The sequence below is a fragment of the Balaenoptera musculus genome, chromosome 11 (genome assembly GCF_009873245.2).
Source record: "Balaenoptera musculus isolate JJ_BM4_2016_0621 chromosome 11, mBalMus1.pri.v3, whole genome shotgun sequence".
Classification (NCBI taxonomy): Eukaryota; Metazoa; Chordata; class Mammalia; order Artiodactyla; family Balaenopteridae; genus Balaenoptera; species Balaenoptera musculus.
Genome location: NC_045795.1, coordinates 102,489,773 through 102,743,175, shown reverse-complemented (window position 1 = coordinate 102,743,175; position 253,403 = coordinate 102,489,773). Strand labels below are relative to the sequence as shown.

General features: G+C 54.8%; 3 protein-coding genes across 5 annotated transcripts; 2 read left to right on the top strand and 1 right to left on the bottom strand.

Moving 5' to 3' along the window:
- Positions 1–19,596: 19,596 nt before the first annotated feature.
- On the top strand, positions 19,597–31,494 carry SEC61A1 (SEC61 translocon subunit alpha 1). The gene is made up of 12 exons (XM_036868601.1): positions 19,597–19,758; positions 19,928–19,995; positions 22,476–22,541; positions 22,629–22,707; positions 23,669–23,800; positions 25,487–25,596; positions 25,876–26,029; positions 27,466–27,626; positions 28,791–28,988; positions 29,199–29,390; positions 29,786–29,862; positions 31,209–31,494. The coding sequence occupies exons 1-12, from the start codon at positions 19,752–19,754 to the stop codon at positions 31,393–31,395; spliced, it is 1,431 nt and encodes a 476-aa protein (XP_036724496.1). The 5' UTR covers positions 19,597–19,751; the 3' UTR covers positions 31,396–31,494.
- A 9,378-nt stretch (positions 31,495–40,872) lies between these two features.
- RUVBL1 (RuvB like AAA ATPase 1) lies at positions 40,873–77,240 on the bottom strand. 2 transcript variants are annotated; one of them, XM_036869776.1, is made up of 11 exons: positions 77,007–77,240; positions 73,373–73,459; positions 66,446–66,578; positions 57,731–57,882; positions 54,299–54,388; positions 53,380–53,529; positions 51,671–51,734; positions 50,405–50,603; positions 45,866–45,968; positions 42,186–42,277; positions 40,873–41,264 (listed from the first exon to the last, which is right to left on the bottom strand). In XM_036869776.1, exons 1-11 carry the CDS (start codon positions 77,145–77,147, stop codon positions 41,105–41,107), a joined length of 1,371 nt encoding a protein of 456 aa, XP_036725671.1. In that variant the 5' UTR covers positions 77,148–77,240; the 3' UTR covers positions 40,873–41,104. The 2 variants fall into 2 exon arrangements, with proteins under 2 accessions (XP_036725671.1, XP_036725672.1); XM_036869777.1 differs by lacking the exon at positions 73,373–73,459 and having other exon boundaries at positions 40,874–41,264; positions 77,007–77,222.
- A 4,670-nt stretch (positions 77,241–81,910) lies between these two features.
- EEFSEC (eukaryotic elongation factor, selenocysteine-tRNA specific) lies at positions 81,911–243,992 on the top strand. 2 transcript variants are annotated; one of them, XM_036867681.1, is made up of 7 exons: positions 81,911–85,025; positions 145,716–145,923; positions 154,015–154,111; positions 156,143–156,307; positions 205,254–205,910; positions 212,193–212,349; positions 243,556–243,992. In XM_036867681.1, exons 1-7 carry the CDS (start codon positions 84,719–84,721, stop codon positions 243,624–243,626), a joined length of 1,662 nt encoding a protein of 553 aa, XP_036723576.1. In that variant the 5' UTR covers positions 81,911–84,718; the 3' UTR covers positions 243,627–243,992. The 2 variants fall into 2 exon arrangements, with proteins under 2 accessions (XP_036723576.1, XP_036723575.1); XM_036867680.1 differs by lacking the exon at positions 243,556–243,992 and adding an exon at positions 233,694–234,092 and having other exon boundaries at positions 81,913–85,025.
- The last annotated feature ends 9,411 nt before the right edge of the window (positions 243,993–253,403 follow it).

Genomic DNA, 253,403 nt, shown 5'->3' with positions numbered 1-253,403 from the left:
GCAGTTCTTTGAAGGGGACTCCATTCTTTGCTTTAGGCTCTGGCACCAGAGTCCAGGCTGGGGGCTGTTTAGCGGGTGGGGTCTGCATCGCACTTAGGTTCTCTACGGAAGCTCAGGAGCGCTAGGGGCGGATGCAGGAGCCTACCTGGCCGTGCTGTACGTGGCCTCAGGCCACTTAGAGACACGACAGGTAGAAGCCACGTCGTCGGGGAACAGACCAGTCTCCTGCAGGCGGGTCTGAGCTGGGCAGGGAGCACCGGGAGGACATCCCTGGCAGGCTGTGCCCATCCTGCAGCGTCAGAGGCTCAGCGGCGGACGGTCTCCACCGGCCGCGGAGCCCAGGACAAATACACGGGTTGGAAAGAGCGAACAAGCTCCAGTTCCAGGCCAAACATGAGGCTTTTCACACCAAGGCCGCCAGTTTCAGGTCGGAGGCAACCCCACTGAAGGCTTGTTTCTCAGCCTTCCCAGTGCTGTGGGTCTGTAGAGTGACATTCCGAAAGGGAAGTGCGCCAGTGCAGGACCTGCAGCCTCTGAGAGCATGGACCAGGGAGGGGCGGGGGCAGCCCCCAGCCCGGATCTGACAGCCCCCAGCTCTGAAGAAACCACTCTCTCCCCTTCTCCACCTCTGCTGAGCACACACCAGACACTGCCAGGTTGTCGAGAATAAAGCAAGAGGCCACCGCGCCGTGGAGGGATCGCTCAGAGGGAAGGTGGTCAGCACGTTCTGAGCGCTTTTCCGGAGCCCGGCCCTGCTCCCCACGTGGTCACGTCCTGTAGGAGAGAAGAGACTGCAGGGACAGCGAAGTGACCTCCTGTGAGGGGCTGGAGTCCAAACCCAGCTCTCCAGGCAAGCACGCAGCACAGCCCGTCGCCGCCAGGTGTCGTGCTGTCTCACACCTGCGTGGTTCAGACGTCCGCGGAGGGTCTCAGGGAGCCAAGGTCAGGGCGTTGGCAGGATGCGCTCCCCTTGGAGGCTCTGGGAAGAACCCACGTCCCTGGCTTTTTCAGTCTCTAGAGGCCACTGGTGTTTCTTGGCTTGTGGCTGTTCCTCCATCTTCAAAGCTGACAATCCATCTTCACATCTCCTCCTCCAACACCCCCCTTCTGATCCCCTCCCACGGGTGAGGACCTGAGATTGTGCTGGGCCCACACAGATATCCAGGACCACCTTCCCATCTTAAGGGCATCTGATTGGCAATTAATTCCCCTTTGCCATGAAAGGTTCCGTGGGTCAGCATGCACACGTCTGGGAAAACCATTGCTCTCCCTACACACCATCTAACGTGTAGAACTGCCCATAAAGCACATCTGTTCACAGCCTGTGTGGGATTTCACGTGGACACCAAGGGCCAGGGCCACTGAGGCACAACAGCAGGTGTAAATGCAGGCGCTGTCGGAGGCCCCATGACATCCCCGTGGGGGACAGTGAGAGGGAAAGGCTCCCCTCACCTGCGGGATGACCTGCAGGATGACCTCCATTCTGCTCTAACAAGGGCCACAGATTCAAAGAAGTAAGGTGACCACTACACATGAGCCATCACGTAAGTGACTCACTTCTCTGAGCAAAGTGACACTAACTGCTGGGGCAGCCTGGCGCGGGGGGGTTGGGGGGAGTGGTCCTGGGGGGCTCCTCCCGCGGGGCAGGTGACTGGTGGGCTTGGGCGTGCTGGATAGATGAAAAGGACGGGCATTCCAGACCCAGGAGCAGCCTGTGCTGAGGCCCCGCATGGGGAAGGGCATGGTGGGCAGTGTGAGGGCAGGCAGCCGCACTGGCCAGGCTGAGCGGGCCGGGTCACCCATCACCACACCTCCCGGGTCACCATCCTGGGGTCCGGCCACCCCTCCTGGGGTGCCTGCCCACACACACACACCCCTACGCCTTGCCGGGCTGGCATCTCCCGGAGCCTCAAGCAGCTGAGACACACAGTCAGTGAAGCAGCTCCTCCCCCTGGTGGCTGGACCGGACAGTGTTCCTGCAACAAGGCTGCAGCCGGGAGCCCTGACACCAGGGCACGCTCCCTCCCTGGGGGCCAGGGAGCCACCTGCAGGTGCAGAGCTGCTCGGACACCACCTGGATGGCTGGGCTCAGGAGAACCTAGAACCTGGGACAGAGTCCCTTAGGGTTGTCTACAACAGGGAACAGAAAGAAGGTCTATGCCTACGAACGGGTAAGGAAAAAAGCTGGGAAAATGGGCAAAGAGATGAGCACATTTCACAGAAAGGGCGCCTGGAGTGGCCAATAAACCATGAAAAGGTGCTCGACCTCTAGGATCAGGGAAGAGCAAGTCCACCTGGAAGAGGGACCACTTCACGCCCTCGTGGGCAGGAGCAGAGGCAGTCCTGGGGGCGCTGTGCTGGCCCCGCAGTGGATGCGCTGGAGAGGCCCGAGAAGCCCCTACGGAGAACAGGGTGGCATCACCGGCTCAGGCCCCACCCACCCTCCTGGAGGCCGAGCCGGGCCCCCCCGCCACCAGCTCTCACCGACACTCACAGCAGTGTTCCTGCGATGGGGGTAAGGAAACAAACCAGTGCCCTGGACAGGAGAAAGGACGAGAGTCCAGGTTCAGCTGTGCTCAGAACCCCCCGCAGAAGTGAAGCAGACCAAACCAGAACACACATCTGTGCGGACGAACCTCAGAGACAGAGCACCAAGCGAAGATAAGCGGTGAATCATCGATTCTGCGCTAAGCCACGCCGTAAGGCTTAAAACACACGAAAGGACGCCCTGTTTGACTTAGAGACCCAGTCGTGTGTCGCAGAAGAGTACAAGCTGGGTGGAAGGACTCCCGGCTGGCGGCCGGGAGGGAGGGAAATGGGGTGCAGGAGGCCTTGGGGGCCGCTCACCTGAGCCCCACCACAGGGGCCCCTCCCAAGGCCAGCCAGCGATGTCACGTGCACCCTGACACAGAAGCTCCCGACGTTTCCTTTTCGGTTCCCTAACCATCCTCCCTTCTGTGTCAAGGACAGGTGCCCGTGGGGCGAGGACGTCTTTACAGCTCTCCAGCATGAGCTAATCTCCCCTTACACCTGGAAGACCGGCCTTTCTCGGACAATCGGGCAGATGGGGCTAGAACCTGAGGAAGCACTCGTGGGCTGGGTGGTTCCCAAACTTCAGAGTTTAGAGCAGAAGTGGGCAAACTTTCTCTGTAAAGGACCAGATAGTAAACATTTTAGGCTTCGTGGGCCAGAGGGTCTCTACTGCATAGTCTTTGTTGGTTTGTGTTCTGGGGCTTTCCCCACATCCTTTAAAAATGCAATTCTCGCACTGAAGCCTGGAGGCTTACAGAGATCACCGGGGGGTGTGTAACTCAGAGGCCTAGGCCCCATCCCAGACGCTCTGTGTCAGGAAGTCCAGGGGGAGGCCTGGGACTACGCATTTTCCTGTGCACGCCGCCTCCTTCTCCACCCAACCCCTACCCTCCCCCTCACTCCACCCACCCCAGACTCTCCTGCAGGGAGAGGCTGTCCCCGTGGCCACTCCCTTCAGTCCCCTGGGACCCCAGGAAAGCCCACGATGCTGGAGTCGCCCCGGTATGGGCCTCCCGGGCCCTCCAGACCTGGAGCTCCTTGGGGGCAGGGACCAGGTCCGGTCACCTCGTGCCCCAGGCCTATCTGGCCTGGCCCATAACCGGCCCGCAGAGGGAAGGAACCTGTGGCCATGGCTCCGTTAAGCAAACCCCGCCGCCCCCAGGCCCGGCAGTCGGCCTCCCCTCACTCAGCTCACCACCTCCCGCCTGTGGTTCCTTTTTCTCCTTCCAGCCCCACCCTGCCCGTTTTACTCCGTCTCATCAATCTGTTCTGCCTCGGCCGCAGTGTCGCACGAGTTGTTCCTGGGGATGCCAGCCGGGGGCACCTCTGAGCAGCAATGGGAGGAGGGCTTTGGGGCCCAGAGACGGAAGTCATGGCTGGGCTGGTGCAGCCCGAAAACTGCATCCTCAGCTTGCAGAAACACCTTCCAACAAGGCCAGGTCGATGGGTACCAAAAGAATTCCCTGGAGGAATTTCCAGCGAAGGAAAACATGCCTTGGCTAAGCAGCCGAGCAGATCATCGAATGAATACAGAAACAGGCGAGCACAGTTTGTAACAGTTGTATTGAGATAAAACTCACCTATCATAAAGGTCACCCACGTAAAATGTACAACTGGGTGATTTAGTGTATTCAGAGCTGTGCAACCATCACCACAACCAATTTTAGAACATTTTTATCTCCCCAAAAAGAAATCCCAAGGATAGAAGGAAATAATGGGTAAAAGACACTTGGGATTGGGGTGTTAGGATGAAGAGACTTCATCGATCACAGATCTCGGCTCCTCCTCGTTATTCTCTGATACAAACAGGTACTGTCTGAAATCAGCCTATTTGTGCTCGTTAGAAAAAAAGAAACCCCACACCCTTTAGCAGTCACCCCCCCATTTCCTGCACCACCCCCAGCCCTGGCAGCCACTAATCTGACTTGTGTCTCGGCAGACTGCCTCTTCTGGACACTTTGCACAACCTGTGGTCTCCTGGGACTGTCTTCTTTCACTTAGTGCGATGTTTTCGGGGCTCACCTATGTTGTAGCAGGTCTCAGTGCTTCACTTCTTTTTGCTATCCATTGAATGGATGGACCACCTTTTATTTATCTATCTTTATTTTTATTTATTTATTTCTTCCTTATTTGATGGGTTGTTGCCACTTTTTGACTCTTGTGAACAGCGCAGCTGTGAACATTTATGTACAAGTGTCTGTCTGAACATCCCTTTTCCATTCCTTTGGGCACATATTTAAGAGTGGAATTGCTGGGTCGTAGGGCACCTCACAGGAAGAACATTTAATAGTTAAGCAATAAGTCATTCATGTAAACTTGGCATTAAGCATTTAATCATTAGTCATTCAATCATTTGAGGAACAGCCAGACTGTGTTCCAAAGCGGCACCATTTTAAATCCCCACCAGCAGCGTGTGAGGGTTTTGATTTCTCCACATCCTTGACAACATTTACTGTCTGTCTTGTTAAATACAGTTACCCTATCTGTGGGAAGTGGCATCTCATTGTGGTTTTAACTTGCTCATTTCCCTGATGATGAGCATCTTTTCATGCAATTATTGGCCATTTATATACCTTCTTTGGAGAAATATCTATTCAAATACTTCATCCATTTGAAAATTGGATTATTTGTCTTTTCATTACTGAGTTGTGTGTTCTTTATATATTCTAGATACAAGTCCCTTATCATTTTTTTTTCTGTTCAATTTTTTAATCTGGTTACTTGTGCACTTTCGGTGTCATAGCTAAGAAACCATTGTCTAATCCAAGGTCAAGAAGATATACACCTAGGTTTCCTTCTAAGAGTTTAAAATTTTAGCTCTTACATTTAAGTTTTTTACCCATATTGAGTTAAATTTTGTATATGCTGTGAAGTAGGGGTCCAAATATATTCTTCTGTGGGCAGACATCCAGTGGTCCCAGTACCATTGGTTGGAAAGACTCTTCTTTCCCCCATTGAATTATCTTGGCATCTTTGTTGAAAATCATTTGACCACAAATGTATGAGTTTACTTCTGGGTTCTCAGTTCTGCTCCACTGATGTGTCTGTCCTCATGCCAGTAACACACTGTCTTAATTACCGTAGCTGTACAGTAAGTTTTGAGATTTGGAAGTGTGAGTCTTCCAATGTTATTCTTCTTTTTCTAGGTTGTTTTGATTATTCTGGGTCTCAGATTTCCATACAAATCTTAGGATCAGCTTTGTCAATTTCGGCAAATAAATCAGCTATGATTTTGAAAGGGATTGCATTGAATCTATAGATCAATTTGGCCAATATTACCATTTTGACAATATTAAGTCCTCTAATCCATGAACACAGATGTCTTTCCATTTATTTAGATATTATTTCAGTGAAGTTTTGTAGTTTTCAGTGCATCTTGCACTTCTTTTATTAAATTTATTCCTAAGTATTTTTGTGCTATTTTAAATGTAATTTGTTAATTTAATTTACAGGTTGTTTCTCGCTAATTTATAGAAACACAATTGATTTGGATAGGGTTGCCATAGTTAGCAAATGAAAAACAAGATGCTCAACTAAATTTGAATTTCAGATAAACAACAAATAATTTTCTTAACATGTCTCAAATGTTGCACACGACACACTTATTCTAAAACATTAATCATTGCTTATCTGAAATTCAAACTTAACTGGGCATCCTGTATTTTATCTGTAGGCAACCCTGCATCTGGCAAAATGAACCAGGAGGCCCTAGACAGGGCACTGAGGCCCAGATGAAGATGGGAAAGTCATGAGACTCCGAGAGTGAAAAATGAAACCTCCAGCCCCTTCCCCCGAGTCAGCTGCCAGACCCCTGGCTGCCAGGCCTGCACCCGACCCACACCAGAGAAGAAAAGGAATCTTCCATCAGAATGCCTTCAGACTTCTCAACAGCACTGGTGACAAGTTTGAAATTTTGAGGAAAAATGATATCCAACCCAGATTTCTGTAGAGCAACCAGACTCCACACCAGGGTGAAAGCAGAAGAAAGACATTTTGGTCACACAGGGCCCCACGGGCACTGCCTTAGGATGCACTGGAGGAAGTGAAGCACCCACCCAAACCAGGGAGGCCACCAGGAAAGAGGAAGGCAGTGTCTGAGAAAGGAGATTCCACCCCAAGGAGACACGAAGGGGCGTCCCTGGCGAGAAGAAGTCCCAGGACGGCAGGTGGGGGGCAGGCCTGGAGGGCGCCCGTCCACACGGGAACCAAGGGAGCAAGAGGGAAGGAAACAAGCAGAAACACTTAGAGATGACCCAGTTTTGTTCACTATGTCGAGAGGTACGATAGAATTTGTCAAAGAATGGGGGGATAACTTAGCACTTACAAGGCACTTACAAAATCAAACAAATGAAAATATGAACTGTTAGCTGTAAGAGGAAAAAACAGTCTTAGGAGGGAAGTGGCATCATAATACACTATTCTGCTTGACTGAGTAATACGTACACAGTCATTATGAGATTAGCACTGAACTGATTAACCAAAATCAGTTTTTCTTAATATTTTTATTTTTTATTTTATTTCATTTTTGGCCACGCCATGTGCCTTGTGGGATCTCAGTTCCCTGACCAGGGATCGAACGCGTGCCCCCTGCAGCGGCAGCGCAGAGTCCTAACCACTGGACCGCCAGGGAAGTCCCCAGCCAACATTGTTTTACAGCTACGTTGGGATCGTGGTGGGGTGGTGGGGGATGCGTGGGGAGGTGTAAGAAAGCGAACCTGACCTTCAATGATAAGAAGTCAGTAGAAAACGCCTAAAGTTAAAAATCAGGAATTATAAGCACGTTACATGGAGGTAAACACCAGAAGAAAAAATTAAATGAGTTGATAACGGTTGCCTTTGAGGGGTGGGGGTCCAGAGTGGAGTTAGAACATGGAATTGCTTTTCGTTTTAAGGCACGTGGTCCTTTCAAACCTGTACATGTATTACTTGCATCAAAATAAAGTAAATTAAAGAATAAAGTCACAGGACTTCCCTGGCGGTCCAGTGGTTAAGACTACACCTTCCAATGCAGGGGGTGCGGGTTCGATCCCTGGTTGGGGAGCTAGGATCCACATGTCTCGTGGCCAAAAAACCAAAACATAAGACAGAAGCAATATTGTAACAAATTCAATAAAGACTTTAAAAACGGTCCACATCAAAAAATAAAGTCACTACCTTACACATAATCAAAAACTAACTCAAGATGGATCATAGACCTAAATGTAACTGCTGAAACTACACAAGCTCTAGAACCAAACATAAGAGAAAATCTTTGGGACCTTGCATTAGATGGAGATTTCTTAGATGTGACATCAAAAGCACAATCCATAAAAGAAAAACTTGACAAACTGGATTTCGTCAAAATGAAGAATTTATGCTCTTCAAAAGACACTGTTTAGAGAATAAAAAGACGAGCCAAAGCCGAGGAGAAAATAGCTATATTATTATATATCTGATAAAAGATCTTTAGCCAGAACTTGTAAAGAACTCTCAAAACTCAACAATAAGAAAATCCAAACAGCTCATTTTTTTAAATGGGAAGAATATTTGAAAAGATACTTCACCAAAAAAGAAAAATCTATGGATCACAAATATGCACATGAAAAGAAGCTCAGTATCACTAGTCATTAGGAAAAGATAAATTTAAAACCACAGTAAGATACCACATCAGAATGACTAAAATTTTTTTTGCTGGGGGCGGGGGTGGTTTGGCCATGCTGCGTGGCCTGGGGGATCCTAGTTCCCCCAACAGGGATCAAACCCAGGACTACGGCAGTGAAAGCGCTGAGTCCTAACCACTGGACCACCGGGGAATTCCTGAGAATGACTAAAAGTTTTGTAAAAACCTGACACAACCAACTGCTGATGAGGATGCAGAACAACTGGAATTCTCACACATCGTTGGTGGGACGGCAGAAGGGTACCACCACCCTGGAAAACAGTTTCGCGGTGAAGCCTACGACTCGGCAACCCTGCTCCCAGATATTTACTCAAGAGAAATGAAAACTTAGCTTCCCACACAAACCTGCACACAGTGTTTAAAGTGGTTTTTCTCATAATTACCCAAAGCCCGAAGCGCCCTAAATCTCCTTCACCTGGAGAACGGATCACTACTCTGCCACAAAGAGGAACGAACCACGGGGACTCCAACAACGTGGGTGACTCTCCAAGGCATCCTGAGCAGCAGGAGCCCGTGACGAAGCCGACACACTACGTGGGTCAGTTTCTAGGACATCAAGGGGAAGGGGAAACTGCGGGGAACATAAAACACGTCTGTGGTGGACGGGAGCCGAGAGTGGGGGACAGGCCAACCACAAAGGCGCGTGGGGAGCTGAGATGACGGAACCCTTCTGTGTCTTGACTGTGGTGGCGGCCCCAGGGCTGTATGCATTTGTCAACATTTGCATAACTGTGCAGGAAAAAAGGTAAATTTTAGTGTATGTAAATTATGCTCTCATATTTTAAAAAGGGGGCAAGAAGCTAGTGCAGAGAGTAGAAGTGAGAACTGGCCAAGGAAACATAGGCAGACATCCTGGGGGCTGTCTGAGGTTGGGTGGACTTGTGGTGGGTCCCGTCTGGCTAGTATCGCTCTGCTCCACAAGCCAGCGAGGAGAAGGCAGATGGCCAGACTCATCCATAGCTGAGACTGTGCCAGACGCACGCTCCAAAAGACAGGCGCAAGAGCGTTAGTGCTATTGATACATGTACAGAAACGATCACCACAGTGAGGCTAGCTAACATCTGTCACCACATATCACCGCAAACTTCGAGTGTGTGTGCGATGAGAACTTTTAAGATCTATTCTTTTAGATCCTAGGCCATCAGTTCTTATCTATTGAGATGCCGGGTCAGCGAGGGAAGGGGGAAGAAAGGAGCGCGCTGATGGGAAAGTAAAGGCCTGGACGTCCCCCGGGATGCCGATCAGCCATCTCAGAAGCAGTTCCAAGCTCCCGTGGGCTTTCAGGACCTCCAAGGACCCTGCCAATTCTAAATCCTGGGGTGCTGAGAGATAACTGTAACAAGGCAAATGTGCTCCATTGCTGCCAAGGTACAACACACAGTGGAAGCAGATGGCATGAAGAAATCGGGCCCAACCTGGGGGCGCAGGGGAGGCTGCGTTAGGTGGAAACACCTGTGCTGTGATGCGTGGGTTTTGTCTGAGCAGAGGGGAGCCTGCAGGTTGGGGAAGAGGAGGAGGAGGACGCATCCCAGCGGACAGAGTAGGTGTGAGGAAGAGCACTGGGCAGGGCAGGGCGGGGTGAGGGCTGAGGCTGGGGAGACAGGCGAGGAGCTTCTGCAGAGAGCTACCGTCTGAGCGCCAACAGGGCTCGGTTCCACGTGTGGGCAGTGGTACCCCACAGAGCTGCTGGTGACGCTCAGTACCTGTTGTTCTCTTCTTCCATAATGATGGAGCACTGTGTTTATGGATGTCAGCTGAATGCACAGCCGTGTGAAACAATGACCAGACATCTAGACTCAGCAATTCTGCTCCCAGATACAGACCCAAGGTAAATGAAAAGACCTGTACACAAATATTCAAAGCAGCTCTATTAAAAATAGCCCCAAACTGGAAACAACCCAAATGTTCATCAACAAGAACAGGGGTAAATAGATTGTGGTGGAAAACCACAGAGCATTTAAAAAAAAAAAACAAATTACTACACACACAACAAGGATGACTCTCACAGACGTAAGGTTGAGAGCCAGACACAGAAGATCCCATGCTGAACGCTTCAATGTACTCAGAGTTCCAAAATAGGCAAAGGTCATGGACAGCAACAGAGGTCAGGATAGTGCTTACCTGGGGGAGATCTCGAAACTGGGGGCCACACAGGGAGCCTACAGAGGCACTCAGGGTCTCTGTCTTGGTCCTCGGTATGGTGACCCAGGTATAGACACATGCACACACTTTTCATGCTGTGTGTTTTAGTCAGAGTAAGCTATACATGCCCCAGCCTCCCTTGCAGCTACGTGTGACAATGGACTAAATTCTGGCCTACGAGATATACGTGGGAGTTGTGTGTGCAATTTCTAAAGAAGGTCTTTAAAGGAAGGAAGTGTGACTTTCCCTTCCTCCCTCCTGCTGGCTGGAATGCAGATGTATGGCTGGCGCTTGAGCAGCTATGTTGGACTATGAGGTGTCACACGTGGCAGAGCAATAACACAGAAGGAGCCTGGGCCTCTGAGACCACGGAGACTGGCAGAAGCCCTGGGAAAGCTACTTCCAGACTCCTTGAAAGTTAGAGAAATTAAGTGTCTGAGCTGCTGTTATTTGGGATTTTCCATAACAAGCAGCCAAACGTAATCGTAAGTGATACAGACACCATGGAAGACAAGTGAGCAATGGACAGGAGCGCTTTAGAAGCCTGTGGAGGGTGGACTGGACAGGGCCACCCAGGAGGGAGGAAGGACAGTTACTGGGTGATGCAGTTGTCCTGGCAGTGGACGCTGTGCCCAAACAAGGGCGGTGATGGTGGGGGATGGGCCAGAAGACATGGAGGAGGTCAGTGCTGGATGTGGACGTGAGGACCACAACAGAGCAGTGAGATGGGTTCAAATTTCTGAGCCTGGGAATTAGGAAAGTGATGATTCTGTTAAACACAGTAGGAAACAAGGCAAGGAGAATGTTTGTGAAGCAAGGGGACAAACTTGATTTTCCCTTCTTGCTCCTATACTAATTTTCTGAGTCCTTTTAGACACACACTAATTTCCAGTGGGCTCTCACTAATAAAGAATTGCTTTTAACAAAACTCAGGGGAGTGGTCTGTGGGCACAAAGGGGACCGTCAACTACCGACTGACGGACCCCCCTTTGGGAAGCACCCGGCATGCTAAGTGCTTTACAAACTTTTGCTCACTGAGTTCTCAGCCCTGCGACACAGTTCAGGAGATCACGACTGGGGTTAAGCTACCTGCCCGCAGTGCCAGGGCTCTTCAGACACCTGGGTTTGAAGCCGGGCCTTCCGACTCCAAAGCCTGAACTCGGAATCTCGACAACAGTGCTCTTCAAAGAAGTCTGGGCTGAGCACGAACATGCAGGCCTGCCTCGCACATGGAAGGCGTGCCCCCTGCCGGACCACCCCGGATCTGCCACACGGGAGCTAAGCGCACTCAGCAGACCCTTTCTCACTCCAGAGCACCTGTCTTTCAAGCCCCTTGTGTCACAGCAAAGTCCCTCTTGCACATCAGAACACAGACACACCGCCCCTTGTCTTTGGCCACTTCCCGAAGCAGCCCTGACCTCCTTGGAGGAGGAAGCCGAGCTTGGAAAGGAAACAGGAAAGACACAGCAGCTACCACGGCCCCAGGCCTGACCCCCGGGCCCGCTCCCGTCCGGCCCCGACCCTGGTCACTCAGGACGGCGGAGGGACACTGGACCCTGGGCGCCGGGCGTCCCTCTAACCCTGCGACTCTCAGCAGTGCTGCCGTCATTCACTCAGCAAACACTGCCGAGCAGCCCCCGGCGCCCTTTGCTAGAAGCCCGAGCATGAAGGCAGGCGGCTGACCTGCTTTCTCAGAGCTAACGAGGCAGAGCAGGGGCAGCGCACAGACAGGAGGCTCAGCCCGGCGCCTCGGGGCTCCCCTCCCCTGGGGCCGGAGGCCTGCGGAGCCCAGCCCTTCCCTTGAAGGGAGCCGGCCAAGCGTCCCTGCAGGAGGTGCTGGGAGCAGAGAGGAAACGTGGCACCCACTGGTCTGCGGAGGCTGTGAGGCCTGGAAGGTGCTCAGAGCAGCCCCCGTGCACCTGGCGGTCAGCAGCGTTGCCCGGTGGCTCTGGGGTGCCCCAGGCCGCAGTCCGCAACTGTCGCCCAGTTCCCGAGAAATGAGAGAATTTGGGTAATAAAATAAAGTCTAACCTTTTTTTTTCCTTTGTGCTTAGTCTAGTTTCACTCGCTCACAGGAGGCCACGTGCAGAAGCGTCGCACCGGGCACCTCAGGGCAGAGCTCCTCGTGGGAAATGGCCGCCTGGAGAGACGCCGCGGGAGTACGGATCCCGCGATGTGCGCCAACCCCGCGAGAACTACAGGAACCTATAAAGCAGCGCCGCACCGGCCTTTCAGGGAGGGCGTGTCCCGGGCGTGAGCCGCCCCCCTCCATTCTTTCCTTTATCAAAGGATAAAGCTTTCCTTTGCTTCCGAACTGAACTCACTCTCATTCTGCCGGCTCCCATGACTCGGGGCAGGAGGACCCTTGCCGGGGACCAACTCGAAAGGGTCGGTTAACACTGACAGCCAACGGGCTTCTGGGCTGGCATCAGTTGGCAGCGACACCATCCTGCAGAAAACCACAGGCCCCAAGCACAAGGAGGCGGCTGCGGGGAAGGGTGGGAACATTCTAGAAGGTCCAGGAGCTGTTCCTGCAGGCCAAGTCAGCCTGGATCCAAAGATGCCTGCACACAGCCCTCTTTCAACCCAGCTGAGAACATGGGCCTTTCAGGTTTAAAATATCATTTGTCAAATACCGTGAGTCAAAATAGATACAGTCCATCTTCAGAAACACGGCAATACACACCAAGAACTTTAAAAATGTTTATTGCTTTTGACCCACCCAGAAATTCCCACTTTTGGAATTCTATCCCGAGTAAATAATAGGATATGTAGGCAACATTTTGGTCATGAAGATATTCATCCCAGTGTGATTTATAATAGGAAAAAAACAGTGAACAATCTAAACCCCTAACTTCAGGGAAATCGTTACGGAACACCATGGTGCCTCCCTGGATGTACCTCCCATGAATATAATATTAGAATGAGGTTTATGGAAAAAATGTGAGACAGTAGGAAAACAATACATAATATAATAATACTTAGAATACTTATTTAAATATTAAAATATTTGAAAATCAAAAATGATTTGATACAAAAGCAATATACAAAACGACACACGGTCACAGTTATATTAAAAGTAGGTAAGGAACAAAGACAAAGGAAACCGACCAACACTCTCTCCAGATGGGAGATTATGGAGCTTTTCCACCACTTGTCTGTACATTTATGTATCTTCTACTGTTCTGTAATGCCCTGAGTTATTTTCTAATCAGAAGGAGGGACTCGCCCCCATCTTCCTACCAGCGAGAAAACATCGCTGCACCCTCTCCTTCTGTCTCCTTGCTGGTGAGACCTAAAGCCTGGCTACACCTGACGTCCTCCGGCTTCGCTCTGTGCCCAGCGGCCACTGTGGCTGAGAAGACGCTTCAAGACCACGAGCTGGCACAGGCTTTCGGGTGCACTCCCACTCTCCTAGGCGGGGCTGTCCTGAGGAGATGCAGGCTGGAAACCTCAACACAGATGCCAGGCCTCTTTGGAAAAATCCAAAGGCTGAATTTGGGATTCAGTTTGCCACGGTGCCCCCCACCCCGCATTGCATACCCAGCTTCCTTCACTCAATTATGGTACTCCCCTGACCCCAGAAAGCATTTGCACTTGTGAGCCCCACAGGAAGACTTGAAACTCCTAAGTTATGGACATCCATTTTTCCTGCTTTATGAAGGAAGACAATGCAATAGGAAAGAATGAAGTTTCTGAGCAGAAACATGCAACGGTGAGGAACAGTGGCTCTTGGCCGCTGGTTCTAGGTGTCCCAAGGCCCAGCAGCATCTCCATCCGTCCTGCAGTTCAATTGCTCAACCAAATCTTGCATTTCATGAGCTTAATTGCAAGCTGGGCCTGAATCTGCCACCTAAACTGCTACCCTCAACCCCTACCGGTGATGCTGTTTTTAACTGCTGTCTTAGTCAATGTTCATTGACTGTTCTGTTGGTCATGTCCGCCGTCTAGCTTCCTTGTCCATCCAAGCTGAACCCCGAGAAGACAGATACAAGTTGGCCCCGGGTTCATCAAAAGAGCTTTGGAAGTATGGGTCACTCCTGCAGAAACACTTCATCTATCCCTCAACATGGAAGAATATTTTCTAGTAAGTATATTTCTAGACCAACAGGATTTAACTGTCATGTTGTAAAAAACAAAATTATGTACGTGACTAGATTACAGTAAAGTGCAGTGAGTAATCTGTTAGTAATGATTTGCTTTTATATAAATCAGATGGAATCCATTTGGACTTTAAATGTGGTTTCTTAGGAAGGAATGAAGGTCTTACACAGAGGACAAAGAAGGTAACTGCACACAACTCGAGGGACTGTTTGCAATATAACTGCTACCAATAATAGACATCCCAGCAGAATGTTCCAGAGTTTAGCCCATGACCAATAACACACTTTGTTATTATTATTGGGATAATGGGAATCTAAGTGTATATAAAATACACCTCATGATCCCCTTCAAGAAAGACTATCTACTGCACCAAACTGAGCCCCTTTTGTAGGTCTCATGCTCATCAATACTAGCAATTATCATAAACCTCCTGTTTGCTTTGGGTTTAGTTTGCTCTCTCTTCTTTTCCTCTAGGTAAACTCAATTGATCCTGAAGGTCTGATTCTAGTGAAATCTGCTATTGAGCCCTCTAGTGAATTTTCCACTCATTACATTTTTTTACTCCCAAATTCCTATGTTTATAATCTCTCTTTATTGATATTCTCTATTTGGTGACACAGTGTTCTCACACTTCAATTCTCTAGACATGCTTTACTTTAACTCTGTACTTATTTAAAACAGCTGACTTAAAGTCTCTGTCTAGTAAGTCCAATGTCTGCACATCCTTAGGAACAGTTTCTATGGATTGCTTTTGTTTCCTGTGTATGGACCATATTCTCTTTTCTTTTTCTTTTTTTGCATGTTTCATAATATTTTGTTGAAAACTGGGTATTCTAAGCAATATAATGTAGCAACTGTGGAAATCAGATTCTCTCCCCTCCCCAAGGTTTGCCTTTATTTTTGTTGCTGTTCATGATTTATCTGAACTGATTCTGTAAAGGCACATGTGACCACTGAAGTCTCTGCAGAGATAGCTTAGTGGTCAGCTAGTGATTAGACAGGCATTTCCTAAGCCCCTGGGCCCAGCGAGTCTCCCAGTGTGTGCTGAGGGGCCCAGCACTGGACAACGCTGCCTAAGCCTTCACTTCCTGCTGTGCGGAGCCTGGAGGCTGGCCCGAGGAGAGCTCAGGGCCTTCCCAGGGCTTTCCCGAGCATGTCACAGCCTTAGGCACGTGACTCCTCTACCTGTGCGTGTGGCCTTCTAGAAGAGCAGGATGTTTTGGAGCTTCTCAAAGCTGCCCTGGATGCCCATTCCCCAGTTTTTTCCCTTTCAGCTTTTTGGCTAGCCTGTTGTTTGTCCTAAGCATTATTCACTGCCTCAGGCAGTTGTGAAGTTCAACAGCTGCCTCTACATGTTTGTGAGAAATGCCCTGGGGAGAAGACTTTTTGCACTGGATGAACTCTGAGCTCCAAGTCAGGTCAAATGAAGACAGCTTTGCAAGTGGGGTCTTCCAGAGACCCTCCAGGCAAGTCAAACAGTCTGAGACTTTTATATATTCGATATTTCTATTATAACTAAGTCACAAAAATCACTTCTTGAATTTGCTACTGTGTTCAACCTCAATCCATGGAGCTTCACAAACCAGTTAGCCAAATCTCAGGATTCAACTGAAAAGTTCATTCATTTCTCCATCAAAACCCTTTTTATATTATTGATTACACAATCCAAGTTTTTCTATTGGAATTGATGCTTCATTTTGTTTCAGTGTACCTATCTTCTTTTCATATCTGTATCTTCCGTTTCGAAGTTTCCTTTACTTGTTTATGTTATGCAAACATAAACAAATGTTGTGTCTCTCCAAAATTCACGTTAAAGCCTTACCCCCCTACCCCCACGATGCGATGATTTTAGGAGGCAGGGCCTTTGGGAGGTAATTAGGGTTAGATGAGGTTATAAGGGTGGAAGTCATGAGGATTAGAGAGCCCTTGTAAGAGTCCCAAGAGAGCTTGCTTCCTCTGCTCTGCTGTCTGCCACGAGAAGTCGGCAGTCTGCAACCCGCAAGAGGGCTCTCACCAGAACCCAGGCGTGCTGGCGCCCTGACCTCCCAGCCTCCAGAACTATGAGAAATAAATTTCTGTTGTTTAGAAGTCACGCAGTCTGTGGTGTTCTGTTATAGAAGCCTGACCAGACTACAATAATTTACAAGTATTGTTCAATCATTACATTATGATTGAACATTACGTTACAAATAATGTTCAGTCATCCCAGAGTCCACTGAAACAATGTCAGCTCTAATAATTATGATTTTCCTCATAAAGCTAAAATATTGATATTTCCATTAAAACATCTTTTAAGGCCAACACTCCTCAAGTTATATTCTTCGATGGCTAACCTCTGCACTTCAGCTTCTACCACGGTGAACACACAGAACTTACTGATTTCCAAACTGCTTCTGCCGCTCTCGCACTTCAAGCTGTCCATCAAGGTGCACTTTCCCAGTACTTAATTTGCAGTTCTTTCTGATATTTATTTGATGCATGGTAAGAAATACAATTTATTGAGAAAAACATGAGAATAACTTAACTTAAATCTTGTATTGCTTTATCCAAAATTAATTAAATTTGATCACTTAGTGACAAATTAAAATATCCAAATTTTTTTCTAAACTTTTGGCTGAAACTCCAGACTCTTCCTAGCATTATTACACTGGCACTTTTTGTACAAAATCCAATGACCTCTTCAAAGTTGTAAAATATTCCAATGATATTTTTACAAAAGTTATCTTTCCATTGTATATATATATATATTTTTTTCCCACCAACAAAGCTCAATACACTGTATTAAATGCAGCTCCCAGTGTCATAAGATCAACAAAAAACCATTATCTTCAAAATATTGAAATTTGTATTTTAAGCAAATTGTTAAAACACTTTTATGTGAAGCAAATGAAACTTCCTTGAAGATGATTTAAAATGCACTGCTTTGTTTTCCAAGAAGTTGTTTTCTCATTAGATACATCTATTTTGTAAGAAGTGAGATCACAGTACCCACCCCCATATCAATACTATTCCTTTAGAAGTTCTATTAAATATTTTCATGGAAATGCTCAATTTTATACAGTGCTAAAAATTCCGACAGTCCCTCTGTATCTTTTTGGCTGCTTTATCCTCACTTTCATGAGATTTTGGGAGTTTTAAGTTTTCAAATGTTTAATATATGAAACTAATTATATTTTAAATTTCTTCCTCATTAATGACCACAAATTTTTTTCACTTGAACCACACGTTTTAACAGCATCCTGATGAAATATACATGTTTAGCACTTTGATCTTTTAACACATAACTTTTGAGCACTATTTGCAGCCAAACTTTGTCATCAGCGCTAACACAAATGCCTGGTTGAAAAAAATCGTCATTTTTCACTCCAGAAGTACAGATTTTATGTAATAAAATGTATTTAATACAAGTTTTATTTTGTGCAGATTCTTGCACAGTATCAAAACAAGTTCCAGGCTGGGACTCACTACTACTGTAATTCCTTCTTTGTTCTGCAGATTAACAAGACTCACATTTATTATACACGAAACTATTAAAAATTTATCCAGATTTTGTTGCCTCTTCACTTTAGTATTTGTTCTTAACATTTATAATAAAATCTTAAGTGTATAAGTATAAATACACTGCACACCTGCTACTGTAATTCAAAAGAATTACACTATGCTAACAAAATTATTTTTAGTGATTCTCCTAAAGCAATTTGTTTTGTTAACACATGCAACTTAGCCACAGTCGCTTCAGTGACACAAGATGTTCCTCACATGTGGCTATAACAGAAGGCCCTTTTTCTATGGTACTAACGTCCTAAAACTGTCAGTACAAACCCGAGTTTATATGAAAATTTATATTAGCTAATTGTGACTGTACAGTCACTATGATACTATTTACCATGAAGCATTTCAGTATTTTCACCATCAGTATCGTGCAGGGTGCATATGGGCTAAATATCAGCTCTGATCTACCTGTTGAATTGAGTCCAAGGGCTGCCAGTTTCAGCTTCTGGTCAAAACTCCGGAAGAGATTAAGAACGGGTCCTGGATGGCAAGATGGGGCTGCATCTCAGAAGCAGCCCTATGACAGTAGTCGTGCTTACTTTTTTTTAATGTGAGGAATTCATATCAAGTGATGCCACACCTGGGTCACTTCACTGAAGTTCCTGCCCGCCTCCTGCAATCATTTGAATTTTCCACCCATAGGTTAGGTTTTCACAAAAGGACTTCCCGTCTTAGAAAAAAATCCTGAGGCAAAGATTTACAAATCCTGGCTACCTGCTAGAAATGGGAGGGAAAGGAAAAACAAAAACAGCAATCCCTAAATTAATACTGCAGAAAGCATCTAGCCACATCGGCATCTCCAACTCCGACTGGTCCAGCTCCAGACTGCGCTCCACGAACCTCCCCTAACCCCAGGCAGCGGCGCCCACCTCCTCTAGATACTGACAGCACAAGGTCTCTTCCCTTAGATTACCTATCACGTGCCACCCGTGATCACAGGTGCCTCGGAAATAAACTTCAAAAGCCCCGTCTGGCACCCCTCGCCCCACCCACCGGCCCCAAGAACGTTAAGTCTTATCCCTCCCCTTCACACAGCCCCGGCTCCAGCCAAGCAGGAATCCTCTCCCGAGATCTCGGGCAGGCACAGCGCCTGCCGTGCTCGCAACAGTTCCTCCCCCGGGACGCCTCCTCCGGGAGGCCTCCCCGGACTCCCCGGGCCTCCCGACCACGACCTCATCCCCTCCCCCGAGTCGGCGGGGCCCGCGCCCCGACCGGCCCCAGGTTCGCTCAATGACTCCACAAAGGGGTGTCCGTCGGCCCCGCCGCCGCGCACCTGCTGGGCGCCGGGCACCGAGGTGGCGCCGGGACAGGCCGGCCCCAAGGCGCTCACTGTCTACACCAGCGAAACAAGTTACCGGTGCCGTGATAGAACTGGGGGAAGTCAGCATCCCGCTCAGCTTCCCCGCCCCGCGCTCGCGGCTCAGTCTGCGCAGGCGCATACCCCCATCCCGGCGTGCCCCGCGCCCCTCCCGCCCCGTCCCGCCCCGCCCCGCCCCGCCGGCCCTCCCTCCGACAGGCCGCGCGGCCCCTCTGCACGCCGGGAGTTGTGGTCTAGGCGTGGGCGGAGCGCGCGGCTGAAGCGCGTGGCAGGAAGCGGAAGCGGAAGCGGCTGCCGCGGCGCTAGCACTGACGTGTCTCTCGGCGAGGCGCGGCGCTCCAGAGCAGGACGGGCGGCAGCGGAGCCTCGGTCGGAGCGTAGCGGAGCCGGAGCGCGACCCGGAGCCCGACCCGGAGCCCGACCCGGAGCCGAGCAGCCGCCGCCATGGCGAGTGAGTCCTTCGGGGCAGCCCGGGCGCGGCCGGCGCGGGCGGGACCTCGCTCCCCCGGCCGTGAAGCCCACCCGGCCCGCGCCCCTGCCCAACCTGGCCCCGCGGACGGCTTCCCGGGGCGGCGCGGGGTCCTCCAGCCCTAACTTTACTCTTGTCTCTTCCCCCAAAGTCAAGTTTCTGGAAGTCATCAAGCCCTTCTGTGTCATCTTGCCCGAAATTCAGAAGCCGGAGCGGAAGGTGAGTCCGGGGAAGGCTTGGGAAAACTGCCTGCACCCCGTTAAAGTGGCCTCAACACGCCGAGTGGACGCCTCCTTCCCCCGAGAGTGGTCCGGGTGGCCTGCTTGGTGGGAGCCTCCACCGAGCCGCCGAGCTTCGATTGGAGCATTCTCCGTGGAAGTTACTCGGACGGGCAGAGCCTCGGGTTTGCTCTGTCCCGAGGTGGATCCCGGCCTGAGTGAGTAACGCCTCGAGAGCCTCAGATACTCAGGTTGAGCGCCCCTTCCCGCTTCAGCTCTCGCAGAAGCTGATCGTGGGCGGGTCCTTCTGTTATGAGATGCTTTTTGTATCCAGCTGCTACAAGGAGCTAAGAGCAGGCACTTTTCTCTGTACGGTCGAGTTTGCGCCTTTTCCGTGGGCCGTCACCTTGCTGAGAATCAGGGCGTTTTGTGACCCCTGCTTTTACAGCAGGTGCATTAAAACATGGAAAGATAGAGATGTAGAGCTGTGTTGAATCTTTATCAGAATTTCCGCTGCTGCACAGCTTCAGGCCGAGACAGTGAGTGTTGCCAGTGTAAGTAAAGCTATGAAACAATGAAGAAAAGTTTCATTGGGTTTTTACACAGAATTAATAGGAATATGTTTCTGTCCTGACATTCTTTGCATCTGCCCCACATACGTGCTGCCTTTGATGGGCTAATATGCAAAGCTGTGTGTGTGTGTGCCCTCAGTGTGTTAGAAATGGCGGGGCTCTGGAGGCAGGCCCGCCTGGGACCCACCCTTCACACAGCCTCTTGATAGCTGTGTGACCTTGGCCTTGTAACTGAGTGTGGTGCATGAAGCAGTGGCAGTATGTGCAGGGTACAGCAGTGGCTCCAGAAGGGATGAACCCTGGAAGACATGATGCCTGATGGTGGCCTTGAAGGAGGAATAGAAGTGTCCTTGAAGGAAGGGAAAGGAATTCTAGGGTAAGAAGAAATATAGAGTGTGCTAAGGCAGAGAAAACCAGTGTGGTGGGGGGGTGGTGTTAGATGTGCTTCAGTGTTGATAGAACGGAAAGGATGGGTGGGAAGTAGTGGGAGCCATAGGAGCCGGACAGATTAGAAAACTGCTCTGGGGTAGGGTAGAGGGTGAGAGCGCTGGAGGGGCTTCTGCCATGAGAGTGAACTATGGGAGTGGCCTAGGAGATGGGGGTGGATGGCGGGCTGTTAAGAGGTAGAGTGACAAGACTTGGATAAACAGTTTTGGATGTTTTGCTGTTGAATTTGGCTGCATCCAGGAGAGGAGATTTGGTTTTTTAAAAATGAGGAGTCTTGTAAAAATTGTCCACTCTTTTTCCATAAAGAGTCATTTCCATACAAGCTTGTTGTGTTACTGGTCAGCCTGACGTGGTGTTGCCCTCCTTGGTCTCCTCCTGATTTCTTGGTGGGATCAGATGACCAGAGGACGAGTTCTGTGAATTCTCCCCAACTTCACGTGGAGTATCTGAATGTCGAGTCCCTGCGCCTTTGTGTGGTTGTCTTGTTGAGGCCTGTCTACAGTGGTCAACACGGAGGCACTGCGGCCCCATGCTGACCAGAGAGCCAGGACTTCGACTCCATGCTCATTCAGACTGCAGCTTAAAAGAGTGTTTTTTAAGAACACGATTTTGTCCATTTAGTACCGTCGCTCACAAGGTATTTCCATGTTAAGATCCTTAGTCCACACAATAATTGCTGTGTGTTTTTTTAAGTCCTTTAAAGCCATTCTTGCTGTGCAGGCAGCAGGTGCTAGTGAAGACACTTAGGTTTTAGAGCAGAGGAGCCTTGGGCAGGGGGTCTCAGCTTCCCTAATGATGCTTATTGGTCATCCATAAGATGACTGAAGAGTCACCTATCCTAAAGTTAAACAGATGCTACTAGTAGTTAGTGAGTAGGTTGAACACGCAGCTCTCTTTCACCCTTCCAGTGTTTATTACATTGTTTTACCCTAAATCCATGGAGAATACACAAAGAAACAATCACAGATTGCAAATTAGTTGACTCCAGAATAACAAGATTTTGTCAGTTACAAAACCTTATCAAATGAGAAGTCATTGCTCATGTGTTGTAAAGGCTGGTCTGATTTGGGAATCCCTTTCTATTGCAGCATTCTTTGATCTTGGGTCTGATCCTGAACTGTTCATGCTGATGGTTAAGAGCACAGGCTTTGGAGTCAAACCCATTACAGCTGTGGGATTTGGGACAAATTACTTAGCTTTTCTAAGATTTAGTTTTCTTGTTGGAAAATAATAAGATAACGTTAACGTGGTGTGAGGATTAAATGAGATGATGCACATGAAGGTCTTTGCATCTGTGCCTTGTGCGTAGAAAGCACGCAATACATGTACTTACACTTGGTGCATGGTTTGGAGTGTTCAGGGCTCCTCTGGTGAGCAGAGAAAGGGGTCTGATCAGAGTCTGTTTCTGTTAATTTGCTTACGAAGATAACTTGTTGCCTTAATTGGCTCTATTCTTCTGTAGATTCAGTTTAAGGAGAAAGTGCTATGGACCGCCATCACCCTCTTCATCTTCTTGGTGTGCTGCCAGGTGAGCGCGCGTTTGGTGTTCCAGTGTCGGGGTGGGGATGTGAGGGGCCGGAGACAAGTGTGCGGGCTGCTCTCTGCTTGTTTCCAGATCCCCCTGTTTGGAATCATGTCTTCAGACTCAGCCGACCCTTTCTATTGGATGAGAGTGATCCTCGCCTCTAACAGAGGTAGGACTGGCCCTCTGCATCCCCTGTACTGTGCGGGCTTCACTGGCCTCCTTCAGTTAAAGTACCGGCCTTGGCTTTACATAGGGTTCAGAGCGTGCTGTGCTGAAACATAGCCTTAGTAAATGCCAGCTTCAGCACCCAGGCATGTCATCCTATTCAGAGTTGCTTTGAATGCAGTACAAAACCTGTAACAGCAAGATAAGTCTACATCATAGAGAATTTCTTAAAACATGGAAAAACTAGAATGCTTTTTAAACAGCTGAAATGATGACATTTCTACCTATCTGTCTCCTGTTTTGATAACATTCTTTAGAATATGTAATTTGTTTCTCAGCTGCGTCTTTTCCACATCTACAGGTTACATATACATGTCCCCAAAAAATAAATATATAACAGTGTATTGTATACTCTAACCAGTTACCTACTTGGGGTGAAGCGGGATTTTGAATGCTTATGCTGATAACTGCTTTTGATTAATTCATTTTTAAAATACGTTTCAAATTAAGTTCCAAATCAGTTGGAAGTATAGCCCATTTTAGCATAATGGAAATAGAGGTTTATTCACAACTAGATGGAATTGTACTGGCCTCCTTTCCAGACTCTGGAAATTATCTGAATGTTATCCTTTCTTATTAACTGATGAAGAGACGAACCTTTCTTATCTCTGTACAACCAGCATGAATCTGTTTACGTTGAATTTAAATGCAGCGATCAGTTTAAATGCCATGTGATTCCCTAAACAGAATAAGATGTTACCTGGCAGGCTGAACAGAATGAATTGAATTACCCTCTGATTGCTGATATTTTGGGGTTATTCTCTGAATTAAATACTGCTGGCAAACTGAAACACACTGGGTTTGTATCAGGGGCACACGGTCCAGTTTCGCTCATTCATTTTCTTAATAACGTCTTGCTTCTCCATGCTAACTTCGGTTGTACTTTGCCTCCCCCTTTCCTTAAGGCACACTGATGGAGCTGGGTATCTCTCCCATTGTCACCTCCGGCCTCATCATGCAGCTCTTGGCTGGCGCCAAAATAATTGAAGTTGGTGATACCCCGAAAGACCGAGCCCTCTTCAATGGAGCCCAGAAGTGTAAGTGAGATTTTGGATGATGTTCAGATGTCTGTAGTTGAGAATTTGAATTTGCTGCAGAGTTTGGGGCATCAGAAGTCCTTTTGGTTTTTGGGGGAGGGGGTTGTTGTAACCTCCGTGGCCCACCAGCCCTGCCTGGCCTGGCTCGGCTCCGTGGCCTGTGTTAGCCAGAGAGCACTTGGGGCGGCTGGACAAGGCGGGGGACGGGTGTCGTGCCGCGAGGCTGCATGGTCCAGGGAGGTCACCCTCCGCCGCCACAGTTTCCTTAGCACTTAGAAGGAGATAATGTCTCCTTCAGAGCTGTTGGAAGAATTCATTTGAATAATGTGTGTAAAACATCAGTGAGTGCCTGGCATGTAGTAGTTACTTGGCAAGGGTTGTATTTCTTTTTTCTGGGAGTTTAAAAGGATTCATCTTAGGGGAAGGACGGTCCTCTCAACTTAGCTCTGCCAATTACCAGCTCTGTGACTTTGGGGCAAAGTTAGATGACAGTTCTTATGTCCCAGTTTCTTCATCTATAAAAATGGGGATAATAATGATACTTGCACAGTAGTAAATAATAAGCGGCACTGGTAACAGTGACCAGTCATCAGAATTCACCAAGTTCAGCCTGACTGAGCTGACATGTATTAATTAGGAAATGATATTTGCAGTTTCCTACCCAGTCATATTTTCTTCCATACCAGCATGTTTTACAGATCTTAAGTTAGTAGGTTAAAGAGTTGCGTAAGAAAGAGTAATCTAACTTAAACTTCTCAGTTTCAGATACAAATCAGGATTTTTAAATATATATGTGTGTTATTTGTCAGAAGTACAAATCAGCTGTTTCCTCTTTGGTCTTGGACAATTTTTGTAGCTTTTCTCTGCTGTTTTTTCTGCCTTAAGAATTCAGTCTTACTTCTTAAGAATTCAAATAGGGACTATATTTGACAGGCACTTTGGAGTAAAATTTTATTTTTTTGGCAAACTAAGCAGAAAAGCTGAAATTGAAGCCCAGTCCCATACTAAGAGATCCATCTAGCATCGTGGACTCAGTAAAAATGAGTGGATTCCATTGTGCATCACAATGAAGTGTAGTGAATGATACAGGATACAAGACCATCTACTAAAAGGAGAACCTCCCTTAGGAGAGCTTTGTGGCAGGAGAAGTGGGCTAAGTGAATTGGTGGCACTGTGAGTTCTTTCCTTAACTAACACGTTAAACAAACGGGGAAGGGATTACTTTATCCCAGTTAGTGTTCTGTGCCCTGGACCCAGACCTGAAGCACGAGCCTGTCGGGTGGCCTGGGCGAGTGGTTCTCCCAGAACCCGAGCTACCTGATGCCCTGAGCATGGGGGCTGCAGGTTGGGGTGCCTCTGAGTGTTGTCTTCAACACCTGTCATAAGAAGCAGGTCTGTCATGCTTCAACTCTTTCTCTCCTCCCGTCACCGAAGAGAAGTGAATTTAGGAGGAGGTGGAATTAAAAGAGCTCACGCGCTTTTGTTGCAAGCGTTTGAGTTATTGTGTATTCTTGTCACTTTGACCGTGCGGTTGCTGAGCGTTTCCTGGACGAGCCCCTTGGAGGCAGGGTCAGTCGTGTTCACCTTTGTTCTCCCAGTGCCCGGCACGGAGCTGGTGTCTGGTAAGTGGTTCCTCTAGGACCGTGGGGTGGCCCACCCTGAGAACAGCTTTCTTCTGATTCCTAGTGTTTGGCATGATCATTACCATCGGCCAGTCCATCGTGTATGTGATGACAGGGATGTACGGAGACCCTTCTGAAATGGGTGCTGGGATCTGCCTGTTGATCACCATACAGGTAAGGTTAGGCCGGCACCCCCTTCCAAGGCACCCTCACACCCACACTTGCCAAACAACAGATCTGAATCGAGCATAAAAGGACCTCTTCCTGAGAAGAAGCCCGAGCCCTGTGCTTGCCCTTCTGAATTCACAGGGGAGCCTCCACCAGCCAGTGTGTCCCCTCAGCCTTCAGGGCCCACGGCAGAGAAGCCAGTTCCTGACGGGGGACAGCACCACGCCGTGGGGAGCAGCAGTGCAGTCTCTGCGTTTCTTTACTTCTGTTGTTTAACATTCACAGCTCTTTGTTGCTGGCCTAATTGTCCTGCTTTTGGATGAACTTCTGCAAAAGGGGTACGGCCTGGGCTCTGGGATCTCCCTCTTCATTGCCACAAACATCTGCGAGACCATCGTGTGGAAGGCGTTCAGCCCCACCACCGTCAACACCGGCCGAGGTGAGACCCTGGGGACAGGGTTCCATCGGTACCTCTTCTGATTTTTCTCCGTGCATCTGTAAAGTGTTTTAAAACACAGGTTTATGCTCATGATGATATGTAACTTGCATTTTTCACCTTAAGAGTACGTCATAGACATTCGCCCTGCCAGAGTACATTATCCTGCCTCATTTTTCTGAGCACAGCGTGGATTTCACTGCAAGGATGAAGCAGGTTCTTTCAACAAGCCTTCCTCTGGTGGACGTCTAGGTTGTTCCCAGCTTTTGCTGCTATTACAGCAGTGAGACGGTGAACATCCTCATATGTTCATCTTTACATGTTTTGACAGTTGCTCTCAGTAAATAAGTTTCTAAAAATGAAATCACTGAACCAAAACACTTGGTTATGCAAAGGGCAACTTTGTAAAAGAGGCAGGAACTTTGGTGCTCATGAGCTGGGTTCAGATGCTGGCTGTGCCCTTGGTTGCCAGGATTCAATGAGAAATAACATGAAATTGTGTGATACCTGGCTCACAGTAGATGCTTGGCGAATGTGAGTATTCTATCTTAATACCCACGAAGAGTGCCAAGGAAATCTTGTTACAGAGGATGTTTTTAATGTAAAGTTCTAAACAGTCAGGGAAGTATGACTTATTAGGAAAGGAAAATCAGCTTTTTTCATCACTAAATATGTTATTCACTCAAAAGAGTCCCGTGAGAAATAAATATTCATGCACATTTGACTCTTCTTTGAAGTGAATGCTGGAAACAAGAGTCCCTGACCTGCAGAGACCACATAATCTCATTAGTGAGACTAAAAATAGGTCCCCAGACCAAAGAAGGCCATTCTTGCTCTTTTCCTTGGGCCTCTGTCGAGCTTGCTCTGCTTCCTGGCCGTGTTTTCCTGGCTCTGTTGCTGTCCTGCATCCCTGGGCACCCTCTTGTGGTAGGGCGTGAACTCCGCTAGAGATCGGCCGTGTGGTAGGCACATGTGTTGTCCTTTCTGCTTGGCCGTCGGTGTGAGGAGCAGAGAGCCCAAGCCCGCCTCGTCCGGGCAGCCTGCACCCCAGAGCTGGGGGGCTGTGCTGCCCGGGAGTCCCCAGGGACGTGGGTTAGGCAGCTCTGAGCCCCTCCTCAGGCAGGACCCCTTCGGCTGGAGCTCAGCAGACCCTGCTGTTAGGACTTTGCAGTTGATTGTTCCACACATCTGGTGGCCATTGACTCACAAGCCAAGAAAATAAGATCAGTTAATTCAAAGAGGTAGAATAGCCTATTTCTGCAGGTTGAAATCTCTACAGAAGAAACAGAAACGAGGGCTGAGAGCCCTCTCTGTGTCCCTGTGGTTATAGGAGCAGGCACTGTGAGTCACAGAACTAATTCCATCTCCTCTCGGTTTTGGCCACTAGGAAGCTTAGAGCCAAATTGAGTTGCTTGTTCCTTTACCTTCGCCTGTAACAGGAATGGAGTTTGAGGGCGCCATCATTGCACTGTTCCACCTGCTGGCCACACGCACAGACAAGGTCCGGGCCCTTCGTGAGGCGTTCTACCGCCAGAATCTCCCCAACCTCATGAATCTGATCGCCACCATCTTTGTCTTTGCAGTGGTCATCTACTTCCAGGTGCGTTCAGATCCAACCCTGGGGAGTTTTGACGTCTGCATTTAAGGTTCAGAAGGGCTTGGTGGGCGTGTCCCACATCCACACCCCAGGGGTAGTGTGACCCATTGTATCGCACTGAAATGATGAAATGGCATTTGAAGGAGCAGGTTCCGTGGCATCACGGGCACTTGCCTGAACTAACACAGTTGAGGCAGATACAATGTTTCTGAAACCGTGTTCCTGTGGGTTGGGACTGTCAGCAAATAGAGAAGATTTTTTTTCAAGGTCTTACAGCTCAAGAGAAGTGAAGAGTAATCAAAGCCTAAGGCCTCACTGCTGTCTTACCCAAGTTAGTAGGTGCTTTTAGGCTGTGTCCTCATCCTCCTGAGACCTGTGAGTCTGCGTGACTTGCTTCTGAATGAGAGACCTGAACTGCCCGTTGCTTTTCTGTAGTTGGATTGGTCTTTGTATTCTCTGATCAGCCGCTTTGTATCCTGACATTTATTGAAAAGAGAAGAAGGGACAGCAGTTGAGAAAGCAGTTTAATGCTTGTGAAGAGGTATTTATACCACCACATGCTGAGGACTGAACACATCTGTTCCTTCAGCCAAGACTCTTAGTCTGATGCCTGGTGAATGACAGGCTAACTCTTCCCGGGCTTGGGGTCGGATTGTTAAGATTTTATTTTAAATCTTCTATATTCTGAACTCTGTTCTAGGCACTGGGAGATTGTAAAAAGTACATAAAGGAAACCGTTTCTATTCTCCACGGGTCTCAGAGGGTGAGGTTATGCTCATAGGAAAGTAGAGGAGCCTAGCTTTTCTGTAATGGCGAAGAACACCCTGAAGGTGGCCGTGCTGGCTGCGAGGCGAGGGCGTGGAGGCCCCGTCCGGCCTCGGTCGGGGCTCGGGGAGGGCGCTGGAGTGCCCGTCGGAACTTCCTGCGTATTCCACGTAGATGTGGCTACGACGTGGTGGGCTTTGTTTTTGACAGAACACTGTGCTGTGCTCGGGGGCATTTTAAGCCAGCCTGTCGGGACCCTTCTGTCGGTGTGCCCCCGAGTGCAGTGCTGGCTGGGGAGGGGGTGTGGGGGTTGGGCACCGCCGCTCGGGGCAGCTCCCTGGGGGCACGCCTGGCACGTGGCTGGAGCGCGGCAGTGAGGGCGTTTGGCTGTTGGCTTCTCAGGGCTTCCGCGTGGACCTGCCCATCAAGTCGGCCCGCTACCGAGGCCAGTACAACACCTACCCCATCAAGCTCTTCTACACCTCCAACATCCCCATCATCCTGCAGTCCGCCCTCGTCTCCAACCTCTACGTCATCTCCCAGATGCTGTCCGCCCGTTTCAGTGGCAACCTGCTGGTCAGCCTGCTGGGCACCTGGTCGGTAAGTACAGCGGCTTCAGAAGCCAGATGTTTCACCCAGAGATGCTTTCTAATTGTGCCTATTACAAGCTCACACGAAGGTTTCTTTTCGGTAAGAAGCCTGCACTGTGGGCACTTGGGCAAAGCTGTTCTTTCCCACCCGCTCAGAAGTGTCTTTGCCCTGCGGCTGAGGTGGGGAACGGCACTCACAGGCTCTCGCGAATCCTCCCAGGACACTTCCTCTGGCGGCCCAGCACGTGCCTATCCCGTTGGCGGCCTTTGCTATTACCTGTCTCCTCCCGAGTCTTTCGGCTCCGTGTTGGAAGACCCCGTCCACGCCGTCGTGTACATAGTGTTCATGCTGGGCTCCTGCGCCTTCTTCTCCAAGACGTGGATTGAGGTCTCGGGCTCCTCTGCCAAAGACGTGAGTGTGAGCGACAGCTTCTGGGGGGGCCAGCCGGGGACCGGCGTTTCCCTCCTGCAAGTGGCATCAGGGCTCTCGGCCTGTCCCCCCTCCTGGGATGGTGGCCTGTGAACGCGCGTGGCGCTTTGTCCTCGTTAGGGCCGGTTCCAGAGCGTTCGTGGCCGTGGACGGAGCCCAGGGTAAATGAATCCATGCTCGCCTGCGAAGCTGCAGCCAAACTAAAACTAGACTTTCTCATCTGACATCTTTGTGGCAGTTTTAAAGTTACCTTCACCAATGTCGTTAGGGTGCTGGGGAGGGGAGTCTGTGGCTGGTACCACCGTGAACTGTCTACCTGGCCCTCGACTCCACGTCTGAACTTGAACGTTGTCCTCCCCTTGATGGGCATCACGCAGGTTGCAAAGCAGCTGAAGGAGCAGCAGATGGTGATGAGGGGCCACCGAGAGACGTCCATGGTCCACGAGCTCAACCGGTGAGTGCTGGCCGGCCCTGGCAGGCTGACGGACTTCCCCGGGTCTTCCAGTAGCGGTGAGCTTGCTAAGGGCTGGGTGCTGGACAGAGCAAATCAGCGCACGCGGCACCTCTCCTCAGAGGCAACCACACAGAGGGAGACAGAGCGTGTGTCCAGGTGGCCGCGGGGCGGCTGCGGAGGCTGCTGACCGCGCGGGACCTCGCCGTGCTCCTGCGGGCAGCGTGCTGCAGGCAGGTCCTGCGGGGGCCCTCCAGGAGGAGGCGGGGGGCGTCCGAGTTCGGGTGAGGCTAGGGAGGCTGGCAGAGAGCGCAGGGAGGGCTCAGCATTCGGAAGGTCGGTGCTGGAGGCTGAGACCCACCGGGCGGGGCGGACGTCGTGAGTCTGGGCAGAGGTGCTGGGGGCCGGTGGGGCAGTAACCTGGGGACACAGGAGAGGCCGCCGGCACTTGGTGACCCGCTGTGGGGAAGGTGGGGGTGAGGAGAGCACCGCAGTCTGCAGGCCTCTCCCCTCACAGTGGGGCTGCCTCTTGGGCAGCCGGGTTGGCCGTAGTGAGTGTCTTAGACTTTTAAGCCAACTTATTTCAACTCATTTCTTCCACCATCACTGGATGAACGTGAATGGTTTCCTGTAGAAGTCTGTTTACAGGATCAGGTTTTGTAATCAGGACCAGGTCTGTCCTGGGGACCATAGCTCACTCACCTCAACTGCAAGTCAGTATGGCAAATGCCAGATCATTTTCTGATTCCTATCAGAGATGCTGGGCAATTTTGTTCATTCCCTTAAGAATTCTCTGAAGCTGAATTTATACTGCTGTTAAATAGAAATATAATGCAAGATGCATGTGAAATTTTAAGTATTCTGGTAGCCACGTTAAAAAAGTAAAAAGATACACCTAAAACTAATATAATGTTATATGTCCGTTATCTCTTAATAAAAAAGAAAGCAAAAAGAAACAGGTGAAATTAATTTTAAGAATACATTTTATTTAACCCAATATATCCAGACTCTCATTTCAAGTTGACATAAGAAAAGTCATAATGAGATATTTTATGTTCCTGTCTTCAAAATCTCATGTGATGTTTTCAACATCTGCTTTGGACTGGTCCCATTTCACTAGCCACATGTGACTCGTGTGGCCACTTAACTGCACAGCAAGCCCTAGTCCAGACCATTAAGGTGTGAGTAGATGAGACTTTATGGGGGCCGTGGAGTGACCCCTAGAGGAGTCCGGTTCCTAACTCAGAGGTAAGCAGGTCGGCTGCCCGGCCCTTCCTGTAGCCTGGGCGAGGGAGGCCAGGCTGGAGGGATCTGCTGGCGGCCCGTGGCTGACCCGTCTCCCTCCCCAGGTACATCCCCACGGCCGCGGCCTTCGGCGGGCTTTGCATCGGGGCCCTCTCCGTGCTGGCTGACTTCCTGGGTGCCATTGGGTCTGGAACCGGCATCCTGCTTGCGGTTACCATCATCTACCAGTACTTTGAAATCTTCGTCAAGGAGCAGAGTGAGGTCGGCAGCATGGGGGCCCTTCTGTTCTGAGCCGTGCCTCCTGGACCAGGCAGAGGTGGCGTGCTCCACGACGGCCAAGGGAGCAAGGACGCCACGCCGTGGGCGCTGTCTCGGGGGTGCTGCTGTGGCCTGAGGACTTTGGTTTAATCACCTGTTTGAATTTCACATTCTTTCATTCCACTTTCTAAAGTGCTAGAAATTTTTCAATTTGCAATTTCGCTTTTCATTCTGGCATTGGCAACAGAACTGTAGAAGTGAGGTCTTACTCAGCTGACTGCCAGAAGTGACTGTCCCTGGTGTCCGCGTCACTTTTGTGTTAACCTTTGCACCTTCTCAGTGCTGTCGGCGACTGCAGTGGTCTCAGCTGCTCCCCCCCGAAGGGCATGTCTTGTTGGTTAGAAGCACAAGCAGTGTTGAAATGTCTCCGTCTCGGGTGGCAGGAGGGCGAGCGCCTGGGAGCAGGGCATGTGTCTTCCGGTGCGTGTGGGCTGCGCCCTGGCGTGTCCCCTTCACAGTCAGGCGGGAACATCTGGCTTAAAACGGGTTCTCTGGAGGACACAATTGTTTTCCCTTTTAAAAGTTGTTTTTTAGGACAGAGCTTCTTCCAAAAGAGAGGAACGAATTTCCAGAAGACCACGCCCATCTGTGCATTTTTCTGCCTGTGCCTGTGGGCTGACCTGGCTGTGCCGTCTCTCTCTTCAGTGATGGAGCCGGGCCACGATGCCGTGGCTTTGCCTAGTCGAGCCTGGCCGAGCTAGTGGACATCGTGCGGAGGACCCTGAGGTGCTGGCTCTCCAGTTCCTCCCGCTGTCACTGAACTTGTTCTCCATGGTGTGTCCCTTCCCACTCGCCTCCCGAGAGGGGAGGTGCTGTGGCTGGCCTCAGATGCTACCTTCTAGGCTGAAGACTTCCCACTGGTATTTTTTTAGAACATTTTTACTGTGCTTAGGACCAAACGCAAGTGAAGTAAGTGACAAGATAGCTCTGATCTCTGCTTTCACCAAAACTGCCCAGCAGAGAGGAGGGCCCAGGCCCTCCATGTGAAATCCATGGTGAAATCAGGGTCAGAGAGATTTTTTTTTTGCCAAGTTTCACCCATGTTTGATAAGAAAAGACTCGCAATTATGTCTAAGATAAATTGTTTGCAATAACAGGTAATCTAGACCTTAGGAATTAGAACCTTCTCTAAGGCCTTTAGGGAGGCCCCTCTCGGGGACCAGCAGCGCTTGGCCGCAGAGACAGCAGAGGTGAGCTCCGCAGCCTGAGGGCTTCTCCCTGCCCCGTGGAGAAAGCAGACCCCACCAGCAGCGGCGCACAGCGACCTTCAAAGCACAGAGCCAGTCAAGGTGGCCGGCTTGGCACCTGCCTGAGTCCACAGGGGCCCTGAGACCTCACTGGCTGTGCTGCCCAGGAGACAGGCCAACCGAGGGACAAGAAGAGACTTGCCCAGCACCACCCGGCAAGTTGGCGGCAGAGCCTGGATGGGCCCACAGCCCATCGACCCCAAGCCAGGGCGCCCACCGTACCACACGTGGCCTTGTCCGACCCAGTCCCGAGTGGAGACCTGACGCCCCTGCAGCCCTGCTGCAGCCTCTGACCACTGCGTAGCTCGGGCTCCTGCCCTGCGGTCACTGGTCACTGGGGGGTGGGGCTGACCCCAGCTTTCAGGGGACTGTCACTGTGGACGCCAAAATGGCATAACTGAGATAAGGTGACTAAGAGACAAATAAAGCCAACTTTTTACAAGCCACCTGGTGGTGGTCTCTTGGTTTTCAGTTCTCCTGTGTTACCGAGGCCAGTGAGAGGAGGGTGGAGCCTTGGGTGCTTTCGGGGGTGTGCGGGGTGAGGCTTGGGCCCTGCTTTTGCACGGGGTTCCCAGGTCCCGCCTCAATGGAAGTCCCTCCTCAGAAAGGCGTGTGCCTGGAAAGCTTCCTTGTCCTGGTGATGGTGCCAACTGCACGCTCGGGTGTTTGGTGCTGAGTGCGTGGGCTGTTCCAGCACCCCCAGGAATGGACGGTGGGGCGACGTCTGTCCTGTGAGCGCAGCGCCCTCCAGCTCTCCCAAGTCCAGGCTAGGAGGCACTGCTGCCCTTGGCTGAGATAAGCGACCTTACACACACCGAACCTGTAGGCCTGGGAGGGTCTCCGCCCCGCCCTGAGCCCCCCGGCATCTTGTGGACGGCAGTGGCTCGCGCAGTGGCTGCTCCCTTGGATGTGCTGTGCAGAAAGGCTCCCGACTTTCCACTGAGCTGAATGGCAGGTGTTTCCAGGGTGAAGTGAGAGAAAACCTCCCGCTCGCCCACGTTGTGAAGCCGACACGCCGGTCCGGACGAGGCCTCACCCCAAGTCCACCACCACCACCCTCTCCTCCGTGGCCCCCGAGGACACGTGGCCAGCCTTCCTCTTGAGCCGGCTCAGCCTCAGAGTTCCCACGTAGATAGAGCCTTAGACCTCGTATTGGAAATCTGATCTCAGGTGCCGTGCAGCCAGGGCAGGAGGTCCTCTGGGAGCCCTGGAGGGACAGGGCCTGGGGCCTGGCCTGTGCAAGCCGCGCGGCCACAGGAGCCAGGCGAGCAGGCACTGAAACTCGAGGCAGGCAGGCGGCCCTGTTCGGACCTCCAGAAACTCAAGTCAGAAAAGCTCCTGCCCGCAGGAAGCAGGCATCCCCTCACTGCCTGGCAGTGTGGCTGTGCCCGTGGCCGGGAGCAGAGCCCGTGCGAGCAAGGCCACGTGTGGTACGGTGGGCGCGTGTGTGGCTCAGGTGACATGGGCTGCCCCTCGGCCCTCACTGCCTGCCTGTGGCCTCTGTGCTGGGGGCCGTGGGGCAGCCCTCCTCCCCTGTGGGGCAGGCCGTGCACCAGCCACTGCCAACAGGAGAACTCGTCCTCCCACGGCTCCCGAGAAGAACCAGGCCCCGGGAACTAGACTGCGGCCAACGGTCGCACAGCCCCTCCTGCAGGCACCTCTGCCAGGGGCCTCGTCAGAGCGAGGACTGGGGCCTGGGGAAACGCGCCCCACGCCAGTCAGCCGGCCCTGCTCCAGGCCCACCGCCGGCCCCTACCTGCTGACCCCGCCCCTGCCCGCTGAAGGCCTTTGCTGGGCCGAGTCCCCACCAGGCTGAGTCTTCAGCAAGCTCACATGTAGGGGAAACGGGTGAGCTGCCCATCTCCACCCGAGGGGTCAGCCCATGGCCCAGGTTAGAGGCTGGCTTCCTGACAGGAGAGCCAGGGGGTGGGCGTGTGACAACGTCCAAGGGTCAGCAGAAGCCTCGGCGCACACTGCAACACGCACCATTGCCTGGTTCCGGAGAGTCCCAGACAGACTGTCCCTCGGGCAGTGCCCCCCTCACTCCCCTGCCCCAAACCCTCTGGGACGTGCCATCACCCCGCCCCGAGCCTGTGGCCAGCACACCTCCATGTCACCCGTTCCTTTCACCCAGCACACAGCAGGTCCCGGGCTACACGGGGTGAGAGCTGTGTCCGCCCTCAGAAAGCCACGTCCTAACAGTTGGGGTTCTGTGGTGCCCACCAAGCCTCTGGGCCTTGCCGCAGTTTCCCTCTGTCTGTCTGCCTGCCAAACTCCTGTTCATCCTGCAAAGCCCAGCTCAATAAGGACAGAAATATCTTAAAGCCCATAAGAAGGGGAGAGAATAAATTACAGCACCTCCTTTCTGTGGAAAGGAACTTGGAGAATATCCTTTACATCCTGAGTCAGAAGAAGCTCCAGGATGTGCTGTTGAGGGGGAAAAAAAAGACAAGAAGCAGAACAATGCATGCTACTATTTGTGTTTAAAGGTAGAGTCAGGGGAGGGATAAAAAATTGACCGTACGTCATGAAAAGGCCTAGCAAGTTCTCATGAAACTAAACATCTACGTATCCTATGCTCAGCTATTCCACTCCTGGGTATTTACCCCAGAGAAATAAGATGGGATGCCACCCAGAGACTCGTACAAAAAGATGGATGAACAAACAGCACTACCCCACACAGCATCACACTCCGACGTCACAACAACTGCTGACACAAGGGCTGGGATCTCACTATTCAAAGGCGGTTGAAAGAAACCAATCACAAAAGAGATGTCCACACGCTATGATCCCATTTTTACGATGTTGCAGAGCAGGCAAAGCTGATCTGAGGTGGGAAAAACCAGAACAGTGATGCCTCTGGTTAGTGTGTTGGAGAGTGACTGGGCAGGGGCCTAAGGGAGCTTTCTGGGGTGACAGGAACATGCTTGACACGACTTGGGTTTCATTTGTCAAAACTCATGGAATTGTCCACTTAGGGTTAGTGCAGCTCACTGTGTATACATTTAACCTTTTAAAAAACAAACAAACAAATATCCAACTCTAGGTAATTGTACATATGCTTTAGTATTAAAAGTACATATGCATGATGTGGCCTGATGTCTGCAACTGACTGTGAAATGCTTAAGACAGGATAAAAATGGACTGAAGGATGGAGGGAAGATGGAGATCACCCAGGTGATAGGGATACGGGTATTCACAGGTTCCTGCAACTTTTTTTTCCTTTTTAAAATTGAGATATAATTGACATACATTATATGAGCTTCAGGTGTACAACATGATTCAACATTTGTATATATTGCAAAATGATCACCACAGTAAGTCTAGTTAACTAACATCCAACACCACGCACAGTTACACATTTGTTTCCCTCGTGATGAAAACTTTTTAAGACCTCTCTCAGCAACTTTCAGATATGCAATACAGTGTTATTCACTATCATCACCATGCTCTACATTACATCCCCAGGACTTATTTATTTTATAACTGCAAGTTTGTACCTTTTGACCCCTTCACCCATTTCACCCAGCCCCTCCCTCCCGCCTCTGGCAACTACCGATCTGTCCCTGTATCTGCGAGCTTGGTTTTTTTTGTTTTGTTTTTTAGATTCCACATATAAGTGGGATCATAGGTATCTGTCTTTCTGTGTCTGATTTGTTTCACTCAGAGTAGTGCTAAGTCGTGGATACGTAGTAAAGCCCAGGCCTCTGCACATTCTCTCCTCTCTGCTCCAGAGCCCTGCAACTTTCCTTATCTTTGAAATTTTTCCTAATAAATGCTGCGAAGCATAGGGTGGCTGACGGCAGGGGGCGAAGGGGATTGTTCACCTACACCGCTTTGCACTTTTTACATTTTGATCCATGTTCATATATATATTTATATATATTTTATATATATATATATATATATATATATATTTTTTTTTTTTTTTTTTTTAATTAAAAGCCCAGCTCAGTAAGCTTTCCCTGACTGCTCTTTTCCCACTTGAGCGTTCGGACACACACTCCCTCCCTGCCCGGCCCCGGCCTCAGCCTCCATCGCTGGGCCCCTGGGCTCCAACCTGCCGGCCAGGCTTGCCCACGCCCCCTTGAGGAGGGGCGGGGCGGGCGGCGCTTTGCGCGGGCGCCGCGTGTGGGCGCTGTGGCCTCGCAGTGGCGGGCGGCGCGCGGCGGGGAGGCTGCGGAGACCCCGGAAAGGGGGAGGAGGGCCTGGCGCGACCCCAGCTGCTGCTCGCCCCCGTCACCTCCTCGGGTAAGCCCTCCAGTCCGCCTCCGAAGCAGCGGCTCACACTGCTTCCCTGCGGCCTGCCGGCAGCTGTCCGGAGCCTGTACGCCCTCGCGCACGGGGCCGGGGGAAGCGTGCGGGCGACCGGGCCAGACCCGGGGTTTTCAGAGACGCCGGGCCGTGGGCGAGGCTGGCGGCCCGCGGGCGGAGGTCTCACAGCTGTCCCCCTGCCCAACTCGCGTGCGGGGCGGCGCATGCGTGTCCTGGGACCGGCGGTGCCGCGCGCATGCGCGCGCCTCCCGCACCGCAGCATCCCCATTAATCACTAGGCGACGGCTGTGTCGAGCGGGCAGCCGGCGGGCGCCCATCGGCGCATCTTATCGCGCCGGCCCAGCCGCTGTGCGCGCCGTCCATTGATCGCGCCGGCCGGGCCGGGGTCAGCGCGGGCCGGGAGCCTGACAGCGAATCCATCGCCGCAGACGCGCGCTGACGGCGGCCCGGGCAGCGCGGCCCAGCCATTAATCACTGCGCCTGCCGCGAGTGACGGCCAGGGCGACAGGGCCAGCCGGCGACAGCCAGCCCCGCGGCCGCCCACCCCGCGCCCCGGCACCCTGTCCCCGGGGCCTGCTATCCCCAATAAATGGAGGCGGCGAGACGATGACTGGATGGGTGGACCCCGTTCTACCTCTCAGTGGGCCTGTTCCCTGACACCAAAAGGGAGGGCTGGGCTGGGACAACGCGGACAGCCACTCCTCCCCTCTGGTTGCCCAGCCCTGCCTGGGCCTCACTGGGGATGGGGGGCCAGGGGCCCAGGGAGGGCCAGCACATCATTCATTTAAGTGGCGGACACGGAGGCAAAAGCCCACGCGTCTGCCCGTTCTCTCCCCTCTGCTCCAGAGCCTGTGGGCCCTGAGCTGGGGCTTATCATGCTGGGCCTCACAGAAGCGTCCAGCCACAGGGGACCTCCAGGCCTTTCCAGGGCCTGCTGTCTGGGACCGGGAAGGGCAGAGCCTAACGGCTTCTGGCTCCTGTTGGATAAAGTGTGACCTTCTCTTCTTCCAAGAGAGACAGGGATAGGGAAGTCTTCTCTGAATTATCGTACCGCGAGCGCCTGATGCAGCCACATGTCACCCCACCAAGTCCACACACAGATCTATGCGACACGACTGCCCCCATCTTACAGAGGAGGAAACCAAAGCTCTAGGACCAAAGGGATCAAGGGCCAAACAATCCAAACCGCGCCCCTGCCTGCCATGCCCGCTGGACCCCTTTGCTCCCCTCTCCCACCTGCCGCCTCTGCCTGGAACCCCTCCAGGGCAGGGGCTGCTCAGGCTGGTCCAGATGCTGGGTTGGGTGCCCAGCATCTGCTGCTTTCCTGGCAGAGGCCCGCTGGGGTCCGAGACATGGAGGCCAACAGGGAGTGCCCCCCACCACTGTGCGGCTCCATTTTATTAGAAAAATGGTTGAGAAAGGTTTGCCAACCAAGAAGTCACCATCATCTGTTTAATCCTAAAAACCAAAATAGTCTAAGAACCAATCTAGGGGGTGTAACCTAAGAGGTGTAGTGGTGAAAAGACACCCGGGCTGAGAAAATGAAGGAGGGGCCAAGGTGGCTCCCCAGCGAGGGCCAGGGACCCATCTTTCAAGAGCCCCTCCAGCCAGCCCGCATTCCTGGCCATTAGCACAGGAACAGGGAGCTGGGATTCATGCAAACACTCCTCCTCAGCCACCCAATTGGCTTGCTGGGAGGCGCCCAAGAGAGCCTGGGCCCAGAGCTTGGAATAACAGCCACTTCCTGCAACCAGCCCCCACTCCGCCTCACGTTAACATTACAATTCTTCACGACGGAGCCGAAATAGTGCAAAAAATGGGGCTGCTGTAATTGTTGGTAGCTTGTGTGTCAGCCTGATAAGATATAACAAATATTTTCCTCCCCACCAGGGTCTGTTTCCCCCTTGGTAATGGATGGAGAAACTTCTCATAGTCGGCGAGGGATCAGTCGTAAAAACTTCGCCTGGAAGATTAATGTAATAATCACAGGCTTTGCTGGAAAAAATAGGAGGGATTAAAATACCCAACCTTCCTACCTGTCCAGAACGATCTCCCTCACTGTGGAGCACAGGCGAACGAGGAGGCCATCTCTCTGGGCACCACCGAGGCCAGGAGACCTGAGGAGCAGGAACAGGGGGCCATGACCACACGTGGCCGTCCTCCCCGGGACTGCTCTGGACGGCACGGCCCCTGTGCAGCTGGGAAGATCTCCGCCCAAGCTGGGCTGGAGGAGGAGGTCCAGCCAGGGCAGAGCCTGGTTCTGTCCTCTAGGGTACGACTTTCCTCACACTGGCCCTGCCTGCCTCACCTGCCGGGCACAGAGGTCAGGGCTCGAAGGCCCCTCCAACAACTTGGCACACTGAGGAAGGCAGGTTAGCCACAGGGGTTAGGAGCACAGACTCAAACCGGCTGATTCATCCTTACTAGCTGGGCAAGTGACTTAACCAGTACCAATCCCGTGGGGCTACTGAGAGAATGCGGAAGGAAATGCACAGCATCACACAGGCCCTACCACACAACGGGCTCTCGCTGCATCTTAGGTATCACTCTTCTTTTGTTCCAATGTGGCTTAAGTTGGGAGACCAGAGACACGGGTGCAGCCTTGGAGGAGATGGGTAGCCAGGTCAGGCCTGAGCGCACAGCCCTGGCCTCAGGAAGCGTCCCACCAGCCCTCCCTGTGCCTGGTTGCCTCACACACACACCCCCAAGACCCCCACACTGGGATCTCCCTCAGGGGCGGGGCCCACAGAAGATCCATTTTGGCAGCATGAGTTCACTTGGGGCCTTCTCAGGGCCTGGGGGCCCTCCAAGGGCTGGATGGATCCCCAGGCCTCAGCCCTCCTGCCCGGACTCCTGCACATGCTCAGGTGATTGTCACTACATGGGGAACAGCGGTGCTGGCCGACTTGCATTGAAGTGGTGATTAGATCAAGATGACCATCTCGTTTGGTCCCCTCTCCCACACACAGTAACAGCACGAAGACCCTGCCCGTGTGGCACTGCTGCTGGGCTGAGCCCTGCCTCAAATGAGCAGCGCTGCGCTGGAGACAAGGACCGGGTCTGGCAGACAGCACGCTGGGGCGTCTGCCAGGCACCCCACCACCCCTCCCTCCCAGTCCCAGTGATGGGGGCCCGGCAGAGGGACACGGGAGCCAACTGACGGGTCCCAACGGTCAAAGCTGGAACAACTTGAGCAACAAAAATAAAGTCATATTGGGTTATAACCCAAAGTATATAATAAATATCCGTGAGTCCATCCTGATAGAAACAACTGAATAAAGGAGCAAATTGGGAGAACAGGTGACCTCAGCCCTCCCGGAGGTGAAGCAAGCTCCCCTTCCCTCCGTGAGGGCTGTGCTTAGAGACACCTTCCAAGAAGGACAGTGAGGAAAGGGGGATGGAGAAACCCAACAGCACAACCTCAGCCGGGTGATCAAGGCCAACACAACAGCCGTGAGTCCTACTGGCGGCCGCACCTTTGATCAGACGTGATGGAAATGTCCCTCTACCTGTGCTCTTCCTCCCAGTGACCCTCAATCCCAGTTTAATTATGAGGAAAACATCAATCAAGCCCCACTGAGGGATATCGGACAGAGTACCTGACCAGCACTCCTCAAAACTGTCAAGGTCATCAAAGAATGTCTGAGCAACTGTCACAGCCAGGAAACCACAAGAGACATGACGACTGAATGTGACGCGGGCCCTGGACGGATCCTGGGACAGAGAGAGGACAGCAGATCACTGAGAAAACGTGCACAAAGCACAAGGACGTGTGCTGCGGGCTCATCGCACATGACAAACATGCCACGTGGCTCTAAGATGTTGACAGAGAGGGACCCCTGCACCATCCTCACAGCAATTCTGTACATCTCCAGCTGCTCTAAAACACAAAGTTTACTTTTTAAAAAATTAAAAGAGGAGTCAGATATCATCAAAATAACCTATCAGGGTTTATTAGAAAACATACCAGATAAGGCAGGGTTTCTTCAAAGCAACCACGGGATGAGTCACAATAACTTAAAAAGAAACTCTTCCACACTAACTGACAGCACTGCCACCCACCGAGTCGGGACAGCCCAACCTGGGGGCAAGCCTCCTACCCGCAGGCCAGACCGGGACCAGGCCTACCCGGAGTCTCCTCGCAGAAGACCTCGGCCGTCTCACTTCATGTACTTGTCCTGCTGGTCAGCCAGGATTTTGGCTGAGGACTTGGCGTCGTAGAAGAGCTCACTGATCTCCTCGACGTGCTCCTTCTCAATGCCGTCCTTCCCGTTGATCTTGGCCAGCAGGTTGGCCGGGGTCAGCAGCTGCACCGCGTACCTAGAGCGGCCGGGGCCAAGGCAGGTGTGAAGCAGGGCCACGGTTGGGAGCCCCCTCCCCAAGTCAGCAGGCGCACTGAGGGAGCTGTAGAAGCTTGTGCCAGCTGCTGCAGACACAGCAGACAAAGGGAGAGTTGCCACTTTTCAGAGATCTGGAGTCACAACCCCACCAGAGAGGGGCCAGAAGTCACCGCCCTGACACATAAGCCCTACTCCCCGAATCCGTCACTGCCTAAAGGTCCTCCCCTCCAGCAGGACGCCCTCCACTGCTACTGGGAAGGGACCACAAGCTTGGATGTCTACAGCGGCAAGCAGGCAATGCCAGGGTCCAGATCGGGACAGGGAACATGGTGGAGAAATGAACACACAGCCCCATGAAAGCAAAGGCCCCATCCAAAGGCAAAAAGTCCAGGAGTTTCTGAAAGCACCACTCCACCCAAACAAAACAGCCTGCGTTCTGCTGCAACCTTAGGGGCGAGGAACTGACTCAAAGGGAAACAGGGCCAGGCCGAGCCCTGTGAAGTCATGACTCATAAGCAGTCAGGACACTGAGAAGGGTCACGCTCCGCAGCAACTGGCTTCCGGCCGCTGGTGAGCAGTCAGGAGAGCCACCTCTGCCTGTGCGCCTCCCCGCCCAGCAGACGCTGGAGCACAGGGCTGGAGCGGAGGGGCCGCCTGCCCTGCACCCGGTCTCCGGTTCTGTCCACCTCCTCTACGCAGGGGGCCGCCAGGCAGAGCACGCTCTCCACCAGCGGGACCGTCTGCTACAGGACGAGGGGACTTAACCTGTCGCTCAGCTTTCTCAACACCACCATCTAGCTGTGCTGCACCTGCCGCAGGATGAGACCCACCACCCGGGAAGAGCAGGCACGGTCCTGCGCCCTGGGAAGGCACTGGCGGGGTCCGGGCACGGCCGGCTCACCTCAGAGTGGTCTTGGTACCGATCTCCCCCAGGTGGTTCAGCGCCTCCTCACTGATGTTGATTCCCTCTGTCTGGGCTCGGATTTTAATGATCTTTTGGAGGAGAAACACTGTGATCAACAGGGACCGACCTCAAGTGTTCTCGTCCCACCTCCTAACAGCACAGACGCCCCAAGCGGGGCCGGTGGGGCAGAGCCGACCCCGCGGGCGCCGCTGTCCTTGCACAAGTCGGGGGCACAGCCCCGCGCCGACTGGAAGGCAGCTGGTACCCCGAGGTGTGCACCAGGGCGGCAATGCCCCTGCGCCCACCCTGCCTGCCCCGGCTCCCTCAGTGGCAGCTAACCTCCCCGGCAGGGGCACCGCCACCTCTAAGCACTCAGGCAAGAAGAGACACTTCTTATTTGCTTGACAAATGCAATGGTTAAATAAATTTTAAAAGTTACTTTTAAACATTTACCAGCTCTCATAACATCACCGGGAGATATCTCATCTGTCAAGAAGAGGCTGACGCTTGTGCAGTTTGAGATCTGGTAAAGTTGGAGGGGAAGCAGGCTGGCGTGGGGACACGGTAACACAAGTGGCACCAGGATCCTGCAGGCGCACCAGCACTGAGTGATAAGGGGCAGCGGGATAATGATGTTGTGTGTTGTGGAGCTGAGATAACTCGAGGACTTCGAGCCTCATATAATACAGGAATTTTTCACTTTGGCAGCTTCGTAAACAAGTTATCAAGAAGCCTCTGTTTAAATTAAAGCCATAAAAACACACCCAGGATACAGGCGTGGAAGTGGGAAAGACTGAGCCCCCAGCTAAAGCCTCACGAGGGGAGAGGGACCAGAGGTTTGCGAGGTGGACACTTCAAACGGGCGCTCGGCTCTCAGGCAGAGACCCCGAGGGCAGGAGCTGCAGGGGTACAGAGGTTAGCATCTGGTGACCCTGGTTAAGGGGACCCAGCGTGGCAGCCGCTGTCAGTGGGAAAGGCCCGGCTCGGTAGGAACCAGGTCCCGCAGATGTCAGCAGTGAGCGGACGGGGGGCCGAGGTGGACGAGCCAGCACGTGCCAGGCGAGGCAGCCCCGCTGCTGCAACCAGCGCCGCCAGGGCTGAGGCCCAGGTGCTGGCAGGAAAGGCTTTCATTTTGTCAAGAGAGACTCAGAACTCAGATTTTTGTATGAAATGTCCTGACTGCTGAATGTTGTCAACTTATTTAAACATTTCACAAACAACTGCACTCACTGGCCACATCTGTTCAGCCAGTGGGCTGCCAGGTGTGACCTCTGTCAAAAGAATCTTAGTCTGTGCGTGAGGGGTCCACTGCCTGGGGTCCAAAGTGAAATGCAGCTGAGCAGAGACGTTCCTGGACGGGCACAGGGACGGCGGGGAAAGGAGAAAGCAGAAGGCTCCAGCCACGGACTCCCCTCCGGCCACGGCCGTCAGAGCGGGGCAGCGCTGTGCTCCCAAATACAAAGAGCTTCTCACCGACAGCTGGGATGGCCAAGGAGTCCCCTGGGGGCCTTTGGAAACTCCAGGGAGATGCAAACATTGGGTCCTGGAACCTGGTCTGGGGGAGAGCACCAGCCCGGAGCGTCCGGCCTTCAGCGAGCCACACCGACCCTGAAGGGCTGTCAGGGAGGCTCTGCTCTCATTCTCTCTAGAGCTGGTCAGAGCAATCCCAGGAGCTCCTGTTTCAGACCGCTCGGAAACGGACAGTTCATAAATTAGATCTTTAATCGTTTAATAACCTGCAGGGATAGTTTATGAGGGTGTCGGTGCTGACGGCAGAGTACACAAGTTACATTTACTTTGTTTTTTAAAAAACTCACCCCGGGCTCCAGTAAAAATGCTGAGGTTGTCCCCTGAACAACACGAACAAAGCCGTGCTCGTCTGGCAGCTGGTCTATCCTCCGCTAACCCGAGAGAAAGCCCGAGAAGAGACCCCCTGGCCGAGCCTCCAGACTCTGGGGCACTGCACACGTGCCAGGGAGCTGGGACAGCGTGCTCCGGGTTTGTGAGCAGCAGTCGTGACGGCCGCAAACCCCGAGTTGCCGTCACTGTCTCCCTTGGTCCCCACGACAGCCTTGAGACGAGGGAGCACGTCTCCCGGTGCGCAGAGGCCACGAAGCACCGTGGGGTGCAGGCCGGGCTTGGGTCCCACAGTCGGGGCAGGGAAGGGGGCAGTTTCTCCCCCGCTTTGGCTTCTGCTCCTCATCAGTGAAAGCCTTGGCTTCAACCTAGCATTCATCCAAGAGCAAGAGACCATCATCCGGTGACAAGGCCCCAGCCATGCACGCCATCTCCTAAATAACGCACCCAGCTGCTTGCATGAACTAGAACCGCATGGGTGTCCTGTCTGTGCTGGCTATGCAGGGAGATCCCTGGCTCCACACACCACCAGCACTCCTGGTGCTGGTCAACAAGAAATGCCAGCAAGGCCAGGCCAGACGGGCCGCAGGCAGGCAGGGGAGCTGCTGGCGAGTGTCCAGGAGCGGCCCTCTGAGCTCCAAGGAGAGCCTTGCTGACCAACTACCACAGGGACTCCACTCGCAGGTGAGATATTTCTAGCGGGGAGGAGGCTGGTGGCAAAGCGATCAAAAACACCGGCTTCAGGATCAGACAGCCTGGATTCCAGTTATAAGCCCTGCCACCGCCTAGACACTGACGAGCTTCGTGAGCTTGGGCAGGTTAACCAGCCTAAGTCTCAGTGTCCTCCTCTCTAAGAATGCCAATGAAAATAGTTCTCCCTACCTCGAGGTGACGGGGGATCAAATGGCCCAGTACAACGTCTAACAAAGACTGCCTGTGCTCTGTCGAGGAGAGGGTCCGGCAGAGCTCACCGAGATGGCAGTGCAGCCCTGGGCCACTCCACGGCCCCAGCTGTGGCCACATGCTGACCCCACAGTGAGAGACCTATGCCTCAGCAAGACCGTCTGGGGCAAGGGTGGGCAGAGCAGATGGCTGGGCTCTGCAGGGCACAGCCTGACTTTGCGTCCTGGACGCGCCACTCAGTGACTCAGCCGTCAAAGGCGGGAAACGACTGCCCGGAAGCACCAGAAAGGGGACTGGGGCTTCCAAGGGTGCCGAGGCACTGTGGGGCACACATGGGGTTGACGAGGCCAATCCCATGCATCCCGCCGCCCCCCGCTCCCAAGCCTGAGCCAGATTCAGCTCACGCAGGGCTGAGCACACGCTATGTGGGGCACTGAGCTAAACGCTCCCCTATGCACCGTCACGCCTCTTCCTCTGAACTTAGGTTCGTGCCCTCTATTCCACACGCCCTCTACACTTGTGATGCTATTTCACTACCATCTCCACGGCCTCGGCAGCAGCCCGGGCAGAGCCTCCGCTGGGACTTGGGTTCTGCGCCTGCCGGAGGTGCCTGTGTGGGTCCTGGTGGGCCAGCGCCTGGGCTGGAGCCTCTCACTACATGATGTTCTGCTGCCTCTTTCCTAGAGCTGGTGGCCTCCCTAATGGCTGTCACCAAGTCGATTTTCTCACTGTCCCTTTCCTAAGTTTACAGGAAGGGATGAAGTAGAAGAGAGAACAGCCAAGACCACAGGCAGCTGAGGTTTTGTGACACTTCAGGCCACGTCCAGTTGGCTCACACACCATTCAGGTGGGGGCCCTTCTCGCTAGGCATCAGGGACACTGGGAGCGAACGAGGGGAGAAGGGGGGCGGTGCTCACCTGCTTCATCTCCTGCGGGGTGTACAGCATGGTCCGGATGATCATCACTCGGTCCAGAAGGTCGAGAGGGATGCCGTGAGGAGAGGTGATGTCCTCCGTGCCCCTGCAAGGCCCAGAAGTGCCACATCACTCAGGCCTCTCTGAGACCAGAAACTGGACCGTGGAAACATGGCTGAGGCCCTCATGATGACAGGGCAGCTAGTTCTCGTCCTGAGAGTCAGAGGGAGGACCGCAGAGGACACAGACTACTAACTCAGGTGGTGTCAGAAACAACGTCATTATTTTAGCAAATATCAACACCACAGGAAATTTAGGGAGGAGAAAAAAAGCCACCTAAAATCACATTAAAAATATTCATATAGGTATTTGCCAAATTTTCATAAGTTACACTAAGTATGTAGATTTTTTTCTTTTTTGCTTTTGTCCACGTTGCTTCAGTCTTAACAGACCATCAAGTGTTTTACTTAACCCAAACTGTTGGGCATTTAGGTAGTTTCCAGTTGTTGCTATCCTTATTCATGGTGTTTTGATAAATAATTGTATGCATACAGCCATGAACATTTCCTCAGCAACTCTCACAGAACATGACACAACTGTGAATATCTCCTTAATCAAATGAATGAATGAACGAACAAATATCCTAATTTATGCAGCTACATGAGCGATCTGATCCCATTGCACTGTAGCCAGTACTGAGTATTCTAATTCTTAAATAGTTTGCTGGGACTTCCTGGTGGCGCAGTGGTTAAGAATCTGCCTGCCAATGCAGGGGACACGGGTTCGAGCCCTGGTCCGGGAAGATCCCACATGCCGTGGAGCAACTAAGCCTGTGTGCCACAACTACTGAGCCTGTGCTCTAGAGCCCTCGAGCCACAACTACTGAGCCCGCATGCTGCAACTACTGAAGCCGCACACCTTGAGCCCATGCTCCGCAACAAGAGAAGCCACTGCAATGAGAAGCCTAAGCACCGCAAGGAAGAGCAGCCCCCGCTCACCGCAACTAGAGAAAGCCTGCACGCAGCAACAAAGACCTAACGCAGCAAAAAAAAAAAAAAAAAAAAGTTTGTGGGCTTCCCTGGTGGCGCAGTGGTTAAGAATCCGCCTGCCAATGCAGGGGACACAGGTTCGAGCCCTGGTCCAGGAAGATCCCACATGCTGCATAGCAACTAAGCCCGTGTGCCACAACTACTGAGCTTGCACTCTAGAGCCTGAGAGCCACAACTACCGAGCCCTCATGCCACAACTACTGAAGCCCGCACACCTAGAGCCCGTGCTCCGCAACAAAGAGAAGCCACCGCCATGAGAAGCCCGCGCACTGCAACGAAGAGTAAACCCCGCTCTCCACAACTAGAGAAAAGCCCGCGCGCAGCAACAAAGATCCAACGCAGCCAAAAATAAAAACAAATAAATAAAAAAAGTTATTAAAAAAAAAAGTTTGCTGTTTAAAGGCGTAGAAAAAGGAAGGGTATAACACATCGTCTGAATTTGCATTTCCTCGATTACTAATGAATCATTTGAATGCTTTCCCTGTTACTTCATTTCGTTCTGGGAACTGTCCCGTCACGTCCTTTGCCTGTCGTTCTCTTGAATCCTTAGCCAGACCAGAGGAGAGCGGCCCGGGAGAAGAACCCCGCCAGCCCACCGGGCCACAGGGCGGCAGCTCCTGATGCGATGAGGGCCAGGCCAGCCTGGAGGCACGCGGGCCTAGAAGCCCAGTGAGCTAAGCCGGGCCTGCCTCCGCCTTCAGGAGCCCGTCAGCACCGAGGCTGGCCTCCCCAGCGAGACCAGCCTGCCGTCTACGGTCAAAGAACAAGGGCAGGTCATTTGCAGTTAACCTTCAGTAAGTTTCAAAAAGAAGTAAACGTTCTAGAAATATAACTTCAGTAAAAGAAAATCTATCTGTTGAAACTCTATCTGGTCAGTTGAACTGTAAGTGTATATTTATTATTGCAAGAATAAAATGTCCTGACACATGCTACAACAGGATGAACCTTGAAAATGTTACGCTAAGTGAAAGAAGTCAGTCACAGAAGGGCAAACACTGTATGATTCCACCCATAGGAAATATGCAGAAAAGGCAAATTCGCAGAAGCAGAGTACATCTGAGATTACCAAGGGCTGGGGGAAGGGATATGGAACTTACTGGTTAATGGGGACAGAGTTTCTGTTTGAGGTGATGGAAAAGTTCTGGAGATGGATGGTGGTGATGGCTGTACAACACTGTGAAGGTAATTAGTGCCACTGAACCGTACACATAAAAATAATTAAAATGGCAAACTCTGTGTTATATACATTTTACCACAATGAAAAAATTGAAAAAAAAAATAAAATGCTTCATTAATAATTGTTAAATCTAATATTTAAAAATAATTAAGACCTTTCCAAACAAAAAAGGAAAATAGACTAGTAGCAAATATAAAATATTAAGATACCATTAGAGAAAACAAATCTTTTCCATCAACAAATATTTCTAAAACTAATAACGAAGAATTATTAAGATGAAATTCTATCATGATTCAAATTTTAGTATATTTGGTATACCTGTAATCTTCATATTAAACAAAATAACCTTTAAAAACTACATTTAATTTTTAGTTATTTACTTCTATTTAAATCATACGTCTCTCCTTGTTTTAGGTCCTATTTAGGAATTCTCTTGGGAAATGTTTAAAAGACCTCAACTTACCATCTTAAAATATCCCCAACTCTCTAACACTCACGATAAATTAACTTCAATTCAGACATAATAAATCTAAAAAGTCTAAAGAAGAAAAGATTAGAGGAAAAAACACAAAAGAACAGAATTTATAAGAAAATGTTAAAATTTTTTCTTATAGCATTGAGTCCATAAAAGTAAAAATTTAAACAAAAAAACTCTGCTTAAGGACTGCTAAGCATTTTTCAGGAATTAAAGACCACAGACTGTGGAAATTTGTCCAAGCTATGAACCTTAGGTACACAGTTCCTTTCAGACAACATATTAGTGAAAAATGGTTTCTGGAACTCACATCCCTCTGGACGGGGTTGGGGTCAAGTTTCCCAGGCCCCACTGGGCAAGTTGAGATCAAAGCTACCTTTCTATGCACTTTTTTTTTTCCCCTAGATGGGACGAGACTAAGAGAAGGACTCTGATCCTAAGAGCTCTTGGTCCTGCCCTAAGCTGCCTGGCTCTGCCAGCCTGGATCTGCTGGGCCTGAGAGGGAGGGGCGTCTATCAGCAGAACTCCCTCGGTAGGGGGCGCCATCCGTCCAGGCTGAGCCCTTCCGCCAGCTGTCAGAGTGAAGCCAGGCAGGCCTGACCAAAGCAAAGTCCAGAAAACTGACAGGGCCTGTGCGGCAGGGACACCAGGCTCACCAGGCCACGTGTCCAGTTTCCAGATGCTGCCCAGGTAGCCAGGCTCCAGCTGGCTGAACCTGGTACAAGCTGCCTGCCCTTTAAGACTGCAGAAGACACCTGTGATGATGACAGGCGGTGGTCCTGTCAAGACAGCACTACAGGGATTCAAAGAGGGGATGCAAGATGCTGCCACCACAGGCACTTGCATCGTGCACACAAATCCTTTTTTTTTTTTTTAATTTATTTAATTTATTTATTTTTTGGCTGTGTTGGGTCTTCGTTGCTGCGTGCGAGCTTTCTCTAGTTGCGGTGAGCGGGGGCTACTCTTCGTTGCGGTGCGCAGGCTTCTCATTGCGGTGGCTTCTCTTGTTGCAGAGCACGGGCTCTAGGCGCGCGGGCTTCAGCAGTTGTGGCACTCAGGCCCAGTAATGGTGGCTCGCGGGCTCTAGAGCGCAGGCTCAGTAGTTGTGATGCACGGGCTTAGTTGCTCCGTGGCATGTGGGATCTTCCCGGACCAGGGCTCAAACCCATGTAGGAGTTTTTAAGAGGGCTCTGTGCCACCCCCCCATGCCCTAGCACTGCTGGGACCAGGCCCCAACACTCAAGGGAGTGCAGAAAACCAGTGAGCCAACTACTGGGCACACTGGTGCTTAGGCTCGAGAGCTGAAAAGAGGGTGAGTCCTCTGGGATCCCTTCTTGAAGGTGGGCCTAAGGGGGTTGGGTGGGGGGAGGTGCCAGTGTGGCTCCAAGAATGTCTGGGCCAGAAAGAAACGACTGGTTTCACTGTCAGAGGCCTGGGTTCTCATCCTGTCTTTATGACTAGGGGCACACCACGTTGTCATTCTGTTTCCTCTCTGAAAAGTGAAGCCAAGACACACACCTCCTGGAGCTCGGAGGAGGTCGGAAGTTAACACAGGCCATGTCGCCACGGGCTGGCCCACCTGACCTTACCTTTGCCCACTCCAACCGGATGACCAAGACACACCCCAGTGGAACCCCAGTCACCACGAGGAGGCCCTCGTATGCAGAAACAGGGTGGCTGCTGCACTGGTGACCGTGACGGAGTGAAGTCAAGCCACTCTGCTTCCCTCGAAGTGAACACGACCACCCCTCACCCTCATCCTGACTCACGACGCCACGGGATGAAAGTGATCCTGGAGGAACAAATGAGCCCGGGCAGAAGGTGGAAAAGCCTCATGGTACCTGATGACACAGTTGCCTCGGTTGGACGCAAAGATGACGATGGGGGCGATGGAAGACTCCAGCGCCCGGTGCAGGTAGGTGAAGCACTCGATGTCCAGCATATGGACCTCATCAACGAACAGCACGCCCGGAACCAGCTCCGCCACGCCCTGGTCGATGTACTTGTTCACCACCTTGTTAATCTCCCCTCGGAGTTTATCTAGGAGTCGGCAAGGATGGACAGGCAGGGTCAATGCCAGGTGCGGGAGGCTGTCGCCTTTCTCTTCTCTTCCACCCGCACTCAGTCCAAGCCCAGGTTCAGGGCCGGGTTTGACTGCTAGCTGTGTGACCCCACAAGCAGGCTACGGCCCCACTCCAGGCTTCAGTTTCATCTGAAAGTAGGGATAACTTTACCCAAAAGTCACAAAATTGGCTGCCGCCCCTGAAGTTGTGTTTTGTTAAGTTTGTAAATGGCTTTTCCGACATTCTGCACGTCTGTCACACTCCCCACCAGGCCTTATTACTCACACCCCCAACCCAGGAAGAAGGGAGTGTTCATATGCAAATTTCCCTGTGCTGCACTGGTGAGTGACCCTTTCTCTTGGCCCTGTGTGACAACGCTTCGTTAATTAACTTTCAATCAAGTGCCTGGAGGAAGGAAGAGGGTGCGTGCAGAATCCTCTCCGGAGGGAAACCTGTGAGGAATGACAGGTTCTGAGGAAAGGCACCATCTCAGAGCTCTGAGAGGGACAGAGCCTCTCAAAAGCTGAATAACCGTCCGAGGTCACAGTTCTCATTGTCCAAACCAGCGCCTGTACTATCAGCAAGTGGGAGCAGCCCACAAAGCCAGCACCTTTCACCACAGCCATGAAGCGGGGATGGTCAAAGCTGAGTTAAGATAAGGACGCTGCTCTAGGCGAGTCTAATAGAAAGGGCTCAGATCATGCCACTGGCTGAAACTCTAAAGAAAACAGAGCTTTAGTGTTTAACATTTTCAGGTGACAAAGCTATAGGTGGTGATTAGAAAAAAGAGGGGCGTACCAGCTAGCAAGGGGGGCAGGTAAACTACAGCCCACGAGGGCAGCCACACTCCCGCCTCGCCTGGGGACTCCACGCGCCGCAGAAGCGACATGGCCCCTGACAGCCTCCGTCTCTGGGATGGGTGCAAGGACCCCGAGGACAGCCACACACCATCGGGGTGGAGGAGGAGTGCGCCTCCCGACGCACTCGCCGGGCTGGGGACCGGGTCCCTCAGACCCCAGGCCCCAGCTCTGCTGCTTCTCTCACCTGTGATCTCCGTCTTCTTTGGCTTCATGAGCTGGCCCATCATGGACAGGATGTCTTGTCCCCCCTGCACAGAAGGAGACTCAGGAGTCAGTCCCGCTTCCTCAGGCAGCTGCAAATGCCTCGTCGCCACCCCCCGACCCCAGTGCCCCTCGTCAACTGCCCCACGTCAGCTCGTCAGCTCGACGGGGCTCCTGAGATGTGGAGACCCTGGGCACCTGCACTGGATGCCTGGGGAGCTTCTCTGCACAGAGGAGTTTTTAAGAGGTTCCCCCGACCTGCCAGAATCAAACAAAATGCCTTTGTGGGAAGAACAAGCTCTGTGGGGCCTGCCCCCCCTCCCACCCCAGCCGTGCCTCGTCCCAATCCCGAACGCCTTCATCCCACAGGACTGCCAGCCCTTCCCTGGGCATCCAGCTCTTTTGGACTCATTTTGAGCCCACCTGCCAGGAACCACATTCTGTTTCCCGGGAAGCCCCCCTGTGGGGCGTCTGACCCCAACACTGCCCTGCTGCTCCAGCCCCCTGGGGACAGACGCACGGACTCGTGTCCCCCGCCTCCTCTCACCAGGCCCGGCTGCCAGACTTGCTCGGAGCCCAGGGCCCGTCCCTGCAGCAGGCCGGCCCCTCGCAGGCTCCCCAGCTGCCGCACCCACCTGCCAGCCCCTCACAGTGCAGGCAGCAAGCAGTCAACATTCCGTGGTCGCCTGCTGTTTCCAGGCCCTGGGACACAGGCGCTCCCTGAATGTTCGACAGTGAAAGGGAGCTAATGCTTCCCGAATACTTGCCGGGCCAGGTAGGAAGTATCATGCCCTTTTCACGGAGGAGCAAACTCAAAATCAGAGAGCCCTAAATCACAAAAACCTGAAGACCCGAAGCGACTGTCGGCCGAGCCCACAGTGCTGGAGCCACACAATCCCAGACTCCACTTAGGCGAGACTTGTCAGGCGAGCGGCTCCCAGCAGGCTGGTCTGGGGACCGCCGTGCCACAAACTGGGGGGAGACTCTTCAGCAGTCTCTCGGCCAAGGCTCCAAGGGACAACACCCATGGATCAAATTTCAGGTTAGAAAGCCTATTCCCTTGTTAGTGAAGAGGTGGCCTCCTTTAGGACGAAGAGGAAACCAAACCCAAAGACCACCAGCAGGGCAGAGTCGGGTTCTCTGAACTGCACATTCCCCAGAGACGGCATAAAATCATCCTGTGCTTTCCCCGCATTGTATTAGTCAGGACACAGGCATCCATCTTCTACTCGCATGAGGAGCAGGGACGGTTCCAGCTCAAAGCTACAAAACTGGGGGTTCTGCTAAGTCAGGGGGAAGACACAGCTCTGTCAGGCTCCCTAAAATCCTGCAAAGGGCTCAAAGAACACTCCTGCCCTCTGCCATTCACACCCAGAGCAGCCCAGGCCCGAGCCCCGTGCTGGAGAGAAGCCAGGGAGAAGCTGGCCAGCTCGGGGGCCGGAGGCTGGGCTGGGAGAAGGAACAATGCGCAGGAAACCATCTGTGACGAGAGCGTTTGAACTGCAACAAAGGAGCCCCTCGCAGCTCTTGTCCACGTTAATTGCTGAACATTACAGACAGAAAAGGGCTGCCCGCCCTCAGCAGCGGCAGCAAGACCGGCAGTTCATCCCGGAGCCTGCAGCACACAAAAGGCTCCCGCGCCAGCAGGGCCGCCAGCAGGGCCGGCTTCCCGGCGGTAGCTGCGGGCGGTACCTGGGGCCGTGCGTTGGCCACGTCCAAGTCATGCAAGGTCACGTCCTGGATGATTTCCTTCTTCTTGTGCACGTCCCCCTTGGGCAAGGGGACGTACTCTTCAGCTTCAAGGTCGAACTCGGTGGCGTAGGTATCACACCTGCCCTGCCTCTGCAGAGAGAGCGAAGCCTGAGTGCCTGGCGAGCTCCACTGCCAAGTCCCCAAGCAGCCCAGGGTGAGATAAAAGTCTCAGGTCCCACTGCGGCCTGACAGCCCCCTTGACAAACTGCAAACATGGCCTCTGCTTCCCTGCTGCCAAGAGAAGGAGCTATCTGCCCATCGCTGGGTTCCAAAACCCGGCTGAAAACACCCGATACTCTCTCCCAGAATCTTCCCCCTCTTTCTCTTAACTGTATGCAATTCCCGATAAAGGGCAAATCCAGTAGATTAACTGGAGACGGAGGGGCTGTTCAGACTCTTTTGTAGGTGGGTGATTTATTGTATGATATGAAGTATTATGCTCATCCATTCAACAGTGAGGAACTCTGTACAGGACACTGGAAATCAGATATAAAAAGAATGCCAACTAATGCAGCATTCCTTTCCACATGCATATATCTTGGGAAGAAAATACCAAAGAGATAAAAGGAAGATTAAATACCCTGCACATTTCAATTTGAAAATGACTACAGTTGTTTCGCTTCCTCACCATTCTCCCCCTCTAAGCAGGTTTTAGTATTTTTCTAACAGACTGTCTGTTTTAATCATGAGAAGGTTAAAGAATGCAGATAAAGGGAAAGCGAACTTGACTAAACATAAAGGGGCAACTGCTGACCTTCCATCAGCATTGCAGCAGACACAGTGCCCCTTCCCGCACACCCCAGACCCCCTGAAGAAAGCAAGCCACTTCCCGGCCACCTGGGTCTCCTCGTGGCATTACCTTCACGGCCCCACTGTTGGCTTCGATGTAAATCACATCTCCAGCTTCTACTCGCTCTTTCTGCAAACTTTCAAAAATGCTGGGGTCCAGCTTAAAAAAAAAAAAAAAAAAAGTGAATCAGAGAACTATAATCCACATTGTATTTATTTCTGATATACTGTAAGGTGGTTTCCTCTATGAGAGCTGAGGTAGCTAATGACCGTACGGAGGGAGAGAGAAAGGGGGGGGGGGGGGAGAGGGAGAGGGAGAGAGAGAGAGAGAGAGAGAGAGAGAGAGAGAGAGAGAGAGAGAGAGAGAGAGAGAGGGTGTGTGTGTGTATGTGTGAGACAGGCTTTGGGGTTTGAGTGTCCCAAAGAGAAGGCAGGAAGGAGAGGGGCACAAAGGGAGACCTAAGCTCCTCCTTCCTTTTACTCCAGAGGCTGCAAACTGGCAAATATGGCTCTGACCGCTTCCAGGTAGGGCCCATACTGTCCACAGGACCAGGGACCCTAACACCCCCTTTTGAGACTGCTTTCCCTGCTTCAGTCCTTTGCCCTCCCCACATCGGGCAGGGGTGGAGGTTTCTGCACCGGAAGCTCTGACAGAACCTGCTTACTCTCCATGGCTGCCCTTCTGTGGGCCTATGGTTTTAGACAAGGCTCTCTGAGCTTCAGTTTCCTCATCTATATAAGAGCACCCAGCCGTGATCACATCATAGATGTGTAAAATTCAAAGAAAACATAAAAGCAGGATCTTTCCCAAGCCAGTCGATTCAAATTCCAGTGTTTGCTCCCTTGGGCCCACCTGTTTACATCTCCAGAAAAGGAAAGTAGCACATTTTGGGAACTGTTGCCTTCCTCCAGATCATCCAGATTCAGGCCCCCCTAGGTGATCAATATTCTGGGACAGCATGTTTTGTACAGAGTCAGTATTTAGAAATGTTTCTCTCAGTTAAATTTCAAGGGGAGCTATTACTCTCAACTCTCAAACAAAATTAAAGAGTAAAAACTTACCAGGACTCAGTAGAAAGAGCAAGACATAAAAGAACACACACTGTATGATTCTATTTATATGAAATGTTCAGAAAAGGCAAATATATAGACAGAAAGTAGATTAGTAGTTGCCAGTGCTTGGGGGTGGGAATGGGGAGTTATTGCAAATAGGCATGAGGTTTCTTTTTGTGGTAATGAAAATGTTCTAAAATTGGATTGTGATGATAGCTGTACAACTCCGTAAACCGATTAAAATTCCTTGAGCTGTACACTGAAAATGGGTGAATTTTACTAAAAATGAGACCTCAATGAAGTTGTTACAAAGAGTAACCACAGAGGGAACCCAGGGCTCTACCTCCCCGGTGGGATGGGCCCGACGGCTCCTGGACCACTGCCATGAGCGTGAGGACGGGGGTGGCAGGCCCCTACCGCAGGGCTGGGATGAGGGAGGCTCTCCATAAAGATGGCGGTACCTCCGCCTTCACACTTAAATATTCACCGAGTATTTGAACTCCATCTATCCAAACAGCTTGTACATATGCTCAAAGAGGCTGGAACTACTCATTTTGGAAGCAAAACATTAACCCTTTTGTTATTTTCTTCAAGAAACTGTGCAAAACAGCTTTATGGGTAGCTAAAATTTAAACTGCATATCTTATTTTAATATATCCTATATTGGATAGTACACCTTTTTTTTTTTTTTTTGCCTCCAGCATTTTTATATCGGTTAATTTCCCAAATGAAGTGACTGAAGATGTAATTACTGGAAAGGTGGTAGACCCTACTAAGAAATCTAATTACTACAGAATGGGAGCGATGAAGGCGGAGGGGTTTAAGAGAGATATTTGCAGAGGCAACCTCCTGAGATGGAAATGCTGTTAGGATAAAGAAAAATGGCCCTTTGAAGAAGTGACATTTTTATGATCTCCATAAAGCAGTGACCAAGAAACTACCTTACAGAATCAAAGAACAATAAAATCGCAGAGGAGAGCAAAGATGGGGAAATTATATGGTCAATCTACCGCAGTTTACAGATAGGGAGGCCCAGAGAGCTCAGCTGACTTCTAAAGGTCACACAGCAAGTTGGAGGGCAGATAGCATAGTGGTTAGGACTCAGAGAGTCCGCCCTGCCACTAACTAGCTGTGCGATCCTAGGATGACTGCTTAACCTCCTCATGAGCCTCGGTTCTTTCATCTGTAAAATGAGGGAAATTACACACACACACACACACACACACACACACACACACACAGAGATTTGTTGATGCACTTGGCCCAGGGCCTGGCACATACAATAAGTGAGAGCTGTGAAGAAAAGGTTATATTCATTGTTATTAATAAGGCAAAGCCACAATCAGGCTGCCCCATCTCACAACAACATCAACAGCTACCACTTCTTAGGTAACTGGGTGCCACACCCAAAGCTACAACTTTTATCCTCACAGTAACTCTGTGAGATAGGCAATTATTATTCCCATGTAACAGATAAAGAAACTATCGCTCAGAGATGAAGTCACTGCAGAAGGCCACACTGCAGTGAGCGCAGAGACTCCAAACCCATGCTCCCCGCCAGGCGTCCCTGCTGTCGCCTCCTCAAGGCTTACAGGAGTGGGAGGACCACCCAGGGCCTTCCCCACTGCCACCACCACACTCTCTCCGGGACCCTGGCCTGAGCAGAACCGACCGCTGAAGCCACCACGGGCTAATAGGGCCCGACACACAGAAGGGACTGCAGCCAGGACTCTGTGCTGGGCCCCGGGGGAGTCCGCTGTCAGCACTCTTCAACTCCCACCAGATCCCTCAGCGCTGCTTCTCCTGCGAGCACGCGCACTGGAACTGAACAGCCGACGCCCAGGCCTGCGACACACGGCCACTGCGTGGGACACAGAACGGCGCCACACGGCTCAGGCCCTGACATACACAACGCCCTCGGCATCAAGGAGAAAAGAAGAGGGCTGCCCTGGTGGCACAGTGGTTAAGAATCCGCCTGCCAATGCAGGGGACACGGGTTCGAGCCCTGGTCCGGGAAGATCCCACAGGCCGTGGAGCAACTGAGCCCGTGCGCCACAACTACTGAGCCTGCGCCCTAAAGCCCGTGCGCCACAACTACTGAGTCTGCGCTCCTAGAGCCCGCGAGCCACAACTACTAAGCCTGCGCACCTAGGCCCGTGCTCCACAACAAGAGAAGCCACCACAATGAGAAGCCCGCGCACCGCAACGAAGAGTAGCCCCTGCTCGCCGCAACTAGAGAAAACCCGTGCGCAGCAACAAAGACCCAACGGAACCAAAAATAAATAAATGAATAAATAAATTAAAAGAAGAGAAGAAGAGCCACTTCTTTACTGAGTCCTCCGTGTGCCAGCCCTGCCCCACACGTGACTCCGTCGGCCCTGCGCACAGACAGGTCACGCCACGCCGGGCGACCCTGGGGCAGAGCGACAGCCCACGAGCAGGCACTCACTTTCAGCTGCTTGGTCCCCTTGGCTGTCTTGAGCCCTATGATCACGTGGCTGATGGTCTTGCCGTAGCCCCCCATGGGGTTCTCCGTCTCACACGGGGTGAGCTCCGTGACCTCGCCTTCGTATACCTCCTTGGTCTCCTTTATCCGCAGCCCTGGAAGAGACAGACAGCAGATGAACGAGCCCTGGTGAGAAGCGCGACTCCCTCTCATTCTTTTACCAGGCTTTTTAGTCATAAAACCTCCACGTTATAAGAACCAACAAGTCAGCCTCACCGTACGTAACCCTGGGTGGGGAAGCACTGCCCACATACACGCAGTGGAGGAGCTGCTTGGGACGCAGAGAACTGTTCTAGTTCACCCTCTCAAAGGGACCGTCTAGGTTCAGATCTAGAAGTAGGCACCCAGGCCATCGTTCCTCAAAGCTGTTTCAGACATCCGCTACCCCGCCATGGGGCTGAAATTTAGCTTAAGCCTCTAATCCTGTCTCTGAACCCAAACCATCCTACTCCGCTAGAGCAGCAACCACATGAAGGAAATTGAAGGAAATTTTTAAAACCAGTGGAGTAACGCACCACACCCCTTCTGGCACCATCACGCCTGAGCAAGGTATAGGATAAGAATGAGAGGTCCGTGCTGAGAGCAAGGGACAGCCACCCCGCCAGGCATCTGGGCCTCTGGCTGCTCCTCACTGCACACCCCAAGAAGAAACACCCAGCTGTCATTCACGATTTGTAGCGGGTTGTTCTACAACTCTTCGCGATTCATCTCCAAAGCAAACCGCCCCCAATAATAAAGCATTTACAGTTCTTAGATTAGAATACTGTAAATGAAGGCAAACTTGTCTCTCCTTATTCTAAACATCACCCACATTAGTTGTTCAATAAACGTTTGTTGTCAAATTAATTTTTAGAAGATAGCCTCAGTGCCCTCAAGTACAATGTTTTTGCTGCCGGAAGCATCCTTCCCTCCCTTTGGCCTCACAGACTTCCGGGTAGAGACTCGCCGGCTCTACAAAGCTGCCCTGACACAACCCTTCCTTCTTCCTCACCCTACAGTCACCACCTGGCACCCTGCGTCTCCCCCTGCCGGGACCTGCAGCGCCGAGCGGCCCCCGCGAGACTGTAAACACCCGGGCTGAAGGCTCAGCCCCACAGGCACACGTGAATGGACGGGCCAAGGAAGTCACTTAGGGGTGAGGGGGTGTCATCAGGCAGACCATCCAACACCCAAGAAATCTGCCTGTGGGGCTTCCCTGGTGGCGCAGTGGTTGAGAATCTGCCTGCCAATGCAGGGGACGTGGGTTCGAGCCCTGGTCTGGGAAGATCCCACATGCCGCGGAGCAAATGGGCCCGTGAGCCACAACTACTGAGCCTGCACGTCTGGAGCCTGTGCTCCGCAACAAGAGAGGCCGCGATAGTGAGAGGCCCACGCAACGCGATGAAGAGTGGCCCCCGCTTGCCACAACTAGAGAAAGCCCTCGCACAGAAACGAAGACCCAACACAGCCAAAAATAAATAAATTAATTAATTAAAAAAAAAAAAAAAAAAAAGAAATCTGCCTGCGGATGTGCCTGCAAGTTCTGCATAAGGCCCGCAATCTCTTAGGAGGGCGCCACGGGATGCTACAGCCCCTGCACCGCGCACCCCCGAACTCAGCACGAAAACCCAGGCCTCGTCTGGATCAGACGTTTTTTCCCCTCAGAGTCGATACAGGCGTGTCTCTGCCTGCTGGCCCGGGGGACAAGAAGAGTAGCTAGAGGGGGCATAAGGAGTTTCTGGAGTTCTAGCAAGGTCTGTTTCTTGATCCGGGTCCTGGTTACATGAGTGTATTGACTTTATGAAAACTCATCGAGCTACACAGTTACGATTTATGCTCCTTTCTGTATGTATGCACGTTATGCTTCAATAACATTTACAGTAACTTGAGAAAAAAAGGAAACTGGGTTTTTCTAACAAAGCAATGATAATCATTAGTAACTGAAGTTTTTCTGAAAATAGGAAGACAAATGCACATCACCACCCCAGCTTCTCTGAAAACACACGTAACACATACACACTCCTGCACAGACTCTAATTCCCAAAGTCCAGGTCAAGAGACACAAATGGCTTCCTCCGAAACCATAGCCATGCCACAGGTAAGTTAACAGCTATTAAATCTATTTTCAGAGGATTCTAAAAACTTCAACAAGAAAGCCATTCTAAGTCACTGTGCCTGCCATCAGTTCAAAGGTGAGGAGGGAAGCATCCTTGGGTCAGATCAGGTGAAGATGGGTACAGAAGGCGACCCTGAACTTAGGGGAAAGCTGGCAGACCACACCAACAACAATAAACTAAGAATCAAGGCTGCAGCAGCTCTTCGCCCGTAGAAGCAGCCCCCCACCCGGCCCAGAGGGTTGGGGCCGGGAGACAGCAGGAGGGCTGTCAGCCCCGAAGCAGCCATGGAAGGACTCTGTCTCCGCTTCGCAGATGCAAGCGTCAGCGCCAGCGGTGAGGCGGACAGTCCGTCCCTCTTCAGGGTGGACCCAGGACTGGGGTCCGAGTCTCCAGGACCCGTTTCCTCCGACCCCACCGCAGGGCCTTTCTCATGAAGCTTGCCCTGTCCTTCCCCTTCCAGTTAGCGTGCGCCCACAGCCCTCATCACCCCCTTTCTGCCAGCCCTTGAGTACGACCTCAGTCTCTATCTAGTCTGTATTTTGCCCAAAGGTAAAAATAGAAACATAAGGGAACACAGATTTAAAAGATAGAAGACACTTCCCAACCAATCTACTATGTAGACCTTTATTTGTATCCTGATTTGCATAATAATACTATAAAAGAAATATATTATGACACTTACGGGACAACCTGAAATGTGAACATTAACTAGATATGTGATGATATTAAAGAATTTACTGTTAATTTTTTCTAGGTATGAAAATGGTATTTTTTTAAGTCCTTCTTTTTCAGAGATACATACTGAAATATTTATAGATATGAAAGCAGCTGTGCCATCAGATGGGACCATGGGGGAGGTCATCGTAGCACTTAACTACTTCTTGGGTACTTGATATTTTCCAAAATAAAAATTTTAACAATGGAAAAAGAAAAAACAACGAAATACTACTCTACAACCTCCAGAATCACTAAAACTAAAAAGACTGACAATATCAAGAGTTGGTAAGGATGCAGAACAAAAGGAAAGCTTACACTGCTGGTGGGAGTATAAGTTGGTTTAGAAACAACATGGTATTTATTACCTCCTAAAGTTGAACACATGAATACCTGTGACCCTGCAGTTCAACTCCGAGGTATATACCCAAGAGGCCTGAGTGCACGTGTGCACCAAGGGACACAGCCAGCAACAGTCACGCGGCATCATTCTCAGTTGCCAAACACTGGGAAAACTCCCATGTCTACCTGCAGTGGGAGAGGTAACTGCACTGTGGTGTATTCACACAATAGAATATCATGGAGCAATGAGAAACGATTATGGCTACCCGCGGCCATAGGGCTGAATCTCAAAAATGGAAGGATAGATGGAACCATACAGATGCTCTGGGGTATTGGCAATAATCTCTTTCTTGATTGGGTGCTGGTTTCATGGGTTTTCAATTTATAATAATCCACCGAGGCATACATTAATGTTCCGTGCACTCTTCTGTATTTATGCGCCAAACTACCAAGTCACTTTAAAAAGAAATACCTAAGTAAATAATACCAGCGGGCCCGGGCAAAAGAGGAACACTGCTGGCTTAAGTTGAGGGAGGGCTGCTCCAAACCTCTACTGGACCCAGTCACAGGTCTCACCCTGCAGACTCACCTGACAGCGTCTACAATTCCTCCCTCCTCGACTGCACTCAGACCATTTGCCTCCGAATCTCAAGGGCTGGGACCCTGTCAGCTTTAGGAGTTTAAAGCTCCCCAGATGATTCCAATGTACAGCCCCAGCTGAGAGACACTCATCTAAAGAATGAGTGAAGAACTCTGTTCTACTCATGACATGGAGCCGTACACTACTCTGAGGGTGGGAAGCCCCGTAATGGTTTGGGTGTCCTCACCACCAAGCCGCCTCGGTCCTAATAGGGAAATATCCCAGTGGCACAGGGAAACACTGCCCATGGTTCAGACACTCTCAGTCCCTTCCCACCTTCAAACCTGGTCATTATCTTATCACTGGGTTGTTTGCCTTCTTTCCCCAGAAACCCAATCAGGACAAAGACTCTCAGATATTAAAGTTAAGGAAAAGTTTGACTCTACCTTCCTTTAATCTTATCAGCTACAAATGGAAGTCTTGGAATAGTCCCAAAAGAGAGGCTGCATTTCATTTCTACCGTACCTAATGCTTAGTTCCTGAATATCAAGACAAAAATTTTCCAAACAACATGAATTGTGACAACAGAAAATTGTGACAAAATTGGAAATTTCTGTACTTTTAAAATTAACTTTGATTTTTTTTTTAAATCAAAACTTTTATATCCCACATAGATAAGTTCCTTCAAATGGAATGCTTCCCTCTATTTACTGGTAGACGACTGTAACATGAAATTCCTTGAGTAGGGGAAGAAAGGCATTCCCGTCTCTCACTAGCCCCCATATTTGTTTAGAAGTTGCTCTGTGCTGACAAGCAGGCAGGGGATGTGGGTGACGGACAATGAAACCGGCTGTTAGCCAGGAAAAGGGTCAGGCTGGCGCTATCTCCGGCAATGACATCGTGAACGACACAGGTTTCATCTGCTGGCTCAGGTTTCTAAATCCCTGACAGGGACCTTCATCACGTCAAGGAAACAGCACAGACTCCTTGCTTTTTATTTCTGGTCAGCTTACCACTTCCTCCCCACCCCCTCTGCCACTTCACAGGAATTCAAAGGCAGAGGAAGATGGGCAGGGTTCCTTTTTGAAGACAGTCAATGGCCTGTCTTTTTATTCTGTGTCAGGATCAAGAAATTTCTCTTCACCTTGCTGCCATCAAAAGAACTGCATTGTCTCGTCCCCTCAAAAATGGCAAATCACAAAACAGAATCCCAGGAAATTTATCTCTATTTTTTCAAGTTTTAAAGCGTTTAAGTTAACTTTAAGCAACCCAAACATATGCATTCATGTAAAGGTGAGTTTTGTCATCTTTTATCAATGTCAGAAAAAAAAATACATATATATATATATATATTTTTTTTTATATATAAATATATATATATATATGTGTGTGTTTTTAAATTTTTGGCTGTGTTGGGTCTTCCCTGCTGCATGCAGGCTTTCTCTAGTTGCGGTGAGCGGGGGCCACCCTTCGTCGCGGTGAGTGGGCCTCCCACTGCAGTGGCCTCTCTTGTTGAGGAGCATGGGCTCCAGGCACGCGGGCTTCAGTAGTTGTGGCACATAGGCTCAGTAGTTGTGGCTCGCAGGCTCCAGAGCACAGGCTCAGTAGTTGTGGCGCACGGGCTCAAGTTGCTCCGCGGCATGTGGGATCTTCCTGGACCAGGGCTCGAACCCGTGTCCCCTGCACTGGCAGGCGCATTCTTAACCACTGCGCCACCAGGGAAGTCCAGAAAAATATTTTTTTTAATAAATAAAAATACATTTAAAAAATACTCAGATATTTGAACTAATTGTAACATCTTACTTTTTATCTCATTACTTAATGAGTTAAATAAAATCTGTCACATGTTCATTAAGTTTTCGAGAAGTACTCAGAAAGATTTTAAACTAGGAAGGGGGTCCTGTGAGCCATTTCCACTGTTATTCCAGATACAACACAACGAGCTGAACCTCACAAATATAAGGCTGGTGAAGAAGCAAGACACAGCACCTAAAGCAGGTTCCGTTCAGATAAAGTCTATAAAAGGGACAAAACTGAGCCACACTGCCTAGGACACACACACGGGTGTACAGGGTTATGACTGCCACAGAAGCCACTGCCACACCACTCTCGCGCTCTGTGGGGATGTGTAGGAGAGGAGAGGGGCTGTGACCTGGGAGGGCACGAGCCACGTCTGCGGTGCTGCCCATGCTCTGTTCCTTGAGCTGAATGGTGGCTGCATGAGCATCTACTTCATTATTGTTAAACTACAGGTATTTTTACACTTTTCTATGTGTATGTTATATGTCAGTTTAAAATAGGCACAAAAAAAAGAAATCCAGTGTTTCAAGGTAAAAAATATTTGCAGTAGGAAATACTTGGCAGTTTAAAAAAATCCAGAACTTAGCCTACGGACAGAGTGCACCGGCTCTGGTTTCTAAACCAACCTCTAACAAGAGTCCCAAACTCCAGCGCTCGCAGGGCCCTGGCAGGGACTGTAGGGCAGCAGAGCGAGCCCCACGAGGAGACCGGGGTGAGCCGGAGCAGGCCGCTCTGCTAGGGAGGGCGCCTGCTTCGCCTGGACCACCGCGGCTGCCAGGGAACGAAAGCGTCTTTCATTGTATGGGACATCTCCCAATTTCCAAACACTGGCAACTCACTCAAAAGCTATTAAAGAACACTGTGTAAACCAAACAACATCTGTCTATCGACCAGACACAGACTGAGGGCTAGAAGCCTCTGTTTTCTTCTACCTGCTTCAAAGTGCACCCCTTCTCTCATTCAGAAAAACGTCACGGAGCACCCCCGTGGGCCAGGAACTGGGGCTACACTGATGAACGCGGCCCACTACACCCACAGTGACATTCAACAGACGCCCAGTCTACTCCTCCCCTTACTTCCCACCTCCAAACCCGGCAACGCCTGGCACTCATCCTCACCTCCTCTCTCTTCTCTCTCTTCCAGCTCCACATCTAATCTCTCAGGAAATCCCATCAGCTCCACCATCCCACCAGACCCAGAATCCAACCGCTTCTCCCACCCCCAGCTCCACCGCGCCGGCCGACGCACCGCCACCTCTGGCTCAGACTCTTCATGGGCTCCCTGCTTCTGCCCTCACGCTCCACACCCAGCCGGAGGGATTCCACTCTCCCATTGCTTCTCCCTTCATTTCGCACCGCGTAGCATGCAAAGCCCTACCATGTTCTAAGGCCCTACAGGACCATACCCTTCAATTAGACTCTACCATTCTTTTTTTTTTTTTTTTAAAGCATTTTAATTTTTTTTTTTTTTAATTTATTTTTGGCTGTGTTGGGTCTTCGTTTCTGTGCAAGGGCTTTCTCTAGTTGCGGCAAGCGGGGGCCACTCTTCATCGCGGTGCGCGGGCCTCTCACTATCGCGGCCTTTCTTGTTGCGGAGCACAGGCTCCAGACGTGCAGGCTCAGTAGTTGTAGCTCACGGGCCTAGTTGCTCCGCAGCATGTGGGATCCTCCCAGACCAGGGCTCGAACCTGTGCCCCCTGCATTAGCAGGCAGATTCTCAACCACTGCACCACCAGGGAAGCCCCTAGACTCTACCATTCTTGAGGAAAGAATTCTGGGCTTACACAAATCTACTCTTTCTTAAACTTTCATAATTTCCTTGAAGTTTTCTAGTAAGTTTCCTTCTTGAGAATACTTACCTTGTTTTTTGTTCGTTTGTTTTTTAATAAACTTATTTATTTTATTTATTTTTGGCTGTGTTGGGTCTTCTTTGCTGTGTGCGGGCTTTCTCTAGTTGCAGTGAGCAGGGGCTACTCTCCGTTGTGGTGCGTGGGCTTCTCATGTGGTGGCTTCTCTTGCTGCGGAGCACAGGCTCTAGGTGCGTGGGCTTCAGTAGTTGTGGCTCACGGGCTCAGTAGTTGTAGCTCATGGGCTCTAGAGCGCAGGCTCAGTAGTTGTGGCGCACGGGCTTAGCTGCTCCGCGGCATGTGGGATCTTCCCGGACCAGGGCTCAAACCCGTGTCCCCTGCATTGGCAGGCGGATTCTCAACCACTGCGTCACCAGGGAAGCCCCTTACCTTGTTTTGACAACAACTCAGCAAGTATATCCTAGATATAGACACTCATGTGTGCATTAAATATTTTTTCATAGCTTAACAGGAATAAGCTATGTCTACAAGTAGGTCTGAGGGAAACTAAGATTTCCCCAGAACTAGACCAGCAGGAATGGGGCCAGGAGAATGTCCCAGAAGTCCCGGCTGGCAAGAGGTACAAATTCAGGAGAGCGGCCATTTTCTGCTCGCAGCACATGGTCAGAGCACGGGCTCCAGAGGCAGACAGGTGTAGGGTCAGACTGCAGGGCTGCTGCTACTTACTAGCTGGGTCACAGTAGGCAAGTTATTTAACTTTATGAGACTCTGTTTCATCAGATGCAAAATGCAGACTGAGAATTTCCTCTTGGGGAGTGAAAGGCCACAGTCAGTGGTGGGCCTGGCACGTCACAGGCAGTCAGTACCGCAGCTCCAGGCCCTGCACGGTTGGCACCACAGCCTTGAAGCTCCACCGTCCCACATGGTTTCCTTGCTCGCTGACCGGCTCAGCATGCAGGCCGGGCGTTCTGACAGCACGACACACAGTGCTGTTGGCTTACGTCCAGAACTTTTTCAGTGGACTGTCATCTCTAAAAGCACAGTAGGGCTGCCAGGAAAATCTACTTTGTCAGATGAAGAACCCCAGCCCCATAGCTGGGCCCACATTTGCTGGTTGCTAAAGCACTTCCATTGGAAAAGCTGGGTTTTTGTTTTGTTTGCAAAGATAACACTAATGGCACCAAAAGGAAAACAGCAGTGCCACGAATACAATTCCTAGAGGCATTTTCACAAGGAAGAGGCAAGTGAGGACAAGCCTCAGACAGGCATGGACAGGGTATTAGGTGCAGATGGGTACTGGGCGCAGGCAGGGTACTCACCAATGGCCCTGCGGAAGTTCTCCATCAGCACTTCTGTCTTCTTGATCTCCGTGGAGTAAACTTCACTCCCCACCATCGGGCAGAAAGGGACCTTACTACCCAGCTCCTGAGCAATAGCCAGAGCTAGAGCTGTCTACAGAAGAAAACAAAGGAAATGCCCTTGTTTCACATTCTTGAAATATACTTCAGGAACATATGCTATAAAAAAATTATTAACTAGGAACTGAAATTCTAGCCGTTTAGTTTTAATACAGTTTGCGTGTTTCACAATAAACGTTTAATGACTTTTGTGGACAGTTGATTTCTAGCATAATGGTCCCTGTCATCACAACAGTTGTCACGATTGAGACTTGACCAGTCCAGTTCGCGATGTTTCACATGCCCCTCCCACTCACCCTACAAAGTGGACACCACTACTCTCCCCATTTCACAAATGAGGAAGCTGAGACACAGATTAAATAACACGTCCTCGGTACCATAATCTAGAAAATGGCACAGTGGAACCTTGAAGTCTGACAGCAGGGTTCCAGAGATCAGATTCCCATCAGAATAGTCAGTATAGTCTTCCAAAACTGTTCCCTCAGTGTCAAAACAGGGCTCTGACCTCGTCGCAGTAGAACAGCACCACTGGGTCTTTGAGATACTGCTTTCTGTCTTTACAGACACAGGAAGGCACCAACTTACAACCCATCAGAAATCAATAATCAAGGAACAACTGACAGGATGTTCACTTTATGCTGAGTGGCCCCGCAAACCATGAAGAATGACACACAAGCTAGGATTCTGAAGCTATGAGCTGGTGAAGTTACACGTGAACATGCCCTAATAAACTACAAACTGGCCTTTGCTAAGATAACTACCACTGGCAGATGCTGAAGAGACGAAGACTAACCAATGTATGGTCAAAGAGCAAGTATGAAAAGCCAGTGCCTTAAAGCTGGTGCAGGACAGGGAAACACCACGGCCTTTTAATACTGTTTTCACCTTTCCTCAACTTTGACACGAGAGCCCAGGTAAGGTCCCCAAGGTGTACAGGCTAAGGAAGAGAACAAGGTTGCTACTGAAGGATGACATGGATCTCCGAGACAGTTTTAAAACTGGCTCAGTAAAGGTTCCTCTTCTGTTCACTGCGCTTTTGGTGACAGTTTAATCTTCAGCGTGACCCTGGGTACATGGCAAATCTCTGGTGCCTGACTTCCTCATCTGTCAAATCAAAGTCCTGGGTTACATCACCAGTAGCAAACTGGTTGCCCACAGACTGCTCCTGTTTTGGCCTGCAGAGCCTCATGTGTGTTTTCTTTCTTTTTTGGCTGTGTTGGGTCTTCGTTGCTGTGCGCGGGCTTTCTCTAGTTGTGGCGAGCGGGGGCTACTTTTCATTGTGGTGCGCGGGCTTCTCACTGCGGTGGCTTCTCTTGCTGCGGAGCACGGGCTCTAGAGCACAGGCTCAGTAGTTGTGGCGCATGGGCTTAGTTACTCCGTGGCATGTGGGATCTTCCCAGACCAGGGACTGAACCCATGTCCCCAGCATTGGCAGGCGGATTCTTAACCACTGCACCACCAGGGAAGTCCTCATGTGTGTTTTTAAACTCAGTTGTTGCCCATTTTCTAACGCTGGGAAATTTCACATAAAAATACAATTATTTAGCTTCTTCTGAGAAGCAAGAAGGTCTGGCCACAGGGGGCCCCGTGACCACGTGGCAGCACTGGGAGTGGGCACGCGGGCAGCTGCCTCCCCAGCAAGGGCGCGTGCGGGCTCCCGGGCGCTGCACTCAGCCCCTCTGCCCGTCTGAGTCGGCATCTGAGTTTGTGCCCTCAGGGCTGATACCTCTAAAGCTGCATCCTCTGGTATCCTAAGAGCGAAGGGAAAATCTCTGGAGCCTAACGGGGCAGGTAGCAGCACGCTGACACCAGGGCTCCCAGCAGGAGCCTCGGGCCAGCCACGCTCACCTTCTATCCCAACCCCGCCACCTCTCCAGTCACTCCTCCTCCTCTTCCCCTGTCGCTACAGGCCCCAACCCCCCTCCCTCAGCTGTGAACTCCAGAGACAGTGTTGCATCAGATTCAATGCAGACCCCCACCACTACCAAATACAGAAGAGATGATCGACATATCCCACTAAAACATGATAAATGCTTGGTTAAGAAATGCTTCAGGTGTGTCTAGTTTCCTCCACTTAAAGCTCCCAGAAGGCTGGCATACGATGTGGCTACTATGCAGACTGTACCTACACCTACTACATAGGGCCGGGCGACGTGCACGAGGGGTCCCACTGAACCCTCGTACCTACACCTACTACATAGGGCCGGGTGACGTGCACGAGGGATCCCACTGAACCCTCGTACCTACATCTACTACATAGGGCCGGGCGACGTGCACGAGGGGTCCCACTGAGCCCTCGTACCTACACCTACTACATAGGGCCGGGCGACGTGCACGAGGGGTCCCACTGAGCCCTCGTACCTACACCTACTACATAGGGCCGGGCGACGTGCACGAGGGGTCCCACTGAGCCCTCGTACCTACACCTACTACATAGGGCCGGGCGACGTGCACGAGGGGTCCCACTGAGCCCTCGTACCTACACCTACTACATAGGGCCGGGCGACGTGCACGAGGGGTCCCACTGAGCCCTCGTACCTACACCTACTATATAGGGCCGGGCGACGTGCACGAGGGATCCCACTGAGCCCTCCCAAGCAGCCTATGAACTTGATACTCTAGTTCACACTTTGTGAATCTAGAAATTGAAACTCAGAAATTTCCAGCTCCCCCAAAGTCAAGCAGTTAGCAAGCAGAAGGGTCAGGATGAAAACCCCAATCTCCAAGACCTATTTCTGTGCCCACCCCCCACGCAAGTGGCACAAAAAAGAGGCTGTTGCCTAAAGATTAAAAAACCTACTTTGTTTTCAACTTCATCCGAACACCTTTTTCTAAAACCCAAACCCAAAGCCCCATTATTAAGAGTGTGCAGGCCTCAGGAGGGGAATGGCCATACCCTGAACAAGCACCACACTCCTGCCGGCCACTCAGTTAAGTTGTCTGAACCTTGAGGTCCATGGGTACAATGTTACAAAAGCACCAGAGACCCATGCTTCCAGCAAAGTGGCCACTAGAGCCACGGCCACTCCCTCCTGTTACAAAACATCTAGAATAAGTAAGTAGTCATGATAGACCCAGAGTAGTAAACTATCATTGCAAGGTAGTTTACTACTCTGAAAAGCTGGGCAGGTGTTTGACAGATGCCAGAAACCCCTGGATAAAAAGGAGCCTTGAAGGGCACACGTCAGTAGACAAGGTGGCCACAGAGAAAATCTCCAAGGGACAAAGACAAGCTTGTCCGTCTCACCGCAGCTCTGGCTGAGGAAGTCTCACGAGCAGGCTCCCAAACAGATGAAGGATTGGTCTCTACACTGCGTGATGGCCAGAAAACCCAAGCCACAAAATTTCCTTCATGTGCCCTGTGCTGGCAGCACAGCAGGGGCCCTCCCAAGTCCTCTCAGGAAGCACTCGGCCCTAATCAAGAGATCAGGGAAGCCTCAGATTTGATCAAACAGGAGTCCACAAGCAGATACAGGATACAAAATAAATAAGAAAGTATTTCACGGGGCTTCCCTGGTGGCGCAGTGGTTAAGAATCCGCCTGCCAATGCAGGGGATACGGGTTTGAGCCCTGGTCCAGGAAGATCCCACATGCCGCAGAGCAACTAAGCCCGTGCGCCACAACTACTGAGCCTGTGCTCTAGAGGCTGTGAGCCACAACTACTGAGCCCGCAAGCCACAACTACTGAAGCCCACACGCCTAGAGCCCCTGCTCCGCAACAAGAGAAGCCACCACAATGAGAAGCGCACGCACCGCAACGAAGAGTAGCCCCTGCTTGCCGCAACTAGAGAAAGCCCACATGCAGCAACAAAGATCCAACGCAGCCAAAAATAAATAAATAAAATGAAAATAAATTTTAAAAAATTTTAAAAAAAAAGTATTTCACAAACAAGGAACAAGAGGCTATCAAAAATAGCCAGATTTTGGGACTTCCCTGGCGGCCCAGTGGTTAGGACTCCACGCTTCCACTGCAGGGGGCATGGGTTCGATCCCTGGTCGGGGAACTAAGATCCTGCAAGCTGCATGGCACGGCCAAAACAAACAAACAAATAAATAAGCAAAAAACAGATTTTGTAGAAATGAAGAAATTAAAACTAATGAGTGGGGGAGGGAGGGGCTTCTTCATTATAAAAAAAAAAAGCAAGCTAATATATGTAGAGGATACGACAGATTTAGAAAATCACCATTTTGCAACCACCAATGTGATAACTGATAAGGCAATGACCATCAGTGAATGCTACAGCCATAGGGTAAAAGGATATTCAGGACATCTCAAAGTGTCACTTCCCAGATGATTATAAATTTCAGAGGGAACCAGTCCTCTCACAGTGGAACGTGGTGTCAGCCTCCTGTTGTGATGCAGGTTCCAGACACATGACCTGCATCGCGTTCTGCCAAAGGGCTGAACGTTTCAGACACAATCAGACAACCACTGGAGGACAGCTGTAGGGTACTCTACAGAACAACTGTCCTAGGCTCTTCAAAAATGTCAGTGTCATAAAAGAAAACAAACCAAAAATGCAGGGGACGGGAACTGTTCTCGATAAAGAGACTAAAGAGACAATAATGAATGCAATGTGTGATATGTGATTATAATTCAATTAAAAAATATTAAAAAATGAAAGAGCCACAAACTGAAATGACTTGGAGATATTTTAATATAAACTAGATATTAGCTAATTTTATTAGCAACATTACATTTCTTGGGTGGATGACCGTATCATGGGAACAACAGAGAAGGTCCCTTGCACTTACTTTCAAATGGTTCAGAAGTAACATAGAGAAAACACAAATCTCACAAAATATTTACACTTAGTTACCTATGAGTAGGGTACAGAGGGATTCATCAAACTGTTCTTTCCACTCTTTTGTAGGTTACAAATTTTTCAAAATGGAAAATATTCATCGGACTGGATTAAAGAGTAGCTTCCTCACAGCTTACAAGACAGACTGGAAGAGAGGTCTAATGAAGCTACCCAGAACGCAGAAGAGTCAAAACAACAGAAAACATAACAGAGGTTCAAAGACTAAGAAGACAAAATGAGAAGCTCCAGCCCAGGATTTCCCAGTCTTGGCACTGTGGGCATTTTGGGCTGGAGAACTCCTCTTACAGGGGCTGCTCTGTGCTCTGCAAGGTGCCCTGCAAACCCCACGGCCTCCACCCACAAGATGCCAGCAGCACTCCTGGCCCAACCAAGTGTGACAACCGAAAACGTCTCAGGACAGTGCCAAATGCTCCCGGGGGGCAAAGTCAGCCCAGGTAGAGGACCTCTGCAGTGGAACCTCACCTAGCTGGAGTTCCAGAAGAGAAGAGAGAGAACAGGGAAAGGCAGCATCTGAAGAGACAAAGGCTGACCAGTTCCCAGAACTTATTAGACACAATATGTACTCAGATCCATATCAAGCAGGATAAATGAAAATAAATCCACCCTTTGACATATCACAGTGAAACACCAAAACCAAAATATCCCAAAAACATCCAGAGAGAAAAGACAAAATCCTCAAAACCAGTCTTCCCAAAAGCAACACTAGAAGCCAAAAGGTAGCAAATATCACTGAGAGAAACAGTATTGAGAGAACACATCTGTCAACTGAATTATATATCCAGCATAACTATCTTTCAAAACAAAGGCAACACAATAAATACAAACCTGACTTTGCCACCAACAAACTTCTATAAGGAACTTCTTAATGATGTACTTTAGGAAGGAAACGGAGGGAGAGCAAAGGTCTAAGATATGAGAAGGAGTAGTAAGCAAATAAATGGTAAATACAGTGACAAGCAGAAAGGGAATTAAAGCTCACATTTATACTTGTTCACAAATATAGCACTTCCTCCTCTATTGTTAGACACCAGTAAAAGACATACTATCAGTTCAATCATATGACTTCAAAATGATAATTAGAGTCATCATCTTACAACTGCCACTTTAATAACTCCCTCAAACAGGCAGGGCTGTGCTACTGCTTCAGAAAGGCTAAGGGACCTGCCTGGGGTCTCAGCACCAGAGCTGGAACACCTTTCTTTACACAATGACTCCCCCAGGCTCCTCCTCTCCTGCACCAAGCAGCCCTCCTGAAGAACAAGCAGGGCCCAGACTGGGGGCTCTAGTGCGTTTCAAGCACCCAGCCAAGCCCCTCACAGATCCCACAAGTTGTCCTGCACCCTCGGCCTGGAAGGCCCTTTTCTTCCCTGCAAAGTCAAATGTCAAGCTTCAACCCCTCCAGCCACACCAGCCCCAGTGTCACCTCCTGCTGCGATTCCAGCTGCATTTAAGATCAGGCGATGCCTCGCAGCTTAGTGCTCAGCTGGAGTTTTCCGTGCTGCCATGGTATCCTCTCTGCCCTGGAGAGACTGTAAGGCCCTTGGAGATAAAGATCACGTCTCTAATTCTTTTTTCCTTTTTCTTCCCATCTCTCACACAGCCAGAATAGTGCTGGGTCAAGTTAGCATTTGGAAAATTGCTTGCTGACTGGATTTCTTTCCCCCTCAAGTAAGATATCACTCCCAAGATTTTATGAAGCCCTAGGCCAACAGAAATGTATTTCCAGAGCAAAGGAGACTTGAAGGAGATAAAAGACAAATTACAGAGACAATGAGACACCTGTGAGGACTTCGCTCTCTTTTCTCTGGAGCTCAGCCAGGGTAATTTGAAGTTTAGAAGCATGGATTTTAGATACTCAACTGTATTATTGCACGTCGGTTTTAAAAACATACGTATAACCAATTTAGCTAAACAAAGACCAGTTAAGACACAAATTGAATTTGGCTTAGACGTTAAGATCATCCTCTTGGGTAGATTTTAAAAAATGAGAGAAAATGAGTACCTTGCCAGTTCCAGGAGGCCCTGCCAACAAGACAGCTCTTCCAGCCATTTTCTTGCTTTTGATTAATTCCACTATCACACCACATGCCTAGACACCACAATAGAAAGAAATAATAAATCAATATTAAAATGTTTCACAGGAGGAAAAAGTCCAGTGCCTGGTCCACACAACTCAGACTCATCGAGTGCCAGGACACCACAGGCGCTGTTCTAGGTGCCAGAGGCAGTAGAGGGCCATGGAGCTCATGTCCTGGTGGAGGAGACATACAAACACAGAATCTCTACTATGAAGAAAAAAGGGCAACAAACGAGCAAATGGCTGCGGGCAGAGGTTACTCTATAATAAAGAGTGATCTGGGAAGACCTCTTTGACATTATATTTGATATACGAAGCTGCAGGCAGGGCAGGAGTCAGTGTTCCAGGGAAAGGAAACAATAAAGTCAAAATACAGGACTGAGCTTGGCATGTCCAAGGGACAGAAAAGCTGTGCTGACCAGAGTTCAGAAAACAAGCAGACCGGGAAGATGGGGTGGTAGAGGCAAGAGGGGCAGCACCCAGAACAGAATTTCCAGTCCATAGTAAAGTTTGGATTTTATTCTACGTGTAATGGGAAGCCAGTGAAAAAGCCTTAGGCCACATGTCATGTTCTGAAAATTTGTTTTTAAAGGATCTTGATGGCTGCTATGTGGAGAACGGACAGGAGGGGTACAAATGGGAGCAGTGGCATATACTCCAGGGGCCCACACACCTCAAAATTGGAAACAAGACTGTGTGTATATGTTCAAATGTGCATTTTTCCAGGGAGGGGTCACAGCTTTCATCAGATTCCCAAATTAACCCACTAACGGCTAAGAATCAATGACATATTCTACTAGTTGGCCATCAGTTAGCTATCCCAGAATGCTGTAAGCAAATGCTGCACGTGAGGTTTAACCTACGGCATCCTAAGATCCAAGGAATGCCCTTCAAATCCTCAAGATTAAATTACTTGTTTGTTCGTATATTTTAAATATTCTGAGAATTAAGCCATTTACAGCATATATATTATATACAGACAGGTACGTACATTATATACATACAGCATGTATTTCGCATATACATACACGTATATACAGTTGACCCATGAACCCTTGAAGTTAGGGGCGCCCAACCTCCACGCAGGCGAAAATCAGCGCATAACTATACAGTCAGCCCTCCATATCTGTGGTTCAGCAGCCCTGGATTCAACCAACTGGGGGTCATGTAGCACCCTAATACGTATTTATTGAAAGAAATCTGCAAATAAGTGGACCTGTGCAGTTCAAACCCATGTTGTTCAAGAGTTGACTGCGTACTGATACGTGTGTGTATATATGTTTAGAAATTCCATAAATGGGTTCCTGGTTTTATGTATTTTAGAATATTTAACTCTAAAGGAGTAAGGCTGAGAAAGTCACACTCCTTAAACACCTAATCTCAAGGTTTCTCACACTGATCTAAAAACCTAAAGCACAGCTGTCTCCAAGGTGCACCGTCCCCGCCTCAGGGCAGACCCACAGCTCCCCTCCCTGGGTGGTACCTTGTGGACAGGGTCTTGTGAGCACATCTTATCTCCTCTCCCGCTTTCCCCATGGACTGTGGAGACGTACCTTGGTCCCACACTTAGCCCCTCAAAAACATGGGTTCAAGGAATGCATGTGGATGTGCCCTATTCCATTTCTGGCTCAGCTGGAAAAGCACAGTACACTTAACAGAGCCTAGAAGATATTCTTCAAATGCTGCATTTCTAAAAAGACAGAAGAGCCATTATGGTCTTTCCACAGTAACCTCTGATATCATAATCCTCAGCACTGGAACTCTTTGGGCAACTCAAAAGAGGTAGAAGAGCCTTTGCCAAACTTGGCTACGTACTCTTAATCACACACTTCCCCTTCCATTTAATCTTCTTCCATTTAGGCTCCTTCTCTCCAGTGAGACATGTCCAGTGAATTCCAAAATTTAAAAAGTATGAACTGGAAGGGCCTTTAAAAGATGACCTAGTCTAACTCTCATTTTTCAGATGAGGACATTAAACATCAAGGAGGCTGCTAATGTGACCAGACTCAGACAAGGACCTGGTAGCAGAGGTGGGATGCCCAATAATTCAGTACGTAAATTCTGAGTCCCTATAATGAGTCAAGTTCTGGGTATATACTACTACCCGGTCTCTGTCCTTGGGAAGCTCATATTCGTATGGAGGTACACAGCGTCAGAGTTAAGAGTATGGATTCTGGAGTCAGATAGACTTGGGTTTAAATCCTGGCTCTACCAATTACCAGCCGAGTACCCTTAGATCCATAACCTAACCTCTAGGAACCACAGTTTCCTCATCTGAAAACAGAGTTCATAGCATAGTGGCACAAAGGCTAAAGGGTTTATGGTAAAGTATACTAATGTCTACAACTTACTTTGAAATGCAAAAGCAGATTGCTAGATGGATAAATGAGCAGATAGAAGACAAAGCAACAGAGTAAAATGTTACTTGTAGAATTCAGGCACACAGGTACGCCCTACACAAGTCTTTCAACTTTTTGGTATGTCTGAAAAGTGTCATAACAAAGTGGAGGAGAACAAAAAGACAATGGAAACGGAGCTGCTTAGCACAGCGCTCGGCACATGAAAAGCGCTCAACAATGTCAGCTACTTGCAGAGACAGGCCCTCCGAGAGCAGAAGCTGGAAAAAGAGAAATTTCAAAGTCACCTTGGCCCTGTCACTATTTCCTCTCTGGAAACCTGATGTTCCAAATGGAAACCAGAGGCTTCTCTTTGGCCCTTTCTATTAGCACAATCAGGCTAGGAGGCAAGAGTCTTACCCAGGAGTTCTGTAGCTGCCGAGCCACCGCAGGGGAGGAGGGGCAAAATGGGCTGACGTTAGGGCTGAGGGGGGCCCGAGGGGGGCGGTCCTACCACAGAGCGCGCTGCTTCAGGAGTCAGGGGCACACAGGCATAAACTCCAGCATTACTATTACTAAACTGGGTGGCAAGCGGATGGGTGAAGTGACCTCTCCCACCCTTAATGTTCTCATCAAAAAAAAAAAAAAAAATACACACACTCACACACACACACACACACACAAAGAGCCTGAACAGTTTTATGATGATAATGCGCGCGAAGACACTTGGCACCAGCATCACTTAGTAGAAGTGGGCTTAACTGGAATGTTCAGAAAGGCCTCTGTACCTGCCACTTGCTCAGGCGGATCACCTCCCGACTTTAAAAGCCCCAGAGCCTCCCACTGCGCTCACAGCAACTCAAACGCCGTGCCCGGGCCCGCAGAGCCCCGCAGGAACTGATCCCCGAAGTCTAATAACGGCCCTTCTGTTCAGCGGTTTAAACGCTTGTGTCTGAAACGCGAGCTCCAGGAGAGCAGGGACCTGGCCCATCTTCTCCCCGCCGACCCCCGTGCCGCGCGGACGGCCTGGCCCAGAGCGGCGGTCAGTCAGGACTCGCGGCCAGGGACGAGGCCGTGGGGTCGTCGCCGCGCCCCGGGACGTCCTCCCCACGCCCCACCCCCAGGCCAGGTCCGCGCCGCCCGGGCCCACCTCAGCCCCGTCCCCGCCTCGGTCTCCCCCTCAGTTCAGTCCCCCCGCCTCAGCCCCCGCGCCGCCGCCACACCTCGCGCGCATTCTCCTGGCCCACGAGCCCCGAGGCCGCCTGCTTGGCCAGGCCGCTCTCGTCCAGCCCCAGCCCCTTCACGTGGCTGTGGGAGGCGATGCGCTGCGTCTTGGTGGTGCTCTTCACCTCCTCGATCTTCATCCTGCGCACCTGGAGCCCGAGCGCCCGCTCAGCCCTAGCAGCGCGCAGCCGGTTACCACGCGGCCGTTACCAGGCGGCTGGTCCGGGCCCGCCTCGGTCAGCTCCCCATTGGCCGCGGCGGGAACGCCTCAGCGCCCCATTGGCTCCTGGCTGTGCCCGTCGCGGCTGCCGGGGAGGCTCCGCCCACCCGCTTCCGGCTGTGTCCCGAGGTTGGCTTCCCCTGCGGCCTGCGCTTCCTGCCCGTGTGGGCCCGAAAGGGCCGCTGAGCCCCAGTGAGGGCGCGAGTCCCGCTCTTCACGGCGCCTTCGCGTCCTTGATCGCACTCGAATGGATACCCTTTTGCGGAGCTCAAGTTCGACCTCGGTGTTGGATATGAAGAGACAGGTTTAGAACTTAAGCTTCGACTTGCGCCCACTAAGCAGTTTTCTGACTCCCACGCCTTTCATCTCCCTGGGGATGCCGTGCTCAGCAATCCTTGGGATTGTCCTCCTCTGCTTCTCCTCGCCTCCACCTCTCCCTTTACTTAGATTAAGTTGGCTGTGGATGACGTTTAGTGTAATTCCTAATGCAGATAAAGATGCGGGCTAAAAGAGGCCCACTAACTTACGAAGAACGCACAGCAAGTAATCAGAAGAGTTGGAACTCCACCTGAGGACTTCAGGCTTTGCAGCCGGTGTAAACCTCATCCCATCCCACGACCTCAGATGAGACAATTAGCCAGCGGCTGTGTCCTGTCCGGTTCCATGATGATATTAACACACCCCTGAAAAGTGTACTCTTTCCATCCACCCAGTCATTCCACAAACATTTGTTAGCACCTGCTGTGAGCCAGACACTACAATGCACTAGGATGCAGACACAAAATACAAAATCTCCAGCCTTGACAAGCTCAGTCCTTAGTTGGGAAATTTGCAACATGAGGTGTGCCAAAGCAGGTACACCCACGTGGTGTGCAAGCCCAGAGCAGGGCCATCTGGAACAGCTGGAGAGCCAAGGAAGGCACCATGAGGTGGTAACGCCTGGACCGATCCCTGACAGAAGGATAACATCCTTGGAAGCAGATGGTATGTCACCATTTCACAGATGAGTGGACTCAGGTCCAGAGAAAGGGAGGGACTGGCCCAGAACTCAGGGGAGCTTGCATTAGGGTTGAGACAGACCTGAAGTCAAATCCAGTTGCAGGAGTTCCTGACTCTCACATCTCCTTGTACTTCTCCATCATAACTTTTGAGTCTAGGTTTCCGATTACTTTCAAGACTATCAGGTCAATGTTAGTCTCTCCCACTAAATGGCAGGCATTAAGAAAGTGTAGACCACATCTGTGTTCATCATTTTAACCCCAGTGTCTCCATACAGCCTGGCTCACAGTTAACACTTCTTATAAATTCAGTAGGGTTCTGGACCCTCACATACACACAGAATCATGCAGTTTTGCTGCACGTATTTTACACAGCGGATCTTATGGGACTTGATAATGGTTTCTGTCAGTGAATGGAACCTTTTGGCCCCCCACTCCCCCTCCACCAGAGCTGTTACATCTTTTTCCTGCTAAAGAACAGTTCAAACATCTGATCCAGCCTAGCATTCTCTTTTTACAGGTGAGGAAACTGAGGCCCTAAAAGGGGATGGAGTTTGTCCAAGATCACAAGTTGAGCAAATGCCTTTCCCAGGCCTAGACCCCAGATCCAGTGTGCAAAGAAGCTGGGCCTGGCTGCAGAGCCAGGCAGATCCTTTCATTTCAACAGAAGACGACGCGGCAGGCCAGTGTCCAAAGTGTGCCAGGTGCATGAAGGTAGGTGAGGCCCATAGCAGTGGACAGGGGTTATTATGCCCGCCCAGCACCCTTCCTACCTCTTCTGGCCACCTTCACTCTAATTTTCTGTAGAGAACCACCCTTCCCCACCTTGGCATCTAGGCGGTTTAGATGGGTTGACCCCCTCCCCCCCAGCTTTATTTCAGGAATGGACACGGGACCCTGGCCTGACCTATCAAAGTATCCCCTCCTCCCCAGAATAGTGATTGGTTCAGAAATGTAAGTGGACAGTCCAATGACACTCAGACCTGCACTTTTACTGGAAATATCAGGGAAGAAAGAGACTTGGGTCCTAGGTTTCCAGGTCATCTTTGCCACTTCATGGGAAGACTGTCTGAGAATGAAGCCAGCACAAAGGAAAGGAAAGCTGGCAGATTCCTGATGAAATCCTTTACGTCCCCAGATCCAGCTTTGCCCTACTTGGCAGTGTAAATGGCACTGACATTGGGGCTTAAAATAACTTGAGTTAGGGTTCCACCCATGGGTTTGTGCAGTGACACACATACAAGGAATGGAGTGGACAGTTGCATCCCAGCTTGTGCTGTGTGACAACCCCAGACCTGCCTGCTCTCTCACTCTCGCTCCCATGAGCCTTGCTCTTTCACCTCCAGGCCCTTGACCCCTCTTTTCTCCAGTCCAAGCTTGATCATCTCAGCCACTTGGTTCCCAGCGCTTCTTCTCCCTCCTTGCTTTGACTTCTTTCACACCTGACCTTTGAGCCCACAAGCCCAGGTCAAGCCTGCCTCTGCCTTCTCCAACATCTTGAGAAGGCTGCTGCATGTGGAGGGGGGGCAATGACCTAGGGGCCCCGTGAAGCCACACATTGTCATGGTCTCCAGGCTCAGCTGAGTGCTGAGAGCGTATCCTAACTAATAGGACATTTAATAATGGTCTGCAGTAATCTAACAGCGTGGCACTGGCGTAAGGATAGACATATAGACCAATGGAATAGAATAGAGAGCCCAGAAATAAACCCTCAGTATATCAGCAAGGGCGCCAAGACCATTCAAAGGGGAAAGAGCTGAAACTTAATTCTTTTTTTTTTTTTTTCTTGGCCATGCCATGTGGCATGTGGGATCTTAGTTCCCCAACCAGGGATCGAACCTGCTCCCCCTGCAGTGGAAGCGCGGAGTCTTAACCACTGGACCGCCAGGGAAGTCCAGTAATTAAGTCTTGATTTGGTGGCTTGAGGCTTAGCATAAGCCACTGCATTTTGGGCCCACTGTCTTATTTTTAACAATTTCCTCCTTTTGACCAGTCTCTCAGCCTGAGAGATGCAATACAAATTTAAGGCATTAGCGCTATTCCCAGCTACCACTCTGGAGGCCTTGCAGCTTCTGCTGACCCTCTGTGTGGTGCTCACAGGTTATGACGTCGGGTTCACGTTCTTTGTCAGTCTTTCCTTCGTTCTTTTTCTGATGTTTCAGTTGTAGGGAGATCATTTGCTTGGTGGTTAGTGGCTGCGAACATGCATTTAAAGCTTTTGAGAGAATACAACGCACTACAAAGATTATTACGATGATTACAAGCAGGATAATTCCCAGTGTCTGGGGTGCGCTTCAGAGCCATGGTCCCCAAGATCCAAACCAATCAGAATCAAAATCAAAGAAAGTCCCTGTTGAAGAGGTCCCTTTTTAAGCTAATTGGCTTAGTCCCTGGTCTTATATTCCCACATTCTCACCCCCCTTTCTGAGTGTTGCCAACCTAATTGGCATGCTTGTTATTTCAGCCCCAGGCTGATTTCTGGGGACAGAAGGGACACCTTAGAGGTGGTACAAGACATAAAATTAAATAATGTTGCTGGCATCTTAGAGGTGGTACAAAGACATAAAATTAAATAAAGTTGATCCACGTAGTGAGAACATTATTGCCCTTTTAATTCTAATTTAGTGAGTCTTAGGGGGTAGAGTGTGACTTTAACCCCTTTCTAACGCTTGCTAATCTCTCTTTATTAAAGATCCTGATTCTGAGGTTGTTGTGGTTCCCAGCTATTTATGGCAAGTGATAATGTTTTCCTGTGTAAGGGAAATAATTTTATTTAAGTCAAACTTAAAGAAAAATATGAAGTTGTAGGTGGTACCTGGATATTGCATAAATTATGAAGATGGTTCATATCACTGAGGTTGAAAAAAACTTGACATAAAACAAGGATCAGCTGGCAGCAAACAGAGGGCCTGAGCAAGTCACCTCTCCTTGTCCTCCTCCCTCTGCTGTAAAGTAGCAACAACAGCACTTCCTAGGATTATTGAAAGAATTCAGTGAGATCTTTTACAATGGGCTCAAGCGCTGGGAGGGGCACAGAAAATGGCATCAGAGCTTTGGAACATAAAGACATGGGCTATTTCTGCCTTGGATATCTGCCTGCTGTGTGTGTGTCCTGCCCTTCGTGGTAATTTTGTCATGCTTTTCAAACGGAAACAGTACCCGAGGGCACTCACAGGAATTGCTTTGGCGCCCGAGGCAGGAAGTGGGGCTGGGGACGGGGTCAGGTTAGCCAGGGTGAGGCCTGTGCCTCCGATTGCAACCTTCTCTGCTGGGGAACAGTTTCCGTCCGTCTCAGCAGGCACCTCCCACTGCGGTGGGGAAACCCGACAGCAGATGCCGAGAAAGCAGCTGGAGCCTGCAGGTCCCCAGGGCTCCGTCTGGACCATCGTCCCGCTGGCGTCCCACTGGCGTCACATGGCAATGGGGTCAGAGGTCAGGGCAGCCTGGGCGAAAGCAGCAGGTCTGACCAGAGGACAGGCCGTGAGGCTATTTCCAGTGTAGGTCTTAGCTGTCAGACTCTGATTCTCCGACCAGGTGGGAGGGAGTTAGGAGCCCTTCACTGATTTAATAAATGGGAAAAGAGACTCCACACTCCAAGTAAAGGTTTGTATTAGTTTCCTATGGCTGCAGTAACAAATTGCTACAAACTTAATGGCATAAAACAACACACAGGTATTCTCTTACAGTTCTGCAGGTCAGTGTCCAAAATGGGCCTCACTGGGCTAAAAGCAAGGTGTGGGCAGGGCTGCGTTCCTTTCTGGAGGCCCTGGGGGAGCACCCACAGTCTGGGTTTTTCCAGCTTCTACAGGCTGCCCACCTTCCTGGACTTATGTTCTGCTTCCACCTTTAAAAACAGTAACGGCCAGCGGTGTCTTCTCATGACGCCATCTCTGATTCTGATCCTCCCGCCTCCCTCCTATAACGACCCTGCTGACTACATCAGGCCCACGGGATAATCCAGGGTGAGCTCCCCACCTCCCCCATCCCCGCCATCGCAAGATCCTTAACTGAATCACACCTGCCGAGTCTCGTTACCATGTAGGGCAACACCATCACAGGTTCCAGGACACGGACATCTTTGGAGGCCACTGTTCTGCTGTGGCCAGGCTTCCCTCCAGGGGTCCCATTAGGGCCCAGACTGATTTCCCCAGGCTTTAGTCCAGTATCAGAGAGCACACTTTTCTACTGCCTGTCCTGGAAAAAATTCCAGGGTTTTCTCCGATTGTGCTAACTTGGGTCACACGCTCACTGCCAAACCAATGGTCATGGCTACTGGAATGGACCTGAGTCTCAGGCCCACCCCTAGAGCTAGCGTTCAGTCAGCCCCCATCGTGACCTGGAGGAGAGGAGTGTGATACCTCCAAGGAGAGTTGAGGAGTCTTACAGAAGAAGAGGGAGGGGACGCCGACCACTGTAGACCTTAAAGAGTTTGTATCCATATCCAGGTGGAAGGTGTGCTCCCAGGCACACAGCCGGCACGAGGTAGGGCCGTGATTTGAACCTGTGTGGGACCAGTTCTTGCCAGGACATCAGCTCCCACCCTGCAGCTAACGGGGCATTAGCAGATCTGTTCAGTACTCGGAGTGCCATGGAGCACAGTGGTGGCCTGGGTGACAACCTCATCTGAGGTTACTATGGGACATGTCGAGGAAGGTACGTGGTTAACACAATCACTGGCAAGGTAGATACCCTCAGAGAAAAGGGAAATTTCCATTTTACTCCTAAAAGAATCTTTAAAGCCAAACTCAAATCAAAGAGCAAAGTATAATAACTTCCTCTGAGCAAATTTATAATTAATCCTGGATTAATTGGCCTTAATGAAGTTGAATTAATTACTAGCTGTTCGTAAAGAACTTTGAACTACCTTCGTACAAAATGGCATTAAAGAAACAGAAAGGAACCAGCATCGCATTAACATTAAGAACAAACCCCAAATAATCGCAGTTCTGCAGGCCGTTCCCTGTCAATCATTTCCCAGGGACCAGGCCCAGCCCTGGAACCCAGGCTGGGACCCAGAAGTCTGCTGCAGAGGATGGTGTCTTCGTGGGCTGGAGGTTTGGAGGTGGGTCCACTCAAGAAACAGTTATGGAGCCTTTGATGGGCCAGGCCGAGGGCAAGCAAAGATGTGTAAGGGGTCCTCAGCCTGCTGGGACAGGGAAGAGCACCAGGGCACCAGCCTGGTCTAAAGCAAACTCGCCTCACTGGGGGTAGAAGCCAGGATAGAGACAAAGGACAAAGGACAAAGGAGGGGGCGTGATGTGACCTGCATTTTGCTGGCAACAGGGCTCCAGTTCCTACAGGGTGTCCCCCACACTCTCCCTGGCTCTTGGAGTGAGCTTATGACTCACACCTGCCTAGGCAGAGGTCTGTATTTCTCTGCTTGGTGCAGGGGCACAGCTGACCCCAGGATACAGTCTGAATCTGGCTGACTTTTCAGACAACTCAGAGCTGCCGTCTCCTTGGCACTTGTGGAGACAGGGCTGGACCCCAGGCTCCTGCCGGGGCAGCACTTGTCTTGGAGCCAGCTGTGGTGGGAGTTGGAGACGGTAAGACCTGGCTTAAAGCCCCAGCCCTGCCGCTGGTGAACGCTTAGGTGTAAGTCGGGCCGGGTAACTGCTACAGCCCGCAGCCCCAAGTCTTGGTGGCTTCACTAGGCAAAATGTCTCTCAGATTTCAAATAGAAACACTCTCGTCTCTTGAAAAGTGGGAAGATGAGGCAGTGTTGGGCTAGCATTCCCGCCTGGTGTCGCTTGGCCGAAGCTGAGCCGCGGCTCCCCATCTGTCGACACAGGACATGTGCTCTCCACCTCCGCGGTCTCCACCACCCCGGGCACCTTAAACCCTGCTGATTTCTCTCCGGCGAGTCACCTGCCTGGCCAGGGCAGACATTTCAATTTGTGATCCGTGTTGTTGCCCGTGGGCGACACCTTTTCTGTGGGTGACATTTGAAGAGCATGAGCGTCGCGGGCCCTCCCCAGCACGCGCGCGCGCACACGACCTTCTGCGTACAGTTTGGCGGCCCGCTGAGGCCAGGCTGACTGCCCGGGTCCGAGATTCTCCGAGCAGCCTTCCCAGGTTTCCCGCGCTGGCTCTTCGGCACGACGGGCTCAGCTTCGCGGCCCGCCCTCTCTGCCCCGGGCCTGGTCCTTCCACCGCTGCTGTATTTCCCCAGGGCTTCTCGGGGTCCGTAGTGGTCTGGTTCCGTCTTTACTCCCGGTTATTGTTCCCCCCACCCCGGGTCCTCCATGTCCCGCGGGGAGAGCGACCTGTCCCCGCGCGGTGGACAGAAGGCGCCGGGTGCCCAGAGGGCGCTCAGCTAGAGCCCGTGGAAACGAACGAACGAACGAGAGGACGAACGGAGGGCGGCCCCGGCCCCGGCCCCGGGCTCCCCGGCTCGGCGGACTGAGCGAGCGGCCGGAAGCTTCGGCGCCGGAACGCGCGAGCGGAGCGCGGGCGGCGGGGGCCGGCTTAGCGGGCGGACCGCAGCGGCGGCATGGCGGGCCGGCGGGTGAACGTGAACGTGGGCGTCCTAGGCCACATCGACAGCGGCAAGACGGCTCTGGCGCGCGCGCTCAGCACCACGGCCTCCACCGCCGCCTTCGACAAGCAGCCGCAGAGCCGCGAGCGCGGCATCACGCTCGACCTAGGCTTCTCGTGCTTCTCGGTGCCGCTGCCCGCGCGCCTGCGGCCGGCGCCGCTGGGGGCCGAGCCCGAGCCCGAGCCCGGGGCCGAGCCGCGGCTGCAGGTCACGCTGGTCGACTGCCCCGGGCACGCCTCCCTCATCCGGACCATCATCGGCGGTGAGCGCGGGCGGGGGCGGGTGCGGGGCTCGGACGCGCCGGGGCGGGGGAACCCGCCGGGAAGCCTCTCGCGCCGCCCCGAAAACAGCGAAAGTGTTTTGGGTTTTTTTTTACCACATGCGTTCGTAATACACGCACAGGTGAGGGAAACTCAGAGACCCCGAAAGTGCCCAGAAGGTGTCCACTCGCTGTCCTTTGGTCTCCTGCTGCCCGTCTCCGGAGTCAGCCGCTGTCCCCTCCTGTGCCATTTCGGAGGAACTCCGTGTGCAGGCAGCGTTCCTGTGTATATGTCGACCCCTCCTTTTCTCGTTCTTTTTTTTTTTTTTCCACAAAATGGTACCACCAGTCAGATTGAGTACTTCACTCAATACTCGGGCCTCCCCATTCGTACATATAAAGCAACATCATTCTTTTTAAAGGTCACGTGCAATTCCGTTGTACACTTGCACCACCATTTTCTGAATGTCTTAATGATGGACATTTATGTCGTTACTCATTTTTGCTAACGATGCTTCAGTGAGTTTTATAGAACAGACGTCTTTGGTGGGTGTGCTAGTGTGTCTGTAACGAAAGACCCTAGAACTGAGATGCTGGGGCAGAGAGTCGTGATGGGTACTGCCCAAAAGCCTTCCTGAGATGTACCATTTAATTAATTTTAATTATACAAGTAGTACATGAATACCTTCTACTTCTGAAGAAATAGAACGTTACAAACCAGGCAGAAAGCCCCTAATTACCCCTCCCATCTCTCCAGAGGAAGCCACTAGTACACGTCTGTGGATTACTTTTCCACACCCATTTCAGTATACTTGACTCCATGGACAGGTGTTTTGTTTATATAGAAAAATGGTAGAGTAACACAAGCACATGGCACAAAGGGTGTATATATAGTTCAGAGACTCCCCCTCACTGCTGACCCAGGGACCTGGTACCTCCCTGCTCTCCACTTCCTCCTGTCCCTTCCGGTGGCATTCTCTGCACCCACGAGCACGTATAGGAACACTACTTGGTCAGATGGTTTTATCGGCCTGCTGGTGGGCAGCTGCACTGATCTCTCGCTGGGCACAGCGGGCCCTGCTGTATGATGAGTGTTGAGTGCTTTCACCTTGTCATCCCCTGTCTGGTCCATGCTGCGGGCGGTCTGAGATCATTTCCCCATTTTCAGGGGAGGAACTGGAGGCTCAAAGAAGAGCAGGAACCTGCTCCGGTCCCCCGCCTCACATCTTCTACTCCGGCCGTGTTCCAGCCACAGATGCATGTGAAGGGGCACGCGATCCTCTCTGCTCTCCCCTCCCCTTGTAACTGATTTCTGTTTGGTCACATCCAGGTACATTTTAGGACACGTTCTCTGAGCCAGTGTAGGTTGGAGGTTAAAAAATGGGAAGGCAGATTGTTGGTCTTTTCTTGTGACAGGTGTAGGGAGTGAAGGACATGCTTCTGGAGTCTGTGGTGAGGCCTGGCTTTCTCCCTCACCGACCTTGTGACCTCGGACGTGATTCTGGACCGTCCACACTCTGGCAGATCTCAACTGGCTTTGCTTTTCTTGCACGTTTGCCACTTCCCGGGCAAACACTGCAGGGAGTGTGGTGGCTACTGTTCAACCATCGAGGGACTTGGGACTTGGGGAGGCTGTACGAAGTGGCCGACCCAGGGCTCTGCTTGACTCCAAAGCTGCCACTTCCCGGGTCACTGTACTCTGCCCTCCCCTTCCACATGTACGTTTGTGGTGTTTCTTCATAGGACAGAAGGTTTCAGGCGCCAAATTATAACGCCTCCAAGCATTTGACAAGTCCTTGGTTTAGACTGTAAATTGTTGAAGAAATGAAGAGGGATTTCTCTCCTCTTGTACGAAGATTGCGGCTCTTACGTTTCTCTTGCCCCTGAGAGGGGAGACTCTCCTTGTCTTTTTACAGGTGTTAACATGTGACCTGAGCACATTGCAGTGGTGGGACCAGGGCTGCTACTCTTCTTACTTCAATAGATGAGATTCCCACCCTCCACTCAGGGAAGTGAGAAGAAAAAGTGGCTTTTTTCCTTTGGGGGGATAGGAGCTGCATCTGAGTGCCTGCCCGGGCCCACGCCTGTGGCTACAAACTTGCGTCTATGCGATAATGCTGAGTGATGGGGGTGTAGTGGGGCATGGGCCCCACTCTTCTGATGAGAAAACTGAAGCTTGGAAAGTCAAGTTCCCTGGGTAGGCGTTGGAACCTGCTCTGCTGCCCCTGACCTGGGTCTGGTGAATCCCCTTCATTATCCTCGTGTTCCAGAGGCCACGCGTGTCTCCCAGACCTCGTCCTTCCTCTCCAGACGGTGGGCCCTCCCCTCCTCCCTCTGCTGACCCCCCACGCGGTGGACAGTCTGCTCCTTTTATGGATGTTCTTCAGATCAGGTCAGCCGTCAGCTGGAGACTGTGCAGGCGCTGCTCATTGCCCTCCCAGCGCCCCACGGTCTGACCTCTGCCCTCCCCTGAGCCTCATCCATGGCTCCTGACCTCCAGTCACGCTGGCCTCCTCCTACCTATTGGACGGGCCAGCGTGGCACCTGCTGTGCCCTCCTCCTTTAAGTCTCAGCTCGAGTGTCACCTCCTTGGAGAGGCCTCCTCTGACCTACCGGCCTAACGTGTCCGCAGCTCTCTACCATCACACTCTCTCACGTCCATGTTTTGTTTCCTGCTAGCCCTTGGTGCTGTCTGATACGCTTGGCGTGCTTGTTGATGGCCTCTGTCCTCCACGAGAGCACAGCAGGAATTGGGCCCGAGCCCGGCATGTAGGAGGCACTCGGAAGTCCCAAATGAATGAAGCCGGGGTTGGGGGGGGGGGCTGGCAATCAAAAGTCACCAGCAGGGCCCCTCTGGGGGCTGCCAGCAGAGCCAGGCGGAGAGTGCGGTGCGCTGTGCAGAGTGACTCATTGGGGCTCTTTGCACAGGGGTGACTTGCTTTGCTGGGGCATGGTGGAGCTTGCCCGGTGGCGGCACAGCCTGGGTGGGGCTCTGAGGCGTGAACCTCCTGTCTTGTCTGTTCAGAGCCAGGGGTAGCTGCCAGCACTTAGCAGCTGGAAATGGGCCTGGTGAGTGGGGAGAGGTGTGGAAGGTGAAGGCGGGATCGTGTAGAGTGGTGAGTGGGGCTTAGATCGGGCCCTCGGTGCGGATTTCTTCTAAGGGCCCTGGAATGCTTTTAGAGTAGGTTTGTGACGTGATGAGGCCGGAGCTTTAGAAGGAGGCAAGGTGGCTGAGCAGGGGCTCCAGCTGGCAGCGCAGCTGTGCCCGGATTGCTGGGAGGCGGGGCTGCCACCGCGGTTCCCAGCTCACTGGGAGTGACTCAGACCCCTTGCTGAATGCCCTATCCGAAGCAGAAGGAAATTAGAGTGACTGTCTGAGTTCCATGATGATACCTCTGAAGTTTAGTGTATCTTAAAGCCAGCTCTGTTTAATTCTATCGCTCCCCCAAAATACCTTCATGTACAAAAAGATCATTTTTTAACTTAGAGAAAATTGGGTTTTATCTCCTTGATCCCTGTGGCCATAGATAAAACTCCTAAGTGGTGCTGGGGTTAATAGTGACAACAGTACTTAGCATGTATTTAGTGCCAGCATTGTGACTTTTTTGTTTGTTTGTTTAACCCTCAGAGCAATCCTGGGAGGTAAGAGGTGATACTCCCATGGGACAGATCACAAGGCAGAGGCTCAGAGAGGTTAGGGAACACAGATCAGAAGGGTCAGAGCTAGTTTGAACGCACGCTGATCTGCCCACGGAGCACTGACATTCTCAGTGTGAGTGGACAAGGGTGCCCGTCCGCTCCAGGCCCTGTGATGGTGTTTCTGGGCAGTATTTTTCTCTGAGTTGTTTTAGAGTATAAATCTTTCAGGGTTAGAACTTCAAAAAGATTCAGTAATGTATGTTTTAAAGACTTGGGTGGGAGTGAGGGACTTGGACCCATCCTCAATCTCACTCTGGCAGGAAGGAAGAGGTCTGAAAAATGCTGGTATCTTGGCTTGGCAATTTATAGTCCTCTGGTGGCTGCTACGATTAACAGTGCATTGTCTCCCAGGCTTTTGTTCCTGTGGTTAATGAACAGCAGCTCTTTTGCTACGACCGTCACCCTGATCGCTAGCCTCCTGTGCCCCCCCGACGCCCCTCCGTTTAAGCGGTGCTTCCCGCCAGGTTTGGGCTCTCTCTGGACCCCCTGGCTGGAGCTGCTGATCTACCAAGACTTGCCTTGCAAGTCTGACTCAGGGCTCCTAGCTTTGGAGGTCAGTCAGCAGCCCTGGGGGTGCCTGTCTCTGCGGCCTGGGAGAGAGCATTCTTTATGACACTGAAGCTACTTCCCCTTCTCTGTTTTTCCAACTCTCTGTGCTCGTGTGACAACATGAAGAAGCACGGTCCCTTGGGCCGTTTTATCCAGGAGTGCGCCTGCAGTCTGTCTGAGATGCTCTCTTTGGACCCCTGAGACAGGTTCATGTGCGAATGACCGTGTGCTTTCCACCAGGTTTTTACACTGCTCTTTGGGCGTCTGCACTTAGTCCCCAGCAGGCAGTGTGGCCCAAGCAGAAATGACAAACCAGAGGCCTGGCCACCCCAGGAATGTGGATGTTTTTCTGATGCAAAACCAACCAAACAAACAAAAAAGACACTCTGGTTTTCTTAGCCCCTAGTCTTTTAATGAATCTGTCCAGAAATGCATTGTGTTATGTTATGGTATCATACGTTTGTCCTAAAGTATTGAGGCATATTTAAAGGCGTTGATGTAAGTGTAAATGCTTCTTTAGCCCTAGCTTCTTTAGCTCCTAGAATCTGTTGGGTCTTCATTTCCTTTTCCTCAGTGCGCACCTGGGCAGGACTCCCTCTCCTTCCAAGCTCAGCGCCCTCAGCGTCTCCAGGAGACGCAAGTCCAGCTCCGTCTGCGGCACTTTCTCTGCCCCTGGATAGTGGGTGACTGCTTGGGTTTGGGTTACAGTGTGGGAGCAGCATAACATCAGAGACGCGGCCTTGAGTTTAAATGACTGCAGAATATTTGAGCAGGAACCAACAAGAAAGAAAAGTGGAAGCAGGTAGTCATATTTCATTCTGTTGGGGTACATTTTTCTTGTCGTGGGGCTTGCCCTTGAGAACAAAACATATCAAATGCTAAATCAAAGAATATTTTGCAGTCATGCTAAGAATAGAAAATAATGCAGACTTGCCTTGATGAGACGAATATTTTGCTGGAAGGTTATAATCAAAGTCAGAAGGAAATCATAGCCACAGCTTTTGGTAAAGCTGTAATCATTTAAAATTAATTGCTTTTAAACTTTTCACTTAGCATCTCCTTTGTGGCTCTTGGGTTTTTCTTCAGAATCACTCCATCCAGGTTGGAATAAGATTCGGGCAGGCGCCCCAGGAACCAACCGGTAAATTAAGCCCTGAGACCTATTCCCCTCTGTCTCATCCTTGCATTGGCCAGGGCCTGGACCACGCTGGGCCTGAGTCTCCCTCTGACCAGCAGGCCTTCGAGGCCGTGCTGCGCAGGGTGACAGAGATGACGGTCTCTGAAGCTCTGGGTCACCTGAGGTGACTAGGAGGCGTTCTACCTGTTGTTCCCGTTAGCCTGGAGGCCTCTGCGTGGCTCTAGGGCCAGGCCAGGGCCAGGCACAGAGTGGACAGTCAAGGCTGTTTTTAAACATTTGTACTGAGATATAATTCACATTCCGTAAAATTTGCCCATTTCAAGTGCACACTTAAGTGTTTTCAGCCTCTTCACAGAGTTGTGTAGCCAGTGCCACAGTCTAAGCTCCACCACTGCGAAAAGAAACCCCACAGCCATTAGCAGTCCTGCACCTTCTCCCTGACCCCAGGCCTGGCAACCTCTAATCTACTCGGTGTCTCTGCCCACGTGCCCATTCTGGACATTTCGTATAAATGGAATCGTACAATATGTGGCCTTCTGTGTCTGGCTTCTTCTACCAAGTGTAATGCTTCCAAGGTTCATCCATGTTATAGCAAGACCTATACTTCATTCCTTTTTTAAAAATCTATTCTTATTTTTAATTGTGGTAAAGTACATATTACATAAAATGTACCATCTTAACCATTTTTAAGTTAATAGTTCAGTGGCCTCCATCTCTAGAACTCTTTTTATCTTACAAAAGCTAAACTCTGGGCTTCCCTGGTGGCACAGTGGTTGAGAGTCTGCCTGCCAATGCAGGGGACAGGGGTTCAAGCCCTGGTCTGGGAAGATCCCACGTGCCGCGGAGCAACTGGGCCCGTGAGCCACAACTACTGAGCCTGCGCGTCTGGAGCCTGTGCTCCGCAACAAGAGAGGCCACAATGGTGAGAGGCCCGCGCACCGCGATGAAGAGTGGCCCCCACTTGCCGCAACTAGAGAAAGCCCTCGCGCAGAAACGAAGACCCAACACAGCCAAAAACAAACAAACAAACAAATAAATAAATAAATAAATAAAATAGATAAGCAATAAGGACATATTTATAGCATAGTGAATTATAGCCATTAAAAAAAAAAAAAGCTAAACTCTGTGCCCATTAAACTCCCCTTTTCCTTCCCCCATCATTCCTTTTTATGGCCAAATAGTATCCATTATATGGATGGATCACTTTTTAAAAATCCATTATCAGTTGAAGGATATTTGGGTTGTTTTCACTTTTTGACTATTATGAATAATCCTGCCGTGGATGTTTGTGTTCAGGTCTCTGTGTGGACGCATGTTTCCATTCTCTTGGGTTTATACCTAGGAGTGGAATTGGTGGGTCAGAGGGTAACTCTGTGTCTGCTTTTTGAGGAACTGCCGGACTGTTTTCTGCAGCAGCTGCACTGCTTTGCCTCCCACCAGCAGTGTAGGAGGGTCTGATGTCTTCACTGCCTTGCCAACACTTGTTGTTGTCTGTCTTTTTGATTGTACCCGTTCTAGTGCGTGTGATGTGATATCTCATTGTCGCTGTAACTTTCATTTCCCTGATATTTTCTTGTGCCATTTGTATATCTTCTCTGGAGAACTGTGTACTCAGATCCTATGCCCTTTTTTTTAGCGGGTTATTTGGCTTTTATTATTGAGTTGTAAGCGTTCGTTATGTATTCTGAATACCAGTCCTTTATTAGGTATATGATTTGCAAATATTTTCTCCCATTCTGTGGATTATCTTTACTCAGTAATATTTGAATTAAACAAATAATTGAGTTGGATTAAATAAATGAACATATTTTGAGAGGATTAAATGTGCCCGACACATTATTTAGGCTGTGGTGGGTGTGTAGGAAGTGCCATTTGCTTGTTTCTGGAAGGCCTTTAGAGCACCTCCTGACCTCTTCCTAGACCTGCCCACTCCTGTCCTTAGTGCCGACAGGAGGCGGCTCATCCTGTCTGTCCACCCCTGGGAGGGTCTCGTCCCACACTAGGGTCTTGTGCAGATATGTTTTGATGGCCCATATGCTAAAGTCTTATTTTATTTTATTTTATTTTATTTTTTTAAATTTTTTATTTATTTATTTTTTAAATAAATTTATTTAATTTATTTATTTTTGGCTGCGTTGGGTCTTTGTTGTGGCACACGGGCTTTTTGTTGTGGTGGCTTCTCTTGTTGCGGAGCACGGGCTCTAGGTGCACGGGCTTCAGTAGTTGTGCCTCACGGGCTCTAGAGCGTAGGCTCAGTAGTTGTGGCGCATGGGCTTAGTTGCTCCACGGCATGTGGGACCTTCCCGGACCAGGGCTCGAACCTGTGTCCCCTGCACTGGCAGGCGGATTCCCAACCACTGCGCCACCAGAGAAATCCCTTTATTTTATTTTTTAAATTGATTTAATTAATTTATTTTTGGCTGCATTGGGTCTTTGTTGCTGCGCACGGGCTTTCTCTAGTTGCGGCGAGTGGGGGCTACTCTTTGTTGCGGTGCACAGGCTTCTCACAGCAGTGGCTTCTCTCATTGCGGAGCAAGGGCTCTAGGTGCGCGGGCTTCAGTAGCTGCAGCACGCAGGCTCAGCAGTTGTCGCTCGCGGGCTCTAGAGCGCAGGCTTAGTAGTTGTAGCGCACGGGCTTAGTTGCAGCGCGGCATGTGGGATCTTCCCGGACAAGGGCTCGAACCTGTGTCCCCTGCATTGGCAGGTGGATTCTTAACTACTGCGCCACCAGGGAAGTCTGCTAAAGTCTTTTTTTAAAAATTCATTGCCAGCGTTTAAAAATTGGCAGATTTCATAAAACAACCCAGAAGTTCGGTGCTTCAGGTGTGGGCAGGTGTGCGGCTGAGCTGCAGAGTCCGCGGGGCCCAGAGCTCAGGAGCTTGGGGAGCCTCCTGTCGGGGGGAGGGTGGGTGCGTTTTCAGCTGGGAGATCCTTCGGGTGCTTTTAAGGAGTCTGAAGAGAGGACCTGGGACAGAGGTCTAGGGCCATTGGAGGCAGGAGGGGGACACCGCCAGGAGGGAGAGTGTGGCTCTGGGGGTACAGATGCAGGAATGCCCTGTGGAGGCCCGGAGGAGGGGCGTGGTGCCTGGGGAGCATCTCCTGTCCGGACGGACGCTGTTCTGGACCCTTGATTATCTCATGGCATCCTGCCAGCCAGACCCCGAGGGGGTGTTTCCCTCTACACTCAGGGTGTCGCCCACAGAAATGAGGCTGCAGAGGTCAGGAGCCGGCTCCAGGTCACGTGTCGGCGGCCTGGCTGCCCAAGCTGCCGTTGCACCTCAGCCTGCACCTGCTTCGGTGGGAGCCCGGCTCCTGAGCAGCACTTTCTGTGTAAGTCAGTTTTTCAAAAGCAGAGACTTCTGCCTCCATTCTCCCCTGGATTATTGGAGTTTTGTGTTTTGTTAATTGGGTCTTTTATTTTCTTATGCTTCGTGATTAGGCTCCTGCTGCTTTGAAGTGGCTGTGGCTGCGTGGGGAGGGGGACTTAGTTAACGTGGTGATCCTCTCTTGGCAGGAGAAGAAACAAGTTTTGCTGTTGAGAGAGAAGTTGACTTTCCCTCTTGCCGTATCTCCTGTGTTGTGATGATGCCTCTCTTGTCTTGGGGCCTTCAAGGAGACTAGAATAATTTCCTTTGTCTCTAACCTACTTCCCGAGGATATTTATTTGGTGGCATGCACAGGTGCTACCTAAAGATAAACCTGACTTTTTCCTTTTAAAATTAGTGCTTGGAACTGCCAGCGTTGACCTGCTTGGCCTCTGGAGCCGGCCCTGCTTGGCCACGGGGCTCCACACTTTGCTGTGGGGTTACGCGGGTGGCTTAAAGCTCCAGGAGTGGGTGGCTCGGCCTTGGTCACCTGATGCTGGGACGAGGTTGTACTGCGGGGTGGCGCTTACTCTGCTCGGGGTCATTTCCAGGTGAATTTCAGGGCCTCACGCCCTAGGCACCCAAGACCCTCGCGTGTGTGTGTGTGTGTGTATGTGTGTGTGTGTGTGTGTGTGTGTGTGTCTGTCCCCAGTGTTCCCTGCTCTCTAAAATGATGATCTGTTCAGAGACGGGCCTCAGAGCATCTGCTCTAGAGAAAAAAGACTTTCTGTAAGCCGGGCTCCATTTCCTGAGCGCTTGCTGTTTGGAGCCCACGGACGGGCAGAGCACGGGAGGCTGGGAGAAAGCTGGGGGTCACCACTGGCGTCGACCTGGCTGGGGAGGGCTGGCACACGCTGGCTGCGAGCGACAGTGTTTGAAGAGTCTCTGCAGAGCTTTCCCAGCACCATCCAGAAGGATCCTCTGTGCTGGTGGGAGTGTCTTCCAGCAGCGCAGCCCAGGGTGGCAGCCACGCGCCACCGTGGCTGTGGAGTCCTTGCACAGTGGCTGGTGTAACCGACGAACTGAAACTGTAATTTGATTTTAGTTAAGTCACATTTCAGTAGGCAGCTCTCGACCTGCTATCCAAGTGCCTGCTGGGCTGGCTTCTCCATCAGTGAGCCCCACAGGCCCCCAGACTCCACGCCTGCAAGACCCCTTCCCCACCCCCGCTTGGCAGTAAGTGCCCACAGCGGGGCAGGCCAGTCACGCGGTCCCCAGCGTGTCCTCCTTCGCCTTCACGGACTCCTTACGGACTCTTGCCTGTCCTTCGCCTCCTCTGCCCGTCACCACAGCTGCTCCTTGGACAGGCCTCCGTCCACTCTGCACTGGACGAGCACGACCTGCCTGCAGTGTCTCGATTCCAGCCGCCTCTTGAAACTCTCCTCCCCTCTGTGGCCGAGAACTCTTTCTAAACGGATAACATGATTATTTGACTCCCCTGTCTAAAAGTCTTCCTTTGTTCTCTGTTGGTATAAAGGCTAAACTCCGCATAGGCTGACAGGGCACTTCCTGATGGGTCAGTGTCTCTGTGTTGCTCAGGACTCCAGGCTTAACGAGCTGCCTGCAGGTCTCTGGACAGACAGACCGGGGTCTCTCATGGCGTCTTCTGGTTACACCACGTCTCTGGGAAGCCTCACCGTTGGCCCTCCCCAGCCTCGACCAGGTGAGGGTCTATACCATCCCGCGGGGCCCCCGGACCCCGTGTCCTCCCATCTGTTGTCATTGCATTTACTCGACCTGATCCCTTTGAGGATGGGGTCCTGCTGTCATCCGACTCCAGGACCAAGGGCAGGGCCTCGGTGCAGGCGCGCAGCATGGACGAGTGAGTGAATGAATGAATGAGTGGGTGACAGGTCGTTTCCCTCTGCCCGCGGCCAGCATCCAGCCTCCTGTGGGGCTTCAAGCCACCGGCCGGCCACACAGGGTTCACAGCCGAGCAAGCCTGCCTGGAGGTTAGACAAGTTAATCTTTCAGTGGAAATTCAATCCTCATATTTCATTTTCAGGCCACTTTGCGTAGCAAAGTAGTTTAACTCGGAGCAGATTTCTGCTGTGCTGATGGTTAATTTCATGGCCCACAGAGGGTCAGCACACTGATGCTGGGGACACGGCGACCCCGTGCAACTCACCGCACACGGTGAGGGCCCGCAGCCCTGTTGTTTTAGAGAAGCAGTTTTCAAACATCCTTCAGTGGGCTGATTTTGAGTTAACAGGGGTGACCTTTTCAAGAACATTTTTAAAAGCTATAACATAGATCCCTCCCAGACCGAATATTTTCCTTTCTCCACGCAGTTCAAAGGGGCTGAGTTGTCTCATAGGTTTTTGCCGGCAATCTTCAGCTTGACCCTGGTTGTTTAAATCTGCCGGAGGAAATTTGAACAAACTTGTACTTTGGTAATTCTTCTGCCTCTGTGAACCTTTAACCTTAAGGTTTCTTTCAGAGCCTGGGGCTGCATTGTCACCAGCCGTCCCTGCTGGGGCTCTCAAAGGCCATTGTTGAGCACGTCTGTTTTCACTTTGCTACTGGAGTTCTCTGGAGGAAGGGTATTAATTCAGACCTGATCTGAGACAGGACGAGGACTTCTAAACTTGCCCCGGAGCTCGGGGACGGGGAAATGAGCCTAATGCGAGCCTGTGGCCCAGCATGGTGTCCTGCAGGTAGCCTGTGAAGCTGAGGGGGAGGAGGCCCTCCAGAGGCGGGCTGGCGTGGTGGCTTCCAGCAGGTGACCCGGCTCGGCCAGGTCTCGTCGGGCCACATGACCAGAAGTGGTTGCCGTCCCTGGTGGTCAAACTGGGGGCCTGAGTTCCTCCTGAACGTAGGCTTCCTGGAGCACCAGGTTCTTAGGAACCCGGGAGGCTGGCCGCGAACTCGGGGTCCACACAACGCTTACAGAGCCCTGGTGTGATGCGATGCTTCTGGGGAAAGAGAACAGGCTCCCCCGGCCAGAGGGCACAGGCTGGACCCTGGGCCTGCCAGCTTCTCCATCGAGTTCTCCACGCGCGTCCCCGAAGGAAAGCTCGGAGACCCCGGAAGTGTGTGCTGCCACAGTCCCGGCACCAGGGGCGCTGTAGCGTCTGAGGTGGACTCTGCCCGCCCCTCTCCTGGCACCTGTCTCCTGGTGGCTCCTGGCTCGCTCTGGCACCTGCTCTTTGCAGTAGGCTGGGGGCTGTTTGCATAGGTTAGCCTGGTTCCTTGGCTGTCTTTCCCTTCTCTTCCCAGGATTCTTAGTGTCCTGAAATCTGGCTAGGTGACCTAATTCCGTAAGATCAGACATTGCAGGAGGAAAGGCATGTCGATGCATTCATTCATCCATTCGTTCTGCAAACCCCGAGCCGCCTACTGCACGCTGGGAGCGGGGTTTACGTGGGTGAGCCGGGCAGGAGTGGAGCTCAGTGTGCGTTGTGGAGGAGGCGGGTGTTACAGAAGTGAGCAGCAGCACGCAGCACTAAGTTGTGAGCGTGCTGGGAAGGCCGGGGTAGGACGCCCGCAGAGGGAGTAGCACGTGGGAGGGGTTTGAGGCAGGAGATGGTCAGGCTGCCCCACACACGAGAGGCTCAGTCTGGCTGACTGTGTCAGAGCCAGCGTCCACAAAAGGAATCTGCTGTGGGGCTGGCGTGTCTGGACAGACATGTGTATGTGGAGCCTGTCAGTCTTGGCTTTGCTGCAGGTTAAAGCAGCCGCATGCCCTGTCGTTCTGATGGGGGGCAGGGACCGGGAGGGAGGGCCGCAGCCAGCCTCCTTCCCGTCTGGCCTCCGCAAGGCCGTCCTGTCGGCTTCATGCACCTGAGCCCCGTTTCTGGTCCTGGACCCCCATTTTCTTCCCATGCTAGAGGAAGGGGCTGACGTGGAAACAGGTGGCGGCAGGTAACCCTGGCATAACGTGAGCTGGACAGCTGTCACGACTCTGGGGCTGTGGCTGGCCGTTTAACACCGGCCCTTTGACCGCCTGTGGTTCACACATTCCCAAACCACTGAGCCAAGCTCTGGGCATCACAGCCGGTACGTGAAGGAGCTGAAGTCGCTGGCACCCAGCCCACCTCCTGACTCCTGGCCGCAGGCATGCAGACACTCCCCGAAACATTCTCTCCGTCCCCTTTCCTTCCGGGGTGCCCACTGGGTCGAAGGTAATGCACTGGGGGCAGATTTTGCCTTTTCTTGCCCAGAAATGAGTTTGGCGTGAGATTTGGCCCATCCTGGCTTGTGCCCGGAAGGGTGGAAGAGTGGGTGCAGCCTCTGGGTGGAAGACTCACTCAGAGAAGACCAGGGCTTCCCCTGGAGGCTCCTGCCACGTAGGCCTGGCCTCAGACTGGACTGGATCTTTGCCTTCGCTCTTGTCATTTTACGTCCTTTGAGGCTCCCTTGAGATGCCAGGTTGGTCTTCTGGGCATGGAGCTCTGTCCCCAGATTGCAGGTAACCCTGCAGGTCGGGGCTCCTCAGCAAGAAGAGGGACCATGACTGAGCTTTCGGTGTTCCTCTGAGAAACAGCAACGTGGGTTCCCTCTGCCTTTTTTTTTCTCCTTCTGGAATCAAATGGAATCTTTTCCTGGCAGATATTTCCTAGATAAAAAAAAGTACTATATACTGTTATTGTAGATTCATTAGTCACTTCTAAAAGTTTTTTAAAGTAGGCAAAAAGAAAACTTGCCATGGTAACCAGTAAAGTTTTTTTTAAATTAATTATTTATTTTTATTTTGGCTGCACCGGGTCTTAGTTGCGGCATGTGGACTTCTTAGGTGCGGCATGTGGATTCTTAGTTGCGGCATGCATACGGGATCTAGTTCCCCGACCGGGAATCGAAGCTGGGGCCCCTGCATTGGGAGGGCGGAGTCTTACCCGCTGGACTGCCAGGGAAGTCCTGAGGAATGAATCTTTTCTAGGAAAGATAAGAGTTAGTTATTTTTGGTCTGATTTCTTCAGCTGAATCTTTCCCTCTTCCTCTTACCTCACAGTCTGTCCCGGAAGGCAGTCTGGGGACACTTTGGCAAGCACCCTGGACACAGATGTGTGTCATCCTTTCCCGACACCCCTCCGGGCCGCGGAGAGGCAGCTGTACGCCTGCCTGCGAGGCGTCCACGGGTGCTGGGTGGAAACATCTCCGCGCCGACTCGGCACTGTTCAGTGCACAAGAGGGCAGTGTTTGCTTGCGGTCCTGGATGGAGATGATCACTGTGGAGGGTAACAGGTCAACAGAGTTAGAATGACCTCGGGCTTTTCCAAGACAAAATAAACCATAAGCTGCAGCCAGGGTGGCGTCCGATATACGCCTTTAAGTGGTGACCCCTCCAGAAAATAGCTGCTCGCTATCTTTTTTTTTCCTTAAAAAGAAAAATATTGTTTCTTTCAATGTTTGTTTTTTATTTTTTTAATCAATGGAAGTATCGTTTGCAGCCTTGTACCTACAGTGGCAGAGGTTAAAGAGTGTTGCGAAAGCAAAACAACTGCCTTCCAATTAAAAACCATACGGGAAGATTTCTGTTTGAAGCAAGGGGTCAAATGTGTATTCTCCCCTTTTCACATCATCAGATTATGTGACTTAACTTTGAAAGCGTCTGAAGATGTGGGCCCGGCTGTCAGCCCTCTCCACTCAGTTTGCTCTGTCTTTGCGAGCCCATGGTGCTAACCAAAGCAGGGTGTCTCCAGGAGAAGAAGGTGGCCCCCCCCACCTCCCAGAGGGACAGGGTCCCACCGAGCGGGGCCGTGTCTGCACTTGTATGAGGACTTGCCTGTTTCCAGCTCTTAGGTGGTGTTTTCCGGGAGTGGCTTTCAAGGCTGAAAGTCACGTATTGGTGCACGGCCCCTTCCCCCACCATGTCCCCCACCCCCAGACCCGGGGTCTCAAACCCTCTTTGTTCCCGCCTGACCTGGGAGCACTGGCTTTGGGTGCCTCCAGTATGTGAACACCCCAAGCAAGGCCCAGCACCCCGAGGAAGCAGGCGGAGCTCAGGCACGGCCCAGCCCGGCCCCGAGCATCCCAGCGCAAGGCCACTTCTCTAACTGAGCCTGTTGCACACCTGAACCGCAGGTGATTACCTCGCTCAGGTGCTGTATCTGAGGAGCCGTCTGCAGAGCTTCCGGCACACGGTTGGGATGGTTGTGACGACGTTGACCCCTCTGCCCCGACCGTGAGAAGCATGCGAGGTGGAGGTTGTTGACGTGAGGCCAGAGGCGTGGACGCCAACAGCTGTGGCTGTTCGGTGATGTGCCGCTCGGCCCCTCTGAGCACGTGCGGCGGGGGTGGAGCCTGGGTGGGGCTGCCACGCTGCCGCCCCCGTCCTCTGCCCTCCGACGGCCGACAGCCGTCCAGGGGGAAAGCTGGGATCCCAGACTCAGCCTGTGTGAGACCACACGTCTTCTTCTAATCTTTCCTAGTCGCAACGCAAATCTTCCAAGGTTAGTGCGTCTACAAGATAGACGCCGCGTGCGCGTGGGTATGTTAGCACGCGTGACGCCCTCGCCCTCACGGTCGTTCATTGAACAGTGGCGTCTAATACAAAATTTGAGTTTAACACCCCCAGTGCGGAGAGCCATGGGTGGCCTTCTCGTTTGCTTCCCTGTGAAGCCCCTGTCCTGGCTTTTATTAGAAGGGTCCGCGTAGGAAAGGAAGCCTGAGCTGAGGCTTTCAAGAGACGCTCACGCCATGTTTTTCCAGGAACGTAATTTCTGAAAAATGCCAGAACCCTCAATTTCCAAAGGAGCCTGGTTTGTAAGGGGAATGAAAAGTTGTTTCTGCGTGTGGATTCTGAGTTGTTTTCCACCTTCACTCCCCGAGGCAGGGTTGGCAAGCGGGGTACGGGACAGATGTTCCTTGGTAGTAATTTCCAGGCAGATTCTTGAATGCCTTGTATACTCTGGGTCACCGTCAGCTCATCACGGAGCAAGACTGAGTGAGAATTCCTGCAGTGAGAGACGTGAACGGCACACCGGAGAGATACGATGGTGCAGACAGGGAGCATTCTGCGAGAAAATGTTTCCCGTGCTATCTGTAAAATGCAGATTGAACGACCATTCTGAAGTGCTCCCTTTTAAAAGAGTTCCTTCCACAAGCATTGCAGGCTGAGTAAATACCAATAATTTTTATTTCCCTCTCCTTATCGGTCCCCCTACTGAAATGTTCCTGCACAGCCTATCTGGTCTTTTCAAGTGAACATCAGATGATTAGTGTCAGCCTCCAATTTGAATTATGATCCGCATTTCAAAACACAAACTGCTTCTTCGCTTCTGCCTTTGGAGGTAATTATCAATATTTACCAATACGGGGGAAGGGCTGGAGAGGGAGGGTGTGCTGCTGAAGCGTGGCCCCAGACGCAGAGGCGCGGGGAGGTGTGTGCCCACGTGTGCAGGGGGCACAGGGTCTTCCCCGGGCGCCCACCCGCCGCCTCTCAGGTGGGTGAGGGGTTGTGTGGCCCCGGGGACTCAGAGGAGGTTGGGAAAGTCATTCCCGACGCCTGTAGGAAATGCCCACTCTGGCCTCTGCTCTCCGAGGCCCTCCCCTCTCTTCCCTGGGGACTGCCCAGCGCGCCTGGTGTGGGTGCCCTGCGGGGGAAGGGCTGCTCTGAGACCTCGTGGGCCTGAGGCCACCCCACGGCCTAGAAGGCAGACACACAGGAGCAGAGTGTGCTGACGTCCCCCCTAAAATACGTTTATGACACTTACCTCCACATTGCATCCCAAGTATACTATATACTCTTATATCTTAGTAGACATTCAATTCAGCTTTGAATAATTCCAGTTTTTGCAGTCTTATGTTTGTATTTTGGAGCCAGTAAACCTTTTAAGTTTGCAAACACTGTAAACTTCAGTACTTTGCTTGTCGTGTCTGATTAATGGTGCCTTTGGGAAGTCTAGAGCTGGTTCCGACTTTGCCCTGCGGGACTTCCCTCCGAGTTAAGAGGCTGCAGGCGTGGGCCCCGGCTTCGGGCTTGGAGAGACTGAATTGGGAATTTCGGCTCTTCTAGTAGCTTATTGCATGACTGTGGATGTTTTGCTTTTCTGAACCTTAGTTTCTTCACCTGTTTAAAAAAGGAGTAATACCTTTTTTGTGGGGTTTGCCGTTGGGATCCGCAGTGGTAACGGTGATGTGGTCAGCGGCGGCCCGGGTGCTGGGGGCGGCCCCCGCGGGGAGCTCCTCCTGCCGGGTGCCTGCGGACCCACACTGAGGATCTGCACAGGATGTCCCGCTTCTGAGGGCTCGGGAGGGTCGAACACCCCCTTCCCTCAGCGTTGCAGACAGCAGCAGCAAGCACTGAAATTATGCAAGAGCTATGTTTCAAAGAAGGGAATGAAATTCTTGAATTTTTTAAGGCAAAGAAGGGGAGGGAAAAAAATAGATTCATTGTTTTCCTTGGCTGTTCCACAGGATGCGAGACAAAGCTGGCCTCCCTCCTGTCTAATGGCATCATCGGCCTTCTTTCTTTCTCTTCCTCTTTTTATTTTTCCCCTCCTCCACCTCCCCCCTTCCTACTTGTACTGCAACAAAACCCCCCTTTTCTCCAAGTCGGGCTCAGGTTCTGGCCTGGGATTAAGTCTCGTGCTGTGGAGATGCTGTAAGGCTGGGATTGTTTCCTCTTTTGTGGTCTCTGGGCTCCTGGTCAGCGTTTCCTGTTTCGTTCGAAGGGAGGGGCCAGGGGCTGGCCCCGTGGCTAGTTGTGGGTCTTGTGAGGAGGTGGTAAAGAGGGGCTGTGGCTCCCGGTTCTGGGGAGTGTGCTGTGCTGTCCCTTTGTCGTGCAGCCAAGGCAGTGGGCTGGTGACAGGCCGAGCTCGGCCTGAGCCAGAGTTGGAGGGAAATGGACGTGGATGGAAACTGCGGGCTGACCGCTGGGTCAAGCGGGCCTGGGATCTCAGGCCCGGGAGGCTGGCAGGCGCTGGGGGAAGTTGTCTGGGAGGGCTGATAAAACCCAGCGCCACCTCACCATTCAGTATGGACCAGCAGTTTGGGCTCTGCCAGCCCAGCACGGGGCAGGCTTAGCAAAGGCCAAACGGGAAGGACAAGGGCCCTGCTTAGGGGAAGCTCAGTGCAGAGAAGCTTGCCTGGCTTCTCTTTCAGACCTCGGGGAAGCAGCTTGGGTCGCGAGCGCCTTGGCTGGGCCCCAGTCACTGCTCCGCTCCGTGTGGTGCGTCTTCCCCCCCGCCAGGGCCTGGGTCTGCACGCGTCCTTCTCTCCTTGACAGTGGTGTGTGACGCCGTAGCTGCGCTTCCGTATAGGGAGTCGTGGAAAGAGCCGGGCTCGCATGCTGGCCCAAGTTTGAACCCCAGCTGGGTACGGTGAGCTGCTCGGAACCTCAGTTTTCTCGTTGTCAAGCTGGGGAGAATCACCAGCTTGTGGGCTTTTTTGAGAATCCGTGAGATAACGCTGTGGATAGTGCTTATCTCAGCGCCTGCAGCCTACAGGGTTCTCAGTAAATGGTGTTAATTGTCGTGATCGTGATCGTAGCTAAGTAGGATTTGATTTTTTAATCTTTAAGAGACTGTTCATATAAAAATAAATCGTTCGGGACTTCCCTGGTGGCGCAGTGGTTGAGAATCCGCCTGCCAATGCAGGGGACACAGGTTCGAGCCCTGGTCCGGGAGGATCCCACATGCCACGGAGCAACTAAGGCTGTGAGCCGTAACTACTGACCCCGCGTGCCACAACCACTGAAGCCCGCGTGCCTGGAGCCTGTGCTCCGCAGCAAAGAGAAGCCACCGCAATGAGAAGCCCACGCACCGCAACGAAGAGTAGCCCCCACTCGCCGCAACTAGAGAAAGCTTTCGTGCAGCAACGAAGACCCAACGCAGCCAAAAATAAATAAATTTATTTTTTAAAAAATTAAATAAATAAGTTGTTTGTCAGAAGTCTCACTTGTGTTTGATGGGGAAGGAAGGCCGATGGATGGCGACCGATACCACGTGAATGTATGATTTTTGTCTCTGCTTTTAAATTGGTGGTAATGTCATTGGGGAGAAACTAAATTGACACAATTGAAGTACAAGTGCTTAATTATGCTGATTTGGCTGTAAAACTGTGAGGCAGTTGGAGTTGGAAGGAGGACGGCCCACAGTGGGGAAAGACGGGATGGAAACCAGAGGAGAGAAGTGGACGTTTGTTAGAAAGCAGCGTGTTTTGTCTACCAGGAGAGGTCGGGCTGCAGGAGGCCTTGGCTTGTTTTGTGTTTGGAAGCGGAGAGGTGCCCAGTCACTGCTGAACGCAAGCGAGCCCAAAATATGTGATGCAGGAACAGAGCTTTTCTTGAAGTGATTTATGCATCCGTATTACAGGAAAAAAACGCACCCACAGAACAGCATAAATGCAAACATGGCATAACTTAAAAACCTTGAAGTTTAGAGTCTGAGAAGCTGAATTTGAGTCTGGCTTCAGCATCTGTTAGCTGTATGTTCTTGGGTAGATTCCCTAACTTCCCGGTGCCTGGACTTCCCGGTCTGCAAAATAAGAAAGAATCGTTTTAAGGATTAGAAGAAATATATCTGGTGCGTGATGAGCTTTTAATAAACTGGTGTAACTGTTGTGACCGTTACTTTCCTCCTGACAACAAGGCCCCCCGTCTCTGCTGGGACACGATGTTGCAGTTGTAAACGTGGGCTTCCCTGAAACGCTCTAGTTCCTTCTGTCGTATAAACGAATATCCTGGACCGTCGATTCAGTGTCATGGGAGGTTTATAGGTGAGTTTACATGACTAAGCTTTGGAAAGCTCTTTTTTGTTAACTCCTTATTTTAATACCAGGACAGAAGAGGGCCCTTCATAGCTTACTATTTTTGAAGCCTGAACTTGGCCTGTGTATAGACCCGGGGAAAAATTCAGAAAATGTAAGTTTTTCTAAAGACTGGATTAGGGGTGCCCTTCTTTAAATTGGGGAAACAATTTTTCCCCCTGAATTTACTGTTTATTTTGGGGGCATGCATATTTCCAAATATATCAAATATAATACATAATGATGATGTATTTTAAAGTTTCTAAACTAACAATAAAACATTAGCCCTTTACGGGAGTTTTTAAAAGGTCTTGCTGATTTTTAGTTTCCCCCAGATTTGCATGACTGAAATGTTTGGAAGCTTTGCTTCTCTAGCCAAGCAGAAAACACCTCTATTTAGAGATGGTAAGGAGATCCACGTCCAGCCAGTCTCATTACAGCGAACTCTGGGGACCCTCCTGCATGCTTTCATTTTGCTGTAGCGCACACAGATGGCTTAAACCAAGGGGGTTTCTTACAATACAGAGATACTCATTTTTGTCAAACGTGTCTTCGAGAAGCAGAATCCAGTTTGTTTTTATAAACAGGAAAGTTGATTTGCGAGGAGGTGAATGAAGACTCCAGACACGAGGTGGCACGTGGCACCTTTAGGGCTTGTTTGGAGGCGTCACACCATGAACGATGTGTAGACGTTCTTTGTGTAAATGGTCGGTGTCCCGGTCTCCGAAGATGCTGTTGATACAGACACATGGCACTTGGGCGGATTTCAGGTTCGGGATGGGTCGGTGCATGTGTGGAAAACTCAGGGCAAAACAGCGTGTTGTAGTCAGTGCAAGTACAGCAAAGAACGCAGAGTCGGGGTCACCAGGGACGTAGTGAAACTCGTTCACCAGAGGCTTTGTTACTGAGGGACTAGACTTTTTAGTTGTTTTAAAGGAGAGTCTCTTGGGCAAATTTAAAGTGTGGAAACCATCTTATTTTCCTACAAGTGAAACATTTAAATACTTTTTCCCCGTGATATTTTTCAGCATATGAAGTGAAACTGGAAGTGGTTTTAATAAGTAACTTATATTTTGGGGGCCGAGGAGAAGCACTAAAAATTCGGCTTCCGAAGATCATTCTTCACGGGAAATCAGCAGCATCCAGACAAACTGTCGGGTGAATATTTTCTAAGCCATAACCAAATTTTACTTCTGTTGTATTCAGACTCAAACTTAGTTTAATAGTGATATTTCTAAATGAAACTTTCTAGAGGTAGGTGCATTTGGGGGCCGACAAATTGGTAGAAGCAGTACACAGAATCCAAGTTCAAAGTGGCACATTGTTTTTTCCCATTAAGCTCGCTTACTGTGTGACGTTCCAGAGTCCATATTGAATCTTTACCACGGAACATTTGTGATTCCAGAAGCCCAGAACCCAAGCTGAGTTAGTCTGACCTCCTGTTCCTTTCCTGTGCCGGCTGTCAGGACCTTTTTGCTTTACCACGGACCAAAAACCACTTCTCACTGATAGCTCTGCCTTGTTCTGTTAAATCTCCAGATCCCTGTTGTTATTATTTATTTGTTATTTTACTGTAAAAAATATCGTTGTCACTATTATTGAACAAGTCTGGATTTCAGTGTGAAAAGATGCAGTCGTGCGTTTTGATTCAGTGCGTGTGAAGCCACGCCAGGAGTTTGAATGTATTTTAGGGCGTTTTCACGGTGAGGCCGGGAGTAAGACCTGTTTTCACAGCCTATAAAGGTTGCCGTGAATTCCAGCACTTGGGAATCCCAGCTTTCATGCTGACTTGTTCTAGTAAAAGGAAAATTAGCCCTTGATACTGTTTTAATCTCTTGAATGAATGGGACCTATTTCTGATTCCGATTTGACTGAGGCGATCTCTCCGTTTCCCTAAGTGCCACTTCCCAGGGTGGACAAAACATGTTCTGTGCACGAGAAACGTGAGATGCTGGCAGCACGGGGGAGGAAGGGGGAGAGGAAGCTGTTTGCAAAACTACTTAAAATAAATTTGAGGGGTCAAACATGGAACACAGTTGCAGAAGAGAAAGGAAAAAGTGCCTTAGGTCAGTTCAGCTGAGTAGCTAGGCATTCACATTGGCTGGAGGGTTGAGTACTTCTTGCTAATCAGATACAATCTGCGCAGATAATATTTGACTATCTGAGGCTCGATCTCACCGCCTCTGTATCAGGGAAATTAACCAAGAGGGGCGTGTTTTAAAGGGCTGATTTGGGCGAACAGATACCATTGGGAAGAGGTGCAGGCAGTTCACCTCGTCATCTGAAGCGCTCAGACTGGACTCTCCAACTCGCGGTGTGTCCGTCAGAGCCTTGGGCTGTGGCAGCAGGGCTGGCTGGCGTTAGCACTTCATTTAAAAGCGATCGGTACTTTAAAATTAAACATGCAAAGTTATCTTGGTGAGGCATTGAATGGGAGGTTGCTGGATTATTGAATTTGGCCCACAGTTTAGCCAGTTCAGCAGGGATTTGGGGGTCTGAAGCAATTAATATGCAAGTACATTTGAGTCAGCAAGGTAGGAGATTACTGTCTTATCAGGGCAAAAAAAAAAAAAATTTCTTTCCCCAAGATCCATACTTTTTAGGAGGTAGATAAAACCCATTGTTTGAGGTTCCTGTTTGAGAGTGACCACCTCAAATTGCCAGATTTTAACCACTAAAACACACAAGATGGAATAACTGCATTAAGGAAAAAAAAAGTTTGATCTTTTATCTGCATTATGCTTAACATAGACGAAACCCTGAGTTCTTTTCTCATGTTCTTTTTTTTTGCTCATATAGATTGGGAGAAAACTTAATTTTCTTTGTTGAAAAAAAACATTCACTGAAGTGATCCAAGCACATGAAGTTGTTTTGTCCCGTCAGATTGAGTGCGTGCACAGACAAAACTGAAAAGGATTTCCTTTACTCCTGCCGGCAGGGACGCTTGGTGCACAGGAAGCTTTAGTCTTTGAAAATCACATTTGCCTTAAAAATGAAAAATAAGAAAATGATGGCCCATGGAGTGGTGAAGGCCTTTATTTCTGTATTTTCTATGGAGACCCTTTCCTTCCAGAAGCTTTGATTTGAACCGCCTGCCTAATCAGGACTTGGGAGGCCTCAGTGACTTGGAAGAAGGTCATTCTTCCTTTTGCCAGGGCCTGAGCGCCCCTGAAAAGCTTACGGCCCTGGCTGTATGGGGGCACTTCAGGACATGGCCCTGGAACATGTGGCCGACCGACCACGTCCTCTGGGCAGGTGACACGGGGACGCAGCCTGGGCGAGAGTGGGTGTGTGGCCCCGTTCCCTGGCAAAGGGCCTCCAGGGTTTCCTATGGGGCCTTTTCCATCCAGTGCAGCCCCTTTTCTACTGCAGATGAAGGATAAAATGCTTGGGAGAATGACTGTCATTGTTCCCATTCCCAAGTCCTTTCTGTGTATGGAGAGCATTCTGAGTTTGTCTGTTTGTTTGCTGTCCTCCATCAAGACTCATGGCCCAGCCGACATTCCTCCGAGCAGATCACATGCGCTTGGCAAACGGGTGGGCTTTCTGAGCACTTTTTTTGTGTTTTCAGCCACAGTCCTTATTAGTTCTCAAGGGGTCCTCCTGCCAGCCTCCATCCTAATTTCAGATTTAGGAAAAGAAAAAAAAACACAAAACAAAACAAAAAGAGGAGGCTTGATGTAAAATGGAAGTGGAACTTGGCAGTGACCAGCGAGATTGTGATGTGGGTTGGAAGCGTCTCTCCTCGGAAAGGTCTCTCTTGCTGGAGGAGTGGGCTCGCCCGGCGGCAGCTGGGGTGGGCGGGCTCCGCCTCACCTGCGGGCTGGGTTTCCTTACCTTTGGACTGAGATGTGGCCCCTGTGTTGGTTGCTGGCTTTCCTCAGTGGGAGAAAGCCCCCGGACTAAGTCTGTGGACGGCAGCTGAGGGTCACAGACCTGCAGGCTTGAGTCCCTGTTACTCTGCATTGTCTCCTCTGACCCTCCACGATTTCTGGGAGGAGAGTTTGTTTTGTGTTTTCCTTTTTTAATAAATGAAGAAAAGGTAACTCAGAGGGTACCCCAGACTCTACAGCGGGAAGGTGACTGACGCAGAATTTTTATGAAGAGTATTCTGTTTGCCTTTAGGTGCCACGTGCCCGTGGTGGGAAGCGCACCCGGGACTGGAAGACGCACGGTGGCAGTCTGTCGTCCTCCCGTCCGTCCCCCAGCCGGCGCCTCATTGACGCTTGTGTCTGGGGGCTGCCCTGGGGACGCCACTGCTGCTTCACACTGTACTGCGTGGACTTGGTGGTTTCCTCCGCTGCGTTTGTGCCCATAGGTTAAAGGGTGGATCCCGAGACAGCGCTGCGTGGTGACCTCCCTCCAGGCCTGTGCAGATGCCCCTGCCCACCCTCCTCTCCTGGGTTAGTGTTGTCCTTGCCCACAGAGGCCTGCTGCCGGCTTCTGCTCTGGCTCCTGGCCTGTCCCAGCCCGCCTCGCAGGGGTGGTGTCTCGGGGTCGGTGGCCTTGCCCGAGAGGAGGAGCAGCAAGAGGCCTTTCTTTCCATTTACGCTCTGTTTGTGCTCTGTCATCTCGACCTTCTTTGCAGTCCCACCGGCCCAGGCTTGAATTCTGAGTGACCTTGGGCTACTACTTAACCTTTCTGAGCTTCAGATTTATCGTAAGTAAAAATGATGCTCCTGGTACCTAGCGGTGAGAGTTGCTGTGAGAAAACAGGGTAAATGATCCAGCTCGCACCTTCAGTCGTCGGGTAGCTTTGCTGAGCTCGTGCCTGACGCTGTCGGAAATCCTCTGCCCTGTGTTATCTCGTCTAATCCTGATAAACCCCCCGTCCTGTCCTGCTAAGTGACTTAAGTGAGGTCCCCTGCTGAGGGCCGTCATCTAATAGTGGCGGAGTAGACTTCTGATGCCACCTTGTCCCTCCAGAGCCCACAGTCTTGGCCACTAGGCTGTGCTGGCCTCCTGTGGATGTGGCCAGAGGACTGTACACATTGTATGATGCTGCGCTCAGTGAATTCTGCTTCTGGAGAAGCTGCAGCTCTCTTCTTGCACGTTCGTGCCAGAGAGGGTCATTTCTTCCTGAGGAAAGCTCTTGGAGTTTTGCTTCTAAGGAATGTGACCTGGAACGGGATGAGCCATCTGTCTGCACCTGTTTCCACGTCTGTAAAACGGGGTGGCAGCACTTCATCTTCTTGTGGTGCCTGGCAGGCAGTAGGTCCTCTGTTAATGTGTTGGCTCCTTTTTCTTCTTATTTGGCCAATTCATAAGACTACTGGAGAGAAATCTGAAGTTCTGCAGACGTCCACAGAGTGACTCAACACGAAGTTGCTTTCGGTTCTTTGTGCCCCTCGGCAGCGATGGGCTGGAGTGCTGGGGCATGGGGGCAGGGTTGCTGCTCGAGGACACGCTCTCTGTGTTGCGTGTCTCTATGACTCTGACCCCTCTAGGCACCTCACACAGTAGAACCCTGCAGTGTTTGTCCTCTGCGACAGGCTCATTTCACTGAGCACAGTGTCCTCCGGGTTCATCCAAGTTGCAGCGTGTATCAGAATTTCCTTCCTTTTTAAGGCTTGAATAATATTCCATTGTCTGTATATTCTTCCAGGTTTTTAAAGCATAGGTTAAGTACATAAACACACACCTGTACTTGCCAGTATATTTATTTACAACCATCTTTGTAGTTTTGTATTTTGCTCTGACTTAAAATGTTATCTTTTCTGTGTTATTACTTGCTCTTTGTTAATGTTACTGTTAGTGACGACATAGTGTTGGATTCTGTTTAGATTGAGCTATTTATTTTCCTTATCTCTTACAGAGTTAGTTGTATTGAACTCACTGCATATTTCTAAAGTTAGCAGCATTTCTCGGGGACACTGGGAAGTCTGCGGTCTGCTCTGCCTCACTGTCTCTCTCTGAGATTCTTGGTTGCGTTGTGAACTCTTTGGCATGGGTGAGCAGCAATGGCTGTATTTCGTACCTTACCTGGACATGGTAAGGAATACAGGTCTACCACATCTGATCCATCCTTACCTGGACATGGTAAGGAATACAGGTCTACCACATCTGATCCATAATTCCAAAATTCCAAAACCTCTAGAAATTGAAAGTGTTTTTTTGGGAGTTTGGATGTAAGCCTGATCTGAACTAACTGAGGCTATTTATAACTTTTTATAAACTTTTATTTATAAACTTTTCAGTTTTCCCATTTAGTGTGAATACTTATGGGGAATGCCCCATTCCTGCTAGTGCATTACATAATATGTGGTATATTTTTATATGTATAGAATTCCCTTTTTAGGGGTAATATTTTAAAACTTACTCATAATTTCATAATTGAAGTACTTCACATGTAACTTCTTTTTGCTTAATGATGCAACGTGGACATCTTTCCATGACGTTAATTTGTAATAGAACATTCCTTTGTACAGTAAGTATATATTTTTTAAAAACTGTTTTTATAACAGCTTTATTGAGATACAATTCATGTACCATACAACTCAGCCATTTAAAGTATCCATTTAACGGCTTTTAGTATTCACAGAATTGTGTAACCATCAGCACAATCAATTTTAGAGCATTTCATCACCCCAGAAAGAGGCCCCATCCCCAACAGCAGTCACTCCGCCTCTCCCCCTTCCCTTTGCCCTAGGCAACCACTAAGATACTTTGTGTCAATAGATGTGCCTATTCTGGACATTCTGTATAAATGGAGTCATATATAATATGTGGCCTCTTGTGTCTGGCTTGTTTCACTGAGCATCCTGTTTTTAAGGGTTGTCCACCTTGCCACAGGAGTCTTACTTCATTCCTTTTTGTGGCCAAATAACATTCCATAGTACGGATAGGTCACATTTTGTTTATTAATTAGTTGAAGGACATTTGGGTTGTTTTCACTTTTTGACTATTGTGCATAATCCTGCCATGGACATTTGTGTTCAAGTCTCTGTGCGGACGCATGTTTCCGTTCTCTTGGGTTTATACCTAGGAGTGGAATTGGTGGGTCAGAGGGTAACTCTGTGTCTGCTTTTTGAGGAACTGCCAGACTGTTTTCCACAGCAGCTGCACTGCTTTGCTTCCCACCAGCAGTGTAGGAGCGTCTGATGTCTTCACTGCCTTGACAGCACTTGTTGCTGTCTGCCTTTTTGATTGTATCTGTTCTAGTGTGTGTGATGTGATATCTCATTGCAGTTTTGATTTGCGTTTCCCTGGTGGCTAGTGATGTGGGGCATCTTTTCACGTGGCCATTAATGTACCTTCTTTGGAGAAATGTCTATTCAGCTCTTTGCTCATTTTAAAATTGGGTTATTTGTCTTTTTATTGTTGAGTTATAAGAACTTTTAGTATACTCTAGATAATTCCTTATCACATATATGATTTGCAAATATTTTCTCCCATTATATTGTCTTTTCACTTTCTTGATGGTGTTCTTTGAAACACAAAAGTTTTAAATTTTTTAAAAAAATTTTTATTGGAGTATAGTTGATTTACAATGTTGTGTGAAAGTTTTTAATTTTGATGCAGTCCAATTTATTTTTCTTTTGTTGCTTATGCTAAGAAACCCTTGCCTAATCCAAGGTTATGAAGAAGTATGCCTATGTTTTCATCTAAGAGTTTTATAGTTTTAGCCCTTATATTTAGGTCTTTGATCTATTGGAGTTAATTTTTGTATATGGTATGAGGTAGGGGTCCAGATTCATCCTTTTGCATTGCGGATATCCAGTTGTCCCAGTAACATTTGTTGGAAAGACTATTCTTTCCCCCAAAGAATTGTGTTGGCACTCTTGTCAAAAATCAATTGACTGGAAATGTGAGAGTCTGTTCCTGCAGCTCAGTTCTATTCCATTGATCTATATGTCTGTCCTTATTCTAAATCACTTTTTAAAAAGTTCTGAATTCTGAAACACATTCGCCCCCAGAGTTTTAGGGACTAGATAATAATAATAGCTTGCTGTTGACACTTGGGGAGGGTACTGTTTTTTCAGCTCCACAGACACCATTGCACTTCCCTCTCCTGCCTGTCTCACTAGGTGATCTCCATGGTGCTCTCTGCAACCCGCGAGCAAGGCGTCCACACTGCCGCTGGGTCAGTGTGATAATGCCGTTACTTTCAGAATGCAGGCTTGAACATAAATGGGAGTTGTTGTAGGCACCAGCTGGAAGGTTGACAGCCCACAACGAGTCCCCCATCTCCAAACACACTGCTCTGCAGGTGTGGGCACCCAGGGACCGTGTCTGAGCTTTGTGACCCTGGCCACCCCCAACCCCATCCATGTTTAACTGGTCCAGGGAGAGATACCTAAACAGATGTTCTCCTCTGGGGACTTGAGACTCAGGGAAAGAGGCAGAGAGAGACCCGTGAGTCCTGGAATCGGCATTGGATGCAAATAGTAGAGAGAGAAGGCTACCGAGGTCCCCAGAGCTGCTGTGAGGTACCCAGGATACTTCTTGTAAATCCTCCTTTTTGCTTAAAGTTAGTTTCTGTTGCTTGTGAGGAAAAATTCTTCATCAGTACCTTAGTGAATGGGCCTGCGTGGTGAAGGGTGGATGTCATTTTTTTTTTTTTTTTAACAAATGTGCATTTCACACCTGCCGGGAGCAGGGCATTCTGAAGGCTGAGACCCTGAGAAGTGCCCTGGCAGATGAAGGGACCCGCTGTTCATTGTGTTGGAGTATAGGAGGTAGACGTGTAAGCAAACATGGCAAATACGAGATACATGTACTATAGTCAAGGACCAAGAGAAGTGCCATAGGGGTTGAGAGGCAGGAGAGTGAAGGAAGGCTCCCCAGAGGAGGTGACCTTATGTGGGGTCCTGATGGATGAGCTGGAGTCTGCCTGGTGGCAAATGAGAGATTGGGAGTTCCAGGAGAAGGGCACTGTCTGTGCAGGGGCTCAGGAGCGCAAAGGGTTGGGTGGGTTTGGGCCCCTCAGCGACTGTGTGATCAGGTCACAGGTGTGAGCAGCAGCTAAAGCAGGTGGGAAGCAGGTCACGGAGGACTTTGCATCTCGGGCCAAGACACGTAGACTTTGTTCTGGGGGCTGCAGGCCCCTTGCGGGGTTGTGAGCCGGGACGTGAAGATCTGTGGGTTACAGAGCTCACCCGCGTCCGCGGGGTGGAGGGAGAGGCCGGCATGCGGGGCCCTGGGTCAGGGAGGTGGCAGGGATGGGAAGGAGGGAGAAGGGAACCCAGGTTGGGGGGGCGGGCGCTGGGCGCTGGCCGCACTGGGCGACCGGCTCCCGCTTAACCAGGGGGAGGGGAGGAGCGAGGGTGCCCGGAGCAGAGCGGTGTGAGGTGTGGGCGTGGGGGGGCGGGGGTGAGGCCTGCAGGCAGCCTCAGGGCCCCTCTCTTGTGGGCTAGATGAAAGGGGCTCCGTTTGACTTTGCCTCATGCCAGTCAGGTGCAGTTCTTGGGCTCCTGGCGAGCTGCCACGTGGCCCCCAGGCAAAAGTTTGGCAGCCTTGCTGTTGCTGACCCTTTGTACTGGATGGGGAAAGTATCTGCCTTGCAGACCAGGCTCTGGGATCAGGTATTTGGAATGCATGGCTAATGCGTTCCACGCCGACCTTTGGTATTACTGTTCCACAGAATCACATCTAATTGACTGTTTCCAAACGTCCTTGTACGTTTTGACTGTAGAGCAGCGTAGGTTGCCAGCAGTCCCTCTCTGCTCCGGCTGCCTCTTCGGCGGAGGTTGTCGGTACCGCCCCCTTCCCCGGGCTCCCAGCTCCTCTGTGCCCAGGCGCCTTGCCCCTCTCTAGCCTTGCCTGCCTGTGTCCTGGGCCCTCCTCACCTGGGGTTGGAGGAGGGGCTGTCGTGGGGGGAGGACGGCTTCAGCCCCCAGGATGGCCTCCCGCGCCCGTGGGTCTGTGGGGAGCTGGACGGCGGTGGAGGGGAGCAGTGCCCCCCGAGGTGGGTCACCCACCCCAGTGCACGGGGGATGGTGTCAGGTGACCTGCACCGCCTGCTGGGCCAGCCCTTCCGTTCTCAGTGCTCTCGCCCCCTTACCACCCAAGGGCGAGGGGCCGTGGTGCTGGCTCTGGACACTGCCCACCGCGCTCTCTGCCCAGGGCAGGCAGCTCACAGAAGGCACAGGCAGAGCAGCAGCGTTTCATTTTTTTTTTAATGGTTGCCTTCTCCTTGTGGCATGTCACTGTTTTCCATTTATGGCAGCCATACAGACTTTCCTATTATTTTTTTTATTGGGGTAAAATATACATAACATAAAATTTACCATTATGACCATTTTAAGTGTATAATTAAATAACATTAAATATATCCACCATGTTGTGCCACCATCACCTCTATTTCCAGAACTTTCCATCACCTCACACTGAAACTCTGTCCCCGTGAAGCACTAACTCCCTAACCCCGTCGCCAGCCCTGGCAGCCACCGTCCTACCTCTGTCTCCACGGTACTTCCAGGTACTTCCTACGAGTGGAATCGTACGATACTTGTCCTTTTGTGTCTGGCTTATTTCACTGGGCGTGAGGTGTTCAAGGCTTCTCCATGTTGTAGCCGTCGTGAGAATTTCCTTCCCTTTTAAGGCTGAGTAGCCTTCCCTGTATGTGTACACCGCGTTTTGTTGCTCCATCCCCGTTGAGGGACGCTTGGGTTGGTCCCACCTGTGCCTGTTGTGGATGGTGCCGCTGTGAACACGGCCCACAAGTCTCTGTTTGACTCCCTGCATTCAGTTACTTTGGGGATCTAGCTAAGAGTAGAACTGTTGGGTAAAATGAGATGAATTTTCCTTTAAGCAGCGTCTGGGGTGGGCTTCTGGCTGCTCCAGCATCATCTGTTGGCCTTGGGCTGTTACCCCACCTCCGAGCCTCAGCCCGACAACCTGTAGAATGGGGAGGACCCTTCGTTTCCCTGCAGGTCGTGATGCTTCCACCATCGGGGGCGCCCGGCTGCTGGCGCCCCACCCCGTGCCTCTCCTGCTCGGGCCCCACGGCGCTGGGCAGGCTCGCTGGTGAGTGTGTGAGCAGGGTTCCGAGCCCGAGTCCTGTTGTCTGGGACCACGTTCCCCCCGGCCGCCTCCTGCTCTGACGCCTAGACCGGAACGCAACACACTTGGGGATCTTCCCCAGCTTCACACATGTGAACAGTGCTTCGCCGTGGGCCGATTTTCTCTGTGGCTTGGTTTTTTCTTCTCCCTCCTATTGAATCTGTCTTTTGACCCCTTTTGTCGTTTAACTGATAACCCTTTCCCCAACATTATTGAGCACCTGTTCTGCTGGGGGGACACTAAGGTGGAGACGCCTTTCCTGCTCCCAGTACCCTCAGTCTCCTTAGATAGAAAAGAGAGGGGTGGTCGCCATCGTCAGGGGGCAGTAATCACGTGTCACAGACATTTCCTTCCTTCTGGAGGCTGCCCCCCGCCAAGGCACAGGGCGCTTGCTTGTCTTAAGTGAGGGGCTCCGTGACGTTATAGGAAAGAAGATGGGTCTCAGAGTCTAGGTTTGAGGTTGAGCTGCGTTCAGGTGTGTGCAAGGAGCCCACAGGGTGGTTAGTTGCTGTGCCCCCCCGACCGCTCGCTCTGTCCTCCCGAGTCACCGAAGGGTGCTGCAGTTCGGGTGCCCCACCAGGTGCCGTGCCGTGGCCGCAGAGCCCCCCCAGAGAGAGCAGCCCCCGAAAGGAAGCAGAGGAGGCCAGCCTCCAGTCATCCGTGCTGGCGGGGCCCCCACACTCGGGGCGTCCTGGGGTCGTGGCAGCTGCTGCTGCTGCAGGAGGGGACCCCTCGCCCTGCCCCCAGCCTGCGTTGTTTAGTGCCCGCCTTAGAGGATGACTCACCCGGTCGTCTGGGTGATAATAATGACCTTAAAAGGCTTTAACTTCCTCGACTTGTCCCGGCCACCAGTCTTTGCACAGTTACCTTGCACAACCCCACGACAGCTCTCCCTGGTGGGCTGGGATTTGAATGGAGCTTGCCCAACTCCAGAGCAGTTTCTCTGCAGGAGGAAGGTTTCTCCTCTGGACGGGCGGGGGGTGGCGGGGCAGGCACCATCCACCGGGCGGGAGGGCAGCCGCTGCCCCCGAGCTGGACGGCCGCTCCGAGCCCCGCAGGGCCGCCCCGCGTGCCGCCCCGGCCCCTCCCACCCATGCAGCGCCTGTCCTGGTTGGTGGCCTTTGCTCTCTTCCCCTGCAGGACGGAAGCAGCCTCTCGGGGGTGCCTGCACTTCAGACACCTTTGGGGCAGCAGGGACCGTGGGCTGGCGGGAGCGCGACGGCCAGTTCAGCGGCAGCTACTGGAAAGTTTTGGCTTCGCCCGGCCTTTCTGGGGACTAATTGTGGGAAATCTCTCTAGAGCCTTAAATAAATTCTATTTGTGATTTCGTAATCCATCTTCTAGGAAGTTATCAAAACGAGCCAGAGCGTTATGCTCAGAGGCGTTCTCGGCATCCATCGCTTACAGTAGCAGAACATCAGAAACCACCCGAGTGAACAGACTAAGGCGCTTTGTGCCACCCTTCCTGAAAATGATACTTACGGAGAAATTTAAAACATGAAAAATCACATTAAATATAATGTTAAGTGAAAAGGCAGGGCAAGGAATTCCATTTCAGCCTAGTTCAGTAACGCACGAAATCCACAGGCACGGGGAAAACGCTAGAAAGAAAGACGTCACATGTCAATTTAGGGACTTCCCTGGCACAGTGGTTAAGAATCTGCCTGCCAGTGCAGGGGACACGGGTTCGATCCCTGGTCCGGGAAGATCCCTGGTCCACATGCTGCGCAGCAACTAAGCCCGTGCGCTACAACTACTGAGCCTGAGCTCTAGAGCCTGCGAGCCACAACTACTGAAGCTCGCGTGCCACAACTACTGAAGCCCACACGCCTAGAGCCCGTGCTCCGCAACAAGAGATGCCACCCCAATGAGAAGCCCATGCCCTCGCTTGACACAACTAGAGAAAGCCCACACGCAGCAACGAAGACCCAACACAGCCAAGAATAAATAAATAAATTAATTAATTAAAAAAAAAATGTCAGTTTAACGGCCGACTTTAGGGGATGGGAATATAAGGTCACTCTTAGTTTTCATTTATAAAGGAGGTATTTTTTTCCAAGGTTTTTTCTTTCCCCATGTGATTTCCCAAAATGTCTGCAATGAGCATTATTAGTTTAATAGTCCTCGCTTCCCCCCAGTTACATAAAAATCAAACCAGAGCTCTGGCCTCAGAGCTCCTTCCTGTCCCAGGAGGTGGCCAGGCATCGGCTGTTGCCGCCGCTCTGCTCCTTCTGTAGGAGCCGCCCTGTACTGCGTACTTCACACAGTCTTTGCTTGAAGTCTGTTGGCAGTTTGGGGTTCTTCCTTTAACCTAAACTAATTTTAAAGTTTAGGGGCCAGGCTGTCCCGTGGCTTTTGTTGAGGAAACATGAAGAAAATCTGCCCTCCTTGTATTTGTTTAACTATTAAAGCACGTAACGTATTATTTCTCCTTCTTTCAGATAACCAGAACACAGCTGACTGTCCACTGCTGTGCAGTGCTGGAAGCTGGCCCCCAGTGGTTAACTCCATGGTAGTGGAGAGGGCAAACTTTAAAGAAATAATTAGAAAGCTCTTGGGAACTTGTTAGTCTTTTGTCTCATGATAGAAAACCAGGCCTGTGTCTTGTTGAGCACAATGCTTGGTGACCGGCAGAAAAAAGAACACTCCAAAGTCCACCTGGAGCGGTTGTCATCTGCCAGATCTGTCCTGTCTGGTGGGGTGTGGGCGGCTCCTGGCCGTGAGACCCTCTCTGAGCCTCCGTCTCCTCACCTCCACGATGGGCGGAAAAGCGCCTCTCAGGCACAGGTGTAGGTGCTGGAGGCGTGTCAGTTTCTGAAGATGGCTAAGCCTTCCCTGTGTCCCCAGAAGGTGGGTTGGGGTTTGGGCAGAGGGCAAGGCCAAGGGGTTTGCCGTGAGGACTTGCTCTGAGGTCTGGGACAGCACGTCTCGACAGTGACCAGAGAGCCCTTTGAGCAGCTGGGTGGGTGGGGGTGACTCTGGCCCGTGTCCCAAGCAAAAGGTACAAAGCTGTTGCAGGAGGTGTCGGATGCCAGGCCTTCAGGAGGCAGCTCTGACCTGGCTGGACTCGGGCAACAGGCCGCCCTGGGTGAGGGTTGCCCTTGCTGCCTTTCTCGGGGGGGGCCTGGAGTGTGGGCAGCCCTCCCCGCTGTCGTTAGGAGGGAGGCCTCAGAAAGTACGTCTGTGCCTCTCTGCTGGCTTGTGTGAGAGTCTCCGCCTGAGGAGAAAAATAAAAAGGAAACAACTCATTTATAGTAATTGTCTTCTGACATGCATAACCCCAAATGGTTTGTAAAGACAAAGTTCCGAGCAAAATGAAATTGTTCCTTTATGATTAACAGAACGATGGACACAAAACACAAGATGTTCCTTGGCTGATGTGTACTTTCTGATTCTACTGCATATGTAGAATTTTTATGGAAAGCAGAAGTGAGTTGGTGTGCGCATGGGTGGGATGTGTGCTGTGATACAAGAACACAGAGGCCCTTTATATAGTTTTTAAATACAAAGTCATTTCTGATTATAAAACTAATACAGACCTATTTTAGAAAATATGGATAATAGGCAAAATTATAAGGAAGAAAATAATCATCTAGTTTACATGGTTGAAATTATAAATTTTCTGTACGTTTTTCTGCAGCTTTTAAAAATTTAACATTATATCCTAGGCAGTTTTCTCCACACCATTAGTCACTTTCTCTAAACATCATGTTTTCATGCCTGCAGGCGTTCCATTGTATGAATATACAGCTTCTTTAAGCGTGTGGTGTTGGGGAAAGCAGACACGCCTTGGCTTAGAGAAAACCTGTGTTCAGAACCTTGCGATGATTTCCTGGCCCTGGTGACCTCTGGAGCCTGGGCTCCTTATCTGTGAATTGGGGGCAGAATCAGTCCCTGGTGGGCTTGCTGAGAGGGCTCTGTGAGAGTGGACGTGGGCTGGCGGGCGCTCAGCAGGTCCACGCCAGGTGGCCGCTGCTGTCGCGGTGGATGGCGGCAGTGGGAACGTGGGCCTCCGCAGCGCATTAAGAAAAAGCGGCCCAGCTCTGGCCTCATTTTTTAAACACATTCTTTTTTCTCTTGCTGTGATTCCTTCTCTTGCACTTGCCCCTTTGTCCTGTGTATTTATGTAACCTGCCTTCCATCCTCTCTGCAGTAAGGCAGATAGAAACGCACAAACGCTTAACCCTTTCCTCCAGCGCTGGACGTCATGTTGTTTCCCATTTCTTGCTCTTGTAAATGACGCTGCACAGAGTATCTTTGTGCACCAAGTCCTCCTGGGTTGGATCATTTCCCGGGGCTTGAACACCAGAAGTGGAATTACAGAGCCGAAGGGCACGTGCATTTTCACGCCTCTGATCCACACCGGCAAGTTCCTCTTAGGAGGTTGTACCAGTCTGCGCTCCTGAGCGTGGCGTGAGGGACGCCCTGTGTCGCCGGCTCCCCGAGTTCACGTGAGCCGTGTCCTCCTCCAGCCCTTCATCCCCGTGGCCCACTGGCTGCTGTGCCCCACGCCACCCTCGCTAACTGGAGCCCGGGCCTCCTCCCCCGTGGTGACTCTGACTTGTGACGGGAAGGCCGTGCTGTCGCCAACGAGTCCTGCCTGTGTAGACGCCCCGCTACTAAACAATGAGCACATTCAGGCCCAGCTCGTGTTTTCAGTTATTAAAAAACGGAGCCGGCTGTCTCTGCCTGTGACTTTAATCTTTAAGCCTTTATTCCCTCTACCCCACCCCCTTCCCCTAACCTTTTGTTTGTGCAGTTCCGAGCTCGGGACGTGTGGGTCCAGGAGCTTCTGAATGTGCGGCGCCTCTCCCGGCAGCTGCAGATGGTGGTGGTCCTGAGCGATGCTGTTTCAGGCTGGGGGGGCTGCAGACGGGAGGGAAGGCTGGTGCTCTTGCCCCCCAGTGGCCCCTGGGACTTTGCACAAGCTGTTTTGGTTTTATGTAGCACTGGAGCCAGTGCCCAGTCCCATCCTCTCCCCAGATTCAGATTCGGTAGAGACCCCTTCTGACTCGGAGTCACTTAGTCTTAATACAGTTTACGTCTTCCTGTGGCCTCTTAGCATTTCCTCCTGGGGAATAGTTCTTGTGGTTGAATTATATTTGTGACATTTAAATAAAAGCAAGAGTCCCAAGAAAGGATCTTCAGTAGTAACCCTAGGCCTCCAAAACAGCCAGAAGCGCACAGCCGGACAGACGTGTCTTCAGGGTCAGGAAGGCGCTGTCCTGGCAGCAGCGTGGACCGGACCGGGTGTCGATATGGAAATGGGGGCAGGGCTGAGCCCTGGCCGCAGACACGGGCACACAGGGGAGGCGGGGCTGCGCGGGTTCTGGCCCAAGAAGGCCCCCCCTCCTGCGGCTGCAGCGCCGTGTCCTCCGAGCTGCCTGCCCTCCTCCCAGGGCCCGGCCAAAGGCGCTGCACGTGGAGGGGCCTGTCTGAGTGAGGCCCAGGGGAAGGAGATGGTCTTTCCAAGTCTTCTTAACGAGTGTATGCGTTCTTACCTGCAAACACGCCTTGTTTGACTGCAGACTTTTCGTAGCATTCCAGCATTTCATAAATGCTTTAGAGAGAGTCTCCCCACCCGTCAGAGGTTAACAGATGGGCTGGTGCATAGTCATGTGGCTTTTTCCACGTGGATTTATATTAACACCCATATTAATTAATGTATTCATATTGTCATTTTAAAATTTCACAGTAGGGCTGTGCCACACCTGCTCTTCTGCACTTTGTCTTCCCCACTTAACAATGCCTTGAGGTCTTTCCACGTACATTCAGGCCACTCAGATCCAGCGTGTTAGTGGCTGCAGGATTCCGCATGTGCAGGACACACCCCTGTGTGCGGGATTCCCCCGTGTGGGGCACCACGTAGCTAGTCTTCCCGTGCTGGCTGTCCAGGGTGTCTCCCGGCTCTGCTGGAGCACACCTTTTGCACCTCGTGGAAGTGTTTCTATGAGTTTCTGTCTTAGAAGTAGCGATTGTTGGGGCAGTTACATTTTAGTAGATATGCCACCCCCCCCCATGTACTCTTTATCTTGGTTTTATAAAAGTAATATTTTAAGTGAGTTACCATCAGGGCATCAAGAAAATGTAGGCTGTGTCTAAACTCTCAGGACTGTATTTACTTCACGACTTTCTGTGCACACCATCACACACCTGGGTTTGCAAACTTGAATTTGAAAAGCCAGGCTCCAAGCTTAGTCGCCTTCCCTCTCTTCATCCTGTTTTTACTGCGTGCCTACTGTGAGCCAACCTCTGACCCCGCGGCGAGAAACACGGAAGACGTTCCCTCTCTGAGCGCTAACGTGAACCTTTCTTGGCGGCCTCCTTTTTACAGCTCTCTTGCCACACCTTGGGGCAGGAGGGAAAGAGTATGGGTTGAAACCATGGCAGCACGTAACTGTGCAAAAATAAATGGGACGCAGGTTTCACACAAAACCACCACCACAGAGCTGTTGAGGAATAAACCTTTGTTCTGCGTGGTCAGGGTTTTGGCCTTTATACCACCCCGACTGTCCCATTAGGACGTCTGTGGTCACTGGGTGAACGTGGCACCGTAGGGTGGAGTGGAGGGGCTCAGGGACAAGAGAAGTTAGAGCTTCTCGTGGGACGGGGCAGTTTGCTGTTGATTATTTTGTGAACTGCTGGTGACCCGTGGTACTGGCGATCCCAGGCTTGACGTGTTCGCGGTCACCCTTGCAGTTTTCATCTCGTCCACATACTGCTACTAGTATGTTATTGTTATTATTTTCCTTTAAATTGACTCATTTCTTCTATTTAACCTTCTCCTAAGTCACATTATCCTTGAAATATGGGTTTAAAGTGCTAGTTACATTTTCCTGCAATGCATATTAAAATCAATACGTAACTATTACAGTAAAAATCTGACGGGGCGTGTCTTCTGCTTTGGGAAGCACCGTGTCCTGGCCTAGTTGCTCTGCACCCTCTTCCCTGCCTGGGACGTGGGGTCCGTACTGGTAGGTGTGGCGGCAGGGGCGGGAGGGGAGACGTCTCCGGCCCCGAGCTGTGGGTGTGCTCGAGAGGGAAGAGGGAGATTCTGCAGAGCAGAGATGCTGTGAGGAGAGGCCTGCAGGGTCCAGGTCCCTGGGACTTGGAGGGGCCGGGTGACGGGCCAGAGACTGGGGCACCCGCAGGGCTCCAGCAGCCACCGGACGAGCCCTGGGGCCGAGGAGGACTTCTCTGTTCCCGGCCTTGACCGGCTCACGTGCGGATGGCCACCCGGCCTGACTCGGGGTGGACGCTGACCCAGGCTGGGGAGGCAGCTCGGGGTGGGAGGAGGCCCAGGGAAGAAGTGTCAAGTTACTTCAGAGGGAGTGCAGCGCTGCAGGCTCTAGGTGTTTCTGTTTGTTGTTTTGTGATGTTTCCTTTTTTACATTTGTTTTCTGAGAATTCATTATATGTAAAATGTAACACAAATCTTACTTGTATGATTCTTGGAGTTTTGACAAACTCATACCTGTGTAACCCAAGCGCCGACCAGGACGTAGAACATTGCGAGCAACGCAGAGCCGCTGTGTTGCCGGTTGGAATCCCCTGGGAAAGCTGCCTGGGGTGCTGGTCTGATTGTGGGGTCGCTGGGCTGTGGGCTTGTGCTGGGAGCTTTTCTGGGCTCCTCAGGGGATTCTCATGTGTAGACAAGTTTGGGAATCACTGCTCTAAAAAGTTTCCTTTTCCCCTCCTCACTCCCTGGAGATAATCACGGGGTGTGATTCTTTTTCCACATAGATTAGCCTCCCTGTTCTAGGACTTGTTGTAAGTGGAATTGTCCCTCTTCCCTGGGACAGCACAGTATTGAAACTAGGCCAGTTAATCACCCTACAGTGGCCTCTAAACGTTCAAGTGAAAGGAAGACTTGTACCTCTCTCATTTTAAATCAAAAGCTAGACATGATGAAGCTTAGCGAGGAAGGCCTGTCGAAAGCCCAGATGGGCCGAAAGCTGGGCTTCTTCTGCAAGCAGTCAGCCAAGCTGTGAAGGCAAAGGACACGTTCTGGAGGAAATTACCAGCGCTCCTCCAGCGAACACACGAATGGTAAGAAAGCAAAACAGGCTTATTGCTGATGTGCAGAAAGTTTCAGTGGTCTGGATAGAAGATCAAACCAGCCACAACATTCCCTTCAGCCAGAGCCTCATCCAAAGCAAGGCCCCAACTCTCTTCAATCCTATAAAGGCCGAGAGAGGGGCAGAAGCTGCAGAGGAAGTGTGTGAAGGTAGCAGACTTGGTTCATGAGGATTAAGGAAGGAAGCCGTCTCCATAACATCACAAAGTGGAAGGGGAAGCAGCCAATGCTGATATAGAAGCTGCAGCGAGTTACCCAGAAGATCTAGCTGAGGTAATTGGTGATTTTCAGTGTGGATGAAACAGCCGTCATGGGAAGAAGATGCCGTCTAGGACTTCCATAGCGAGAGAGGAGAAGTCAGTGCCTGGCTTCAGAGCCTCAAAGGACAGGCTGACTCTCTTGTTAGGGGCTAGTGCAGCTGGTGACTTCAAGGTGAACCTAGTACTGAGTTATCATTCCAAAAATCCTAGGGCGCCTGAGAATTACGCTAAATCGACTCTGCTTGTGCTCTAATCATGGAACAACGAAGCTTGGATGACAGCACGTCTGTTTACATGGTTTACTGAATATTTTAAGCCCACTGTTGAGACCTACCATTCAGAAAAAAAGATCCCTTTCAAAATGTTACTGCTCACTGACAACGCACCTGGTCACCCAAGAGCTCTGATGGAGATGGACAATGGGATTAATGTTGTTTTCATGCCTGACAACACAAACACAACATTCTTTCTGCAGCCTGTAGATCAAGAAGTAATTTTGACTTTCAAGTCTTATTATTTAAGAAATACACTTTGTTAGGTTGTAGCTGCCATAGACAGTGATTCCTCTGATGGATTTGGGCAAAGTAAATTGAAAACCTTCTGGAAAGGATTCACCATTCTAGATGCCGTTAAGAACATTTGCGGGACTTCCCTGGCGGTCCGGTGGTTAAGACTGCGTGCTTCCCGTGCAGGGTTCGATCCCTGGTTGGGGAACTAGTATCCCACGTGCCTCGCACGCATGGCGCGGCCAATAAAAATTAAAAAAAAACAACAACTAAACATTTGTGATTCATGGGAAGAGGTCAACATATCAAAACTAAGAGGAGTTTGGAAGAAGCTGATTCCAGCCCTCCCGGGTGACTTTGAGGGGTTCGAGACTTCGTGGAGGAAGGACTGCAGACGTGGTGGAAACGGCAGGGGAACTAGAGCTAGAAGTGGAGGCTGAAGGTGGGACTGAACTGCTGCCATCTTGTGATGAAACATGAACGGATGAGGGGCTGCTTCTTATGGATGAGCAGAGAGTGGTTTCCTAACACGGAATCTACTGCTGGTGAAGGGGCTGTGAAGAGAGTTGAAACGACAGCAAAGGCCTTAGGACACGACACAAACTTCGTTGATAAAGGCGCTGCAGGGTTTGAGAGGACTGACTGCAGTTTTGAAGGAAGTTCTGTGGGTAAATCGCTGCCAAACAGCATTGCTGCTCCAGGGAAATCACTCATGAAAGGAAGAGTCCATCAGTGCGGCGAACTTCACGGAGGCTTTGTTCTCAGAAATGGCCACAGCCGCCTCCATCTGGACCGGTCAGCGGCCGCCAGCACTGGAGGCGAGACCCTGCGCCGGCAGAAGGGCTACAGCTGGCTGAGGCTCAGGGGATGGTCAGGGTTTTTTAGCATATTTTTAAGTTAAGGTCGTACATTGTCTTTTTAGACATAATGCGATTGCACACATAATACACTACCGTATAGTGTAAACATAACCTTTTACACACTGGGAAACCAAAGAATTCATGTGATTCACTTTTTTGTGATATTTGCTTTATTGAAGTGTTCTGGAGCCAAACCTGCAATACTCTGAGGTAGGCCTGTAATAATGTTGACTACTCTTTAATATGTTTACTGCTATCTGTATATCTTCTTCTCTGTAGCATCTTTCAAATCTTTTGCCCATTTAAAAAAAAAATTTTATTTATTTGGCCACACCGGGTCTTAGTTGCGGCATGCGGGATCTTCGTTGCCACATGCGGTATCTTTAGTTGCGGCACGTGGGATCTAGTTCCCCGACCAGGGATTGAACCCGGGGTCCCTGCATTGGGAACATGGAGTCTTAGCCACTGGGCCACCAGGGAAGTCCCTCTTTTGCCCATTTTTAATTGGGTTTAGAATTTTTAAAAAATTATAGTTATAGAAGTTCTCTGTGAATCTGTTTACCAGTTCTTTGTCAGATGTATGTTTTGTAAATATTCTGTCACAATCTGTGGCTTTGCCTGTTTGTTTTCTTGATGTCTTTTGATAAGCAGACGTTTTATTTTTTTTGTTTTGTTTCGTTTTGTTTTGTATTTTGGCTGTGCTGTGCAGCAAGCGGGGATCTTAGTTCCCCGACCAGGGATCAAACCCGTGCCCCCTGCGGTGGAAGCTCAGAGTGTTAACCACTGGAGTGCCAGGGAAGTCCAGCAGACGTTTTAAATTTTGATGAAGTCTCATTGTTCATTTTTTTCTCTAATGGTTATCACTTTCTGTGTCCTGCTTAAGAGATCTTTGCCTGTTCCAAGTCGTGAAGGCATCCTGCTCTGTTTCCTTCTAAAAGCTTTATGGCTTTAGCTCTTATATTGAGCCCTTGGATCCACCTGAGTTAGTAGTGTTTGTATCTACCATGAGCTGGGGTCCAGCTGACCTTTGTTTACCTTGTTCACAGGGCTCTTCGGCAGTTCCAGTTCAGCGTTTGTCCCTGTCTGTTCATTTGCTGACCTGGTCACTGGTCCGTGCACTTGTCTGCACCCAGCATGTGGGCCCTCCCTCCTATGGGCCGGGAGAGACCCCTGCCCTGTGGGAGCTCCCGGCCACGGGGACAGACACAAAGCCCCCTCCTCAGGGCTACGGGCCCAGAGAGGGGAGAGCAGAGGCGGGACCCCTGCCGACGGGGTGCGGGTGGGGTGCGTTCCTGCCATTGCAGTGAAATCTGCCTGATGAAAGGGTCGCCGGACCCCAGCACAGGGCGTGCCGGTCTCAGGCAGTCTTTGTCTGTAAGAACCTTCGCCTGTAAACATTTTATTAGACCATTAAGTGGCCTTCAGCCTCTCCCACATTCACTAATGCAGGAGAAGGCGGAGCATATGTTGCCATTTTTATGAAACTCTTGCTTTTCCAGAGGCTTATTCTTGGACCTAATTTACTCTGAGTCTCATCCCACAGCTCTGGCTTAATTTGTGTGTCTGGGATGACCGTCTGTAGGCAGGGCCTTCCTGGAGTTGGGAGATGAGCTGCATGACAGTCACACGCGTCTTAAAAACCATTCTGCTTGTAAACGTACCGACCTTGGGACACTGGGTGCGGGGTGCCAAGGGCACCGACCCACTTGGACCAGACCTTTGTCCTCCTTTTCAAGTTAACATAGTGATTCCGCGTGTCTTACGGTGCAAAGCATGTTGGTGTTCAGAACGCTGCTGAAGACGTAGGGGTACATGCAGAGCACAGGGCACTCTGGTGCTTGGTGCCCTGTCCCGTGTTCCTCTCCGGATGTGGAGCTGGGTCGTGGGATGCATTCTGGAGCGGCTCTCTGGAAGGGGCTGCCTGGAGAGCCTAGGCAGAGTCTTCTTTTCCTTCTGGCCCCCAGGTGGTATCTGTACACCTGTGTTAGCGGTCCCCTCGGGCTCCAGGGAGGCGGAAGTTCCCCGTGCAGTCAGCTTGCTTGGACTCATTTGACCAGCCACCAGCCTTGAAAAATTATCCTTGCCTTTCTCAGGCATCCGAGGAAGGGGTGATCTCTGGGTGACGGGCCAGGAGCCGAGGCACCAGGACAGAGCGGGGGCCGGGCGCCCAGCACTTCCTGCCACACCCGGTGCCTGGTCAGCGGGCAGAAGGGAGGCGGCTCTAGAGAAGGCTTCTCCTGCCTCCCCGGAAGCCCACCCGCAGGAGGCAGCTGGGGTCGGAGGGTGGGTGGAGGGCAGGCAGCCGGGAGCCTGCACCAGCAGCCTGGGCTCTGCCCACATCGCAGAGGCCCTCCGGGGCTCCAGTTCAAGAAGATGGCATCTTTGAACATCAGCGTGAGACTAGAGTACATTTATGTCTATAATTCAGAGTTTCTTGCTTCGTTTTAAAACCTCAAACTTGTTCAACCTGAGTAAGAGCCTTAGAAAACAGTACCTACAGGTGACGGCCCCTCCTCCCATCCCTCCCCGCCCCCCCCCTCCATTTTCCTTCCTCCAGCTCCCTCCCCCCTTCTTGCAATGTAGGACTCAACTGTCATTTCACCTCAATTTCCCTCGAAAATGGGTGGCAGCTTGGGGAAGGTTCTGTGGAAGCAAGTCTCTGGGGTGTGTTGCCTTTGTCCTCTCACTAGAAATGAGCTCCTTGGGCAGAGGCCTCAAGAGATGACAGTGAGGCCAGGAGGTGTGGTGGGTGCAGCAGCCTTTGTGACGGTGGCACAGGAGTCAGCGACATTGGAGGAGCCGCTGTGTGGCGGGACTTGCCTTCAGGTCCTGTTGGAGTCCTTGCTGACTTTTCTTTTCTGGAGCATCTTTAATATTATATTATGATTTCATAAGAAAAAATTTTGACCTAAGGAAAATCATTCAGTGACACATCACTAATACAATGCAAGTTGGTTCGAAATATGATATGAGATTTTTAAAGTTTCAGTTTGCTCAGTTACATAATATAAGACAGCTGAACTAAACATTTTGTCTCCGTCAGGGAGGCACAGTTCCTTCAGTGACTATTTGCAGCCACCGTGGAAGATACTCGGAAAGTGACCTAGCACAGACCCAGAGGCCATCATCTGACACCAGAGTATTAACTAAGTGATGTAGGATTGTAGAATTCCTGAGGGCTCTTTGTTTCCAGGAGGGAAACTGGAAATTGCCCGTGCTCTGTGTCACCTGAGAGCTCTAATTAAGGTGCTTTTGAAGAAGGAGCATGGGCAAGAGGGAGCACCTCCGCAGTCTTGGCGGTGGGGTGCGACAGGACAGTCACACCGTTGAGGAAACCTTGGTTGATAGGGGAGTGGGGGAGTCCCGGGGGCTGGTGGAGAACTGAGTCTGAGGGTGCGGCCCTGGGTCGCTGAGGTCACAGCGATGGGGAGACTCTGCACCAGCCTCCGACTCTGGGATGTGGCCTCTGCGCCCTCTCACCTCCCTGCCGTGTGGATGGTGCCTGGACCTCACACTTGCACTCCTAGCTGTGTTCTGGCTTCCCACATCCTTAGTGGGCTCATGGACTTACGTCCAAGTTCCAGGCGACCGCAAGCCCTTGATGTGAGGGGTGAGGCCCACGGCCTTTGTGTCTCTGCCTGCATTTAGGACAGGACTGTGCACACCGAGGCAGCGGGGCCTTCCTGGGGGGGAGGAGTGTAGGTTTTGGATTCAGAGGATGTGAATCTGGATCCCGGCTGCACAGCCTAACATCTGTGTGACTTTGGGTAAAACGATGATGATTGCGACAGCGACGGCGGAAGTGAATGATTCCTCGGCCTTGTCTGTGAAGTAAGGGTAGCCATGATGCGCCCTGCACAGCGTCGGTGGTTCAAGTGAGATCATGTGTGTAAGCAGTCACTTTAGTTGCTTGGAAAATGCCATGGAGGCACTAAAATCAGGACACTTGAGTAGAATTGTTAAAGCATGTTAGTACGTAATCTTCATTGGCAAAGGACAGAAGTTCATCCCAAACTGCTTCTCACAACCAGCACGATTTGTGGGCTGGGTTTAGGCCCAGCTGGATCCAGGGCCCCCTATCTCCCGGGCCGTGTCCCTCGTGCCCGCTTGTTTCTCAGGCCGGCTGCCTCCTGCAAGGTTGCGGACCTGCCCGTGGCCCTGGGCTCAGCTTTCTCGCTGCCGAGTCAGTGCCCCCCGGCAGAAGACGCAGCAGAGACTGAGTGGCTGGATCTGGGCCCCGCCTGTGCCTGGCGCTTGGCCTGGGGTTCCTGCCAAGTAACCAGAGAGATGGAGCCGGGGGACGAGGACCTCAGAAGAGAGTGGCTCTGTGAGCAGTTGGTGGACGGGGCACTGGGTCACCGTATCGGCAGCAGATGCAGTTCCCTCGTGGGTTCCAAATCCCTCAAAGTGGGAGCTGTTCTCACATGTCCCCCAGCCCAGCACAGCTACCAGCTTCCGTTACAAACCAAGCATTCGGCTATTTTTCTTGCTCTGGAAATGGTTGATAAAAAGTGTCTGTTTAGTTGAAGCATTGCAAAAGTTATACAGGAAAAATAAACAAATCTGAGGACCTGGCCAGTTGTGGCCTGGAGGGACATCAAAGGTTGGCCAGTCACCAGGCCCCACTTGCCCTGGGGCGCGTTGTGTCCACCCTCAGGTCTGCAGACCTGGGGCTGGAAACCAGCTCCAGACGGCTGTGCTCGGGCTGGATGTGCTGAGCCCACGCTGGAGCCGCTGGTGGCCTGTACCGGCCTTCTTCCTGCCCCAGCCCGGGGCCCTGCCTGCCCGCCCCCGCTTCCACCCCTCGACCAGCCTCTGGCAGCGGCCTCTACATGGGTTGTATCTCACACCCTCTCACTCCTCAGCGCTCAGCTCACTCGCCTCGTCTCCCAGTGAATCGCTCACAAGACCCCCAGGAGCCCTGTTAGCCCAGCTTGCAGAAACTGCAGGTCTCTGGCGAGTTTCTCCCTGGGCCACTCTCGAAACGGGGCCCAGTGTGCTCCTGGTTTAGGGCAATGGGGACCATAGGAATGGGGACAGAGGTTGGAATCCTTTGACCGGAGAGGCGGGTGGGGGCAGCCTTTGTCCGGCTGGCTTTGGCAGTGGTCCTGAAAACTGTTTTCAGATCCCTGGCGTAGCAGAGGGAGACCTCTGGTCCTGGGATGGACTCTTATCATCTAAGAATAGCCCAAGCATTTTCACTCTGACATTTTAGTAGGTAATGATTTTTGTTGTAAAGTATTTATAGTTATTGCGAAGTGAATTTTCTTGTCCCGATTTTGGAAAACAGCACAGGAAGAAGAAAATAAAAATTACCCATGACCCCACATCCATGGGTGTTGATGATGTTAGGGAAAGGGTGGTGTGAGCCGTGAGAACCAGTCAGATCTTAATCATGTCCCATTTGTTGGGCACCTTCTACGTGCCAGGCTCTGTGCTTGACGCTCGGCAAGCTCCACAGCCCCTCGGGTGTCACAGGTGAGGAACTGGGGCTCGGGATGGGCTGAAGAGGTTGGCCACAGCCATGCAGCCGGCCAGTGGGGAGAGAGCTGGTGTGGGAATGCAGATCCAAGTAAGGGGGCAGAGACCATGAGTCAAGACCACAGCACACACACGTTTCTTTTAACCCAAGTCCCTTTTTAAGGGGCTCTTTGCAAATAGCATCTAAAGCACCGAAAGATGCTGTGCAAGGGGTTTTACTCTGCGTGACTCGAGGCAGCGAAACGCAAGAGGGGAATGAAAGAACAAGACCAACCGCAGCAGGCCTCCCGAGTGGACCTCTTTGCCGTCTCTGGCCCCAACCCAGATGTGACTGTAAGAACCGCTCCGGAAACAGCTGGTGACAGACTCCGTGCTTTCAGCCTTTCTGTTTTCGCTGTTGCCAGAAAAATAATCAGCTCTGTGTCTCAAGTGCTTGATAAAGTGGCCCAGACACCAGCTGTAGCTTGAAACAGTTTCTGGTTTAGTTGCTTTTAGCCAACAGATGGGTGGCCTCCTGGGCTGAGTGTGGCGCCTGCCTCTGAGGACGGCCGCGCCCCTGTCCTCATCGCGTCTTGTCTCGTTCTGTTCCTTCAGTCCTCCTCTGCCTGTGCTTCCGGAGGCTTGGGCTTGGGTGGAGAAGGGCGGCTCTGGGCTGGGCGTTGGCTGCCGGGGGGCTGTGCGGGGCCTGGCCTCCGGCAGGTGGGCAGCAGACGCGGGAGCAAGGGCGCAGCCCTCCTCTCTCCAGCCACGGCCATCCTGACTCTCTAGCTGATGATTTCTTCTGTAACTTCGTTATGTACTTTTTGTTTGTCTTGGTTTTGGACCTTCTCTGTGGCCTTCCTCCTAAGGAGGACGGGACTCCCTCCCCTTCCTGTCGCCGGCCTCAGCTGCAGTCACGGGGTTCCGGGAGCCTCCGCAGCCAAGGGGGCCCCGGGCCTCTGCCGAGAAGCTCACAGACGGTGGGAGCAGGCGGCGAGAGGAGGGAGGCCGCTGGCAGGGTAGAGGGTCTGTACTCGCACGCCCTCCCCCAGTCCGGCCTCCCCGGCCACTGCCTTGAGTACTCACCGTCCCCGGGCACTGCCGCGGACTCCCCACCCAGCACTCCGGCCGCTGGCCCTCAGCTACCAGTGCGAGGAAGTCCAGGCCCTGCCTTGGCGGGCGGGGTCCGCGGCACAGACGCACCCTCACCGGGGCCTCTGCCCGCGGCTCCCGCTGCAGCAAACCCGTCCCCCTCGGCCCCCCAGGGCGTCTCCCACCTCCCCTCTCAGTGTTGCCTGCTGCACCCGCCGCTCAGGGCCCCAGTCCCGTCTCACTTCCTGACTGTCTGTCGTCTCTGCGTGAGTGCGTCAGTGGCTGGTGCTGGAGCGTCCACTCTGTGAGGGCAGGGCCTTGCTTGCTTTGTGGCACTGCTGTGTCCCCTCAGGCTAGTGCTGGGCCCGTGGTGGAGCTGGGACCAAGTGCACTGCCCGGTGAGTCCTGAGGGGGTGCTCATCCGGTGCATCCCTGCTGGCTGAGCCTTTGGCCGCAGCTGCCCCCGTTACCCTGACGCGGGTCCTGGGAGCGCAGCTTTGCTGCCCGTAGCGCTCGGGAGCACGGAGATGACCCCTGGCACGGACAGTAGCTGAGCCTTCCACGGCACCTACTGTGTGCCAGGTGCGGTATCGTAGTGACTTGTTTCCCACCGCCCCAGGGGCCGGCACTGTTGTCACCCCATCTTGCGGATGAGGAAACCGAGGACAAAGGGTGACGTCACTGCGGCAGTAGGTCTGGAAGCGGCAGGGCTGAGATTCACAGCCAGACTCTGGCTCCGTGGCCTGGGCTGTCACCCGAAGGTGCCCGAGCTCCTTTCAGGGAGCAGCTTCGGAGGTGGATGATCAGACACGTCCCCTCTCTAGAGGTGGTCCAGGCGCAGTGGTCATTGCTCCCACTCGCGGAGCTCTCTGTGTGGTTCCTGGAGCGGTTGCAAGGGGCTGCGGCCGTTCGGGAAGGGGTGCACACGGTCAGCCCTCAGGCAGGGACGCCAGTGGCCAGGTTCCCCAGAGTCCCCGTGTGGATGTGCAGCTGGGGCTGTTGCTAGCCGCAGCCTGAGGATCCTTCCAGGTGCTAGAAGCTCCCCGGCCATTCCCAGCCCCCCCTGGTCCCTGCTTCACAATCGCTGTCCTGAGGCTCTGCCTGTAGCTGGTACAGAGCTCTCCCAGCCTGTTCTTCAGTGTGAGCTGTGACACCAGGTGCAGCAAAGATCAGCTCCCCAGGGACGGGCCCCAGCAGACTGGGCTTCAGGCCAGTTCTCACCATGTCCCTGTGAGTGGGGGGCTGGGGGTGAGAGGCCCCAGATTGCAGAGCTGGCAGAACCAGGGTTCACATCCAGGTCTTGGTGACTCAGAGTCTACAACACAGCTCTGGTTATAGTTCTCTGTTGACTAAAATGATGTCTAGTTACCTCCAGTACATTCAGCTTCCATCATTGCTGTCAGCTGGTGAGAGGGCCGTGAGGTCGAGTGTTCCTCGCTGCGTGCCCCCTTGACCCTTTATAGTTGCCCCGTCGCTTCAGACGTGTGGGTGACACAGTGCGCTGCGTGGCCCCTGGGAGCCTTGGGTCCCACAGACGTTGACAGGCTGGGTGAAGTGGGGAAGCACGAGGAGATGGAGGTGCAGAAGCCAGGAAGGAGCATCTTCAAGGGCTGGACGTGGAAAGGTGTCAGAGGCACAGCGGCGAACAGGCCTGGACGCCAGCTGGTTCGCAGGGGCGTCCACACTGGAGATGTAGAGGATCCCTCATAAACGGAGACAAGGGACTAGGAAAGGTCTCCTCCAAAAGGGCGAGGTTAAATGGCTGCCCCAGGAGAAGACAGGACCCCTGAGACCAAGTGCACTCACGTCCGCGTCATCCGTGTTACGGAAGCGCTGGTGACGCACGTGGCCCTGGCCCCACAGTCCGGCCACCCCCCGGGCACGCTCCAGTCACGCACTGGGACCTCCCACAGAAAACAGCCCCAGCTGAGGACCAGTCACGAGGCGTACGAGGAAAGTTACCACCGTGCAGAAGACATCCCATAGGCACAAGTGCGGAAATCCCCGTCCTAGGAACCAGAAACCATGAAACAAATCTGGAAGGGGCTTTAAAATAAGAATGTTTGAAATGTAAATGAAGAAGTGGAACACGTTGTGAGCTTAGGACATTATGAAAAAGAACCAAAAAGAAATTCTAAATACTGAAAATACAGTCACTGCCATGTACTTTCAGATTAAGTAGCTTATTACTGCTTCATGGGAGTTAGTGTATGTAATGTTATTCTTCACGTGTTATTTTTTAAAAGCCCTTTTCCCCTGAATGTATAATAATTTATGCCTGTTGAGAATGTGGTAAATAGGGGAAAGTATGAGGGAGAAATAAGAATCTAGTTACTCAGGATAACTCCTGTTAGTATTGTGACATAACCCCTTTCCTAAGAGGGATCCCACTGAATGTAACATTTTAGGTGCTGAGCCATGAGCCTGCCCTGTGTCATTAAGCGCTCTTTGACAGCGTGTTTACTGGCCCCGCGGCGCCCCCGGCTTGTCCCACCGCAGCGCCCATCCCTCCCTCCTCGAGGAACCGACGTGCCGTGGACGGTGTCTTCCGCTCTAGCAGCGCTCCGGGGGCTTCTGCTGCCTTTCAGACTGTCCCTCAGAGCAGCTGTCACAGCGCGACGCATTCAGCAGCCGCGAGTGGGGCACGGGTGGAGGGCAGTTGTGTGTGAGCGTGTTTTAGCCTTACCGCTGTGTTAATATAATAAGGAATCTGGCTTGTGTCCTGGGATCCTGCGACAGAGCTTCTGAAACCTTGGAATTTCCCCAGTGACCGGAGTGTCTCTGCTGTTCCTGGTGGTCCCCTGGACCACACCTGAGTTTATGCTAGAGGAAGACTAGAGACCAGCCATGTAACTAGTGGGCTGGGGCTTTGGGCCAGAGACACCAGCCTGACCTCTTGACCTCTGAGGAGGGCAGAGCGGATCAGTCGAGTTCAGTCTCGCGACCAGTGATTCAATCATTCGTGCCTAAGTAATGAAACCACGATAAAAACTCTGGACCCAGGGGCTCAGTGGGGCTTCCTGGTTGGTGAAGAGATTGATGTGCCAGGAGGGTGACGAGCCCTGATTCCACGGTAGACGCCTGTGTTTGTGCCCGCCCAGGTCGTGCCCTGTGTGTCTCTTCCTTTGGCTGGTCCTGATTTGTTTCCTTTATAATAGAGCCGTAATCGTAAGTGTAGTGCTTTCCTGAGTTCTGTAGGTGTGGCTTCTTCTCTGGTTTGGCGTCTCTTCTCAAGGACCTCCTCCTGGGGCGGGGGCAGGAGCCAGGGCAAGAGCGGGGGCAAGGCCCTGGAAAATGAGATCACGTGGCTATGAGAGAGCTCTGGTAGGCGGTGGAGGAGCTGGGCCCTGCCGCTTGCTCGCTGTGTGTTTGGGCCTGTGAACGGACCTCCCTGACTGAGCTGCTGCCTTTGGAAGGTGGAATCACGGCGCTCCCCTTGCTGGGCTGTCGTGGGGGTGGCGTGAGCGGAGTTGTGAGCGTCTGCATGCGGTGCTGGGCACACAGTGCTTGTTATAAGTGGGAGCTTAAGGCCATTGCTCTCTGCCTGGGAGGAGAACGGGGCATGGAGTCAGTGCCTGCCCTGCCCTGCTGAAGACCCCGCGCCCCGTCTTCTCCCCCTGCCGCCGTGGAAGGTGGTCGGCGGCCGGCAGACAGCCTGATGGGGCTTTGGAAGGACAAGTGCCAAGCACGTGTCACTCTTTCCCCTGGTCTGTATGTAGGGTTCTGGGTGCAGGGGCCAGGCCTCATTTTCCTCTCAGTATCCCCATCACTCCCAGCTTCAATCTGAGAGGCCCGCTGTGTGGACGCAAGAGGCTGGCAGAGCTGGTTCTGACTCGCGGGTGTGCAGGAGGTGGGACCCCACTCAGGGTCGGGCCGGGGGCCCAGGGGCTGTGGAGGTGCCCTGCGCCAACAAGCCTGCCGTGAGCACAGAGGAGAGGTTCGAGGTCCTTTCAGGGTAAACATTCACTCCACCTTGAAGGAGACGGGGCCCAGGGAGCCTGACGAAGCTGGACCATCCGTCAGCGAGCCACCCGAAGGAGGACGCTGGAACCCATTGGGCTAGAGAGGGCCTAACAGACTGTGTCGCCCATGAGGACCCAGCGTCTCCCGTGCCTTGGGAGGCCGCATGTGCCACACTCTTGGGAAGATTGGGAACAGCTGTCCCGAGTTGTTGCCATTGAGTCATATCTGGTCCCCGAGCCAGCGGTTGGCACCTCTGGTCATTCCGAGGGAATCTGGCCCTGTCCCCGAGGGTCCAGGGGAACCGAGTGATGGGCATCCTCTGAGGCGCTGGCGGCTGGGCCTCCGTGGCCTCCTGCTGTGTCCTCAGCCCTGAAAGGCCCTTCCCTCTGCTTTCCGGCCTCCTCCCTCCCTCCAGTTGCTAAATTCCCCTCTTCTGTGCTTGCTCAGCAGAAACTTCACGTCTTACTTTGATGTACTTCACTGTGTTGACCTTGCGGGTTTGTGTGCGTCTCCCCCACCAGACTGTGAGCTCCTTGAGGGCAGGGACTCGGCCACGCTAGTCCCTGAAGGCGGCGCTCGGCCCCTCGGGCAGCAGCAGAGGCACGAGGGGGATGGAGCCAGACTTTTATTTAGGGCCGCGGGTGGCTGCAGGTTCTGCAAGAGGCGGCGTGGCAGTGTAACGCGGGGGGAGAGGCCCCAGGTGGTGCCCCCCGCCCCCCAGCCAGTGCTCAGGGCTCTCGCACGGTGGCCCTGCCCTGAACGTGCCCTGCTGCTCCCTCTGAAACGCGGCCGCCTGCTCAATCCCCTCTCTCTCCGTCCAGAAAAACGTCTAATTGTGTCTTGAACTCATTTTCATTGCTTGCTTCAATGGCCTCACTTGGCAGCTGAGGCCATATGCTAATTCCACCCTTTTCATGAAGGAATTCTGCTGATTTTACTTACTTTTTATGGTAGATTTCCCCCCTCTTTTCTTCTTTTTCTTTCTCCTGTTTCTCCAGTAAACAGTTTCCTGAGGCCACGCTCTCAGGCTCTGCGACCCTGAGCACTCAGACCGTCTCAGTCGGAGGAGCCCGGTGGGCCTCACCCTTCCAGCGCCTTTGGCCTGGGCCAGGCAGGGACGCCTGCCATGGTTTCTCTGCCTCAGAGGGGGGGCTCGCCGTGGCCTGGGGCCCCGTCTCTAGGAGGGCCTGTCTGTGTCCGAGGCCACAGCAACCATCGTCCCTCAGAACAAGCCGAGGGTGCTTTTCCTGTCGCGGTGCCTTGTGAGTGGTGGACCCACCTCCACGGTGGTGGTGGCTGGGAGGGGGTTTCAGAGGGGTCAGGATCTGTGACCTTGGCTGAGTTTCTTCCCCACCCTGAGTCTCAGCTTCTTCATCTCTCAGGTGGACTCGTGAGGGCCCCTCCTCCCCCTCGCTGGGGTTCACTGGGGCTCTTCTCCTGGGGGAATGCAGCCCTTGGAGGCCCCTGGGCCCTCTCTCTGCAGGTCCCAGCCCCCTGGTGTTCACAGCGTGCGGTCCTGTCCTTGCTCCCTTCTTCCTTCTGTCTCTGCTTCTGGACAAGCACACGTGCCTCTTTGGAGTGTAGGAGGACGTCACCACTACAGAACAGAGAAGAATCCGTTCATGGCTGGTGGAGGGCCCTGCTCAGTGCTTTAACTGCATCCCAGTTCTGTTCATTCCCTGCAGGGGCACTCGCTGACCACCGGCTCTGTGCTGCTGCCCGTCAGGGGCTCTGTCCCGGGGCGGAGGCTGCAGGGGCATGGGCGAGTCACAGAACAGGGCTGTCCTGGGCAGCGTGGGGACCACGGCACCCCAAGGGAGGGCCACCTCATCCCGACCACGGAGAGTCGGGAAGAGTCGGGGAGGGGAGGCTCGCCCCTTGTGGCCTCCAGGGGCCGGGTCCGAGCTGAGGTTTGTTTGGCCGCAGGCCTGTGGCTTCGTGTCCCCTGCTCCAGCCCACTGGGATCTGGTGACAGCGGAGGGCCTGCCGCCCTTTCCCTCCAGGATGTATCTTTCTGTCCCCACTGAGGCCCAGTGTGGGTCATGGGGGCAGGAGGGGCCGGAGCTCAGCAGATGGGTCCCTTGTGCTTTCCTGATTCACGCGGCCAAAGAGGTGGATGTTTGTCCTGGTTCCTCCAACCTCTCTTTCTCGAGAAAACTCCCTCCAGAGACCTCACACTGGGAGCTGCAGGCTGGTTTTGGCCAATGGACATGTTTTGTTTGGGCCATACAGTTTAAACATTTTGTTTTGAATTGGTTGTCAACATTTAAAAATTGGCAAATTTCATACAATGGTCCAGATTTTTGGCTTCTCTTGAAAAACCAGAAGATCTGACAACTCCAGGCCCACATTCCTTTCTGGCTCTGTGGGCTGGAGCTGAGGGGGGACTGTCCCCTCCAGCCAGGGCCCAGGAATGGCTGCGGCCTCTGGACTTGGCCTCGTCTCGCGCCAGGCGTGCCGCTCAGTTGAGGACCCACCAGGCCCTGCAGGTGTTCACGTCTGCCCACCACCCCCGCCTCAGGACAGGCCTTTGTCCGGTGCCGGAATGGGTGAGGACGAGAACTCAGGTTCAGTCACGCCCGTGTGAGCACCTGCTGGGCCAGGTCCTGGGCTATGAGGTTTGCACGTGGGATCTGGGAGCCCCACGCTGCCCTGTAGGTGACAGGGGATCCTGTTTGCAGACGGGTGAGGGTGAGGCTCAGCGACCTGGTCTCCCCGGACAGGCAGGGAGGGGGGGCTGAGGTGGGAGCCAGCGTGTCCCCCCCACATGCCGTCCTTGTTCTCACGTGACCTGTGTCTGCAGGCGTTTCCCCTCACACCTCTGCACGGGGAGCGAAGGCATGTGGGCCCTAAACCCAGGGCACGGTTCTTCCTTGGGATCACAGGCTGCTGTCTTCAAGAGAAATCCTCTTTGGTGCCACTTCAAGGAGGAGGCCTGGTGGAAGGACAAGGGGCCTCAGGTCAGGCAGAGCCCGGCTCTGCTCCTGGCTCCACTACCTTGGTCCAGCAGCTGCGGCAGTTGTGCCTCCTGGATGCCTCCCCTTCCCCGCCCCCTCCCCCTCTCCCCCACTCCCCGCCCCCTCCCCCTCTCCCCCACTCCCCGCCCCCTCCCCCTCTCCCTCCCCCTCTCCCCCACTCCCCTCTTACTTAGTGAGTGCTTACTGTGTACTGAGTACTGTTAGTCGCTGTTCTGAGCCCCAGGTTTCTCTTGCAGAGATGGGCTGTTGGCTGCACCTTGACCAGCCACGTTGAGACCTTTGATCGTTGCAGCCGCTGTTCAGAGCGGCGAGGCTTTCGTGCTCATTCTCACAATGGAACTCACACTGACAGGGCCCTGGGTTTGCAGAGTTTTAGTGAAAAACACTGACTTAAAAGTAGCATTTTCACCCAGGCCCCTTGTGAAAGCATGGGGAGGACCTGGGTCGGACGGGACCTCCTGCCCTGTGGGTCCCAAGTGCTGTGTGAGGCCCACCACACAGCCTTGGGAAAGGTTCGTAGTGGCTTTATCTCCGTTCTGTAGATGAAGAGACGGCCCAGAGCGCTTAGCTGCTACACGGAGCCGAGGCGCAGACTCGCCACCGTGGGGCCTGACCACGGCCTCTGTCCCCGAATCCGACCGGGCCCCGCGTGTCCAGGGACCACGTGACAGAGATTCAGGAGTTCTCTGTCCCGGGCAGTCCTGTCGGTCCTGGCTGGTCAGCAAGTCCGAATGTTTACTCGGTCCTGCTGGGGAGACGCCCTGGTTCCGTTCTGAGGTCCTCGTGCCTGCAGATGACCACAGGGCAGGCCTCCTGGGTGAGGTTGTCTGGGCCACAGACGTCCCTGGTGGTGAAGGGGCTGCGGGCGCACGCTCCCTCATCCACCTCTCAGTGTTTGTTCAGAAGGAGCTCTTGCATCCATATTTGGTGATTCGTCTCTCTCCCCAGCCCCCTCCTACAAGGTGTCTGCCAAAATCCTGTATAATTCGTATCATCTCCCAAGCTGTTATAGTATATGAGGACAGAGGATAATTTAGTTATTTTTGAAAAAAGATTCTTAGCAAAAGTAAAAAAGGAGGGGGCAGTTTTCATAGTCACTGCATGAAATAGACAATATTTCCTGAAACAGGAGATACGAACCTCAAAGAATTTAAAATAAAACATTCATTTTATTATTTTTTTAAAGAAGGAAAACGAAAAAAAAAAAAAAAAGTAGAATAGTCAGTCTTTTTATCCTAAGTACAGATGAAATTGATTAAACCTTAAAGACTGGCCTCCGCACACCCGGTTTATTAATTGAAGAATTTCCTCTTACCCAGAATGGGAAGTTCACATTAAACCGAGCTGGCCCCTGAGTGGCAGTGACACTTGAGAGCTGAACGTTTTCCACAATCCTATTTTCTCTTCGGAGCTAGAGGAAATCCTAAAATGGTTAAAGGGGGGAGGGGGGAGGGGGGGGAGAGAGCAGAAACCGTACGTTTTAAGGAAGCCTTCTTTCATTTCCCTGTAAAGCATGAAATCAAATTATAGCTCATGGGCCACAATTATTTTATTTCTATATTTCAAATTCCATTTTCTGCTCCTTTTCGCTGCTCTTGAACAGGAGTTGTACTGTCGTGCAAAGTCAGCTAAAAAGATTACCCGAGATAGACTACGACACAGTAGCTTAAGGAAGCAGGGGCAGGACTCCCTGGCTCGTGAGAGCCCGTGGCCCGGGAGCCCACGCGCACACCTCCATCTCCTCCGTCCGGGAAGGAGTGGCGGCTGACCCACTTCGGCCCCTCTGCCCTGAGGAAGCGTGGACACCTCTCCTCTTCCTGTGCGCCCCTCCGAGGAGGCCGCTGGGAGCGGTGTGTGTCTTCTGTCCGGGGCTTCCAGGGCGGCCAGGAGAGATGGTGTGAGGCCATGCCTGGCGCCCAGCAACACTCCTCCCTGGCGGGGTCGAAGGTCATGCCTTTCCCAATTCTCATCCAGTCCCCCTATTTTGTCGAAGAGAGAGACTCGACTTAGGGCTAGTATGTCTTTTTACCAGCTCTTGCTGATCCCTTAATATCAGAGCAGGCCTGGGGCTCACAGTTTCAACTCTAGTTAACATCTAACACCAGTGCATTCCATTGTTTTGCTTTGTTGTTTTATTTATCTTCTCTGTTAACTTCTACTTACAGCAAGTTTAATGCATTTACTGTCATGTAAAGTTCTTTTTAATATAAATGCATTTGAGTTCAAAAAAAAGGACTTGATTTAAACACACATAACTCAGTAGTGATAGTAGTAGTGTCCATGGGCGTGGCAGGGGTCACAGGCGTGGTCCACGGGTGGGGTGACTCGGACTCCCTCCCTGAAGTAGGACACGCCCGCTCTCCAGACCCCCCGGCGGCGGAGAGCTCCAGCCATCCAGCCCCATCTTTACCAGCCCTGCCTCTCAGGAAGTTCTCTTAAAGATCCAGCCGAAGTCCTTCATGCTTCCATTCAAGATCACGTCGGCCACATGGCCCGTCCCTCCGAACAGGGCCCCAGCCGCTGCCCAGCCTCCACCCGCACAGTCCTCACCCCGCCCCGCCGGACGCCAGAATCGGGGCCGGCCGTGGCGCCTCGCACCCCTCCCTGCCGTGCGCTGACTCCTGCTCCTCCGCTCAGACCCCCCACACACACTGCGGCTCACAGACCAAGGCCCGGGATTTCGGTCTGTGTTCGCAGCCTCCAGCACAAGACGCAGCTCGGGCGCGGCGTCGTTGATCTCTGTTGGACTGAGTGAGCGCACCGTAGCTTCCCCACCTCCTCCACTCGGTGGACCAGGAGTCCAGTCCTGACGCTGAGATTCCGGCCCTGCTGGTGTAGAGAACTACCTGAGCGCCTCGTCTTGGCCCGCAGGCTGGAGGGGAAGGCTTGTGTTCTCTCCCCATCTGCCCACTCACTTCTGATGCCTGCTGGGATCCTGGGAACGGGAGGTAAAACTGAGCTAACAGACCCAGAAAGATGCATGCAGATGGGACCCAAACACTCAGGGGCTGTGGGGCTTCATCTGCAGCCTCAGTCCAGCGCCCACACGCTACCTCTGCAGCAGGAGCCCCGCTGCCGCGCAGCCAACATCGGGGACTTCTAAGGGGTCCAGAGGTCACGGCGACTTGACTGACCCCACTGGAAACCCGGGTCGGCACCAGGCACCACCCGCGCCTGGCAGTAACCCTTGGTCACTCTGTTTCTTCGTCAGACTTTGATCAGACGACAGGAAGTGACATAACTGGCCCGTCTTGTCTCTTTCAGAATCCCTAGTATTTCCCCAGAATGAATCAAACAGTGTCCTTCCCGATTCCCACGAACCCAGGGTAGGAAATCATTCTGAGACTAGAGGGGCAGAGTGAGCGAGTGGGTGGGAAACACAAGTCAAAAACTTGCAGCTCACAAATGACCCTCTATATTTCTCAGTCTATCAGGGCTTTTCATCTAGTTGTACTGACTACAGAATCCTTTAAAGGTTTGCAGAATAATTATAACAGGGTTAAAGTTTCTCAGTACTTTTAAAAATTACAATTTCCAATTCTGTAGATTATATATCTTAATCATTTCAGAAATAAAAATAAAGGAAAACTTACAAAGGTCAGCATTTAACAAGTTATCTGTAAGATGCAACTTTCCTTCTGGGACTAAAGGGGGAAAAATGTGTTCAGGAAAAAGGAAGTTTTCTGCTGGAGAAACTGAATATAAAACTTTAAACATCTTAGCAAATCAGATATTTAATCCAAATTTGATTTTTAATCAGAAGCTATGGGCATCCGAAAAAAGGGGAAATAATATCAAATTTAAAATAAAGAAAAAAGAAATTTAACTGGTGACATTAAGTATTCACTAAGCGGTGCGAATGCACCGTTATCGACAATGTAAACCGCAGTGGAAGTTGATATCCTGCTATCACCACGACCATTTCCCAGTACACCGACTCCCCGCTTGTGGCAGCCTCCTCAGTCTGTGCGAGGGGACTCTTGGGCGGAGTCGCCGGAGGGGACACATGCAGGGCTGTGGGAAGCGCCTCGGGCACAGGGGCCTCCAGGAAGTGCGCTGCTGGGATGGTTCTTCCTGGCGGAGGAGGGAGAGGAGTGACCACCACATGGAACAAATACTGCCAGCCCCCAAATCCAGCAGACCCATGGGCCCCCACAGGGACCTTGGTAAGTGCCAGCCAGTGGCCTGGAGCACTGTGTCCCCCAGGGCGCAGGCGATCCTGCAAAGGGGGCTCCCCCACAAGCACCCTGCTGGACTCCCCCAGACCAGCAGTGAGCCGCCTGAGCGGGACCGCCTGGGCAGGACTGGACATCTCCCGTGGTCACCCAGGTGCCACGATGCATGAGCTGCGAAGCCTGGCTTCCTCTTCTCTGGGAGAATGGGGAGCTACACCAAACGGGCCAGAAGGAGAGCAAGCTTCAGGTGCCCCGGATCCTGTAGGTGACGAGCTGACCCAGCATCCAGCAGAACCAGCGTGCCGCCCGACTGGCGGGAAACCCCACAGTGGCTGCCTAACCCCAGTGCCAGGCACACGGGCCGGGAGCCGAGCCGGGCTCGGGACTGCACGCGGCTGGCGGCAGACAGGGGCCCTGGAAAGGACGCCGCTCAGCCTGCACGAACTGCCCACACTCACCATCCCAGAGGGGTCACGTAAAAAATCTTTACAGGTCGGTGGATGTGGCAACACCGGGCCTGCACCTGACATGGCCAAGGAGCACTTTTACCCGGGGCCCTGCAGCTCCCCGTTGCCCCCTACGCTGGCATTTGTACTACCCGCCTGGTTCCTGACAGCACGTCAGCTTGTGACTTCTGCCTGATGTGCGTCAGCTCTGACCCTCACCACAACCCCACGAGGAGGAGACCCTCCCGTTCTAATAGAGAGAACTCTGAGGTCAGGTCACACGACAGTGAACAGCGGAGGCAGGGCTAGAACTCGGAGCCGTCTGAATTCAAATGTCTGCTTTTTCTATTGCCAGCTGCGTCTTGGCCAGAGTCCTGCATTCCTGAGTCTCTGGGGACCCTACGGTGTCCCGAAGAGCAGGTGGGAAAGGGCCCGAGGACGGGAAGAGGAAGGGGAGTGGACAAGGTGCAAAGGCGAACGGGCAGTGTCCCCAGGACAGCCCCGAGCCTGGGCACAGTCCCTCATCACCACCCGACGAGCCCCGGAGGACAGCGGGGCAGTGTCAGCGGAGGAGGAACAGGAGAAACAACAAAGAGAGCCATGTAAGACACAAGGAAAAACAAACAGCGAGGACGAGACAGCAGCAAAGACAGGTGCTGGAGCCCTGCCAAAAGGAAGAGACGCCAAAACCCAATACATGGCTGGAGACTTGCAACGAAACACCCGCAGAGCTGAGTGGGGAGGGTGCTGGCCGAGAGCGCAGGGTGCTTGGTGCAGAGCCCTGGGTGCCCACCCTCCCTTTCCGAGCCTCACCGTCCTGGTCTGTAAATGGGGGAAAGCACGTAACTGTGACTCAGGGACAATGGGTAGCCGTCCAGATGAAACTCAAGTTAGATCTCCATCGTGCACTTTACATCAAAATAAATTCCAAATGGATTAAAGTTTGAAACATAGACATTTAAAACTGTACAAGCACTGGAAGAAAACACATGAAAAAATATATATAATCTGAAAAGTAAAAAAAGTACCTAGGTAAGATACCAAACCCAGAAACAAGAGAGAAAAACGGAAAGACTGACCATTTCAACATAAAAATCAAACATTTCTGCATGGAATAAGTCATAAAAGCCAAAGATAACTGAGGAGAGAAGCCTAAAATGCGCCTTCCCCACAAAGGATATGCTCCTCAATGTTTAAAAAGTTTCTTTAAATTGGCAACAAAGAGCAACGAGCCAGTCCAAGTGGGAAGCAGTTATCAACAGTGCCCGTGCCCCACCCGCAGCACCTCCTCTGGGCTCCGCAGTGTTTAAAAAGTTTCTTTAAATTGGCAACAGGGACTTCCCCCTGTGGTCCAGCGGGCTTAGACTCGGCACTCCCAATGCAGGGGACCCCAGTTCGATCCCTGGTCAGGGAACTAGATCCCGCATGCATGCCGCAGCTAAAGACCCGGCGCAGCCAAATAAATAAATAGAATATGGAAAAAACAGATTAAATGAATGAATAAATAAATTGGCAAGAAAGAGCAGCAGTCCACCTGAAAGGAGAAATGGTACTAACAGTGCCCATGCACGCACCCTCAGCACCTGGGCTTCTGTAAGTCGGCAGCAAAGAGCAACAGTCCAGCCAGAAGGGAAAGCGGCATCAGTGGCAGTCCTCTGGCCTCCGTCTCACCCTTCAGGGCAGTCAGAGAGGCCAGGTCAGAGCAAACAGTGCGCAGCGCGTGAGTTTCACGGGCAGGCGGAGGGTGCTAAGTGTCCTGGGGAAACAGGGCAGGAAAAGAAGGCTCGGAACGTATGGGAGGCGGGCGGGCTGCAGTGCTGATCGAGCTGTCCGGATGGGCCTCGTCGAGGGGAGATACTTGAGCCAGGACTCAGAGAGGGCCGGCAGTTTACCCCTGGCCAAGCGGGCCGGGCAGGGGGAAGGGCTGGGGCAGAGACCTTACGAGTGGCAGGGGTCCAAGGACCAGCAGGGAGGCCAGGTGGCTGGGGGACGTCAGACAGGAAGCAAGCAGCTCTCATCAGCGTAAGATGCCATCCATCCTTGCCAGCAGCAAGAAGCAGCCTGAGACTACGCTGAGACCTGGTTTTCACCTCGCGGGCTGACACAGTGACACTGGCCACAGTGAGAGGAGCTTCTGCGTAGGGAGTCGTCGCCCTGCCAGCCCCATGACACGCATGGGCTCCTGGAGCCCCCAGCAAGCCTGCCGGGCTGCCCGTGTAGAGATGAGGGGAATCAGGTCACAGAACTGGGAGGGGGCCAGCGTTCACGGTCGAGCGACTCCCCTGCCTGGTGCTGGGAGGTCGTGGTTGTCGTTCGCACCCCGACACCCCCAACTTTATCTTGGCTCATTTTGCTGGACCTAGGGCGTCGGGCAACTTTCTGCAGAGTCGGCTGCCCTGTTTCCTCCCTAACCTTGTCCTCTCTTCTCCCAGGGGCCCAGATCATCGATCTGATGATGCTGGTCATTGACGTGACCAAGGGGATGCAGACCCAGTCGGCTGAGTGCCTTGTGATTGGGCAGATCGCCTGCCAGAAGCTGGTCGTGGTGCTGAACAAGATAGACCTCCTACCTGAAGGGAAGAGACAGGCGGCGATTGATAAGATGACCAAGAAGATGCAGAAGACCCTAGAGAACACCAAGTAGGTTTGCTGATGAGAGGGCCTCGGGGCGCACCTGCTTCCGCCGACCCGGATGGGGCAGGCAGGGTCCCGCCGGGCGCTTGCTCGCACCCCGGGTGGAGGCTGCAGTGCTGTTGCAAGAGGCCAGAAGAGCCAGGAGCACAAGGAAGCCACAAGAGGGTCATAGGAAGGGCGGTCCAGCTCTGCACCGCGTTCGGAAACCCAGGCTCACCACCCTGGGGTGTAATCTGCGGGAGCAGTCAGAGCCGGGCACCGCCCAGACGGGTCCAGGTGTCAGCCACAGGCCCCCCCACCCCTCCCCATCCTGTCGGTGAGGACTCAGTCCTGCCTGCTCGCCACCTGCTTAGCTGCAACTCGGTTATCGAAAGGGAGAGGTGCGTTTGGGTGATGAGCGGATGTGTCTGTCACAGAGGCTTATGAAGTCGGATGGATGGATGGACGGGTGGATGGACTGATGGAGAGGACACGGAGAAAGGCCAGATCACATGGCCTGTAGTATTTCATGCCAAGGGGTTATGATTTCATCTTGTGGGAAGTAGGGGCAGGGGGGGTGGGGGGAGTCCAGGGGGCAGCAGGGAGCCGACAGGGAGAGGACGGCAGGGCGGCCCGGGAGGTCCAGAACAGGAGGCCCGCCGGCCCTGTCAAGCTCTTGCCGCTTACCGTCGAGGTCTGCGGGGGCAGGAGGGTGACGGTGCTCCCGGGCAGGGCGGGGGGGGGGGGGGGGTGTGGGGACCGTGGGGCAGAAAGCCACCTGGGCACTCGGGCAGCCATGGGCATGACTTATTCCCACGTGGTCCGGAAAACGAGGAGACACTCTGTTGAGCACACGGTGTCGGCAAACCTCCTTGTTTTATCGGCTCCTCTCCTCCCCCCGGGCCAGCGCCTTTTGATCAATACTAAATAGCGGTCACCGGGCGACAGTGCTGCTTCCTCTTTGCTATGCAGCCCGAGACAATATCCTGCCTTGGCCACCTCTCCTTCTCCTGCCTGTGGAGGGCACGCAAGTGGAAATGGTTTTGTTTCCCCGTCATAAAGATTGATACGCCTTCGCATTTATGATTTTTTTTTCAGATCTAACACCTGCAGCTCTCCCTCAGAATTCTCAAGTTGGTTAAATTAAAACTTCAGCCCTGAGAATGGGCCAAATATGTCATAAAAGATTTCCTAGTGCTGCTTTTGTTAGCAAAATTCATCAATCCGATAAAATCGACACATTTAGATAAGTGTTGCATAAGAATTCAGACTTTGTTATTCCCAGCGGAAGTGGATATGAGACTGTAAAAAGGAAGATAAAAAATTATATCTTCTTTTTAGTGAGTTATTTGATCTCCCTGCCGTTTTATTTACTTGTCAGCAAGGGGAAACCAGGTCCTTTGGACTCCTGCATAAAAGCCCAGCACAGTGTCAGTGTCATTTGCTATAAACGAGACCTTCTGGGAAGGGCTTAGGATACTATTAAGGGTAAATTAATATCAACTATTTCGATTAGTTAAATTTAAAGAAAATTCTCACTTACGGGTTTAAATTACTATTCCTATTTTAATTTATTGGTTGAAGGTCAAATCACAGCCTTTCTCACACATGCAGAGGATATTGGCCACTGAAGGGCCTTTGACACCTCTGCTCTCCTCATTCAGCACGCACAGGGCTGGAAAAGCTCTGGTAAGGAAAGCTTAGTGGGCCGATGGGCCCAGGCCAGCCAAGGCAGTCACCTCGTAGGAGAACTTAGCTGTTACCTCCGTGCAGCCGAGAACTTCTTCTTTTTTTTTTTTAAAGATTGATTGATTGATTGATTGATTGATTGATTGATTGCTATGTTGGGTCTTCGTTTCTGTGCTAGGGCTTTCTCTAGTTGTGGCAAGCGGGGGCCACTCTTCATCGCAGTGCGCGGGCCTCTCACCATCGTGGCCTCTCTTGTTGCGGAGCACAGGCTCCAGACGCGCAGGCTCAGTAGTTGTGGCTCACGGGCCTAGTTGCTCCGCGGCATGTGGGATCTTCCCAGACCAGGGCTCGAACCCGTGTCCCCTGCATTGGCAGGCAGACTCTCAACCACTGCGCCACCAGGGAAGCCCCGAGAACTTCTTTAAATCATTTTAAAAGTGACGATTTCCTTTTCTTATGGTCCCTTGTTAGGTAAATCCTTTGTAAATGCTGGTCCAAACGTGAAGAAACTTTCTATCTAGAAAGGAGAAATTTAGACTGCTGAGCTATGTACATATCAACACCTAAAAAGTGTTAAAAAAACAAAACTTTTTTTTTACTATCCAAAGAGTAATTGAAAGAACCTTTGGAAAATAGAGAAAAGGAGTTAAAAGAAAGTGGAGACCACCCAAAGGTTTCTCAGAAGAGCAGCTGCTGACATTTTGGTTTACTCCATTCCTGTCTTTTCACCGTGCATAGTATCACCCCCACCCTTTCTTCCACATTCAAAAAATCGTAGTAAAATATACATAACATAATGTTTATTATTTTATCCATCTGTAAAGGTACAATTAAGTGGCATTAAATACCTTCCTAACCTAATAACCTAATCCTTTTTCATGATCCCCAGCATAAACTCTGTCCCCACTGACCAGTCACTCCTCCCCCCCCACCTCCCCCAGGCCCTGGTAACCTCTGTTCTGCTTTCTGTCTCTGTGAACTTGACTGTTCTGGGGACCTCGTATAAATGGAATCATGCAATGTTTGGCCTTCTGTGTCTGGTTTGTTTCACTTAGCATAACGCTTTAGGTCCATCCGTGTTGTAGCATGTGTGAGACTCTCACTCCTTTTTATAGCCAGATAGTATTCTATTGTGTGCATAGGCCGTAGTTTGCTTATCTATTCACCTCTTGATGGACACTTGGGTTGTTTTCTTTTGGCTGTTGTGAATGATGCTTCTGTGAACATTGGTGTACAAATATCTATTCCAGTCCCTGCTTCAATTCCTTTGGGTGTGTACCTAGAAGTGGGATTCCTGGATCACATGGTGATTCTATGTTTAACTTTTTGAGGAACCTCCATACCGTTTTCCATGGTGGGTGCACCATTTTATATCCCCATCAGCAGTGCATCAGGGCTCCAGTTTCTCTACATCCTCGCCAACACTTGTTGTTTTCCTTTTTTCTCATAGCCATCCTAGTAGGTATGAAGTGGTATCTCATTGTGGTCTTGGTTTGCGTTTCCCTAGTGACTGATGTTGAGCATCTCTTCATGTGCTTATTGGCTACCGTATGTCTTCTTTGGAGAAATGGCTATCAAGTCCTTTGCCCATTTTTTAGTCACGTTGTTTTTGTTCTTGAGCTGAAGGAGTTCTTTATATATTCTGGACATTAATCCCTTGTCAGATTTGCAAATGCTTTCTTCCATTCTGTACGTTGTCTTTTCACTTTCTTGATAGTATTCCTTGATGCACAAAAGTTTTAAATTTTGATAAAATCCAATCTCTTTTTTTTTTTTCTTTTCTTTCTTTTTTTTTTTTTTTTTGGCCTGTGCTTTTGGTGTCATACTCATGAAATTGTTGCCAAATTCAATGTCATGAAGATTTTCCCCAATTTTTTTCCTAAGAATTTTATTGTGTTAGTTCTTAAGTTTAGGTCTTTGATCCATTTTTAGTTATTTTTTATGTATGGTATATGTTAAAGGCCCACCTCCATTCATTTGAGGATATCCAGTTTTCCTAGCACCATTTGTTGAAGACTGTCCTTTTCCCTTTTGTCCTTGTCAAAAATCAATTGACCAAATATATGTGGGTTCCACTGGTCTCTGTCTGTCCTTATGCCAGTACTGCACTGTTTCACTTACTGTCCCTTTGAGGAAAGTTTCCATTGGGAAGCTGAGTCCTCCAACTTTCTGCTTCTTTTTCAAGATTATTTTGGCCATTTGGGCTCCTTGCAATTCCCTCCCATTGGAATGTGAGGATCTGCTTTTCCATTCCAGCAGAAAGTGATGGTTGGAATTTTAATAGGGACTACATTGAATCTGTAGATGGTTTTAGGTAGAATGGACATCGTAACAGGAGTAAGTCTTCCAATTCATTGACACAGATGTCTTTCTATTTATTTAGATTTTAAAAAATTTCTTTTATATAGGTTTTGTAGTTTTTGGTGTACAAGCCTTACATGTCCTTGGTTAGATTTATTCCTAAGTATTTAATTCTTTTAGATGCTATTATAAGTGGAATTGCTTTCTTAACTTCCATTTCAGTTTTTTTTTTGCTGGTGTATAGGAACACAAGTGACCTTGTACCCTGCAACTTTGCTGAATTCAATTCTCCCTCTTTAAACATATAATTGTAATCATGAAGTATTTACATTTTTGATTTCTGCTTTTATTACTTAACATTATATAGAGCAGTTCTTCACGTAACCATCACCCTGTTCCTGACCCTTTGAAATGGCTTAAGTTTTCCTTCTTGTAAATAAATAGTCCTGGGTGAACATCTTTGACCATCATTAAACTTTGTCTGTATTTTCGGTTTTTCCTCTTGAGAGAGCCCCAGGTATGGGGTCACTAGGTCAAAGGGAAGGAGCCCTTTAGAACCTTTTGTGCATCTCTGTGTTCTTTTCCATTTCACACAGGTGCCAGCGGTGAGCTCTAGTATCTAATTTAAAAATATATTTGGGGACTTCCCTTGCCGTCCAGTGGTTAGCACTTTGCCTTCCAATGCAGGGGGTGCGGGTTCAATCCCTGGTTGGGGAGCTAAGATCCCACATGCCTCGTGGCCAAAAAACCAAAAGATAAAACAGAAGCAGTATTGTAACAAATTCAATAAAGACTTTAAAAAAATATTTTAAAAAATATATATTTGAAACATTTAGGATAGACTGTTGTTTTACTCTTGTTATAATATGTGATTCTTTAATTACTGGTAAGGCTGAACATTTTTCCTTAAGTGTATTAAATAGTTGTGTTTTTGTGTGTTTAATTTGTGCCCATGTGTTTTGTCTATTTGCCTCTTGTGATTTTAATACTTTTCTTTTTGATATTCAGGAGTGTTTAATATTAATAAGGATGTTGTTATTAATTAACCCTTTGTCTATCATATTTCCTACAAATAAGTCTTTTACATTTGTTGTTTGTCTTTCTGTTTCAGTTTCTTTTTTTTTTGACATGCAGAAGTTTCTGATTTTTATGTAGTCAAGCTCTTTGTTTTTCTTTGTGATTTCTTTATCTCTGAAAGCATTTAAAATTACTCTCGCATAAGCATTTATCAGTGTTAACAGAAATAAAAATAGAAGATAAAAATGTACCCACAATCTTCCCAATGCAGCGAATTAAAGTGTTTTTTCCCTCGGAACCCTGTCAGTCTTTCCCACCTGTACATAGTTTGAGGTAGTTGTTATTACAACATTGACACTGTTCTGTGTTCTAGGCTTTTTTGTTTATCTTTCCACTAAACGTTATTGTCTGACAGCATCCTTGGTGCATCTTTCTCCCAGACTCCCTCTGTGTTTCCTCCTGCTTTTAAACCCTTTCTTTTCCCTTGTTTATGTTTTAGCCACGGCCGTCTGCTTAGTGCCCGCCTTCTCCCCGGGATTGGGTGGGATGCCAAATCCACGTGACCTGGCTCCTGCCAGCGGGCTCCTACAAGGAGTGCATTCCGTACCTGCTGTACGGCTGACTCACTTTATCTCTCAGCGTTGGTGTTTCTTCCTCTGTAAAGTAGGAGCTGATAAGTCCAGCCTCACAGTGTTTATTATGAGGGAGCATTTGATATGGAGACTGGCACATTGTAGGGGCTTAGTAACAACAGCTGTAACGTGTGGAGCACCTGTTGTGTGCGTGGCCCTGTACTAGGGCTTTCCTGAGTGCAATCAGTCAGATGCTCACAGTTACCCCAGGCTTTTGTATCTGGCTTGACTGGTGAGAAAAATAAGGCATAATAAGCATCGCTGTTTTTTTTTAGTATCACTACTTTGAATTCTGCTATTCCAAACCTAAAACATAGACTCTCTTTGTTTACATCTTTTACACGAGTTACACACACACACACACAGATTCATGTGCACTTTTTTTTTTTTTTTTTTTTTGATGTGAGTTGTTTTTGTATGTTGATGAAGGTCAGCCTGCATGCACAGTCAGCAGGTCTGGGCCCGGCTCACGCCATGAGGTACCACAGCTGCGCAGGGAGCGGGGTGGGGTGGGGTGGGCGGCGAAGGGCGCTGGGAACAGGAGGCGCCCTCGGCTGTGCTCTGGGTCAGCTCCCACCTGGGCTGTGGGGCTGTGCTCAACGCTCTTCCTGACACCCCTGGCGGGAGCCCTGTGTGCTCCTAGAGCCCAGACAGCAGCCTAGGTCTGAAACCCAGGCAGGAGGGGCCTCTTGTCCCCCGGGGCTGCCAGCAGCCAGGATGCCCCATTGTGTGGCGTGCTCAGGAAACCAACAAGGCCAGCTTCTCTGGAGCCTGGGAAAGGGCCGGACACCCAGCCCGAAACGCATTTATGTTTTGTTACAATACATTGCCCAAAAGGGTTTGGATAAACAATAATTGAATTTCCGAAAGCTTTATGGTTAATCGCTGGAATTCTCAGAGCACGCTTTTCCCCTTCTGCGGCCCTGGGCCTGGGGCTCGGAGGGCAGGCAGAGACGTGCACGTGGGACGGGCCCTGGCTCGGGGCGGGTCCTGGCTCACTGACTCCGAGGCCTGAGCCCCCGCTTCGGTCTAAGGGTGGGCTCTTCCAGGGAACTGCCGGATAGGAAAAATAATGATATTTCTCTGGGAAGGGGGCTTTGATGGAGCTCAGACACATTCTGCCGCTTTCAGTGGCTGTCAAGCTGCTGTTTCCACTCTGAATACAGACTCCAGTTATTAAGGCTACTGCAGAGTTGGGGAGGGACGGGTAGGAATAAGGCAAGTAAAAATGCCACAAAGTTCCCTTATTCTTACTGAGATTCAGCTGTTTTCCTTGACTAAACATTCCATAGATTGCTGCAAGCCTTTGGTTAATTTGCAGAGTTCTGAAAAGGTTGTTTCTGATCATTTTCCCAATGTTCTTATTGCCTTATGGAGAAGAGCCTTTTCGAATGTCTTCACTCCACATTTTGCTGATTTTTCAGTTTGTTGAGTCTTTGACCTGTACCTCATGAATTTATCCCAAATCCAGGCCAAGAAAAAAAAAAAAAAGTCATATCCACCAACATATTTATCACACTAGTGAAAAATTTGGGATGTTCTAAATGAGTCACTTTGGGGGGAAAGCATGTGAATTCTGAGTTGCACTATTATGCAGCTGTTAAAAATGAAAGCGGAGGTGGCTGGGGGGCGGGGAGGCGGGAGTGTAACATGGTGGTTGTGAGCCCTGGTTCTGGAGTCGGATGGGGTGGAGGTTGGCTCTGAGACTGATGGCAGTGACTTGGAGCAAATTAATTCACCTCTCTAAGCCTCACTTTCTCATCTGTAAAGTGGTGCCAATTCCATGGTGGTTTTGTGGGGTTTCATTGAAAGCGTCCAGGTCATGTTCTTGGCTTAGTCAAGTGAGTCTTATTATTATCATTGCTGTTGTTATTTTTCAATAGAAAATTCTTTCCGATATAATGGTAGATAAACTAGAAGGATATGAAATTGTATGAATATTGTAACCAAAATATGAAAAAAATAATTCATTGGCAATGCACGGAGAAACCAAGGTTGGAAGAAAGCACACCACAGTGATGGGATTATGGGTTGTATATTTTCTCTTTTCTGTTTTTTGGTGTTTTGTTCTCCAGTGGAAAAGGTAAATGTATACTCATAGTAAGAGTCTTTTCTTAAAGAGGCAGGCTCTCCAGGCGGCTGGGAGGCTGTGGAGGGGGCCTCCGGGCAGGTCTGGCAGGGACTTCTCAGTACCTGTGCTTCCCGAGTCTCTGAAGGAGGCCGGGCTGTGCCCCGTGGTCCTCTCCAAGGGCGTCTTTATTCAGGGGCCTGGGGCCCGGGCTTCACCACTCCTCCTCAGGGAGCCCCCTTCTAACTTCTTTTGTTCAACGCAAGGTATTCCCTTCGGGCCTCCATGACCTGGTCTGCCAGGTGGGAGCACAGCGCCACCGCCCCCCTCGGCGCCTTCGACGGGGTGAGAGCAGAGGCCTCCCGTCGTGCTCGTCGGTGACCGTGGGGGGGACTTGTCTTTCTGTTCCAGGTTCCGAGGTGCACCCATCATACCCGTGGCGGCCAGGCCTGGGGGACCGGACGCCCCTGAAACGGAAGCTCCACAGGGCATCGCAGAGCTCATTGAGGTACTGCCAGCTTGATCCGCGCTGGGGGCTCCGGCTCACTCCAGGGGGGGCCCAGCGAGGGGGACCCTCCACACTGACCCCTGGGTGCCACCTCCCTCGCCTTCCTCACGGAGTTAAGTCAGAGCAGAACCGCAGGCCTCCAGTCGCAGCCACGTCCTCGGGGACCTCCTCTTCCCTTTCCCCGTCAAACTCGTCCACGGGGCAGCTCCCGCCAGGCTGGGGCTCTGGGGCTGCGCCACCCATTCCAGCCCCTAGGGTTGTGCCAGCCCCTCCAGTGGGTCCCTCCCAGGCGGGGCCAGCGTGGCTTCCATCCTCGTCCCTTCCGCCGGGCTTGGGGGTCACGGACAGAGGGGGAGCCCAGCCGATGGGAGGGCCCGGGGCACCCAGCGGGCAGGGTGGGAGTGGAGTCCCTCTGCTGAGCCCCCGGGCAGCTCAGAGGCTGCGGGGGTGAGGCGTCTTGACCCTGGCCCTGGACGGCGCGTTCCAGCACTGGCCTCACCACGCCTCTGACCTTCTGCGCTTAACCTGCTCTCTCTGGCCTCGGTTCCCTCACTTATAAAGTCAGGGAGATGGTACCACCACTTGGCGTGTGGAGTTCGTGTTCACACGTGTAACATGCCGGAATGGTGCCATATCAGAGCTTACTCTGACGGTGAGGTTGGTCACCACGTACCAGGCACCACCCTGAGTTCTTTCCTTACGTGATTATTAACATCCACGATGACATGATTGTTAACAAGACTTGAGAGGCTTAAGGTATTTATCTGCATTTTGCTAAGAAAGAGCCTGAGACTCAGAGATGTTAAGTGACTTGCCCGATGTCTCACAGTGAGCGTGAGGTGGAGGTGGGATTCAGATCCAGGTTGATTGTGTTGGGGTCCACCTGCCCCAGGTCCGCAGAGCCAGGGTCGGGTGTGACCACGTGCACGGCTGCTGTTTTTGTGATTACACGGTGCTGACCTTGCTGACTTAGCAAAACAAACATTTTCTGGGTGAAGCTTTTGTTACTTTTTCATCAGCTCCAGAGAGCACTGGTCTAGGAACCTGGGACAGTTGTTTTTGTTAAAGCAAAATCCACAAAAATGCTGGCTATTGAAATTGTTCATATACTCCTTTGAGAAGCCTCTGTGCAAATCTCAGGCCAAGCCTGTTTTGCGACTCTAGTCCTTTCCCACAAGAGTAGTTATCACGAGACTAAGAGTTTGGGACATTGACTACCAAATACTTTTTTGACAGTCTCTTCCCTAACGAAATCAGAAAGAAGCAAGAGGACTAACGTGGTCTTGATTTCCATTTGTTTCTTGGTAATCAGCTCCGACAGCACCGCGGAGCACAAGGGCAGTGGGCTGGCTGAGGCGGAAGCACGCGGGAGAGCGTGCAGAACAGGAAGAGCAGACCCACCGCGGAGGGCCAGCCCCTCTGTCCCCGCCGGGGCTTGGGGAAGGGACCTTCACCCCTGCCCTGCCAGACAGAGGCTGCTGCCCTGGGAATGTGCTTCAGGTTCCCTTCAGGCACCGCGATGCAGCTGCTGGAGCGGCTTGGGGTGCTCACGGCCTGGGGGGGTGTGGACAAACAGACGACCCCAGCTGCACGTTACCTGGCGACACAGCCAGCGCAAGAGCCAGCATCACCGGGGGGAGGGGGAGGCCATGCTGGCTGGCGAGCTGCCGGGGCTGGCCGGTGGCCGATGCCCAGTGTGAGCGGGCATGTGAGGCTGGGGAGCGACGTGCCCATGGGTGCCCTCAGTGGGCTGCCTCCGCGGCTGTGTGCGGGCCTGGAGCCCAGCCCGTTGGGACGCCGCTGCGGGAATCCCAGTGGGAGAGGATAGAGGAGGGTCCTCCACGGGCCCTTTCCCTCTGCACTGAGAGAGGGAGTGGGGCCTTGGCAGAGGCTCGGAGTGCAGTCGGAGGTGGTCCGCTCTGAGCTCCTGGGCCAGCTTGCCCGAGCCCTGGTCACACCCCCTGCCCTCCTCTGCCCTGCCCCATCCAGCTCCTCTCCCGACAGGGTGTGGCACCAGCATCTCTTTTCTAGCTCCTGACGTCCCAGATTTCCATCCCAAGGAGAGACCCCTCGGGACCGTTCCTCATGTCTGTGGACCACTGCTTCTCCATCAAAGGCCAAGGCACTGTGATGACAGGGACCATCCTCTCAGGCTCCGTCAGCCTCGGTGACAGTGTGGAGATCCCTACCCTCAAGGTCAGTCTTGCCTTGCCCTTCCTTTTGGCCCCTCGTCTAGCGGGAAGGGAGGGGGACAGTCCCTGTGCCTGTGCAGCTGCGGGGCCTGCTCCCCGGGGGCCGGCTCTGCCCTACTCCTCCTTCTCGCCTGTCCTGCCCCCGTTCTGGAACTGCCGCTCGCCCCGGTTCTCGGCACAGCACCAGCTTGTTGGGAGACTCTCAAGCAGGCATTCTTTGTAAAGAGATGGAGCCTCCAGAGGGTGTGTGGGCTCAGGGGCATGTGGCCCATGAGCGAGGGCGCTGGGTGGAAGCCCTCCCCCTTTCTACAAACCCCCCAGGTCAGGGTGGCAAGTACGTGTGGACTCGTTTCTGGGTCCCTTTTGCTTAACCGCAAGGATTTCAAATTAAACACAATTAGAACCTTGTGTTGCTCAGAGCCATACAGTCTGGACACCACCCAGATGAGTGTCACATTCCTAGTGACACTGGCAGCTGCCACGTCATCTTTGGAAGACCTGGGAGAAGGGTGGCAGCTGGGGTCTCCCCGTCACCCCCGACTCCTGGTAACTTCTGGTCTGGCTCTGATTTAAAAGGTGTCCAGTGGCCTTGATACTTCCCTTCGGTGGGCTTTGCTTAAGGTTTTTGTTTACTGGAAAAGAAAAACTTACAGCTCCCTAACCGCCCTTCTCCTTCACGGGGAATCCAGGGTGGGGAACAAGGGCTGGTTAGAACTCGGAAACCTCCCAGGAACTCTGGTGTCCAGGGAAGGTCTCTGGTCCTCAGCGAGGCTACAGCGCGGGGGGGTGGAGGCTTGCTCTCGGCCTGTGTCCGAGGCCGGGGACGCTGCCGGCCGCTGGAGGTGCTCACAGCCCAGGTGCGTGGAGTCCGGGGGCCTGTGAAGTGGGCTTCTCCCTGCAGGGCTGTGTGGAGACGAGTGCTGCAATTGTCTGGCTCACTGGCTGTATTGGTCAGCGACCTCCAGAGAACCAGAACCGACAGGGTGTGGGTGTGTGCGTGTGCGTGTGTGTGTGTACAAAGAGAGCGATTTTAAGCAACTGGCTGGTGTGATTGTGAGACCAGCGGGCTGGAGACCCAGGGCAGAGTCGCTATTCAAATCTGAAGGCTGTTGGCTGCAGAATTTCCTCTTCTTCCCGGGAGGACAGTCTTTTCCTGTTCAGGCCTTGTCCGCCATCATTATGGAGTGTCATCTGCTGTACTCCAAGTCTAGTCATCTAAATGTTAATCTCATCCAGAAAATGCCTTCACAGGAACCAGAATAGTGCTTAACCAGATATCTGGGACGTGTGGCCCAGACAAGTGGACACATGAAATTCACCGCCACCCTCCCTGGGGGGAGGTCCGTGCCTGCAGGGTCTGCCCTGAGCGAGGGGGAGGCCGGAGCACTGCTGGCACTGTGCCTGGCGTTGGCCATTTCCGGGCCAGGGCAGCCTGAGGCAGGAGAGGGGCATCTCGGGAGCGAGAGGGATGACCGGTGCTTCCGCAGGTGAAGGAAACATCAGCTTGAGATCTCTCCCCTCCACCCATTCCTCCTGCAGAGCCGGGGGTCGTAGGGAAGAGTCTCGTGACCAGGGTGGGCCAACCTGAGGGCTCCCTGGGGCGGCAGCAGGAGTTGGAGGGCAAGGGTCCCCTGACACTGTGAGGCGTGATCCCCTCCTCCCCTGGCTGTCGTGGAGGCTCCCGTGAAGACCGTCAGTCCTGGATATAAAGACTACTCAGATCAAATCCGCGTTGCTCCAAGTACTAAAAGTGCAAATCTTAAAAAATAAAGCACAAAATTATGAAAACAAACTAGACTTACATTTAACAAAACTAAGCTTATACTAGTGACTGTTTTAATTCCCAGCTGGGGCAGGGAATGAATACAACGCTAGATCCCCTTCCATTCCCTGTGCTCCCTGGGGCAGACCCCTCGGGGCCCCCTGGGCCCGCACCCCCTCTGCCCTGGGAGGGCAGCTGGGAGAGGGTGAGGAGCGGAAGAGGGCTCTGTGGGAAGCAGACGCGGACTTGGGTGCTTGAGGCTCTGGAGGGAAGGAGGGGCGTCTGCTGACCGGGTCAGTCAGTGGCCGCAGCGCCGGGGCCCAGGGCGTGGAGGAGGCGAAGGCAGGGCCAGCGGCCACCTTAAGCTCTCAGGGGCGCGAGTGGAGGCTTCTGAGATCTTTGGCTACTGTTTTCATCCTTATAAAGATGAACTTGCCTCTCAGAGTCCCAGGTACTGACCTGTGGTACTTGGGCACATGGAGGTTGCTTGGCAAATATAAAGTTCATTCTCCTCTCGCTTTTGGGCGCCTGTTTTCCCCCAGCGTGCTTTCCAACCCTCTTGGTATCTATTGCTGTGCAAACCTCTAATTTACTCGTCGGGAGAAGCAGAACTTGTAGCAGTGAACTTGGATGTTGGCTGAGGGGTTTTCTAAGCAAAGTGTGGAAGGTGCAGCCTGGTTTCTCCTTTGCTGCTTATAGTAAAATGTGAGAGGAAAGGAGTGAATTGAGGAAGGGGCTGTGATTAGCAAGGGGAACCAGCTCCTGATGGCGTGGGAAGTTCTTGGCTTGTGCAGATCCCAAAGGATGCTGAAAGCAGGAGATTCACTTTTGAGAGTGCGTGCCCTGCAGAAACGCCACGGGTGAGGCTGGACAGCCTTTGCTGAAGAGATTGGGTGTGTGTCTCACGGGTGCAATCAAGTATCTAGCAGAAGCCAGGAAAGAGCTGGGCTTCTCCAGGAAGGATCTATGGCGAACCCTCGTGTTGAATGGCATAGATCCCCTTCACATACATGAGAGACGCACAGGTTTTTGAGGCTGTTATATCAGCAAAAACACTGCCAGCCAGGATGGAAAGGGACAGAGACCCGACAAAATTAAAAAAAAAAAAGCAATTGGACTTCTGGGATTGTACATGCAGGAAATGACAGGTAGGAGGGCTCAGCTACAACATGTGTTATCCTTCAAGATAAAGGAGGAATGACTCCAAGGGCAGAGCTCTGGACACAAAGGCAGAGGCCAGAGAGGCGAGCCCAGAGGCCAGGGCCAGTGGAGCTTCCATGGGCCCAGAGGGCAAAGGATCAAGCCACAGAGGGTCATTCGCAGGCCTGGACACCTAATGGAATTTGTTTTGCTGGGTTTCAAACTTGCTTGGGACCAGTGACCTCTGAGTTCCTTCCATTTTCTCCCTATCCCTGTATTTTAAAAACAGATAACTTGTTTTCCAGTATTACAGGTCCACAGATAGAGAGGCATCTTGCCCCAGAATAGATCATTCCGGATCACTCATGCCTAGTTAGGTGACTTAGCTGATGATACTTTTGAGCTGATGATATTTAGATGAGATTTTGGACCTAATTAGAGTTAATGCTAGAATGGGGTGAGAATCTGGGATGTTGGGATGGGGTGAAAGTATTTTGCACGTGAGATGGTTGTGACGTCTTGGGGAACAGAGGGCGGACCGTAGTGGGTTGAATTGTGCCCCACAAAAGGTGTGTCCCCCCAGAACCTCAGAGTATGACCTTATTTGGAATGAGAGTCTTTGCAGATGTAATTAAGATAAGGATCTCTAGATGAGACCGTCCTGAGCAGGGTGGGCTCTTTATCCAATGACAAGTCCAGTGACACAGGGACTCTCGGGGAGGAGGGCATATGAAGCTAGAGGCTGGGACTGGGGTTCTGCAGCCTGGAGCTAAGCAATGCCCATGGTTGCCCGCATGGCCCGAAGCTAGGAGAGAGGATGGAAGGGGTACTTTTAGAGGCTCTAGAGGGGGCCAACCCAGCTGACACATCGGCTTTGGACTTGTGGCCTCCAGAACTGCGAGACGTGTTGTGGTGGCCCCAGGAAACGAATAGAGATTTTGGAAGAAAGGACTGAAGTCAGGAAGAGCTTGCAGTCCCCTGTAATCTTGGGCAGGTCCCTTAACGCCTCTGAGCTCTGACTTTCTCGTGAGGAATCGCAGCCCCGGCTCACCCTCTGGGGTTGTCGTGTGGGTGACGTGGGCCTTCAAGGCTTTGCGGGTGGGTCCGTCGCTTGCTGACGGCCAGCTCTGCTCTTGCTTTCTTCCCCATTACCCCATCTGACCGGGGAGAAGACCTAGACAGTGGAGCCCGCATTTGAAGCCATTTGGCCAGCACCAAAGACCGGCTCTGGGCATCATGCCCACTGCCCCGGGAGCCCCCACGGAGTCCCCCCGGTCTCTCCACTCACCATCACGTGCCTGGGGCCTGTCGGACACTGGGGCACTGCAGGGCAGGCTCCAAACTGGATGGCTGTCTCCCAAGGCCAGTGACATCCCAGGCAGGTTTCACTAATCTACTTGGGCGCATCTGACCGCTTGAACTCCCCCGGGGGCACGGTGCGGCCCCTCCAAATAAATAGTTGTGTCCCCTCCCGGCCAGGCCGCCCGCTGGAGCCTGTCAGACCCTGGCCCTGTCTCTGCTGCACGTCCGTCCAGCTGGGGCCCATTAGCTGAGGGGGGGAATGTTGGGGCCCAGGGAGTGAAGGAGCAAAACCAAACCCCACTTAGACCCAGACTGCTTTAAACCCAGACATCCTGCGACTCGCCAGCCTTCTCCTCAGGCTCTTTGGCTCTTTCCATCCTCAGCAGGGGGAACCCGTCGCTAAGATCTGATCTTGGGATTCTAGGCTAGTGATGTTTCCGGCAGTGATTGGCTATCAGGGTTGTAACGTCAGGAACTGTCGGAGACGCAGACGGTGGAGAAAGAGAGGCAGGGACCCAGGACCAGCCACAGGCAGGTTCCTCTCTCCTGCGCTTCACTGGCCATCACGGCTCAGACCCCGAGAGCCCCCTCTGTCCCCGCTTCTGGGGGGCGGTGTGGGGCGCTGCCCACTAGGGGTGATGGCTGTAGAGTGCCCAGCACCTGGGAGGACACTTTGTCGTTCAGTGTTGCTGTCACATGGAACTCCTGTTGTGGGTTCCACAAGCAGTAAATGGTGGGGTCCTTTCCCGGTTGTGAGGAAACAGGTCTTTGCAGGGCTACTAAATGGGTTACTGAAGTGGAACCCACGTCGGTTCTTGATAGTGAGGGGGCATCATCAGGGGTGTGTGGATACCTATTTAGTTGATAAAAGTTTTAGGGAGAGTTGAAAGTTTGATAGCATATTCCTCCAAATCGAGTCCATATTCAGGTTTACTTACCTCTTAACTAAAAACCCACAGAAAGGAAAAAGAAAATCCGAAACAGTATTTGGCGTTGCTCCTCTTACCTTTGCCTCCACTCTGAGGTGAGACTGGGACTCGGCAAGGAGTCTGTTTTCCTGCCCCAGCAAGCCCGCGGCCCAGCCCCTCCTGGCCCACCTCCAGCGACCTCTGCCTCTTGCCCTGGTTCCTCACCTGCGGCCTTCGTGGGCCGGCTCCCCGCCCGGAGGGGGTCTCTCCTTGCAGCTCCCACGGCCCCGCCCTGGGTGGCTGGCCGCTCGCCCCCATGTGTGTCTCTGCCGCGTGTCACACTGCAGAACCTCCTTGAGGACAGAGGCTGCGCCCTTCCGGCTCCGTGCTCTCAGCACCCGACCCGGAGCTTGGCCCAGACGAGGCCCCAGAAACTATTTAGTGAACAAAACAGTAGGAAAAAGCCAATAAGCAAATAAGCAGTTTGTTTTTGAGTAGGATTTTGATTCAAAGTATGCAGTTGATGACCTTAGAGGGCTGTGTTTGTAGAAGCTGCTCCCCGTGGGCCAGAAGCAGGAGTGGAGCGGGCGGTGGCCACTCCTCTTCAAGGCTTGTGTCTCGGCGCCTCACCAGCCAGGAGGCCCCGTGCTGGCTTATTTTCAGAGAATGACTGTAAGTCAGGCGCCCAGGGCCGCAGCGCTGGCTTCTCGAGCCGCCTTTCTCTCAAGACTGAGCCCCTCTGCTTCAGTGCTCTGTGTCTAGAAGTGTAGTTGGCCCATCTTCATCCTTAGCCATTTGATGTTACAGGAGACTCATCAGGAAGGAAGCAGCGCCAGGCTGGCCAGGCCATCTCTCCCAGCCCCGCCAGCCCCTCTGGCTGGCACCGCAGGGAGAGGAGGGCCACCTGTGGCCTGTGGTGAGCTGCTGTGGTCCCTACTGCCCTGCTGTCTTTGCGGGCGCTGCTGCGACCTTCTTGGTTTTATTTTTCTCATTAAAGGAAAGTTGAGTGTTTCCTGAGTACACAGAGAGCAAGTGTACCACTTAAACTGAATATTTATCATTCTTTCTTTTAAGAATAAAACAGTAATAAAAATACCATAAACATTGCTTTAATTGTTCACAGGCTTCAACTTGTAATAATCATGGGGAAAGGGCAAGTGAGACGTCTTTTTAAAGTAAAGGCACTTGCCTGCTTTCGTTTGAAGTTTTGTTAAAATGCTTTATTATAACATGTTCTTGTTTAAAAATAAATGCCGGCCACTAGAAGTTCTTTTTTTTTCGGTCTTTTCAAAAGTATTTAAATGAGATGATTCTGGGCAAGGGAAGTCCAGAGTCTGAGCCAGCCTTACGGGACTGAGCTGGCTTCCGTCCGACCGCCAGCCATGTCCTTGGCTTGCTGTTGGTGACCAGCGTTTGTGAAGACACACACAGGGGTGTGTGGATTAGAACAAGTCCCGCTGGGTAATTGCATCTGCCTGCCCGCAGGCACCTTTCCTCGCCCTGCACGCGTGCACGGGTGGAATTGCAGCCCCAGGCAGGGCCTCTTCGCGACAGGGCAGCGTCCTCTGAGAGCAGGTGGCAGGTCCCTGGTGTGAAGGAGAGGAGTGGGGCTGGATGTGGCGGCGGGGGGGGGGGGGGGGGGTGCTCTGGCAGCGGGAACCGTGCAGCGGCCCGGCGGGGAGGCAGCTTAGTGACTTGACGGCCTGAGAGAAGGTCGCTGTGGCTGGTGCTCAGAGAACAGGCACCGAGGAAGAGGGGCTGTGGGGCTGGAGGCGGGGGCAGAGCACTAGGGTCCAGAGGTTTCCGTCCAGCAGCTACTGAGACATGCAGGTGGTTTTGAAGGGTGGAGAGGTGAGCGTGGTTGTGTGTGTGCATATGCGTTTCCTGCTGTGCTAGAGAGGCCGACATTATGGAGAATGGATGCAGGGGGGCCAGAGTGCCTTTCTGGGGACCATTAGGAGGCCGTTGCGTAGTCCAGGCAGATGGAGGGGACGTGGATCAAGCTGGCGGCAGTGCAGTGGGACTTACGGCTGTTTAGGAGGCGGCATGAACAAGGCGGGTGAGGCAGTGGGTTTGGGCCAGGTGCAGGGGGGAGCCACGTCCAAGACAGCCCCCAGGTCTCTGGCTTGAGTAGCAGGTGGGGTGGTGGATCCGTTGCTGAGGGGGAGCCGGGAGAGGTCTGGGGGTGAGGGCGGGGGCAGAGGGGAGCGTGGGTTGGGTTTTAGCAAGTTGGAGGTATTTGGGGGCATCCAGTTGCAGGGGAGGTATATGGGGCTGAAGCTCAGACGCCAGGGAAGACATGAATTTGTGCGCTGTTGGCAAATCCAGCCGCTGCCTCGGGGCCTCTGGCGGGGAAAGACGAGAAAAGTTAAAAAGCGAGCTTCAGCTGTTTCTCCTAAGGCTTTATTTCTGGTGCTTAAAGGCTGCCAACCCTCCTCCTGTTCTTGGCTTGGGAGCCTTCCCAGTTGTGCACGGTGAGGGTCTGAGTGGCCCCGGTGTTGGCATTTCAGGATACAGGGAGGGTCTTTCTGGGGGTGTTTGTGCTCTTTCGGATGACAGACGCCCCGGGCCAGCCTCGGGAGGAGCTGCCCCGGCCTGCCGGAGCCCGTGCCCGTCTGCGCAGCGTGCGTCCGCGGGGAGGGCAGCCGTGCCCCGGGCTCCACGACGCTGCCGCGCCAGAAACGAACGGGGTGACTGGGCGGAAGGTCAGGAGTTTAAGAGCTTGTTTCATTCAAGACGGGGGTAAGAGACAGGAGGGGAGTGCGCGGGGTTATATGTGGATCCTGGTATTTTCTTTGAGCTGTGGGGAGAGTGGTCGGGCAGGAGGGGAGGCAGCCCGCCAGAGGGAACGCTGCCAACAGAGCTCCTAATGCGATCCAGACGCGGCCCATCTCCCGCCCCTAATGCGGTCCTGGCGGCAGGAAGGCCCGGCAGCAGGCCGTTAACCCTTCGGCTGCTGGCCGCCCGCAGGCCTCGGCCCTCAGCGCGCTGATGTCGGCGCCTGACTCGGTCCCAGGCGCGTCCTGAGATGGTCAGCAGCTGCAGGTGGCAGGCGCTCGCCCTCCGCAGCCGTGGGGACCAGGGTCTCCGGTCACTCGGCTGCCGACCCGCACCCTTCAGGGGGCCTTCCCCGGACACTGACCGGGGCCAAGTGCGTGGGCGACATTTTCTCAGGAAAGAGGTGGCTGCAGGGTCCGAGGGGAGGGGTGGCTTGCCCGGGGTTACGTGGCTGGCGGGAGGGGAGCTGGGGTGGGACCCCGGGACCCTCGGCCTGATCAGTGTCTCTGGTGCCTTGGGGGCCGTGGAGCCTGCGCCTTCCTTGCTTCCCGGGGGGACCGGCCCCGCGTCTGTTTTCCCTGCCCTCTCCGAGCCCAGCAGCCAGGGAGCGCGCGGGTTTTCCGCGCTGTGAGTGGACTGACAGGCTCGTCGTGGCCCTGACAGGGTGACGTAAATGTGGGTGGAGAGAGCACGCTGGAACCGCCAGGCCCACGAGCCTGCTCTGAGCCCTCCGCGAGTGTCTGTGGATAAAGGGGACGCACCAGCCCGTCTCCACACGTGTACCGCTTGGTCCCACCCGTTCAGGAAAGCCATGCGTGTGTGCATATGTTTGTGTATAAATGCGTCAAAAGAGACCTGAAAGGAGGCACAGCGACCTGTGAATAGTGGTTCCGTCTTGGGGTGGGGGGGGAGGGAAGGCGGAATTCAGGGCTGAGAGAGCTTTCATGTTTCAGTCCCTGTTAATTGGTGCTCAGATCGTTTACAACGAGCTTGGATTCATCTGTTTCTTGTGTGGCTTTTAGGGAAGAAAACACAGAAAGAATTAGAGAAAGAGCAGCTTCTGTTCTGCCCTTCCCTCTCCTCTCTCACCTCCCTGTGGCCTCACCTGCCGCGCCCTGGGCAGCCACTCTCCGCTGGGGAGGCCCCCTGGGGGCCCGGCGTGCTGTGCTGGGGGCCACCTCCTCTCAGGAAGCCTGAGGGGCCCCCGTTCCCGGCCCTGCAGTGTGGCCTGCAGTCACCTGGCCCCCTGCGTGGATTCCCGGCCTGCCCTCTGGCTGCAGTGCCCGCGGCCACTGCCCGCTTGCCCTCCCAAGCTGTTCTCCTTCACCCCTCCCGGGCTCCCAGCCTTTCCTCTCCTGTCTCCCTCGTGTCTCTCCCCCCAGAGCGTCACAAAAGCCCTTGTTTGCTGGCCATTGCCTCCTGCCCTGTGGGGTGGCCCGGTGATACTCTTCTCCCTTTAACAGCAGCAGCCGTCTGTCCCGTTTTGACCCTCGGAAGGCCGGGCGCCGCTCTCCTTGCCCTCGCCCTCGCCCTCGCGCCGTGCTGAGCGCGTGCCTCTGCTTATCGAGAGCCTGCCCCCGCTCAGAGCCACAGTGGTCCTCGCCCCCCGCTTCTCCACGACCCCCCAGGGACACGAGGAGAAACCAGGGCCCAGAGGAGCTGAGTTGTCCCCCAGGCCCCCGTGTTTCGGGTGTAGACCTGCGTGCCTCTCCAGTGGCCTGTCCCGGGTCCACCGTCCCTGACTTGAGCCTCCACGGTACGTGCCCACTTTCCTAGGCTGCTGTGGGGTGCTCGGGAGTGCCCCTGCCCCTGCCAGCGTGCTGGCCTCAGGCTCTGCAGACCTCCGGTGTCCTCCTCAGTTTTAGCTTAACCTGGGCCTTGAGAGAGGAGGGGTTTGGGTGATGCGGCCTGGGCCCCAGGGTGACCGCAGCCCGGCTCTGGTAAGAGCCATGTCCCCGGAAAGGCGCCTGGCAGACAGACGTGAGCTGTGATGCGGGGGAGGCCATGCCAGACCGGCCCCTTTGGGGGTTTAGAACCTTGTGAAGTTGGCCACCTCCCTGAGCAGGGACCCTGAGGCTCTCCCACAGCTCCCCATGCTGCCCACTGACCCTCACTGCCCCCTGCCCAGCGGGGCCCACCGGAAGGGACTGTCCGGAGGGGAGCGAGGGGCTCTGCCCTCTCCTGCTGGCCTCCTGCTCCTGACTTGTGGTCTGGTCCTGTGACCTGGATAAAATGTAGCGACCAGCGGCCGGAAGTGTGTGGCCTGTCCGCTTCGGGCCAGGGGAGCCTCAGCTCCAGCCCCCTTCCTGGCTGCGGCCTCGGGTCACGGGGAGCCTGCGAGGGGCTTTTTGATGTGCACCGTGGATGCTTGGCTTGGCCAAGTTTGTTTGCTTAAGCATTGCTCTTGCCAGATCATTCGGACCTTCTCTTTCTTTTAAAAACATGCTGCTTGCCAAAGGTTATTTTGGATCTGTTTTTGTTTATCAGGTAGAGTTGTTCCAGCACGATTGAAAGCAGACCCACATGTCGACACGCGCCTGAGCTGCTCTCGGCCCGCGCACGTGCACACACACGCACACGCGCGCACACAGGCTCTGTGCACAGCCGTCCAGGGCCCTAGAACGTACACGGCTTACGAGTGGGGTCTGGGGGCGGCAGCTTGAAGATTTTCATCGTCCAGGTGATAGCAATGGCAGGATTTCAGGTGGGGAGAAGCTAGGGGCTGTGACCTCTTGGGAGTCTCAACCAGGTGGGTGTGATGGAGCTTTGGGACCGGTGGGCCTGAGTGACCTGCCTGCTCCGGTCCAAGGCTCGCCCCACCCCCAGGCCTGCGGGGAGCATCGCACGGGCTGTGGCTGTATCCTTGGGAAGCACGCAGGGCTGCCTGCAGTCAGCAGGGGTGAGGGAACGGGTGTGGGGCTCCCGTTTAGGTGACTGGCTTTCTCCTGCGGGCGTGTTTGGGTGCTCCCTGCCAGAGGGCCTGCAGTGAATTTCTTCTGAAGATGCGTCTCTCTCTCCATCGGGACCTGTTGTGTGTACGCGGGGCTGCTCAGAAAGGCCTTTCCGCAGGCCCCTCTCCATCCTTGCCGCCCGGCCCCGTCGTACGCAGAGGGACGTGGTTAGGGTTACCGTCTTTCCTGCTCCAGGCCGGCAGCTGGACCAGTACTGAGAGGGTGCACTGTGCCCCGAGGGGGCGGGTGTGTTAGCTCACGGGCGTTTGATCACCTGTGACAGGGACCCACGCAGGTGAGCACACCTGGCGAGGGACTGCGCCTGCTTCGTGACAGTCAGCCCACTCCTGCTCTGAGCACGGCCGAGTCAGGGCCCGCAGGCTGTCAGGACCAAGTCTCTCGACTTCACTCTGGTCCGTGTGGCTTGGCCTCAGGCAGACTCTGTCCTCCCGGGAGCCTCCTTCCCGGCAGCGCCGCACAAGGTCCCCAGACCCAGGGGCTGCCGTCAGCGGCTGGGCCAGCGGGGCAAGCCGGGCCCGGGCCACGCCGCGCCCGGGGGCACACATGCGGTCTCCCTTTGGCTGAGCTGGGTATCCCAGGCGTGACCCCTGTGTGATGCTGCCACCACCCCTGGCCTGCAGGAACCCCGCTTCCATTTCCAGCCTTAAAGCAACGAAGGTCCACATGGAGGGTTTGGAGAAAGCTTCGTTCCTCCCCAAATGGGAGCGGGGAGACTCATTTTATTATAATAACATTTTCTTCAGATTAAAAAAATAATAATAAGTGCTTGTCATTAAAAATCCGACACTACTGAAAAGGATGCAAAAACGATCTCCAGTCCCACCCATTGGAGAGAAGCCCTGTGACCCTTTGTCAGCCCCCCAGAGAGCTCGAGTGAGCACAGACACGCGGGGGCAGCGTGACGCGGTGAGGCTGTGTGTCATGTGCAGCCGGGTACCCTCCATCCCCACCGCCCCCCAAGCTGGACGTTGTTCCTTTTCAGTAAAGGGAGATCGTATAGTCACGAAGCTGACTGCAAAGCTCAAAAGTAATCACGCCTGAGTTTGGGAATCTTTCTAACATGTATTTTACACTCCCCTCTTTCGTCACACTGCACAATTCTTCCTAGAATACTGCTTATAATTTCATCTTTTCGTGATGACTCAGCTCATTTTGATGAACCAGTGGACATTATAGGGTTGGCTCTGTTGAAGCGTGTGGTCTGTTTGCTCCTCTGAACGGCTCCCTGCACACAGCCCTGGGGGCGCTGGTAGCCTGTCGGGGGAGCGGGGGCAACACTGCGGTGTGCAGGCCACGGGCTCCTTCCCTAGTTATGGGGCCTTGCAGAGGCCAGGTGTGAGCGGAGGGTCCAAGTGGGCTTCCGGACACTCCTAGGGTTGCCTGATGAGAGCAGAACCCTCCCACCATTTGCCTTTACCCCGAGAGCAAGGGGAGCGCTGAGGGGTGTAAACAGGGGAGGAGGGAGGGGGACGGCGGGAGTAGGCACCCCGGCCGGGTAGACGGGTAGACGTCTGACCAAGGGGTATGGAGTGGGTATGGGGAGCTGGCTGGGTCTCGGCAAGGGATGGCGGTGGTTCGGTCCAGGCTGGCGCTGGCAGAGAGGACAGGCCGTGACCAGCAAGTGATGCAGTGGGTGCAGGGGTGGGGGGGTGGGGGCTCTGGGATTTCCAGCCTGTGTGACAAGACGGGTGGTTGCACTGAGGGCGCAGGGAGACCGGGTGTGGCGCATGCGACGCGGGGACCCGTGGAGCCGACACAGGGCTCCGAGGTCCAGGGCAGGGCTCAGGAGTCGTCCTGTCCTCAATGCCTGATCCCCGGAGTTGTGGGTGGCGTGACACCAGCTGGGGAGCTTAAAGAGGACGCTTCGCTGCTTTTTGAAGACCTGGGGCATGTGGGGAGGGTGCCTCCTCCTCCCCCTCCTGCCCCTCCTGCTCGCTGTGGACACCACCCGGCTCCTCTGGCCCCGCCCATTCTCCTGCCCCTTTCACGGCTGTCCCCAAGTCTCCGTCCTGCTTCAGTGCAGTAGCTGTGCCTCCAAGTACTTCCTAGTAGCTTAGCCAACACACCTTTAAAATTTTTAAGTTTACTTTAAAAGGGAACTTGATAATACCTGTGAACTCATGAGTTTGCTCTGCCAGTTACCTTTTTTTCTATCTGGAATTTGATATAAATGCCTCTCCCACATAGGTTTGTATTCACTAATCATACATATGTAATATTGTTTTATTTAAAGCTACGTGTAAATGATAACATCCTGTGTATTCCTACTCCAGGCTTGCTCTTTTCATGTTCATTCAGCATTTTGTGTTGAGGTTTATCTTTGCTGGTAGGTATGGTTTTAGCTCCAGATTTTAACTGCCATGTGCTGTTCTGTTAGGACTCAGCACAGTTCGTTTATCTATGCTTTTCTTCTTGGAATTCCCGTAGCATGTTTGCACCCTTCCCTGCGGCTCTTGCACACACAGTGGTGTCTGTCTGGGGTCTGCTCCCGCCTCCACCTCCCCACTGGAAGCCCCTTGGTGAAGGTGGGGGAGGCAGAGGGAGTGAGGCTGCACCTCCTTGGGGGGGAGTGTCTGTGTAAATTATTTGGAATTCTTATTTATGGGAGCGTTGTCTCTTCTTGCTGTTTATTTAATCAGGGTACGTTTTACATGCTGGGTTATAACCCACTACCTCGTCACCCTGCTCCTCCGCTCGTCCCTGCCTTGGCCCTGGGAGCCCTTTCAGGCTCTCCTGTGTCCCCTGGACGTGCCCCCCCTCCTTTCGCCTTCTGAGCACTTGCTTCATTTCTGGGGCCCCATGCTGCTCCAGGCCCATCTGGTGTCACCCCTGCCCCAGCCCCGGAATCAGCCATTTCTCCAGGGAGCCCTGTCCCTTCCTTGGAGAGTGAGTGGTGCCGAAGCCAGGGTCTGGAGCTGGGGTGTCCCTGCTTCTGGGCCTCTCAGCAGACAGAGCTGGGAGGTACGAGTGAGCGCGCGTATCTGTAATCACAGACACACGTGCATCCATCCGTCCGTGTCTCCGCCGGGCCTCGCGTGCATCCAGACCCACGTGTGACTTCAGTGGAACCTCCCGCCGGGCTTGTCTGCAGCCCCACTCCCACAGTGACCGGCCCGGCTCCTGCCATCCGCCGTCCTCCCCCCTGTTTGTTCAGCTACTTGTACTGGAGTGTGAGCTCACGCCCGGGAGCTGTTCTTGGCTGTGGGCGCCCACGGTTCCTGAGCCCTGATCTGCGGCAGCAGGAAGGTTGCTGTCCGTGCAGACATTTGGCGTGCACTCTGAGCGCTGACTGGGCAGGTGAGACGGTGACGTGCCCCCTCCAGCCCGTCGTTAACTTTATTTTTTAATAGCTAAAAAAATAGGTGATAACGTTTTCATGATGGGAAAAATCGGAACTACACAAAGATGTAGAGTGTTTCCCACCCTTGTACCGTTTCCAGTTTCTTTCCAGGAGTCTGTGCGCTTTCAAGCATATCCATGTACACGCCCTCCCCCTGATTCTTTCTTTATATTAATGATACCTTAGTATACACATTGTTTTGTACCTTGTTTTTTTCCCCCACAAAAAGTCTGTCTTGGAAGACAGACCGTGAGAACAGACAGCTCTGCCTTTTTTCCTCTGACTGCCTGGTAGTGCTGGTACGGAGCCGCCTGGACCCTGCCTTTGGGCGTGCGCTCGCCCTCCTCCCAGGCTTCCTGCCACGTGGCTCTGGGGCCGTGCGATGGAGTAGACGGGACGCTCCCCTCTTCACGCGCTCGTTGGCCGACCAATCATCGTCTTCCGAAATGACTGCTCAGTCCTTGGACACATTTCTGCGTGCAGTTGTTTATCCCATTGTGGATTTGTAGTTCTTATATATTGGGGCACACGTCCTTTGTCAGACAGCATGTACTGAGTTGATTTCTCCCAGGCTGTAGTTCGCCTTTTCATCTTCTTGATCTTTTGAAGGTTTTTAATTTTGAGGACTTCAGTTCATCGATTTTTAAGTATATGGCTTGTCCTTTTTTTGTCTCTGAGAAATCTCTGCCTGTGCCCACCCCATGGTTAGGAAGATAGTCTAGGTTTTTCTTCTGGAAGCTTTATACTCTTAGCTTTATGTTTAGGTCTGTGTTCCATCCCAGATTAATTTCTTTGTATGGTGTGAAGAAGGGATTGAAATTTATTTTTTTTTTCATATGTGTCTTTCAGTACCATTTATTGAAAAGATTTGCCTTTCCCATTGAATTGCCTTGGCATCTTTGTAGAAAACAAAAAAATCAAGTGATGAATATGTGTGGGTCTGTGTCTGGACTCTGTTCTGTACTATTGGTTGGTCTACTTTTATTCTAATCTTATTCTGTCTTGATTACTGTAGCTTTACAGTGAATTTGGAAATCAGGTAGTGTGAGTCTTTCTTTTTGTTCTTTTTAGATACTGTTTTGACCTTTCTAGGTTCTTTGCATCCATGTAAATTTTCAAATCAACTTAATTTCTTTTTTAAAAAAGGTGTATTGGAATTTTGATTGTCATTTCTGTGGAATCTATAGAACGCTTTGGGGACAATTGACATTTTAAAAATATTGAATATTCCAATCCATGAACATGGTATATCTTTCCATTGATTTAGGTCTTTGTTTTCTCTCAGCAAAGTTTTGTAATGTTAAGGGCAAAGTTATGCATGCCTTTTATTGAATCTTTCACCAAGTATTTTATTTGATGCTACTAAAGTGATGTTTTTAAATTTCCTAATTGTTTGCTGCTAGTATCTAGAAACAAAATTGGTTTATGTATGTTAACCATGTATCCTGCAACCTTGCTAAAGTCACTCACTAGCTCTAGTACTTGTTTTGTGGATTCCTGAGGACTTTCTTTGTAAACAGTCATGTCATCTGGGAATGCAGATGACCCTTTTCTACCCTTTCTGCCTTATTTTTTTCTTGCCTTAATTCCCTCACTTGGAACTCCAGTGCAGGGTTCGCCAGAGGTGAGGAGAGTGGATGGCTTTGTCTTGTCCCTGCCATCAGAACGAAGTGTGTGCTGCTCCACCAGTAAATACTGTGTTAGCCACGGGCTTTTCCCTGTGAATTGAGTGAGGAGGTACCTTTCTATTCCTAGTTTTGCTGAAAGGTTTTTTTTTTATCATAAATGAGTGTTGAATTTTGTAAAATGCTTTTTCTGCTTCTGTTGAAATGATCATATGGTTTTTCTTCTTTATTCTGTTAATGTGATGAGTTATATTTACTGATTTTTGTATGTTAGGCCCACCTTCCTTGCTAGATTTAATCCTGTTTGGTCACGAATATTATGTTTATATATTGCTGGATTTGATTTGCTAACATTTTGTTTAGCATTTTTATGTCTATGTTCATGAGATACTGCTGCATAATTGTCCTTTCTTATAATGTCTGTATCGTATTTTAGTTTCAGCATTATTCTGGCCTCATAAAGAGAGGTGAGAAGTTCCTACTCATTTTATTCTCTGGAAGATGTTGTGTAAAGTTGCCATTATTTGTTCCTTTAAAAGTTTGGACTAATTCACCCGTGGAGCTATGAGGGCTTACAGTTTTCTTTCTGAGAAGGCTTTTAGTTATGAATTTAACTACCTCAATATGTATATGACTATTTAGAGTTTTATTTCTTCTCATATCAATTTTGTTATGTTTTTATAAGGAATTAACCTATTTTTGTCTGTTGACATAAAATTAATCATAGTTAGCTTTTTTTTGGAATCTGTAGTGATGTCTCTGTTTTATTTCTGATATTGGTAATTTGTGGGGTTTTTTCTGTCTCTTGATCAGTTTTGCTAGGTGTTTATCATTTGTATTAATCTTTTAAAATAACCAACTTTTGGCTTTGTTGATTTTTCCCTCTTGTTCATTTGCTTCTATTCCATTGGTTTCTCCTCTTACTTATTTCCTTTTTTCTACTTTCTTTGGGTTTACTCTGCTGTTCTCCATCTAGCTTCTTGAGATGAAGGCTTAGACCCTTAATTATCAATTTATTTCTTTTTCTAATATATAATTTAGAACTATAAATTTTCCTATAAGTACTATTTTAGTTTCATCCCAATGGTATGTCATATTTTTTTTATCATTTGGCTAAAATTATTTAAAACTTCTTATGGTAGTGCCTTAGTTGGTCCACAAGTTATTTATAAATGTGTTGCTTAATTTCCAAACATTTGGGGATTTTCTAGTTAATTTTTGTTGTTGATTTATACTTTCATCCCGCGGCGGTCAGAGAACAAAATTTTTATGGTTTCAGTCCTCTGAAGTTTGTTGATAATTCCTTTATGGCCTATCCGATGACTGGGAATGTGGCCAGGCAGGTGCCGGCAGTTCTGGTGGCCTCGGAGAGGGTCGCTGTGGGTGCACAGGGCCCAGCTCACGGTGGACGGGGTTCTTGGGAGGCATCCCCTCCTTCTTTCCCCAGCTCAGTGTCTGTCTGCTCCTAGCAGACGTCCATGTTTGCTGCTGCCTTTTTCATTTCCCTTATAGGATCACGGGGCCTGAGAGTCAGAAAGTGCTGCCTTAGAATGCCACCCCTGTCGCCTTCTGGCTTGCTGACCTTGGGCAAGCGGCTTTACCTTTCTGAGCCTCAGTTAACTTTTCTAAAACGGTGATGGGAATGCCCTGTGGGGTTGTCGGGAGGATTAAATGAGAAACGTATCTAATGCCCTTCATAGTCCTCGGCTTTGTAAATGGCAGTAGCGATTGTCAGAGAATTTAGGAAGGCTTCCGTACACGGGTAGGCGTTTCTACCATTGGGTCTGTTGTCAGAAGCGCTTGTTCTAAGGCTGGTGAGAAGGCTGCTCTGTGCCCATGGCTGTGCCCTCGGCCCGGGGATCCAGAGGACATGGCCGAGCAGAGCCAGGCCCCTGTGGGCGGGCCGTGCCAGTGCTCGCGGGGGTGCACGGACGGAGGGGCTTCCGCGGCCAGGTGCCCGCTGAGCAGTCCTCCTTGCCGTGGAGCCCCTGCTCTCCGGCCGCCCCTGCAGCTCGCCAGGGAGCGAGGTTGCTGACCCACCAGGACCTGGCATTTGAAGGGCAGGCGACCCGCGTCTTCCTGAAAGTTTGTTCTCAGCAGGGGAGCTTAGAGGGGAAAAGTGAATCAGCTCAGTCACATCCGAGCATTAAAAACAGGTCAAGTGTTGGCCCTCGAAATGGCAGGTCAGTCCCCTTCTACGCACAGAGGGTGAGTGAGGCGTTAGTGGCCGCGCTGAGTGGCAGAACCCAGACCTGAGTCTGATGCCAGCTCTGCTGTGGAGCTCAGGTCTGTCGGGGGGAGCGTGCTCGGGTGGAGAGGGACCCCGAGGGCAGGCTGGGTGGCCCCCTGGAAGGCACGGAGGGCTCTGCGAGGAGGGGGACGTGATGACTGTTCCTAAGACGCAAGCAGACAAGCAGGCATTACTAAGTGGAGAGGTGAGGGAAGGGCGTTCCCATCAGAGGGAACAGCATGTGCGAAGACTGGGAAGAATGGAGAAGCAACGGCTGTTCTCGCACCCTTGACCTTTCTGTTTGAATCGTAACTGTCACAGAACAAAAACAGAAACAAGCAGTCCCTCCATTGCATGTTGCTGCCGTTTTGACCGAGAGTCAGCCTCCTGCGTGTACCTCCAGGCCTGTGCTGTGCCAGCAGGAGGGCTGTACCCGTGCGCCCGGGAGGACAGCTGTGGCCGCCTCAGCCACGGGCCGGCCCGGGGCATTTTGCAGCTACAGTGTGTGCACTGTTGGCCCAGCGCTGGAACGTGCCCGGTCATGGGGTGTTTCATTTGGGCATCCAGATGCGAGTGAAGCAAAAGGGGGCCGATTCAAAGAGCTGCAGCTGGTCCAGGCGCCCCAAGATGCGTTCTGCCCAGCACTGGCCGCAGCGGGGCAGCCCTTCGGTGCTGCCCGACACAGGGCGCTGTCCACTCCAGGAGCCGCGCTGGCAGCAGAGCAAGCAAGTTCAAATCTGTCACCTGTTTGTAGTTTTCATAATTTTTGATTTGGCATTTTGATCAGTCTGGTTTTGGTCAAGGAAATGCATCCGTATCTCATAACAGGAAACCCCTTTTGTGATCTTTACTTCAAGGCATTTTTCTCTCTCTCTACTTCCCCCATCTTTTTTTTCCTTTTTGGCAAAAATACAGACCTAATATGATGTGCATCTTATTAAAAGTTCAGCATAATTTATTGCCATTGGTTTGTTTACAAAGTAAACAATTCCAAACTGCATAACGTGGCCTTCCTGCAGTCCCTGCTCTTTTGTAATTTTTTTGACTCTTCCTCGGGGCTGGGGTTGGGGTGGGAGACGGAGAAGGACCCACACTTGGGGGAAGTCACGTGGCTCCAGGCTGCTTCCCGTCAGGGTCACAGCGTTAACTAGCGGGGTCCCAGGCAGCTGGCCCGCGTCACCCGGGGAGCCCCACGATGTGGCAGAGCCACCTGGGGTGCCCCCTGCCCTCCCCATCGATGCAGGGGTCGGGGGGTGGACCCCCAGCAAGTTCCACCTTCCTCAGCCCCGCTGTCTTCCTGCCCACAGAGCCCCGTGGGAAGTGTGGGAACGGGGAGTGGGGGAAAGCAAGCGCAAAGGAGCGTGTCCGGCGTGGCGCTTGGTCCCCAGCCGCAGTACGTGTCTCTCAGGAGGAAGGACAGACAGCGGGAGGTGGGGTTGGCCCTGGTCCCTAGGACTGGCCTAGCCTGGCTGCCTCTGGGGGGCAGGGTCCTGGCAGAGCTTGAGCGGCTGATTCTCCTCTCAGGGCCAACTCACACCTCGTCACTCTTTGCCGAGGCTGCAGTGGGCACACTGGGATGTGCTGAGTCTGGAGACCCCCAAAGCCCCACCCTGGAAAGTGCAGGCCACGCAGGATCTTGGAACATGACCAGCAGGGTCAGGCCTCCTGGCCCTCGGTGGGGAGGAGGTGGGATAGAAGCAAGGAGGAGGACCGCCCTGCGTAGCCAGCATGTCACACCCCCCCGTGACCTCGACCTCGTCTCCTCTCCCCAGCCCCAAAGTCCGGCGTGCAGGCCTGTCCTCCGCGGCTCCCGCAGCCTCGTTTGCCTCCACGTGTGCACGGGACCCCTGGGCCGAGAGCGCTGCCGGGGAGCAGCTCGAGGGGCTGCCTTCTCCTTCCCCCACTCCTCCCGTGCTCCCCGGCCCCTGACCTGCTGCAGCCTCGTGCAGTGACCCTGAGCGGCCCGAGCGACTCTGCAGGTGTGCGTTGCCTGAAGGGCCCCTGGTGGGGGGGACTTGTAGCCTCTCCAGCACCCCCGCCACCGAGCTGCACCTCGTGCTGTGCGTCACCAGGTGAGGGCGTCTCCCAGAGCCCCCGAGGTTCGGCAGAGCGCCTGCAGTCTCTGTGGTGCCTGCGGTGATGGTGACTCCCGGGTGACTCCTGGGAGACCAGGGTGCACGGCAGGGACGAGCAGCCACGATGCGGGCAGCGGGGGGTGGGCGCTGGCTGGGGAGTCGTGGGGGACAGCTCGTGAGGCTCACTGAGCTTGCAGTTGGGAGTCTCCGTGCAGTAATCGACGCTTTGCCGTCCCTTGGTTACCGTCGGTTTGATGATGACTTCCTGGAGACTGGGCGTCTGCAGTGCCTCCGCCTCTGTTTTTGGATTGAGCTCCTTGCTCAGGTTTCCTTCGTGGGAGGAGAGGTCAGAGAGCCTTCCAAAGTCGTGGTGAAGGTGGGCTGCCTTGGGCAGCGGAGAGCTCGCGCTGGGGAGCTTGGCAGAGCGGCTGTGGCCCCAGGTGATCTGGAGTTTGCGTTTCCTCGTCAGAGGGCTTCATGGGGCCGCCCTGGATTCTGGCGCAGGCTGTGAGCCTTGGTCCCTGGGACTCTCCCATGCTGTTGAAAGACTTGAAAACACCGACATACAGACATACAGCATGTGCAGTTATGAACTAGGTCCTTCCAGCCTGCTCTCTGGGGCTGGTCCCACCACTCTCCCAGGTTCTGGGTTCAAAGCAGTGCTTGTCTCATTTCGCTGGAAACCCTGGTCCGTGAGCTCCCAGCCGCCCTGCTGATTTCTCTGAGAGCTCGCTGGACGCGGGTGGGAGGCCCTGGCGCAGGGGAGGGGGCACAGCGTGCGGGGCGTGGGGATCCTCCCCTTCGGAGCGGTGTTTAGGGGGCTTCCTGGGGGTCACCCGTCACCCCAGGACAGAGGGTGTGTGCTCCCTGTGTGTCACCACTGCTGTCCGGCACGTTGCAGGTGCTCGGGCTGTGTTTGCTGAGGGCCCTGAGGAGACGTGGACACTGGGCGCAGGCCTGGGGTCAAGGCCAGGTCCCGCTGGTGGCTCCCTGTGCGGCCGGGGTGGGTCCCTCTGTTCCACTTTCCTCCTCTCTGAGGGGAGCTCATGCGGCTGCGTCACAGATGGCTGTCCTCCCGTCCTCTCCGTAGAGTCCTTGTGAGGCTTCAGTCAGAGAAGACGGGCCTTGGGGCCCCTTGTTCACCCCGTGTTCCACTAGTCGGTGGCTGGACCCCGGCTCCCCGTGGCTGGGCCGTCCTCCCCAGGTGACGCTGCCCGGCAGAGCAGAGCCCGGCTTGTAATTGTCCCCGACTGTGGGGGTCCTGGGGCTGGTCAGGAGACCCCCGGGCGGGACAGTGGTCACTCCGCAGCCGCCTCCCTCCCTGGCCAGGAATTTCCCCACCTTAACTGTCTCTTCTTTTCATTTCTGTTCTTGACCCAACCCTGTATGCGGGAATATGGCCTTTTCTCTCACTCCTGGATCTTGAGAGGCTGGAATAATGATAAAAAGCTACTGAAGTGAATTACATTATTATGTTATTAATGACAAGTATATTAGCTTCCTATTGCTGAGTTGCTGCAGGGGTGTCCGAGGAGGCTAGACCACGCCGGGCGTGTGTCCCATCCTGGGGCCGCGCTGTGAACAGGACTGTGCCCGCTCGGAGCAGCCAGGGAAGCCTGGGAGGTTGTGTGCCCGGGGGCCATGCCCTGGCAGGTCCTCGGGCATCCCCTCTGCCCGGGGGCAAGGGCTCAGCGTCGGTGGGACTCAGGCGTCTGCAGGAGGGGAAGGGGTGCTGGGACCTGACAGTTGAAGTTACAGGGAGCCCCCCGCCCAGAGGTCGTCCGAACGTGCAGGGGCTGGGGTTGGATTCCAGACCCCGAGCTCCTCTGCCCCCTCCTCCCATCACCCACGGGTCCAGGGTCCTCTTCGGGCCCCCGCCCCTCCCTCCGCGACCTCGTTTTTCTCCTTCAGGCTGAGGGGACAGGAGCTGGGTGGGTTTGGGAGTGGGGTGGTGGGGGGCCGCTGCCCAGAGCGACGTACAGAGACACGGTCGTTTCACGGGTGGAAGGGCCGAGGCTCGGCCAGGCCCCGCGGGCAGGTGGGCCCGTGAGGAGCGGCCGCTGACCCCGGGGCCTGGGTGGCCGGCTGCTGCTAAGTTCTACGTGAAGAAGATGAATTTTCGCATCGAAGTGGAAAAACTGCCCGATTTTTATCAGGGCAAGTTGGCTAGAGTGTTAGTTAAGCTCATTTAGTGTCAGAATTAAATCATGCCCCTCCATTTCCTGCAGGGTTGGTTATAATGGTAACTTTCTTGGAGCAGCGTTCATCATCCTGGTCCGGGTCGGGGGGTGCAGTGGGGGCAGCAGGGAGGTGTACCCAGAGCCGTACGACCCCCCGCCCTTCTATGGCAGGAGCGTGCTCTTTTAATAATATTGGGCTTTTGTTATCACTTACAACATTAGTGCTCATTTAGCTGTAACCATGGGCCTGGTTTTAAAGCAGAACAAAACCAGTGGTCGTATTCACGAAGCAGGGAAAGGAACGTGGTGGGTAGTTAACCCCCCTCTGTCGACGCTGATAACAGGAGAGGGTGACCGTACAATGCAGTGTTCTCATTTCCAGCCGTGAAATTAAAAAAATAAAAATCCTAAAATAATTATTTGAAAAAAAAGGCTTGGCTTGTAAGGAAAAAAAGGGTTTTGCACATAAAAAAAGAGAAAATGGTCCAATGTCTCATTTCTGAGATAATCCTCGACTTTTCTATACAGGTAAACAACATACCTGGTTAAAAACCTCAAACAGCACGAAAATTACAAGTGAAGAGTGACGGGTCTGTCTATCCCACCCCACCCTAGACCCACCCCAGCCAGTGTTAATGATTTTTCTAAATTCTTCTCAGAAAAAATTTTAGGCAATGCCAGCATATACATAGCTCTGTATATGTACATAAAATTATTTTAATAATTATACTCAGGAAAATGCTTGCTTTGTTTTTTATTATTATAATCTTTGGGATATCTGTCAGCATGTGTGTTCACATCTGTCTCACTTTTAACTCTTTGCTGTGTGTGAGATTGCCCAAACCCCCAGACCTCTCCCCAAATCAAGTATTATCCGTCATTTTAATCCTTACCTGACCTGGCAAGGTAGTATTTCCTTAATTTATGAGTGAGGTTATCTTTACATATGTTTATTGGCCATTTGTGTTTCATTGTCAATGAATTACCTGTTAATAGTCTTTGCCCATTTTTGTACTGGGCTGTCTTTCTCACATTAATTAGTGTAAACTCTGTAAACTGAGGATATTAGCTGTGTCAGTTGTGTTGTAAATAACTGATGCCTCCTCCCTTTTGTGAGTCTTTGACTTTTTCTACACGTTTACGTGGTCTAAGGTATCAGTCTTTCAGGACTCCTGTGCACTCTGTCCTTTTTAGAATGGCCTCCAAGATGATAAGTTCACTCATGCTTTCTTCTGAAGTTTTTTATATTCTGTCATTCGTTTGCGTTTAATCTTTGACTTTGTTTTGACGCAGGAGAAAGGTGGTACCAGCACCTTTTGCAGTGTCACCTTGGTAATCGGTTGTTTAAATCCGTCTCTGAGCTCTGTTACATTGTTGTGGTGGTGGTTTCATTGATTTGTCCAGTTTTTCCTCCTGTCAAACTGTTTCTCGTCTCTCTTTCTGGTTAGTCCAGCTTCATAATAATGGACTTCAGCTGGTGAGGCTGGTTCCTGCCTCTTCCCGCTCCCGTGTCTCCTTTTGTTTTTTCTCAGTATCTTTGTAGCTATTATTGTGTGTTTATTTTTCAGATGAACTTTAATATCATTTTTTCAATTGCCAAAAAGTAATTTTGATATTGTAATTGGAATTGAGTTGACTATAGATTAATTCAAAGAGAGTTTGCATCTTTATAATCTCTAGTCTTCCTATCTGAGAGCACTCTATGTCTTTCCATTTACTTAGAGTTTTTGAGTTTTCTTCAAATAGATCCTGCACATTTCTTCAGTTTTTACCTAGGCATTTCATCTTTTCGGTTGCTCTTATCAATGGGATCTTCTCTTTCATTGTAATTTTTAATTTGTCTTTGTATAGAAAAGCTGTTGATTCTTTTTAATATTAATGCATAACGCACCACTTTGCTGAAACAGACTTCAGTATTGTTTCTCTTATTTTTTCCCATGGATTCTCTTGAGTTTTCTAGGTGTATAGTTACATCCTGTGCAAGTAGGGACAGTTCCGTTCTTCCTTTTCAACATTTAGACCTCCAGTTTCCTTCTCTTGTCTTATTACATTGCCCAGTGGTTCCAGAAAAGTGCTAAATGGCAGGCGTCCTTTTGTTTATAATTTTGATGAGAATGTGGCTAATGTTTTAACCTAAGGAGACCTAGCTTCTGGTTTCATATATCTTTTTTCTCATGATAAGGAAATATTCATTTATTCTAATTTTTTAAAGTCAATTATTACTGTCGAATTTTGTCAAAACCCTCTTTGGCATCTTTTGGAGTGATTTATGGTTTCTGTGTTTTGACCTGTTAATATGCTCTTTTATATCAGTAGTTTTTCTAGTGTTACAGTCCTGGGTGTACCCTCCTTAGTTGTAGCATATTATTCTTTTAATATTCCACTGAACGATATTTGCAAATGTTTTAGTTACCACGTTTACATTACTATTCATAATCAAAATGTCTGGTAGCCTATTTTTGTCATGTCAGGTTTGGGTATCAGAATGCTAGCTTCACAGAAAGAATTTGGAAGCTTTCCTTCTTTATTCTTTTTAAACAGTTTAAATAGTTGTATGTTCCTTAGAAGGCTGAAGGAATTTGTCCCTGAAACCATCTGAACTTGGTACTTTTTTGGGGTTAGCACTTTGATAATTTTTTTCTTTTGTATTAGTCTTTTTGATTTCCATCTCTTCTAGGGACAATTTTGGTAAAATACTTTCCTAGAAAATTGTCTATTTAAGTTATATTTTCAAATTTATTTGCATTGAGTTTTATAAGTAAACCTCTTTTAATTTGTTTACATATGGTCATTTCCTATTTTTTATCTCTAATATTTTGTGTTTTTGCTTTACAGGTTTTTGTGTGTTATTGTTATGATTTTTATTATGATTTTTAAGAATGATCTGATGTATACCTTATATGGGACACCTGGTAATACTATATTCTTTTTTTTGTTTTGTTTTTTGTTTTCCTTTTTTTTTTTTTAACATCTTCATTGGAGTATAATTGCTTTACAATGTTGTGTTAGTTTCTGCTGTATAACAAAGTGAATCAGCTATATGCATACATATACCATCATATCCCCTCCCTCTTGAGCCTCCCTCCCACCCTCCCTATCCCGCCCCTCTAGGTGGTCACAAAGCACCAAGCTGATCTCCCTGTGCTTTACCATTTTTTAAGAAATTGCTTTTGCATTTATCTCTCAATTCTACTATTTTCTTTTCTAAATGAATAATTTGTGCTTTTGTCTTTGTACCTCTCTCCTTGGGTTGATTTTTTTCTTTTTTTAGCTTCCTAACTTAGAAGCTAAAGGTATTGGTCTTACGTTGTTCTTTAGGTGTGTGAGGTTGTAAATGTCCTCTGAGCTCTGCTCCACTGTATATTTGATTGTTACTTTCTAGATATTTTGCTACTTTGGGTCTTCCTTTGACTCAAGAGTTGTTTAATGAGAATATCTTTTTTGTTTCCAAGTTGGGTTTTTTTCCTGTTAGTTTTGTTGTGCGTTTAGAGTTTTTATTGCCCTGTTGGGGGAGAATGTGGCCTGTGTCATGTTGACTGGAGTTTATTGCGTTTTTCTTCATGGCCTAATATATGATTTTGTACATGTTCCAGGGACTCTTAAAAAGAAGACTTATCTGTTATGAAGTTTGAGATAAATACACACACACCCCCCTTGAATGTCATATATGTGTAGATCTTAGTGTGAGCTAATCGCTTATTCTTGTTCAGCTCCTCTAATATTCTTACTTATTCTTCCTATGTGATCTCTTAGACACTCACTGGGGTGAATTGGTTGTTTTTGGTGTTTTCCTTCCCTTCCCTTATGCTTTCTATTATGTGCTCCGCTTTGGTATGTGACCGTTCATGACTCATGTTCTTGTTGTAGATTAAGACCTTCATGAATCATTGGTGGCCCTTTGACTCATTTCACCTTTTTTCCGCCCAGAATTCAGGCTTCTTAGATTTAAATTTGACAATCCAGTTTTCTTTTTGTTTGGGTAGTAATCTTTATCTTTTTTTACTTTTAACCTTTCTGAGTCATTCTGTTTTAGATGTGATTCTTATTTACAGTACAATACACAGTGGCCTCTTGAAAATCAAAATGAATGTTTAAAAGTCCCACAGAGCTTTCTGGACTTCAGCTGCCCCATCTGTAAAATGGGTAGTTTTCTTCAACTGCAAAAGGTTTGAATAAGACAAGGTTTGCGCTATTCGCTGCACACATTGTCTCACTAACCTGCATAATGGTATCCTTTCAAGGTATTTCTTTTTCTAACCTTTGATAGATGAGCCAGGTGGGACCCAGGGAGGTGGATTTTCCGGGGTTGCCCGATTGATCAGTGTGTGAGCTGTGATTCACCCCTAATCCAGGACTTTCTAATCCCAAAACCCACATTCTTTCTCCTCAGCCCTTAGAGCTGCCCCAGCACCATGCATGAAACCCCAGGTCACCCTGTGTGAAGTGATTTCTGGCTTTTCAGACAAGTTTCAGCAAGTAGGGTAACCTAGTAACTAGGCTCATTTTTGTACTTAATTGGAACCAGACCGCAGTGGGCTCAAGGGTCAAGCAAACAGTCTTCTCACCAGCACCCTCCTACCCCGCCCCGTCCTCTGAGAGCGAGGGCAGCTTTGCTGCGGGCATGGGGGCCTGGCCACACGCAGGGCCACTCCTGCCCTGCCCGGCCCTCCCCGAGCCTGTGCAGCCTCACAGCCGCCCTCCGGACACTGTTTCCAGCCTCAGCTCCTTGTGACATTCAGAGACAGCAGATGGAGCCAGAGACTTGGGGAAAAGTGACACCCAGTTCAGAGTCCACGTTTCCCGGGGCCGAGGCCTTGGTGCTGGGTGTGGGGGGAGGGGCTTGGCTCCTTGGCGGGGGACATGGAGATGAGGGGCCCTCCTTGGACCCTGTCCTGGTGGTGGATTATGTCTCAGGCTACCCGTGAGGAAGAGGGGCTCCGGGGACCGGCTAGAAGGAGAAGCTCCCGGGAGTTAAGGCCTGAACCCCACAAGCCCAGTTTGGTGCCTGAAAGGCCTTACGAAGCATCCCAAGGGGTTGTCCACGCTCCCTGTCCGTTCCTTCAGGGCCTGACTCCCGTCGGCTGGACGACCGGACGGGAACTGACTGAGCTGCTTTACCTGCGCGGGGACAGTCAGGGCACGCCTGGCCCTGGGTCTCGCGCCGAGCGGGAGCAGCCCAGCCTCGCCACTCGCAGCTGCGGGAACGCGGCCATTGCTGGGTCTCGGGGCCTCCTCTGTCCGCAGAGCTGGGCCCTGACCCTGTTCCGTTTGGGGGGCGATGAAGACGGTTGCGGGTGTGCCCGCTGCGTGCTGGGGGGAGCATCTCTGCTCAGTCCCTAAGCCGTGGGGCCCAGACCCCGTGTGGTCCCAGTGGTGCCCTGGGCCCACCTCGGCCTCTCTTGGCAGTTGAGCTGCGGCTAAGGGTGAGCGCACCAAGGAGTTGGAACTTGCAGCGGTTCGCAGACGTGTTTTGCGTGTGCAGATAAGCACGATTGGGAAAGCGGAGCTCCGAGCAGTGACCCAGGCCTCTGCCGTTCAGACCCGGAGCCTCAGGAGAAGGGGCTGGCAGCCAGACTCCGGCGTGGCTCTGCCTTCGTGGCACGCGATGGCCCAGGGTCCTGCCCGCTCAGGCCGCGGGAGCCAGGCTCTCCGTCCATCCCAGGAGGCGCCCAGGCTGTGACCTCAGCCCTTCCGGGGCCAGGTTCACTCTGGCTTAGTGTGTGCCCCAGACTGGACTGGGTCCCGGGGGTGGGAGCGGCATGAATTGGGAGAAGACACATTTTTATTGAGTTCCTTCTGTGTGCCGTGAGCTGAACTAGGCTTTCCACACACTCACCCGCAAAAGAATCTTCCCGCTTTGCAAACCGGAAGCCGGTGCCGTTGCGTTTCACAGCGCTGGTGTCAGAGCCCGTGGAGCGTCTCCTCCAGCCCACGCTTTGCCCCTCGTGGCAGCGGCTCTGTTCTTTTGAGCTGGAAAGGGAGGTGTTGAGGGCCTACCGTGCGCCCCGTCGCCCCCTAGATGCGTGAACACGTTCCCTCACTCGGCCATGGACCGTGGTCGTGGGAGGACCTGGGGCAGATGACCGCATGCTGTTGGGTGGTCCTGTCGTCATGATGGGGAGAGCGAGGGCCTTCGGCGGAAGATGAATGTGTTTGGTGCTGAGTTTTTCCCAAGGGCAGGGTCGATCCAGGTGCTGGTGATCGTGAGTGGCGGGTGCAGAAAGGGCGAGATCCAGCCCAGAGACACGGATTTGCACAGCGCAGCGTGGGCAGGCGAGTCCTTGCAGGGAAGAGCCCAGGGGGCGGGTCCTAAGGCTGGGTCAGTCAGAGGAGGGGTGGGGCTGCGTGACGGAGAAACCTCGGGCAGGAAGTCAAGGGCCAAGACCCTCCTGGAGGAGAGGGGTCAGCACGTGGGGGACAGGGAGGGGGGGCTGCCGTTTGCTGAGAGCTTGCTGGGTCCGCCGCAGGTGGCACACGTGCCCACTGAGCTGACCCTCGCTGAGGCACCTTCCCCAGTTTTCAGACAGGGAACAGGTACAAAGAAGAACCTCAGGACCAGGATCACACAACTAGGAAGTGGCAGAACCAGGATTCAGATCTGGATTTTTAGCTGTCAGAGACCGTCGGTTCTGTCCACAGATCCTCGTGATTTGGGATGTGAAGATGGAGATCACATATTTGAGGATCTGTGGCTGAGGCCGAGCAGCAAGGTCAGAGTCGCCTGAGGGTGCCCTTCCCGCCAGCCCAGCGCCGCCCCGGAGGGAGCAGAAACTCTTCCCAGAGGTGCCGGCATGTGGCGCTGGGCCCCTCCCCTGTCCTGGCTCTGCTGGCCAGCGGGGCTTGGCCTGCGGGGAGGCTGGATACCACATTCTGGGATCTTATTCAAATGCCATCTTTTCCGACTTTAACATCCATTGACCCATTTAAAATAGACGCATTTAGGGAAGGAAACTGAAAAGCAGCACAAAGGAGCAGTTGTTTTCCAACCACACACACCTTGTGCAGCTTAATGAAGTCGTAACGGGACCAAAGGCAGAGCTCGGTATCTGAGCTTTCCAGGAGGAGAAGCGGCTGTCACCATTATCATCTGGATGCCCTTTGGCCACGGTGTTTTCAGACCGTCTGAGGCATAGTCGAGAACAGCCCTGTGGCGTGGTGTCTGACGAGCCTCTCGGCAAGGTTAGGAAGCAAGGACCCACCGGAGTTGTGTATTTAATTAAAGCCGGGGAGAAAGTCGCAGGATTTCCCGTGTTTTCTCTTCTTTCCCCTGGCAAGTAAGGGGCCGTGTAGAACCATTTCCTGCCTGCCCCTGGCTCTGAAGCCCCGGGCTGAGCTGGAGGCCGTGCACAGGGGTGCTGCTGCAGCTACCACGACCCCTGGGGCCGTGGCCTCCATCCTGCCCTGTGCTTTGCTCCCTGGGGGCTCAGACGGGGAGCCGGGGCCCCGAGGGCAGTGGGCCCACCGGAGTAGGAGTGCAGCGTCTTCCCGCTGAGCACGCCCTTCCCTCCTGGTGTCTTTCACGGGGGTTGCGGTACTCCACTCGTTCTGCTCCTTTTCCTGAAGATGTGCCATGGGTGGTGCCCCCTCTGCCTCGCCCTGTCCGCGCAGCAGTGCCCCTGACCTGGGCTGCCCGCGGCGCGGCAGGGGCCGGGGGAGGTCTCGTGAAAGCAACCCTCTTTGTGGACATAAGCCCACTCAGTAAAGCTTTAAAATTTTTAAAGGCGTCTGGTAAGGAAACCAACTACACAACAATGTGAACTAACTGGAAACACACATGAACAAAGATTATTTATAACGCAGAAGATATCCCTCTAAGAAAATTTTAAAAATTAAAAATTGGATTCAGATCAAAATCGCATAAGAGGATGGTGATGTGTTTTAGAAAAGGATTAACTATGCAATTCCTTTTAATTGCATGGTTCCTTCATTCACTGAAAATGTAGTTTTTTACAGGAATTTGGTCTCTGCAGTTTTCAAAAGCGGGCAGCATCTGGCACGTGGGGAGTACGACGGGTTCTCCCTCTGCGGTGCCCAGGGTTCCCTCTCTGGGCGCCCCCAGCCTCATTGCAGCCCCTTTCCTGCAGAGCGGGAGTCTGGAGGGTGGTCAGCGAGGAGTGAGCTTGGGAAAAGGCTGGGAACCGGGGCTTCTTCGGGGAGGGTGGTAGTTTAGCTCAGAGCCGTGTTCCCATGACCTTCAGGACATATGGCCTCAGGTGTGCGGCTGGCAGCCCCTGGGGGGTCGGGGGGTCCAGCAGCCCCCTCCCCCAGCTTGGGCAGCTCTCTTCCTGTGTGACCTTGGTGGGTGTCCCCTGCTGGGCCTCTCTCCCCTGGGACAGGGTTCTGAGAAGGCGCTGGTCCCAGCCCTCAAGGGCAGCTGCTCTTCTGTGTCGGGTGCTCTTTCCATCCCCAGCCGTTGGAGACACTCTTTGAAATCCTTCAAAATCCAGCTGGGCCATGCGTCCTGGGGGCCGGAGCCCGGCGAGGTCCAGGTTAGAGCCAGTTCCCCTGCTTGGCTCTGCTTCTTGCCCAGAGGCCCCTGGCCGCTCCGTCCTGGAGCCCCAGCCCCCAGCACGGTGCCCGGGTCGCCATCGCACTCGTGCGTGGCCGTCGGCCCCCAAGGGGAGCACAGCAGGTGCAGAGAGCTTCCACCTCGGATGGTCGGTCCTGGCGGTCAGGAGACCTGTGTCGGGGAGATTCTGAGACAGAACTTTCAAAAAAGGGAAGGAAGCCCGCTCCCCAGCAGGTATGGGACTAAGCATTTTCTGCCCATCTTTCCTTCTGATTTAACCCCAGGCAGCCCTGTACAGTGGTGCCGTTATAACGCTTTTCCCTCTGGGAGGACAGAACCGAAGTGCGGAGGAGTGAGTCTTAACGCTGAGCTGCAGTGGGCTCGGAGGGCAGGGCCCTGGTGGCGCGCCTTCTCAGGCCAGGCTCTGTTCTCTGGGGTTTGGCCCTATCCACCTGCCAGCCTCGGCCACACGCAAAGACGGGGGAGGGGGTCCTGCCGCCCGCGTGTCCCCAGGCTGCCCGGGACAGGGAAGCCTTTGTTTGGCTGAGCACCCACCAGGAGAATGCCGGTGTTAGGAGAGGGTCGGCCCGCGCCCTCCAAAGAAGGACGGGACGTCCTTGCTTGTTGAAAACTGGAATGTCGGCTAATGAGGAGCAGTTGAGAGACGGCTGGGCCACCGTCCCTGGGGCAGAGCTCACTGCGGTCCCCACTTCTCCTCGAGGTGCAGCCGTGGCCGGGCGGGAGGCTGCGGCTCCCAGCCTTGTGGTCACAGGACGCAGCAAGAGCTCTGGGCCAAGGGGGCAGGGGGGGGCGGGTTCTCGTCCCCTTCCTTCTCTTCTCTCCTAACCATTTAGCTGGAAAGAACACTCAGAGACAGTTTTCCTGCTCACCATGTTTGCTAGGGAATTCGAACCCCTTCTGCAAAGAGGGAGCTCCCCGGGAAGGTGGCCTGGTTTGGGGTGAGCATTAGTTTGGACGGGGGTGGCTCTTGGTTGAAATCGGGCTCGGTCAAGTCACGTGGCCTCGTGGGTCTCGTCCCCTTGTCTGTGCATCACTTCCCCGTCACGGCGTTGCTACAGGACGACCGAACTGATTAGGGACCTGGTGCGTCGTAGATTCTGGGTAAAATGCTACCGCCTCCCAGCTGTGGGACTTGGGGTGGCTACTTAACATCAGTGGGACTCGTTTTCCTCAGCTGGAAAGTGGGGTGATGGTGGCAGCCGCCCCGCGCTGTGGGGACGCGCGGGTGCCTGTGGGGCGCTCTGCACGGAGCGGGCGGTGGTCCCTGCTCCCTGCTTGTCGGTGCGTCCCTGCCGTTACCTGCTCCCTGTGCCGGGGCCTGCCGGTCGGGACAGCGCTTACGCTTGCTGCCATCCTGGGGGTGGACGCTCATCCTGAATACATCCAGGAAACGGGCCCGTGCTCGGGGTCGCGGGGCTGGCAGGTCATAGGGAGCAGAGCCGGGCCACGGGCCAAGCTCAGGCTGCTGCAGCCTCTGCTCTGTGCGTCCAGAGGACGGGACGTGCTCCCGAGGGCAGAGGGGCCGCGGGCCTCCCTTGACAGAGGTCCTCCTTGGCCCGAGGTCCCTGCGGTGCTGCTGGCGGGCGGGCGCGGCTCCATCTCTGGAAGCTGTGCGCTCACCTGGGGCTGCAGTGCCACCCCGGGCAGCCAGTGCCACCTCCAGCCGGAGGCCCAGCCCTCTCCTGCACCACCCAGGCCTCGGGATTGGAGGCCCTGACTTGGACATACTTCTCTGGAATCTTTCCTTCTTCTCTGTTTGATGACATCTTTTTTCCTGGTTATAAAAGCAGTGTATACCTAGTGGGAAAAATACAGAAAAGTATAAAGGGAAAAATTGACCATAATTCTGTGAATCACTTTTATATGAATTCCCTTTAACTCAATTAATTATATGCTATATATTTGTATATAGTGGAGATCACTCTATTTAATTTTTACTTAATATCACGTCACTATTTCTGATGCATTTAGCACCACTGTTTCACAAATATGTCCTCATATCTTTGAAAGTGCGTGGTTAGTTGCTCTTTCGTTGTTTCATAACATTATTTTTACGTTAAATGTTTTCTTTCTTAAATTTTTCTCAAGTAATTTCAATTATGCGTGTGATCCATGAAGTCCACCTTTACCGTAGCACCTCACGCGTTGCCAGGAAGGGCACAGCCCTTTCTGATCACCCTCAACTCTAGCTTCTGTCACAGGGGTATTGCCGCTTGTTTGAGGATCTATTCTTTGAAGAATGATATTTACTTATTGCTTTATTCAATTATAATAGAAGTGCATACTTGTGAAAAATTAATACACTGTCACCTAAAGCTGAAAGTTGAAGCTCCCTAAAATTCTGCTCTCCAGAAAGATCCAGCGTTAAGAGCATGTGCACATCCTTTTTGACGTGCGCACACACGCGCACGCACGCGTACACACGCACGTGCTCGGGGATAAAAGCACGGTGGGTTCCCTGACGGACCTGTTTGCTGTGTCAGTGTTTCCTCTCGGTGTGCAGTGGTTCTGGTCCACAGGAGGGAGGCGCCACACTACCTGCCGTCCCCTGGGCCTGACTCTGGGACTGTCCCACGTTTCTGGCCGTGGGGAGGTTGCTGCACAGCTTCTCCCTGAGTGCCTTTTTAGGGCTGTTTCCAGCTTTCTGGACGGCTGTTGACATGGCCGGTTGTCCTGTGTGCGGTGTCACGTGGTCCTGGAGGTCAGGGGCTTGAGGGACATGGGGGATGAGGAGCGAGCCCTGGGCCTGCGCGGAGCCTGGGTGCAGAGGAGCAGGGCGGGGAGCCGGGGCTGGGCCCGGTGCCGCCAGCCTCCGTGAACCGGCCGGCCCTCCCTCGGCGCTCTCGGTGCCATCATTTTCCCTCCGTGACATTCGACAGCGGGGAGTTGGGCCGTTTGTTTCATCTCTTCTTAAGAAAAAGTTAAATTTATAATCCCAGCCCCGACCTTCCTTGTAACTCATGTGCTCATCCTGTTAACTGGTTTAATATATGGCACCACTATTTCATTAAACAACATCCAGGAATAATTAGTTCAGCAACGATGCCTAAGAACAAAAGCCCTTGATTTAGTTTAACTTTATAAGTTGCTCTCTTTTGATGTGTAGGGACACATCTGGGGTCTTAAAGAAAGCAGAAAGAAAAACAGAAGACGTCTAGTCAGGCTGGGGGTTAGGGTTTTCCGAGCGCAGCAAGTAACCCTTTGGTCCCAGGCCCCACCGGCACCGCTCAAGCCCTGCACGCACGGCCTGGGGTCCTCGGGCTCCCGGCCTGGCGGCCCGTGCTTTCCCTCCGCCCAGGCTTCCCCAAGTCTAGACCCTCCTTCTGTTCTTGCATTCCCTCCACAGGCTCCGAGCAGCGGGGCCTGCTGTGTGCCGCCGCGTCTCAGGCGCTCTGGGCGCAGTGGGTGAGCAGGGCCACGGCTGGGTCCGTCTTGCCCTGGGTCTTTTCTCCCATCAGCCTTTCCTCCACCCAGGCTGCCCCAGGGGCCTTGCTGACGGCGCGGTCGGCGCACCTCGCCCCCCGTGGCAGCATCTCAGGGCCCCTCCTGCCGGCAGGGGGAGGCTCCAGCCCTGGCCCGACCTCCGGGCCCTGCACCGCCGGCTCCGGCCTCGGCTGCAGTCCCTGGTGCTCACAGGCTCCTCCCCGCCCTGCGTGCGTCCTCCTGGGCCTCCGGGCCTTTGCCCCTCTCCTGCCTGAGCTGCTCTCGCCTCCTCGAGGCCCCGCACAAACGTCGCCTCCCGTCTGGGTTCCCGCCCCAGCCGAGTCCCTGCCAAGTGGGAGCCGTGGCTGCTTCCTCAAGCCCCCGGCCTCCTCGCCTCCCTGCGGCAGCCCTTGCCACCTGGTGCACAGGAAGGGGCCGGCTGTCCGGCGGCTGGAAGCTCTGGGGTGGGGGTGGAGGTTGTGTGCCACGCATCCTGGTCTCCTCAGACCCGGCAGAGTGCGGGGCACGCGGGAGGGTCTGGGCTGGCGCGCCGTCCTGGCCCAGCCCCGTCTGCGTGAGTGTGAGCGCCTCAGGCTCCTCGGCCGCGTGGGACCGTGTGAGCCAAGGGCTGCTGGGAGGCCTTGTCTGATGCCGATCATAGTGGGCGCTCCAGCAGTGGTAGCGCTGTCCTTGCAAAGGGGTTTTGGACCAAATTCACACAGATTTTGTTCCAGCTGGTTTTGTAGAGCCTCGAGGGCAGATTAAGTGACTATCTCTGGCTTTTGGTTTCTAGGGAACCGGGTTTGTGACAGGCAGACAGGTGCCCACGTTTGCAGGCCGCCAGCAGGGTCCCTGAGCCACCTGTCACAGCACCCTTCGTCCCCGCCGTCCACTCCGTCTCCTGCTCCCCTTGCCCTGTCACCCAGGACAGCAGAGGGGTGCTCGCTTCTACCAGCAAGACCTGGCTAGAGTGTCAGGATCTCCCCTGGCCTCCCCGCAGGCAGCTAGTAAGCCCAGCTGGACGGCTGCTGCACCAGGATTGCCCCAAGCGGGAGTCGCTCCCACTCTGCAGGTCTGTGTCGCCCCTTGGCTGGCATCACTGCCCCGTCAAGCCATCCTGGTCCTTCCTTGCCTGTAGAGCTGCAGACCCATCCCATGTCCCACCCTGCAGGCACCTTGCCTACCCGGCTCCTGATTCTCGCATGGGCCTGGGAGGGAGGCAGTATTTATCCCCACTTTCCAGGTGAAGACGCTGAGGCCCAGAGAGGTGAAGTGACACGCCCCAGCTCCCAGTCCTGGCCAGGGTCTGAGCCTGGGTCTGTCCGCTCCTGGAGCTCCTGCTCTGTTGGCTGCTCGGAAACTCCTCAGCCATCCAGAAGAGAGGCCTCTGCGTATTGGCACACCTTTCCCACCTGGAAGCATGCTTCCGTCTTCAGTGCCGTTCGTACTGCCGCCCCGTGTGTTTCCCAGGGTCCTGACCGCCCCGCGACCCCTGGCCCCATTTTCTCTTGCTCCTGACCCTCCAGGCAGAAGTACTAGGCCAGCGGGAAGGAGCAGCTCCCCCGCCTGGCTCCCTCACCGGGGACAGCGGGCTTCAGGGGGCTCTCCTGTAATCTCTCTGTCCACACAGCCCTCATTTTAATTTGCAAAATTGAACCCAGATCGAGAGCAGTAAAGCCAGAGGACGGTAAATATTCATGCCTCAGTGAGCGAGGGTGGCTCCATTACCGTCGCGAGACTGGGAGAATTACCTTGAGGATTATGTATATTCATGGGCCGATGTTTATTTGCGATATAACATGACTCACGTTGGCCTGTGTGTTACCCGTTCTACCCCAAACAGACTTTGCGCGAAGCTTATGCCCTTAAGCTTCTGAAAGTCATCTCAAGTGGATTGCCCTCTGCTTCTGCTTCCTAGGAGACCGGTAGGAATAATAATCACTGCAGCACCCAACCAGGGCCTGCGCGTGCGTTCTTCTCTTTCCGCTTTACAAGACGCGGTGTTATTCTTGTGTCCAGGATACAGATGAGGAGACTGGACCTGCAGGTCACACCCTGTTCTGCTCGCACGGCGGTCTTCCCCCCGGGCTGCAGGACCAGGTCTTGCCTGTGCCGTGTGCCCAAGCTGAGAAGGTGCTCAGAGGCGACCGCCAAGGGGGACCTGTGGACGGCGGCCTGCTCTGCGGGGCGTTCAGCTCTGCCGCCGCGGCGGCTCAGGCAGCACCCGCGGTGCCTGGCGGCCCGGATCGGGCACAGATGGATCTGACCGAGGCGTGTCTGGCTGCTGCAGCCACGGGGCTGCTGTTTCTGTGCCAGGCGGCTCAGCTCACAGGAGCCGGGCCTCAGAGCTCAGCAGGGTCAGCAAGCTGCTGCCCGCGGGCCGCTTTTATACATAAAGCTTTATGTCCGCAGCTGCTTTCATGCCACGACAGCGAAGTTGCATAGTTGCGACAGAGGCCGTAGGGCCTGCAGAGCGTGAAGTAGTTGCTGTCTGGCCTTTTACAGAAAAGTTTGCAACCCCTGGTCCATCAGCTTTGGGGAAGCTGGGCCTTCAAGGCTTTTCTCCTGCCGGGCACTGGCTGGGTGCCCACGCGTCTCATAATTTCATTGTCGCGGTAACCCCGGTGGAGCCAGGATGCACATCTCCTTTCTGTTGATGATGAAATAGTAACAGTAATCGTGCTGATCACTAATCTTTATTGAACAGTTTCTAGCTTTTTGATGCCATGCAAACTGTTCCACACAGATTACCCAGTGTAATCCTCACAACTGCCTGGTGAGGCAGGGGCGTTTTCCATTTGGGGAAAGAGAGAGAGGTTAAGCCCCCCTTGCCCAAGGTCGCAGGATAACTCGAGGGGTTTGAACCGGGAAGTCTGACTCCAGGACCTGCTTCGTAACCGCTGCGCCACACAGGGGCGCGCCCCCTTGCCCTCAGTCACACGTTCGTTCAGCGGTTTTTACCACCGAGGATGTACCAGGTCCCCTCCTCCGGGGGCAGGATACAAAGAATCAGAGCTGTGTGTTCTCAGAGAGGCCTGGCCCAGAGCTCCCCCGGCAGGGTCTGCATCCCGGCCCCACCACTGCTGAGCTGGGAGACCTTGGGCCCCAGTCAGGTCCCCTGGACAGCGCGGGTCACAGTAGGACGGACCCTCAGGGGCTTTGCGGGGATTGAGCTGGCTGATGTACGTGAGCCTGTTGGAACACTGCCGGGGGTGTACAGTAGGTGCTCCCTGCACGTCAGCAGTGGGGGGCGGGGGCGGGGAGGTGATGATGGTGACGGTGGCGGAGTAGGCACAAGAGGCCCTGGGAACCTGGGCAGTCTTGGAAGGCGGCCCAGGGCTGTGGAGCCTCAGCGGGCAGAGCAGTGGGGGTCCTGAGGACACAAAGAGGAGGCCGCTCGTCACTTGCACGGGGCAGGTCCCCAGTCGCCTGAATGGCTCGGCTTGGTGGATGGCCCGTTGGTTAGCGCGTTAGAGTGTCTGCAGACCACAAGCTCTTGAGGCAGAGCGCAGTGGCCAAGCTACGGGGCAGACACTGGAGTGGACCTCAACGGTCGGTTTGGAGCCGGGGCAGGCGGTGCTGGGCCGCGGGGACGGAGGGGGCTTGGGTCTGGAGCTGGCAGAGTGGGGCTTGGACCCCGTTTCCGCCCCGCCTGCACCTCCGCCTGTGCTGCTTCTCTTGTCCATTGCTTGTCCACAGCTGTCCTTACAGCTGTCGCCTTGACGGGAAGCTCCATCTGACTCTCCACCCACGCTGGGGCCGCTGATTTCCTTGACTTTTTCGCGTTCGAAGTTCTTGCTTACGTGTTTAAAGTAATTTTCATTCATCTCAACTACAACTCCTGAACTTTTCAGATAGTATTAATATTGACACCTCAGCTTACTTTCTGGGCCAGAGCTTATAAATTCATCACAGCTTTTGGGGAAGAGCTCCTCTCAGCCCCACACAGCAGGTAGATATGTTGGTTGCCTACACGCAGGAATAATTCACATTTGAGAAATCTCTCCAGATTTCCAGGAAGACATTTGTCAGCCCCGAGCTTTGCCTGTGCCTTTGGAAAGATCTCCTGGGTGTGGAAGCCAAATCTGCTGGCCGAAGCCGAGCCTCCTTTGAGTCCCTCTGGTCGCCTGGCTCCTTGGAGCTCTCCCCTGCAGGGTGGCTTCTCAAGGGCCAAGCTCAGCAGAGCTGAAGGGCCTTCTCTGTGCCGCAGCCGAGCCCGTCTGATTTGCTGGCTCTGGCTGGGGATTTTAGAGCTTGGCCTGGGTGTGGGAAGCAGGTGTGAGTGCCCTTGACCTTTGTTACCTACCTGCAGCGCTGGAACCAGCGCACCTGCCGGATGCAGTCTTCTGCGGCAGGGGTTCAGGGTGAATGCCACCACGTGCCAGGGGCTGGCAGCCCAGGGCCAGCAGGTCAGTTTCCTGCAGTGTCAGTTTCCGAAAGGGCAGTTAATTCCAAACCTTATTTTTATTTTGAAACAAACATGGATCTGTCATGGTGTAGAACACGAAAACTTCCATGAATCTTGTAACTCGGGACGTGGAAGAAATTCTGTGCTCCCGGCAGGCGGGAGCCTGCACCTGCTCTCCTCCGCCATCAGGAAAGGCAGGAGCACTTCCTGACGTCTTTCGGGACAGCTGGGCTCCGGGGCCAGTGGAAAATGCAGGTTCCCTGTAGGTCTTCGGGCTCCTTCCTGCACTGTGATACCGGGAGCTTTCCCTGAAGGAAAGCCAAGGGAAGGGGGAGAGGGACCCAGAAGGAGAAGTTGCTCTTTCATTTCTGATACTCTCCTGGTCTCATTTGCATGGCATTGTCCTTAAACCCAGTTCAGATGTCACCTCCTCTCCTGGCCCCCTGAGCCCTCTCTCACGGCGTAACAGCTGTCCTAAGTGGCACTTATATCTGCCCCACATGCTCCCAGGGTCAAGTGTAAGGCCTGCCTCGGAGCAGGTGCTACAAGAATGTGTTGAGTTGAACCCAGTTGAGGGAATGGGGGTGATGACTTTGAAAACGGGCCTTGAAGAATGCCCACGTGCGAGGCGAACAGGAAGGCACGTGGCCTGGCGCACTTGCGTGAGCAGAGAGTGGAGGGTGCCGGGCCTGGGCGAGCGCTGGGAGAGCCCCTTACTGACGCGGGAGGAGGCTGGGCCGGGCGCCAGAGGGGCTGACGCCGGACCCCTGGAGCGCCCTGGGCTGAAGACCGGCGGCGTCTGGCCCGGGCTCTGTACGAGGCGGGTGGCCCGGCAGGAACCATGGGGAAGGGGCGCTCTTGGGGAATCTGAGCGAGAGGTGAGGCCCAGTGGATGGGAAGACGCTCTGGGACGGGCTGCGAGCGCTTGAGGGACGAGGATGGAGCCGGGGCGGAGCTTGGGCCACCACGCCCCCTGAGGACCTGCGCTCCCAGGACCTCTGCAGATGTGGACACAGGCCGCTGACATTGCCACAACACCCGGGCCAGGGGTATGAGCCGCTTTACTGGTGACAACACTGAGGCTCGGAAACACTGCGGAACTCACCCCAAGCTCAGAGCGCGAGCAGAGGCGGTGCCCACCCAGGAGCGCGGCCCGGGGGGCGCGGCGGGGACGGGCTGAGGAGCCCGGCCCTTGGGACCGTGGGCCCCTTCTGTCCTCCTGGGATCCAGGCTGCCCGGTTGGTTCTCCGAGGCCCAGGTGTGGTCGTGTTTGCTGCTCTGGCCACAGCTTCTCCGGGCTCAGCCCCGGGACAGAGCTGGCCCCCTTGGCTCACCTCCCAAGGATTCCTTACCCCCCAAAAAGCCCAAGGATGTCGTTAAAAACAATTAAAGCCCCAGTCGTATGGAAAACAGAAGAATCAGACATTGGTGTAATTCAATTTAAAGTTTTATGGGATGACAGATGCGTGGAGGGTGGCTGGGAGGAGGGACGTAAAGCCTCCTGGCAGCCCCTGGTCACTTTTACGGGTTTTCATTGTCGCAGGGCTGGGTGATTAATAGCCAGGGTTAGTTTGTGAGGTCGCGGTGGAGGGGTGGGGCCTTCGCTGGGCCGAGCGGTGGAAACTGAATCCCTGCCCTTCCTCCCCGGGTGCCCACCACGTGGCAGGCATCGAGGGGGGGCCGGCGGTGAGCAGCATGACCCAGCCTGCCCACGGGCCGCCGTCCGCCGGGCGCGGGAGCCCCCCAGCAGGGAGCCAGACGCGCAGGCGCGTGGTGGGGATGACGACGAGGCCGTGAGGAGCACTGTCGGGGCTCCGGGACCCTGGGCAGGGGCCTGGGCTGGTGCGGGGCGGGGCTGGGCCCAGGGGTCACTGACCACTGGGAACGGGAGCCTGGCCGGGCGCTTGGGGCAGGGCGGGCCTCCCGGAGAAGATAGACATGCAGGCAGGCAGAGCCCCACTCCATCTCTGACCCTGGAGCTCGGTCTCTGGGTCCCCAGGCTTCTGAAGACCCTCCTCCTTTTCTTAGGGGGTGTTTCTCATTTCTACGCAGGGACCCCGGAGAGGAAGGTCTCCTCGGCTCTCCTCCTCCCCAGGGAGCAGTTGGCTTTAGTTGAGGCCCCAGTGGGATGTTTGCATGGAACAGAGCCCACCTCTGAGCAGCCAGCACCGTCCCCCAAGACAAGGCCGGGCGGGAGGAGAGTGGCCCGTGCTGCCAGGGCCCAGTTCCTGGCACTGGTGCCCAGGGGGCAGTGGGCCCAGGAGCAGAGCCAGGACAGAGAGGGGCCTGGCCTCACCTCCTGCGGTGTGTCACCCTCCCTGGGAGCACGCCCTGGAGGCTGCTGGGCCTGGCAGGGTCGCCGTGGGGAGGAGCTTTCGCCACTTTGCCTTGGGGTGAAGTGGCGGCAGCAGGGACCCCGAGGAGCTGCCGTCCTAGTGATCTGACAGCTGGGCAGCAGTTAAAGAGCCTGCAGTACCGGTGCCGGTGCCGTGTGAGAGGAGGCCTCTCCCAGCACTGCTGGAAGGGTGTGAGCTGGCAGTTGGGAAGACCTAGTGAAACTGAAGCTGTGCTCCCCACACCACAGTTTTCTGTCCCGATACCTGCTCGGGGACGCTCTGTGTGCGTTTGTGGGCTGACGCTACAGGAATGGCCACCACAGCATCGTTCGCAGTGGCCCACGTGTCCATCAGTAAGGGCGCAGATAAATAAAAGGTGGCAGTTTCATGTAAAGAAGTACTATGCAGCAGTCAGAAAGAATAACCTGGATAGATTGTACGAATAGATAGGTCAGTGTCTACGTAAATATACAGATGAATATACAGAGATAGATCTACGTACAGATATGTCTCCCAATATGAATAGATGTCAAAACCACAATACAGAGGAAGAAAACAAGTATTTGAATTAAACAGTAATAGGGCACCATTGTATAAAATAGCAGTCGGTACTATCCAGGGTGCACACGTGGCTGTAAATGTATAACAGTGGGACACATGAGGACTTCATGAAGGTGATTGCCCCAGGGGAGGTGAGGCCGGGGACAGGACTGGGGCCTTCGACTGGACATCAAGACAACGTGCAAGTGACAGACTCATAGAGGTCAATTCCAGTGGTGGGAACACGGGTAGTTACTACATCGCTTGACTCCCTGTACCTTTCTGAATGGTTGTCATTTCTCTAAAAAAATAAGCGGGTGGGAACTGAGTCCCCAGGGCCCATCTGCTCCCCACTCCTGCAGCCTCCGCAGCTCACGCCGCTTCCTCCCCGGGCGGCATCCCGAGTTTGGCTTTTTTTGTGCAAGATGCAATTAACGCATTAAGCGGGGGAAGTCTTATCTGTGCCCGGCCCAGCTCAAAGAAGAGGGAGGAATAAGAGCGGCCAAATTGAAGCCTTATTGAACCAAATTGGTTAGGTCTGATGGAGCCAAACCTAGACGGGTCTTTAAAAGCTTATTTCATTTTTCCCTCCGGTCTGAACCTCTTTGAATTGAAGTAACTGATCCTGGTGTAAGCTTATTAGTGTCAACCTTGTGTGTTTCTTTTCCTCTCCAATTTACATTTTATTAAGTAATGATGAAGTTGCAAGGCCTCGACCCTCGCCTTTGGCACAGCCAGGAGCTTCCAGGCTCATTAATGGAACGAAAACGGATAATGGGGTCCAATCTCATTACAGCCAGTACCATTATTACAGAAATCTCTGCACATCAGAAAGACTGCTAAGCCCCCTTCTTTCCAGCGTCTGTTGGTGCTGGAGGATGTCAGGGGGCCCCAGACCTGCTGTTCCTTTGCAGGAGGCTGCAATGGTGTTGGCCCATCCATTTCTTGCCCTACAGAAGGAATGCTGCCAGAGAGCTCGCTCGTGGGGTGAAGTGTACCATGCACTCCGTGGTGGGGTCGATGCATGTGATATGGTGTAAGAATAGGGGCTTTCGGGTTGGGCAGATCCGGATGCGGTGGGCGCGTGCCTTACCCTCTGGGCCTCAGTTCCCTGGTCTGTAAAATGCGGTCACTGTTCCCACCTGGACAGTTGTTGGGCGAACAGGAAGGGCCAGCTCATCTCTTGGTGAGCATTCAGCAGGTGTGTCCCTCCTCTGCCTCTGTGCCGGCCGATGGTGAAATCGTGAGGTCTCCGTCCCGTGGCTGGGTGCCCGCTCTTGCACGCACGCTGCTCTGGAGAGCAGAGATGAATGCCTGGTGAACCCCACCTCGGGTCACTTCTAGGCCGGTTTTCATCCTGCCGAGTGCTCCAGATGCGGGAAACCACAGTGCAGACGCTCAGAAGACGCGCTTCAGGCCCGGGGGCAGATGGGGCATTTGTTTGCTCTCCCACCTGGTCAGTCACAGACCTCCACGGAGGGCCTGTCCTGTGCTGGGGCCCTGCCACCCAGAGACAGACGCCAAGGGTGGCCGGAGGGGGCGGAGCAGCTGAGAAGTCAGGTCTGAAACTGTCCACTACGCCTGGCCAGGGCAGGAGAGAGGGGCTGGGCGCCCTGCCTCTGCCCTCCCGGCTCTAGAGGCGGCCCCGACTCCCCGGCTCCTTCCCCGGAGCCGCCTTTCTGGGTTCGCGCCGGGGGGGGGGGGGGGGTTGGGGGGGGTGGCATCCACCCCGCGGCCCCTGGCTCTGCCCAGCTCTGCGGGGTGGTGCGCGTTCTGCTCAGCTGCTCGGGGGGGTCGGGAGACAGGCGGGATGTCAGGCCTGCCCTGCGTTTCCAGCGCTTATTGTCCCAAGTCTCAGCCTGTTTGCTTTGTGACCTTGGAGACATCGAAAACCTCTTTCTTCATCCATAAAATTGAATGTAAAAATATTGACCTGCCTCGTTGGGTTTTTATGACGAATAACCGACCCAGATGATGGTAAAACTTCTTTGTTAATCAGAAAGGGCTAAAGTGCTTAGCAAGCATGAGCTTGAGTTTGAAAAATTGTTTGCTTGCTTGATGTATTCCTTCTTCCCTCCTCCTTGGGCCCATCCTCCCTCCCCAGAAGTGCGTGGTGCCGGGGAGACGGGAAGAGGCCGTGCAGGCAGCCAGCCCTCTTGGGAGCTGAGCTCAGGGGGGCCGGCCTGCTGATCCCAAGCAGAGGGCCGTCCTGTCCCACTCGACGGCATCCCTCCCCCCCCCGCCACCCGCCTTCTCTGTTGTCACTGTTGTCACTGTTGGTGAGCCTCAGCCCTGCTTCTCCCCTGCTTGGACGGCGCCTCACCCTCGGGGTGGTCTGAAACCTCTAACTGCCCATCCAGCCTCAGGGCCAGTCTTGCCCCCCACGCAGGTGTGCAGCTCCACGGGCCTTTGAGGATGTGTAGGTCCCAGGCCAGGACTGGAACTCCCTGGGGCAGGGGCGGTGCTGCACCCGTTTACACCACACGTGTGTGGTGAGGTCTCCTACCTGTCAGGCGCTGTGCTGGGCACTAGAGATGTGAATGGGAAAAACAAGATAAAAACAAAGCCCCTGCCTCGTGGAGGCCACACCCCATGCGGGAGAGAGAGAGTCAGTGAGCAGATACGTAATATGTCGGGGGTGGAGAGCACTGTGAAGAAAAGGAAACAAGCAAAAGAAGACAGAGGAATGGGGGCGGTGGTCCTGTCTCTTACTGGGTTGCAGGGTGGGGGGGGTCAAGGATGGATAAACATTTGAGCAGAGACAGGAAGGAAATGAGGGAATGAGAAATGTGGCTCTCTGGGGGAAGAGCATCCTGGTCAGAGGCCCTGGCAAGTGCAAAGGCCCTGGGGTAGGAGCCTGGCGTGTCTGCGGAGCAGGAAGGGTCGTGTGACTGACGTGACGTGGGTGGGGGTGGAGCAGTCGTAGCAAATAAAACCGGAGCAACAGCAGGGGCCGACTGTGAGGCCCAGTCAGAGTGTGGACGTGAGCTTTTACAGAGCAAGCTGGAAGGCAGGGAGGGCGCAGGGCACGACGACCCTCACAGTCAGGGGGCCCGGCAGTGGGGGGGCGGTGGGCGCAGTGGAGGGGCCCGGCTGCTGGGCCTGTGTGGGAGGTAAAGCCTCCTGGGTCTCCTGATGACGGGCACGGCGACGAGGGTCACGCAGGATCGGGGTACACGGAAGTGGCGCTTCCGAGGAGGACGGGGCTGCAGGGCAGTCCAGGAGGAACTTGGCGCGTGTCTCCCCCGCGCAGCCTGCCCTCCCCTCGTGTGTCTCCCGACGCCTCCTGCCCTCTGAGCTCTCGGCTGCCCTCAGGCTGGACGCTGGGCATGCCCGTTACCCCCGCCTCTGCCGCCCATCCTGCTGCTGCAGAAAGAACCCGAGTATCCTCCTTGCTGGCTTCCCGCCTTCCTTTCCTGTTCCCTGCCCCCCCGCCCCTGCGCCACGCAGCCAAGTGACCTTGCGAAGTGACCACTGGAGTGCGTCCTCCCTCTGCTCAGCCCCAGGCCACCGCCGCCGGGACGTCTGTTGTCCTTCTCATGGTGCAGGCGCTGGCCCCACTACCCTGGCCACCTCTTTTCCTGCCCGCCCTGGGGCCTCGGGCCCACTCTGCTCTTCCCCTGCCTGGAGCCCCTGCGGGTGGTCCCTTCTCCTCCATCTGGTCTCAGCTTCAGTGCCGCCTCCTCAGGGAAGCCCTCCCTGACCACCCAGGAGTCATTAGGTCCCCAGGTAGTTCCCCTCACAGCACCTCCCCGTGGTCTTAGGATTCTGCCTTTATTAGCTGATGGTTTAATTAACGTCCCCCCACCTGCAAGCGGTCAGCTCCATAAGATCAAAACTGTGTCCGCCGCCCCTGGGCCGTTCCAGGGCCTGGGCCGGAGCTTGAGGGAACCTGGGTGACACGTGGTGCGTGGGCGTGTGGATGGCGCCTCGGCCCCTCCACGTGGGTCTTAGTGAGGGTTTGGTGAGTGAGTTGGGCAGGAGCGTCTCTCAAAGTTGCCTAGAAAATGACAGGAAAGCCTGGTTAACCCTTCAGCTGGTGAAACTGTCCACATCTCCTTGGCAGTGTCCTCGGTGGCGTCTTGTGTTCCTGATGTGGATCTGGGGGAGCGTGGCGGCCGGTGGCGTGGTGCCCCGCTGCCCGTCCCCGTCTTGATCTGTTTCACAATTTCCTGTCTGGGCCCTAAAACCTTGATTTGCACAGTTATTTGTCTTGCTGCTCTTCACGGCGCCCTCTTAGGGCCTCTTTATTATTTCAGTCCTAAGAACGTGAGCTCCGTGGGGAAGAGAACATGCTTTGAATAGCGTCTGCTTGACCCTGGGCCTGGGGGGCCGGGGGGACCATCGGGTGGCACGAGGCCCTGGCCACCCTCAGGGGAGGCTCGTGAACACGCGGGCCCTGCTCAGACCCCTGCGGGTCTGGATTCCGAGCTTGTGCTCTGCCAGCTGTGCTCTCGCCATGAGGGGTGCGTCTCTTCTCCCTCCCGAGGGGCTGCCGTGGGCCGGCTCTGTCAGCAGCCCTCCGTGCCGGGCGCTGGGGGTGCAGCAGCAGGTGGAACATGGCCCTGTCTTCAGGGTCTAGGAGGGGAGACAGACACATTTGATGGGCAGAAGTGAGGAAGTCAGACAGTGCCGAGCGGTGGAGAAGGCGTGTGTCCACTGGGCGGACGTGCACTGGTGCTCAATTTGCCTGGCGGAGGCAAGCGCTCCCTCACCTGTGACCCAGCAGCTCTCGTCCAGGCCTGGGTCCCGCAGCCCTGTCCCCACACCTGCACCCGCAGCACTCCTGCATAGGAGAGGACCCGTCACACCACACCCAGCAGAAAACTGGAGACGACCCAGGGGCTCGTGGATGGGAGACTGGACGGGGGGCCTGTGTGCACCGTGAGATGCACGGTGTCACGACAGGTAAGCTGCAGGTGCAGGCAACACGGGCACCAACTCCAAGTTCAGAATCTCACCAAACAAAGCAAGTTATCGATTAGGCACATGTACTACGTATGTGGTAAGTCTCTACACAATTATAGACACATATCAATAAAAAGAAAAGGCATGTTACACGCCGAATTCAAGAGAGCAGTTCCCTCCGGCTGGGGAGCAGGCAGGAGAGCTGGCTGGGGGAGGAGCACGTGGGGAGACAGACGTTGATGGTAATGTTTTGGTTTATATTGTAATTTAAGTCAGTAAATGCACGGAGGCAGGGACTGACAGAACTGTCAGCCAGCAGTGACCACAGAGAAAGTCAGGTTCAGAGTCAGCCGAGGAGAACAACCAGCTCTGTCCGGAGTGGGCAGGGACGAGGTGCCCTGGGAGCTGGGGTTTAGGGATGGATGGGAATTTGCCAGGTGGAGGTAGTCCCAGGGAGAGGAGCCTCAGGGGCAAAGCTCAGAAGCGTGTCCGCGGGGAAGATGTCGAGCCTCCGGGGCCGGGGCCGGGGCTTAAGTGCTGCGAAGAGCTGTTGAGTGGGCCGTGGGGTGGGAGGTTCCAGGGAAGGCCGCTCGCACTCGCTGGGGAGCCAGGCCAGCAGGAGTCCTGGTGGGGCAGCAGAGGGGGTGCCCTGGGTGGGGGCACTGATCCCCTGTGGAATTTCAGTTCATCAAAGGGTCTTCGTCATCACGACAGTTCCACCCACAAGGTTTGAAAGTCACGCTGTAGGAGATGGGAACCCTTGTAGAGGCTGGTGCCGAGGAATTACTTCATCAGACGTGTTAGGGAGCTGGCCCGGAGGGGCTCCGGGGTTGAGGGCCAGGGGACAGCTCCCAGCTAGGGGGAGGAGGCATGACTGGGTCCTCCCTCGCTGGGCAGAAGCTTAGTGTAAGATAATACTCTCCGGTTACTCTGAGGTGCATTCCTGAAGACCTTAGTTTCCCGTTGCCCTTACAGACCATTTCAGAGATGTTTTATGTTTCTCTTTGATTGATCTTGGCTGTGGCTTTTGACACTGTGCTTCTCACTTTCTCTGCCCCGTGACCTCCTGGTTAGGTCGTTAATGGTCTTTAAACAAACACTTGAGTATCAGGCTCTCCAGGAAAGGACGGGGCTTCTGCGGCTCATGTCAGCACGGCACCCCCTCTATGGGGAGAAAACGAGGGTTCCGCACACCCGACTTCGTAGACGGGGTGCTCGCGACCTGAAGGTCAGAGTTATCTTTGGTGTGATGATTTTTGATGGCGGGTTTTCTGAAATCGATTTCACGTTTCTCTGCTGCGCTAACCAGAGGTCCCAGCACAGATTTGATCTTATCACTGCGCCGTGGATCTTGGTGTAGACGTTTGTTCATTTTGTGAACGTTTGTTGGGGTCTTTTCTGTGTCTGTTCCTGATTTAGCCACCGTGGGTGCAGAAATGTGCTGGTGTGTTGGTCGGTGTGACGGTTTGGAAACAGGTCAGGGCGCTCCTTTGCCATCGCTCCTGGTGACGTCCGGCCGGCTCCCCCCACTGCAGGCCCTCCCCCCAGCCCCGCCTGTGCACCTGCGGGTCCCCCCATTTAGAGTGGGCTTTCTCTGGCCTCTGCACGGCTGGTTCTTACCATGGGGTCTCGGCTCAGACATGGCCTCCGCAGAGATCTCCCTGACCTCTGACGGCAAAGAGCCCGACTCTCCCCACCCCCGGGCCGCCTCCAGCGTCACCCTGTGTTGTTTCCTCTGGAGCGTCTCATAAACAGTATACAAATCATGGTGGTATTAGTTACATGTATCCATACACAAAAATGTTATGTATCAGTTTTATTTATATTAATATAAATTTGGTTAATACTAATATATTTGTAACGTTGTTGCTGTTTCTGGACGCTAAGCTCTTTGAAAACATAGCTGGCTCTGTCCCCACTCCCGGAACAGTGCCTGGCACACAGCAGCCCCAGGGGACCGTGTGTCTGGTGAGTGAAGAGCCGCTCTGCCCTGGAGAAGCCCGCCGGCTGGCAGCGGGCAGGTCCAGAGCGGGCAGTGACAGCACAGCAGGCGGCGTGGGTCAGGAGGGGCTGGGGCAGCACTGAGGCGAGACGGCAAGTCCTGCCCACGGGGGTCTGGGCAGACTTTCCAGAGCGGGGGTGTTTGTCCTGGGCTTTCCAGGCAGCCGGGCATGGCTTGGCAGGCGTGGGGCTGGCGGGGAAGCAAACCTAAACAGAGGGCTGGGGCAGAAAGCGCGGGATGGGGCCTGGGGGTGGAGCAGGAGGAGACGGGACCCCGGTGGTGCGGGATGGGCTGCGGTAACCGCTGCCTGCGTCCCGGGCTGGGTGCCCTGTGAGCCTGGCGCCGCGTCTGCAGGGTGGAGCCTGCCCCGTGCAAGGGGCATCTGACCGGGTGCCGGTGAGTGTTGGTGGCGCCGGGACGGGGGCTTCTCCAGCTGGAGCCCCCCAGCCTTGAGGCTCGGCCTCAGAGCTCCCTCTCTTGCTCCCGACCAGGTGGTGAGGAAGGTGAAGTCCATGCAGATGTTCCACACACCCGTCACGTCTGCTGTGCAGGGGGACCGGCTGGGCATCTGTGTCACCCAGTTCGACCCCAAGCTGCTGGAGCGTGGCCTGGTGTGCGCCCCCGAGTCCCTGCACACGGTCCATGCAGCCCTCGTCTCCGTGGAGAAGATCCCGTATTTCCGGGGATCCCTGCAGACCAAGGCCAAGTTCCACATCACCGTGGGCCACGAGACGGTCATGGGCCGGGTGATGTTCTTCAGCCCCGCCCCCGACAGCTTCGACCATGAGCCCGTGCTGGACTCCTTCGACTTCTCCCAGGAGTACCTCTTCCAGGAGCAGTACCTGTGCCCGGGCTCAGTGCCGGCCGAGACGGACCGTGGTGAGGCCGACAGCAGGGTGGGCCAGGCCTCCGAAGGCCGCTGCCCCCGGCAGCAGTGGGCCCTCGTGGAGTTCGAGAAGCCCGTCACCTGCCCGCGGCTGTGCCTGGTGATTGGCTCCAGGCTGGACGCGGACATCCACGCCAACACATGCCGGCTGGCCTTCCACGGCGTCCTGCTCCACGGGCTGGAAGATAAGAACTATGCCGAGAGCGCCCTGCCCACGCTGCGAGTGTACAAGCTGAAGCACAAGCACGGCATCGTGGAGCGGGTGAGCAGCCTTCCCCCTCCCTCCTGCCCACCGCCCTGCCTGGCCTGACAGCCAGGAAGGCCTTGGACACCTGGCTCCAGCGCCTGTGGTCTCCAGACGGGGAGCCCGGCGGGAGTGGCCTGCGTCCTCTCACTCCGCCAGTTAGAGCCAGGCTGACACGCAGGCGGGGCCCGTGAACCCGCCTGGCCCGCCTGGTCAGTGCAGGTGGTTCCTTGGGTGCCCCCCGACCGCCATCATCTGTGCCTGCAGCCCTGCATGGGAGCCCATGCCTACCGGGCCACAGGTGAATGGGTGGACAAACACGCAGGCCTCACTGGCCCTGTGGCGTATGCTCGTGGGGGTCAGGGATGGCAGTGGGTGGTCCTGGGACTCGACCGCGTTCCGCTGACTCAGAGCAGCAGTGCCGAGACCCCAGTGTCAGGGAACTCAGGTTCGTGTGGGGTCTGCCCTGAGGCTTGCAGCCGGCCCTGTGGTTCTGACCCTCAGGCAGCAGAGGAGGGTCACCCCTCCTGGTCCAGGCCTGAGTCAGCGCGGGCGCCGGGTGACAGGAGGAGGTGTCCAGGGCCTGACGTGGGTGTGCCGGGGTTTCCATCACTCACGCCCTCTGGTCTCGCCCCCTCCCCCGGGCCCCCCAGATCCTCCCTGGCTGCTCAGGCCCTGCGCCCCTTCCTCTGCAGCCCCGTGGGGAGATGAGAAGACGCCCTTCCTTACCCACTCGCAGGTCCAGATGCAGGATCCTCAGCTCCGTGGGCTTGGGCATAGCCCTGCGGCCCAGCCAGCGCAGCCGGGGCTCCTGTGTTGCCTCGTGCACACCCTGGAGCTGGTGCACACGGCTGCCCTCCGCTAAGTTGCTTACTCTGTGGGCCCCTGTTTCCTCATTTGTAAAAATCACGTGGACGGGGGGCTTCCCTGGTGGCGCAGTGGTTAAGAATCCGCCTGCCAATGGAGGGAACATGGGTTCGAGCCCTGGTCTGGGAAGATCCCACATGCCGCGGAACGACTAAGCCTGCGAGCCACAACTACTGAACCCACGTGCCGCAACTACTGAGCCCGTGAGCCACAACTGCTGAAACCTGCGCGCCTAGAGCCCGTGCTCCGCAACTAGAGAAAGCCTGCGCTCAGCAACAAAGACCCAACCCAAACAAAAATCAATCAATCAGTCAATCACATGGATGGAGGTGGGCAAATGAGGGCTCAGTGCCCGGGACAGTAAATGCCCTGCACCGCCCCACGCCTCCGACTGCTGCCACAGCCCGGGCCCAGCCGCCCCTCCCACCCCCCGGCCCCGGCAGCTTGCGTAGTTCCACCCACATCACTAGAAAACGAAGGTGTTGCACCAGCTCCCACTCACTCACCTCTCCAGGCCGCCGGGATGAAGACAGCACCGCACCCTCGCGTGCACGGTGGGCCCAAGGCATGGCAGGCCGGCGGGCTGGGCGGGGGCTGCCAGGGGACCCGGGCGGGGGTGAGCAGAGGACCAGGCACGGCAGGTCTCCCACCGAGGCCACAGGGACCCAGCGTGCACGGGCTCCAGGCCCGCTGGACGGGCCCCTGCAGACCAGGTGTCGGGTGAGTCTCTTCCCCTCAGTTTCCTTGCTGGAAAAATGGGGTTCGTGCTCCCCACCTCCCAGGGCGGTAGAAGGAGGGGAGACCACTGTGTGTGAAGGGCCAGCGCAGAGCGCCGGGCTCGGTGCTGATCACCTGGACTTCCCTCACGGCGCGGCGGCCCGGGCTACCGGATGGCTGCACCTTTCTCTCCCCCGTGGTGGGGTCAGGCCGGGCGTGCCGGCCACCCTGGGCCTGGCATCCACTGGCGCCGGACAGGGAAGGCCTGAGGGCATGGCCAGAGGAGCCTGTGGCCTCTGCCCAACCCAGGGTAAACACGCAGACGCCACCAGGAGCGCTGGCCGGCTTTGAAGTCTGAAGCGGCCCTGCCTGCCGGCTCCCAGCTCTCCCCGCTCCACTGCTGATGGCTTGTTAGACGTGCCCGGGGCACCGGGTGCGGGCCGGCCTGCGACTGCCTCTGGTCAGCGCGGCTCCTCGCCGTCCGGCAGGCTAGGCCCCCAACTCCTGGAGGGAGCAACGCTGCGGTCCAGCCAGCCGCTCGGCCAGCTCTGCTGCCCCTTGCCCCCCGCTCCGCTCCCAGGCTGCTCGAGGAACAGAGCTTCTTCCTGCAGCAGAGGCCGAGCGGGCCCTGCCCTGGGGAAATCCGACGGCTGCCCAAGTGTGCTGGCCCAAACCCAGGCCTCTCTCCTGCCGTCCAAACAGCGTCTGACAGCCAGGACTCTCCCTCGGCTGCCGAAATGCGCATTGGCCCCCCTTTGAAAATTGCCCTTTTTGTTGCTGTATAGATGCAGGGTCAAGGCAGCTGGACACGGTGGAAAGAGCTGGCTCTGGATCCGATGTACTGAGCAGGTGCTGCTGCCTCGGCCCGGCCGTGGACCAGTCACACCCCTCCCCCACCCCCGGAGCCCGTCGCCTCTTTAACGGAGTTGGTGGGGAGTTGACGCGACCACGCGTGCGAGGGCGTGGCGTGAAGTGTGAGCCCGGCACGCAGTGAGTGCCCGGCAAAGAGTTAGCCTCCCTTTTTCTCCTGGAGAGCGCAGCTGCCTCTGGGGACGGTGCCTTTGTACCTCCTCGTCAGCACCGGCAGGGGCTTCGCCCGCGTTGGTGCCTGGTGACGGGAACAGAAAGAGGGAGGGAGGCTCCGTGCGTCGGGGTCGTGGGCCGCCGGGCTCGTCACTGCCAGGCCGGGTGCCCGCTCGGTGCTGGGCAGGCCCAGTTTTGAGGAAGACGGCCTGGTCGGCCTGGGAGCGGGCGTGGCATGGTCCCCCTGGGGTGATGCCCAGAGCCTGGCCGCCCGAGGCCTCCCCGCCTGGGCCTCTGGAACTCGCTTGACCAAGTGAAACAACTTGAAGGCTAACGTCCGTCCTGGGTTTGCACCAGGGGATTACAAGGGGTTGGTCGTTGCCCGCCAGTGTACTTGGGCATCAGACACGCCTCGCCCTGCGCTGAGGGGGGAAAACGTGCAGTCTTGGCAACTGGTTTCTGCGGCCAAAAAGGATGGATGAGGCCGGGCATCGTCGTCCAGGGACCTGGGAGTTGTCGTTCCCGGTGACTCCGAGGGTCCATTCGCGGCAGAGGTCTCCCCCGGCTCCCGTCCTCCAAGGGTTGGATAACTCACTCTCGGGGTTCTGGGTGGGCTGGAGGAGCCCCCGCCGCAGGTACTGCTTTCGTCATTCTCCCAGCTTCATATTCTGCTCATCGAGGTTCTGGCCTCTGGGCAGGTGTCCTGCTACCGGGTCTCGGGTGTTCTTGCCAGCACCAGCACCCCTCATCCTAGCAACAGCCTTTTCCAGAGGAAGGAACTGAGGTTCAGAGAAGCCCCATGCCCCAGATTGCAGAGCTGGAGGAGGCGGATCAGGGCCCCAGCCTAGCCAGCCCTCTCTGCTCAGGGCTCCGCTTCACAGCCAGCTGCCCCTGTCTCCTTGCTGCCACTTCTCCAATTTGAATTAGAATAGTCGCTTCAGAACTTGGGCAATTCCCAAGCCTCATCACGGCAGCCGGCCCTGAGAGAGACACACACGTGTAATGACATAATTACGTGCGCCGCCAGCCAAGTCCCCACTCAGAGGCCGGGGACAGAGGGGACCCGCCTGGCATGGAGGAGAGGGCCCGGGCTCTGTGAGCGGCAGTGACTGCACTTGGGGAACTCGGCCTCCAGCCACCAAAGGCCAAGAGACGAAGCGGAGAGTTCACGCAGACACTGCAAGTCCCCCTCGGAGCTATGGCTGTAACTGTGGCGGCTCAGCACCGCTCCCGGGGACCTGCCGCCTCAGATTCCACGCGTGTTGCCTGTGGCTCCTCGTCACAGGGGTGGGTTCAGAAGGAAAGCCTCCGTCTAGTCTCAGAAGGTCTTCCCTTGTTGGATGTGCTGGTGTGTCTGATCTCTGAGGTCTCTGCTTTGGCTGGAAGAGTCATCTGGAGAAGAGCTCAACCATCAGGGGCACGCACGTTCCAGAGACGGAGGGGCTGAGCTTCACCATTTCCCGCAGCCCAGGACAGATGCCGCCTCTGGTCTTCCTGCAGCACTGCAGAGGCCTCCCGCCGACAGGCCTCCCCTCTGACCAGCGTCATTAAATGGGGGCTCCTGCAGCAGCCGTTTGCTGAGCCCCTCTCACGGCCCCACCCCCTGTAACTACTGGAGGGGTGTGTTCTGGGGGCGCGGAAATGTGCACCTGCCGCCAGTCCGGAACACTCCTGCGGGGACATTGCAAAGGCCTGGCCGGCTGGGGTTTGAGTTTCCACTGTGCCCCTGGCTCTGGCATTCGCGACCCTCTCAGATCTCGTCCCTGAGCTCAGCTCTGACCTCTGCAAAGTGGCCGTGGAAATCCCTTGCAGACAAGGGCTCTGCGAGGGCTCAGTGGGACACACTGGTGCCTCAGTCCGCACAGGCTGGGGTCTCCGAGGGGCTGGGGGTCGGGGGTCTCCGCGGGCTCTCCTCCCAGCGACGGGCAGCCTCAGCAGCCAGGCTGACCTCGGGACCAGCCTCTGGCCGTGGGGAACGCGGAATGGCTGGTCCGGAACCATCGGGTCGGTTCCGCCGAAGTCCTGGCACCTGCTGGACCAGGCGGGGCTGCTGGCGAGGCTGGGACAGAGTTCCACGTGCAGGCCATCCTGGCGGGGGGTACAGATGGGGGTCCTGCGAAAGCGACGGGGCCACCCATCGCCATTTGGGGCTGGTGACACTGCTCGCCTCGACTCCCCTGTCCCGAGGTCGGAGGAGCTGCCTCCATTCAGTTCGCCCTGCAGCCTTGCTGGACGCCCTGCAACGGCAGCGGGGACACCCGCAGACGGTGCCATGCGGAGGGCAGAGCCGGGTCCGGCCCGCGAGGGGAGCCCTGTGAGTCTGGAGGACAAGGAGGAGTTCTCGTGTGGGAACGAGACTGCGAATTACAAAGGGCTGTGCAAGTGGGAATGATTATTCTTATCATTGCCTGTATCCGATTCATCCATCACTGGGGAGAGGAGGAATGCACGTACCTTTTATCTAGCGCTATGAATCAAACAGAATAGGATATGTTTTTCCAAAAGGTTTTTAGGGTAAACGGGACAGTTTCTGCTTTTCAAAACAATCCATCCATTTGGCCCTTGGCCAAATCGTGGCATCTTGGGCAGAAACAAGATGTTTCTGAGCCTGGCCCCCGGGGGCCCCCAGGAGCAGGTCCCCCCACTGGCAGCACGTCGGCCCCACGCGGCCGCCCGAGCTGGTGCCTGGTCGGACTCCATGCAGCTGCCCCAGGCCGGCGCACGGGGCCGTGAGGGCAGAAGGAAGCCTCCCCAGTCTCTCCCGTGGCCCCCTTGTGGGACCCGGCATTCTGAGGCCTGGTAGAGCTGGTCTTTACACACGCGTGTGCACACATGCCCCCCTTCCCTTCTCTCTGCACAGAGGCCTGGCACCTTCCTGGCACTGGAGAGGAGCCAGGCAGGTCCAGGGAGGCCTGTGCCTGAGCCACCGGAGGCCAGGGCTGGGGGGACTCACACATCACCCACCCCAAGCTCAAGCGCTTGGGAGAAGGTTCCAGAGGAACACAGCTCGTGGCGAAGCCAGGGCTGCCCCAGGCCAACTTCCTCACACGCACATGTGCCTCCGCTCAGCCTGGGCCTCCACACGGACAGCCGCAAGCCAGGGGAAACGGGGCTTCAGCAGGGAGAGCCGTGGGGGCACTGCGGAGGCGGGGCCGCGGTCTGCGGGGTGGACGTGGGCCAGGCCAGGAAGGGGCCCTAGGCAGGGACGCGCGTGCGTGTGGCGGGCGGGACGGCAGAGGCCGGGTTCTCAGAGCCTCCTCGGTGCGGGGGATGCTGGCGAGAGGGTGGAGCAGGCTCAGGAGTGGGCGCCATCCCCTCGGCCTGCAGTGCCGTGAAAGCTTTCCTGAGGAGCGCTGCCAGCTTGGGGACCGGTGGGCGGGCGGCCATGCAGAGGTGGGCAGCTGCGGACTCTCGTCACCTCTGCCCGTGGGCTCTGTGGCCGTGGACGGGCAGTGCCTCCTCCTCCCATCTGTCAGGTGGGAAAGTGCCACGTGGACGAGCTGAGCGTGTCCAGCCAACCAAGTGCCCGCAGCCGGCCTGGTGCAGCCCGGGCCCAGCAGGTGTCCGTGGCGGGAGGGAGTGGCGAGAGGGGCCGGGCATCACCTGTGACACCACGGGCGGGCCGCCTGGGCAGTGTGGCAGCCCAGCGTTTCCCAGGCACTAACCTCTCTCCGGGGCTGGGTGTGGGCACAGGTGATGGACGACTACAGTGTGATCGGCCGCTCCCTGTTCAAAAAGGAGACCAACATCCAGCTCTTCGTGGGGCTCAAGGTGCACCTGTCCACTGGGGAGCTGGGGGTCATTGCCAGCGCCTTCGGCCAGAGTGGCAAGTTCAAGGTCCACGTCCCTGGTGAGTGTGGTCATTTCTTTCTGCTCACGGGAGCCGTGCAGGGAAGGTGGGGACGGCACCCAAACACGGCTCCTCGGCTCGGGGTCTCGGCCCGCCCATGCCAACGTCGCGGGCTCAGCCCACATGGCACCGTGGCTTCTGGTCCCGCCACCTGTGGCTGGAAAGCCAGTGTGTGTCCTGGAGGAACCTGGTGTGGACCCGGCATCTGGTCCGACCGCCCACTGCACCATCCCGTGGCCTGTGCGTGGACGGGATGGTGCTGCTCTAACAGGCGGTTCCGAGGGGCATGGTCGGTGATGGAGACCACCAGGGCTGGCACACGGTCCCGGAGCCAGAGGGTTTCCCAGAACGTGCGTTGGCACCTCCTTTCCTGCCTCCCACTCGGTTTGAGGTGGGACTTGTCCACGGCGGGGTCGAAGTGCGCGTCTGCCGCTGGGACAGAGCTCCCAGGTGTCCTCAGCTCCCCCCCTCACTCCTCGCAGCCCAGCTTCCTGAGGTCCCGCTGCGCCAGGTGTGGTGGCCGTGGTCGGGGGAGGGGGCAGAGCGAACCCGTGCAGGAGGTGTGGACCATGAGCTGCGCAGGAGGGGAGGCCGTGGGCAGCCGGGGAAGTCCTGGGAAGAGGGGCAGCTGAGTAGGGCCTGGCCACAGGGAGGGAGGGCGCCCCATGGACACCAGGCGAGGGGAGCTCCGCGGAGAGGGAGACGCGGAGGCCCTGAGGACGGGGCGGGGGACGGGGGGGGCCTGCAGAGCCCCGGGGCAGGCGAGGACCGGCCCGAGGGGTGCTTCCATTAGCGGATCCGCGGGGTGCACGCGCGTGCCTTCACACCCGCGTGTGGCTGTGCTGCTTGGAGCTGCGGGACTAGGGGATGGGAAGCCGCGGGCGGGCTGCATCTGGTGGGCATGGGGCCTCGGAGCACGGCTCCTCCGGCGGGCTCTCCGTGTGGGGTGGTGCCCGCCCGGCTGGGAAGCAGGGTCCTCTCCTGAGAGCCTGGCCAGCTGCTTTGTCGCGAGTCCCCCTCTGCCCCTCGCGAGGGAGGGCGGCTGTCAGCAGAGGCCTGCTTCCTGCGGCCCGGGCTGTGGGAATGTGCCTTGAGGCCTCTGCCGAGGCGGGAGCCCCGTCACGGATGAGGGGCCCCGGGCAGGCAGGGGTACCCGTGGGAGTCCAGCCACAGCACCGGGCTTCAGGCTCCCATCCTGTCCTCCCCGCTGTCCCTTGGCCGCTCCTGGTCGTCACTTTAGCCAAACTGGGCCCCAGCGAGCACGTGCAGGCCCGTGTCCAGACCTCAGTCCCCAGGGCCCCAGCCTGCATATGTGGGGCCCTCTGGGCACTGGGGGGCGAGAGCCAAGCTGCCTGGGGGGAGAGGCCCACCCCGGGCGCTCGCCCACCAGGCCTCGGGGCCCTGCTGGTCCACACAGAGGGACGGAGGGCAGCGTCCGTGTCCTCTCCCGGGGTGGACGGCATCATGCCGACCTTGCCCTGCTCCCCTTCCTCTAGCCCGAGGCAGACTCAGAGTTGGGTGTCCCAGAGCAGGAACGTGGGAGGGGGCGTGTTTGGGGCCCTGGGTACTGGGGTGGGGCTGGGGGCCGTGGTGACGCTGCTTCGGGCAACTCGAGTTCACATTCCTGCCGTAGGTCAGTGTTGCCTTTTAATAGGTCTGCTTCCTGTTTGTGGCTCTTAAGCTTTTTATTAAATATGACTGGTCAGATTCCTTCATCCCACCCACTCCCACTCCCGCCCTCCCCCCCTCCACCGACCCTGCTTGTCTTTTCCTGCCGTCCCTCCCCTGAAGAATTACTTTTAACCTTTCTGAAGTGCTGATTGTGAAAGAACCTTAAGTAAAGCGGACGTCCAGCGCCAGGTGGAACAGCAGTGGGGCTTCTGGCCCAAGTCGGGGCCGAGCCGGGTCGGGAGCCCGGGGTTCTGGGGCCGCGCACTTGTCGGCCCCCAGAGCAGGGGGCGTCTGGGGGGCCGCAGACCGTGGACGGGGCGGCGTTCAGTGTGGCGTACGGGCCTCCCGCTGGCTCTGCAGGACAGCCGGCCAGAACGGCGACGGAGGAGCCCTCCGGGTGTCCTCCCCTGCCCCGCCGGCAGGCCCAGGTGCACTGGGGCCTCTCACCTCGGAGGCAAGGCCCACAGGGCCAAGCCGGGGTGTCAGAGGCCGGTGGCAGGCGATAGGGAGCAGGGGCAGAGTGGTAAACAGGGACCACTGCTCGGGCCTCGCTGCTCCCACGCGATGGGACGCAGGCCCAGGAATCAGACTTCATCTGGTTCAATATTTATGGAAAATTTCCTGATTGAAAACTAAAACTGTCTGAACTAAACGAAACCTGCCTTTGGGCTGGGTTTGGCCATAGTGACTTGTGACTCCTACTTGAATTTCAGGATGGACACTTGGGCCTCGGGTTCAGGAGTCCAAGCTGAGCCGTAATAAGGGAGCAGTGTCTTACGGAGCCATCACTACTGGCTTCTGAGACAAGGGTCCTGACCCTCAAAACCAGACGGGCTAGAGGGACGGCCCCGTCCTGACGCCCAGGGAGCCTTCCCAGAAAGTCCTGGGCGGCCTCAAGGTTGGAAGGCCCCACGTTCACACAGCTGCTCCCTTCAAAAGGGTTGTCTCCGTGTGTAAGGCCCGGGGGCCGGAGGCCCTACGAGACGAGTTGGGGACCCACCGGGCAGCATTGCTGGTGACGAGGGTGGTGGGAGGACATTGCTGGACAGAGACGGCTCCTCCGGACAGACCTGCCTCTGTTCCGGCACTGCACCGCTGGCGTCGGGTGGCCCTCTGCCGGTGCCTCTGAGCGCCCCGAAGGGCGTAAGCAAGCCGAGCGGGGGCAGGGGGTGGTGTGGAGACGCGGCAGGGGTGGCTTGGGGAGCGGGGCCTGGGGTCCACCAGAGGCAGGTCTCGAGTAAGAGGCTGACTTCATTTGATTTGCGATTTTAAACGACCGCCTGGAGAATGGTTTAAGGAAGGCTGGGGGGGAAGCGGGTCGGCAGAAGTCTGCTGCAGTGCACAAGTGACCGTGCGGTCTGTGTCGTGTGCGTGGGAAGCCCAGGAAGGCTTCCCGGCGGAGGGGACAGTCAAACAGAATCCTGCCCCATCCGTGGACCTCCTCAGGCCAAGCACAAGGGGCCGAGGAGGCCGCGCTTGAGGCCTGAGTGTGTGGGCGTGTTTGGGGAGCACAGCAAGAGCAGTGGGAAGGGCCACAAGCCGGGGCCGCGGAGGGCATGAGGGCCGGGCCTGGGTCACCGAGTCGGGAGCCAGCATGGTCCTGAGGTTCCCCGCGGGGCGGAGCACAGCCTCAGCTCTCAGTGCCCCCAACGCGTGTCACCACCCCGTTCTCACAGTGTCCCTAAGGACACGTGCAGCCCTGCACAGCAGACGGGCAGCTCTCTGGTCTGGGCTGCTCGGGGTCCTGCCAGCCCTGCATCAGCCCTAGCCTGGGTCCCGACACCCACAAGGAGAGCCCCGTCCTGTCTCCACAGGCCCAGCTCAGAGACACCACGAGACTGCAGCGCCCCCGGGCCGGCGCCGGCCAAGCGTCCAGGGCTCGGGACCAGGTGTTCGCTTGCGCCCCCGTCGCATGTCTTAGGGAGGGAGACTGAGCCTTGGGAACAAGACCCGTAGACAAGTTTAGCAGCATGGCTGGCGCCCTGCCCACCACCGGCCTGGCCTCGTGCCCGCTTGGTCCAGCGTCCGGCGAAGCAGCGCTGTGGGCAGATGCCCTTGCCCTGCACCTTGTGGTATCGGGAGCACAAGGGCCAGCCCTCGCGGGAGGTGGCCGCAGCCCAGGCGAGCTCCGGAGGAGACGGGAGCTGGAGCTGGGCCTCTATGACTCCCCGCGGGCTTCGCACCTGGTCCCGTCTCCAGCTCGGCTGCAGCGGGTCGGGGTGGACAGCCGTGCAAACAAGATCGGGGGAAGCTGTCTGTGGTTTGTTTATTTATTTATTTATATTTGGCTGTGTTGGGTCTTCATTGCTGTGCCCGGGCTTTTCTCTAGTTGCAGTGAGTGGGAGCTACTCTTCATTGTGGTGCGCGGGCTTCTCATTGCGGTGGCTTCTCTTGTTGCGGAGCACGGGCTCTAGAGCGTGGGCTCAGTAGTTGCGGTGCACGGGCTTAGTTGCTCCGCGGCACGTGGGATCTTCCCGGACCAGGGCTCGAACCCGTGTCTCCTGCATTGGTAGGCGGATTCTTAACCACTGCGCCACCAGGGAAGCCCCTGTGGTTTATTTTTAAGAAAAAGGAGTTTAAGCAACAGCCACTGTCCGGGTGGTGGACAGAGGTCCCTGGATGTGGTCGCTCAGCTGAGGACCCTGCAGGCCGGGCCGCTTCCCCACAGGCCTCCACGTTCCGACCCCGCTCAGGAGGGCAGCGCACTGCGTTCAGAGCGTCCATTTCCCTCTGGTGAAATGGGGGTGGTCACCCAGCTGCGAGGGGCTGTGAGGACCAGGCCAGTGCACAGAGCCGCCCTGATGGCCTGCCGTGTGTGCGCCCGGGCCTGGGAGCACGGGCCCCGCCGGGCACGGGCTGCGGGCCGAGGCCACCAGGTCCTGTGATCAGCCACCACTCAGCTCCACACAGCACAGCCACGGTAGAACCAGCTCTTCCTGCTTTTCAAGAGCGTCTGAGCATCTGGATCTTTGCGTGACATCTCCCTGTTCTCGAACGTGGGCCCGTATCTGGCCTCCGTCGGTCCAGGCCCTTGACGTGCTGCCTGTCCCTCCTGCTGCAGCCCTCGGCCTGCTTCCCTGAAGGGTACGCGGAGGCTCGGAGGATCTGGACGCCTGGCTCAGCAGACCCTGGGGTCCCCAGATGGAAGTAGGCGCTTCTCATGGGCGCTGCTCCACTGAGAGGCTTCTGGAAACCCAGTGAGGAGGGAAAGTGGAAACTCATCTTGGTGCCAGAGGGAGGGGCCGCAAGGAGTCCTGGTCGTGGGTATTGTTGTGTTCCCATAAATAGGCCTTCAGACAACGGGCCTTTGGGCTGTGTGTTCCCTCTGAGGTTTAAAATGAAACTGGTTTTCTCTTCCTGTAAAATGTGTTCTCCCCACACACACCCCCAGCCACGCAGTCGCGCCTGCAGACTCTGCTTGGAGCGGATTCTTGGGCAACCTCAAGAACCTGTGCTTGGGACCCTACCCCCTGGGGGCAGCCCCCGCCAGGACCACTCCGGCTTTTACTGAAACTACTGGCAGGCTGGGGTTTGTGCGGGCTTGGCGTCCCTGCCCGTCCTGGGAGGTCGGAAGCAGGGCGCCTTCAAAGAGCAAGAACTCTGGAGTCCACCAGACCCGAGCTGAAATCCTGGCTGGAATATAACCTTTCTGAGCCTCGGTTTCCTCGACTGTAAGGTGGGTTTTTGTGAGGGTTTTTCTTCCCAACTTTCTGAATAACTTCAAGCGTATGGAAAAGTTGAAAGAAGAGTTTATTGAACGCTCATGTTCCTCGGGTTGCACACCTGTTGGCACTTTGTCACGTTTGCTCTCCACGTGCTGACCGGCCCGGACGCTGCTGTGGAGGTGCAGCTCCCCCCGCACATCATCTCGCGCCCCTGAGGACTGGGCATCTCCCACGCAGCCACGGCCCACCCTGGCTTGAGACCGAGGTACGGCCCATTGTCTGGTTTCCCCGGCGCTCCCAGGAGTGCCCTGCAGAGCCCTTCCCTGGAGGAGGGCTCGGGGTGAGGAGCACGCCCTGCGTCTGGTGGTCGTGTCCCCTGGAAGAGCCCCAGTTTCCCCGCGTGGCTGACGTGGGTGTGAGCAGGTGAAGGCAGCCGCAGCCGACGCTCAAAGTCATCTTTGAGAAGAATCAGAACACGAAGTTGTACGTGCCACGTCCTCTCGACCACGTAAAGAGAAGCCTTGCAGAGAAAAGAAAGACGAAACCAGGTGAAAACATTAACGATGGGACTGTGGGGGACTCTTTCCCTTTTTATTTTTCTTTTGACACGCAGATTGCGTTGAATGAGCCTGGTGCGTCCCCAGCTCGGGGCCAAAGGCATGGAGACTCCCCCGCCCAACTCAGATCCTGGGTGCCAGGCCCCGGCTGGGTCCTAAACCCAAGCCCAGACCCAGGGCCCACCCTCAGCCGCCCTCAGCCGCCCTCAGCCGCTCGGTCCCCTGGCGGGCCAGCTGTATCACGGGGGCAGACCCCCCCCAGGCCACCACCATCTGAGAGACCGCGGGAGGGAGCCGAGGCTTGGAGGCCTTCTCCGGGCCTGAAGGATGGGTCACCCTGAGCCCCGAGGCCAGGGCCCGTGTTGGGCCCATGCCCCGCGTCCGAGGGCCAGCACCGTCCAAGGAAGGCAGGTGGGCTGCACCCCAGCCGGCGGGCGGCTCAGAGGGGAGTGAGGGAGCTCAGTGAGAGGCCGGGGAGGGGCTGGCCGGGCTCGCTGCAGGCGGGGGGTACTGAGGGGGTTTGGGCAGAGGAGGCCAGGATCTGAGGCATGTGAGGACGGTGGTCCAGGGAGGCTGCAGATCCCCCGTGGAGCCCCCGAGAGTTCACAGCAGGCTCCGGAGAGCAGGCGGGGCGGGAGCCTCAGGCTGCCCTCTGTCCCCAGCCCCGGGCCGGCTGCCACCCAGCTGCGGGCCGGCTCACTCCGACGGCTGCCTTCTGCCCGGACAGCCCGGCCCACTTCAGCCCCACGGGGGCCCGAAGCCGGCTTTGTCGGGGCAGCGACCCTGAGGTGAGGGGACCCTCCCCGGGTGGTCACCGGCCTCCCCCTAGGTCCTGTCACCGGCTGGCCAAGGAGACTCCGGAAAGCAGCTCGGTTGGGAGAAAAGAGGGTTGGAGAGAGTTGAGGGGTGAAAGTCGAGGTTTCAGAAAATCCCTATAAAATGAAAACAGACCATCCGTCTCTCTCACTGGCGTCTCACCCGACAGTGGCCTTTGTGGCTTTCACCCCCCGTCCGTGGGGTAAGCAGCTCTGAAACCCAGTGCAGAGCCAGCTCGGGCTGCCAGCCGCCCACCGCTGCCTCTCCTGGAAGCCAGCCTGATGGAGGGGGACCTTCACCAAGCGCAGGGAGCACTTGGGGTGTCTTTTCTCCCCCAAAAGAATGGCCAACCTCCTCCCCTTTGGCCATTGAAGCTTTTCAAAGCAATTGTAAAAATTATATGAACCCCAGCGAAGAACTGTTACAACAATGTTTATACCCAGTATTTGAAACAAAGACAATGATATTATAAATAATTGTAGATGATGAAGATAGGCAAGAAAAAATAACATCATTAAAAGAATTTTACAAGACGGACCGTTCATGAAGAAGGATGGAGTAACACAATACGTTAAAAATATCTGCAATTAACATAAACACGGCACAGTGTACAGAAACCATCTGCCGACCAGCCTCACCCTGGGCATGGTCCCTTGTCATCCACGTGGGCCGTGCCAGGGCCTCCCCGTGGCCCCGGTGAGGGCGGGGCCCCCAGGAAGAGGGGCCTGGGGGCCTAGTTCCAGCACGAGGAACCAGGGGCTGAGGAGTATCCTCTTTCCCTGCCCCGACCCCGGCTGAGGTCCGCCCGTCCGTGTCCCCACGGCGCCCACTGCTTCTCCATCACGGCTCTCAGACACTGTGCTGTTTCCCAGGGGGTCCCAGCGATGAGTCCAGAGCCTCTGGCGCATCTCGGGCAGCATGTGTGGTGGCAGCACCTAGGGCCACCCGGCAGCTCTCAGCCTCGTCCCGGGGGGACAGACTGCCCACAGCATGGTGGGTCCCCTGTACCTCTTTCTCTTTTGTTTAATCAGTATTTGATTTTGCTTTTAACCTGGGAAAACTTTGGCCGCACAGAACAGAAGAGACACCCATGAAACCAGCAAGATCAAACAGACGTGAATGTCCCCTCACACGCTCAAACCTCTCTCTCTCTCTGTCTCTCTCTCAAGAACCAGAACCCTGCAGGCGATGCGAGAGCCCCACCGCTCTCCCACAGGTGACACCCCCTCCCCGTGCGTCCTGTACTCTCCCTGCCTGAGGTTGTGTCCCCAACAGAGGTGGCGTTGCTGCGGTTTCAGTGGCTCCGTTTTTGGTCTCGCACTGACCTAGGGGGTGCTAGAGCCCTTGCTGCTTCCGTTTCAGAACCCGTGGCCCCGGCGGGGTCCTAGTTGACTCACCTGACTGCTGTGTGTTGTTCCGCAGCCCGTGCACCTGTCACCTGTGTGAGCACGGGTGGGTTGTTTCCTCGTCTCCCTGCTTCACAGCGTTTCCCCGGGTGGGCACCGGGAGGCCTGCTTGTCTCGTCCTGGCATGGAGTGAGGCCCCGCCCGCCTCTCCTCCGCCCTCATCCCTCCAGCCCGCGCCTCCCCCATGGCCCGTCTCTTGCCACTCAAAGGATGCAGCCGTTGGACTTTCAGAGCAGCTTGTCCTCGGCCTGGTTTCTTGGAGGCCCAGGGTCAGCCCTAAGTATCAGGCCTCTGCAGGAATCCTCCCCTGCAGAGCAGAGCTGGGGGTGAAGCGAAACCCCAGCGTTCAATCAGAAACTGGGCCCCTGGTTTGCTGTGCCCGATCTCTGCTGGCAACCACTTCCCTCCCATCTGTAACTTGGAGTCAGATCCCCAGGAGGTCATATCACAGGTCTCGAGGCTGTCCTGTTCCCTCAGGAAGGGGAGTGTGCGCGGATGGGTGAGCAGGCACCTGGAAGCACCTGCGTGTGCCTTGTTCCGATGCCCCGCCCCTGCCCAGGTGCCCATCTCTTCTGTGGTCGGAAAGGCAAGTGCTGATGGCTGGAAAGTGGCCCCTGGGCTGGGCCTTGCCCCAGGTGGTGGGTGATTTCTCTGAGGCAGGATGGGCGCCCAGGGCCAGTGGGGACCTCGGAGGAGCCACCCGAGTCGGGCTCCTTCACACGCCGCTCCCCGCCCTGTGCTGCGCCGTCGGCTCAGCTCGGACTGGGGACTCAGGGGCAGGAGAGATTGCTCCTCCCTGCCCTTCCGGGCTCCGCTCCATACGTCCAGACAGGCCGGGAGCTGGGGAGGACGCAGGCAAGTGACAGGGAAAGCGCAGCTTCCTCGGTCTGGAGGAACCCGGAGCACTTGTGAGGAAGCGGCATCGTGCGAGACCGGGCCCGTGATTCACAGTCACTGGGTGGCCGGCGGGCTGGGGGCGGCGGGTGCGTGCAAACGCCCTGTGGCTCAGCGACAGGCAGGGCGAGCGCTGGCAAATGCAGCGGGAGAGGTCGGCGGGGCCTTTGTCCCCTACCTCAGGACAGGAGAAGCCACTAGAGCCAGGCTGAGCTTATGACTCTGCAGCCATTGCCTGGGTCACCTTAGGCAAGGCCCTTGCATGTCAGTTTTTTCCTCTAAAACGGGGGTCCCGACACCCACTTCCCGGATTATGAAGAATAACAAACCTGTCAGTCTTTGGCCTTCCGGTGGCCCCTGGGGCTGCCAGAGGAGAGACATTGGAAGCTGCCTTCGAACTCCTGGACCTTGAGGTGACCCTCCTGGGAAAACGGGGTGCAGCTTCCCCGCCACACAGAGTCCACAGGAGGACCTGGGGCCTTGCCTGCCAAGGGCAGACACTGCAGCCGCCAGCGGGGCCCACGGCACAGGAGGAGGGCGCGTGCCAAAGCTGAGGTGTGCAGGCTGGTCCCCGGTCGGGGTCCTCTCCCCACAGCCCCAGGCCCACCTGAGAGCCCCGAGCCAGCAGGAGCTGCGTGGGCCGTACATCTGTGCAGGTGCGTCTGAGCCTGTGTCCACGAGCGTGTGCCCATGCCCCCGAGTGTGAGTCTGTGCCCGTGAGTGTGCTTGTGTGTGTGTTGTTTTTTCATAGGACGGGGGTGAGTGAGAGGCCAGCTTCCTGACAGGGCAGTTGTAAAACATTCATAAAACTTTTATTGGACTTGCCACCCTTCCAGATAAATATTTTTCGATTTTATGGGCTTGTTTTAGGGCCCTGAGCTTAATCATGGCTTTGTAGCCGCCTTTAAAAAAATTAAATATTGTTTTGGCAAAGGGAGCCCCCTCCCCCCACCCCACCAAAGGCAGCCGCTCTCTGAGCTCATAAATTCCTGCCGCTCTCAACTCCTGCCCTCTCTCCCTCCGTACCCTCACAGCCACACTAGGAGGAACCTAGAAAACGAGGGAAGAGGGAGAGAGAAAAAATAACTCCCGTTTCCCAGTGCCGCCCCAGCCTTGCGCTGGAGGGGCGTCGGGCCAGCCCATAGCGTCCACAGGAGGAGCCGGCTCGGGGTCCGACGGGGCCCCTGCTGCCTCCTGAGGACCACTGCCTGCCGTGGACACGGGGATGGGTTTGCATAGCCCCCCCCGGCTCCTCCCCAGCTCCCTCCTGCCCCACGTGGGTCCTGAGCAAAGCCCCCTCTCACGCCCCCCGCCCCAGGGCTCAGCACGTCACCCGTCGCTGTGCTGCACCTCCTGCACTCATCCCTCTCTGTCCTTCACGTGTCGGTTGTAAGTCTGTGCCCTGGCAGAGGTAACCCGTACACGGCTGTGTCCCCATACCTAGGGCAGGGCCTGGTGCTGTCATGCGTGCCCGGTGGACACCCCAGAGGTGGTGATCGTGGTGTGATAATAAGTGGTTCATGCTGTGTAGACTTGCTTTGTGCTGGACACCGTCCTAAGCTTTCTGTGTCATATTAACTCACATGCGTGTTACGACAACCTTGTAGCGTGCATTCTACTGTTGCCCCATTTTCTGGATGAGGAGACAGGCACAGAGAGGCAGAATGCTCGCGTGAAGCCACACAGCTGATCCGTGCACAGCCGGGCTCTTGGCTGTTCCTCCTGATTCCTGGGGGGACCAAGAGGGAGAGCCTGTGCCCTTCCGGGTGCTGCAGCCTGGACCGAGCCCTGTCCAGTGGGCACAGCCAGCACTTGAGCCCGGCCCTGGGCCGGGGGGGCTGGGACAGGGGCTGAAGCTCAGATGCCTACCCTGCCGGGTCACCAACTCAGGTGCCTCCAGGGACGGGCGGGTGACAGAAATGAGTGGAGCCAATGGGCCCGGCACAGGCCACGGAGGAGCTGCCACAGCCGCCCCCCCCCACCACTGCTGCGGGGTGGGAATGTGAGGGTAGGTCCTCTGGCTTTTCAGGACAAACTAGTAACGCAGAATTGTGTGTCCGGCGTCCTGAACCTGAAGGTTGGTGAGTCACTCATGTATTTCAGAAATGCCATGGAGGCTGGTTCCCCCTCCCAGGCTGGCATTTCTCCTTTTTGTCTCTGATGAGAGTGTGAGCGCTGGGAAGGAGGCCCCAGACACCTCTGCCCGTGGGCCCAGAGACGCATCCGCCAGGCCTAGCTAGGGAGGAAGCCTTCTCAGAGGAGGCGGCACTGAACTTGGCCTTGAAGGGGGCGGGGGAGACGGCCTGGGGAAGGCTGTCCCAGGCGGAAGGAGCGTTGGCTCTGCTCGGGAGGGCGCGCTCCTGCGGCCCAAAGCAGGGGGCTGGGGGGACGCTGGGGGGTGGCGTGCGGGGCGCCTGGACGCCTGAAGAGGCCGGGGTTCCCCCGAGGGATGGCGGACGGAGTCCGATGGAGCCTCCAGAAGATCTCCTGGGCCGCCTTGTGAGGGGCAGGGGCAGAAGTGACTGGGGGCTCTGGCTCCAGGAGGAAGGGGTGAGCCGGGATGGAGAGGCAGAGAGAGGTACGAAGACCAGACCAGACACGGGGGCACGTCCGTGTGCTCAGAGCAGCGTGTGGCGCTCACCCCCTGGTGCGGGCAGCGCGGGCCCCTGGCGTGTAAGACCCCTCGAGCTTTACTGGAAAGAGCAGAGAGGAGGAAGCCTTGTTTCCAGGGCTGGGAAGGCAGGGCGCGTTCACGGAGCCCTTCGCTCCAGGCTCCCTGAGGAGACCGCTCGCCGCCTCTTCCAGGGAGGGGCTGCTCCCTGCTCGTGCGGCCCACTTCCCAGCACGGACACTGGGATCTGGGGACCGTCCCCAGGTGCCCAGGGGGGCTGCCTCTCCCGAGCCGGCGACCCGCCCCTGGCTGGCGATGGTGCAGGGCCAGCCACCCTTGGGTACACGTGCTGTGATCCGCATGTGTCATACTGGCGCAGAGACACCCACGGACGCCAGCTCAGGTCCACGGGCACTGTCCTCCCCACCCCGGGCCCAGGCCCCTGAGGGCACAGAGACACCTGGTTGGAGCTGCTCTGTGCTGAGGCTGGGCCCTCCTCAGACTCGCGGACAGGCTCCCGCATGTAGCATACCCCCCGCCCCCCAGCCGCAACGACAGAGCTGAGCCACAGACAGACGAAATCCCGCCCAGGGCAGAGCCTGGGATGGCGTTTTGGAAGGAGGCGGACACGCGCCGGTGGGTGAGGGTCCACGCCAGCCCGTCAGCAGTTGCGGGGGAGAGTGCCAAGGCAGGCGGGTGCTCCGTCCCCATCGTGCCTGCGGGGAGCCCCAGGACAGGGGCAGTGCAGTGCGGGGCGAGGAAGGACCAGAATGCGGTGAGAATCGGGCGGTGGTGATGCCACCTGCAGCACCTGCTCTGTGCCGGGCCCTGCACTGCGGGTTGGGGACCCGCGCGGCCACGTGGGCCTGAGGGCTGCCGTGGAGGGAGCCGGCGCAGGGCTCCCCCGCCGGTACCTGGTGGACACACGGCAGACGGCTGTCGAGCGGATGACGTAGGGATGCAGTAGCGTCGAGCCAGCCTCGCGGCACGCTGGTGTTGGTGGGTCGGGGGGAGTCAGCCCTCACACCCGCCTCCCCTGAGCCCGCCAGCCGCTGGCAAGCCCGGCTCTGCCGGTGCGCGGCTGCGCCTGCGCACGCGGTCCCGCGCCTGCGCACGCGGTGCCGTGTGCCGTGCAGGGTGGGCAGCCGCACTCGCCCCGGCTGCAGCTTGCAGGTCAGGGAGCGGTAAACTGCCAGAGCCTGCGGCTGCCAAAGCAGGAGTGCGGATGGGGACCAGAGGCTCGCCCCCCGCCCTTCGCTGTCACCGGAGAGGACCGCCAGCACTGGCGCCGCCGCTCCCATCGCGCTGCAAACGGGGCTGATATGTAATCAGGCTGCCGCACACGGGCCCTGGGAGGCGACTGCTCCCCGGACCTTTGTGCCCCTCCGTGATTCCGGGTGAGGGCTTTTTTCCCGAGTCATAAAAAGGACATTTTTAACATGTGGAATTCTTTTTAAAGAAAAGCAATATGAGGAAGACTTTTATTGTCAATAAGCGCTACGTTTTAAACCAGTTATCTTGGCTTCTGCCCTAGGTATTTTAATTGAAGATTAACTGCTGTTAAAGAGTGTACGCGTTTAGGGACCGTTTGGAGTTATTAAAATTCAGCTTCCTCACGGTGGAGCAGTGTCCTTGGGGCCACCAGGACCCGGGCCCTCCCTCGCCAGCCTCCAGGGGCTGTCCGTGGAGGAGGCCCCGGCAGGAGGGGCAAGTCCTTGCAGTCCGTGGGGGCAGGTCGGGCGTCCAGGGGCAACGTGGGCTCCTGAAGGCAGGGCCCTCATGTACCTTAGTCCCGAATCCCTCGTCCCGAGCCAGGAGGACGCCTCCGCTGGGAGCAGGCCGGCGAGGCCACCGCGTCCACACCGGGCTGTGGGCTCGGAGCTGCATCCCCCGCCTGGCCAGCCTCTCACCGCGGCTGCTCACTGAGCTGATGGCGGCGGCCACCATGCGCTGAACGGAACCTCCGGAAGGATGGCCCCTGCCCTGCGGGGGCTCCGTTCCAGAGACGTTGTGTGTGCGTGCGTCCCCGGCAGGGTCAGCGACCGTCAGGACCCGCAGCGAGGTGACCCTCTGTGGTGCCCGTCATAGAGGAGAGGTGGCCCCCGTCCTCCGCACCACCCCGGAGGAGAGCTGGGGCTCCAGGTAATACTGAGGGCTTGAGTCACTTCCTGCCGCTAGCCTCGTGACCTTGGGTGAGTCATTCACAGCCCTGGGCCTCAGCTTCCGACTCTGGATGGTGGCACGGACAGCGGGCCTTCCTCATGTGAGGCGAGGCACGCAAAGCGCTTCTCTCCTCCTTCCTGGGCTGGGCTCTGGGATCCAGGCTCTGCCCTCGGAGAGCTGTGGTTGGTTAGGGGTGAGGTCGCGGGCCAGGTCCAGGCCCGGGTGGAGGCTGCTGGAGCTCAGCCCGCTGCGTCTTGACTGTGACCTTGCGCTCACTGCTGACGACCTCGTGCCAGCCTCCTTGTGTGCAGGGTCCCCCTGGGACACGGGGTGAGGTCGAGGGCCCTGCTGTCCTGAAGCACCGGGAGCAGTGCCTGCACGTGGTTGGGGCCCCATGGACATTAGCCGGGGTCACTGTCGGGGTCCTCGTGACCGTGGAGAGCTGGCTGTGCCCATCCTCGGGCCGTCTGCGCCAGGTGTGCCTCACGGAAGATGGTCTCTGCACTTCAGACCCCCCTGCCCCCCGCCCGCCATGGAGTCCACCTTCAGCATCTGTGGGCGGTGCGCGAGGTCCAGCAGTCCCGTTGAGATCCAGAGCACGGCGGCACTGAGGCCTTGCCCCCGGAAGTACCTGGAGACAGTCCCCATGGGGCCGGCCCACGCTGCCCGGGCAGGGCGGCCCCAGTCGTGCCCTTGCCTTGCGCCCTCTCCTCCCCACCCCTGCGCCCCACCCGGCCCTTCAGCTGTGAACCCAGCGAGAAGCAGCAGGGTGCTGTGCTGGCCAGGCCCGAGGCAGGCAGCGGGGGGCGTGGCTTTGTAAGGCCGTGGGCCTGACTAGCTGTGTGACCTGGACAGTCACCTCCCGTGCCTGGAAAGGACGTCTGGAGGCTTGCAGAACGCTCCTGGCTGGGCGGCGTGTCGAGGAGAGCGCTAGCTAAGCGGTTGCGGTGACGGTGGTGGCAGGGGCGACCTGGCCAGGCCCAGGCCCCGTGCTCCAGGCCGCCTTCCCCGCCCGGAGACTTGGTCAGACCTCAGCCCGAGGGCCAGCCGGAAAGGCTCCCCCAAGCACTGCCATTCAGACAGGGCAGCGCCGGCCTCGGGTCGCGGTCAGCAGGGTCCCACCCTGCCCGGCCAGCCCTCACTCCTGGGGCACTTAGCCCCTCCCCTCCGAGCAGTCGCCACCCCCGGGGCCGTCTGCTAGCACCTGCCCAGCGTCCAGGTCCCCACGTGCCGAGGGAGGCCTCCAGATCCGGGGGCCAGAACGTTCTGCCTCCCCCACTGCCTGGCTCGGCTGTCGGCTCTGGGAGGGTGATGGGAGCCAGGCAGACAGGTGGGCGGCTCTGATTCCCGCGACGTGGGTGCTGCCGGGGCCCCGCCCCGGCAGATGAGACAGGGCAGGTGTGCCTGGTGGCCAGGGTCCCCCTTCCCGGAAATGCTGGCATGGCTGCAGGCTGCACCCCGTCTCCTGGGGATGCAGGTTCTGGACGTGGGACAGTGTAGAGGGCCTCAGTGGCCCTGGAGGAGGGAGGCCTGGAAGGCTTCAGAGGAGCCAGAGCCAAACGCTAAGCTCTGCTGAGACGCAAGCAGGGGTGGGGTCTGCCAGGTAGACAGGCATCATGGACACCTCAGGCTGAGGGGGCACCGGTGCAGAGCCAGGGCGGGGCGGGGGGCGCCTGTGCGGGGGCGAGTGGGTGAGTGAGGAAGCACGGGGTGTGCCAGAGGCACTTGGCGAGGGCCTGGTTAGAGGAATTTGGACACCTGCCTGAGGAATGGCTGGAGGTTTCTGAGCCGCAAGGGATGATCAGTTCTTTGTTCTGGAAGGATCTCTGGCAGCCGACCCAAGGGCAGATCAGAAGAGAGCTGGCAAGAGGGCCTGGAGGGTCCTGCCAGGAGGCCAGTCCAGGGCCTGCTCCTGCGGGGCCTGGGGGGTGCCGCACCCCGGGAGCAGCCCTGGATGAGAGGTGGTGAGCGAGCTCTGGCTGCCCCGAGCACCCGCCCCAGTGGCCCCGCCCCCCCAGCCACCCGAGGGGGTGTGGCCCCAGCCCGAGTGGGTGTCACGCTTGCCCTGGGCCGAGGTGCAGCGGGAGCTGACGCTGGATGGTGTGGGGCTCGTCACAACCCCCAGCAGCCCCGCACCAGCTGCACCCCTTCCAAGTGAATACGGGCGCTCCTGTGCCCGGGCCGTCACCCTGTAGGTGAGCCTCTGTCTGATTCTCAAGACCAAGTCATTTCCTATTTCAGAATCGTTTTGTTTCTTGCCTTAAAACAAAATCCTTCCTTCCGCACAACGCCCTGGTTTTCACTCCCCGCATGCCCCCAGTCTCCAAAGCCTTGGCTGCCTTATAATTTCAATTTACATGGTGTGGGAAAGATTTCTGCAAAGGGCCCTTTTTTGTTTTTGAAGAATTCATCATTGCTGCTAAGAAGCTTAATATAAATTAAAGGAGGAATTAGGCAACATTAAGACATCAAAATGGGGGTGCGGGCGCCCACCGCCGCGTCTCCGCCCATCAAAGGGGCCGCGTGGAGCCCGCGGAGTGTGCGCTGGAGGCCTCAGACGGGGCCAGCTCCAAGGAAGGGCCTGTCTGTCACCCGCCTCTCCTAATTCCCTTTGTTGCGGGGACAGCGGAGCACACGTCTGATAAAAACTTAATCACCTTATCTTTTTAAAGCAAATTGCATCTTTGTTTACATATGGGATCCATAGCAGGAAGAGAAAAGAGGGAAAACCTGGCAGCCGGCCGCCCCCAGCCAGCCATGCTCAAGGCTCCCGAGGAGGAGCACGAAAAACCAGGCCTGCAAAGCCATGGCAGGGGTTCCGAAGCTGCCGTCACCCCAAAAGACCCCAAAGCTCAGGGGGTTCAGCAGGAAGGGAGCCGACTGGTGCCCCGGCTGCCTGAGGGGCCAGTCCTCGCGCCAGCTCTGGTCGCCAGCCCGGCTCTCCCTAACCCGCTGGGCCTGCCCCGCACCGCACTCGCCTCTGGGAGTTTCGCTGAAAACCAGGCTGCCTGTCCTCCTTGGGCCTCTCCGCCCTGCCAGCTCCATCAGAGCCAAGCTCAGCCCAGGCCCAGTTTGAGGGACCTCAGGCACACTGCCCCCAGGGCGGGCATCCAGTCCAGAGTCGGCTCTGGCTGAATTCAAGGCCCTTCATGACCATCCAGCCCCCAGCCCAGCTGCTGGCTGTGCCCCTCTGAGCTCCTCAGCCACCCGTCATCCCCGGGATGCTGACCCCCCAAAGGGCCCCCCTGTGCCCCGGCTCCCTCCCCGCCCTGCACTTCTGCTCTCTCCAAAGCTGCTTGCTGCGGGAGGGGGTGTGCTAGAATGGCTGGAGCTGGCACAGCTCTGAGGGGCCACCGAGGGGGCCAGTGACCCCAAGCTGCCTGCAGGGCTCAGTTCCCCCTGGAGGGTGCAAGCCGCCCACCAGCGTGGAGACGGCTCTTCCAGTCGGGCCCCCAACATGAAAGCGACGCCAGCAGTTGGAGGCAATTTGCCGGCTTTGATGGCCGTGTCAGGGCGGCACCCAAGGCCAGGGCTTGGGAAACAGCGCGCTGCCCGCATTCTTCCCTGATTACCCGAGCCCGAGCCAGGGCCCAGCAGCCTCCAGCCCATTGTGCCTTTGTGTGGAGCTGGCGCTCGGTGAGAAAGGCCAGCCCGGCCCTGGGAGAATGTCCCCAAGGGAAGCCACGGGTAGCAGCGTCACCCCCAGGGTCACGCCAGCCCTCCCCACCACATCCCGGGGTCTGGGCTGGTCGGGGGGTGGAGCGGGGCCGCTGGGCTCCAAGAATCCTGAGGGTTAGGGAGAAAAAGCCGGGACGCCTGTGAGCCCCGTGGGATCACGGGGACAGCGTGAACTTGAAACCTGCAGCAACTCTACCCTCATGCCCACCCCACCAGGCTCCAGGTCACGTGGGGCAGGGGGGCCTGCTCTCTAGGCCCAGCTTCTCCCTGGGCCGCTGGCATGCAGACGGGTTTTCCTGGTCCTGGAGGCACAGCTCTGCCGGTGCGTTTCCCTTGCTCGCCCTGCACACCCGCGCGAGACCCCACTCACTCTGTGTGTCTTCGTCCAGCAAGTCCTCCCTGTACCCACAGGCCAGGCCCTGTGCCCGGGTCCTAACTCCCACACAGGCCGCTGGGGACAGACACAAAGCAAAACTCCTGCTAAATGGGGCTCCAGGAGGGATCCCGCCGGCCGGGGCAGGGGTGGGGAAGCCTTCCTGTGGGGCAGCGGCTGAGTAGGAGTTGGCCAGACAGAGAGGGCAGAGGAGAGTGTTCCAGGTAAGCGGGGCAGGTTCAGAGGCGCTGCTTTATGTCTGCTGGCTGGAGCAGGGAGCCCATGATGTGGCAGAGGATACAGGGAGGCACGCTCTGGGTGACGCTCAGGACCTTGGATGCCAAGTAAGAGGAGAGACTCTGTCCCGTGGGTGGACCCAAGGCGGGACAGCCACACGTGCCTCAGCGCGGCCCCTCCGCCCCTGGGGGTGGGACTAGGGAGGAGACCGGCACGGTGGTCCCCCAGGGCAGCGCCACGGAGGCCTCCTGTGCGGGGCCGGGCGGCAGGGATGCAGAGCAGGGATGCTTGATGCAGCAGCGGCAGCAGAATCCGTGGCCTCCCTGGGGGTGAGCAAGGGCCTGAGACCCTCCCTGTCTGGGCTCCCACGAGCCCAGCACACGGGGCGCCTCGTGGACACGGTTACCCCAGAGCCCCGGCCCTGCAGCCCCACCAGCACACGGCCATACGTGCCCTCTGTCCTCGAGCACCATGCTCACCCCACCCAGGACGCGGCGCCCAGACTCTCTGCCTGCAGACCCTCACCCGGCATCGCCGTGTGGCCGGCCCCTGATCTCCAGCCCCAGGTCCCCCCGGTCCCGCCCCGGTTCTTCCTGGAGAAGCTAGCCCTCGGCGTCATTTCCCTGGTGGCCCTGGTGGCTGTCTGCCTACCTTGCTGCCTTGTTTACTGCCTGCCCGTTCTCGAGCCAAACTCCGGCGGGCAGGCCCACCATCGTCTCCCAGGCCTGGAGAATTCTGTGAAGGTTTTCAGGCAATGACCACCCGACACCCTGACCTGCCCTCACTTCACACCACTTGCCACTTGGCTGAGGGGAAAGGCCACCACAAAACAAGGTGGCTCCCAGTGGCATTGCCACGAATCCCCACAGCCTGGCTCCCCCAGCAGACGGTCTCGGCTGGTCGGCATTCAGGCCACCCCATACCGGAGCAGAGGGAAACAAGGCTGGCCATCTCAGAAAAGCAATTAAATGGCCTCGTCTTCGCCAGCGCCAGATAGATTTTCCAGCTCTGCCTGCTTTGGGCAGCGCGAGGTATGCGCTCTGTGTAACGAGAGCCATCGCGGGCGAGATGGACCGCCGATTGGGCCACGCCTGTCTCCCCAGCCCGGCGCAGACGCCGGGGAGCCCCGCGCCTCTTCAGCCATCAGACCTCCTGGCACCAGAGGGAGACAGGCTGCCCGTGCCATTTGTCAGGGTCTGGTGCCAGCCGCCTTCTTGCAGAAGGAAGGCCGGGGAGTCAGAGACATACCTGCAGGACTGGCACTTGCCCGAGGGCTGCCCCGGGGCCTTTCCCACGCCCCACGCCCGACCCCAGCGGCGCGCAGACCAGCTGGGCGTGGGGCCTGCGATCTGACACCAGGCTGCCCAGCAGGAGGGCGGCTCCCCTTGGCCCCAGCATCCTGGAGCCCCATCAGCCGAGAGCCCCGCCTCCCCAGGGAACGCAGGCTTTGAGGTGGGCGGTGGAGAGGGAGACCCAGTCCCTCGTGCAGCGAGCAGGGCCGTCCCCGCTGACTCTACGGTTGTCCCTTGAACCAGCCGCCTGGTCACCTTTCTAAACGTCCAGGAGCTGCAGGGCCAATACCCAGTGCTCTCCCAGTCTTGCTTCCTCTGCAGAGCCACTTTCCAGAGCCTGCTTCGGGTGGACGCCCCGAGTGATGGGCTGGGTGGCAGCAGCCCACGTTTGCCACCAGATGTGGCCCAGAGTTCAAATCCTGGCTCTTCCCAACTGACTGTGGAGCCTCACATGAGGCACTGCCCTCCTCAGGGCTCCGTTCTCCGCAAGTGCGTGGAGGGCCCGGGGGACGGGACGGCCAGGGTCCTCCCTGCACTGAAGCGCGACGTGAGCTTCCACTGGCTCCTCTTCTCGGGAGCAAGCCAGCGCCCGGGCGAGGCTGGGCCGGGGAGGACACCCCTCACGTGCCGGCAGAGGCATAGTAGGTGCACCGGGTGTGCAGGGGGGGATCCGCCGCCTCGTGCCCATCTCGACTTCCCGCCAGCTCTGGACACCCAGCCGTGAGGTCTGCTGGCCAGCGGAGCCCCTGTGTGTGGATTAGAAGTGAGTGCCCTCTCTGGGGACACAGCGGCCTGCCAGGACCCTCGTTTGGCGAGAGGCTGTGGGCTGGTGCCCCTCACCAGGGTGTGGAGTCTGCACACCTTCCTGCCCCGTCCAGGCTCACCCTCACCTCAGCCCTGCCAGCTTGCGCCCAGCAGCGTCGTGGGACTCACAGAGGGGGAGCGGCTTGTTCTGGGGTGCCCGCTGGTGCAGAGCTAGTCTGGGGCCTGGCCAGAGCCTCGGCCCATATGATCAGGGTAGCCAAGTAGTCTCTCCCTGGCGGCAGCCCATGGAGAGACTGCCTCGTGCTGCCCCCAAGCAGACACCTCGTAAAGACAAGCCCCAGAGAAAGGGGCACAGCAGCCTGGTGTTGGAGGAGGGGAAGGGTGTCCCAGGCAGGAAGAACAGCATAGGCAGAGGGGAGCCCAGGAACGGTCGTGGGTTCCTCAAGGCTGCCGGGAAAGCACGAAAGCAGTGGATGATGGGGCTGGAAAGGTCGGGTGGGCGTTAGGGTGTCAGCAGGAAGCAGATTTCTGCTCAGTCGTTCGGCTGGAGGGAGTGGACAGAGGGTCTGTACCGAGGCGTGGGTGCTTAAAGGAGCCAGTGAGCCTGGGGTTAGGGGGACAGCGTCTGCCAGCACCCACGGAGGAGGACCCCAACAGGAGCTCTGGCCAAAGAGAGTGGGACCATCACCCCACTTCTCCCTCTCTCCGCTCTCCGATCCACTGAGGTCCTTTGGCAGAACCGTGATGCCGTCTGCAGAGGTCACCGCCCAGGCACACAGCAGGGCAGGGAGAGCATCTGCAGGGGCAGTTGGAGAGTGCCAAGCCCGCAGGGCCTCAAATGCCAAGTCTCAGGGTAGAGACTTAGCATGAATGCGCCAGGAACAGCGGGACCGCTTAGAGCACCGAGTGCGGGGCGGCCCACAGGGGCCTGAGTGCAGGGTGGGTGGGCAGGCAGGGGACTGGGAGAGCCAGGTGGGAGCCATGCTGAGCTCCAAGCCAGCCGGGCTGGTGGCGTGGACCAGCGCGGTGAGGGGCCCGGAATGCTGGTTGGGGAGGCAGGGGGGGCGAGCCCAGGGTGGCACTGGGGTCCTGGCTCCGCCACGGAGGGTGTAGGGGCGTTGCTGAGTCGTGGGGCAGGATGGAGCTGGGCCAGCATGCGTGCCGTCTGGGGCGGCGGGTGGCAGAGTGACAGGCTCTCCCTCTGTGCCTCGCGCAGGTGGCCTCAGCCCCGAGTCCAAGAAGATCTTGACGCCCGCCCTCAAGAAGCGGGGCCGCGCCGGCCGAGGGGAGGAGGCAGAGCAGCCAGAGCCCGTCCAGCACGTGGCTCTCAGCTTGTCTTTCAAGCGCTACGTCTTCGACACCCACAAGCGCATGGTCCAGTCTCCCTGAGTGCCCGCCGGCCGCCCCGGGGCACCTTGCCCAGGCCCAGGGGCCACAGCGCCACATGTGCCTCCACCTCCAGGCTCTGCCCGGAGCCCCCGCACCCCCCCGCCAGGGGACAGCCCCGTGCAGGAATGGGCTTCGGCTCCACGGCTGGTGGCCAGCGTCTCCCAGGCTGCCCGGCTGGCGGCCAGCGCTTGCCAGCTGCAAAGAAGCGTCCCGTGGTGCCCGCCCATTCTGCTGGTCCTTCTGAGATTTCGTGGGCCCCCACCCTCCCAGATCTGCTCCCAGGGGCAGTGTTGGGAACCGCCAGGGCTCCTGCCGAGAGCAGGGCTAGGGGAGGGACCCGTTGGGCTGAGGGGATCCACAAAGTGTCAGGCCCTTAGGTCAGGCTCGGTGGCCCCTCGGGTCTCCTGGGCCTTGAGAGAGTCCGGGGGTCCTTGGGCAGCCGAGTCCAGGAAGAGCGCCCAGGGGTGTCTGGGAGCAGCGGGTGCCAGGCCAGTGCTTCGGGGCAGAAGGCAGGCTGGGGGGTTTGGCCCTGTGTCCCAACACCAGGAGTCCCCAGGCCTTGTGCTGAGCCCCTGCAGCCGGCCCTCTCTAGAGCCCAGCAAGCCCCACCCTGGCTCCTCTGCCCCCTGTACCTCAAGCCACCCCACCCTGCAGCCCGACCTGGCCATACTCAGAAAAGGGTGAAGTGGCAGAGCTGACGGACTGAGGGAGTATCAGAGCTTTTAAAGACATCTGCAGGATGAACACATTTTCCAGAGTCCCTTTATTTGATCTCCAGGTGGACGCAGAGGCCTCCCTTTTACCCTGGTAATCGGTGCGTTATGCTTTAATTTGCAAAAATGGCATTAAAAATATTAACAGGGATGGGTCATAATCAGATGACTTGGGCCTGGTAAGCCCTGGAGCCAAGGGCCCCGGGCAGGGAAGGGCACTGTGGACCCGCCGGGCCTGTGCGCGGTGGCCATGCTGCGGCGCAGCCCTAATCCAGCACCAGCATGGGTGCCGGCAACAGTGGTGGCAGCCGACCCACGGCAGCCCTCACAGGGTCCCAGCCGTCAGGCCAGGCAGCCATCAGGGCGGCAGCTGAGGGCTGGGTGGGCAGGGGGAGTCCAGGCCCGGCCCCCACCCCCCGGAGCTGGGAATAGGGCGGGGGCAGCTGGCGCTGCTGCAGCACCGTCAGGAAGCTCCCCTGGGAACCGTCCCCGACACCCCGCCATGGGCCAGGCTCCGGGCCCCACTCTCATTTAGCCCCACCCCTGCCCTGCACCCCATCTCACCAGGGAGGCGGTGCCACCTGGCTGAGGCCACCGTAGCTCACAGGGTGGGCCCCCAGCAAGGACTTCAGGCAGAGGCCCCGCCCCCAACCCAGTCCAGTCCAAGGGGAGCAGGAAGGGCCTTCATGAGCACCTGCTGGTACCAGGCCCCGGGCTGGCCACTCCCGTGGGTACTCGGCCCTTCGGAGGGGACCCTGGCAGGGCTGGGGGCTCCCGGGACTCACCCCTCAGGTGAGGAAACCGTCCATCGTCCTCCTCAGTGTGTGGGGAGCTAGGCGGGCACCACTGGGACCTCCAGCCAGGCCGAGTCCTCCCCGACGGAGGGCTGTGAGGCTGACCTCTCCTCCAGGACCCCCTCGGGGGTGCCCTGCCCTGCCTGCACAGGCTGTGACCGTGAGCACATCGCTGTCTAGCGCCACGTGAGGGGTCACGTGACCCAGCGGGGCGAAGGGTCCTCCGTGAGCAGGTGCTAGTTCTGGGGGCAGATCCCTGGGAGAGAGGGGCCCCGAGCCACTGCTGGGCGTCACATCCTGGCTGCCCACTGACCAGCTGTGTGCCCTCGGGCAAGTCCCGACCTCTGCCTGGGTCCCTGGGTGCAGCAGGAGAGTCAGAGCAGCAGCTGGCCTCCGTGTCCCTGCAGCTGTAGGAGGGGGACCAGCAGACGTTGTCTCCCCACCGGGAGACTGGGGGCCTGAGCACCCCTCAGCAGTGGTGTGGGCAGCCCAGACCCGCACTAGCCCCCCATCAGCCCTTCTCAGAGACCTCTGAGGGTGCCCACATCTCGCCTGAGGACAGCACTCCTCGGAGCCCCGGAAGCAGCCGGCTCAGGCCGAGGGAACTAAGGCCCAGGGAGGATGGGGGCAGCTGAGCCGCGGGGCAGGGAGGGGCCTCCAGGGTGCAGTGAGCCTGCCCCGCGTGCCAGCGGCCCAGGAGGGGACGCTATCAGTGCCTGGCATCGGTGAAACCCGAGCACCCCAGCTGTGTCGGCAGGCGCAGACCTTGAAGGGGGAGCGCGGCGGGCAGGCAGGCTGGGGGCCGGCGCCCGGTGCTCTCCGGAGCAGTGTCCCTTCCTTGGCTCCAGGCACCCCCAGACCTTCCACGTTTCGTGGAAGATAGGGCTATGGCCTGCGGAGCCCACTGCGGCACCATCACACACATAAAGTCGCAGATATGCTCACCCACCCGCAGGGGTGGCCGGGGGGCGGCCCCGGACCCAGCGTTGCCTCAGGTGGAGCTGGGATTTGAACCCGGGTTCTGGACACCTCCAGGGGCCCCCCTCGCCCCAGTTCCTCGGCTGCGCCCTCGGAAAGAGCTGCCCTCTGGGGCCCTGCTGTGGGCTGAGGGCCGGGGTGGGGCCGCCCCGCCTGCCTGCCACCCAGAATGAAGTCGTGGGCAGGGCGCCCTGCCACGGACTGGGGCAGGAGGGCGGCCGTAGATCGTCAGGCCCGCTGGCGGGGCTAATGCACCAGCAACGAGATAAGGCTTATCTGGAAACGTCTCTGGAATTGAGACTCTGATGGAAACAGGCTTCTGGGTTAATATACTTCTGACAGATAAAGTGGGAAGCCCTGGGGGCCCGGGGCAGCTCCTGTTCTCCCAGGCCTCCTACCCTGGCCGGCGTGTGTGCACATGTGTCTGTGTCTGAGTGTGCACACGGACCTTGGTCTCCGGGCGTGGTGTGTCTCATTTGCGGAGGCTTTGTCAGGCTGGGGTGTCTGGTGAAGAGGTGGGTGTCAGGTCCAGTGTGCACAGGGTGGGTACACACATTTGTCCAGGGCCAGTGTGTCCCTTGGCGCTCTTCCCCAGGACCTGGTGGGGTGGGAGTGGGGCTCACCACCCCCATTCCGCAGACCCAGAGCTTCCTTGAGGTGGCCCAGGACCCTCTCAGTGCCGGCTCACCCTCAGGTGATCCAGGCCTCAGGCCTCCCCAGCCTCCTCACGGGGCATAGAATTTCCAGGTTTCCTTTGGGGGGCTAAGGCCAGTCCTGGCCATGGCCCCCCAGCTCCAAGTTCAGCCGTGTCTGTCCCCCATGGCCATGACTAGGGTGAGGAAGCGTCTCACTAAGGGGCCACCTGGGCAAGGTCTTGAAGAGAGAGTAGGAGTTTGGCGGGGTGGTGGGGGGATGCTTCGGCATAGGGGACAGCAGGAGTGAGGGCCCTGGTGGGAGTGCGGAGTCGGGGGGCCCGTGAGAGGAGGGACGAGGTCACGGCTCCCCAGTCTCCCTCCAGCCCCGGCTGGGCCTCCAGTGGCCCCCGCACTGGCAGGTCTGATTAAAAAGCGTAATCAGTGCCTGGCTGATAACAGAGTCCAGCCATTAATTCGGCAGCTCGGCCAGTGCCAGGGCTTGACTGCGGGGAGGCAACCAGGCAGCAGGGATGCTGGGGATGGGGCGCGGTGCTCCCTGGGGGCAGTTGACCCCGACCCTGGGCTCGCGGGGTCTGCTGCGGGAGCACCGTTCCCTCTGCTGAGGGCCTGTGGCAGGGCGGGGAGGCAGTGGGGGCCGCCGTGGAGGGAGGCTGGGCCGAGAAGAGGCCTGGAAGGGCCTTGAAGGGCAGAGGCAGGGAGAGTGTGTCCGATCAGCGTTCGAGACCCCCCCCCCGCCCCGACTTCCGACCAGCACTGGACACTCCTGGCCGAATCCCAGGGCCTCCCGGGGGGCGGGGACCTCGTGGGCTGGAGGAGGACTCCAGGGTTAGCCGGTGATGGGCCAGCGGAAGCCAAGCAGAGGAGGCCGAACAGGCTGAGGCCTGGGGGGAAGAAGAGGACGTTTGGGAGGTTTGGGGCTTCGGCGCAGGGGGTGGACCTTGGTGGCAGGGGCAGAGTTCGGAAGAAGCCCAGAGCTGGTCATTCAGCATTTACCAAGCACCTCCCGTGTGCTGGACGCGGCGGGGGGTGGGCAGCCCTGGACCCCCCACCCAGGCCAGCAGGTCAGAGGTCGTGCACCCACGAGGTATTGCTCAACCCCCCACTGTTATCACCGGGTCCGGTGGGGAGACGGTGCAGCAGAGAGAAACGGCCACTTCCTGCGGCCACAGCTGGGCTCCAGATAAAGGCCCACTGGGAGCCCCGGCCAACCTGGGGAGGGCCAGCCACCCACCTCGCCCCTCAAGGGACACCCCCCAGACTCAGCCTCCAGGCTTCCCGCACAGTCATCGCCAGACGGGGCGGGCGTCCAGCTGCTGAGCGCCACCCGTGCTGCTCCGGCCGGGGCCTCCGCTCCCCTCCCCAGGGTGGGCCCACCGAGCCCCGCCGAGTCAGGCAGGTGACCAGCGCGGCGCCTTTGTCTGGGCACTGCTGTCACAGCAGCATTCACTGGGCCCACCGGGGCACTTGGAGGGGCCGCATAGCTGGGGGAGGCTGGGGGCCGGGGCCCCGCCCGCTCTGCCTCTGCCTCCGGGTCTTCGCGTCCATCTCTCACTCGTCCTGCACAAATGACCTTGGCTCCAGGCCCAGTTCAGTCCTCCCACCTGCCGCACCCTGAGGCGTGGACCTTGCTTGTGCTGCCAGCCAAGGGGGGCAGGTCGGAGGGGCAGCTGGGCGGCGCGGGGTCTGTGGGCCTCGTCGCCCACAAAGGGCGCCCGTGGCGTCCGGTTGGCTCCCCCTCCCACCCTCCTCCCTGCACGGTCCTCCCTGGCGCCTGCCACCCCCCCAGGTATGATCACACCCCTCTCAACCCCCCCCTGCAGTCTCTGGGGGCCTGTCCTTGCGCCGCCTGAGGGCCCGGAAAGGTGGGGGTGGAGCCGGCAGGATGCAGGAACCGGGCCTTCCCTGCAGCTCCAGGCAGCCCTTGGAAGCCCAGATTTCCCAAGGCTTCCAAAGCTGGGCCACAGAGCCAGGTCCTGCCCCGTCCTGGGCCCTCCCAGTTCCTGCCCCTCTCAGCCAGTTCCTTACCCTGTCCCTAGACTGTCAGCACCACCACCACCCCGAGCCTGGCCAGTACCCCAGGTACACCCCTATCACGAGGGTCCTGCTCAGATACCCGTGGCGAGGGCCTGCTGGGGGCACAGGCCGGCGGGAAGGAGCGTGAGGCAGGTGGCCAGCAAGGAGGGGCCGTAGCCAAGGCCAGGGGAGGGGGACGCAGCGTGGCCTCTTGCCTTGGCACTGGGAGGCACACGAGGCAGCGAGAGGGAGGGGACCCAGGACACCTGGCGAGCCTCCCCGCGGTCACACGTCGGCTGCGAGGTGGGAGCTCCGCGGCGGGCGCGGGTGTGGGACACCTTGATGAGCTCGCTGGGCCTCCCGAGCCCAACCCCGCAGTCCCTGGGAGACGCGGGACCTGGGGCTCGGGGCGGTGTGGGCTGGAGACCGGAGCGCATGAGACCAAGCCGGAGAGAAGGAAAATCAGGGCGTGCTCTGCGGGCCCCGGGCAGGAGAGGACGTGCGAGCTGGGGACGATGGACGTGGCTTGAGATGCTCAGCCCAGGGCAGGGTCCAGCGGAAGTGGGCCGGGCACCTCTGGGTGGCAGGCAGGTGTGGGCAGGCTGTTGTGTAACAGGTGTGGGGTGAGATGAAGCAATTTGCTCCCTAATCAGACGTGGCGCCGGACAACAGGGGACGCTGGCCTCCAATTGGCAGCATCTCTCTGCTTCTCAGCATTCAGCGGTCGAGGGGAACGCACCCGCCCCCCACCCAGGCCCTCAGCGGTCACCTGCCTGACTCGGTGGGGCTCAGTGGGCCCACCCTGGGGAGGGTGTGGGAGTGCAGGTCAGGGGAGCAGAGGGAAACTGAGGCAGGAGGGCGGGGTTGGTCCTCTGCCCCAGCCCCCCAGCACGGGGAACCCTGTGGGGCAGGTCCCGGCGCAGAGCTGGCCCGGGGAACAGGGGGTCTGGGTGCGTGTGGACATGCAGGCAGGCCACGGCCGCCCCTACCCTGTGGACAGCCGGGTGGGCTGCTGATAAGGAGGAGCAGTTGTCAGTCACAGGGCGCCACTGATAAGACAGACAAGCATCTCCCGGTGGCCGGAAGGTGGTGGGAGGAGACCCAGTCCCGGGGGTGCCCCCATCGCGGGTGGAAACACTGAGGCTGTCGGTTCCGGGCAGGGCGCCCCCCAGCCGCCCGGGCCGGAAGCCTCTCCAGGGCCTCTGGGCAGCTGCCATACACAGCGAAGCCAGGGGGCCCGGGCCTGGCCAGGGACGGCCAGCCCGAGGTCACCTGCAGGCCTGAGTGTAGGATGGCAGATGACTCCCGAGAAGACCCTGGGGGCAGGGAGGAGCCAATAACTCACCCCCTCAGCCCCAGCCTGGAAGCTGCAGCTCGGAGGCCAGAGAGGTTGCAGGCAGAGGTTCCTTGGGGCTCGTCAGAGCTGGGGTGCCTGCCTGAGCCCTGTGCTGTGGGGAGTGGCCAGAGCCAGAGCCAGGGACAGCGAGAGACAGGCAGAGACATACAGCGGGAGAGAAAGAGCGAGACAGACGCCCAGAGAGACAGAGAAAGAAGTAGAGAGAGAGATAGGGGGACCCCGAGAGCTGAGTGCACCCAGGGGAGGGCCCCAGAGATGGGGAGGAGAGAGAGGGTCCCTGGGGCCGGCCCCACTCTGATTGGCCAGGACTGACTGCAATGAAAGCCCATAATTGATTCCCTGGGATGACGAGGATCATTTCCATGCAGAGAATTAAGGTTTTCTTCCAAGATGGAAATAAAGATTAATTTGCAATTTCCTTCCTCACTGCACACAAGAGAGCAGCCCCTGCTGGGAAGAGGGCTCAACCTGGCAGGTGGGCTGGGGGGGATGGTGGCGCGAGATGGGGCAGCCTCCAGGCCTGGGCGCACGGCCTCCCTGGGAGAGGGCAGCCTCTGGGGGCTCCAGGACCCCTGTGTGCCCATCACTGGCCCAGAGGGGCCCAGCCTGTCCCCCTCGGGCTCCTGGCTCTGCGTTGGTGCCCCTTTCAGAGCGCTCCCGCTGTCCTGCTCTGTACCCTTGGAGGGTGAGGCTTACGACTCACGGCACCCTCGTGTCGTCTGAGGCCCGGACAGCCACGGTAGATGAGGCAGGAGAGTCCCCGAGGGGAGCGGTGGGAAGGCCCGACTCCCTTTTCCCCGTGGGTCCTTCTTCAGCCCCAGCCTCCCCCCCAGGCACAGCTAATGGCGCCCCGCCTGGAACTCACCCAGGGCTTCCCTGGAGGGAAAGCCAGGAGGTGTCCCCTCCTCTTTGGCCTGGTCCCCACGGCCCCGCGACCCTGCACCCTTCACTGGGGGCACCCCAAGCTCAGGCACACATGCAGAAAGTGACAGCCCTGGGGCCTGTCCAGGCCCAGCCACCGAGGGCCGCCCCTCGGAGAGGCTGCCGAGTCCCGGGAGGCCAGAGGGGGCCACCCACGCCCGTGTCCCCGGGAGCCAGCGTCGCATCCTCAGACTCGCCCCCGGCAGGGCACACCGTGCGGCCACGTCACCTCGTCCACCCGCTCCAGGCCACACGCCGCTGAGGCCCAGGCACAGGGAGGGGAATCAGGCCACTCTTCTGGCCCGTACAACCTCTGAGCAAGCACAGCTGGGGCCACTTGCTGCCGCGGGGGGACAGCGGTCCGAGCACAGGACGGGGGGTGCCGGCTGTCCCACCGGTGGTCTTCCGAAATCCTGTCTACACTCCCTGAGTGCTCCGGGGCTGTGTTCTGCGTGACCTCTGGGCAGGGCCTCCAGGATCGCCGAGAATTTGAACTTGGGCTCTCGGCCGGGTGTAGCCTGAGACCCACCGCACGGCACTCCCGCCTCTGCTCCCTGCCCGCCCTGCCTGGTCGTGAACGGCCTGGAGCTGGCCGCCATGCCTTATGCCAGCCTTTCCTGACGGCCACCTCTGGGTGACCTACGACCTCGCCCGGCACACGGGCTGTGGGGAGTGGGGGGAGTGGGTTTATGAGCAGAGGGGCTGGCGCAGTCCTCCACGGCCTGGTGGCCTTGGCCTAGGTCTCCATCGCCACGGGGCTGAGCGCCGGCTGCCCCCCAGAGCCCCGACCGCTCCTCCCCGGCCCACCTGCGACACCACGTGCTCCAGAGCAGGGACTTCGTCTGGCCTGTGTGCCCGGTCCACCTGGGACTGGGCGGGCTCGCCCCCCGCCCCCCCTCCACTGCTGCCGCATCCGCCAAGTCCAGCCTCTGCCTACATACCTCCAGGCACGGGGACGTCCCTCCACACTATCCCAGCCGAATGACAGCTGAGACCAGCAGCAACTCTGGGCCAGCCACCAGGACAGCCCAGCACAGTGCAGGCCGTCTCTGGGGGCGCTCTGGTGGGCCCCAGGTCTGCCCTCTGCACCTGCAGCTCCTCTGTCCCCAGGGCTCTCCTCCAAGGCGGCATCCCCTGACCAGCACCTCCGAGAAGCTGGGCCCAGAGCCTCGGTTCCCTGCCCTGGCCCCGGGCCCTGAAATGCCCCGGCTGCTGGTGGCTGCTGCATCTTGCTCATTAGTTCATTGATTCCTTTGACCAAGATTGGACCAAAGTTTCCTGCACACTTGCCAGGGCCTTGGGGCGGCTTGGAACAGCCTGTCCCCTGATGAGGGGTGCCTAGGAGGGCGGGGACAGTTGCCGCCCTGGCCACCATGTCTGGGAATCATAGGCTGGCCTCTATCCTGGGAGAGTCAGCGTCCAGATCCTTCCTGCAGGTTCCACAGACCACCAGCACCTAGTGGTCATGTAACCAAGTGTCTGGTTCCCGGACCTCACCTCTCTCAGCAGCCCTGGGATCCAATGAGGCCTGGAGCAAGTGTCTCACCCTCTCTGTGCCACAGCAAAATAAAATGACTATTAGGACCTGCCTTGCTGGAAAGTGGTATGAATGAAAGGGGCACACAGCAGATGCCCACTAAATGCTCTGTGGCAGCCACCTGGGAGAAGCGTTGGGGTGTTTCCTAAAAAGTGAAACAGAGTTATTGCCCAAAAGTGGAAACAACGCTAATGTCTATCAGCTGATGAACAGATAAAAAGTGGTGGGCGCACCCACACACTACCTGGAATATTATTCCGTGGAATATTTAAATGAAATATTATTCAGTGATAATATAATAATAATAAATAATAAATAAAAGGGATGCAGTACCGATGCTTGCTACATGGATGAACCTTGAAAACATTGTGCTGAATAGAAAAAGCCAGATGCAAAGGATGCCGTATTGTATGGTTCCACGTGTATGAACTACACAGAAGAGGCAAATCCACAGAGACACAAGGGAGACTGGTGGTTTCCTAGGGCTGGGAGATGAGAGGAAGAGGGTGGCGGTCAGGAGGTGGAGGGATTCTTTTTGGGGTAATGAAAATGATCTAAAATTGATCGTGGTGATGGATGTACAGCTCTGTGAATATACTAAAGCCATTGAATTATACACTTTAAATGAGTGAATTGTGTGGTGTGTGTTATATCACAATAAAGCTGTTAAAAAAAACTAAGCAATGAAGTTACCATATGACCCAGTAATTCCACTCCTAGGTCTTTACCCAAGAGATCTGAAAACATACGTCCACACAAAAGCTTGCACACGAATGTTCAGAGCAGCATGAGTTGGGACAGTCAAAAAGTGGAGAGGACCCGAATGCCCATCAACTGATGAATGGATAAATGAAATGCGGTCCTACCATGCAAAGGACTATGCATAGCCAACAAAAGGATGAAATACGGATACGGACTCAACATGGATGAACCTCGGAAACATTATGTTCAGTGAAAGAAGCCAGATAGCAAAGTCACAGATCGTAAAATTCCACTTACAAAAGTGTCCAGGATAGGTAAATCCATAATTGTAGAGAGTACCTCTGTGGTTGCCAGGGGCGGGGGGGACCTAGTGGGATGGCACTGACTGCTAGTGGCTGTGCCTCCCTTTTTGGGGACAAAATGTTCTAAACTTAGATTGTGGTAATGGTTGCACCACTTTGTAAATATGCTAAAACCACTGAATTGTACACTTTAAGCGGGGAGCTTTATGGCATGTAAATTGTATCTCAATAAAATTGTTTAACAAATGAATGAGGCTCCAAGACTGTCCTCACCACCTCACAGCCAATCCTGGGTGGCAGCCCCGCACCGTTTGGCTCTGGCCAGAGCCTTGCTTGCTGGGGAGACAGCGCCCACTCCCCCGGAGCTGAGGGGCAGAGTGAGCTTGGAACTGTGGCAGGGGGTGAGCGACACCCAGAAACACCCGCGCAGCCTGGCTCCTGGTCCCGGCCGCCCTCTGTGCCCACCCGCGGTGGCTCTCAGCCCCCAGGGCTGCAGGAGAGGCTGGTGGGATTCTGCAGTGGGAATCCTGCTGTTCTTGTCTTAAATCATTTTAGTATTTGTCATGTTTATTAAGGAAATAGTTCAAACATGTGAAAAATGCACAGAGCGCAACACAATGAACTCCCGCCAACACCAGCGAGGGAAACAAGGAGAGGGGGAAGCTGCTGGAACTCTCCAGGCTCTGCAGCTGAGCCTCTGCACACCCCCTGCCCGCCCTGCTCAGGAGGCGGGGGGCCGGCCCCCCCTTTGCTTTCCCGGGTTGGGGGATCAAAGCTCGCCACTGGGACCAGAAAGCAGTAGGGACTGAGTCGATCTGAGACTGTGAAAGTCTACAGCTCTATTTTTAAAAATCATTGTTTGCTGCATAAAGAAAAAATTACCCTTTCATATGTACAGTTTTGCTAGTTTTGAAAAACACATTCAGTCACAGTACAGAAAAGTTGTCCCCCTCCAGATCCTTCATGCGCCCGTGGCACCCCTCCTGGCAGTCACCGGTCTGTTTTCTGTCCCTATAGTTGTGTGTCATCTAGAATGTCACGTGTCACATGGCGACATTTACATCTCTGGGTCCACCCGCGTCCAGCGTCTGGACGGTGGTTCCCTTTGCTGCTGGTACATTCTTCTGCATGAATGTTCACCAGCTGGGGGACAGTTGGGGGGTTTCCAGCGTGGGGCAGTTGTGAGTAATGCCGCTACAAACACTCATTGATGAATTTTTGTGTGGACCTAAGCTTGATTTCTCTTGGGTTAGCACCTGGTTGTGGAATGTTGGGCTGTGTGGTAAGCGGCGTCTAACTTCCCTAGTGACGACCAAGCTGCGTCCCCTCCTGACATGGCTTTCTTGCTCTTTCCGTCAGGCACCTACGTAGGGCCAGGCACTGTGCTGGGTCAGGGATGGCCGTGGCCAAGACCGGCAAGGCCCTGCCCTCCCAATGGGGGAGGCAGACAAGAAACAAGAAGACTGCAGGAACACGCAGGCTCGTGCTGGGTGGTGACACAGGCTCTGAGGGTGACAAGGAGGGGATGGGCAGCGAGGTCCTCCCTCACGAGGGGAGCCGTCCGAGCCTAGATCTGGGGGACTGAGCAGGTACAAAGGCCCTGAGGCAGGCGTGTCCTGTCATGGTGCTGTGACCGTGATGGATTTACTGGGCACATTCTGTGCTCAGAATGTGCTGAAAACCTCAGAGACGTCTTCCTACTTAATCCTCACACAACCCTAAACAGAGGGATTACCGTCGCGTCCCCCCCGTCCCCCCTCCCGCTTACAGCTGTGGAATTGTGAGGATCACAGCCAAGAGGGGCAGAGCCAGGATAGGAACCCAGTGGGACCCACAGAAGCGTCTTAACACTTGGGTTCCAACCTCAGCCGGGGTCCCTCCTGCGGTCCTGCTGCGTGACCCGGGGCGGATGACCGGTCCTCTCTGAGCCTCTGCCCTCCCATCTGCCCCGCAGCCCGCAGTGGGAAATGGTACCATGGAGCCTGGCGGTGGGCAGGGGGCTGTGGCCATCTGCGGGGCAGGGACAGATCTGGCCTGGCCGGGCGGGCCGAGCCGTGGGCGCTGCACTGCCACCAGGAGCCGACAGAGGGCAGGAGAGGCCCGCGCGTCCGAGGCCAGGGAGCGCAGGCGAGCGAGGGCGCAGGGGGGGACACCCACGTCCTCGGGGCTCAGAGCTGTGAGGTCCACCTGAAACGTCCACCTGAAATGCGGCCGGTCTGGCCAGAGGTTCCTGCAGGTGCAATACACACCAACCTCCAAGGCTTAGTGTGAAAAACGAATGCAAACTACCACGGCCATCAGTTTTTACATGGATCACATGTTGAAACGACAATATTTTGGACATACCAGGTTAAATAAAATATAAAAGTTAATTTCACTTTTTGTAAACATGGGTACGTAAACTTAAAACTCTGCGCACACTGGCGTAGTCGGCTCTCGTGCTGTTTGTGCAGGACAGGGCTTGTGCCTTATGCCACGTGACCCTCATTGATCCTCCCCGTGAGGCCTGGAGTGTAACGGTCCCCATTTACAGATGGAGAAACTGAGGCAGCGAGAGGTGACACGGCGTGCTCGAGGCCAGCTGTGGGCACGCACCCCGTGCCCAGGTGCACACACGCGTGTCACGTGCATGAGTACACGCGTAACAGACGGATGAACCAGCGCAAACGCACGCCGCCAACACCCCAGCCACATGTGCAGCCAGTCTCGCGACAGCCTTGCCAACACACACGTCCACACCCCGCGCACACCTGCAGGAGTGCGGCCCGTGTCCCCTGAAGGCCCAAGTGCCATCTGGACAACTTTCGGGGATCCTGCCGTTGGCCAGCAGGCCCAGGATGGCCGGTGGTCTCCCTGCTCACCCAGGGCCCGGACAGGGGGGCCCGGCTGCCATTCCGTCTGTGTCTGCAAAGGCCACCCCTGTGGTGAGCGAGTGGCCTGCCACCCGGCGCTTCGGGCCCTTCCTTCTGGCCGCAGAGCATTTGCATAAAGCTCCCCAAGCCCACGGATCGCATTACATGGAGGCCTGATGATAATCTTTGTTGAAATAATATTTAACACATGCTGCACTTTTAATTAACTATCTGAATAATCTCAAATTAATACCAGAGCTTTAAAAATAAGTTTTCGTTTTCGCGTTTGGTAACATAATAGCGGCCCGGCTGGCCTGTTTCCCCTTCCTTTGATTTAATTAAAAGCCCTTTTGTGTGTCTCTTGTCACTTCAGAAACGGACAAAAGCACCCGGGTGGGCAGCCCGGGCTCCCGACTCAGGGTCCAGGGCCGGGGTCGCGGCCGCGCAAGAGCTCTGGGGTTCGGGCAGCCCCGCGGCACCATCCGGGAGGCCGCGGCGTGGCTGAGCGTCACCCATTCGCGCAGGGACACGGTGACAGACACGCACACGGGGGCGGGCGGTGACCTGCTCCCACCCTTCCACGCGTGTCCCGAGCCCACTGCCCGCGCCAGCCCTGCAGGTGCACGCTCGGCCACAGCCACACGCCGGGCAGTCAGGCGGTGACCACTCAGGCCAGTCTGGGCTGGGGGTTAACAGTTGGCGCCCTGAGTCCGGATCCGCGAAGACCACGGCAGCCAGTCCCAGTGCCATCCCCAGCCGGCAGCTGAGTGTGTGGGAGCGTCTCTCCCTGCTTTGCTGTCTCCGTCTCTGTGCCTCTGTGCCAGGCTCAATGCTTCTGGAAACAGGGCCAGGCAGGCAGCCTCCTGGGGCTGTCGCTCCTCTGCTGACCCTCTGTCCATTGTGCCCAGGGCCGCCGTCCCCTCCAGGTCTCTTCCGGGGTCCTGAGGAGCTGCAGGGGGACAGCGTTTCCTGGGGTCTCTGGCTTGCTCCCCGCTGACGGGCCTGAGACCGGCCGAGGGAGGCCTTGCACAGGCGAGCAGCCCTGGAGAGGCCAGTGGGGATACGCAGGCCCCTGCGGAGCCTGTTTTCTGTGCGGGTCCAGGCGGGTGGGGCTCCTTCTGCTGGGTGGGCCTGAGGCCCTCAGGAGCTATGCAGAGACAGGGTGCACAGCAGACACCCACCGCCAGCCAAGCCTGGACTCTCGGGAGGGGGCCGCGGAGATGCTTTCGGTTCTGGGGCTGAAGGTCGGACGTGGCTCCCACGTGGAGAGTGGTGGCTGGGTGCGGAGTCTGTGTGTCCCTCTAAGCCCGTCTGAAAGCTGGGGGCCCAGGACAGCTTCCGAGGCTGCCGCCGGGGGTGCAAGTGGCCACATTTCCACACACGCAGCCTACGCATCCCATCAGCAAGCAACGGAGGTTTGGATGTGAGTTGAATGAGCATTTGGCGTCCTGCCTCCCCACGGCCGTGACCATGAGAGGGTCCCTGCCCTCACCAGTCCCCCAGTCCGGTGGGAGGACAGTCACGTGGGTGCAGAACGCGGTGCTGAAGTGGGAGCTGCGAGGCCGGGCTGCAGCCTTGAGGTAGAGGATGAGGTAGGTGGGGACCAGCGCTCGGGCTCTGGGCCCTGCCCTGCCGGGGGCCTCATCGGTGGCATGGTCAGAGGAGAGGCTCCCAGGGCTGCAGTGACCGACGCCAGGGTCCAGCCGCCCTCCCCGGGCGCTGGCCCCGGGACCTGGAGCATGACCGGGAGGGCCGGGCCTGGGAACTGACTGCCCTGGGGTACAGCTCCCCTCCCCCACACCAGCCCGTCCCTTCTGACTCAGGCTGACCTGCCCGCCCCGGTCAGTGGGGGCCCCAGCAGACTCCTGCCTCGAGGGCTACCTGGAGGGGCGGGCAGGCCGGCTCCGACCCACTTCACCTTGGCCGGTGAGGACTGGCCAGGCCACTCCAGGCACCTGGACCCCACCGTCACACACACTCACACGTGTCCACTCACACACATTCACACACGTAGTTCCGAGTCACCCAAGACCACACACAAGTGAGCACACAGGCTCCCAGCTGGCCAGCTGGCCTGCAGGGGAGGATTGATCGTCATGGGCTGGGCTCCAGGCGTCCATCCACACACGGGGTGGGGGCACTGTTGTCCTGAGCACCTACTGTGTGCTGGCGGCTGTGTGTGAGCCCAGGAACTGGCACAAGTCTCAAGTCGGGCAGGGGCCCCGGTTCACAGAGGGGGTAACGGGCTCAGAGAGGCGAGTGAGGTTGCTCAAGGTCACACGGGGAGAAGCGGCTAGAGCCAGGCCTGATCTCGAGCCTACGCACCACCACTGGCCCTCCTACTCCTGAAGGCTCCCCGGCGACACGGCCTGCCCAGGAGCGAGGCTGGTGGGCGGGCAGGGGCCGAGCTGCATCTGGAACCCCAGGAGGCGACCCTGGTGCTGACCCAGAAGACTCGGGGCCCCGCGTCCATGGCGAGAGCCTGGGGAGCTGGGGGCAAAGTGAGAGAGGGTCCCCCAAGCCCCTCAAGGTGGTCACAGAACCAGAAACCACTGAGGCCTGTCCCGCGAGCAAGGGGCCCGCGACCTCGTGCCACCCAACCTGTGAGCTCCTGCCGAGAGCGGCAGGGCACAAATGTGACCACAAGGCGCCCGGGAAGGGCCCAGAACCAGCGGCGCTAAAGGAGAACCCCTCATTCATTCGTTCATTCGGTCCATCAACAGGTGCCGGCAGGGGCGGGTGCTGTCCTTCCTGCACAGGCGTGGCAAGGCTGACCCGGGCCTGCCATTCTGCTGGGGAAGAGGGACAGCATGCACCAGAGATGGATGAAGTGATTTCAGATAATGATCATTAGCCAGCGTAATCAGGGAGGGCTTCTCTGAGGACGGGACCTTTGGGCTAAGACCTGCCTGAGTGACAAGGAGGAGGCAGCCAGGCAGAGAATCGTGGGGCAGGACTCCAGGCAGAGTGACCCGGAAGGGCAGAGGCCCAGAGGAGCGAAAGCTCGCAGGACAGGGGCCTGGGCGGGAAGCAGCCTCATGGAGCCTAGGCAAGTGGGGTCGCCCACACCCTGTCTGAGGGGCGACTGCTGCCCAGCTCCAGCCCATGGTCGCCTGTGGGACTGAGCACCCAGTGTGGCCAGAGGTTCCGATTCTCCAAGAAAAGCTGGCGGTCTGGGTTTTTGCACAAAACCTCTTGATTTTTTAAATGGCCACAACCGATTCAACTTTTTCTGAAACTGTTCAAGCCACAGAAGATCTTTCTGGGGGCCAAAACCAGCGTATGGGCCTCTAGTTTGAGACCTCGCTAGGAATTGAGTCCTGCCTCCCAGGCTTCCTAGTCTGGAGACCCTGGGCAGGTTGCTTGCTCTTTCTGTGCTTCAGTGCTTTCACCTGTGAAGCGGAGGCGACAGGGCCTACCTTGCAGGGCTGCTGTGCAGGGGTAAGTGCTTTAAGTTATTCATTCATTCAGCAAATGTTTACTGAACACCTCTGTGTAACAGAGTCAATGCTAGGTTTGGGGGTCGTAACAGCGGGCAAAAGAGACAGTCTGCCTTGGTGCCTCTTACCGTCCACAGGGGACAGAAAATGAGCAAGTAAGTGAGTGAGTGCTGCATAGGAATGTCACGTGGCCAGGAGGACCGAGAGGGAGCCCGGAAGACTTGACGTTGTAGACGGGGTGGCCAAGGAGGGCCTCACTGAAGAGGGGGCATCGGCGTAAAGGCCTGAAGGATGTGAGAGTGTGAGGCACACAGATATCGAGTGAAATGATCGAAGCAGGACCAACAGCCAGTGCAAAGGCCCTGAAGGCCTGGCTGCTCTAGGAGACAGGTATGGCTGAAGTGGAGAGATTCGGGCCAGGGAGGGGGGTGAGGCGGGGCTGGAAGGAGATGAGGTGGGCCTCTGGGGCTGTGAGGGCTTCAGCTTTTCCCCTGAGTAGGGTGAGAGCCAAGGGAGGGTGTGGAGGCCTGAGGTCTGCCTTTGGTTTCCACAGGATCCTTCTGGCGGCCGCTGGGGCAGAGGCGGGGAGCACAGGACGGAGGCTACTGCAGCCGTCCAGGCGTGGGGATCGTGGCGTGGGGGCTGGACCAGGGGCAGCAGTGGGGCTGGAAGCAGTTGGCTCTCTTCTGGATGGACTTCAAAGGTCCACCCAGCACAGAGAGATGTCAGAAAGACGCCTAGGTTTGGTCGAGGCACCTGGAAGATGGGAGGATGGGGAGGTGGAGAAAGCTGGGTCAGGGCGGATGTGGATCTGGGGGGCTGCGCAGTGAAAGCAGCTGAGGAGGAGGCTGGGAGCAGAGGCCCATGGGGGACACGGCGCAGGCACCCCGTTGGGGATGCATGAGTGGGAGGGGGCAAGTGTAGATGGCCGTGAGGACAGCGGCAGCCCGTGGTGCGCAGCCAGCTAGGACAGACGGATGCTGACATCATTTGTCAACTCGGGGTCCAGGGGAGGGGCCTGGACGCAGCTCCGGAACGCAGGCCGGGGAGGCGACGCCGGGGGAGCCTGGGCGGCTGGGGGCCGCAGCCCTCCCCTCCCCCTCGCCACCTGCGGGGTCGGTCAGACCCGGCCTTTGTCCCGCGCCGCAGCCCCGCCGCCCCGCGCCGCGCCCCCCGAGCAAACACAGCTGAGCGCCGGGCTCGCGTGCCGCCCCCGCCCCCAGCTCCCGGGCGGGCCCCCAGCTCCGGGCGGGCGGCGGGCGCGGGGCGGCGGCTTAGCGGGGCAGCTGCGGCCGCGGGCGGGCTCCGCTCGGCCGCTCCCACCGGCGCCGCGCTTTGTCATGCAGATGCCCGCTGGCGGCGCGCGCCCGCTCCCCAGCTGACCCGGGGCGCCCGCTCCCCAAGCGGGCCCGGGCCGGCCCCAGACCCGCTTTGTCCTCCGGCCGGAACCGGATCTCCCTGGTGCTGGGCGGCCCGCGCCAGTGGCTGGGCGTCTCTGGGCCTGTCTCCTGGCATTCCAGGCGGAGGACCTGCGGGTCTCCCCTGCGGGGTGCGGAGCACATTTGGGGAACAGCCCCCATCCCTCCCACACGGACGAGACCCAGTCCAGCAGGACCAGCGGAGCAGGCCTCTGTGGCCACATCCCCGACCCCTGTCGACCCCGCGGGTGGTGGGCACCCAATCCCTGCCCCCGCAGGCCTCAGCCTTCCCATCTGCGCTTTGAGGGCGGGGCCCAAACCAGCGAAGGTGACTGGGATGAGCTTCTGGGCTCAAAGGCTGCGGGGAGGCTGATGACACAGGGTGTAAACATCCCAGCTTGGTGGGAGCTCTTGATAAAGGCACAGATGCTCCAGATGCCAGGACCCCCCCCACCACCTCCCAGAGCTGCCCCTCCTACGGCAGGCAGGCGGGTGGGGCCTTGCCTGGGGATACGCCCACTTTCCCCAGAGCAAAAGATTCACCAAGAGAGGTGATCAGATGGAAAGTTATTTACTGCCTGGTGTCAGGAGTCAGGCCTGAGGCCAGGCCTGGGAGGAGAAACATTCCTGGGCTGGAATCAGGCCTGGAGGAGCTGGTGTCCGTCCCGCAGGGTCACCACGTCCTCCCTGGGACCTTCTCTCCCCACTTTGCGGGTGAGGAGCCCAAGGCAGGGAGCAGCGGAAACGTGGCCCCCAGCCCTTGTCTTTGCCTGCAAAGAACAGAGGCCTGGAATTCAGGCCAGAAGGTGCAGAAATGACCAACATGCGTGGACCTGATGCTTGGGGTCCAAGAGAACCAGCCAGAGTAACAAGTCCTCTTCCCGCCTCCCAGGTAAAGCCAGTGGCCGGCAGCAGGGCGCTGTGGGCAGGGCTCCTCTCCCGGGGGAGTCACCCCCCGCGGGCACCCCTGCTGGCACCCAGTTTGTCAATCCAAATCGCGCTTGCAATTCCATGGGAGCTTTGGTCCAGTGATTTTACTTCTAGGCCTTTATCTTTCAAGGGCGTTCCTGCCATGTGTGACCTTGGGCTGCGCAACCTTGGGCGGCTGACCTCAGTTTTCCTCATCTGGAAGTGGGAACATCGAGACACCTACCCCTCCAGGGCCGTCTGAGGAGCGCATAAAGCCAGGCACGTTGGGGAGACGTGTGACAGAGGCTCCCATGAAGGGGAAGCAGTGTCCTGATGTGATGGGTCAGGGCAATTTTTGCAAATGGAGATGAGACCCTCTTCCTGGGTGCCTCCTGGTTCTCCCCAGCGACCCCTCTCCAGTGCCCAAGTTTTGACTGGCAGACCCAGGAGGTTGGTGGGAGAGGGGTGTCAGTGTCAGTCCCAGCACAGACTCAACTTTGCCTGTTACAGGAGATGGTGGGGGAGGGGAGGGGAGACCAGCAGCCCAGCACCTCCACCCCAGGCCCTGGCCCTCTGGCTCAGGCAAGCAGGAGAGACCAGTGGAAGGTAGAGGGTTTATCTCACACACCCCGCCAGGGAGGGGCCTTTATGCCCAGATCCAGTTTCTGGCAGAACTGGTTGGTCCAGGTGGCCCGATAGATGGCCAAGATAAGGTCCGTGCAGGTTGGCTGGGCTGAGCGGAAGACCCACGCTGGGCTAAGACGGGGGGTGGCCCAGGCCCAGCCTGACTCAAGGGTGGCATGGGGTCTGGGCCTGTCTTGTCCCAGCTGCTGGCACCTATTGTGGGCCACACGGGTGCCCTCTCTGGACCCCCTTCCCTGCCTGCAGTGAGAAGTGGCACAGAAAGAGGTGATCCTGGGCAGGGGTGGTACAGGCCCAAGGTTG

Bases quoted from the DNA above. Each gene is read 5' to 3' on its own strand.
- SEC61A1 (XM_036868601.1), top strand. The intron at 25,597-25,875 runs GTAAGGTTAGGC...TAACATTCACAG, and splicing joins GCCTGTTGATCACCATACAG to CTCTTTGTTGCTGGCCTAAT. The intron at 27,627-28,790 runs GTGCGTTCAGAT...TTGGCTTCTCAG, and splicing joins CAGTGGTCATCTACTTCCAG to GGCTTCCGCGTGGACCTGCC.
- RUVBL1 (XM_036869776.1), bottom strand. From the start codon at position 77,147: ATGAAGATCGAGGAGGTGAAGAGCACCACCAAGACGCAGCGCATCGCC. The intron at 57,883-66,445 runs GTGAGTACCCTG...TGTCTCTTCCAG, and splicing joins GAACTTCCGCAGGGCCATTG to GGCTGCGGATAAAGGAGACC. The intron at 50,604-51,670 runs GTGAGAGAAGCA...GCCGACTCCTAG, and splicing joins AAAGAAGACGGAGATCACAG to ATAAACTCCGAGGGGAGATT.
- EEFSEC (XM_036867680.1), top strand. From the start codon at position 84,719: ATGGCGGGCCGGCGGGTGAACGTGAACGTGGGCGTCCTAGGCCACATC. The intron at 145,924-154,014 runs GTAGGTTTGCTG...TTTCTGTTCCAG, and splicing joins AAGACCCTAGAGAACACCAA to GTTCCGAGGTGCACCCATCA. The intron at 205,911-212,192 runs GTGAGCAGCCTT...GTGTGGGCACAG, and splicing joins AGCACGGCATCGTGGAGCGG to GTGATGGACGACTACAGTGT.